We start from the raw sequence: 288358 nt of genomic DNA on the forward strand, positions 1-288358 counted from the left end.
AGGAACCAGGGTGAATAATGTATATCATCAATGACATAATTGTCCAGGTCTCATCAAACTTCCACCACAGGTTTAGTTTTACTCTCTTGGGTGATACAACCTGTTTTTGCAACTAGTTCCCCATACGAACCAGAGGACACGCTTGCCACAAAGGGAACCACTGTTCCCAGCACTGTGGTGAGGATATTTGCACTGATGGCAAAGAAAAGGTGTAGTCCTAACAGCAGAAAATAGATCCAAATTTTGATGAGAGCTATGAAAGAGTGGCATTAATTGGAGGTGAACAGGAGTAACAGATGCCTTGAATTATTGCCCCTACTCCCTAGGCTTTTCAAGACATGTTCACATAACTCAGGATCACTCTATTTCACCACCTACAGAGATTGCATATGTTCAGAAATTTTTGCTTCAACTTTTTACATTACTCCCCGGGACACTGATTTTTTATGAACTGTGTATGTGATGAATTTTACTGACATATCTAGTCCCACTGACTTCAAGGTTGTTTTTCATTTGCCTAATAAACAGCAGGATCCATTTTGTTCAAATCACGGTGGTCTACAGGTAAAAGAAAATAAAAAATGGTAGAAGAAGGGCACTAGCTGGAAAAACTGATGGATTTTCAGACCCACTTAGTTCCTTGATGTTAGACATGTAGACTGAAGTTCTGCACTGATGTTGTACAATTCGTGGAAATTTTGAAAATCTTAAAGATGATGTGACCTGGATGATTTTCAGAATTCTCTCAAGCATGAAAAATTTAAAAAAAAGTTTATAAATGCTTTTGAGATTTTAACACCTAAAGCAAAATGAAATAGTTTATTGACTAACTAAGGACTAAGGAAGTAGATTTTTTTGAACAGAAATATTCAAAAAGTTAAATGTAATTATTTTTAATTGTTAGTACTAAAGACTTTTGTGTTTCCTTTGTAGGTTATATTTAGACTAACTTTATATTAATGGAACAGACCAGAATTTATTCCTTGTAGATGAAAATCATGGAGGTAGTCAAATTACTCAATGGTACATTTTTATATAATTTACATAATAAGATTTCTTATCTTACCCCTCTCAAAATAGCCCTTGTCCCACTGCTGGCATGTCGTGACAAAGAGAGTTCAGCTAAGTAGAAATTTTTTACAGTAAAGTACCATGTCTGTTTCCAGTGAACAAAAAACCAAACCAGTAGACAGAGATGAGACTGTGCCTCTTTATTTCAGCTTAATTGTTGATGGGAATGTCTTGGGAAGGATGAGTTGGTCAGAAAATCTTTAGGAAAAGTTTTTTTCATTAAAAAAATCTGTGCACTTGAATCCAAAACACATTGAGGAATGTATCAATTTAAAAAAGCTTCAACAGGGGTAATTCTGTAAGTCAAATATTTTTCTGGAAAGATGAAGTTTTAAATGTTTTTTTTTTTTTTATACATAGTAAATCATTGTTTTAAAGTGTCTGAAAGGTTTTGTTTTCATACAAGTGCAGACCAAAAACATATTTCACAGCCTTCAGGTAAATCATGAAAGGTTTAACTTCTAGTCCATCTATACAGGAAAGCTTATCTTACAGGATCTACAAAGTTGATTGTTTCCCAGTTCCTTATCTCTTTCTTGAAAACACTGTGATTCTTTACCTTTTTAGTAAATATTTTATTAGTAGTGTAGAAACAAATTGAAGACTTGCACCTACCTCTGGAGAATAATTGACTGGATGGGTGACAAGTGGCATAAAGAGCAAGAGTCCAGTTCAAAACCCACAGCCACTCTGTTGCTGAAGAACATTGATACTTTTTTATCTGCTGGTCCCCTAAACCCTAAAAAGTGAACAGCCAATATAAGGTTTTTTTTTTTTATAACTACAGTTCTACAATATGCACTGTAATTCACCAGTGCTATAACACGCACGGTAATTACTGTGCTATGGTAATTCCCTCTCTTCTGCAATAACATGAATGGAGGAGTTTTTATAGCTTTTTGAATTTCGACGCTGGTGAACCAACTAGGTTCCATTTTTTTCTTGTTAACTGCAGCAGTACAATTTTTAATACTCCATGTATTCTTCTGTGCTGACAGGTACATTCCATTTAACAGCTTTTCACATCCTGGAGAAAATACTCCAACTTCTGGTGCTTTGCTATTCTGACTACTTTTTCAGTAAAATTCCTTGATTTGTTCCATTGCAGGTCACAGCTCTGCGTTTCATCCATACTCTTTTCCATAGCTCTCTGTCTTTAATCAGCATCATTTTGTAATAGTGTTAATCTTAGTTTAGGGGGTTTACTTCCCCCCACCCCACCAAGTAGTATGTTTACATATGTAAGGGGAGAAACAGAATCCTGTTTTCAGCTTTCAAAATGGAAGGAAACTCACAAGTCCAATGGAGGTCTAAAGTCACATAAACTAGGTTATAAAGAACCTACTTTCTCCCAGTTGGGGAATCTGTTTTCTCTGTTCTTAGTTTTCACCACACCTGTAAGCTGACAGCTTGTGACTATTACCAGACACAGTATCAATCTATCAATCACTGTTTGCTTTTGTTAATTAAGAGCAGCTGGCAAGTGTTAAAAAAAAAAAAAAATGTGTCGGTTGATGAAGTGGAAAGAAAAAAAATCCCATCTTGAATAAGTTACATACTTCATCTACACACAAATGTATGGACTAGAACTTATTGGAAAATACCCAGTTTCATTTATTAAAAATTAATTAAATTGTTAGCTGTCCACACAAGCTCTGGCTTTGCATAAAAAAGGCAAAACCTATATTATTTTTGGTTGAAACTTTAAAGATTGAAAAAAAAACAAGATTTAGGTTAAGCCTGAATTGGGCTCTTTAAGGTGAATCAACCCAGGTTAACACTAAACAAAGTCCACCTGTACCAGGTCAGGCTTCCTGGTCAGATAAGATCTTTCACATTCTTCGTTTGCTCTCCTGACTGTAGTATGCAAGTCAGGGAGTTGTGGTGCATTTGGTTGATAATGTCTGATCTTTCAGATATTAGGGAGTTTTCTGCAACAATTTTCAGATTACCTTGAACATGATCAATACAAAATATTCAAATTGCAGCTTTCTTCCCTGTGGCCAAAACCCTGGATTGGGAGAGACAGTTCCCTCAACTGCAATGGCATTACTTCTACAAGCAAGAATATTTGTCCCTGATTGCATCGGGAATGACATGATTTTCATATATAAAGAACAGAATACACAGCTCTGCAGAAGAAAAAAATCTCATCAGAAAGAGCAGTGGATATGCAGCAATACAAATTCCTTCTCTAAATTCATAAAACATACTGGGAGCCCAAGATCCAGCACCCTTCCAACAGCCAGACTGGGAGTCCTGTTGGAGTCAGCCCTGCTCAAAGCAGCAGTTGCCATCCGCATCCAAAGCTATGCAAAGCAACTTTGGTCTACCTAGACTTTAGTCACATAGGTTAAACATCATCTTAACTTTCAGATCACATATGTCTTTTCTGCTCTGCTTTGAGCTTGAAATGCCTTTGGAAGGCTCGCTTGTAGAAGCCACTGGAAATTCTGGTTTTCAGCTAGAATCAGAATCGAGTCATCTCCATTTCAAAACATCTACTCTCAAGACAGTTCTCCAACATTTGAAGTTAAAAGTAATTCACATTGTTTGCATGAAATATTGGTAACCAGATAAAAACTTTAGCTGCTTCTCTTACTTGAATCCAAGCCCTAAAAACATGGCAATTGCTTTTATGCAAATGTAATCAGATGAGCAACACTACCTGAGTTTTTAATAGCTTTGTTTCAAGACGGTATTTTCAGATTTTGTGTACTGTACTCTTTTGTTTTCCTGGTTTAAAAATAAAAGTTTCTAACAATAATCTATACTATAGGAAACTGGAAGTTCATAAAGCATGAAAACATTTCTAGGAATATCATCATTACTTTAAATTATTTTTAAAGTGTAAGTATGTTAATAGTAAATGGAAAATAAAAGATTATGAAGATTAAGGAACACAGGACAGAATTTCAGCAACAAGAGGGAATATAGGAACTACAGTCCCTTTGCCTAATCTTATCTAGTTTATATTATTCCTAAGGGAAATTTGAAAAACTATGCTGATACCATTAAACTGCCTTGAAAGGATGAGAAAATATCTTAAATAGGTGAAAATTTCAAACATAAAATGAGCTTAACATTATAGACACATTTTACATATGACTGGTGACCCTGCGACACTAATAACTTTCTTTATCTTCTGCTTAATGCAGAAAGTATACATGAAGATACATTGAAAAAAAATACAAAACTCAAACTCGTCTTTGAGAGTAGGTTCTCCTACTCAAAACTTCATCCACCTAAAGAAATTCAGATCTTTTATTTATATAAATTGTTGTCCCTACAGTAGTTCTTACAAGGCAAAAAGTAAAACAAACCCACCAAAAGTAATCAGTTTTTCTTTCTCTATGCAGTTACTTTCATCACAGATGAAATGCAGATGACTCTACTTGCTGCCCAGCTGTGAGGAACTGACTGCTCTACATCCTAATTCAAGCTCAAAGAGGCCAAGTATCCATTTTGTTTCTCTTGTGCACATACACAGGCTTAGCACATACACACACACATGTACTTTATTTGCCTGTTTGCTAGTTGTCCTTTTTAATGAAATAAGTCATCCAGATTGAAAAGCTTTTCTTCTCTCAGTGTGGGAAAAGTGAAAAAACCCTTGCAAAACATTTTTGAAATGCTGGCAGCCATGGATATAAGCCAGAATAGGCAGCTGGGCTTTATTTCTTCTTTGAAGGGCGCAAAGATGTGTACAAACTCATGCACTCCCTCTTTCTTGTGCATGCACTGAGTCCCATGGAGGTCTAGGCTGTATCTGAAGTGTCTTGCAGATCCTTCCCAACAGTCCATAGACCAGTCCTCTGAGCAATGCTGTGATTACAGCCTTGGTATTGATTACTTTCCAAAGAGAGAGTGAGAGTACAGCTGAATTTTGAATGAAGCCTTTTTTCATCCAAGATGTTGACGTGCAGATACCAGTGAACTTTCTGTGAAGAAGTACTTCAGCTCTGACAGGGAGCACTGAAGATGAGGTTGGAGTTTTCCCCTGTGGGAAAGCCTGTGAGATTGTCCCTTCACCAAGGTGTCACAGTACAGAACCTATGTCTGAAGCCACCACACATGCACAGGCAAATACCAAGAACAATGGGATCAGCAGCTTTTGTTTTTTCTCCTCAATGTTGCTGCAAGTTTCTTGTGTTCTTCTCAATGGAGAGCAAAAAGCATTTATGAAACCTCAGACTTTTGTGGGATGAGAAAAGTGCTTTCTCCCTTATTTCAGGCTGAAGGTCTTCATGTGACTTCCAAAAGCAGGTCTTAAGGAACTGTGTACCTTGAGGGCTGGGTTTGAAGTAATGCATTTATTGCTGCAGAAGATTGGCACATGAACTCTCTCTCTAGTTACTTGATCATTGCGGAGTATATGCCAATAGATCATAGTAATGAAATGTTGAATAGTAGTTTAAAAAATACTTGGTATAAACAATCAGTAGAAGATACTTTAAGATAATTTTTTTTTCAATTTATTTCCCATGTGATGTGAGATGAATGCTCTGCTATATATACAAAACTGAAAGCTTGCCTCTGAGTCAAAAAAGTGCATTAGGCTGTCCTCCATCTACAAGGGGAAAAAAAATCTAGTTCTCTTTCAACATGAAATTCATGCTTCAGTTCATGCCCTATCGGAACACACACTCAGCATTTCAGACCTGACTCCTCCATGTCCATTCCTGCAGGAATTGAAAAGGTACCTACAACTCAAATGCCAATTTGATTTTGCTCAAGTAAAAGGCAATTAGTCAGAAAGTTACCGATTTCCATTTTCTCAAATTAGCATCTGCTTGATAAGGTGCTTGCAAATAACACTTTTTCTCCTTATAAAAATTCTGTAAACTGAAATCACTCAGGGCCAGCAGGGAGTAAAAGTTTCTGCACATAATGTGATTTCACAGCACATTAAGCCGTATAGAACACATTTTTCCTCAGGAATTGCTCTTTTTTCATCTGCCTGTTCACTCTACTTTCAAAGATAACCAGAAAGACTTGTCTCCAATCTCCTATAGAGGTGCAAAGGGCAAGGACACAGTTTATTAACCTTAGCCTGTCATATGGCATCCTAGCTGGCTTACTGTGCAATAAAATGTATACAAAAATATGGTGTCTTATCCCCAAGCTGAAGCTCAATCTTTTTAAGGCAGGGCCACACAGGCATAACCTGAGATTGACAACTTCAAGACTTACTGCCTACAAGGAAGAAAAAGAGAATGTATTTTTATCACTTTTGTGGGAAAATGAAGTGGAGCTACCTGAAAGCTACAGATGCTGGGAAAGAATATATGGCATTTCATTGTTTTTTCTTCTGCTTGAAGGAATAATTGGTGTGGAATTTGTTGCTGACTTAGCTAAAATTTTACTGTTCCAATATATTGTTTTCAGCAAACCAAGCATATAAAAAAGAACATTTATTTCTGGAAGGTTAAGGTGTTGTTTTCTACTAGTGGTTCTTTTGGCACTTTCACATGATCACATTTTTACTCTTATTACTGTACTTGACCCAAGTGTCATTTTTCTATGGAAAACACTGCTTCTTCAGGCATTTAGTCAAAAGATGCATCTGTGAAAGACTGCTTCATTGAGGCCCATGACTCAGAGGAGAGCATAACTCTCTAAAATAGCTTGAAAAGGATGAGCTGAGGTGCCAACTCTTAATTTCTGTAGAAGGTCAAAAGTGGATGTTTCTAGGAATAAATTCTTCATATCAGAGTTCTTGAAGAGTAGCCAAAATTACACTGAATTACTGAGAGGCGGCTCAGAGACCACAGGTCTATCAGATACTTGGGTTCTTGAAATGTTAAACAAACCCCTGAGTCTCCTGGGGTTCAGTGCTAGGTGGGCTCAGCTCAGCTCCTTTTCCTGATTTCACTGCTCGGTGGGAACTGCTGTGGGAGATGTTAGCTGTGATCCTTGTCAGCAGCACAGAGGTACCTGCCAAGCTCACAACATTGTTCACTTCACCGGCTTGCAGGCAAGCGTATGCTTTTTATCGGGCCAACATGTACACCCTGCTGGTGGTGACAATGTCTTCAGCACTTTAAAGGTTTTAAAGCAATGCACATGGCTTGCTATGAGAAGAGATCTTCAGTCATTTTCCATTTCCCACAAAGTGAGACATACCCACACTTCTGTTTATAATTATGTCACTAGTAGATCTGTTCACTCTTGGTAAGAATTACCTATGCAAGAGTACATTTTGCTGACAGTAGACTGTGTAGTCGTTAATAGCAAAGGTGAATCCTCTCTCTTAAGATATTCTTTGGCTCATGTTGTATTAACACTTGTCAAATACTTATTGATTTATTCATCTGTGAAATACACAGTATTTGCATTGTAAGGTATTTGACACTTGTAAGACATTTTAGAGTGATTTACTTGTACAGGGGAGAAACGGAGCCTTGGAATTGGAGGGATTTTCAATATGTAGCATCTTTATTAGCATTAGGTATGAAAAACAAGCCTCTGGCTGTAGCTGCATACATTTTATCAGGTTTTGGGGAAATCATCTGCATGGTGGCTGTACAATACTGCTGCACAAGAGGCTGAATGTAGTGGCAAAATAACTGCTCTTCATTTAATGTGAACATCAAGAAGCAACTGACCTCTTGTTTCAGGAAAAAGATGGTTGAAATAACAGAGGCCACTTGGAGGCTACAAGCCACATTATAGGTGGATTTGAGTTTTTCCCATAAGTGGTTCAAAGTATTTCCAGAAGGTGCATAAGAAAAGCAGAGGCCCCTCAGCTGGGATGGACAGTCCCTCCAGTTGTCAGGCTGTGTCTGTTCAGGTTAAGTAGGAAGGAGAATAAAGTAAGTGGCAGATGAAGCACGGCTGGAGGATACTTCCTTCCTTCCTTCCCTCCTCCCCAAAATGAGATAGTTGCCTAAAGATAATAGAGTGCAACTTTACTTTTTTGTAGGCTGAAAATTGCTGTTTATTAATTTTTCCTTTTAAGTCCTTGGATACTTTTTTTTTGTGTTGGTTTTTGTTTGTTTGTTTGGTTGTTTTTGTTTGTTTGTTTGTTTTCATTGGTGAGACAAAAGAAGCTAAATTTGTTTTAACTCTTTCTCCACTGGTCCATCAGTCATTTTAATTGCTTTTCCATCTCATCTTAAGCCTGTGTCTCCATTTTGTGTGTGTCTGTGTGTATCGGTGGCAACCTGTATGCCAAGACCAGGCCTGCATCGCCTTTTTCTGGGGTCAGGACAAGAGTTGGAGGGAACGGGCCTGAAAAGAAGACTGTCCAGACCAGACCAGGGGCTCGGTAGATTTCACAAGGTATGTCTACAAAAGGAAAAGTCTGAGGCATCACATTACTGCAGCTCTCAGCACTTAATTCCGCTATACTATTTTCATTCATCTGTTCCAACCAGCTTTGCCTGAAATTCAACTCTTTCTACTATATATAACCCAGGCACTTCATTGCTGCCACTTGAAATAAATGTTGTTCAGGATATTAAAAATAAATATTATTTTTAAAAATGTAAAGATTTCCAAGATCTCATCGCAAACCACAGTCATTCGTGAATATGCATGGTTTGGGTGATTATACTTGCCCACAAGTCAGAAATTGACAAATTTTAAGTAAGAAATACTTGAGATGTACTAAGAGTAATACAAGTTTTAGCAAATTTAATAATTTGAATATTTTAAAAATAAGTATTTAATGGTATTGTACAAGCTGCTAAAATGTCATCTTTTTTGTAAGCATGAACTTTTTATAACAAGATAATGGCTGTTCCTTATTGTTTAAGGTGGAGCAAAATCAGCAATGTTGCTAAGTGATATGAAATGATAAGTGTCCTTTTCTTATACATAGATATTTGGAGAGAATGGAGGGAAGATGCAGCTATAAGTGAGAAAACCCAGTGAAGTTCTCAGGCTTGGACTGAAGTCAAAGCAGCTGTTGACAGACATAAAAAAATGTGCACATGTGCAAAAGTGCAAATGTGGTTTATCAGCTAATTATGCATGCAGAGACCTGCCTTAGAGCACGCATATTCCAAAGTCTTGGTCTTGGCATTCTATTCAATAATTTGAAAGCCTTCAATTTACTTTATCCTTGACTCCTTCGCAGATTAACATGCCTCCTTGGGAGTAGGCTTTGAGATACATTCTTAGTTTCACTGTCAGACTCCCTAAACATTCCTTTTTCACTGTTCATGCCCTTACCTGTCAAGTACATGTGGACCATTACCATGTCTCATCGTCACTTGCTGCTTCTCCAAGATAAACACCTTTAGGTCTATTGTTTTAACTTATATGTTGGTCAAGTTTATTTTTCTTCTTTCAGCAACCTCTAGTTGTCATAAAGTTCCAGAATCATAGAATTATAAAGTGTCCTGAGTTGGCAGGGACCCACAAGGATCATCAAGTCCAGCTCCTGTGCCTGCATACGACAACCCCACAGTTCACTGCATGTGTCTGAGGGTGTTGCCCAGTCTCTTCTTGAACACTGTTGGGCCTGGGGGTGATACCTCACTGCGGAGCCTGTTCCAGTGCTCCACCACCCTCTGCGTGAAGTAACTTTTCGTAATGTCCAAGCTAAACCTCCCCTGGCACATCTTCCTGCCATTCTCTTGGGTTCTACTGTCAGTCACCAGTGAGAAGAGATCAGCACCTGCCCCTCCTCCTCCCCTTGTGAGGAAGCTGTAACCATGATGAGGTCTTCCCTCAGTCTCCTCTTCTCCAGGCTGAACAAAACGAGTGACTTTAGCCACTCCTCATACGACTTCCTCCCTAAACCCTTGACCAATTTTGTGACCCTCTTCTGGACACTCTTGTGGCAGTTGCACATCTTCCTGAGATTTCGAGCCTTCAGTAGGGCAGCTGATGGCTTTTTAGCACCTCTTGTGCCCTACTGTGCCTGTACCCACACCTAGGGTGGTGCTGACAGTCACTCGGTCACAGGGTGACTTCACCTCCACCCGGTGGGGGGGCAGGAGGAGTGGGACTCTCAGTCAGTTGACAGAGTCCTCAACAAAGGAGGTGCTCAGAGAAGCAGAGAAGCTTCTGGACCATATTGTAACAACCACTGCCAGATCTGACCAGGCTGTAAATGGAGTCCCTGCCGAAGACCCCCTCTGAGTGGTCTCAGAGCAGCAGGTCTGTGAACTGGAGCCCTCCCCTTAGACTGGGACACCATCTAAGGAAACTTCCAGGGATTGAGAGAGCCTCACCTCTTCCTGTGGTGAGTGGTTATTTCTGTCTGCTGGATATATCCTTGAGGGAGTCCTTGCCTAACCCAGGCAAATGATTATTTCTTTTGGGTACCCTGGAGTGAGAGGCCTCTGGTTTTGTTTCTTGTGAGTGTATGTCTGCACGTTGTGGATCCTCATTATTCTTATGTTGTCATACCCAAATAATCTCCTCAAGTGATATCTGAACCTGTATTTCCTGTTGTCAGAATGCTAAATAATTGTATAAACCCTGTTTCTAGTCAGTTTATTTGCTATACTTTTCCAGCTATAATAAAGTCTGGTTTGGAGCTTGTTGTCCAACTAAAACCGACTTTGGAGTGCCTTCATGACAACTCTGTATAGTTTTATATACTTTTTATCCTGTGTTGCCCATACCTGCACACAGTGCTCCAGGTGAGGCTGCATCAGTGCAGAGCAGAGCGGGACAATCACCTCCCTGCCCAGCTGGCCATGCTGTGCTGGATGCACCCAGGACACGGTTGCCCTCTTGGCTGCCAGGGCACTGTTGGCTCATGTTCAACTTGCCATCAACCAGAACCCTCAGATTGCTCTCCGTGGAGCTACTTTCCAGCATCTCATTCCCCAGTCTGTATGTACAGCCAGGGTTGCTGTGTCCCAGGTGCAAAATCCAACACTTGAACTTGTTAAACTTCATGCAGTTTGTGATGGTCCAGTTCTCAAATTCATCTAGATCCCTCTGCAGGGCCTCTCTGCCCTTGAGAATGTCAACTGCTCCTCCCAATTTTGTGTCATCAGTGAATTTAGCATTCCCTCAAGTCCTGCATCCAAGTCATTTATGAAGACATTGAAGAGTTATGGCCCTAAGATGGATCCCTGTGGCACCCCACTAGTGACTGGTCACCAGCCTGACATAACCCCATTTACTACAACCCTCGGAACCCGACCCATCAGCCAATTGCTCATCCGCCGCATTGTGTGTTTATCCAGCTGCATGCTGGACATCTTGTCCAGGAGGATACTGTGAGAAACAGTATCAAAGACTACTGAAATCCAAAAAGATTGCATAGACAGGCTTCTCTTGGTCAACTAGGAAAGAAAGTGTTTGTCAAGCGGGACTTTCCCCTCATGAACCCCTGCTGATTGGGATCAATGACTACATTGTCATTCTGGTGTCTTTCAGTAACTCCCAGGACAATCTTTTCCGTAATTTTGCCAGGCACACAAGTGAGTCTGACAGGTCTGTAGTTGCTATCATCAACCCTATTGTCCTTCTTGTAGACTGGAACAATGGTTGCCAGCTTCCAGTCATCTGGTACCTCTTCAGCTTCTCAGAAGCATTAAAAAAATTAAGGAGAGAAGTCTCACTACAGCATCAGCTGGCTCTTAAAGTATCCTTGGATGAATCCCATCAGGCCCCATTGACTTATAAGGATCTAGCTGGAGTAGCAAATTCCATACAAGTTCTGGATTGATTGGGAGTTTATCGTTCTCACAGCCATGGTTCTCTATCTAACCTAGGGTTATGGGAGCCCCCAGGTATATCTTTGGTGTTGAATGCTTACTGCAGCCCAGCTGCCTACAGAAGGCCCATCTCATCTTTGGTACCTCTTCACAGGTGCAAGACAAACAATTCTTGGTCATTCATTCATTCAGTTTCAGAAGTACTTAGTAGGATTATGTGTATTCTACTTGGAAAAATTCTTACATGCTGCAATAATTTTGGTAGACTTCTTCCTTCCTCTGTACTGCGTGATTTTTTTCTCCCTGAGATTTACAGTTATTCAAAAAAAAAACTTGCTTCCCCTGGCTCTTCACTTTCTAGCTAGTACTAACACCTCTTCCAATTCAGTGCTGTCTCAGACTCTCATCCATGCTCTCTATACTACAGCTTCCAGATGGAGGTAGTCAGTAAGGCCAATTACCAGTCTCATTAGCTGTGACTTCCAATGTGATATTTCTCTATTTCAGTCCTTTGTCTGTTCCTTTAGCCAGTTCTAAATCCACATTTATATCTTCAGTAATTCAGACTGGCTTCGGTAAATATTTCAAGCTCGATTTTGTGACATAGGCTATCAAATGCTTCATTAAAATTAAACTCTAACACATGACATATCATTTTGTGGTATTTTAGTATCTGGAAATCAGTTTATCAGGCAAAGAAGTTTTTTCCTTCACAGATGATTATTTGTCACCCATTCTTTTTCATATTTTTCTCCTCTCAGAAACTGTTACATTATTTTATTCTGTTTCAGTTTATTAGTGATAAGAATTGTTGTTCTTTCCTGTTGGAAATTAGCATACTTAGTTTTCTCAATATTTTTGAACCTACTTAGTTTGCATTAGCACTTGAAAATGGAGTTATTGCTGGTTCAGCTTTTTTGTTTCTTTGTTTCTTTTTTTTTTTTTTCCTTCCCATCCCCCTTTTTTAATATTATTGCTTGCCTTTCAAAACAACATAGAAAAGAAATCAAAATTATATAAGAGTTATATATATTTATATTCAGTAATGGTTTATTAAAAGGAGATACACTGTAGGTGTGAGGGAGAAGGGAGGGAGATAGTTGCCATACCTGGTGGTGCAATGGAGGCAAGATCCATAAGCTAGCAGTTTTCCCATTTGCTACATCCAGCCCATGCAGAGAGGCTACATTGATCTTTACAGCCAGTGATCTTTGAGTTACAATGCAGTGACAGGCTGAGGCATCGATACTGCTTCTGTTTTCAGAACAGACATTATCTCTGTGTTTCAGGGTCTTTGTAACATGATTAATTACATGGTGTCAGTGTGTCCAAAATATGATTTTGTTGCTGTTTGGAAACAGTTGTTTCCAAAGGTTTAGGAAAAACCTGAAACAAGAAAACCAGGAACAAGAGAAGAGCACTTAAGAAGTATTGTACGTCTCAGGAGCGTATTAGCTCAGACATATTTATTTTCGCAGTATCTGAATCAACTTCTGGTTTCACCAGAAACACAGAAACTTTAATTAGTCATTTAAGCTTTTAACAGATTGAGATGTACTTGGCAAGCTACCGATTTTGAAAACAGAAGACCTCAATGTCTTCACTCATGAAAGTGTTTAATACTTTGATATAAAAAACTCAAGGATAGGAGAGAAAAGAGAATGGAATGTATTGGAAAAACTTCTGCTTTAACACATTGGTCTAAATCAAGTCTGGGGTAGAAATTGGCTGAGGTGATTACCCAGTTACTGTCACTTAGAGCTGCTACAGCAAAGTGTATTACGCTGACTATTGGGACAATGAATGAATCTCTCTCTGCAAGCAAATGGTGCCAACACCACCAGCTAAAATCAGTTCAGCACTTCAGAGGCAGTCTGTGTGAAGAACATATGCTTTCACGAGAGAAGATAATGAAGGGAAACAATGCCCATTTAAGGGCTTGTAGATCTCTCTTTGTACCTTTAAATATGTGGAGTCCTACCTACCATATCCCTGTTGGAATTAGTTAAAAGTTGCAGTAATGACCATTTCACAGTTCCATTCTTCTTCTGGACTGGAAGCGTGCTCTTCTGGTAAAATCAAAACAATAGAATTTCAGATGTGATAAAGAAGGCATTACATGAATATCATCTTAGTAATAAAAGTAGTAGACACTGCATACAAAACTGGAAGAAAAGCACTGTTTCGCAGCAAGTTTTGAGGTTCAAAATTTTGATTCTAATTTGGAACAAATCCCAAACCTATTGAAAACTTTACAAAATTAAATTATGAATGAATATGATGTTGTGAGTCACAACCAGAAATAGTTTTATAGGAGACAGTTCTTTTGACTTCACTATGTGTGTTTGTATTTGTTTCTTTGTCTTGTGATTTGGGGTAGATATTTTACTGTCTGAGTTGGACTAAGAATTTGAACCTACGTCTTTGACATTCTGACATCTGAACCAATGAAATGTGAGGATTAACCTTGACCTTTCTCCTATTTGCTGGTTGGAATACTCAGAAAGGCTTGGATCTGCAAAAATGTTGTTGAAACAGATACATTTCTGGAAGACATCTGCTTCAACAAAATTTCACTTCTTCCAAAACATTTGTTCAGCTTTAATCTTTGTCTCTTCCTACCCTTCTATTACTGTGGCTATCTGCCATTTTCTAAGAGATCTAGAAGAATTATCCAAATGCCTTTGCAATGTAGTGGAAGTTAATCATCTAACTCCTGCAGAGTTTTAAAAAGTCAGACTTTCTTTCTTTACAAACAGAGTTTTAGGGAAATCTCCAACTTATTATTTCCTGCTACTTGCTTACATGTTTATTTTGTGCATATAACATGTACTAATTATAAGCTTATTGTATTAATACATACACGCCTTATATTTTCACTTGCTACAGATGATTATGCTTTGTTCTTTATCTATGATAGTTATTTCTATAATCATCATGGAAAGGAGAGGAGAGGAGAGGAGAGGAGAGGAGAGGAGAGGAGAGGAGAGGAGAGGAGAGGAGAGGAGAGGAGAGGAGAGGGGAAGAGGTCACCTAGTCCAACCTCCTGACAGCTTCAGGGTGGAACAAGAGCTAAAGTGTGTTACTAAGGGCATTATCCAAATACCTCTTAAACACTGACAGGCTTGGGGCATCGACCGCCTCTCTAGGAAGCCTGTTGCAGTGTTTGACCACCCTCTTGGTAAAGAAGTACCTCCTAACACCCAGTCTGAACCTCCTCCAGTGGAGCTTTGAAACATTCCCACATGTCCTGTCACTGATCTCAGGGAGAAGAGCTCAGAACTTCCCTCACCTCTTCCCCAAGTAGGGTAATTCACAAAGGAAGATTATCTTTTCCAGGAAGATTAGAGAAAGCTGGGTTTTCTGAGACAAGAGGGCTATTGACATCACAGGAAGAAAAGGAGAGTGAAATATAAAATAATAATCAAATAAGCATACTTGTCTCAAGATCAACACTTGTCTTTGTTGTTCTTTCTGTTGACCCAATAACCTTCTATATCAAGGAAAGACATGAGGGAAGAAAAGCCACTTTTGAGAAGTGAGAACAGAAAGTCAAGGGGCCCCTCCTCACAAGCCCAGAGGCTCTGGAGGGACTGGGCAGAGGCTTTATTAGGACTGACTTGATGTCTTCTCAGCAGCCTCTTCTGGTAGCTTTCATTCAGAGCCTTGAACTGAAAAAAGCCCAGAAGACAACTGTTTGTCAGGGTAAGTCCCTCTTTTTTACTTGGACAAAAGTGCACAGGGATATGTCACTCCTGAATTTAGTTGGTATTTTACTATCAACAGAAGTCAAATGTGTAAAACTGTTAGATGTTAAAAATGGAAATTTTGAATAGCCAAAGGAAAGTAAAGAATATCATATGAAAACTAGTGATAAAGACTTTAACTTGGCCCATTAAATAGGTGTGCATGATGAGACTCTCATCCCCAAACTGACTTTGACCTTTTGTTAATTCAGTGGTTTTCTTCAGTCCAAAAGCTATATTCAGCTTTTCTTGTCCAGAGAGAGGTTTATTCTGGCCCACAAGTTTCATGTAATGAAATATGAAAGAAAAACTGAGCTCTGTGTGAGAGTTGCTTGAAAACACAAAGGGCTCAGGCCTTTGTAAGGCTGCTTTATAGAGAGGTTTGCATGGTCTGCCTTGGATAGCTATAGAGCCTTCAACTCCAACTATACCTATGCTTTTGAAAACATCCCAGTGTGTTGTGTGTGATGTACAGTGAGACCTCTGAACTAACAGCTTTGCATAGAAATAGCTTAGTGAGAACAACTGAGAAGCACTAATGAATCCTCATGTATGCGAGGTTGCGAGCACTATCTTTTGAAGTTCTAGTGGGAGTTATTTTTCAGACGGGAGTAGCTGAGTGGTTTTGTCCCCACAGAGCTGCAAAAAATAACTTTTCTTCCCTTTATTGATATTAGTGCTATCACAAGAGTTGTCAACATTAAGGTTAAAATTTCGTTTCCTTTATAAATCTCGTTCGTAGAGGTTTTCACATCTGGGTTATTTCAAATTACATCAAGCTTCAAGAAATTTGGTGTCTAAACTGTCAGCATGAGTGTGATTTTTTTTAAGCAAAAATGTTTAAACCCATTAAAATATTACAGTTATGGAGTGGGAAAGTATAGCATGTGTTCCCATGGGATCAATGGGAGTTTTGCCTTTGACTTCAATGGAAACAGGAAGCGGGCCATAACTCGTAATCAGTCTCATAATTCCCCAGCCCCATCCCATGCTCCAAACTTCAGCCAATCTTTAAAAGCTGATCCTGTTGTGTGCATGTGTGTGTGCTTTTCCCTCTGTCAACTCTTTATCAGGATTTTTGCGGTGTGTTAACCTGAACCTCTGGTTGCAGTGTCAGTACACCTTTATTGAAATAACACCTCAGTGTCAGAGCAATGGCAAACAAGCCACACAAACCTCCGGTGCTGCCTCCCGCCGCCCAAGTTTGAGAGACTGGTATCATGTTTCGAGTCCCCTGAAATGTGCAGTCACAGAGTCAGAATAACTAGAGATGAAGAGACAAGTATTAGGCCGCATGTTACTCTCCCCTGCCAGTCTAAACTTGTTCCCCACAGTTTACAATCTAGCTTTAAATGACCCGAGTAGTAAGGGGCATCCCTCTCTTTCCTCAGGAGTATATAGCAACTGAACAGACCTTGCTTTAGGAAACACATCCAGATAGCCACTAGATATTCCCTGAACTCAGTCTAAGGGTAACCTCCTTGACCACATAAAATAGTTATGTCATCTTTGACTCCCACCCTCTTTCAGTTCCTGCAGATAATTGTGGCTGTTTCTTCCCACCTCCTTCTGCCACTACTTTACCTAACTATATATATAGGGATCTTTTAATATTACATTATACTACTGTCTTCATTTTGTTTTGAACATTAAGATATTTTATTTGATTTCACTGTATTTTGGCAACTGTAGATTATACAGGTATTTTCAAAACGTGTGTGTTACAGGTCACAGTACAGGAGAAATATCCACAGCTGCTCTTTCTGAAATTGATAACATTCCACAGTCTACAAGTAGTCATCTCTGTTCTCTATTTGTTCTTGCACAACCACTTACTATAAAATTTACTATCCAAAAATATGCCTGACAGCTGAAATAACATTCAGCTTTCCCCATATTCAGGAATACTGCATTATATCATGTCAGGTTACATCGTGCAGAACCTGATACAAGTTACCTGAAAAAATGCAGCTGAAAAAAAAAAAAAATTAAAAAAATCAGGAATTTGGGCACTTTCATCCTCAGTATAAGACAGCTCAACTGATTATAGGATAAAATGATTTACCAGAAACATGTGGGTTTGTGTACACTTTTTGCTCATGACAGCACACTGTTGCTTTTAAAAATGTTCATTTAAAAATGTACATCCCTGTTCATCCATTCCCAGATTGCGCCACACTCTGCAGTGTAAGTGGAGATTGGTAACAAAACATAACGTGGTGCAGTGAACTATCCAGATAGAGGTAATCCAGGGGAACTTTTTGGCTGTTTCCTTTATGTGAGGTGCTGGAACAAGACCTCTGGTAAAATTAAAGTATTCTTATGTGAAATTGCTTTTGATTTTTTGAGGTTTTAATTGGCAACTGATGAAGCTCAAAAACTCACAGGAACTGCATTTAATCCACAAACCCAGTGAAACCACTAGTACATTATTTCATTATATAGCATTTTATATCCATATATGCAATATTTTGGTGATCCTGATGACAGATCTAGTTCCACTGAGTGAAATTTCAGTAGAAAATTAAACCTTTAATGCCCCTCATGCTAACTTTTTGCTAGCAAATACTGCTGAAGAAGGAAGTGAAGAAGATACAGTCAAAAAGACCGAGCTACATGAAACGATGGCCCCAACATGATTAGTGAAATTTCTCCCCGGTGTCAATGAAGAGTTCAAAATTTCAGTATAAAGTCTGCATTTAGCCATTGTTATGAAGGATCAAAATATAACTGCAGGGCCTAAATTTAAAGAAAATGGCAAAACTCAAACTAATTTTAAAGAAATACTTTCCAGCGATTCTCCTCAGGGAGCAGTATGGAAAACCAAACAATTTCTTGGTCCATGCAATATGAAATAATGCAGACATTCTACAGTACTTCCCACTCCTATTGGATTGGCAGGCCAGAGATTACCCTGTGAACATCTTTATTTCCACAGCTCTGGTCCAAACTTATTTGTTCTTCCAGCCCTCAGCATTCCAGACCTGTCACCAGTAAAGAGAGTAAAGGAATATTAAATTAAAATGGGAGCTATGCATTTATCAGCTTTGCCTCTGTCATGAAAAGGTTTGATCTGGCACCCCTGGAAGCCTCCTGTTTTTATGTTATGAAACCAGAAGTGTCCATGTAACAAGCCGCCAAATTCTCAGTCTTTTATTTACTTTTAAATTAAGTTTTAACAGGACTGTCAGGCACTGCATGCAGTATGTCAGTTAACACTGTTGAGTAAAATTGACAAAGAGCACTTTATGTACCTTCAGAGCAAGTATATCTTTACCAACACTTTTGAGCTATTTTAGGTTTGTAAGCTGCAAGTATCTCCTGCTCTCACATTTGATAACGGTAGAACCAAGACTAGAGATGAGTAGCACCTGGCAATTAATAATCTGGCCAGTCTGCAGTCTTTAATAAGCAGAATGATAAAAGCTGAAAATGTCCCAACTCTAGCAATCCCTTCTCAAATACTGAGAAGTATTTGTTTCACAATTGGAGGCAGACGTGCTCCCCCCACCTTTTATGCTATGTAAAGATCTCTTAGAAGGATGTGAAAAATCAGAGAAGGGTTAATCCTGAGAAGAAATACATAAAAAGTAACTGAACTCTTTGTGTCAGTTGCCAAAAATGAAAATCCTCCCATAATTTTGTGGAAGTAAATGACTTTCAGAATGCTTTAATTGTTCCTTTCAATGTCACTTTTTTCTCATCATGTCCCAGAACAGCAAAGCCTCTGCATATGCTGTGGTCAGCTTTTAAGAACTGGTCACTGAAATGAAAGTGAAATGAGGAAAGAGGCATTTTAAGAATTCTCTAGATATTCTTGTAGTGTTTCCACTTAATAACATCTGCTACTCATAAATCTTGAAAGAAACCTCTAATAGCCTGAAATACCAATACATGGTAGAAAGCAAGAGTCTTTCACCTCTTGCAGGTAGGCAAATGCTTTCATGTTAAAGTGATAAAAGCAGAATATTAATCTCTTCCTGTGCATTTACAAACACAGCTTGACCTCGGCGTTCCCGGCACCGGGGGCTGTCAGGTGGCCCACCCTGGCTGCTGTGACACTGACCTGCAGTCAGCACCACGTCCACGCTCAGTCTGCTGCACTTCATGTACCAAACCTAATCTGTGCTCGCATTGCTCTGCCGGCAGCGTGCAGACAAGCAGCTGGTGCCAGGACTGCTCCTGCTGCCTCGGGTGCTGGGCTGTGATTTATCCTTCAAAATTGCTCTCCACTCTGGATCAAAAAATTGGCTCTTTTTTGACAGCATCACATGGGAATTTCTACCCATTATCTTTTGTCTGTGTCTGAGTGACTTGCCTATGGCACACAGGTGTGTTGAGGAGAAGGTGGTTTCATTTCATTGACCATCATGGTGATTACAACAGTTCCATATATATATACACATATATATATAATACAAATATAACCAAACAATAAAAAGTTGTGAATTTCAGCCCCTGTGTACCGGGGTGTATTTGGAGAGACACCAATAATCTATTAAGTAACAAACTCAGATGTAGACAGCCATGCCTGTGTCTCTTGCCTTATAAACACTATTAGGCTTTGGGACGTCTCGAGAAACAAACATTTAAGGGGTTATAAAACACCAAAGGGAAATCTCATCCATGAGATGTGACTGAGAAAAGAGTAAATTTGTGTTGCTATGGGTAAACACAAACAGACAAAGTAATAATAATGACTTGACTACCCATAGTAGCTTCCCGGATAACTTTCCTCAAGTCTTCTTTAACAGATGCCCTGAATTTCACACTCATTTCACTCAGTTCTTGTATATAATGTCAGAGGGAACATTATTTAAAGCTCTGTGACAAATATAGCAACAGCAGAGAAAACAGCTCTGGAGTCATACGTAGGCAGGATGCACAGTGGCAGCTCAGGCACTGCTGATTTCCAAGTGCTGCCCCACGGCTTGCACCCCTGGACTGATGCATGGGCTCACCTCACTCCATTTTGGGTGCAAAACTGTCAGGGCACAGAGTGGGCCAGGGTGTCTCCAGAGGCTGGGGGCTGGGGGGGGCTCTCCCTGGGGGTGGCAGGGCAGAGTCCAGCAGCCTGGGACTGTCCCAGCCCCAGCCAGGAGTAGGGCAGCCAGGGCTCATGGGGACAGCCCAGGACAAGGCTGGGACAGAACATCAGTCCACAGATCATATCAGGATCAAAATCTTATATTTGCCTCTCTTGAACTTCATGAAGTTTCTGTTGGTCTAGTCCTGAAGTTCTCAATACGGTCTGTACTGAAGCTCTACTCTTTGGCATGCTGTTCTGCCCCTTTAATTTAACAAAGACTGCAACATTGTTGAGGGTGCACTTTGATTCCTCATCCCAACAATGAATATACTCAACAATATCAGCTCAGGAATCGGCTTGTGGAACACAGCACTCCTGACCAGCCACAAACACAGATATACAAGATCAGTTTTCAAAAGGCATGAAGTTTCCATTCTAAGATCCAAAAATGCTAATGAGAATTCTAAGACTATAATATTCCTAAGTATGATGGTCACCTTTATATTCTTATTAGAAAGCAGATTGGTCAAAGTCCATTCTAAAAACTCAGACTTCACATTAGAGGTTTACTTCTTTTATCACTTACACTATGAAAGGTTTAATTAAAGAGAAAAAGGTTTAATTAAAGAGAAGCTCATTAATTTTATTGCAATTTTACTTCTGGTAAAGTTCTACTCTTTCAAAAGTGTTCCTGAATACTGTTCTTCTGGTTTAGCAAAGAGAGAACTGCTGCTTCTTTGCTCTAATAGTTGCATGAGGCAGAAAAGAATGTTTAAAAAGGGTTTGTTCAGCAAGAAAACTCAAAAAGATCAAAGGTTATCTTCCTTTCTCATGCCATGAATAAATCTGAATCAGCCCTTGCAGAACTCTTTAGCCAAAATACTTGTGTTGTGAAATGTTATGTTAATGAAGAAATAATTGATTTTTATATGTCTGTTTTTTCTTTCAGATTCTGGAATCTATGTCCTTTTCTACCTACATTCATTAATCTGCATCCGTTAGCAAATCATGTGCTGAGTTTTTCAATTCAGCAGGAATCCACAGAATGCTATGTGATATGTTGCCAAGGGACATTGTAATACTGAAGAAATTGGATGCAGAGGTTGGCCATGCAAAAGTTTTGGAGACAGAATGGATAGAGCTGGTTTCATCGGCTGTGGGGCCACCTGGCACTGAGTGTTAATCAATAAGAGCTATAACCTTGCAACTCTTCGAACAGCTGAGCTTGCAAGGACACAGTGCAGCATCCCTTCTTTGATGGCAGCAATCCCTATCCTAGCAGCCAAGACTGTGATAACATAGAAGCACTACAACAGCTTTAAATTTCCTCTTCAAAGATAAATTCTTTCTATGCTGCCTGCAGAATAATTCTCTCTACTAGTAAAAAAAAGATGGTTAATATGTGGACCTTAGCACAAGCATGTCATTGTCTATACTGTTTAGTCATTGACAATTTGCAACTTTCACACTTATGGCCTGGCCCTGGGCCTGGCAACTGCTTCTCAAAAAAACCTTGACTTTAACCCCTAGCACAGGTCAGGATCATTCCAGGGGGAAATTATGTTGCACCCACTCTGTTTTGTGAGGTAAGAGAGCTTAGCTGTAAGTATATAAACTATGCTATGTGAGATGGCCTCAGGGTCTTAGTTGATTGTCTTTACTAGCATATGATCATTCCTAATAATTTTATTAAAAGTAGGTTTATTAGAAAAGTCTCCATCATGAAGATTTTCTTAGCTAGAGCTCCCACTAATGCCCACGTTACTGGTACAATACAGCACCAGCCAGGTGTACCAGTGACTGCCACTGAGAATACACTTGGATACTTCACTTATCTCAGAGGTCATAGCAATATCACAAAAAGGTCTTTTTTGCATTCCTCTCAGGTGCATCTTGTCTGCACCCTAACCCAACCAGCCGTTCCATACTGCTGGAGTTCATCAGTGTGCTACAATGATTCAATATTTGTAATATTTAAGAATAATGGAGGGACTGGACTTTCTAGGTTGAACCACTCTTCATTATTGCCATATCTTGTCACACATCACAACCACTGTTGGGATCAAATTGTCCTCCAGATGTTGGCTGTTAACTTCCTGATGTTAAAAGAACAATTTAAACCTTCAGAATTATATTGGTGTTTTTTTACAAATTAAAAGTTACTTACTTTTATGTGCAGATAGGAGCAAATCATCAGTCGGACTGAATTTACATAGCTCCCTTTAATTCAGGGAGCCTGTGCCAAATTATACTAGCAAAGATTATGGCTGCAGGATAGGCAGAATAATTTTAAAACAATCTCCACAGTTATAATTTGTTTGTTTTAAAGAAGCAAACATTACTTCGTATTTGGTAAGGATCATTTATAGTTTAGGACATTATTAAATTTTAACAGTAATGTTTTTCACTGTGACAAGCAGAGATAATTAGCACTATCTTAGATATCTAGCTTGAAATGTCTTCTTGTTTTCCTTCTATGGGAAAAAGTGTCCTTTCAAAAGAGAAATAGATAAACAGCTCTACTACTTTATAGGGACATAGAACGAAATAACCCTGTAAATAAATTAGTTAGATAATCCTTTAGAGCTTAATGGGAATATGGAAGCAGCAGTTATTCTTACAAGCCAAGTAATGTAAAACATATGACTTGTCTAATTAAAAACATAGAGCAATAGAGCTATGACTAAAAAATTCAAGATACAAACCTCAGTTTTTGTGGAACTGCTCATGAAAACATTGTGGTAACTCACATAAAAATAATGCTATAAATTATAAAATATGTCTTATGTAATATAAATCATGTTATAAGACTATTAAAATATTTTGGTTTATTATTGATAAATGCCATATTTTCAAATAAAGAAATGTGACTTTTACTTGATTTTATAAATACTTTAAAATTTCTTTGCAGTTTTTTTAGCGTTACTTCTTTACCCCATTTCCACCTTTTTTATTTTTTTTTTCAATCAAAATATTTCTTGTGCTTTGAAGACCAAGTGGCCTGTAAAGAATCCCTTTATTTGAAAAATAGTGCAGTAGGTAATCTATTATCTGCTTGAGGCAGAATTGCATTTTCATTTCTTTAGGCCTTAAAACTTCTGAAGAACACAGGAGCAGCCATACTAGTTCTCATGAAAGCCCCATCTAGTCCAGTGTTCTGCCTCCAGGAACACCCATAAGTGAACACCAGGGAAAAAGAAGATACATAGAAGCATAAATACTTCCCTCTAAAATTCTTCCAGCTTCTTCCTACTTCCAGTTCAGGAAATTTCTTAGTTTGTCTATTTAGTTTATCTCTACATGGACAGTTTTTCTTCACTGGGGAGCAGTGAGAGCAATTCTTCTTTTTTTTTTTGCCGTTTTTTTCCTAGCATTCTGTTATGAGAATGATAACATTTAAAATCTGCTGGCTATGAATATATTAACGTGTGGAACTTTCTTCACAATATTCTGTGGAATATCTGTCCTCCTATGTATTACATATAGATCTGAAAACTTCACTAATTCCTTAAGGTTTCATAGAAACAAGAGAGATGAAAAACAGGATCTTTCCTATTTGAGGGAACAAATAGAATCAACCAAGCGAACACAAACGTGATTTACATATTTGATATACACGTTTCCTTTCATCAGCAGGAAATGGTCAGAAAAAAACAGACACAGGTTTGCTGATGCTGTATACTGCTCAGGTAAACAGGGCACTGGCCATTTATGAAATGAGTAGAAAAAGCCAAAATAAGACTTTCATATTTCACTGAAACACCTGTACTGGTCTGTTACTAGAAATGTTCATCATGGGAGGGAAGTCAGGTGTGGAAGAGGAACAGCAGGTGGGGAGTGAGAGAGTGGCCATGTGGTCCTCAGTTGTTGGCTCCGACAGTGGGTCATTGTTTCAAAATAGCTGAGACTCAGAGTTGCTGACAAGTGGGCAATTAAGTGTTTTATCCTAATGATTTATCAGGTGGGCATATTTTCAAAAGCATATGTCCTTTTGATACTTCTGATTATGGAACTTTTGCATGAGTTTGTCAAGACAGTATCTGCCTGTCATGCCTGTTAAACTCCTGTCATGTAGCATCAGATAGAGCAGACTTGTCGGTATCCATGAGTGGTGTCATTTGTAAACAAGTCAAACTTGAAACTCAGATTGTTCTTTGAGAAAGGAAGTGGATGAGATAATGTAAAACACAGATTATGTGATACTATTTCCAAATTTTATTTTAATATATTCTGTTTCACATCTCACTACACAGTAATATAATCACAGTCTTAATTGTATCATATCTTTCCTCACTATTTGTGTGTTAGAAATGTGGTGAAGAAAGAAGGCCTTTCACAATCGGGACAAGAAATGTCAGCCCTGACGGATTCCATTACTGTGTTTTGTGAGATTGTGCTTTTCAGGGCATTTTACAGAAGAAAAATGAATAAAAACATTTATAATCTCAAGGAGGGGGAGAAAAATACCAACATAGTGGGCCATATATTAAGATATTCTTCCTTTAGAACAGTGTAGGTAAACAGAGTAATTAATACACTTCAGAGTTAGAAGGTTGGACTTGATGGTCTTAAAGGTCTTTTCCAACCGAAGTTATTCTATGATTCTAGAAGAAGGTTAGATGACTTAGTTTGTATCATCTTAAACTCTTATGTTAGGATGCTTTCTTCACATTTGATTTCCATGAGCTGAAGTATCGCTACATTCAGAGGTGGTTTGTAAGGGTAAAAGCGGATTATGGATCGCGTGAGTCTACAGAAGTAACAACATGTCTTGGGGGAATTTAAGCACAAGATCTGTAACATCTGTTTAGGGCACTCAGCCTGTGAAGAACAGCCAATCTCAAGGCTTAGCAACGGGAAACACTAGACGGCTCCTAAATGCTGTCAAAGCCTAGAGCCTCCATCTACTTGGGATCCAGAATCCTCTCCCAAGCACAAGCCCGTGACACAGCAAGATGAGAGAAGCTTTCAGGGAGAACCTGGAGGGGAAGGTGACCTGAAGTCAAGGTGGAGCCTTGCCCTCACTTCTCTGACTCACTTTGACCTGGCTGGGTTGTGAAGATCTGAGTTGGCTTCTCAGGCTCTGTACTCATGTGGTCACCATTGCAGAATATTGCCTGTACAGAAGAGTGACCACTTGTTTGGCCCCTGCAGGCTGGATTTGTCCTGTAGGCTGTAACTGATACCCTATATATATCAACAAACGGAATTAGGAGAGAGGAAGACTAACAAAACAATGCAATTTGTAGATAGAAATGGCCTGTTACTTCAAATTGATTGGACAGCAATTACAAATATGGATGGTTTTTTAATTCACATTGCTAAAGTTGCCTTAAATATTTGTAAGAACTTTTGCTCAGACACTGAACCATCATTTTCACTAGAGCTTCATCAGATGATAAATAAAAATTGGGTTCTACAATAAGGCCTTTTTCTAAGTCCTTGAATATATCAGGTTTAAAAGGCAAATTTCAAAAGGGTTTCTCATCAGACTTCATCTGAAGAAGTGTCATTAAGCAGACTTCATCTGGGTGTGGACTACAGAGAGACATGAGAATGAAATAAATTTTAGATTTGTTGATTTTCATCTGGACTAGCTCATTGACTACAAGTGGAGCTGGATATAATTACATATGGCTAAGAGAAAAGTCAGTAAAAAAAAAAAAGGAGAGATCTTTGAAGAGAAAATGCTGACAGCAGATTTTTTCCTTGAACAGCAGCAAAACTGTAACTTGCATGAGTCTCTAACTTTAATAAATATTCTAGCCCAGTCCCTCTGAATATACCCAAATTCATGAGTGTTGCTACCTATATCTCAATTTTTTTCTGTCAAAAACTCTTCAGGATGATAAAAGGATGATAAAAGAGGAGGAGGTAGATACTTACTTGCATTCCAGTTCAGCCTAGTGTATTATTAAGATGGTAAAACTGTAACAACAGTGAACTACTAAAATTGCACACTTTGTTGAAGGTTGCAATAATGAAGAATAAGAGAGGAATTCTTAAAACTCACCAGAACTTCACTCCTTTTTCTTCTTCCTCTGGTCCCACCTTCCATCCACAGGAGTACCCTGTTCTCCACTGAAATGTTGCTGCATCAGATAATGAAAATCCTCTAAAAGGTGGAGTAAGTCTGATGTAGTTTGGTTTTCCCACTCATACACAGTCAGGAAATTTAAACAAATATGTTAAATCTTAGTGGATATTAAAAATTTCAACTAGACTCTTGACATATTACTATACAAAAATTACACTCAGTTCCTTCTTACGTAGAAATATTCCGGTTTTACACTCAGCAGATGCAAGATGAGAATTTGGCCTACTATGTCAACACATCAGGGAAAAGAAACATCTGGATTCAAAGCTGTTCTATAAGATCTTTTTCACAATGCTCAACAAAGAGAGGAAACACTGGTAGCAGACACCCCCCTCCCTGCCAAGTTTCTGCAAAAAATGATGGAGTATACTTTTCTCAATGAAAAAGATTATACAGTGGCTATAGTGCAAAGTACGTGTTTTGCTATCTAAATATGTGTTTTTACATTTGAAAAAAAGAAAAAGCAGTATGTGAGAACTGTTGTGCTTTATCTTGCAAAGGAACAGATTTCTCTTTTGGCTAACTGCAAACTTAGTGTTGCAAATTAGATTAAAAGCAAATTCATTATAATTTAATTTATGTAGATAAATACAAGAGCACCTATACTTTGCTTATACTTTTTTTACATCTTCTGAACAAAAAACAATCATGGATATGGCTGTATACCTACATTTTCTATGTTGAAATTTAGCAATTGCAAACTTTTTTGATTCTTTAAGATGAAACAGGAGATCTCTTGGTTTTGACAAAAGCCAGAACAAACACAAATATGTCTGGATAAAGTGCTTAGTCATTTGTAAAATTAGAGTTGATCGAAAATTTTCACTCAATAATTGTTAAAAGAACATTGAGTTCTTGAAGACGTGACTTTACAGTGTTGCTTGCAAGTCAACAGAACTGAGTAGTTACAATTCAGAGAAAATTCCGTCTAAAAAAGGAAGCATCCTTGCAGAGAAAATGCTGGCAGCAGAATTTCCTGAGTGAAATACTTCATAACTTACATGACATTGCTAACCTTGATTACCAGACGTGTCAAATACCTGCATCACATTCTCTTAGAACTTTGTGTAACCAAATCAGGGATGATCAAATGTTTTCTGTCAAATTTGTTTTTAGCAGAAAATCGAATTTTCTAAGAAACATTTTTGTACTCCAAATGCCTGTTTTCCATGGAAAACCTGATCTTTTGCCAAAACCCCCATACTGAAACCTTTGCTGCCAACCCCCAATACTTATTTTTTCAGCTGATAGCTTTCTGAGTTTTAAGTTTTGTCAAAAAAGCTGACATTTTCCAGAGATGCATTTGGTTTTAGTATTATGAGACTGCGACTATATTACATAAATTCCATTTCATGTTTCTATCATGTCTCGTCTTATCTGCCTCTTTTCTAAAATAAACAACTCCAAACTTTTAAGTCTCCCTTCACATAAGTTTTTTATGGTCACAGTCTTTCTCAGAACTGTGCACTTCTGCAATATCTTCTTGGTGATGGTGTGACCTATTCAGCACACCTCATCATCAAGGTAAATGAGTCAACTTCTGAAAGTTAGAATAACTTTTTTTAGCACTCTCCGGTGTTGTCTTTTTAACATTTCATCATCTCAGCTGTATGTATAACTCCTCCACATTGACAGAGGTACCTCCTGAATACCCATGTTCATCTCCTGAGTTGACATATTTAGTTCAGTAACCTTTACTTAGCTGAAGTATTTTTCCTTTAGTATGCATTATGTGGCACCCATCAGCACCAAATTGTCATACCTGTCAACATGTGCTCATTTACAAAGCATGATTAAGATGCAAGGAGAGTCAAGATTTGTTCTTGGTCTCAGTCTAATTAACCCCCCAGGCCAACTTTTTAACATGTGGCTATATGAACTCATTGTAAAAGTACTGTAGTTTAGATGTCTTCTCTAAGCTTGTATTTCTTACCTGTCTTTTTAGATTGTAGCCTCTTTATCCGATGACCATGCAGGAATAACACTTTCAATAGAAAAGAGGCAGTCATCATGAAAGACTGTTTTCAGATATATGGAAAGAAATACAAGAAGCAGCAGCAAGAATGGTGCAGAGAAAGATTTATATTTTGAAGAACAGGCAACCATTTTTACAAGACTAAAGAGGGAAAATTTTTCAGAAGCCCCGAATTATGAGTATCCATTACTGACTACGTAGCACTTAATCCCTGGAACATTCAATTGCTATTTTTTAATTACTTCTCCTTCATGACTGAAACTTTCTTAAAGTTAGAAACTGTATAGAAATAACTAACAAAAATTGTTTCTGGATTAAAAAAAAAATATATATATATATAAAAAGAAGTGATTCTTTAGGCCAGAAGAGAGATTAAAGCTCTCAGTAATTCTTTTGTTGAACCCAACATTTCCTGAAATAGTGTTTAGCTTTAATAAAATACTTAAAATTATGGAGAATACTTTTTAGCATTTTAATTAATCCAATGATTAAAAGAAATCTTGACTTAATTCCAGATATGTCACTATCAAAAGATAATATATCTTGTGATATCTTTGTGTTTTATATATCTTGCTACATCTAAACCGGCATATGTTTACTGAAATTTGAATTGACACCTATAAGAAAGATATTTAAAAGTTCTCCATATGTGTACTAATAGACCCACTAAACAACTGATCTTCTCTGTGTCACATCTTATAGCATTCAGTTCTATTGTCAGCACCCATTATTCTTTCTTTTTTTTTTTTTTTTAAATATTGGGATGCAAAACTTCATCTTTCTGTTGCAGATTTCTTTAAGAGAAAATTATTATGAATTGTTGTTGAAATATAAATTTGAAACATGAATCTTTGTTTCAGGTCTTCGTTTCTGTTCCACAGCTAATACTTTATCCAACACTCTTCTGATGCTCATGGCACAAAAATTATGCCAAAGTCTGATTTTTCCTTTTCTGCTTCTGTGTTTGCTGACAGCTGGTATCAGTCAAAAAAATAAAAGTGATAAAGCAAAGTGAGATATGAAAAACCTTGGTTTCCTGAATGATCTGGATTATTACAAGTTAGTAACATTACGTTTACCAGAATAATACTAAAATTACACGTCGACATTCATTTTTAAACATTTTAAATGTGACTTGACTATAGGAGATATTGCCAAAGTATATTTCAGTTCAGTGGAAATTACAGGCTTTTGGGCTAAATTCACAGAATAGTGCAACCTTGTGATCAAGATACATCTGTATTGCACATTGCAGCTTGGCTACCACAAGCAATTCAACTGCTGAGGAGCTGGGCAAATCAGCCTTTGTGGAGCGCCCCACTAACAGAGCTATCGTGTTTCTGATAATCTGTAACATACTGCAGTGTGTCATGCAATGTTTGTGTTCCCTGGCTCTGAAGTGTACAGCTTTTAGGCTCCTGCCATCCCTTGGGAGCTCACAACATATGCATTAGATATAGGCTATCCATACATCGAATGGAAAGGGACAAATGGCAGCACTCTGACCAGATAGTAACCCAGACAAGCCAACAGGAGGTGTCGCACATAATCCCTGACCAAGATTTAGGCATTTTACCTTTGCCACAGGGAGAAATTTCAATTTATGTATGATGTACAGCCATTCCTGCTATTGAGACCCTTTGCTAAGGAATGACTGGGGGATCAAAGTCAAAGGAGGAGTCAGGTTGTAGCCGACTGTTTCCGTGTAGACCAGTGTTACAACATTCACCTGCCATCAGGAGACTTGGCTACAGGTTCATGTACTCCCTAAACTGATTTGAAGTTACATCTCCTGCTTCATGGGAGACAGTCTTTATCCCATAGCTAGCAGGTGCCTGGGCTGGGAAGGGATTGTTCATGCCTTGCTGGGACTTATTAACACCACAAGTCACACTGGGCCTGTCTAGTTTACTAGATGATAAAAGATGAATGCAGATATCCAGATAGGAATTCTGAAAAATATTCACGAAATACCCTCCCAACTTTCAACTTTTTATTGCTCAGGTAATTTTTGAGCAGAGAAGGTATCTATTGAAGCTATTTCCCTTTCAAGGATTAATTAAGGCCTGATCAGGATAGGGCAGAAAAAAATGCACATTACTTTTAGAGATTTCTTAATCCACATTTCCTCTTTTTTCAGCAAATTCAGAACACAGACTGTACGAAAGACCAAGCTTCTTGTGTTACTGCTAGTGTGGAAGGAATAAGTCCTTGTTCACTGGGAGTAAATTAATTTGTTTGCTTATCTGTTGAGTAATGGTTTGTTTGATTGTAGTTTGTCAGATAGCTGTGGTTTGGCTGCTATTTCGAGTTTGCAGAGTCTGTTTGGGGCTGTCTGTTGTGAATAGGAAAAACGCCTGGCAGCTGAGGGGTGAAAAAGCCTTTCTGCTTTTAATCACTGACAACAGAGCTAATAGTCTGTTAGCTGCTGAACCTCTGTGGCAGGGTAGGGTTGACCTAGGTAGATGTTTCAGAAGCCCGAGTAGCGAAGAAGTAGCAGTAGATGAAGGGTGACTTTCAGTGGAAGATATTTGCCCTACCTGTCTTCAAGATGAGGGGAAAAGCAAAAGATGCAAGACTGAAAAGACAGCACAGAAACCAAGAATTTGAATTGAGTTTAAAATCTTACAGATAGAATTTAAAAATTAAAAGTCAGTGACTTCTTTATTTCCTTGTTTAGAAAACTGTCATGGTATGTGTGGTGTCACATGAGAATGTCACTCAAAGTGGCTATTGTGTGTTTTCTGAAAGCCTGTGGTTTGCATGTAAAACAATGTATTTTGGAACACAGATATGAGCCAGCTGAAGGCTAGCAATACACATTCCTTTCAGAAAGACCACATAACAGTGATTCTGTACCAAGTAAGAGATCAGGGTTAGCTGCCAACTTGCCCATTTTATGGGCTGTGAGATGTCAGCCTCAGAACAATGTAAGTTCTTGGGCAGTTCTTTGGGGCAACTCAGCTTCCGTTTGCAAAATCAGCCATCACTTTGGGGAATGGTCTCACTAGCGGGTCTTGCTGAATCAGGTTGCATTTATACCTCTCCCTGCAAGACTAATGTAACATCTTAGACAACTGCCAGGGCAATTAATAAAACAGAAACAGTAGAAAGGCTTCTTGCCTCATCATAATAATACACGTAGACAAATATGCATTTATTAAGCTAGCTGTCCTGGCAGCTAGGATCACAGTAATAACTGTTATGCATTTCTGTTATAATCCTTTAGAAAGGGAGTGGTTGAGCAGCACAAAGAAAGGCTATCTGCTTGCCTAACAATGAACTCCTGGTCAGGTAGAAGCCATTAGAAAGAGGGTAGATCACTTCTTCATCAAGTTTTGCCCTTTATTACTGGCAGTCTAGGTGGGAAAAGAGGGATGGTTAGTAAGAACTGAACAGATCTAAAAAGACTTCTGAGAAGAGCAAGGAGGAAATTTCAGTGATGGAGAGGAAGCTTCTGAAGGAGAAGAGGTGGTCTATGTAAAGAGGAAGTCATACTTGAACATGATAAACTTCAAGAGGCCTTACAGAGGGATTCAGATGGATTGAAGCACTGGGCAATCATTAATGGCATGAAATTTAACAAAAACAAAAGCTGGGATTGAGTAATAATGGACACATTATTACTGGGTTTGATGAACCCCAGGATGCGGTTTACCCTTTTGGCTGCCAGGGCACACACTGCTGACTTAGGTTGAGCTTAATATCAATCAGCATCCCAACATCCCTTTCTGCAGGGCTGGTCTTCAGTTACACCTCTCTCAATTTATACTTGCATGTATGAAGATCAGCGATGTCACTGTACCAGCCCTCTTACTTGTTAACCATGGCTGTACCTACTGCTTTTGTTCAGGAAAGTGTTAACAAGCCACTTCCCTATTGTCGCTCTCAGTAACTGTTCAGTAATTCTACAGTTATTGCTCAGCACAGTACTAAATGTGCTGGCCATCTGAAGGGTGAAGACAAAAGACCCTGGCATCAGATTGCCCTGTAGAGTGTTTGGTGACAAAAATGGGAGAAGAATGGGAACTGGGAAGAGAACTTCTAAGCCATCAATCTTAGGTATTTACCAGTTGTTAAAAATTTTAGCTGCTAAACACATGCCTCAGTCCTGGCCTTGCAGAATTAGATCCTCTCAGGGCGCATTCCATTGGATCTGTGGTGATCATCCTTCTGTGTGCACAGTAGCCCATTCCTGAGTGGACTTCTAGGAGGAATTAACTGGGCCCTCTGTTATTTGGCTCTGAGGAAAAATCACTTCAGAAAATGATCCTAACAAACCGTAAGAGAGATAAAACATCAGATATGTTTCCTTACACACTCCTTCAGCCTTATCATTGCAAGATTTTTTTTTCAAATATCTACATGCTCCCATGGAGCAGCTCAGTTTCATGACACAGAAAGTCCACCACAGCTGTTAGATACAGTAATGAAACACAATCATATGACTTCATTTTTCCCATATCTTTTTTGTCTCTTGCTTTTCTCTACAGTCTCTTTTCTCCTGCAGGTTCTACCAATATAGTTGTTACCATCTTTTAAATCCCATATGACTGGGCTTTTCCATCCCATGCCTGAAGGCTTTGGGATTCTAACTACAGAAATATCAATACGGCTTAGAGCTTGTCAAGGAAAAAAGAGCACAAAGACTTCAAAATAAAGGATTTTGGAAAACAGATGCTGGAAAGAACACATAACAGAAACTATGCGAAATTTAGCCTATGTTTAGCTCCCAGGATCACAGAACTAGACTTGATCCCAGTAGGCACTGCATGCAGCCTGGTTTTGTTCTACTGGGTTTTGATCTTTGCAAGTTAATGGAAATTAAGTGGGCTGTTTGCTTAGGAACGTATATGAGACATGGACTGAGGAAACCATGTTCATGAAGTTAGTGACTTAAACATTGAGACTATATAAAATGCTTGAGTATGAACCTGGTGCCAGTAAAGACCTTCCCACACATTGTGCTAGATCCCTCATAACCTATCTCTAGGTCTCTCATAACCTACTTCTGCTATCTTCTGGCTTTTGTCCTATTCAGAGCTAGTATGAAAGTAATTGACTGCAGCTGTATCTGTCATTTGGCTCTGGCCCAGGACAATTACAGAACAGTACACCTCCTCTGGGCCAGACCATGTTTGGTCGAGTCCTCTCTTCCCTACTCCCATACTTTTAGCTTCATAGATTACCCATCCACTTGGCCAAAGATCAGGCTCATGTGTCCAAGCAGCTGACTTTGACTACTTTGACTACTGCTTAAACGGAAAATAGAAATGGTCATTGTGCATATCCCAGCTAAATAAGTAACCTTTGCTCTAGACTGTCATGGATCCCAGCTGACATATCCTCTGTCTATGTGAGCTCTGGTGATGGTAGATTGTGTCAGTGCGATCCTGTGGCTGGTTGGTGTCCCAGTGAGAATGAAATAGGGAAAAGCTTGTAACTGCTGGATCTAGCATACTCTTTCCAAACTCTTCTATGACTGGGTCCAGCGCCTGGAGGACAAAGACTTCAACAGATCCGTGATGAATCATGAGGACCATTAGATGCAGACATCCCCTCTGTTACCTCTGGCAAGCACTTCTTTATGCTTCATTATGGCAGTCACCCAAGTGATTACAGGGGTACACAAATATTTTTTTCAACAGCACGCATCCTTTCTATATAGCACAAAATTCTCCAAAATACTGAAAGTATCAGGCACAAAAAAATGGCCTCCATGGAGAAGTTTATTATAAAATCATAGAATAGTGTGGGTTGGAAGGGACCTTTAAGGGTTATCTAGTCCCACTCCCCCTGCAATGAGCAGGGACATCTGCAACCAGATCAGGTTGCTCAGAGCCCCATCCAGCCTGGCCTTGAATGTCTTCACGGATGGGGCACCTAACACCTCTCTGGGCAACGTTTTCCAGTGTTCTGCCACCCTCACTGTAAAAAATCTCTTCCTCATCTCTAGCCTAAATCTCCCCTCTTCTTGTTTAAAACCATTACCCCTTGTCCTATTGCAACAGGCCCTACTAAAAAGTGTGTCCCCCAGGAAACATCTCGGTATACTTCCTGCCTATCTCAAGCTGAAATGTAGCTGTATAATCACTGACACATTAGCTGAAATGAGAATAGTAAGCGATGATAACTGGACAAGAGGCATGTCAGTTCAATCTCTTTTCCCTTCTCCAAGTACTCTTTCTGAGCATGAACATTCATCATTCTTGCTGTTTATATCTGCGTGTATCTACATTTTAAATGTAATGTGGTCTACTATACAAGTTTTTTGTGGGGAGAAACAGGTACAGGGCTGTGATTCACAATTTCCCAGACTGAAATAAGTGCAGAAGAAGTCAGAGCCTTCAGGTGTGACAGACACTGAGTCCTGGACTGGGAAAGCTTATTTTGAGAGGGGAAGGGTTTAGGTAGCATAAGGACAGTTCCCAGTCACTGACGGAAGAACAGGGACAGAATTACCAGCAACACTAGACTGTTTAATTGGCAAAATGCCTAGGAGCTGGCTGTATGCTTAGAAAATGATAAGAAAATAGATATAGGTCTCAAAGGCCTTCAAAAATGATCCAGAGTTTGTCCTCAGATGCTCCCTCTTTTCCTCAAGGAGGGGAGCAAACAGGAGGCCCCAAATCTCAAACATCTGCATCTGCTACATTGCAGTCGGGCAGTTGCCAACCTCTTCACAGTACTCACAGAATGTCTTCCTGGCATCTATGCAGCCATCATTACACTCAGTCCATATTTACCCTTCTTCAGAACCTTCATCTTAGTCAAGGACAGTTAGTCCTTTTAGTCCTATACCAATAAATAAGAGTCGGGGTCCTCCCATGGCCCTGAGCACAGAAAGATTGAATGGTTAAAATTTTGCCTCCTCTACAGGAAAAAAAAAACAAAGGATGGCCTCCTTTGCAGTTCCTATGGGCCTGTCCCTGGCCAACAGTATTTTCCAAACCTGTGGGAAAAGTTCATCTGGCCCAGGCCAAAACTGCACAAAGGAGCGTGCTCACAGTTAAACAGCAGGGTGACATGCTATAGAACTGAAAAGGCAAAACAAACTTAATGCACAGCCATAATGTAGCATACAAAATCTTTGCACATGCTGGCAATAGGAGACCTGTAGAAGAGTCTCCCCATAGAGCCCTAGAAGTTGTTTTAGATCTACTCATCTTCATTCTGGCTTGAGATAAACACAATGGGATAATGCAAACAAGGCACGTAAGGCCTTGATCTGGCTCAAATCCTGTCCCCATTTCTGTGAAGATAACGACAGTGTTGTAAATAACATTCAATTATGTGACACTGTCAGTCTGAGGCAGTGGGCCAACATAGACACACACACAATGCACGGCAGGTCCACAGCTAGGTTCGTGGCTACAGGTGGAAACCAAAGACAAAGGGAAATATAGGGTCCTGTGCCTGCATATAAAAGATGCAAGGCTGCTTCCCAGGAAAGTGACTCTTCAGGCAAGTAGACAGACACAGAGAAAGAAGGGGCTGTGAGAAGGCTCACAGCCTATCTGTAGGAGGCTTGCTAGCTGTGGGAGATCTGGCATGGTCAGACAGTCCTGAATTAGCATAAAGTTAGCTGGCACGAAGTTAGCTCATCAACATTTTTTGAGTACTATAAACTTAGTTCACTGGCTTAACTGTAAGTTTATCATCATTCTGCATCAAGTAGTGGGAGTGTTTTTATTCCAGCAGAGTCTGGATTTAATCTGTAGCCAAACCGTAGACATAGCCAGTGAGAGCTGTAACTGAACAAGAAAATGGATAAATGCACTAATAGTAAAAAGTCAGGGAAAAAGAAGGCATTACAGCATGGGGGAGCAAACTGGCGAATATAAGTGCTGAGCAGAGAAATGAAAAGTATCCAACATACCAAGTGATTATAGAGGCATGATGTTATACACAGCATATACAGTTCCTATGAATATCAAGTGCTGTGACAAATGTTTTGCAAATGGCCCAGTGGAAGTTGAAATATATAGCCTTCACAGTAGGAAAGACAAGTAAAAAACACAGTGAACGAGCTTGTGACATGCTCCCTCTGATTCTTAATGTTCATGTATCACACCAATAATTTCCTGCAGGCCAGAGAAACCTCAGTGTTGCTGATTTTACTGGAAGTCTCTACTGCCTTCCTTCAGTGTCACTTCTTTATTTCTAGGCTATGCAACTAAGCAGAGGACCCACTCCAATGCCATCTGAATCCCCTCAGGGATATTCTGGAGACTGAAGTGCATGAGAAATCCCATCACTCTCCAGTTCATAAATGAATTTTTCTTTTAGGTAAGGAACATCTTATTGTTATTAGGTTGTCTTAGACCACACTTAAATCAAACCAGGTAAAGACAAGCAGAAATTATACAGAATCACACAGAATCACCAGTATTCATAACATCCCAGAAAGACAATTCAGTCTCTAGTGTTTATAATGATGTATGCAAAGAAATGAAAGAAAGGTCAATTTCACCTACTTGTACTATGTTTATGTCAGAAAGGTCCCTGCCTCATTCAGGTAACTCCTGGTTCTCAGAAGGTGGCAGTTCCAGCCCATGACACCCGTTGCACATCACTTGGAGAGGCACTTCCAAGGTGTTTCCTACAGAACCTTCCATCAGATCCCAAATTCAGGTCCACCCTGCAGGATTTGCCTTCGGATAAGCTCAGATTGCACCAACATTTTTGCTGTGTGGAGAATATTAACACTTAGAGAAAAACTCCCTTTAAATTCCCAGAGGGACTAAGACAAATCTTTCTCCTTAATATCCATTCTGTTCCTTTCTTAATTATGAGATAGTTTGATTGTGCATGTCTGTTAAATAGAGAGCTCCTTCATGTTCTTGGCCTATCGGACTATTGGTAGTCTAGAAAGTAAAGTGGTTCATGCTTTCAGTAAGGAAGAACTCTTCCATGTTTGGTGACTAATGTCTTACACTGTTTCTCCTATACCAGTTTCTGTGTTTTAGAAAGAACACATACCATAAACATCTAATTATCATAAATGTATGTTGGCAGTTATTGACTTGAATGATACAGGAGGTCACAGTGATTACCATTGGTACTTAGGTCAGATGGACAAAATGAAAGAGGCAGTTACAAAGCACATCATAATACAGTTTTTCAGTATGTGCTGGTTTGACTGAAAATGGGTTAATTTTCTTCAGGGAGTTAGAAACCTTTCTTTTTCATAGCCAGCATGTTCATTATTTGGACTTAGTTTGAGAACAAGAAGATAACAGCACAGCGCAGAGTTAATGTTTTTAATTGCTCTGGTCTGAGATCCAAGGACATTTTGGGCATTTTGCCCACAGGAGTGAAGCATCAAGGAGGCGGGAATAGCTGGGGTAGACCTTGACTGACATCCAGACTGATCAATAAGAGTATTCCATCCCATTAGCGTCAAGCTTTATATTTAAGGAGAGTCAGGATTACATTGAATATTTTTTTATTTTATATTCTATTTTTTGTTTGTTTGTTCTTTATTTTTGTTTTTATTTTTTGTTTTGTTTGTTTGTTTTGGTGTTTTTATTTGTGTATATATATATATATATATATATTTACTAGCAGCGTATTAGTATTTTGTTACTTTATTAAACAGTGTTTATCTCAATCCAAGTTTCTCCCTTCCCATTCAATTCTCTCCCCTATTTTGGGGGTTGGAAGGAGGGTGAACAGGTGGCTATCATGGTTGTATTGCTAGCTTGGGTTAAACCACAACAAATAATAGAAGAACAAATAGATATTTGTACTCTCCACAGTCCCTTTGTACTGACTGATTTCTCTTCACATTTTAGACAATTCCTCTACAAGTTGCCCTGTTGTCATAACAAGCTCAGATCACCTGAGTGTCACAGATGAGTGATTTAGGGTCCTGCTTGCCACAGAGCAGTGTCTAGATCACTTAAAGAAAAGTGTTACTTAACAGACTTTGATGACAAGGTCACTCTATTACTTACTGCATGGAGGAAACATGCCAAGCAGAGTCAGATAAGAATCATTTTAGAATGATTTATAAGGGATAGGAGGTGAAAAAGGGTAGAAGGAGGTATTCCTGTTGAGTCGTGAGGTTCAGAGCATACCCCCTTTCTTTCTAAGCTTTTCAGAGAGGAGTTTAGGTACAACTGGATCCAAATTTAGTCCCAGACTTGGTCAACGGCTCATGTCTAAGAGACATAAAGGGTCGGGGAAACAGGTAAGGGATTATATGTTTTTATAGCCAAAGAATTATATGTGCGTACCTGATTCTTTATATCTCTTGTCTAGGATCTCAAAGTTTCATCATGCTGCACCTCAACCTGCTTACCTCCCCTCTAGGGATCTGGTTCCTAGGTCTGTCAGAACAAACTTTCAGGCATCAGAGTTCATAGAAATAAATAATTGAATGGAACAGTACAGCAGCAGAGTCAGCTCAAGCTGAGTACATTCAGGGAGGTGGTGAACAGATCATAGAAGTCCGTGGGTAATTATACCCTTATAGAATATTTATCTGCCCCTCTTGTAAGGATTCAGTCCAATAGCAATATTTGACTCTGAGGTCTTCTTGCTTTTCATTAGATTCTTTCTTTGTCTTCAGACGGGCCCTTTTCTTGTTTAGCTGCAGAGGTTTATGGTTCATAGCTGCTTCACACTGGCCTTAAAGGTGTTATTTTGCTCAAGTGGATCCTTTTTTGCTCAATAAGGTACAAAACAGGCCTTTTTTTGGAAGAGTTATTGATAGTTTGTATCTGCTTTGTTTATCTTAAGTAGGTACAACTTGAGTAAAGATGAGCAGAACTTGACAACATACAGTTAAAGATTTCAGCAAATTTATCTACTAAGTAAAGTGAAACAGACAGTATACTAAAAATCCCATGACCTTATAATTCTAAGTGATTAATTCTATTTAAAACATACTTGTTAAAGCTAAATTATTAAAGTGAAACTTAAACTGGGCACACCTGTCTAGCAGGGAGAGCTCAACGTAAACTCACCCAGGCTGTAATATTGATGGAATAAAGTGGTTGGCTCATAGTCAACTTGCCTACAGTGGGAAAGGTCTGTACGAGACTCCTTGTACCCACAACTTATTGGTGTTCACAATATTGTTCTGCTCGTTTGTGGGTTTCCTAAAAGGAGTCCTTGGCCTGGCTACAGCTCAGACCTTTCCCTTCTTTGGAGCCTTAACCAAACCACTACTGCTTTGGTCAAGGGGGACTGAGTGCATCCATCACACTGAGAAAAATGAACTTAGTAAATTTATTTGGAGAAAGTTCTTGATTTCAAAAGCTTTATAATATATAGTCTCAAACTTGGTCATATTGCAGGTGACACAGTTGTATGGTGAAGGTTACTGCCTTCCAAGTAATGAAACAATTCTGGTTTTATTTAGCATCTATTTTGGGCAACCATAGGGAGTCTGGAATTTACTTATCTCCTGATAGACCTTATCTGTTTAGAAAGGGCACTTGCTAGAAGAGTGATTCATGCAGTGGAAAAGTAGTTAAGAATACATATATGTATGACATGATTTGACATATTACAATTATGATACAGAAAACAACATGAAATTTGGTGATGACACAAAGTCAATTATCATGGAACAGCACATTGTACGGGAAGAATAACAAACGCAAAGACTAAAGTAATGGAAATAGGGTAAAAATCTATCACACAATGTGTAAAGATGAACAGCAATTTAACAAAGGTTGAAGACTGAAAGTTTCATTCAGGTGACTGTTTCTGATTTAGCCTGAAAAAATCAGTTATGACTTCTCTTAAAAAATAAGTTGAGATATGGTCATTCAGAAGACTATGCAGTAGTGATATCACTGATTAATCTATCTAATTGTTAGATGTTAACTAATTTAAGTTTTTAGATTGTTTAAAGCAGTAGTTTTTTATGTGTGTTTCATGGTGGGTTTGTTTGTTTGTTTTCTAGGACATAATGTTATCTTAAATAGCTCTATTTTGGATACTTTAATTGAGACGTATTAGATACCAGTGCTATAGTTGTAACCATGATTTTAAGAGATAAGTAATGCAAAGTTTGGAGAGAGACATAATGTCTGCTGCCAGACCAACTGGCAAAGCTGGAAAAAGCAAATAAATCTTTGGATAGACTGCTTTTCCTCAGACATAAGAAATGCTTATGTGCCTCAATACCTGTGTATTTTCTATGCTATATAAGTGTGTTTAAAAGCAGATAGTTGAATGACTGAAAAACAAGCCAAAATAAAAGACTAAGCATAAGATACCAGATAGATTACTGAGTGTATGGAAAGAAAGAAGGGACAATCAAGATAATAATACAAAAGTCTTGTAGAAATACGTACTTTGTTCATAATTTCTTTAACGGTGATTATATGTGCTAAATATAAACCTAAACCCCAGTATTTATCATGGTTTAGTTTCATGATGTTACATGTGAAAACACCCATGCTAAGCAGCATTGTTGTATAATGTGACTTATGCAAAATGTTTTTAATAATTATTTAAAGACGAAAGTGTTTCAGATTAGGAAAGGGGATCAAGAGTTATTAAGTTCATTAGAGAAATTTGATTCCAATTTCATTACATGAAAATAAAACAGTAAGAAGGGGAAACTAGACACTGGAAAAATAATATTTACTCTTCCCTGTCATAGAAACAGCTATGAAAATCACCTGCTATTGCAGGCCTCCATGAGCTAATAGATGAAACTTTTCACTATTATTTTCAGTTGTGATGTCAGCCCTCAAGAGTACACTGATATTTTCCTGATAAAATTGCCTCACAAATAGTACCAAATTTAATTGAGTTATTGGCATGTTTATTGACACAAGCATCAAATGACATTGTCTACATGAGTTGGTGAGTCCGAAAATTCCCAACCTGTCTGTTTCCCTAAGTGTAAATCAGACACAATTTATCTTGTGTTTAAGCTTTACGGTGCTAGATAAAAGAGACAGGAGCCATGACACTTACTATAATATGCAGGTGGCAACTGCACAGTCGTAGCTTTTTAGTTTGATTTGAATTCCTAGCTACAAAGTCCATTGAGATGGAGGCCAGTGATGGGCCCAAGTCCTTCAGCAGGACCATGCCAAGCATGGTGTGCTTGTCATGTTGTGGTGACTTGTAGATGACCAGTGCTAACACCTGGGAGAACGACAGTGCCTGCTTGTTGCCACCAAACCATTTAAAATCTCAAGTAGATTTACTAGGAGGATGGGAGGGATAAAGTGAACACCACTCAAGACTGATGGAGAGACTAAGATGCTCTTTGTATGCCTGCTCCAGTCAACATTACAACTGCTTCCAGACCAATAAACACATATAAAAATACCTTATGATGATATAATTATTTAAGGTTTGTGGCTTAAAACATGTAGATGGGCAGTGAAATTAAAACTGGGTACAATAACCTTGGGCTCTGCAATGCCTCCAGATAAAGCCAATGGTTTCTTAATCAACACTGAGGTGTGAGAAAAGTGGAAAACAAAACTCCAGCAATTTTCAGGACTGAATAAATGCCACCACCCTTTCCTCTAAATTACTAAGTGCCATCATCTCTGATTTCTTTTTTCCTTGATGCCCATGGGGAAGACCTTGAGAAATGTTCCTTAGAAAGAAACTCAGGGGTAGGCTTTGTAGTATATCTGTGTTGAGCTCTTACTGAGCTAGATAGATGAGCTGCAAATCCATCTATAATAATGTTTAAAACCAGTAATCTTTACCAATTAATAAGCACTGATCTTGTAAGGATTCTTATTTGATCCTCAGTTTGCTTGGTGTTTATTAATGCAAAAACCCCACCTATGACTGCACTCTTGAGGTTAAAAGTTATTATCTAAAGAAAGTACTACCACAGAATAATTAAGATTTTATTATTATTTTGCATTCTGACTTGCCTGTATTTAAATTTTAGGCATCCATTGTCCTCACTTGAGTTATATCACTGTAAACTGAGGTCATACAGGGGAAGGATGGGCTCTTTGTTTGCAGAATTCAGATGGTATTTCACTGCTAATATTATAATGGGTATATACACACATGTATGAACACTTACACGTTCATAAATATAGTGTATACACAAAATAATGGTTCATTGTATTTAATTTCCCTCTGTATTGGAACTTGCCTGAAATAATAAATTTGTCCTCAAGCACAGTAAAAATATCTATGTATCTCTTCAACAGGGAGCATTATATTTATATATATATATATATTTTTATTTTTTTAAAATTTTTTTACTTTTTTTTTTTTTTTTTCCCCAGGACCGTTGTTAGCTAGCGTGCTTTCCTAGTGTTTTTCAAAACAATGGAAAATTAGTTCATTCTAAAGCCTTCATTTTAGCTACTTTTCCACCAGGAAATTTCTTCTTTGTTCCTTTGACTTTCCTAAAAGAAATGAAGGCACAAAGCTATACATTATACCCAGATTTCTAAACAGTTTCAGTTTCTAAGCTTCAAATTACCACAGGGCTATTTGATCCATCTATATTTCAAACACTTATAATTAGAGAGATTTATATTTACATCTGGCACTATGACAGAGCTGTAACTAGCCTCTTTTGAATCCCATTGCCTAGACTCTATCACATCTGACACTGCAGTGGTAATGTAGAGGACTGGAGAATGCTATTAGTGAACCGTACTCCAGAGACAGACAGTTAAAAATGGTATAGTATCAGAGTTAAGAAAATACTTGTGTTATGTACTTAACAGATTTCCTGGGACTGTGTAGAAAGAAAGCTATACATCTGTTGCAGAAAGGAGGCGTTAAAGAATGTTTTCCATTAGGAGAGGTCTATTTTATGTATATAGTTCTCACATTGCATGTCAGAACAGAGTTCAAAACAGAGTTGAGATCTTTCTGCATTCTCACAAAGCAAAATATATAAGGTAATAATTTTGGTTTCCAATATGCCTGCATGGTTACCTGTGTTTACTGGATATCTAAACTCATAAAATTATACTTTTATTATTATAGCTGTGGTTGGGAATATCAGGAATCAGACCTCCCCAAATCTGGTGGTGCAGCTGTGTTTCCTGAACTGTGTTTGGGCAGGGGGGAAGAGGCTGTGGTCTCGGTATACCTGCTTTGCAGGCTCTGAGACTGTCCCTTGCAGAAATAACAAGTGACTCCTCGTTCATTCCTCTCTAATGTAGGAAGATAGAAAATTATTACAGCGAGTTAGAGTTCCTATCTAGCATTCCCTATCGGAACAGCTATGCAGTGCTCACAAGACTCCCATCTCCTTCACATAGCTTGCAGAAGACAAAGAGTTATTCATGTGCACCTGAAGCACATAGAGCAGTTGGTTCACTCTGAAATTCAGGTGGAAGCAGCTGAGTACTGTTAATAGCATGGAAAGAATTTAATGGTCTGGGGATAAGCATATTGTTTTGTTCTTTCTTCTGAAGAAGACAGTCAGTTAAAACTGAAAGGTAATTATGAGTAAATGACCGAAGAAGAGTTGCATGTTGTGTGTTTTTTGTTTTATTTTGTTTTGTTTGTTTGGTTGGTTGGTTGGTTTGGTTTGGTTTTTTTAAATAGTTGACATTGTCCCAAATATCTAGAAAAGTAATTCTGGAAGGCTGGCACTTTTGTGATAGAAGACAGGGACCATGGAAAAAAAGTTAGATTTTTGGAATAATCTTAAGTCAAGCTAGAGTGGTTTTTTGTGTTTTCTTAAGGTTCTTTCAAAAGACTACAGGAAGATGCGTGGAAGTGACTCTATCAGTAAAAAACTGAACTGAAGTCTAGGAGAGCTGAAGAAGGAAACTTCAAAGACTGTCTGGTATGAGACAATTGGAACAAGGTGCTATATTTTATACTCAAACTTATTGTATGATAGGATCAGTTAAAATTCTGATACTGATTGAACCAAATATTTATTAGCTTCCTTGCTTTTGAGTATTTACTGAACAATAACCGACACGGCAAAAAATGAGTTCTTCATCTTATACTAAAGATCCATCCAAATGAAGTGTCTAAACACTGTATAAATGCAGATGGTGAGTGGAGAAAACACTGCTTTGTTCTGGGGACAAAAGCAATATTGCAGGCAAAAGGGGTTTACTCCATTTCTAACAAATGCTTCATTCTGACACACTTGATCTTGATGGTTTTCGGCTGCTGCAGGCAGAGGAAGCTAGCTGTAAAATTGCATTACAAAAATTCTGAAGATGTTGCAGTCCACATAAGTTTTAATATGAAAAAAAAATGCAATTTTAAAGGGTAAGATGAATGGGCTGTCTCTCTGAAAGCACAGGGAAAGCTAAATTTAAAAGTTGGACATAGTTGTACAAGACAGCGTTATGCCAAAAACTGTAATATTAGCACTGAAAGGAGAGCCACAGGCAGCAGAGGGTAAGGTGGTAAACTTCAGCCTTATGATAGTGAACTTATCCCCACTAAGGGAGTTTGTGAACTAAATTCATGGGGAAACAACCTACTGGAAAGGATTCAATTTGTAATTGGACCAGAGGAAAAATGTATCCATTATAGGATTGAAAAGAGGTCATGCAATGGTGTTGCTGAGCTGGTTCTCTCACTATGCTGTTGTGGGTCCATCTTAGGGCATTAGGTTGGGGAAAGTTGTTGGACAGAAGCAGACAACTGTGCTTTTCACTCATATGGGCAAGCTGTACTTTACTTGTGGTGGAAGCTAAATGAAGAGGTAGATAGGATTTGTGCATGTGGGCTTGTGTAGTGCAGGGGAATAGCAATTTCCCAAGCATCTGCCGCTCTGCATGTTTAAGACCTGATTCAAGATGGTTCATTCCTTCATGTAAGCTGCGTCCTTAGAGTGGGTAGGGAATGAGAACCTAAAATCATGCATATGAAGATGGCTAATGTGCACTTTGATAATTATCACACTAATTTTTCTGTGTGTTTGTTGTCATATGATCTAACACAAGGAAATATGAGAAGAACAGATACTGTTAATTATTACCTTTCCTAGTTTACCAGCATTTGAATACTGAAAGCTGCCTCATACCAGTAAATCCACTCTGGATTTTAAATTGCCTGTGGCACCACAAATGTGATGTCTTCTCTTTATTCATACTGATACAGTACTTCTGGTTCCTAAAACCACATTCCTGCCTTGAACTGCTGCACAAATTGCTCTATTCTGTGCTACAAACCTCCTGTGTCCTCCTACCTGGAATACTAGAGCAGCACCTGATCAGAGAAGGACAAAAAATGAAACTGTGCTTTTCTATGCACAAAATAAAAAATAAACTTATGTTTCTTTTATTTCAAACTTGTCATGACCTGTCCTTGTTTCAAGACCAAAAGCCTTTAAGCAAAGCAGAGCCACGTATTGGTGTGGAGAGAGAAACTGTGCATAGCTATTATCTCCTGCTGAAGTTGCTGCTATAGTTTACATCTACTATAAGCTGCACAGTAACAACAAAGTTTGTTTCTGCAAATATATATGTTATCTACTTTAAATATTGCTACTTGGTTTATTAGAGAGTTTATTGGTTACTTCTAATAAGGAGTGTCTATAAGTGAGGAAAATGTCTCCTGATTCTTTACTTTCTTGAGGCCCTGGCAGAAAAAGGTGTAGGTTTGTCATTGTTGTTACAGTTGTAGAATGGCCAGAAGACCATAATAGTGTGTCATAAGAAAATGTTTTTAGTGAGATATTAGTTAGAGGTCTGGTGTATTTTTGATTGATTTGTCTCCAGGTTTAGTAAAGTGAAAATCTCTGGTAAAGGGTTATCACACATACAACAGGACTCTGTAACTCAGAGGATAAATACCCATACTGAGCACTTATATTTAGACCCCAAAGAGCTTTTAAACATTGGATACTTAACTAATTTGCATTAGCTATCTTAGCTAACAATTATAGCCTCCCTTTAATTCCCAGAGTATTTGTAGGCAGACTGTGACTCTCTCAAACTTTTCATTCACTCAAAGCTCTTACAGAAGTGTCTCCTTAAAGAATACTTTCCGACTGTTACATTTCACACCTTAAAAATAATTCACACATCAACTTCTGCATTTAGTTTCATGAAAAGTAATCTAGAAAGCATTTAACAGTTTTTGTGTTATTTAAAAATATAATGCATGTGCCTAATAAGATAATCTCATTGGAAAATCTATTTATTATACACTGTCCTGTTCAGTAAAAGAATACAATGTTAATTGAGTGGTACAATTTCAATTTTTAATGTAATTATTTAAACTAATTCTATAGGTATTTGAAATTATATACTAAGATCTCATTACTACTGGCCCTGTTAGTAATAAAAAGCCAGAAAGATCTTATTTGACTATATATACACCATATCTTTAACAACTTAAATACATTAAAAAGAATAAAACAAAGAAAATACTTCTGCCCTCAAGGTATTAAATATTAGTTCTGGAATTATAACATCAGGAATGTCCTTCTTTTATTAAAAGCTTCAATAAAGAAAGCAAGCATGAAAAAGCTGGACTGATAGCTTCTAATGGAAGCGCAAGAAGGGAAAACTACTTGCTGGTGGTTCTGAAATGAAGGAATTGCACTCTCAAAATTAGTTCATTTAGGATGTACCATCTGTTTGTTAGCAGACAACTTGTGGGTGGGGGTCACAAGGGGTCTGTGGTATCATTTGAGATTTGATCTTCACTGAAGGCTACCATTTAAATGCACATGGAAACCCTCTCCTGCCTCCCGAGTGAAGTGTTCAATAAGGAGCTACACATTGCAGGAATAATGAGCAGTGACCCATGCTTTCTTGGATATGCAAAGCCAAATCACTTATGTCTATACCTACATTATATATAGAGATATCTAGCTATATATGTAAAATATTATTGTATATGGTCTCCTATTTTATTTATATCTGTTTGCATATGGAGCTCTCAGTATAGGAAAGACATGGACCTGTTGGAGAGGATCCAGAGGAGGCCACAAAAATGATCAGAGGGCTGGAACAGCTCTGCTGTGTAGACAGGCTGAGAGAGTTGGGGTTGTTCAGCCTGGAGAAGAAAAGGCTCCTGGGAGACCTTATTGCAGCCTTTCAGTACTTAAAAGGAGCCTATAAGAAAGACGGGGACAGACATTTTAGCAGGGCCTGTTATGACAGGGAAAGGGGTAAAGGTTGTAAACTGAAGGAGGGGAGATTCAGGCTAAACATGAGAAGGGAGCTTTTTACAGTGAGGTAAAATAGTGGAGCAGCTTGCCCAGAGAGGTGGTTGATGGCCTCATTCCTGGAAACCTTCAAGGCCAGGCTGGACGGGGCTCTGACCAACCTGATCTTGTTGCAGATGTCCGTGCCCATTGCAGGGGATTGGACCAGATCAGCTTTGAAGGTCCCTTCCAACCCAAAATATTCTATGACTTTATATGTATGTATGTATTTATATATATAGTCAAAAACCACACACATACATATATGGATATATGTATAGCCAGACCACGTAACAGTAACTTCCCAGGCCAAATCATTTTGAAAGCCTGTAATTAGAGAAGACAATTTTGATGTTGGTCTTTAGATCCTTTAAAAAATACAAATGGTACTTCCATACCTTTCAAATAAATAAATTTTTCTGTTGGTCCAGATGTTCACTTCTACCTTCCTAACAGAGAAACCAGAAAACAAAGCAACTACAGCTGCATGCAAATTATCAAAGCTCTTTCCCAAGTAATTAAATCATTCATTATACAAAATGCTCTTGGTTGAAACACAAGGGTGGCATTTAAACTGAAATTATCACTGAGCTTGCTTTTGGTGAAGTAGTTTCTCAGGGCTACTCTACAAATTGAGTTATTTCAAAGAACTCTTTTTGTCTGTGGTCTTCTGCCAGAATGCTGCATGTAAATGTTCTAACTGTTAGAAAATCATATAAAAACTGGAATTTTACAATTTAAATCATCAAACACTTCTTTCCTTTTGTTAGAATTAATTTTATAGAGAGGTTAAATATTCATAGTTTTGTTTAAATGCAAGTAGTAAATTTATATATTAGTGCTTTGCAAGGCTTACAGTTAATGAGGAGGAGATACATTTTTAAAACCTCTCCATAATTTCTTTTGTTGAGACAACTATGTTCTGCACACACTGCAAGCCAGGTATATCCATTCTTGCATTGTCATGTATAACAGAGCTATTTGACACAACATAAACATGCTAATATTGAGGATTCAAGAATCCATAGAAAAAATTATATGTAATTGAAAAAATTGTTTTATAAATAATTCCTTGTCTGGTTTTCACTTTTTTTGTTTTTTTTGTATTTCAAATTTCTGATTTTTAATATCTTTCTTTATTTCTTGAACTTCTAAACCAGATTTGCCCATCTTTCTCAACATGATAAGCTGTGCTGTTTCAGCCCACTAGAAGTAAACACACTGGGGAAATCTACATTATAATCTCCTTTTTCTGCTTTTCAGACTGTATAGGGTGACTTAACCACCAAAGTAGAGTAAATGCACAGAATTAAATGTTGGAAGGGCTGTAGCCTAGAGTGTATCCTCTCTGTAGTCCTTCACACTCCTTCCATGTTTGTTCCAATTGTTGCACAATTTTTAAAGTTTCCCACCTCATTAAAATGTCTGTTGCCATTATGGTACAGTGGTGTTCTCTTGGTATATCTTGAGATACTTCAAAACATTGTCTTTCTAATGTGTATGCCCTCTAAATGTTAATACAACTCTGATCCCAAACCTCATACACTAAGCTATTAATAGTGGTATTAAAGAGACAAGAACAGATTTAAGCTTCTTTAGTGCTGCCTCTCCTTTCCACTAGCAAATTGTTGGCTGTTTGCTCTTCTAAATTAATACTAGAACTTTGAAATTGTTTATATCTGACTTTGTAGCTAATATTGCAGTCCTTTTGGTCCTCTTACTGAGAAAGTACTGAGAGTGTGAATGAGTGGGGAGAAAGTGATTAGAGAACTTCTAAAATGTTTTCAGAAGTGAAGTGAATGAGAAAGCATTTACAATTGCTCTTTAACAATATTGCATATAATTGAAATTGAGAATGTATAGAACATATGGATAAATTACAGAAAATATATAAAACTAAAAAAACTTTTTTTTTTTTTTACAGAAACTAATACTATCTGGTATTGAGGGACAGGCTGGAACACTTAATCTTTGAAAAAAATATGGTTAAAAGTCTTTTCAGTAATGTCATTTCTTCAGCAGAGGAAATGATAAGTGAACGTTCGTTGCATGGGTTGTAAGTCCTGGTCCTCTACGCTGATAAGAAACTGATATTTTGGTACTTGGAGTGTTTTGCATAATGGACATATTGACATAGATTGATTCATATTCATACCCTACAGTCAAGCACTTGCTTAATAGTTCTGCTTGTGTTTGTAAAGTTCTTGGTGGTGCAGATTCACACTGGCACTAGCACCATTGCTTATTCGGGCATTTCAGTTAGTTTCAAAATTACCAAGTCAGAAACATCTGAGTGTAGTTAATATCTCTTTTTTTTTTTTTTTTCCAGTGACTATTTTTGTTGCATTTTTCACCTGATACGAAATATAAACCACTCAAAGGATTTTGCATATTTATGCAAACTGCAAGGATAAAGATAAAGAAGTCATGGCAGAATCCTGTACAAATATACATGAATATTGCCTTTCTAAAATCATCACAATGTCAAGTATTGTCACCAACATTTCTGTCGTCATTCAACCACTTTAAAATATTCAGAAAAAACAGGATCATTTAGACCACTAGTTTTTGTTTTCAAACACCCTATATCTGTCTCCTCATGACCTGTGTAGGCGTGTGGCAATGCAGAGCTAGAGCATGTGTGTGTTTGCTTGTCACACACACAGTTACATGGGCTCTGAGTTCTGAGCTCATCGAAAGGCTAATGCCACTACATATAGTTTAATCTTACGTATAGGTCAGTGTTATGTGTAAAGGGGAGAATGACATTTCTCCAAGGACAGATAATATTATTTATAACAGAGTTCTTGCACTCTTCGGTGATTGATAGTATCAATTGTTTACAGCTGACTGAAATGAGAAGTAGACTTGGTCTGGTAAAGGACTGAGACTTGGGCCCAAGCCCAGATCCTTTTACCAAGGCTGCAGCAGAGTGTGTTCTAACACTCTATCACCAGGGAGTTGCTGAAAAAGTAGCGTAAGTATTTTTAGGTAAAAACCCTGTTCTGTGGCAAAATTTTTGTTAACATTAATGATTTCAAGATTTCCCTCCTACTGTGAGGCTGATATATAATTTGTACAGGACATTTTAAAAATACAAGCCCCTGCTAACGCCAGAAATATGACATTGCATGGACTGAGTGAAAGGCTAGATTTTTTTTAAATTTATGAAGATTGTGTCTGTTATGACAGCTCCAATGATGAAATTACATTCTGATAAAATGATTGTGTTGATCTTTTAGACAACTTTTTGCTTTGAACGTTGTAGAGAGAAGAGTAGCTGAGATGCTATTAATAATGCAGCATGCAGTAGCATGAAAATAATTCATCTCAAAGTTAGAAGCTTTCCTGTTACAGAATTTCATAATTAAAAGCTCTGTCAATGCTATTTCTTAGTTGGCAATCACATATAGATTGGCAAAAATGTCAGTGAGCTGGAAGCCAACATGTAAGTTCCAGGAGTAACCTGAATATAAATCTCTATTTCTTTTTAAACGTTGCTTAGACAATGACAGAAAATGAGAAAGAAGATGCAGAAAAATAAGAGGACTCCTTTCTGACGTCCTCTGCAGGACATAAAAAGGGCATAATTTTATCTACCAGTGATCCTTGCCGATATTCAGAAATTGGCCTCATGGACCTCCAAACATACTTACTGCATTTATTTAAGGGAGGAGTAACCATAGAGTAGCACCTCTGCCTCTTTGTCCTGTGAACATGCTGCTCTGGGCTCATGTCCTCTCTTTCTTTGTCGTAGCCGAACACCAAAAGCAGCGGCATTTACAGAGGAAGTGGTTACCCTGGCTACAAGATCTGTGGATTATGCGTGACATCTCCAAACACATCACTAAAACTTTAATTTTAGTCGATTACTGTTGTTTCAAAACGGGGTGTGTGTGTGTGCGCGGCGCGGTGCTGCGGCCGGACCAGCAGGGGGCGGTGAGGCCCCGCGCACCCGCACGCGGCGCGGCTCGTGCCCGGCGCGGGGGGTTCGGGAGGGACCGGCGGGGGGGGGCAGGAGAGTTTAACAGCCAGAGATAAAGACAAAACTGTCCCCAGAGCTGCCTCAGCAGCGCAGCGGCAGCAGAAACTGCCCGTCCAGGGGGAAAGAAGTGTTTCGCCACTCTCCTTCTCATATCTCCAAAGTAAACAAATAAAAATCGACAACATTTTTGGATGAAAATATAACGAGAGATTTTCCTGCATTTAAAACGTAGCTATTTCAAATATATAGCAAAATAAAATGGTAATCCTAATGACAGCATTTTTAAGACCAAGCTTACTTCTGATCTTTGCTGTACTGCAGTGATTGGGACTTCCCTTCTTTCAAAACATAAGCAAAAGGCCAGTATTGATAAGTGCACGAGAACTGAAACTCTCCCAACTAATGTGTGTTTTGCTTTGTTTGTTTGTTTTAAGTATTCCCTCCTATAAGTGTGAATATTCTAGAGGGGGTTTAATTTTGAGTTATTTCTTCAAGAGATGGGTATCAAGACAGATATTGTGACAAGCAATGGTAGGACAAGGGGTAATGGGTTCAAACTGGAACACAAGAGATTCCACTTAAATTTGAGAAGAAACTTCTCAGTGAGGGTAACAGACACTGGAACAGGCTGCCCAGGGAGGTTGTGGAGTCTCCTTCTCTGGAGACATTCAAAACCCTCCCGGACACATTCCTGTGTAACCTCATCTAGGTGTTCCTGCTCCGGCAGGGGGACTGGACTAGATGATCTTTTGAGGTCCCTTCCAATTCCTAACATTCTGTCATTCTGTGATCAGTGTGCCTCCATTTGCATCTGCTAAATCTTACATGAACATGAGAGATTATTGTATGAGTAACTTGTTCGATTTTGTGTCTCCTTAAATGCAGATTACCTACCTTTATATTTTTTTTTTTTTTTTGCAAAATAACCAATGATTTGACTAGTAGCAAGATCTGTATAGTAGGCAAAAACATAGCTATAGGTGATCCTTGTCCTTTTGTATCTACCACAGTAAAATGTCTTTTATTAAATCAGACCAGTGCCTAAATGTAGAGAAGTAGGATGAAGTACTAAACAGTGGACTGTAGTAATCTGTTATCGGTTTTCTCTTTTTGTATAGACCAAGACAATGATTTTCCCATCATAATCAATTTATCTCGAATCTTCTGCATTTATTGCTTAGACAAGCATTCAAGTAGAGCCATATTCTACAGAGAGTGCATATGCTTTGGTTCTTGGCCCATCTACCCATGAGCCTCATTTTCTCACTGTAGTTCCCCTCTTCCCATTTTGAAAAAGAAGGGTGGGAGTGATTTAACATTAATTAGACTTACTTTACTCTAAGATTCACCTGCATGCAAGTGTGCTGACAGCACACAGGCAGTGTACTTCCAATTACCCTCTTCTCCCCTTACAAATCCTTCACCAGTGGGAGAATTAGAGGTGGATCACACTCCAGCTTCCCAGTATCTTCTGGATCTGCCCTTTCACCTCTTTAACACTGTTTTATTTCAGCTCATCTGAGGGTCTATTTTTAAAGTGATAGAACTAATTTGAGCTGCAGATTACGTATGAGCATTCCTGTGCAATCTACTGTAGGTGAATCTGCTTTAGCAGGTGGGCTGGACTAGGTAATCTCCAGAAGCCCCTTCCAACCCCAACCATTCTGTGATTCTGTGATTAGTTGATTACAATGCTAACTTATTAACCTTTTGCAAAACTATAGTCTGGTTATACTTAATCTCATTTGTTTCTTTCTGCTTTCTTGTGGGGTGCTCATCATGATGCCATCCGAGTGTTGCCTAGACTGGGGAATCATAAAACTCTTAACTCCTGTCTTGGGCAAGTACAAGCAGCGTTTCTACAGAGCATTAGGCAAACAGCTAGATTTAAAAACATAACAAAAAGAGCCCATGCACGCATTTACCCTGCTTAAATAATTGGCAAAGAAATGTGCCTTCCAATCTGGAATTATAGGCTTGTGAGGGTACTTTACATCCGAAGTCTTTGACTGAACTAAAAACCAAGCAAACAACCCACACCTTTCACTGAAAAGATGGCCACTGTTCTTTTGAGCTCCCTTCCACTGGAAGACGTTTATCAGCCATGAGACTTAGAAGATCAGTTAAATTTCCCGGGTAAAGTTCATGCAACAAACTACTCAATTGGACCAAGGCCTTGAACTTGCCATGAAATTTTATCAGTGTGCAGAGGAAGATCAGCTTGCTTGCAGCACCCAGTGTTGCTGAGGCATTCTGCGACATTTCATACAGACTGAACTTCAAACTTTCTGCCCAAGTAACAAACTGGTTTGGATGAAAAGTGACTAAGAGCAAATCACTAGCTGTCTGGATGCCACATGGTTGTCTTTCTGTAAACTATGTGAGTTACAGTCTGAATGGAGTCTTTTACACATCAACAAAGGAGAAGGCACTGTGCAGCTGGACTCTTCAAAGAATCACAGAATCACAGAATGTTAGGGATTGGAAGGGACCTCGGAAGATCATCTAGTCCAATCCTCCCCATCAGTACTGATCTGTCTTCCTGCTGGGTTCAACTATTCATTGTTTTGTCTAATCTCTGATGCAATAATTATGCTGCTTGATGTCTTTTCATATTGCCAGCTGAACAGATCAATCAGGTAGTAACTGAAAACAGATTATAAAAAGCATTAGAGGAAGAAGTGGAAGAGTCTATAAGTGAAGAGATCTAGCAGTGGGAATGTGTCCTACTTTTTCTGACGGAATGCATTCTCCTCAAAGACAACTCTCATTAGATTAGCTGCTTGTTCAGCAGTTAGGAACTTCTGCTGCTTCTCGAGTGAGACATCAGTAATGAATGATCACCAGTGTCTTGTGCTACAGAGAAGTCCAGAAGGCTAAGAAGGGATGATTACATTATTTCCAATGACTGATGATACTAATGGCAATTCTGCTTACTGGTATAGTCTTACCAACCAACCTCAAGTCTTACCAGCCAGCTTCTGCCTTGATACTGACAGTACTTGTTCGGTGACTTAGTTTCCCCTTATCTAGATTCTCTAATGGTCTATTTGGGATAAGAGGTATGATGCCAAGTATTGAGGAATAATGTAGCCAGGGTTGATCTTGACCATGTCAGTCAAGCAATAGTGTACTTAGAGGAGGGAAGAGAGTGGAAATGTCCTATCTGAATGGTTTAATGCCTATTTTGGTAGTACCATGGTAGCTACCATTTGTCACTCTTCGTGGACCAGCAAGAACTTGGGTAATTGAACAGGTCAAGGCATTGTTAGGATGTTGAGCACTTGAGTGAGTGCGCTGATATTGAGGAGTACTGATGGACAGATGACAGTGTTCAGTCCATGGTTTCCATTAAGGCTCTGTGTAAGCAGTATGGATTGCCTAGCTTTCTGCAAGAGTGTGCCACACTTCAAAAAGAGCAATGACACCATCTTTCCCTACTCTTCTGATGCTACTTTATATATTTTTTTTCTTATTCCACTCTCTTCCAATGCAAAACAGTTTTAAATTCCCCAAACAAATTCTCTGGTAGATTGAGCATACAAAAAGTCTTGAGAGTAGAGACTTCTCAAATTAAAGATTTGGTTTCCGTCAGTGCCTCTCAAACTCAGTGCCCTGTCACCATGACACAATCCAGGTGAGAACATGTTACTGTGCTTCTTCACGTTTTAGATTCTGCCTCTCTTCTGAGGTCCTGCACTTTGAATAGTGACATGCTTCAGAGGACCTAATTCTGTTGGAGTCAAGGGTGAGTGATATGCTAAAAAGATACATTGGGAAAGGCTGAGGAAAATAAATTTAAATACAAAATATGTAGTGGAAGCAGAGAGAATAGGATAACAATTTAATGGAACATAGTAACTATGCTGATGTTCTGTTTCCTTCACATTTTACTAATATAGTGATTATCTTGTTTTAGAGCATTTAATATCACTTCTACTCTGTTGCATTTGCTCATGTTCCCATTCAAGTCTTCAGCACTTTTTCTTTGCTTTTGAATAAAAAAATCTCACCTGTCACAGATAGTGTGCAAACAGCATGACACAGAGCAGTTTTCAAAACAAATATTGTTGATAGTGTCTGCTACAGAAATTTTGGTTCACCCTCTTGTTTTGATCTAATACTGGTGAAACTGTGGAACGGTGATATGATGTTTTTCTCCCGTGGACAGCACAGAGTGGAACAAGCAGTGCCTGTTACCTCCCAATGCTCATAGCTCACATATTGATGGGCTCTGATAAAACATAAATAGTATGTGCAATTTATTTCGAAAAGCCAGAAAAAAATATGGTGGCAACGTACTAATGATGTTACAACTTCCCCAGACTTTCTCAGTCCCAGCTGACCTTTCTGCCTCATTATACCATGCTGGACAAAGGCTACCACTCTCCTTGCTTCCTACGACAGGGAGTGCCTTCAGGTGCACAGCCTTGCTCTGCATTCCAAACTGCCTTAATGTCTATTTTAGGAACTGTGAGTTTATACTTCCTTGTTGCCTATGGCAGTATTTAGAGTGATGATTCTATATTTATCAAAACATTTACTTAAAAATAATGAATTAACAATAGAGAACTTGCTGAAGCAGACTGACCAAGGGTGGAGAAAGCAGATCCACATCAGGTGTCACTGCACTCTGCAGTTCATCCTTTAAGGGTCATCTATGGAAGTCTAACCACTGTGTTTGGACTAGATGATCTCCGGAGGTCCCTTCCAACCCTAATCATTCTGTATTTGGTCTTGTCATGTTACTGCTGCGTTTTCATAGTTCCCAATCCTGAATATAAAATTGAAAGGAATTTTGTCACCGTACAACCCCCCAATATTTCCAGCCACATAATGTGACCCACCAACTTATATATTGTCACGTGGAATGAGTAATGAAAGGAACCTGGGTTCCTGGCACTTGGAACAGGGATGTGTGTGCAGCTAGGGGACATGAAAGACCTGAGTACAGAATGTTTCTTTTATACACATCATAATCTAAGGAAAGATTATATCATGCAACGAAACTCCCTAGAGCTTGGTCTGCTTGGATCTGGATTACATCTTCAAAGCTATACTTAGGATTTTGATAAAGTTGTGCTCATTTTGCCACTTGTTTTAAAATAATGCTTTTCTTTATAAAAAAATATTATTAGCCAGATGGTACTTTTTATGAATTACAATAACAGTGTTTTATAAATGAATAAAAATCACTGACTGAATAAATGACATTGTAAAAACAAGTGAATTTTATACTTCTTATACAAGAGATATAAAGTACTTCACTAACAGTAATACTCTGATACAGACCTACCTAGACTCCTGCTGTCTCTGTTTTTTCTTTGTCTCCTGTTCTTCTATTCCAGCACTTACAGCTCAAGGGAACTCAGTGCCACAAGCTCAGCTCTTGCTCTGGGACCTACCTGGGCAAGCATGGCTGACAGCTGTTCAGTGGACATCTGCTGAGCACAGTCCCCAAGAAGGAGAGCGACTCTGGTCCTTTTAGAAGGGAGAATGTGTACTTTCACAAGTCATATTCCTCCTAATCTTCTTCATTATACCAAGATTACCCTCACCTGATCAAAAGTATAGGGTTTAATTATTGCATACGAAAGGTGTGGAGAGAGTTGCAGTTAGAAAATACTTTATCTGCACATAGTGAATTAGAGCATTACATCAAGGATACTAAAAACAGAGTAGTGGGTTTGCCTTTTTTTTTTTTTTTTTCCTAAGGATTATACAAAATCTCAATGGCAGAGCACAGGATAAAACTCTAAGCCACCAAGAGTCATCCCTTCCCAGCCCAATACTTCGCCTAAGAGCCAAGGTTAATATTTATCTCTGCCCCATGGCAGTAATTTTGAAGGTGTTGATCTTGGGGATTGATTGCTGCTTTAAACAGGCAGTTAACAGTTTAAACAACATTTTTATTGGCATGCAGTAGTTAAATGCCTACTAGTGTGCTGATGAGTTTATGATGAGCAAAGTGAATTAAGAGCCCATCTGAGTTACACATTATTAGAGGCACTGGGTCATTTGAGTATCCTGGGTTAATATATATGAGATGTACAGTAACTGGTCTACACAGAGAAGAAAATGTGCATTTTTAAATAATGTACTTCAGACCATTTTCTGTTCTATTTACATTTGGAAATGAAGGTCTCAGGCTACTGGTGCTCCAGCGACCTGGTGGCTGAGCACACATGTTCCCAAGGACACAGTCTAGCTTCTGGTGCTCATATTTCAGCACTGGTGTTCCATAGGGTATGTCACTATGCTTGGAAGAAGTGTTGCCAGAGTGTCACAGGTCCTACGCTGTACTGTGTTCACAGAATTGGCTGAAAAATTGGCTGCACAACTCATTACACTTATAAACTTCTTGTATGGATTCAATAGAGTTGATTCAGTATTTATATGATCACTGACATTAGAGGAAACCAAAGATATTTATAATCCATTTTTAAGATTTGTTGATCAGGCATTTTGAGATCTTTAGTGTGATTAGAAGCCTGAGACCTATGTTCTGGCTGCCTGCTATAGGTGCTGATCTCACACAGTGTGGTTATGCCTGCTCTCCGCAGTGAACCACAACCTGGCAGAGTCCACAGCTCCTGTGGAGAGAGTCTTACACGCCTCTTTGGACATCTGTGCCAGAGCAGGTTGTACACATGTGATGGAGGGAATTTCTGAAGGGAAGGTGATGTGCCTTCACTGCGATCACAGTGTGACCGGGTGATGTCTGAGCTACAGGGCTAGTTGTTGCTATGTACCACACTGCCTGAGCCTCAGGCATACCCTCTTCCCCAGGACATGGATTCCAATCTCTATTTTCCAACTCTGTTGGAAAATACAGTCTCTGACTACTATTAATGACTTAGTTCTAGCACGCCAATTGACCAGAGCCAACTTGTGACAAATGTTTCTCCCCTATGAAATTATGACAGCTTGCTAAGTATAGGATGAGTGCATCCAATATTTCATCCCAGAAGTGTGAGATGTGGATGTAACGAGGCTATTCAGCGCAGCACAGCTGACGTGTCTTGCTGCGGTGATGCCACAGGATGCTGCTCACAAACCATAGCTAGCCTCTTGCCTCACTGCTATTTCTTTGTGTTGTCTGAGTTTTTCCTAATTAAAAGTGACACGTACATTTGGAAAGAAGCTGATTGGCCTCCTAAAAGAATGTTGACCAGTTGATTGAGGTTTCTAGTCAGTTAAATGCAAATTCTGATGTTATGGGGAAGCTCCTAGAATGGAGTAGAGAAAGCCAAGCCTCATACCCGTATATGGAATGTGAAACCAGAAGCTGCTTGCAAAAATAAATAATAGGTGTGGGAAGAAAAATCCACTATGAAAACATAAGAGATATTTTATTTATAAACAACTTTCTTAAATAAGAAATAGTTGCAATTCTTAATTCCAGACTGTCTCTCTGTGCCTCTCCCTTTCAATTGCTACACTGGTGTTTATTTACTTCTCATCCATCAAATCCCTGGCTGCTGATTACTGCCTTTTTCTCTGCTATATCTGTCACCCAGAACCTAACTCTTTACTGCCAGGAATGAATTAATAAATAGACTCAGTATAGGGAAGATATCACAGTCCTAGAGACTGGAAGGTTTTAGGTAGACTGAAGTCCAATATACTAGTCTTGGTATTGAAGTATTTGATTAGTATTTGACTTCCTGAAAATACATGTAGTTATACAGATAACTACAATATCTATATAGTACTGCTGGAGAAAGTGCATGAAATGCTGATGCAGCATATTTAAAACTCAAAAAACACCCTTTCAGAGAAAACAAGCTTTTAAGGATTTTTTTGGCAAAAACTGGGCTTCATCAAATCATATGTTCGCATAGCCATGGTGAGCTTGTGTTTCCTGCAGTGAACTGAAATGTCATTTGATGTTATTCTACCCTGGGTTCTAGAAGAACGTGTCAGTTGGTTTTTTTTTGCTGTTGTTGTTTTTCTTGCTTGTTTGTGTTATTTTTTTGCTTTGTTCCATTGATTGCATTTTATTGAATTATTTCCATTCACCTGGGGATTCTCTAGCTTCCAAGCTAGGTTGCCTATACTGTAACTTGTGGTTATTGGTCAATGTCAAAAATAGCTATATCATTCATGTTCTTCTCTCTGCTTGCTTTCTTGTTATTTACTGTCTCCAGAACAAGTACCAGGAAAGTTTTCCTGCATGCTGAAAGACAGGGCTGCCTCTGCTGCAGAATATCAGTGCTGTTGGCTGCTCCTACTCCTGCTAGACTCAATCTATGGCCAAAAAGTTAAGCTAAGTTGGATGAACATTGAGAGTACTCATGGAGTTGAGTGGACTCATTCATGAAAAATATAGCAAACATAAGAATTCAAAATGCTGCAATACTGAGATTGCTCAGTCTTGAGACTCTCATTCATTCCCGTTTGGAATGAAATACATTTCAGAAACATCATTTCCTTTACTATATGCTCCTTTTAACCAGACACCTAAAACAATTAAGCTGTGACTTTGGAGGTGAACTCAAACAAGAACAGCAATTCAAGCCCTTAATCCCATGTTTTCCCAGTTTAAAGCTACATCAAAAGTTAGGTATTCCACCCACATAATTAACTACTAGCTTGCGCAGTTGAAGGATGCGTTTCATCATATTTCGATTAAAAGCAGAAAATGTGTTATGATTGTTCTGGAAAAGAAATAATGCCAAATTTTTTATAAAAAACTTGTAAAAAGGAGATTCAGTGCATTCTCTGTAGCTTTTTCCTTTTTTGTCTGTTGGTGTATAGATTACAATTTTTCCAGGCCCTTTTTTCCAGTATCTTTGATTTGCAGGTATTTTTCAAAAGGTATATAGAAGTTGATTGGAGCACCATAGAAGCTCAAGAGGAAAAGTTGATGTTCTTAGCTTCTATCACAGCATTATATTCAATAAAGTTTATTTCCTATGGATTATTTTAGCTAAGCCTATACTATGAAAAAATTAAGTTTGTTAGGAAAATCAGTCATAATTAGAATGAAGTCTCTACCTTTAAGAAAGTAGGACAGTGCTACCTTGTAAATGCTATATTCTTGCTACGTATATTTTAGCCAGATACTTGAGTTCTTGAAGGACATAAATACTGAGAACTGATCCAGATAGGTGTCCTTTTCTATGTGAAGAAAATGGAGAATGTTTTACAATCTAATTTTTAATTGGATCAGAGAGCAGCCAAGATTGGCTTTAACAGTTGGTTGTTTAGAGTGTCATTCAGGTTGATGGGGAATCTGGCTGATGTGTCTGAACCAGCAGAAGAAATTGGAATACTCATTCATGCCTTGCTATGAATACATATGCTCAAAAAGACAAAAGTCTGATTCCCGTCTTTCTCCAAATCAAGCAGTAGAAGGATTTAAACCTGGGACTCACCTCCAAATGTTCTGACCATCCTTGGTGGTGGCATCATTTCCTTCTCTGTTGCACCTGAGTTGAAAAGGTCTTAGCTATGGAGAGACCTATAAAGAAAAGACTTTCTGATGAGGACAGAAAGATCAAGCTCACTGGAGCATGGTGCTCAGGAATGATGGCTAGGTATCATATTTCTTCTACAGATAACATGAGGGATTTTGTTGGCTTTTGTGTCTCTGTTATGTATCCAGTGGTCCTCATGAACAAGGTGATAAAGCACCTGATCCAGGATTTTGTTTTCTGTTAGGTATGAAGGCTTAACCTTCATAGGCTTATGAAGGCTTAGATATGCAGCACTTAACCCTCGAGACTCCAAAGGAGATCTCTTATGTTGCTAATCCATAGATCTGAAGAAATATTGATTTTTCATTGCTAGATATTTGACTTTTACCAGTATTCAGAATAATGCTTTTTATTTACATTTGACTGGGGGACTGGAATTTTTTCTTTCCCAGGCAGATAATACTATTAATATCATGGCATCAATTTTTGTGACTTCAAGAATAGATGCATATATTGCACAGTACTTGGAGCTGCATGTTAAATTAATTTAGAAACTGAAGGTAATGCACCAGTGCGTTGTTGTTTCTCTCCTGTAGTTTTCCCTGGTGAGGAACAAGACCTGGGGGTAGTCCATAGAATGAGTAAACTGTTCAACCAAGCGACATTGCTGATAAATCATTTCCACAAAATTTCACTTCCAATATAATTTGCAATAGAAGGCACATTCATGTGATAGGGCAAAAAGTCTTGTATCCTTATGAAATATCTTTATTTTAATAACAGGCAATTGTTTGGTTTTGTCTAGCATTTACAGTGGAAGATCACTCTTGTTGGTCCTCTCATCAGCCATTTTAGAATAGGGCATCTATTTTTTATTATTTTTGAACATAATTGTCATGCCCATTGTGTTCAGTTACTGTGCATCACTCCTGTTTGATAAGGTTGGAAGCTGGTCTTCAAAAATGCCTCAAGTATCCTGAAAGTGGGAAAGATAAGGACAAAACTTACCCTAGACAGATAGAAAGAGGATGTTGGGGGCACTTCCCCCGTCCCCAGGGAAAGAGAGCAAATTGAACTGAATTAATTACTTTACATGCTTTTGCTCTACATGTGTGTGCTCAAAGATTTGTCATGGATATAAGAACAACTTGATTTTCCCATGTTCTTAACAGCATGACAATAGTTTTCAGGAAACACCTAGCTCTCTTAACTGCCAACATGTTTGCAAAGAGTCTGATAAAGCGTTTGCCCTGAGAAGCCTCTGTGTGAGACAAAATTCAGACAGGTCGTGCAGCATAACCAGTAGCTCAGACAGTTCTGTGGTAAACCACCATGTTCTTTTAAGAGCTGCTGCTTTTTGCCACTCTGTTAGTCTTCCCAGCTGTTTACTTCTTCCCAGGTGTGAAATCAAATGCTGGGAGATCTGGGGTGAACTGTGGCATAACTCAGCACCAATCAACCATATTCCTTTGAAGGACTGGTAAGAAGAAGTATGCAGGATCATGCCTTAAATATGCATATATAAATATACAAACTTCAGTCCTTAGGAGTAATTTATCTGAGATGAGTAGTTGCTTGTTCCCAGGAGAGTGAGAAAAGAAATTACACAGGTAGTAGGAGAAAGTGTTATTGCACGGTCTCTCAATATCATCTGGATTCTGTATGGTCAGGCAAACATCCTGCATCCTGTTCTGGTATCAGCACCATGGGACATTGGGACCATCTCCACTGAAGTCACTGGAGAAGCATTAGCACATAACCAGTCAGACTTTTGGGTTTTCACATGCCATTTTATTCATTCAAATTTACATATTTAGAATGAAGTTCTTTGGAATGTGCCATATTAAGAATAAACATTTTGTGTCCTACTGTATACTACTGGTTTACCTAGAGATAAAAGCCTACTTCTTATATCTATGCATAGAGGCCATTCTGCAGTGACTTCACTTATATACTGAGGAAGTTGAATTGGAGTAACTCCAGTTACAATGTGCGACCTGATGCAACCTTATTGCATCTCATCTTCAGCAATAACGCATATTGCAGCAGAAATGTAAAGAAACAGAAATAGATTTGGTTTTCCTAGAATTTGTATTTGAACTCTGAGCATGCATATGATTCTGTGACAAAAGCTATTAAATTATTTTAATTCTAGATTTGTGGGAACTGATACCATGTGAATGTAAACTTTGTATGGATATTGAATTCCCATTTATTTTGCCTTGTAGGATTTATTACCTAATGAACTACAGAATTTTGTATAGCTACTAAATAAACAATGTGTATAAGACCTTGCGTGGTCTGGGAAGAGAGACTCTGGATCTATCCCTTCCCTGTTACACAGAAGGAAGAGTTCAGGGAATATGAAACTAGTCATTGTGTTGGAGGAAGTGGTCTTAGGAAAATAAAGTGTCTTAAACACATCCATACCCCTACTCAGTTTCTGGCTAGTTTCTGGCAGTTTTCTGTGCAATCCTGGACAAATCATTTAGGTTAAATCTGTAGTATATAATGTAAGATCCTGCAGAAATACCCACAATGACTTTGACTGAACTTTGAGAACTATTTTTTTCCTAGCCTCACTGAAATTGTCGACTAAAAAGCAGGGACAGGTCACATAGATGATGTGGCACTAGGATAATAAACTGTACATTTATCAAATTGTGTATAAGACACTAAACCATTGAAACTCTTGAGGCAGGATATTTTGATTGTTTGATTGGTTGTCGGTTTGTTTTTGGAAGGAAAAAAGCAAATACCTTAATAGGAATAGGGAATTTTAGAAAATAAAACTCTACTTGTTTCTGAACCTGTTTTCCTTGGATACAATGGCATTCCTTACACAAATACACAAGCTTTTTGTGTATTTGTTGTTGCCCTTCTGCCTGTGTATGCATGGAATCACGAGTGCACCAGGGAAGACGGTCAACTGAACCTGGCCTGGATGGTTCAAAGTCCTTGTGAAAACAGCTTTGCTGTGTGTTTAGGGGAACAGCAAGCTGACCTTGGTGATCCCTTTGTCGCAGTATTGGGAGTGTCTTTGCTTCCAGCTAAGGACTCTGGTGGCTTGCTCAGGTCTGGCATCGCAGGAGCAGCCCTGAAGCTTGCTGAGTTCAAGTGTGGCCAACAGAGCTGCTGCCATTTCAGCCACCACTTTGGATACTTGCAAAGATTTAAGTTCATCCCAGCACAATTTATGAGTCCCTTTCTCTGTCTTCCCTTGGGTTAGAAAGGCTGCAAACTGGGAGTGACAAAATGGCTCCTGGGCTTCCCTCAGGTTCCTGCTGTCCCCTCCTCACCTCTTCATGAGACCTCACATGGTTGGGCACACAAGATGCATTCCTCCCACAACACAGATGTGGCAGTAGGTGGTTACCGATTGAGTGGGGGCCTTGGTTCTCTCTAGTAAGGAAAACTATAGTACAGTGTGCTAGTAGGAGATGCCCTGGCTATTGCACAGCTCTGCCACTTCTCCCCACGGTGGCACCTGACCAGTATGTGCTACCCGTGACCCACTGGTTTGGGGCCTGGGGTGAGGGATGAATCTGGCTTTGTGAGGAAGATACTATGGCGGCAAACAAGCTGGGAAGAAATGAACAAATGCTAAAGACGCCTGATAACTCTGTGTGCCCCTTGAAGATCCTTATGGCTGTTACCCCTCAGGTTGAGGAGGACACAAAGGGAAGAAGTCACCTTTAACCAGTGGGAAGGGGCCATGCAATAGCAACAAAAGTGAGCCTGCTCTTCTGTGAAGACTTTCCTCATCTGAAAAATATCAGGTGTAAGTTTACAATCTCACTTTTCCATGTTTGCATGAAAATAAGTCTGTTAAATACTCTGCAGAAAGTGAACAAGGCATTTCTGTAAACAACAGCATTTTAAAATACAAACTAAAAATCTAGGAAGCCTTGGTACACCAACCTTTACTATCCCGCTTTTAGCTGCTCTGAGGCCCTTTCCTAATGTTCTTTTTTTTTCTTTTTAAAAAAGCATGTACTGTTACGATGTTTGTGCTCTGGTATTTTTGCTTTGCCTCGTATGGAATAGCTGTTTGTATGCTAACTCTCCAGCTCAGTGTCTGATCCTACAGTTTCCTTCCTGACTGAAGCTCTACGACCTCACGTGAGCAGATATCTTGCAATTACATTTCACAATAATTGCAAAGACAGTGTAATAAACCACAGCAGAACTAGTTCTTGTGCTGGTGAAGTATGATAATTGCTATATGAAAGCCAGAAAGCAAGCTATAAGAAGTGGGTTTTCAGGGGCAGAAAAAGAAAAAAACTGTGTGAATATGGCCCAGACAGTTCAGGTGTGGAAGGATATTCTGATATTGCTAAAAGCAATAGTAGCATTGGTGATTTGCTCTTTGCTTTGTATTCTTTCCCTTTTTTTTGTTTCTCTATTGGACATATAGACATTTTAAAGCAAGATAAGGCTTTCTCATTTATTGTAGGGGATATTTCTTATTGATTCAAATACACTAGTTTCTTTCCAAATGCAAGCTGAAAAGCCTTCACCCCCAGTTTTGAGTAGGAATAGCTTCCCTAGGAGCAGGTCAGATGTCTGGGTAAATATTCCAGGTGGTTCTTTTAGAATTAAATTGTAGTTGTGATTCAGGTGGCAATTACATGAACACTGAAGGTGCTTGCACTCAGTATATTGCAGGTGGGCTTCCTTGTGGGTAAAAACCTTGCAGATTGTTTTTTTTTAGAGAGGCGCTATCGCTATTTAGAAGACTACTAACTTTCATGGGAAAAATTATGCAAAGTGGTCTGTATAGGTGTTGGCTGATATTTATGTAACAACAGCAAATAATAGAGCAGGACTCAGATCCAAAATTCCTCTGAATTTTAGGAATATTCTAATTCTGTTTCTAATCTGTGCATTTTTTATTTGTCTGTAGCAAATACCAAAGACTTTAAGTATGGGATATTTTCAAACTTTTTCTGAGGAAGTTGCCCCCAGGCAAGTTTCTACATATGATGAGGGGTGTCTGTATAGCCCATGCAGACTTGCAAATTGGTAGAAGTGTTTTGCATGTGATAACTACACAGTAGTAGTACAGAAGACAATCTGGAAGATTTCAGCGACCATATCTCACTTTTTATAATTAATTACCTTATTTTAGAAGCCAAACATAGAAAATTATTATGCTTCTGAACTGCTATTCCTCATTATTATTTGGCAGCCTTAATTTCATTATATGCTGTAAAAAAATCTCTGAAACTCTGAACGCTCTGCTAAAGAAATGCAGTTGTCTTAGAAAAGTAGCTAAAGCATGTGGGAGTTAAAAGTAACTTTTTTTCCCAGAAGTGTCATTCGCCTGACTTAGAATTTTTTAATAGATACTGAGCAGCACAGAACTGAAAGTATTTTTAATTTCAGAGCTTTGTATATTTACAGAAGGATTACAACAAACTTCTACACTTTATCTACATTTTAATAGGTCAGTGTGAACATATGAAGTGTATTAAGGTGGACTGCCTTCCTTATTAAACTTATGTGAGTTCGTCAAAAGCCCTTAGCGGTTGTGTGCAATAGGGGCTGGAAAGCCATGCACGGTTGAGGTCACGCATCCAGCCAGTTTGTAAGATGATCCCTCTGTACCGAGCCATCAGCCATCCTCAGCACAGGGGCGCACTCATACACACATTCCTGTCAAGTCATCTTGTGAAAGGCTGCTTGCTTCCAGCTTGGCTTGAAAGTGCAACCTTAATAAAACTCACTGAAGTCTGAGAGAAAATAGCAGTTCTGCAGCAGATAGTGTAGGGGAAAGAGACTGGGATATGCATATGCAGCTGACTGAAGCAGGCTACATGCTGGACTGTAACAGAGAGGAAACAATAAATCTTAACTACTATGCAATAAATATTCCCAATTTTAACTAAGGAAGCTATCCTCACAGTGAAATTAAAAAAAATAACAGTTTATCCAAGCTTAATTACTAAAGTGAACTTCTCCAGTCCTTTTTCCAAAGACTTTAAGAGAAATTAAGAACAAATTTAAAGAAAGAGGAAGAAAAAGTTTTTCTTAAAGTGAGAAGGGAAAGTAATAATAACATGTCAGTTTTCCTTTCCTTTGCTTTTCTGGCAGCGATTCTTGCTCATACAGGCTGTAATAACCAGCGTCGGGGTCCAGAAGCCAGTGGGAGAAGATTTAACCGGATTCAGCATGGGCAGTGCACCTATACTTTCATTCTGCCAGAACAGGATGGGAACTGTCGTGAAAGCACGACAGACCAGTACAACACAAATGCTCTTCAGAGAGATGCTCCTCACGTGGAACAGGATTTCTCTTCCCAGAAACTACAACATCTGGAACATGTGATGGAAAATTACACTCAATGGCTGCAAAAAGTAAGTGTTTCTTTCTTTCATTTCTCAATAAATGGATGTTTTGGGTGATGCTTATGCTGTTCAAAGTTTTCATTAGTTTTGATGAGAACTGAGGTAATAAGAATTGATCTAGTTCATGGCTGTGTACGGGAGAAATGTTAGAGCCAGAGTGCACCCTTTTTAGTGACATTGCACTTGGGAGCAGAATTTTCTTTACTTCACTGAAAGATGTAGCTTCTTAAAGCTTCATCTCAAGAGACTGGATGTTTGTGAGTCAGAGAACTCAAAAATCCTCCAGAGACTCTGATGACAGAAATTACTAAATTTTCCAGTAACCCCTACTTATAGTTCACAGCTTCAGATCGGATGCCATGAGGGATACCTGCTACTCTGTCAGTAAAATACAGCATTAAACAAACAAACAAACAAACAAGCATTTAAAGGCATAGAGTTAAGAATATAATTGTTCCTCCATAAATAGATCCTGTAATACTATTCTACCCAGTGAATTGCTGAAAAGAAAGAAGAAAGTATATAAGCATTCACACTCCTAAAACATCACAATAAAACTTTTTAACTGAAACAGCGTGTTTTAATTTGCATGTGTATATGTGCATTCTTTCACAGAAAGGGAAGGGTAGATTTGCAGGTGTTGCAGTAACTTAGAAGTAATTATTGTGCAGTAGTTCTAATGAACTTCTCAGTATTTTGTGTATGACCTGGAGTTTGGGCCTAGAAAGACTTAAATATGTGAATAATGTCACTCATATGAGCAGCCCCATTCACCTTAACAGAATTACTCGCATAAAATTTCATACCTTGCAGGATCTTGTCTATGCCTTGGTAATGAAATGCTTTGAGACAGCTGACCAGTAAAAAGAAATAAACAGTCTTTGTATATAGTTATTTGCAATATTCCCATTCTCATACTGGCATTTTGACCTGGCAAAACTTAGAAAATTGAGCAATTGAGTGATGCAACTAATCATGTAAGATGGCACAAGAAAACTGCTGTGTGTACCCATTTGAGAGATAAATGATTTAGCTAACACAAGTTCACACTAAGAATAAACATCGATTAAAAACTAGTGAAGATGCTGCCAGGTGGGCTAAAACTTCACATTAGCATAGTTACTGTTACCTGTCTCTTTTACAAATTTTATTGCATCCGAACAGTGTACAAGACAGAAATATGTTAAAAAGCAGATACAGCCATCCCCATCCCTCAAACCCTATTAAAATCTTTAGAGAGGATTTCCCGATCTCTTGGTAAATTAATTGTGCTCTTTGCATATCTGGCTCTAGCAAGAGAGAAAAGACCCTGTTCAGTAAACATGTGACTATAAAGCAAAATATAACCAAGCATTACTTTTTTAGACTACTTTCCTTATTTTTTTAATATCTTGGTCTGCTTTGGGGAATATAAGGCTGGAAATAGGGGATGTCTTTTGCAGAGGGAAGCATTTCTTAAGAAATTATTTTACCATGCCTTGGGAGACTGAGGCAATCACTAAAAAGAGGAAAGTTGTTATCTGTATTTATGCACACATGATTTTACTTGAGCAAATTGCCTGCTGAATCATGCTTATAAGACTTCACTTATTCTGTGTTTGTCCACTAGAGACTGAACTAAGATCACTGTTTCACTGTGAACTGAGCATGAAGAAATATGAGTCTCCAGAGTGTGAATGTCTGAGTTAGGGTTAGTCCTCTCACACTTTAGAGGGAAGTGATTAAACAGGTAGGAAGCCCAATGAAAGGAGTTTATATTTGAGGACTGTTTTCTTGTGCAGTGATTGTAAAACCGGCTATGGGCAGAACCATCCCCCGCCTCCTTTTCTTCCCAACCCCCAACACTCTGCTCCCAGGGGTTTACATAAAACTGGGATTGTGCACGTATCCCTATGTGTCAGTTTTCCCTGGAATGAAAGGACCCGTTTCTCTGTGTGGTGGAGTACGGCTCCCTCTCAACAAATGCAGTTCCACTATAGCATCTCTGAATACTGAATTTGCATTGTTGCTGTTGTTGTTACAAAGAGCCTCAACCATAACTCATTTCTTTTCAAAATAAGCATAATGCTTAAGTGTAATAAATATATTATGTAGATATCTTGTTTCTCATTTTTATACCCTGCACTTATTTTTCCCCCTAGATTTTTAATATTGGATATAACTTGCTACACTAAACAGCATTTTACAATGCACCTGCTGTGAACAAAGAATAATTAATAGTTATAGGTATATGACTGGAAGTGAATACTTATAATAAGAAATAATGTTTAAGAAATTGAAATATATTCTGACTTACATAAAGGAAATTACTTCAGGTAATATATATAACTTTCATTAAAATTGTTCTTGGGCAATTTTTGGCAGGATGAATTGTTTTCTCAGCAGAAATGCTAGCCTGCAATATTGAAAGACTATTTAGTAAGAAAGTTTGTAAGAATCATTATTTGCTTAATTCTGTAGTGTTTTTTGGATTTTTGTTTGTTTGCTTGGTTGGTTTTGTGTGGGGGGTTTTTTTAATATTTTTTTATTTTAAGGCCTTTTTTCTATGCTTAAACCCCGAAAGTTCTTATTTGGTGATCTTAAACTTCATGGTAAATAAAAACGATTTTGCCTGGGGAGCCTATTAGAGGCAATTATGTGCCGGTCTTTTCCATTAACATTTGCCTAACTGTAGTCACCATAACTGGGATCGGTTGGCAAACCAGAGGCATGGCTAAACCCTCTGAGCAGAAACTACTCAGAAGAAGATGACTTGGTAAACATTTTTAGAGATTTTCCTAGAACTGTTTATTTTAATACCGGATAACTTTCCCCATTGTTTAAGCTTGGGTTTCATTTCTGCAATATGTTTATACTAATAGTTCAAAACAAACAGTTCATCACATTTTCTTTCTTGCAGTAACTGACTGGCACACGTGATACTGTTTGGTATTTCACTGCAGTGTCTAAATATTGCCAAAGAGGAGTTACATGAAATGTTATCACCATGTCTTGCTGAGGAACTTTCCGTTAGTCAGCTTGCTGAACTTACAGTATTGATAGACTTAGTATACATTCAGGATAGCTATATAGATGAATGTTTCATATACATATTCCTCAGTCCAAAATAGTAGAAATAATTTTTATTACAGTATTTAGTTTTACATGATCCACTTTTTTTTTTTTTTTCCTGATCATTACCTAAGCAGAATACCATAAAAGCTTAACATGAAGGCTTAGTAATAGTATACTATAAGAAGTTAACAGAGATGTACAAGTTTGAATTGAAAGTGAACCACAATCCTTCTGGTCAGCCATTATCCAAACTTAGATTTTTAAAATTTTCCTTTTCTCTGCAAATATTGATGATACAAAGAGGGAAGCTTCAACTCACTTCCCTTACCCTTCAAAGTGCCTGTGCTGTCACCAGCTGTAAGAGAAGTATAAAATGATGAGGTTGATTCAGTCAAGAAAGAAATTATGAACAATTTTTCTGACGTATCTGTAGCCGTAGTAAAATTTAAAGTTTATTCTTACCATAGTTTTGATAAATTATTTGTCTTTTGCATTGTCTGTGCTGTCTGTTAACCTCCTTATTTTGCAGAAGTAACATCACAAAGCTCAACTGGGTTTTAAACACGTAAGGCAAGGGTGTCAGGCTCATTTTCATCTGAGGCCACATCAACCTTACAGTTGCCTTCAAAGGACCGAATGTGATTTCCTGACTGTGTAAATGTAGGAGTAGTTACATCTATATGATCCTAAAATTACTTTCGTACCTTTGAAGGCAACTGCGAGGCTGATGTGTCCCCTGGTGAAAATGAGTCTGACACCCCGATGTAAAGAATGTAGGTTTTGAGGGGAACCAGCCATTGCACAGCAGAAACTGTTTTTTTGAAAGACTGGTGTCTGTCGCTGTGTGCTCTGTGCTGCTCCAGTGAAAGTCCACCTCTCTCTATGGTCTTTGCCAGCAGGGCCTAGCACTGCAATTAAATATTGATTATACGCTTACGTGTGTGGAGTGGCTGGATTTTGCCTTGGATTTGATATGGTTTGCTGAAGATAGGAAAATTCCTTACATGTCACTCTTGCTGTGAAGCTATGTGAAAGTGTGAGAGAGCCTGCCCTGAAGAGGACAGATCTAAAGAGCTGTCTTAATATCCTATGAGGCAAATTTATATTAATATAAAAATTGAGATATCCATAGTGTGTGTAAAATTTTGTCACATTAAGAAACCAATTTTCCCAAGTTGAACTATTAGAAGACATAGTAAAAATTCCATTTTATTTATATTTTTGTCTTACTGACCAATTTGTAAAGTAACATGTGACCTTATGTTAAGTGCAACCATGATGATCTCGTATTAATTTTCACAAATTAAAACAGGTCATTAGATTTGGAATCTCCCTTTCTGCTTGCATGAGCATTGCTAATAGGGATGTGAAAGGAATGGCTTTTCAGTAAATCTCATTTTTCAAGGTGGACCAAGGCTAAAACAATGAGAAAGCTTCATCCAGAACTGACCACTAGCCTCTTGTTTGGCATCCAGCTTGAATCTGGATTTCTTGTCTACACCCAGAGGCTGTTTACTATTCTAGGTGCTCCTTTTTGCTTTGGAGTCAATGAATTCTCATATCCAAAGGACATCCTCATCCTAGTGACATTTGAAATGCAGTTCCCACAAACTAGCTGTGAAACAAATGGTGGGATTCAAACTGATGGGATTACTCATACAGTATATACTACTCAATGGGTGAGAGTATATGTAAAAGCTAAATTTAAAGAGCAAAAATAAGTTTGTGGAAACAAACTGGTTCTAAGAAAATTCACATTTGAGTGAAAAAAAAAATTGCTTATTATCTCCAAAAATTCTCTTGGACAATAATATGACTACGTTTGAAAGGTTTATTAATCAAATTGCTGAAGTCCTTGGGAAATTCTGAGGTACCCACAAGAAAGAGGCAAGACTTCAAATGTGGAAATGTCTGAAAGCTTTACATTATTGAGGGATAACCCATTTGGCAATTTTAATCATTTTTCTTTTTAAGAAGCAGAAGAATCAGAGAAATACACTGAAGGGCAGTCTCACATGTTGCCACATTTGGTAGTGAATCACTTTAAAAAAATATTTCCCATACTTGGACAGAAGGCTTTATCATAATTTGCAGTAGAACCTGAATGTGTTTATTTTCAGTGATGACAGCTGTAATTAGGAACTTTCTGGTAACAATAAAATATTGCATTTATTAGTCATCAGAAGTGACCAACCAACATGCCCAGTGGGAGATCTCAGTTGGAGCACTAAGAGCTTTTCTAAATGAAATGGATATCAAGCAAATGGTGTGTCATTTTGAGGGTGCTGAGAACTCATAGTTCCCATTCCCTTCTGTGGTTTGGAAGCAATCTCTGCTTCACAGTACTGGGTGCCTTGGAAAAGAAAAGAAAGCCCATGTGGGAAAAGTATAGAGCTGGGTATTTTAGGCCTTCATCATCCCACCCAAACTTCTGGCCATAAACCAGACATACTCAAGATAGGTTTTTCTTTGCTGTGGGGAATCACTCATTGCTGTGTCAAGAGACAGTAGCAAGCCCAGGGGAAGAGTCAGCCATCCCAACTGTCCTGTGGAAGACCCTGCCTCTCTTCATTGACTCTATGGAAATCCTGAGCAGCTAATTTCCTAATTTCAAGGCCTCAGTTAAGTGGGATGGATTTAAGCTTTATTTCTCTCCATGGGTGTAGCATAGATTTCCCTTGTGACTATAAGGAAATTGTAAAATTTAAGTATTCCTGTTTCCCTTTTCTAACACAGATATAGTGCTACTACTGAATTTTACAAGTCTATTAGTAGGCTTAATATCTTGAGGTTTTTTATGTTGCTTTAGGAGTCTTTCTGGTGGAAAGTATCTTGTGCTATTAACAGTTTATGTATGTTAATACTTTCAATCTTTACAGAAAACCATGTGAGATTAAAAAATCTTTTCAAAGGAAATTAGTTTTAAAACAAATAACTAAAATAATTTCTAAAAATAAGCAGATAAATACAATGGATATGAGTCCAAAATATATTTTGCAGGTTGCAGTTGAGTATAACGATTATATATGTCTTGCTAACAGTGAGAATGGTCCTCATTCTTGGCAGTGTTCTTAAAACCTGTTGAGCAGCTGCTGCTCAAACCTGTATTCATCTAAGATTAATAGGATTGTAGCTGAGTCTTGTACAGAGTCCCAGGAAGACCAGTGAGGAATGGCTAGTTTTTTAGAGCTATTGTTACCAGCAATTTTGAATAAACTTGTCATTATCAAAACTGTTCTCACTTATGTGATTTATTGCAAGCATACCCTGAATGATGAAGATAGTTAACAACCTGCTTATATTCATCTCAATTTACAGTTCAGAATAGTTCAGTCATTTCCTCTGTGTTTGATATAAGACGCAAACAAGGAAGAAGTTTCAAAAGTTGGCCTTCTAGAATCACTGTCACATTTTAGCTGTGCTGTGAACCTCATCTTCAGCACCAGCAGCTCAAGTGTCTTGAATAAACAGCCCTGGTGTAAAAGTCCTCCCAGTAGCATAAGGATTTCCTCTCTTGTTAAAGGGTTGAAGTTTGATCAGGAAAAGGAAATTGAAATAGTTTCATATTTCATAGGAAGGGTTCTTTTTCTTATGAAACAAGTTGCACTTTAACACAGGGTTATTCTTGTGTAACCATATGTGCATATTTTAGAAAGTGTTATGAAACACCATGGTGGTGAATAATCACTTGGAGGGGTAACTTAGAAATGCCATAAATTCTTGCACATTTGCACTACATTCTTATTAATGTTCCTGCATAAAGATCAAGCTTCACTTTTCATTACCTTAGTTAGGGATCAGGTTAATCTTAAACAGTGTAATTCACTTTTAAACTGGGATAAGAAATCTACCCAGAGACTTACACCAGTTTAATTATCCCTGTTTAAAACTGATGCAAGCCAAGGATGTATCAAGTGGGCTAAACAAGATGTATCAGTGGGGCTACACTCAACATTGAACAAACAAATGGGTACAGACAGGCAAAGGAGGACTGGTGTAAGGTCAACTGGAAAGATGCTCAAGTTGTACTATTCTACATTTCTAAAAATGGTTTACTTTTAGAATTAAAGCAAACCAACCAAACAAAATAAGAATTACATTTATTTTATAATAACTAGAGCAAGTAATAGAAAATTACTTTGTTGCTGATAAATTATGTGTGCCTTTGCTTTTGTAATTTCCAGAATGCATATGAAGCAAGAGTTTTCATATATTTGGGAAAAAATATTGTACCATCACAGATATTTTTCTGTCCCTACGTGTGCATATGTTGTAAGACAAACCTGATTATGTTTTGTGTGCATGGCATCTGCTTCTTTAATAGGACTTGACATAACTATACAGTTATAATTTTTCATCAGGTCTCCTGGGAATTTTTATTTGTTGGAGTAAATTATTGCCATTTGTCATGCTTTGTGTAGTTGTCTTGTTGCAAATAATGTACCAGGTGTACCTTCTGCAATAGGAATGTACAGAGACAACCAAAATCCGCTTGTTCCAGTAAGCAGAATTCCCTTCTGACTCTGTTCTGCCCAAGGATTTGGGTCCTGGCATTATTTCTCCTCTTTCTGTACCAAGAAGGCAAATAGACTTGAGAGATTACCCTGGAGATAGGATGAACTCTGAGCATTCCTGCCAGGAATTAAGACAAGACTAGAGAATTGTGGGAGAAAACTGGGAGTAAGAGCAGATGACCTTAGAAGGTAATTTGTCTGTTTTTGACAGCATAGCTCTATTCACACTAGAGCATAGATGATCAGATTGGTGCTAATCAATTTTGAATCTAAAAACTATTTCTGCTGCAGGCTGTTATACCATTTATAGACTGATACTGCCTTCTTTCACATCTAAACTCCTTTTAAGGGCTTTCTGTGTGCAAGAGAATTTTCTTGAAAGATACTATGTTATGAAACTTCTGTCTTAAGAATAGGACTGTTTAGCAGGCCAGGCTTTTCTCTTCCTTATCTGTGTTCCACACCAGCCTAAACCTGCAGAGGTTTCAAAGAGAAAAGCACTGGTGTCATTTGAGTACTACTGACCACTATTTTAAATGTAACAACAAATTTTCAGTCATTATCAAAGGCTCTCCAGCCTTCTAAATGGGGTTTTTACTTCCTGACTGTAGGTGAAAAAGGTCTGATTCTCAGTGTGTAAATTTACTATTTTGAGATGTGTTTTAATATTTGACCTTTAACACACTCCAAATCCACAGAACACATTTTAAATACCCACAAAAATCAAAGGAGCAGCCGTAGTACAATCTCTAGAGATGCTTTTACATTTATCTTGAGGGTTGTGGTAGACTTGCCCGCTCTTTGGATAATATTATTTATGAATGTTTTAAAGTTGTCAGCCTATGCTTGTAAAAGTTTATTTTTCTTTCTGAAGCTCTTATCTGTAAATATGGTCTTGAACAGTGGAGATTTAGGACAAAAAAAAAAAAGTAGTTTTGTTAAATGATGATTTTATAAGTGTTTTTTTATGCATTGTATTGGATGAATTTTCAATTTGTATTAAACCACCTATGTCTCTATTTAAATGTGCTGCTTTTCACTTTTGCACATTCAACTTTGAATAGCTTTAGTAAGAATTATCTTCTGGGAGTTTTGGTTCTCATTCAGAAGTCTTACTCAGGAAAAAGAACTATATTAAATAGATCTTTTTTTTTAAAACTCTTCCATCAGCTCAGAGTGTAGGTAATGGTGAGGGTGAATAATAGGGTCATTTACATGCCTTTCTCTTTTCACTTCTGAATCATGCATTTGTGTCTCAAGAAGGCAAGGATTTTCAGATAATTATCTAATGTTCACCATCAAAGCACTAGTTCTCCTAAAAACCTATTATTTTCTATGAAAAAAACAGTGGATGACTGGATATTTCTGAAATCTCACAGAAATACTTTATACACAACCTGGTTCTCTGAAATCTCCTCCAACACCAAAGGACTCAATGAAAACTGCTACAGCCTTTGAAAACTGGGAGTTCATATGTAGATAGAAGTAGCTGAAATGAGGATTTAGGATCACTGCCATCATCATTTAAGTATTAAGTATATTTATTTGTGTCATAGTTAAATATTTACCCTCTACAGTCTTAACTCATCAGGAAATTCCTGTGGCCTTCTAGGCCACATCAGCAAGTTAACAGAGTAACGGGCAGCCCCCAAAACCATGATGCCTTTGGTGCTGTGCCTGGAATTTTGAGGATCTGCTTAGAGGGAAAATTGCTCAAAGAGATGATCTAATCTCTTCCTGAATGAACTGTTCCCCTTTGTTCCTTGGCTAGAACTTCATACTTCACTCTATGCATGACTTACTATAGCAGAGATAAATGGTCAAGGGCCACCTATCTTTCCTGCCTCACTTCTATCCTGTTAATGGGAAAGGCCATCAATGCTCTGCTAAAAAGTTTTTCTGTGTTGCTATTTTTGTGCAGAGGAGATAGGGGCTGCAAAATTCTTTATCACTTTAGCCTCTTAACTACAGAGGCGATGATTAAGGTTGTTTCTCTTCACATTTTTCTTGAATGATCCAGTTTGATCTCTTGGCTTTTCCAAGAATTCTGGCTGATGCAATAAATATCCTTTTGTTTATTCCTCTGACATCATTTACCTCCATGACACCGTACAGCTTAACCGTTGTGGCCTCTGCCTTCCTGTCTTCCTGTCCTGTTAAAGAATTATTTGTACCTGTTATTATACCAGAGTTTTGTGCAGAGACGTATAAGTAAGACAACTCTATTTGCAGATGCACCCAAGACAAAAGGAGTTTGCCAAGTACCAAAGTGTTATCATTAAAGGTGAAAGATGATTACAGCAGATTGAATTCAATAAACGTTGGTAAAAGACATTTTTATAGGTTGATCTGCTCATAAGTCATTGTACCTGTCACTGTGCAGAGATATAAGACATTGCTCTGCCTGCAACTGAGAAGTATCCTGTTGAATGAGTGATTTCAAATCCTCATTAGCTGAGTTTTGCTGAGAAACCTGGCTTTGTTTCACGCTCCACTGGCTTTCTTGAAACCAGGGTATTAGCTGAGTTTCTACATGTCACCTCACTGGCAAAATACTGGCACCTCATTACATGCTCACATACATGTCTCTAAAGAGAGAATGTAATGTTTGGGTAAACTATGTGAAATATTTGCTATGAGTTTGTGCATTGGGTAAACTGTAAATGCAATAAGAATAAATGTAGCTTTTAAGAGTGGTTTTTTTTATTATTATTATTTTGGATTCCATAAAATAGTTATGGGACAGGTAACTCCCAAGGGAACTGAGGATGAGTTTGTAGCTGTGGACTATTGCCTCTTGGAAAGGGTCATCTCAGAAAAAGTGTAAGGGACCTGGAGAAAGACTGGAAAGGCTAAGTATAAGGTGGGAGATGGGGGTGGTGCTTCAAAGCAAGGAGTCTTTCTATTTGAGGCTGATAGAGGATTTTCATTAAAAGTTTGACAGGAAGAGTGGAGGTTAATGTTGTAATCCATAAATTTATGTGCTGCCCAACATGTCACTAAAGCACACACAATAAAATAACTTGTCTTGCAGTGACAGAAAAGTCTGAAAAATTACTCTGGTGTATAGCCCTATGTTTGGTAAAATGCCCTGAAACAATGTATCTGTAAACTATTTACTGACTGTGTGGCCCTACAAAGACCATATGACTACATATTTCAGTAGTATTACAGTCTACTGGAGAAAACCTTATCAGAGTTGAGGAATATTTTATTTAAAATAAGACTGTTTATTATTTTATTAAAAAAAAAAAAAACGGAAAAAATATTTTTCTAAATTTAAGAAGTATACAATGGTGAGGCCAAGAAGATGCTCAGCAGCATGTTTTAATGAGGAAACTATGAATTCTCCAAATTTCACGGATTGTTAAAGTATCTGAAATGCAGACAAACCCCCACTCAAATGTTGAGTAAAATCAGAATGCCAGTGCAGGTGGTCACAAACGTGTCTCTCTCATGTCCGGCACACTCTTACAACTGTCAGTGGCAGCCTCAAAAGTAATGTTTGGTTTTGGTGCATATACTTGGCCACTGGGTGAAGAAACAATTCAGTATCATCAAACAAGTGCTATAGAGAGTCTGTGATGAACTAGAGGTCAGAAATACTAGAAAGGTATTTGCCCAAACTTGCCACTTAGATTTCACAAGATCTAAGGACTTGACACTAAAAGTGCCAAGGGTCCTGTTTTTGAGTTGATGATACTCAGAACTTTACAGGAAACACCTAGCGCATTACAAGTTTTGCCCCTATAAAATAAATTGTTTTCATTTCACCATTGGAGAGTGTTGTCAGAAGAATGTAGCTACTCTTCAGTAGCTTTCAAAAGGAGGTAGAACCAAGTGGGAATTGCTCTGTTGCTCTAAACAAACACACATCTATTTTATACTTTTGGATAAGTGGATGAGAATGGAAAGTTCATAAACTTCCTAGAGATCTCTTCCTATAGAGAACAATGTCACAACAATTCAAAGCATCAAAGACAGTTGAATTATAATTCCTTATGCAGTTCACCTAGAGGATTGTGTGAGCTTAGATTTTTTTTTTTTTTTGCCATGCATACCATGACGACACATGCTGTACTGGTACCAATAAGTCTAAAAAACATAAAGATATTTCATTATTGTTATGTATACAAATAGTGAATAAATTATATTTTTAGGTATTTATAAGACATATTGATACATTGACTTTTAAAGTGCAATGGATGTACCAACATTAAAAAGAGTTATAAAATTAAACAGAGACAGAAATAGAAGAATTTGTCTGGAATTCAGGTTCTTAAAGCAAGGATTATTTACTGTATTTCCTTAATGCTAAGCCAGTAAGCCAAAAAAAGCAGCAGTTTTTACCTTCTACCTTAATGCCTCCCAGTGCTCTCTGCAAAAAACCTGCATTATGAACCCTAGGGGGAAAAAAAGTTTCCTTGATCTAACATTTAACACTCCTACACATCTTGGAAACATCTAGTAGTTTGGCCACTGACCCCCTGGGGTATTTCCTAGAACCAGAATTGAGTAAGACTGAAAATGTTTTTGTTGCTGTGTTATGGGCATGAAGATACAACATGAATTCCTGATTTGTAAAATATAAACCCAGAGTGACATCTTTTTCCTTTTTGTGCATTTTAAAATACTACTTCAACATTTTAATTCATTACTTTGCTGCTAAAATCATGCAGAGCTTCTGAAATTATGATCAAAACTCCTCAGTCCTTTATCACTAGAATTAACCTTGTTTTTTTTTTTGTTTTTGTTTTTGGGTTGTTGTTGTTGTTGTTGTTTGGTTGTTTTTTTGTTGTTTTTTTGTGGGTTTTTGTTTTTGGTTTTGTTGTGGTTGTTTTGGTGTTGTTTTGTGGTTTTGGTTTTGTGGTGTGGTGGTTTTTTTGTGGGGGGCTGGGTTTTGTTTTCTTCTTTTCCTGTATGCTATAACTCACCATGATGGAACATTGGAAATGCATTTTAGGGTAAATTTCCCATTTTCATTCTTCTTAAGTTTCAAGATGATGCCTTAGAGTTAGGTATGCCAGTGTGGTTTTGAATGTTGTCATGTTTTTATTTCCATAGTAAAATACTTCTGAAATCCTATAAGGAAGATGCAGTAAGATTATTTTTGGAATACTATTCATAATGCAATACAAGCTTTATATTGTGAGACAGCTTCATATCCTAAGTCAGAGTAGATCAGGTTTTTTTCTCTGAGAGTGGATATTAATTTTGAGTTTGCTTCTGTCAGGCTTAGTCTGGTATTGCTATCACATTTTCCAGGTGTTGCTAGCATGTGCCTTTACAAAAAAAAAATTGACTAGAGAAAACAGTAATTTCCTATGGGAACGTGAACCCAAAGGAGATTTTCAACACATTTCACAAACTCAAACCATTATCATTAAATAGCCTTGAGAGGATTAGAAACTGAAAAAAAAATCTCTTGACTCTCACTCGGAGGGTGATGCTAATGAAACCCTGTGAGGCTTGGCCTGATGCTGCTCACAGTGAATCAGTGGTAAAAGTCTGAGCTCAGTTCCTGTCCTGAAAAGGGCATTGCCCAGCCTCAGGCACACCCAGCTGCAGCTGACCTCTCGCCCCTGTCTTCCCCCTGGTGCCTTCAGGAGTGGCAGAATTTCCAGGTTTATGTTTTGACACAGGACTGACCTCCTTCAAAAAGCCTCAGCCCTAATGTAAGGGGATTTCTTAGCAACAAGAGACAGACCTCAACTCTGTCCAGACAAACCTATTTGGCAGAACAGGAAATTCCCAGATGGTCAGGAGGAATTTTAAAGGGCTGGAGGGGTATGTTGCAAAAAGCTAGCCTGGCACCCACAGATACTGAATTCTGTTATTTATAGAAAAGCAGAGGCAGAAAACAGATGGTGTGCTTCCTCACAATATGTTCTACAATCGCTGCATTGTGTCAGCATAAATTTGTGGAGTACCACATCAAGAACTGAGATGATAGTACAGACTCTATCCCCAGCCAGTTCTTTCCTCTGCATGCCTAGAAGATACCAGCTAATACCACGTATAGTGGTGGTTGTATAATACAAAAAGACCACTTTTAGAAAAACCTGGAACAACAGTATGCGTCAGAAATCATGTCAATGGCATCAGTGGAATGATGCCAATGTCAGTCTGCTGCAGCTGAAAGAAGACTCAAGCTCAGTCTGTGAGAAGCAGGAAAACTCAGATTTTTTTGTTCATTTGAGGATAGGATTCCGTGTACAGCTTTTACTATGTACACAGCCTGCTCCCAGCAGTCCTCAGTCCTCAAAGTAAGATTTACATCTCATAAGAACAATTTTATGAAGACATTTTCAATATTTCCATTTTTGTTCATGTGAAAAAAACATAAGCACAACTTTGCCTATCTTTTTTTCAGTATTCCTCTTTCCAGTCCCTTAAAATATCATAGAAGAACTGAGATATCTGTTGGAACAGAAGCACTCAAACAGATCAGGCAGATTATGTTAATTTAATCTTAGTCTTGGATTCTATCAGGACTATATTTTCAGAAGACATTTGAGTTTTTCATGTTTCATTGGCTTCATGCTGAAGCCAATCAGGAAATGTTTTTGTTTCTTTTTTATGAAATGCTTTAAAATAGAAAAATCCTTTCTGTTCACATTTTCTCCAGATTATTTGGACATGTCCATGAGATATTTATGTGACAGAATTTCTATATAATGGATGTAATCCAGTTAGAGACTTTCCATCCTGAGGGTCTGAGACCTCAGGTAAAAGTAGCCACACGGCAGAGGGCAGTGACTTGTCATGGTGTAACCCCATCTAGCAACTAAGGCCACGGTAACCACTTATCCCCCCACACCCCCTAAGTGGGACATGGGGAGAGGATCAAAAGAGAAGGAAGAAACTCATGGGCTGAAATAAGAACAGTTTAATAAGACAACAAAATTATTATTATTATTATTACTGTTATTATTATTACTATTATTATTAATAGTAATAGTAATATATATAAGTATACATATACGTACCAGAATAAGTATAGAATAGGAAATCTAAAAAAAAATAATTAAAAAAATAAAACAAATGATACTCAATGCAATGCCTTGTGAGCTCCAGTCCTGATGAACAGCCAGTGCTGGGAAGGAAAGCGCCCCTGACCCAAACAGCTGTTACCACCAAGAGGTCAAAAAGGTGAAAGGACAAAGATAATCCACCAAACGGCAGAAGGTTGAATTCTAATGGAATTAACAAGTCAGAAATGCTTACTCCGGCTATATATTGAGCATGGCACTAATGGTACAGAACAGTACATTTACCAACCAATCTAGGTGCTGTTCATTTATTCTCCTCCCAACTGTTATACACCTGCAGCTGGAAGTTGACAAAAGTTCCTTGTCTCCTTGACAATTGCAACAATGCCAGTGAGTACTTACATTCTTTTCAAACCACCTCAAAAACACAGCCAGATACTGAAAGAAAAAATTAACTCTATCCCAGAGTGCTATCACATTGTTCCCACACTAAATCTAAACCAAATGACTGTGCTAGCTACTAAAAAGAAAAGCTTCTATCTGCATGGAAAATTAACTCAATTTCAGCTAACCTAGCACATGACTGCAAACAAAATCTTTGTGATTTTCAGCCAAAAGGTTAGAAATCTTAGTTAAACCACATAATCTCTTTCTTTTTCTATTTATTTATTTATAAATTAGTTTTCCTTTTCTTTTAAAAAGAGTGAGTTTTCATAAACAGAAAGAAATGTCACCAGAAAACATTTTTCTGCCAATAAAGAGAAATTCAGCAGACTGCTACAAAGTCACTGTCTTAGGACTGAGTTGAGTGAAAGTAGAATCAAGTTCCAGTGTTTTCTTGAGATATGAAAGAGAAGCCTAAATGTAATATCCATGTATAGACACGGTGGAGACGTTAGAAAAGGATCCACTGTATTGGTGTCCTTCTGTTTATTTGGGAACAGTTTCTTCTGCAGTTCCTGAAAAAGATAGAGAGAGTATGCATAAGGAATGTTGTTGATATAGAAAAGATCATGCAAACTGTCCACACTGAACTAGAGGCAGCTAAGTTCAAAGAGAACTATTTGTAACTTTTTTCCCACTGCCCTGGTTTTTGGTTTAATTAAGAAAAATATTTTTAGCTGGTTAATTTAGTTCATGCTAAAGGAAAAAGAAATCAGTCTGCATAAGAAAAAGCTCTTACAGCAGCTATGTTGTGAAACAAAAAAGTAGATCCATGCTGAATACATGATAATATTCCACTGCTTTCTTTAGTGATATACTAGAAATGCATTTCTGGATGTTGCAGAGATGATTTGAAAACCAGGGGCTCTTTTTTTTTTTTTTTTGAATGTGGCAGAGCCTGCATGGCTTGTTGATAGGGCTATATGTCAGCCCCCTGGCATCTTCTGGTGATGATGCCTTTTATTATCATACTCCAGTCACAAAGTCCAAGTACATTTTACTTTTGTGTTTCTACACTGCAACGTGCTGAGAAAAAAATCGTGCTGTGAAGGTGACTAGATAAAATTTAAAAAATTATAAGAGCTAGAGGATCCCTCCCCAAAAATGATCTGTCTGCTTGAATTTTTAATCTGTTCATATTTTTCAGTTTGAGTCACCTTTGCTAACAAAAGAGGAAATCCAGGTGTCTGTGATTCTTTTGTATAGTGCTTTTGCAAATTCATTTTATTATTAAACATGTACTTTCCAAACAAAATTTGACTGTTTTTGCTTTCCTTTGGGGTATCTTTTGTGCGTGGAAGAAAATAGCATACCTAGTTCTTAAATTCAGAAGTTATTCTATGGTATTACTACTTAGAAGCAAGTAATGGAGGATTTTGATATTTATTTTAATTACAGAGCACAGCTAAGAAGGTCAGAATTAAATCACTTGTTCTTCACAATTAAACAGAACTGAATAATGTACTTAAACACAACAAGCAGTGCAGCAGGAACATATCTGAGTCCAGGTGAAATGCAGTTGCAGTAAACATTTATAGGATTTTTAGCTTGGAACAAATTTTACAGAATTACTGGGAAAAAGTTTTAATGATTATGTTTCAAATTATGAACAACAGTTTACTTACATTTTCTGATATAAATAAATCATCTAGAAAGAATTCTAGCTGTACTGATGTCAAAGGCAGAGCTTCAAGTGATAGCAGTGATAGCAGCGCAGCCAAGACTGCATATCACATTCTGCCGGTTAATTTCTGGCATTACAAAAGAAGTAGTGTTCATGCTGTAAGTTCCATGCATATATCTATTATAGCTCTCTTTAAAATTGACAGAAGCTTCACGTTTGCTTTATAGTCTTGCATTCATTTTTTAAAAATCAACACCAACTCATCATACTTCTGTAACCTTTTGCATCCAGGATCTCAATATGTTTTACACACATCAGTGAATAAAGCTTCATAGCAAACAGAAGGCTAAGTGATGGCATTAATTATGTTCTCATTATCCAGTAGGAAAAACAAGGTATACAAGTGGTAGCTGGTATACTTTTTGACACTTGGGAAATCTATGTACAGCCAACAACAAAACCAAGACTTGAGGCAGGTTTAGTGTTTATATGACAGATATCAAAGTACTTCACACTAATACAGAAAGGTAAATATCCACCTGTCTCAGCTTTCTCATCGCTGTCTGGATATTTGATTTTTTATGACACTTACTGATGGGCTGATTTCATAGCAGCTGTAAATTGACACTTCTCATCATAGATTACTGGAATGGTGCTGATTTAAATCATCAAGGTATCTGGATATTCACACTTGCATCAAAACCTCATTCTCAATCCATCAAAACCCTTGCCTCCTTGATGAATTTGTCCTCTTTATTGGAACAAAAACTAAACTGGCCAGAGCTCCCACACATATCCATGCTATTTCATTTTCTCACTCTATTTCCAAAGTAGCCTTTTTTTTTGCCTTCTTAAGAGATCAGCCCTGATCATACAATCTGATGTGCAACGCGGCAACGATGATATGCAGTAGTGTATCCTCAGCACCACCCATGGGAAAGCCGAAGTATTTAACACCTACTTCTGGCTGTCAAATGAAAACAGACATTTCATCTTCTTAGCAAGTGAAAACCTTTCCTGAACAGAAAAGATCTTGTTATGTTACAGCCCATCACTTGCCACCACTGCTGAGGAGGTATGGAAACATCTAACACCACTAACTTTTAAAATAAAAAGCAATATCTGAAATATCTTAAAAATGTGTTACAGTGTCCTATATAATTTATTAGCAACAAAATCACTCTCCACTGTGGTTCAATGTGATGACAGGTAAAATACAGAGCATATGCCACCTTGTATTAATCATGCTAGCAGCTCAGCCAAATGACTGATGAAATATGTAAACTCAATATTATTTTACATAAAGAATGTATGTTAAATCCCTTTGTTTAATCACCAGTAGGGAAATCACACAGTTTAACAGTAGTTTTCAAGTCGAGTTTTGTTTTTCTTTTAATATATGTCATTTGAAGTTTAGAGGCTCCTTTAAATTCAGAGCATAAAAGTGTGTTAGGAGAAAAAAGTAAAATCTGCCTTTAAAGGGCTGTGAGAGCTACCCTGATTCTACTAGTCCTATGACAAGGCAATTTGCTTAGCCGATGAAGGAAAGCCTGTGGATGTTGGGTACTTAAACTTCAGTAAAGCCATCAACACCGTATTCCACAGCATTCTCCTGGAGAAGCTGGCAGCTCATGGCCTGGATGGGTGTACTCTGTGATGGATAAAGAACTAGCTGGAGGGATGAGCACAAAGAGTTGTGGTGAATGGAGTCAATACCAGTTGGTGGCTGGTCACAAGTGGTGTTCCCTTGGGTTCAGTGTTGAGGCCACTTGTGTTTAATCTCTTTATCAATGATCTGGATGAGGGCATTGAGGGCACCCTTACTAAGCTTGCAGATGACACCAAGCTGGGTGGGAGTGTTGATCTGCTGGAGGGTATGAAGGTTCTACAGAGGGCTCTGGACCAGCTGGATCATTGGGCTGGGCCAGTTGTATGAGATTGAACAAGCCAAGTGCTGGGTCTTGCACTTGGGTCACAATGTCCTCATACAGTGATACAGGTTTGGACTAGAGGAAGGTGTCTCTGCCAGAAAACCAACAGCATCCTGGTTTGTATCAGAAATAGTGTGGCCAGCAGCACTAGGCAAGTGATCATCCTATTGTACTTGGCACTGGTGAATCTGCACCTCAAACACTGTGTTCAGTTTTGGTCCCCTCACTAGAAGAAAGACATTGAGGTGCTGGAGCAAGTTCAGAGAAGGGCGATGAAGCTGGTGAGGGGCCTACAGAACAAGTCTTATAAGGAGTGACTGAGGGAACTGGGGCTGTTTAGACTGGAGAAAAGGAGGCTGAGGGGAGACCTTATCGCTGTCTAGAACTACCTGAAAGGAGGTGGTAGCAAGATGGGTGTCAGTCTCTTTTCCTGAGTAACAAGTGACAGGATAAGAGGAAATTGCTTCAGGTTGTGCAAGGGATATTGTGAAAAATTTCTCCATGGGAAGGTTTGTCAGGTATTGGAACAGGCTGCCCAGGGAAGTAGTTGAGTCACCATCTCTGGAGGTATTTAAAAGACATGTAGGTGTGGTGCTTATGGACATGGGTTAGTGGTGGACTTGGCAGTGACAGGTTAATAGTCAGACATGATGATCTTAAAGGTCTTTTTCAACCTAAATGATTCTATAATTCCATGAGTAAAAGAGTGTTGTAAAATGTTTACCAAATACGAACTTTTTCAAAAGGATTTGTCTCTACACAGAGTTTTGAACCAAATTCCTCAATACTCTTCTTGTGTTGTTTGGTACATATGACTTGGTTCCCAGGCAAAATGTAGTTTATTATGGAACAAACAACCGTGACAATATGGATATTTAATTAATTTTTTATTAATGAATCTGATGTCGCAACATATTTGCCTAAACCCACAGACACATAAAAGAAAGCTATGCATTTTTATATATGGTTATTATGTACATATTTCCAAATTTAACACGCTTACTATACTGACTACAATTTTAGGTGACTCTTCAGATGTTTCTGCATGTTTTGTAATGTACGTCTTAGAAAAGCTGTGTTCATATAAATATTTGGAATAGCATACTTAGGTTTAATTTACAATTTTTTCAAATATCTTCTAATTTGGAAGAGTTAGCTTGTTAGGTCAAGCAGCTGTTATCTCTGTTACATAGCATATGAGGAAATGTACTATTAAAATACGTAAGCACAAAACAAATTTGTTAAAAATGTAGGGAACATCAGCAGTAAGGACATTACTCCACTGTTGAGTAGAAAACACATAAAATTTTTTTGTAGGAAGAAGGATTTATAAGAAAATTCCAAGGCACGATGTTATTGCATCTGAAAGACTTTTCAACCAAAGATAAATGATCAGGTCTTTTATCAATACCTCAAACACTCCTTGCAGCAGGAAAACAAGTTTTATGTGAATTTGTAGGATTATGAATATTTCAATGTCCATTTTTATGTTATCAAGGCTAGGGAGTGTTAATACTAATTTAATTTTAATTAACTTCTCTCGGTGACATAAGATATTCTCTCTTTCTTGTTATAGTTACTGAAACATTCACTGGCCCTGCTTCTGTTTCTGCTTATATTGGCTGTAGATCAGTGTAGCATCTCTGAGTTCAGCAAAATGTAACTACAAGCAGAACAGCCATTGTTTTCTTTTGCATATGTACACATAATTTTGAACAGAGGGCTCCAAGCATATTCTTGATTTAAGTTGTCACTAACTTCAATGCATGTTTGGTTTTCATTTTTGTTCTACTTTTATCTTTTGCATTTGTTGCCCGAGAGATTCATAGCCAGCTGCAAAGCTCCTTTGGGCAACACCCAAAAGGACTTAAATGAAAGCAGCTAGAAAACTGCATCATATGAAGACATCCAAAGATAATTAGGTAGCCTGGTACAAGAGACTGTGATGGGAAGTGAGACCTTGGGTGGTGAATACAACCTGAATTAGCAATCACTACTAGCATAGACTTTGAGAGTTACTATGAATCAGCTTTTGTCTGGAGGTAGTCTACCTTCTGGTGAGGACAACTGTTCTTCCAGATACTTACTGTACCAGGGAGAGACTGAAAAGTTTTTCCTCCTATTTCAACACATGATCCAAAGAAAATTTGGCAGACTTTAGCATCCTTTTGGCACAAAAGAACCTTTCAGATATATATAAACTTTTTTGTCTTTCAATTGTGATCCAGAAATACCAAAATTGTGTCAGTTGAGCATACCGTCTTGAAGAGTAAGATGCAAAAAGGATTATGTCCCATTCAGGAATTTATGAGTGCTGTGAAAGAAGGATATTGAATGAAACTAAAAACATCTGCAGTTTTGAATGACAGAATATATATTTTGGAAGAATCTTTTTATCATATTTTGTTTATTATTTATTGTCACGGGATCCACTTATGCTGACTTCAGAAATAACATTAGCTAACTGCATTGCGAATGTGAAAAATAATCTCAATTCACACCAGGCTGATTTGGTCAATAGTTGGCATAATGTTAAAGTTATCAAAAATAATGTGGTAGATTTTGCTGTTTAACTATTCTATTAGAAAATATGTATTTGTTACCTACTGATAATGAAAATTGAGCCATGTAACAATTCTGCTGTAAGCACTGACAATTTTATAGGTACCCTTCGTGCTAATACTGACCTCGGTTACTTTGAGGGCAAAGTGTAGTTCTTTGTAATAATATTTTAGTTTAAGTTTAGCATAGTTTTCTTTTGCCATTACATTTTATTCTCAGTTTATCAGATTTGGTGAAATTAACAGAGTGATTTAAATCTTGAATTTTCTAGAGGTTATATAGCTGTAAGAGATGAGCACACACTGAGCTTCAACACCTCTTCTGAATATCCTGAAAAACTGGAAGATGAATAGGAAACAAGATTTTAAAAATGGGAAAGGAGTTAATTTTATAGAGAAAAAAATATTACTTACTCTTTTTCTAAGTAAAATAAGCTGATCACTTTTAACTTTTTGTCAATTTAGTTCTCGATACTTCCAGTAGTCATCACAATAGCACTTTTCTGCATTTGTTTACATAAATAATCTGAGTATAAATGCTCAGAATTGTATAAATTACTCCTGTCGTTACACTTTTTTTTTTTTTCTCTAGAAAACTTCAGCTAATAACAATGACATTTGGTGGCAGAAATCCATTTGTACATGTTAAATAATCATCTACCTCCCCAATCAACATATAAATATTATTATGGAAAACTGAGGGAAAAGTTTATTCAGTTGCAGGTCCATACAAGGTTTGCCTTTAATTTTCAACCTATTCTTCACCACTTAGTTGCCTATATCTTTCTCCTTTGTTATCTTTTTATTTATTATAACTTGACATTATATGATCTATTCAAGTGCCCCTGTATTTTGGGGGCATAGTTTTATTTCCTCTTTAATATGTTTTTTCATTTGGTCATTCATTGTAGGTAACTTTCTGGTTTTCAGGTAGTGCCAAGAATTTTCCAGCATTTTAAATTAAGTTTCAGTTTGATCAGGAGTTATTATTTATAATTATCTGTGAAAGGAAATGCAATCCTGGCTCAGAAACAGCCAGTCTGACGAGCTGGCCTTGTGCCGCAGGTCTTGGATTCCCTGAGATCCCAGAGTGCAGAGGAACTGGAGTGCCTAGGAATCAAAGCTGACCCAGAAACCTTGGCACTTGGATGCTATGGCTCCCACGAGCTTTTGTCTGTCCAGGCTGAAACTGAGCCAAGACTTTGCTAACCTTGGAAGACCTGGGAGTCTGGATCTTTGCAGCTGGCAATCCCAGGACTTTCTGGGTCACAGGTCCTTGCAAATCCATTCAGTGGCTCTCTGCAGAACTGGGAGCCTGGAAATGTCTTTGAGTTGGGCCACATAGGAGCCTGAAAGTGAAGGTAACAAATCCTGCCTGGAAAGAAGGTTTCCATTGAAGCTTTATATTTGAACTCCTTTCATGAAACATTCTTACAAGGATAATTTGAAATTGTTTTGAGGAGAAACAGTTCTGGAGCAGTGTTAAGCTTGTTAGCTGGAAGGACCTCTGCAAGTTTCTGGATGTTTTGCTCTGGAAACACTGATATGTCGAAGAAAACCATTTGAGGCATCTTGCAATGTCTCCAGAAGTTTGATTTCAACTCTTGTTCTGAATTTGCCATAGAGAACAAGACATGTCCTTGATTTTTATGACTCCAAGATTATTTTCACATAAGTTTATATGCGGATGTGTGTATAGTATGTGTTTATGCTGGAATTCCACAATGATCATAATTCTGCTTCCCCTAAAATCAGCTGGAGTTTGGCAAATGATTTCAGTTAAAACAAATTAGATGTTCATTCATAAATAAACAGATTCTTTTGGCATATTGAGCTTGTGTCTTTTCATAATGGTTATGAGGCTTGTTGCTTTTCAAAACTGGAATGTGATTTGTGTAATTTATGGACATAAAGCCAAATGAAAAATAGTTCCAGAAAAAAAAAATGACAAGGTTGTTAGGGTTCCAGTAATGTAGATACTTATTGGTTTTGGTTAATTATTATTTTTTTTTCCCTAAAGGAATAAAATACACCTTTAGTCTCTGGCTACAGATGCTGAATGTTGCCCTTCCTTAGCACTTTGGGTTACCAGAATTTTATGTGGATGAAAGTCACTTTTAGGGAAAAGATAGGAGTTCAAATTCAATTTAGATTAACCTCCAAACATTCAGATGCTTCCTGTATCTTAATAGTTGAATGCTTATTGGGTAACAACTGTATCAGCTTCTTTACTATCCAAAATCTTGTCTAAGAGTCCTACGGGAAAAGCATTTTGTCCTTAAGATTTTTCATACGTTTTGCATTAGAAGCCAGGAAGCTTGTGAAACAGTTTTTCTCTCAGACTTTCTTGCTGTTTTACTAGGCTCTGAACTTTCTGAACTTTCCAGTGCATTGTTTAATATGAGAGAAAAAAGGCAACATATTGTCCTGCTTAGTCCAGTCTGTTTGGACTCTTGGATCTTCTGATTAGTCAGGCAGTGGCTGTTTGTATAATACTGCATGTCATGACTTTCTATCTCTGTCCTAGCACACGGGGGTTTCCCAGCAAATATTGGCACTGCCACCCATTATTGAGGAAAAACTCTCTCATCACCCTGCTCTGCTGCTCTCTCTGTCAATCCCAAATTGAGAGATAAGCCACAGCCATGGTTTCTGAAACCATCTCCTGTAAAGGAAGGATTGCTCTTGGAGAGGAGCTCTTGTGTGACCAGAGGGGTCTGTGCTTTAAAAGTATGTGCCCCAGTAGGACAGGGCTCTACTAGACCCTTTGTTTAACTATGTCAGTTAATCCTTGTTAATTGAAATAATGGAATGGGACAGTGCAGTGGAAGAACAGCCTTTGAAACAAAAGTTTAGCACCCCAATTTTTATTTGCAGGCATACTATTAGAATTCAGGGAAGAGCAAAGGAGTTTAAAATGTTGAGACACAGAAACCAATTCAAAGACCCTATGTCAACCTTAAAAAAAAATGTAGAGAAAAAAATAAAGGAGTGATGTGGTTGAGTTTCTATTGTAAATTATTTTAGCTGTCAAAGCAAGCAATACAACGCATGTTTGGATTACCCAGAATAGCAATGTATTTGCTGCTCATTAGAGACTTCAGAGACTTCAGTAGAGACTGCTTGTCACAGTATGCAATTACTAAGATGGATATCAAAAGGAAACATCAAAATTGTATATTTTGCAAAGAAGAGGACATTATAAATAGCCAAATGAAGTGCCTCAGATAAAGCAGAAACTATTAGGTTATTATATTATATGAGGTTGGGTGTTTTTGTTCGTTTGTGTTTTGTTTCATTTTGTTTGTTTTTTTTTTCGAGATTCTGTTCAGCAACATTGAAGTTAAAGTTGAATGATAAGAATATGCTTAAGACTCATTATGGTAATCTCTTAAACAAAAGTGCCAATGGACATTAGTTGTTAGCTTTAAAATCACTCAGGTGATTATACTATAGATTAACATATGGGGCATATTTTGTGAAAGCAACAGCTAAACCTATAGTGACTGTAACAGATCCAGGATTTCAACAAGAGTAAATGGAAGGATCAGGGACAGTATTAAGGTCTTCCTCTTTTCAAAAAAATTTCTTATTGTTGTGACTGGACTTCTCTTTAATAGAGAACTAAATTCTTCTAATTAACAAAAAATACTACTAAACAAAGATAAAATCTTATCTGTCACAATTTACTTATCAAAAACCTCTACTAATTTGTAATCTTTCTAATTATTTGAAAATACATACTTAAGAACCATACTCAGTCTGACCTCTATGCTGGTAAGATGTGAGCTAGAAGATGAATGACCAAATTATCTGCTGAGAAAATACTTGAGGTTTCATATTACATGTTAGAGTGTTGCATTCATTTAGTCAATTCATAAATATCAGAATGGTGTCAATACAACTTTGCCATATAATAGAATATATGAAGTCTAATCACAGCGTTTTAAGAGTATTTTTTTGCATGTGAAAATAATATATTCGGGCTCCTGATGCCAATTATATAAAGACACATCTTTTCAACTCATAATTCAAACTAAACACGACAATGGAATGAAACATATTTCTGTGCTGCGCTATTTCTTGATAAATAAGTACCAGTACTAGAACACAGCTTCAGACTCTGAGTTCAAACATTGTTCTCAAGGCTATGTCCATATACCTTCAGTATGGAGATGCAGATAACCGAATGTCTTATTATATGCGTATCAAAATTAATAATGTGTTTCATGTTTATGTAGCTAATTGGACAATTAGAGAAGGAAAAAGCAAATGCTGAGTGGAAAACTAAAAAGGAAATGAAGGCAGCATCAAGTGAAAACTTGAAATAATTACTAATGATACCACATGTAAAAAATTTTTTTCAACTCTGTTCTTCCTCACGAAAATATTGTTATATTCAATTCAGGTCTCACTTCTACCTGCTCCATAGAATGTTTCAAAGCACATAATCAGCCAAAGTTATACAAGCAAAATAACAATCACAAATATTCCTGACAGTTTACTTTGTGCTGAATGTCTACATTAATAGATGTCAAACTATTCGATTATCATTAATTGGATTTTAGAAAAGTTTACAATTTCAGAGGACCTGGCTAGGAATTCTTCGCATTATTGACCAAGTTTGTGTTCTGCTTTCTGTCAGCTGAAATAAACATCTAGAAAATGTGTTTCTCCTAATCTGTTTTCTGTATTATGTTAAGGAAAATTAAAAGGAGAACATTAATTTGAGGAGATTCCTTTATAAATTGTGTTCAGTAAGTCAGCAAAATCCAACAGTTAAATCTGATTATTATTCTGACCGTATTAGAAAAAAAGAATTATCTATAAGCTTTTATTTTTATATCATGCTGACATGAATGGGAATTGAGATTATTTAATATAAATGGCAAGTATAAAACTAAGTCAGATAAGGACATGAGTAACTATGAACAGGTATGATTGCTAAGGAAAATAAACTCAGGAGTTCGAGGGAAGTCATGTATGGGGTGATAGGTAAATAAACATAAATAATAAACTTATCTGTTTTTCAAAGTGACATAGATAAAAAACTTATTTCCTTTTGTCCTATATTGCAGTGGGTAATATTCTGTCACAAAGAGCTAAATGCTAGCTGAATCTTTTTTAAAAACTTGCAAATGTCTGTCTCTTAAGTGGTTGATTTTTAAATGTAAAGCAGCATGTCCTTATACAAAAGCTCTGTCTTTCAAAATTTATTTTTTATCACTCTTGTAGGATTTGAACACAGGAAAGACATTTAAAATGATATAATGGAAGAATATTACACTGTAGGTCACACAGATTGTCTCATACTAATTTACAGGGCACTAGTCATGACCCATCAGTTAAGAAGTCACAATATTTTCCATTATAAGCCTCCCTTGAAGTTTCTCTTTCCTTTTTTGTCATTCACACGCTAATCCACATGTATCACAGATGTTTATGCAGATTCATGAACATTTTCAAAAAGCATAAAATTTATTTTAGATGGCATTTTTTAAAAAAAAAATAATTGGTTTGCAGCAAAAAGTGTGTTGTTCATGTGCACCTGGTACATTTGCCTAAGGAGAAGATTCATTCTTGGTTCCCTCCCCCTGACACTTCTCCTAAAGCACCAGGTCACTCAGTCCTGGGCTGTGTCTAGGCAGTGAGATAGGTATGCTCCTCGTGTGCTCCTCGCGTGCTCCTCGTGTGCTCCTCGTGTGCTCCACAGCCCCGCCTCCTGCTGATGTTCCCACTGGGTCAGTATGTTGGTCACAAGGACAGGCAGGTGCATTCAGAAGGAGGGCAGCAAAGCAAAGGACACTACCCCCTGCCTGGGGGATCTGTGCTCAAGGCCTCCAGGAGACACACGTAGTCAATGTGTGTCTTCATGTTCCTCACATTCTTGTTGCTGTGGTACAGCAAAAGTGACAGGCACAAACCACAGATGATGGCGTAGTCCAAGAAATAGAATGGTTCACATAACTGACTTGTTTTGGCAAGCTAAGTGAATCAAAAGTCAAGAAACGATCATAGTGGCTCCAAAGGGATGGGCTTTGTTTGCTTGTTTCTGCCAAAATAGGTAATACATGTAAATAATATTATAATGCAGTTGCACACTATTACACTGTCACTTCTAAATTCAGAAACTAGATTAATTGGGCTGTGATTCTCTCTGCATTTGGTAATGTCAAGAATTATGAGGGATGGTGAGTTTTGAAGATGTTTGTTCAACTTCTGCTTGGACAAAAAAATACAAGTGGGTAGTTTTGCCCTTGGGACAGAGATTTAAAGGTCAATATTCCTTGCTTTATGACTAACAGTCTCACAGACTCTTATGTCACTCATTCCCAGGGGAAAAAAAAAAAAAAAAGAAAATAAATTAGATTAATTAATCCCTATAAAATTTTAGGTCTCTCTAAACTTGGAAAGAGGAAATACAAAGTAATTATTCATTTTGCATTATATTCTTATATGCATCAATTGAGTTCGGTGATATCACACTTCCTCTTTGTGTGGTTATGAAAAAAGAAGTTGCTTTAGCCCAAAAAGTGGCATATTATGGTTATAAAATAACATAACCATCAAAGCTTGTGAGAGTAGTACTTACATTTCAGTTATGAAGTAATCAAATTTATATACTGGGCTGATTTTTTTTCTCAGTTAAGGAATGCCACAAGCTGTTACAGAGACTAGATCTTAAATAGCACAGATATAATACTAATTCTTCTCAAAAATTATTTATTTAAACAATATCAGACATTGAGTTAAGTATCTCACTGCTACCTAAGATTCATATTCACATGACATTAATGAAACATGTATATATTAGTTCATACTGTACCTACACATGCTACCTACTTAGAATAGTGGTTGAACACTCTATCAGCTAAAGAGAACAAACTGTTTATGTGTTAATATGTAACAGATGTCTGAATCAGTTATCTCCACGCATACTAAACATTGTATTACATCCTTAATTTTGGCCAGTATACTAAAATCTATTTCCCTTGAAAATATAGTTGTAGGTCATATGTATTTGCAAACTTAAATAGGTTGCCATATTAAATTGTGGATTTAATTTTTAAAAAGTAGAAGTATGAATCAGTACTTAAAATCTTTTTGGTTTAAATTACATATTTTATTTGTTATCTTGAATTATTCCCTTATAGGAATTTGCTCTAATAAAACAGTACAGAACTCTAAAAATTTATCATGTACTCTTGCTGATCCAAACACAAGCAAGCAATACCATTTATATTTTTCTCTCAATTAGTGATCCACAGGGAAGATACATTTTTCTAGGGAAAAATAAAATAAATCCATCATATACATGAAGTAGTGTTTGTGTCTGAGAAAGCTGAAATCAAATTTTAATGTTTATGAACTCTGAACAGAGGTAGAGACAAAATGCATTACCATTTCTTCACTTTCACAGATCAAGATATCAAAAATACAGCAATCTGTCATAAGAAAAAAAAACCAAAACAGTAAGGTTTAATAATGAGTATATCTTTATCAAGATTTACAATCACACTTGTTAGAACATAAGACAATAATTCAAAACATTTTTCCAATAGAAATTTCTATAAGCTTTACAGGAATTTAGGAGTAATTAACAGTGGAGGACAGTCTAATTTTCTGGGAAGGTATTAAAAGGATGTTTTAATTGCATAAATACTGTGAAAGTATACATATTTTATATATAAAAGAAATAGTATGAAAAAATAAATACAAACCAAAGTCTTACAGTGAAATAGTAAGACTTGCCTTTTAAGCAGGCTTTCTTTACTGTATTGTGTGTTTTGAAATTGAAGAATTGGACCCTAGAAGCAGGAAATATTAGTGATTTTTCTTCTTGTTGTTCATATTGAAGCTGTTTCAGGTATAAATATGAATGTATGTATGCATCCATGCATGTCTTTATATATATGTATGCCTTCTTTATTTCATTATGTGGTCTGTACAGAAAAAACCAACACACACACACACACAAAACCAACCAAACCAAACCAAAACAAAACAAAAACTTGAAGAGTTTGTTAAAATCAATAGGAACATAGATATGTGAAGTTGAGAGGAAATACATAAATATATATATACACAGTTAATGTAAATATATTTCCTTTCAACTTCAAATTTATGAGACACATAAGTGAGTATCCACTTTGGAATATCTCCCTGTATGATTTATGATTTAAGTTAAGTATTTAATCTTTTTTTTTTACTATGGACAGAGTCCTGCCATTGTCTTTCAGGCAAAGTTTCCACTGAAATCAGAAGTTTAGCCTGAGCAAGTGTTTTAGTTTTAAGTATTTTATTGAGAAATAACTGTCAATAATCCCCTTTTCAAAGAAAGGCTATGCAATGACACAGCTTCAATATTGTATTCTGCTAATTTATTGCTTTTAAGCTTACACTTAAAAAACATATTTATGAACACATAATTTAGAAATTGACATCTGGAAGCTCTGAACATATGCAGTTTTAGAGTAAGGTGGTTGGAGAAATGCTTCCCAACTACTGGTGCTCAGGGTTATATTGAATTTGCTTCCTGGAACAGGAATGCGAGGCAGTGCAATGGCTTTCATATGTTTACAAATGGTGCATGAAAAGCATCACCGTTCAGCATTGTTTGTGTAAGTTAGACTCACAGGTTGAATAGTCAGCATGAATTTTTCCTGTCACGAGAGAGGATAAGCTCATCAGGTCCATTAGGTCAGAGGTTGAATAGGAAAGGCAAGAGACCATGCAAGAGTTCCCACCACTATGCCCTACTTGTAAATAAATAGAAGACTTCAGTCTCCACTATTATCAAGTCTCCTCATTTCACAAACACTTAATTCAGCAGCACAAATAGGCTTGCTTGTTTTTTTCTTTTTTTTTCTTAAAAGATAAAAAGACACCTACAGATCTTATTCTGTTTGCCCAGGCCTGTCTGCCTTTCTTTACCATTTGTGATGACTGATTGCTTCTGTGTTTCATCAATTAAAAATGTTTTAGGGTACAAAGTCTTCAGCATGTTTAATAGAGTCTGGTTAAGTAAACATCCTCCACCAAAGCAGCACAAGTAGAGCTTAAAATAAATACTGCTACTGTGCCAAGTTCATAATTGCTTGCACATTTAGCACTTTACCATGTCCTAAGCAGAGCCATAAAAAAGCTTTGTGTACTTACTGTAGTTGTCATGAAACTATAGCCAATTTAGTATTGCAGGGTATTTACATTTTTGAAATATTTTATTTTGCAGTTTATATTATACATAAAATTTGTTTCAAAGGATCAAAAGCTGAGCCTGAAGATGAGCAGAGGTCAGGCTTTGTCCACAAACTAGCCATGTGCTTTCGTACTGATTTCTTTCTGCCAATAGAATAAATTTTCAAGTGTACAATGTGAAGGGATCCAATACATCTGCCACTCCTAGTGCTAACAGCTTTATTGGAAAGGTAGACTTTCACCTGTGATTTTATTTCAAGATTGATAAAATCTGTTCAAGTTAGGTGACAGACACCTGTTACACCCAAGAAAACTGACCATAACAACCAGGTGTTTAAAAAACTTATCACTGAAAAGCTGTACACTCAATTATATTTATGGAATATGAATATTTATGAAAAATCTCTCATGCAGACTAATTTATTCATTAAAATAAATGGAACTTAAAAAAAAACACAACACAAAAGGAAAATATTTATACTAAAAAAAATATAAGATGTAAAAGTTATGTAAATGTAATTTATTTCAAATTTAAGACACTTTAAGCTGCTAAAAAGATGTATAAAATCCCTAGGGTAAATTTGTTTCAAGTCCAATATATAGGCAATATAATGTCTGTAAAAGAAGTTAACAACAAGCTTTGAAACATAGTGAGGAAACAGGATATAAAGATAAGTGATAATACAATGTTCAAAAAGAAAAAAAAATGAGTTGTATGTAGCATATCAAGAATTACAGTGAATTTAGTGAATGTTGACTGTAAGAAGGAATGCTGGCCAAGATTTTGAAAAGCCATTTATGTTCCGTTTGTATCCACTGTTGATACTGTTGGTTAAGGCATGTTAAAGAGAACAGGTTTTCAGAACAGAGATACTCAGCTTTTCCAGATAATCAAGCCTTAAACAGACAAGATATGGAATGACAGACTTTGCATGAGCCTCTGCAGGAATCCAAGGTAAATTTGCTGTTGATCATGTAATGAATCTTACATTTGTAGTCTTGAAATGTGGCCTGCAGATCATATTCTCAATAACTTAACTTTTCCAGGGTATGTGTTTGACAAGTTGGATTATACCTTATGCATCCAGGGTATCTAGCTCAGTTGCATTAGGTCCAAAACTTCAAGTCTGTCTGAGGAAATTTCAAGTGGAAAGTAAGCATGTATAAATAGAATGGCTGTGGCTACATGCTTCTGGAATATCTGCCAGGATGCTCTAGCATTTATCTGTCATCTCTACCTAACTTTCTTTCCATAAAAAATTCTTACATACTGTCTGCTCTATCATTGTTAAAAAATTCATTTGTGATGTTGCTCTCTAGAGTGAGGATATATTTTTCCTACCAATTGTTGAGAAACCTGGTCAAAAAAAGGAAAGTAAAAGAAAGATCTGAAGATAGCTGAAGTGCTTCCCTTCTAAATTTAGCTATAAGTTAAATCTGAATTCTAGTCTCTCTGTGTGCAGCCTGTTCCACCTTCCATGTATTTTTCATTTTCCCTCCATCATTCCTTTGGTTTAGTGAAATTTTGAGCATATTTGTATTCTTATTACATGATAAAAATTAAAAAATAATATTTATAGTATTAGATGATCACTAGAGGATTTGTGTCCTGTGTAATCCTTTTCAGATCTGAAAAGTTCCCATGCTTTACACTGTAACTGAAAGTACAAGATAGCTGTATGTGTACGAATGAGAAATGAACTATTTAAAATACAGCTTATTGTAAGAATTCCTACTGATTATATCTGTGGCATGTTTGACCAAGCCATTGGCAAGCAGAGCATTCTTGTTTCAAATTCAAAACAATGAGATAGCTGTATTAGGAATTGTTCTTCAATATACATTAAACACTAAATTTGGGGTTTGCTTAAGTGTACAATAACCATTCACAAAAATTAAAACTAGGTCAAGAAAAGTTTTTGTATTTCACAACCCTGTATGCATTCAGTTGAAACTGTGTCAGACAATTGTTAAAATTTTTGTTGCATTAGCAAAAGGAAGTACTGCATTGTTAAGAAATAAATAAGTATTTTAATTGACTACTTCAATTAAAAGTACACATAAATGTTGCAATTTCATAGCTGTGCAATGATAAAGTGCATTTGCTTGAAGACAACACAGTACAAGTATCCCCAAAATGAGTAGTCCAATTGTGCTACCCACATAACAGAAGAAACTAAAGCATTACAGAGAAAGGAAACTTTAACAAACAGGTTCACATCACTTAACAGTTCAGTTAATCAACTTACTTTGATAACAGTTTGAAAAGTATATTTAATTACATACCATTTATGGTTCAAGGACATGAGAATGAATATCTGATCTAGAAGGGGAGATATCTGGATGAAATATTATCCTTCTGTGAAGGGGATGTATTGAAAGCATTTTGTTTTATTTTTAAGAGAGCTAATTACTCTGGAGAAGAAAGACAGACTTATCCAAGTTAAGATAGCAAGTAATCTCTTAGTCTGGATATTTACCTAACACAGATCCAAGCAGTGAATTTCAGGATACTCTTTCCTCCTTTCTCTCTTTACTTTTTGTTGTTGTTGTTATTGTTGTTGTTAGTTTGCTTTGTTTTATTTCTCATCTTCTCTCTTTCCTGAGTATATGTGAGCATATGTTGTAAGTATATATAACATTAAATAGGCACCTAAAGATGTATTAGAAATCGTACCATAATGTACTCAGCTAAAATGGAGTATGTATCTAAACTGTGGAAACAGGAAAAATTTACATTATCATATTGAAGACATCTCAGGAAAAATCAAAATTTTTAATTCAAAGGCAATTTAGTATAAGAGCTTCAGTTACTGAGCTGTAAATGCACAGGTTGCATAGTCTTTACTTTGCTACCATGGATCTGCATGAAGACTACTGCTCCAGCTTGTCAATGGCTTTCTTGTACTGGGGAAACTAAACTGGGATGTAGAACTCCTGTTGTTTTGTGAGTTCCAAATAGGTCAGGGCCTTTTGTAGTTTAGTGCCAAACAGGGTGGAAGCCTCTCAGCCTGCAGGCTAAGATCTGTTAAAGTGCCTATGGCTGGTGTTCACTGCAGTAGGGCTCCCTCTCAGCTCCACCAGAACACCCTAGGCGTCCTCTGCCGAGCTACTTCACAGCCAGTTGACCCCCACCCTGCACTAATGCACTAGGCTGTCCCCTCCATGGTGAATGATTTTGTACCCACCAATGCAGAGCTTTATTAGGTTTCCATCAGCCATTCCTCTGACCTACTGGGGGTCCCTCTGAACAGCAGCCCTGCCCTCCCACGTATCACCTGCTTCCTGCAATTTGGTGTCATCTGAAAATTTGCTAAGGATGCATTTGACTGTTTTTTTTCACTAGTAGATAATTAAAACATTAGTCAGTATTAACCTCCGGTATGGACACTGAGGAACATCACTTGCAACCATCCACCGGCTAGATTTTAGCTGAAGCAGACCAAACAGTTTTTTACCTATGTCTTAGTCCACCTATCCAGTCTCCGTCTCCCCTGTATGGCTGATGGAAGGACAGGCTAAAAGTCTTAGTAAATCAAGGTACATGGTACCCACTATTGTTCCTTTGTCGACACAGGCAGCTGTGCTGTCATGAGAAGCAAACAGAAGAGATCAGTAGGAGTTTCTTGAACTAAGGCCTTGTTACAGCAATCTGCAAACTGTGTATTTTCTATTTTATTTTCTGTTTCATCTTTACTATGTAAGCACCTGTAGTATGCTAATAATAATTTTAAAATATTAAAATAATTTACTAATTTAAATGATCAAACTTTGGGTGTTACACACTTCGCAAATATTCAGCGTTAGTAAATAGCTGGATACACACCAGCATCCACAACAGGCTCCTGATACAATTTTGTTTCATTCAAACAGTCTCTGGGAGTTTGGTAAAGTACTGGGTTAAAACCCCCAGCACTCAGGTCAGTTCTGTTGCTAATTCTGAAAATCCAACATCTCTTCTTGAAACAAAGTTCAAATTCAGTGCTGCATTATTTGTGTGTCCAAAGATCTAATGCTTTAAAATCAAGGGACTGAATCTTGTGTGTCCCACCATATAAGATCTTCCTCTGTGCCAGGATGGTTTTGAGATACAAAATGTGATGGATTATGGTGAAGCAGGGTGAGGCAAAGGTGCCTTAAAATATCCTTTCACATCTAAAGTCATTGAGTTAATTGGCTGAAGGGTTCTTACAGATTCATTTTAATTTTCCACAAATAATTACACATGTACAATTGCAACTATGTTCTATTTTTATTAGGAATTTGTTCTATGGTGAAGGAAGTATTCAGAACTTTAAAAACAAACAAACAAACAAACAACTTACATTAAAAAGTCAATATGAAATTAATTATCCACATACAAATGAATTCTATAATGGTTTCATCTCTTCTATGAACAGACAAAATTGTCCTTTCTGTCTTTTACAGATGTGTTACAATGAATGTCCCAACTTTTTCAATGAGTTTTAAAAGTTCTGGTTTTCTGCCTATCTAAATGCCACAGTACCACACATTGTCCTCTGAGAGGGAGCAGAACTGTCCTCACGACACCCTTGCTCAGGAAGAACAGCATCCTTTTATCTGTGGTATTGAGGGAATAGTAGATTCAGTGACTTTCTCAAGGATACAGGAAATCTGTGGTAAAGCAGAAAAAGGGAATCCCAGTATCATGAAACCCTAGACAGGAGCGTTAACCACGAGACCACCAAAGCTCAGGCCTGAGGCACATTCTGATGAGGGGAAAAAAAAGTCAAGCTAAATGTTTCAAATGGAAACTGGTGGGACTTCCAGTCCCTTCTGCAGATACTCCGCAGCAGAGCTGCATGGGACCTCATGCATCAGCTGAATGTAGACACAAAAGCTCTGAAGAATACATGGTAAGGGGTGTCATGGGGGACTGCCTCATCTAAGCAAGGAGAGGAGTTTCTGGACAGCACTCCATGCTGTGCCAGCTTTCAGGTGTGCTCTCAGCATGGTTTTGGTGTAAGTAGGAGAAAATTTAAAACAAAACAAAACAATTGCAAATGCCTCTAACCAGAGTTTCACTTGACATTAACAGATCATACTAGGGGAAACAAAGGTGGAAATTAAACCTGAAAGTCTGAAAAGTCTTTTTTTTTAAATAGCCTGCTGTTGTGGCGTGGGTGATGCAGGAGAGATGGGAAGCTCTCTTGTGTGGTTTCTAGCAGTGACAAACACAGTAGTCACAGAGTCACCCGGGTTCAGCACTGACCAGGGATGGTGCCTGCGTGCCACACCTTGCAGCCTCTCACCACAGCTGGGTGGTTGGGTAGGACAGACAAATGGATAGTTATCTTGATTAGTGCATTTAACCCTGGACAAAGGGGAGACAAGAAGGTAGAGGATGTTCAGACACAACAAGTTACCAGAGAACAAGGGAGAAACAGCAAGTAGGTGTCCAGAGTTTCTTTTACAGGGGAAGGTTAGTTCCTCTTACACTCTTCTGTTAATCAGTTATGAAATTAACACTTAACTTTAAAATCTGTGAAATTTAATGTACAGAGTTTTTCAAAGAGATGGACACAATTTCAAAGCAGTAGTGATTTCTAATTTGTTCCATCTTTTTGAAACACCCTGTATATGTATAATTATCACAGCACCTAATTTGTTTGCCTTTTTTTTTTTAATTTGTTTTGCTTTGCTTTTTTAATTTAAGAAATGCTGCAAGCTCAAAAATCTCTTTTCTTTGTCTTTATTTTTCCCCCAGAAAGCCTAATCTCTTGGAATTACTGTATTATGGAAAAATATTTCCTTTCTTGTAGAAACAAAATTAATGAACTAGTCATATGTCCAGGAAAAAAAAAAGTGGACATGCTACCTGCATTTACTAAAGACAGATAATACAAATCTAAAAATAAAACTAAACACAGAAAATTGACCTTTCTATTAAATTATCATATTTTTTTTCAGATAGGAATTCATAATGTTTCAATTACATTTGTAAATCCATAAACAGCTGAGTTTACCAGATAATACAAAAGGAAGCACTGAAATACCTTTTTTTTTTTTCACTAACTATTATCACAAATATACAAAATTTTATAATATCAAATTTGACAAATAGTTTAATATTTCACAAGTCACTGTGTCATAAACATTGTAAGTCAAATTACAGAGTCTGTGTCCCTAGAAATTTTTCTTCCACAGCATCTATAGGATAACACTGTTTCAAAACTTTAACATGGATTTTGGGAAAACTCAAAATAGGAATGGGAAAATCTGCCCTGGAGATCCTCACTAGTGCTCCAGTTTCCTGGAATTCTTGTCCCCTATATATGCAGCACCATGTTGAAAATCATTTTTCTAACTGATGTTTTAGGCCAAGAAGATTTCCAGATGGACCGTGATCACCATCCCCCCACCTCCATTCTGTTTGCTTTGAAAATAAACTTCCAAAGTGGAGACTCTGATTCAGCAGGAAATTCAGTGGTTAAATTGGAGATGTTTTTTGGAAAGAGAGGACTATAGCCATAGGTGGTCAGGCTGACTTATTTTAGGGTGAAACTGGACTGTCCTTTGGGAAATATAAATAGAAGCATATGAGAATGCTGAAACACTTAAATTGCACTTTGACGTGTGTTTTTTCTCCTTTACCAGAAAATGAAATAGAGACTAATCCAAATATCAACAAGCTAAATAACAGTATTTCCTTCACATCAGAAATGCTGCAGTGAAATTGTTGACATGTTTAGTGAGATGAGGCTCACTCGTGTAACGTTGTCACCTGGCAAAAGTTCAACAGCTTTTGTGAAGTGCATTTGTTAAAATGTAATAGGATAAAATCCTCAGGTTATACATTTTCATTTCAGTCACAAGAGAAAATATGAAGTGACAAATTTACCTGTACTTTGCTATTTAGTTGTGGTAGGTAAAAGTTGAGGAAAAAATAAGCTTTGGTCTCAACATGGGCAAATGCATTGAAGAAAGAGCTTGGGATGGGATTCCAGATCAAATTTCACAGCTAGTTCTTTGCTTTGGTCCTTTTCAGTCATAAACATCAGGACAGAAGCACTCAAGCTCCATGGCTGTATTTGAATTTTGAGGACTGACACTGTTTCTGACAGTTGCCAGTACCAGATGTTTCTGAAGACAGTCTTTAATTATTTTTAACTCTGTTGATAGGAGCCATCTGCTTCCCAAATATCTCAGTTAGAGAATGACTGTAATGTATATTTAATAATTAACTGGTAATGAGCTGAGCTGAACAACTTTATAATCAGATAAGCATTTGTAAATCTATTATCTTCTCTTCCTTACCTAACGGGATTTTAAACTTTCAGGATTTGCAAACCACAGTGTTTTTCAGTGCTTTCCAGTGGATGAGGACCTTTGTATACTGATATGAAGCTAACTTTTCTTTGGTACTTCTCACCAATTTCTTAGCCAAAGGCTATTAACCTAAAAATCATCTGAATGTACCTTTAAAATACTGCCAAAAGTATATTCTGAAGCAAAAGTATATTCAGTAGAGATAAAATGGTGGTTAAGCCTTGTAAAAGACAAAAGGGGATCAGAGTAAAATAGAATCAAGTTATTCTTTGTTAAATTTGCTTTCTAAGTTTCCCCTGTGCTCAACCATACTGTATAGAGTTTGATTCAATTTATCAATGATAAAATTAGTCATTCCTATTAACAAATGTTCCTGTTCAAAGAAACTAATGGAAGTTTGTGGAATTTCTCATGCAAATCTTAAGCAGATATCCCAATCCAAATTTTGCATCTGTTGATTACAAAGGTGTGGTTTTTTTTTTTCCTTTGATGATAGTTCTTATGGATTTTGGCCAGTACATCTCACTGTTAAGAATCACTCATGACCTATGATTTATAGTTGAATGTCAGCACCAACTTTAAAAACATGAATGTTCTTTTCTTCAAAATTGCTCTGAAAATCCCTTGAGAAGAAGAGAACTGTCTGGCCCTTCCATTTCCAGTTTCAGCAGGAAGTTCAGGGGAACAAGAAAGCTAGAATAATACCAGAATATTTGTACAAAGTTAAAGCTGGATCTGGAATGAAATCAAGTGTATGCTTTCTTCTTTTTCTTTTTTTAATTAGGCGTGTAATACTTATCAGCAGATGAGTTTATCCTGGTGCTTTGGTCACATCTTAGGGTTACCACAAAGCCCTCCTCTGTAGTGAGAACATGACTCCTAATATTTTCTGTCTTTATAGTCTGCACACCATGGAGATGTCATGTGGATTTATTGTACTCTGTGAAGACCACCTGAGAAGCTGGGCTTGGGAGACACAGCCAATGTCTAAACTCCCCCGTGTGCTGGATTAGACACCCAAGCCACAGCATATACATTAACCCATGTCATCTTCTCCTCCTGCGCTCATCCTGGTCTCACGCCCCCAGACCCTGCTGCATTTAGAGTAATGGTATAGCATACAGTTTTTGCTAGCTATGAAGTACAGAGGCAAGAAAGGCACTTTGTACACAATAATTATTTTTAAGCACCTCACTACCCCATATTTACCCATGCATGACCATATGATCTAAGGGAAAGCACAAACAGTGAAACTACTGAGGTACTTAGCATGCCTCTTTAATCTCTATACTAGTCAATGACTAACAGGCCTGGTTTTTTTAGTTTTTACACAGAAAGACTTTTCCATTAACTTCTGGTTGATCTCAAGTTGAATTTTATAGCTAAATACTTTGTGTTTTGGGACTTCAGTCTTAAACAAAGACACAAGCGTTCAAACTCCAGTATTATCTTTGAATTATGCAAGTTGGCAGATTTCTAAGGCAGTTTTACCTGCCTTGGGATGAAAGGAAAACAAGAAGAGTGGGTGAGAATGAATAGCCATGAAGCTGAACTTCTTCTGGGGTGGACAATTTATTAGCTCAATAGAGTAGGAACAAGGAAGTGTATGGAGTGAAATCAAGAAAGACTTATATTTGTGCACAAAACAATAAAGCAATGGCATACAAGGAATTTTTCAGTGTGACATGCCTCTTTGCAAACCTGCATCTGAAAAGAGCTCTGTATAGGGCTCATCAAAATTCTGCAGTCATGGTCCACAAACAGAGCAGGACACACAATGAATAAATGTCTGTACAAACATGGAGCTTCAGGGAAAATCAGACGGCTTTGTTATAATGTCATGGTTCAGTCTTGAAAACCATACTCTAAGTAGTACTCCTATTGGCTTCAATGGCATGATGGTCCTCAGGACTATCTAAAGAAAAATCAGTTCTGCAGACTCATCAAAAACCCCACTAGTCCAAATACACATCTTTTCACTCCTTCACTCTATTGCTTCAATATGGCTAATATAGCTAAGCACATGTATTGTTCTGTTTTGTTTGGTTGTTTTTTTTCCTTGAAAATATGAAGTGGCATGTGAGGATGATTTTGCATGGCATTATTTGCAATATTTATGTAAACAACTAGGGTATGATTTCTTTATTCACAACCTGACAGTAATATACTGAATTTTTTAAAAGCTAACAGAATTTAAAACCTCAGAGGAAAAATTAGCCAGAACTCATTCATAACATAAATAGCTCCTGTACAAACCCATAGCTTACACTTGAGTTGAACCCTATTTTCTAGAAGGAAATCTAAGGTGAAATCCTCATCCTGCCCTCTCACAGATAGAAACAGCTAGCAGAAAGTGGAGAATTATGTTCTGTCATTTTTTTTGTTTGTTTAATTCAGGGCAAAATCTACCCTTAATAAAAGCTTATGGACACTAATGTGTACAATAAAATGGTAAATGCTATACAGCACTGTTCTTTAAAAAAAATATTTCCTTAAAACTAACATACAACAGTTGCTCCAGAAAGTCCAGTGCTGTCCTCCTTTCTCAGGCAGCACCTCCCTTCACTAGTTTCATCTGGATTTTATCTGTATAAAGAACTGCAGGATCTGCTCCCATGAACTGTGGATGAAATAAATTAAACAGGATAACTCATTAAGAAAACAAGTCAAAAGGGATTTTTCTGTTTGTAGTGTGAGAGATGTTGACAGCAGCTAACCTTACCAGCAAGCTTGTTGCTTCTATGTAAACCTGTTCTCTTTCAGATTTTTGGGACTTGTTGCCAAAGAACTTTGGCAGAGTCTATGTCTGCCACTGCTGATCCCTTTTAATAAGGTTTGTGGGTCATTTGAAAGCTGCAAAGCAAAGTGAGACTTTGCTTTTTGTATTTTGCCAATTTCATTATACTTTGGCTGGTAGTTAAGGGTCATTTCCAAAAGCCTAACGGACATTTTTATTAGGTTTCTACAGGGGTGCTGCTTTTTTTTCCTGGCAGATTTCCATACTCACTGTGACTAATGCAACCTCTATTGTTTTTTGACAAGAAGAAAAAAAAGACAATATTTTTCATTCCCCAAGGAGAGAAGCTGTCAGCTACCAGAAGAATAAAGCCTTCAGTGTTTACCTTTCCACACAGCCCAATGACTGCACAGAGGCAACAGGAGATTTTTAATGGCTAGAATGAAAGAATACACAAAATGGCATCAATGGACTGAAAAAGTAAACAATTTGCATATTTCTTCTTGTCAGTCTGCCTTTTCTTCAGTGGCATGTCTCTATGGAAACAAGTAAAGATCACTTTAAGATGGCTATTAACATTTATGCCAAAACTAGTCACCTTTTGGCCACTCTGTGGAAGGTTGCTATGTCATCTGGAGGCACAAAGTGAATGCCAAAGCGATTCAGTGCCTAGAGCACCCAGCTATTTATTGCTTTCTGGATTGACCTTATGTACGTATGTAGGCAGAATTGCCAGTGAACCAAGAGGGGGTTTTGGCTGAGTAAAGAATGAAAGATGGTGCTGCTGGGAGCCCGTTGTCTGCTCAGTGCCTGGCCTGAGGAACTGTTTTGGATGTTAGACAGATGTATTTGAGTGGGAAATCTCAGCTCCCTGATCCCAAGATAGCTCTGCCAGGATGATATTTTGTCCCTTGCACAGAGTGGGAGAGGGAGGATTTTTGTAACGCTGGAATCCTTATTTACACTTTGAGTTTTCATCTTGAATTCTCCTTTCTCAGGAGAAGTACAGAAAGCAACATTTCTTGGTTTGTTCTGTGCATCTCACACCCATCCTCAGACTGTCCCCCACTTTTGCAAGTGCACATGCAATGATCTTACTCTGCAGGGTGCTATTCAGATGTCTTAACCCTCAGCTGGAAGAGCTGGGATATACATTTTGCTTTCTTTGAAATTAATTATACTTTTGCCATATGCATCCATAGAGGAGCTGATGCATTATTCAGGAGAGGAAGCAGGGCAGGGAGAGTATGATATTCTTTATTTACACTCCAGTGAGAGCAGAATTATTGTAAGGATTTGACCCTAGCAATTGCTGCATATGCATGCAAAGTAGAGGGTCAGAAGGCTTTCCCTTCTCATCATTTCCCTAGCATAGCAGAACAAATGAAGCATTTATGGTCCTCCCAAACTCCCATAATGTGGCCCAAGGTTTTTCTTCTCACTTAGATTGAATGTCACTGGAGAGGATCACACAGCACATGTTAACACACGTCACTGCAGACACTCTTCTTTGGCACGTTCGGGACCTCCTGCAGACCAGTGGCTCCTGTTCCTCCTGCTGGGTTCTGCAGGGCTCCTTCCCTACCCCTCAATGGGCCATTCCACAGAAAGCAACACTTGTCATCAGTTATCTTCATCTTCAGACAGGTTTTTCTCTGTGAACATTTCTACCTTTCTCAAAGATTTCTGTGTGCCTGTCTTCCTTCAGACACAGCTCCATCAGCAAAAGCTGGGAAATGTGTATGAGTGAATTGGGAAAGACTCAGCTGCCACGCGTGAGCTCTGTTGCCAGAACCACTGACCTGCACGGCTGTTTGCCAGTGCTCACTCATCAGACTAATTATGAGACAGTGCTGTGTCTTCTTCCTACACTGAAAGAGTAAAGCTGGTGCACATTTAAAGTTTCCAAGGGACTGAACACATTGACATATCTCGTAGTTATCATGCACATATGTATTTAACAGTCTTATATATGTTCTCATATATGTCTGCATTTGCTGAGTTTCAGAAACATTATACTTTATTAACAAAATCTCATTATCCCATCATTTATTTAAAGGCCTTTACTCTATGCCTTGATTTGTCATAGTTAATCATGTTTTTTCTCAGTGTCAGGGGTTAATATGTGCACTTTTAAATGCTCAAATTAACAACTTTTTAAAATTATAGGTCTTACTGGACTTATAATTTTAGTTCATATAATAGATAAATATACAGAATAGATAAAATAGGTCTGTAAATTAATTTACATAATTTTTCATATGTATTTATCAAACACTAATATGCAAATTGTCATGAAATTTATACTGGATTTAAATGAAAGATATTTCATGGATTATTTTCTTCGTGTTTAGCTTGTTACAACATCTGATGAAGTCTAGAAGTACAGCTAACATTTTTTTTTTTTAATAGATTGACTTTGTTAAGTTTAGCAACTCTCTCTGTTTACTTCATGGTGTTTTGGCACTCCAGGAGTACTGTCAGCCATGCAGCCAAGGAACAAAACTCACTCAAGCACTGTGGCTTCCTGTGGGGATTAGAAATGTCTTAGTTTGTCGCCTCTTTTTGATTTCTGACTATCCAGCTCTCTGCAACATAATTATAGTACGAAGATATGCCACTCCCTCAGGTACTCATTTTCTGTGTGTCCATGTTTGTTTCTGACATTTAAATGCCAATATTATTTTAACAACATTTAGTTTTAGATGACAGGATCATTTGAGTCCAGTTTACTCCTCTGATAATTATATTTGCAAAACAGTGAAATGCATCCAGATTTTCTTTTTTCAATTCAATTACTTTGATTTTATAGAGCTGACAAGTGGTGAAAGAATACATTTCATCAACTCAGTAGACCAGTCATTGCCAGACATTGTGTTAATATTCTATACTTTCTATTCAGGGATTGTATTTATATTGGCACATTATTAGTGCACTCTCATCACTACGGGACCATTAACCTACTGCTGTCATCTCTGCAGTCTGAAAAGACAGACCTGTTTTAGCTGTATGTGATGAGTCAGACAGGGTCCAACCTGCATTTATTTAACTGACTTACTGTGTGAACCGGAGACCTCCTGATTCAGTTTGTCCTCTGCAAAATAATGATATTTTCTTACTTCCAAAAGGCATTGCATAGATAAATATATTAAAGAATATGAGATAAGAAAATAATGGACCTGTAATTGGAAGAGGTTAAGGTGATGGCACAGGAACAGTTCTGATAGATCCATTTGGCTCTAAATAAACATAAGTAGGTTTGCACACATTTTTATTTAAATGATACACTATAGTTTGACTAAAAGTGTTTGACAAATAAAATATGAAAGAAAAGGTTTTTAAAACATTGGAATTTGCCTCATCTTTCCAAAAAAGAACCACACAGATTTGAAGGTGGTTGGATTCACAAAGACATTTATGCACTCAACCTAATCTTATGCCAGCACAGAGTTGTTGCGTCTTCCAAAAGTTTCTAGATAATGCCACTGATCTATAGCAGGTTTTGTCTACATCAGTGGAGGCTTTTCAGCTACCTTCACAACTTCAAGAGTATACCTAAGAGATATGGGTCAGCACCCAGAATATTCAATGTCTATCTTATTTTCTCCCACTGAAACTGAATTATTTTGTTTGCTAACTGAAAACAAAACAAAACAAAACAAAACAAAACAGACAAAACCAACAAACAAACAAACAAACCCCACCCAAACAAAAAATTAAAAACAAACCACAAAAAAACCCCACAAAACAACACCAAAACCAACCAACCATCAACTAAAAAGCCTGCACCAAACCCCAAAACTTTAAATGGGTTAATTTGAAGTGAATAAGCCCCCTAAAATTAAAAAATATATTTTCTGCATCATTGTTTGTGGAAGTGACTGTTTAAATGAAATACTGTCATATAGCTCTGGGAATGATTTTCTGCTAGTGAGACTTTTTCTACCAGCTTCTTACTCCGTTGTCCCTGGCCCTTAGAGAAGTATTGCCAGTTCCAAATAACAGAGCTGAGGAAAAAAAAGAAAAAAAAAAAGAAAAAAAAGAAAATAAACACAAACACAATAACTATTAGGAACACTCAATATTTATTTTATTCAAATATAAACATGAGTTAATACCAATTTTTCCTACAGGAAACTAAGGCATGGAGATGCAAAAGGCCAAATCGAGCTAGTGGCACAGTAAGCTCTAGACCACAGGAGTTTCTAATTTGTTCTGTGTCTGTTCAACTTGGCATTATAAAATGAGCATTTCCATCATGCCTATTTATCTCAGATAATCACATGCTATTTTTCAGTTTCGTTTCAAGGTTCAGTGTGCCAAACCCTGCCATGCATCTATTACTATTGAAATGGGCAGCCCTTTGTCAAAATTCACACCACATGATCACAATTTCTAACAGCTTAAATTAGAAGCTAGTTAAAATCACATCTATTTAAAATTATAAATGGGTTAGCAAAGCAAGACAAAACAAGCTGTAATTACCTCAGCACAGTTATTACTGTAATCACCTCAGCACAGTTATTATTTGATCCAGAATGGGAAAGAAAAACGTACTATGTGTACTGTCCAGCTCCAGGCACTTGAGCTGTGAGGTAGGTGAGGAGCACAGAAGCCTTGTACAGGCAGTGAAGAGAGGAGGGATCTGAGACGAGTGCTGCAGATCAGCAATGCTGGGAGCCTGTCTTTGCAGACATCAGTGTGGGATGCCTAAGACAGATGGTGTGAATAATATCTGCATTTGTGCTCTTCACAGACAGCCTGTCACATCTGTCACAAATTCCTTTTGACCTTTTCTTTCAAGCATATGTACCAATATCCTGCTGCATGATAATAACTTGCCACTGGCTCATGAAGCTGAGGTGTCTTCTATTCTTTGAATATAGCAGAGGAAATTCTGTGGAGATAGGGAAGTTAAAAGGTGCCCCATGTCCCTGTTTACAAATTTTCCATACCACTTAAAGAGATTTCTGTTATCCAGTTACCTTGAAATAATACTTTGAGTAAGCTCAAAGTAACAGTTAAATAAAGTCATTGTCTTCAAAATAGATAATACTGTTATAGAAGTTTGTTGAATACGTAAGTGAATTGAAAAAGTATACTCAACTGCGTGTTTCAAGGCTGTATTGGTCAGGGCTTTCTCCCTGTGCCTAGCTAACTTGACCTCTGCCTCCAAGCAGGTGGTAATTGTGGCGTAAGTCTTTATCCAGAAGACATAACCTGGAGAAATACCAGCTGGGGGCCTCTGCTAGAAAACCCTGAGAGCTTTCCAGTAGAGGGGTCCTTCAGAAGCCCAGGCTTTGAATATTTACTGTGCACTCATGATGCCAGTTAGCTTTGCAGTGTTGTCCTCTTGAAGTATTCTTTGAAGTCCAGGTATTGATCTCACACCTCCAAACGAATTTCTTGCCTTTCTAACTACAATAATTGCCCTCACTTTTCCTCCCAACTGAAAGAATTCCTCCATTTCCTTGAAGGTGTCTTTTTTGTTTGTTTAGGTATTATCAGTTGTTGGCTAAGTAGTAAACGTCTCCTCGTATTGCAAGGACTAAACTTCTCTTTCTTCTCATTGATGATTCATTGGCATATTTCAATGTATTTTTTTTTTTCTTTGGTCCTTGTATTTGCTCAGCTCACCTTTTTGAATAAGGTGAGATGAAAATTTTCCATTCACTTTCATGCATGATAACTAACTCAGTGGGCATTGTCCACAAATAAGTTTATTTGTATATAGATACACGGCATAATAAGGGTTCGTTTAAAGACTGTATAGAATAATTCAATAAGAAGCAAGAAATTTCAGTGAAAAAGCTTTCATCATCCCTTACTTTCTAGGGGTATAAGCATACAGAGTTTTGGTCCTTTGGATTCTTCCATATATTTCTCTGGATTCCTTTCTACTGTTAAGACTATGGAAGAGTTCACCCTGATTTGACAAGTAGTCTATGTGAATTGCTGCTGTTATTATTATAACCTTGTTCATAAATATTAAGAATAAGCAAAGACATTATACTAAGTCTTTGCAACAACCTATGTTTGTTACCTTCTTCTTTCTTTTCCCTCTGTTAGCTATTTGGTACAGGGCATGTCTGGTAATACTTGTTTCCACAGAAGCTAAGACACTGAAATCCAGACCTGATTTGAACTACTCAACGTACTGCAAAAAATAGAAGAATGTCAATGTACAACTGGCTAGCCCACATTCCTAAGCACCAGAGACATGCAGCTGCATTTATTTAACATTATTCTATGCTTTCCAGGCACTCAGGTTCCTAGAATGAGCCTAAGCAGTACCATTCATTGGAAATTCAAAACAGTATTTCTATCTCCCTCTCTCTCCCACCATCAATTAGTTGCAGTGCTCATATTGTAACTACTGATTACTAGAATCTTTACATTTTGCCAAAAGATGTAAAGCCAGCATTTTCTACCTGGTACCATGTACTGTGGTCCTCCTTTTCAAGCCTGGGAAAAGCCTTGAGAATTTGACCCACAGAGGCACTAGGTAATTTGATGAATGTGGATTGTTTTTACTGGAAATCAATGCTTACAGAATATAGCTTATATTTCAAAGTGCTGCCACTGCCTTCATTCCTTAGAGTTTGGCTATGAAGACATGTTTTCTGTCTGAAAGCACTTGGAACACTTTCCAGTTAAGCAATGACAATTCTCAAATTCTGTGGTTAGCAGTTTTATAGTGTGAAATTTTAATCATTTAGGCATTGAAAAAGTAAGTATAACACATTCGCTTTGTGTTTGGTATATAGAGGAAATTTGGGAATATGTAGAGGACAATAATGGGAATATGTTGGGGGTTTTTGATCTTGTTTCTAGCAAGGGAAGGTGTGAGGGTGTCAGGCTATAGCTGTCCATTTAGCAAGTCACACTCTTCAAAATGGAAATTCACTACCAGCAGTCTTACACGCATGTTTGCTATCTAAACATGTGGAAATTTTCAGCTTATTACATGACCACTTCAAAAAGGACAAACCACAGCATATGAAAACATGCTGCTTGCCACACCGCAGGCTGTGTTCTGGTCTGCCTTTAGGATCCGTACAATTTCCTGTTCGTGTATTTCCATAGCAGGATGAGACTCTCTAGAGCAGTGTGCATGGGATAAAGCCTTTTTTTCAATTGCTTAAATTTCTCACTGGATACGTGTGGATAAACATCTGGCATTGGTTTGTGGCACACAGATATTCAGGATTGAAAAGAGAATACTGTCAAAGGAGAAGCTCTTGACACGTTATGAGCGCAGGCTTCCCTGCTTTCTCCTGCTGCAGAATTTCAGCTCAGTCTTTGAGCCATGCTGTGACTGCCCCCTCACTCTCCTGGCTGCAAAACCATGGTCACAAGCACTATCTTCCTTGTGCAGCTCTGCAAGTGTCTCCCACAGTAGTGTTACCCTTTACTGAGTAAATGCAGTGCCTTTTAATTTGTCCCTGTTTCCCTTAGGGACAAACAAACAAAATGAAGAACTTTTTCTCATGATGCATAATAAAATTATGGAACTTACTGCCACAGGATGTTGTGGAGGCCAAAAATATAAACGGTTTTTAAATAATAGTAGATAAATGCATGAGGGTTGAGTCTAGAAGTGACTATAAAGTATGATTGTTTGCATGTAAACTTACCTCAGGAAGTTCCTAAGATGTGGATATCTTGGAAAACGTACTGCCCTGGAGAACTTATACACGCTCTGTGCTTATACGGCTTCTACTATTGACCACTGACAGAAATAGGATTCTAAACAAGATAAACCTTTGTCATAAATCATTGTAGCCATTTTATATCTTTCTGTTCTTGTCTTTCTTTGATTTCTTAAGAAAATACTTTAATTACTGTCAGTGCTAAAATCTCCCAGTATGATTTCTTGTTTATCTTCTCCTTTAACCTACTAACTTATTTCCTGAGGTAATGAAGCTATAGAAGATGTTACTAAAACATCAACTTGTTTCAATAAATTACCCTCAGATTTCCACAGTGGATTTTTTTACTCTAACAGATGGCGGACACCATCTTGCTGAACCAGTCTCTGATCTTGTGCAACAAGAGCACAACTTGCAACACAGTAATTTAACCAAAATAAATGCTCCCTTGCTCTTTAGGAAAAGGAATTATTTTAAAAATTGCTCAATTTTGAACCAGTTTATAGTTACACAACTGTATTCTAGCAAGAATCTATAGGAACTTATCTGGGGTATGTTTACACGGATTGCAAAGGGTAAGTTGTCCAGAGTGCAATTGGCTACAAACTAATGAATATTAACTATTTTTAAAGGTGCAGATACTTATCAGGCATAAACCAGCTCCACCATCTCTAGCTGAGTTGGACAGCTGAGGACAAGTTCTGAAATTTGAAATGCAATACAACAAGTGTTGTTTAGAAAATTAAAATAAAGATTTGCACAAAAACACCACGTGAAGAAATTTTGGTTTAGCACCAAAATAATATATTTTAAAAGTTTGTCCTTCATCATTTGCTTACTATTAAAGGTCATATTTTCCCCCTGAAATAAACTAGTCCTCTTGATCTTGGAAATTCTTAATAACTTAACTGCTTGCGAAGTAAGCTAGGAAGAACTCATACAAATCCAAATGATTGTAATGGAAGCAGAATCAGGCCTATAGTTTTGTTCTTTTGCTGTATTTAAATCTTTGTCATCCTCCCACTCTCCCCCCAAATTTAAGGACCATACATTAGTCTCTTTCCATACAACTATAGTGTTGCCACTAACATCAGTAGGAATTGTGTTTGTGACTTAAAGATGCTACCTGTGCAGTTTCAAGTGGCAGTAGTGGTATTTACACTGTACAGCTGCATGCATAGATTGGAGAATAGTTCTTTCGTTAAGTATTTAGTTCAGAGAGAAAATATGCAATCCAAATCACCCCCAGGAGGCAGATAAAATAAAGACTATATACTCTGTGTCTATGCTTTTCAGTAAAAGCTGCTCAACTTAAATTTGTTCTTCTGTTAAATACAATCTGTCTTAATTTCACAACCTTAAAGTAAGATGGTTATAAAGGACATAAATTGCGTTTTTGCTAAGACAGGGACAGGGGATTCTTATATAAGAGATAATGAGGTGCTGAAAGATAGTGCTAAATGTTTTTGCTTAAACATGTAGACATAGGACACATGATTAGTCAGAGACACAGAGAAAAGGAAAGCCTTAAATAGAATATGAGAAGGAAAGAGAAAGGAAAGGAAAGGAAAGGAAAGGAAAGGAAAGGAAAGGAAAGGAAAGGAAAGGAAAGGAAAGGAAAGGAAAGGAAAGGAAAGGAAAGGAAAGGAAAGGAAAGGAAAGGAAAGGAAAGGAAAGGAAAGGAAATTATACATTGTAAATAATGAAATGCAAAATATGGAGGATTAGTTTTGTCAGAGAGATTGCAAATTAGTACTGGAATCAATGAGGCTGGATGTATTTTTTTGTGCAAATCTCCACAACTCTATTAATTTTGTAAATTCTGTCATCATAACTTGTTAACAAAATGTATTGGTAGCCAATAGCAGAGGAGAAACCACCTCTACATCAGCTTATCAGTGCCTCCTCCCTCTTTCAAATAAATAGTTGTTGAAAATATCTTGAATGTCATATGTTGAACCACACTGCCTCAACCCGAAGTCTGCCAATGTCCCATTCACTGAAGTACTTGAGTTGTTCAGGATCTGCTACAGGTAAAACTCACCAAGTGATGAGTGAGTACATTTGCACTCACAGCCTCAGGGCAGGATTGGAAATGTTCCCACATCTCCTGAAAGGATAAATATCACCTAAAAGGCTAAATACCAGAACTGTATATTCAGCAGTAACAATGCAGTCACTGCTGAAGGTGAAGGCTTTAGTTGCATTCTTGAAATATGACAGTTTGATACTTTCATTTCCCATATTCTTTATCTGAATCACAGGAAACAAAAGCTCTCTTACACAACAACGAGCAAATGCTTGAAAGATCTACATAGATTCTCTGAAAAATAATGAAATCCTGTGAAATCTAGACTATGTTGTCAGTTTTGTTTCCACAGTCATAACCCATGTAGGTAGTCACAAGCTGATAATACCACTTTGAAGTGGACACAACATCAGAAACCACATTATTTGGAAAATGGAAAGCAAAAAGCTCAATTTCATTTAAGTGATGACTGATAAAAAGCAGTTCATTTGAAACCTGTTTGTACTGGCTGTGTCTTGTTATCCCTTTCAATGCCTCTTTTGTCTAGAAAAAGTATTTTCTTAATTGTAGGTGCTGGATCTCTTCTAGTGTTAACACGTTGATGATTCAATATTGAGTGGTTTTGGTGAGCATTTCTAGTCTCGGGTTGTTGTGTGTAGGCATCTGCATAATAGATTAACAGTTTCAAAGAAATCCTATCAGGTTCAAGTCCTGTTAAATAAAGATAGCTACCTCTGTCTCTAAGTAAAATATCTCAGGCTTAATGTCCAGTTATGTGTATGTAGCTGTCTATTCTGATTTCCTTGGACAATGGGCTTGCCAGAGTGAATGCTGGGCAACTGTTGCCTATGTTGGGTGTGAGAGCTCCTGGGATCACATTTCAAGCCAAAAGTTTGTTTATGCAGAAAATTTGTGGAGTAATTTTCTGAATATCTTCCCACTTTAAACTGTATCCAAATAAGAAATCTGTGGGAATACAGGTACAGAAAAACAGTACAACCCTAAGCCACAGATTCAGAAAAGTCTGATACCTACAGTGGTATTTTGATGGTATGGGGACACTTAATAATAAATTTAAGTATTTTACAAACCCATGATGGATTTGACATGAGATCACCCAACCACTCAACCTGAGAACCCTCAGGCCAGAGGTTTTCACGATTATGTTCAAAAACTGTCTTCAGAGACTGCCTAATGCACACTTGAAATCTTAAACTCACTATGAAGTAGAATGGCATCCTATCTGTAATTTAACTTCTTAATTGCTGGGAGAAGAAGCCAAATTGTGTATTTATTTAATGATTCTTGCAAAATTCATATGCAGTCTTGAGCAAAGAGACTAGTCCTTAGGATACCTGACATCTGTATCACTGGTCTGCCACATTACAATACTACTCGAGTAGTTTCTTTTTAGCATTATGAACCTTGTGGTCTTCATGATATAATGGTCCTGCTTCAGCAGCGGGGATAGGGAACACATCTGACCCATCTTATTCTGTATTTCTAAGGACTAAACTCTTGCTTGGAATAGAATTAGCAGGCCTGTAAACCGTCAGAGTGAGAAGGGAACAGAAATCTTGTTTTCTACTCTCTCATGTGATGGTGTTTTAAAGAAAATCAAAACCAGAAAATCCAGATTGCTGTACCTAAGTAACTGATGGCTAATCTAGGAGGAAATATCTAAAAGAGTATTGTCAGCCTAATCCCAGTGAGACACACCTGCCAATTGGCTTGAGAGAACTTCTGCTCACTGTATTTGCAGCTGTGAATCACATTCCTAAGAGCTTAATGACCAACTTTCAATTTATGTGAAATTCAGGAATTTTTTTTTTGCTCCAAAACTCTCCTTATAGATCTAAACTTTAGCATTTTTGAGATTCTTGTCCTACAAGATTATTCTTAAAAATGCTCATATGCTTTTTTATTTATATAAGAGATACAATCTTGAGGAATACTGAATAGCTTTCATACTGTAGAGGAGTATCTTTTATGAACAAAACAGTGAACGTCCTCTAACTTGCCTAATACAGCAATAGAAAGGCAAGGTGCACATTCTATAGTCAACACTGTATACAGTTTAGTTAGGTGCTGTTAAATCTGTGTGCTTTTGGCAACATTTGGCTGAACAGTGACACTTTTTCTTTGGTTTAGGTTGCTACTTTAATAGCAGTTTAGGTTTTCAATCTCTAAAACTATAAATCATATAACTGGTCCTGCCGTGGCCTATTGAAATGTATTAGTAAAATTACCATGTTAATGCTGAATTAGTCTAGCACTGAGGATAAAGAAAAGAGTAAAACATCATAGTTAAGATGTACCCTCATCTCACAAACCTAAAATAATATCCTTATAAGAGAAGTAAACTGAGTGGGCTAATCCTGGAAAATTTATCAGTGACTCACATTCTTTCCTTGTTGAGAAAAGCAAACAAAAATAACAAAATTCTACCCTTTATAAATACAGTAAACCAGAGTTTAGCCCCCCTCCCTCACACCCCCCATGGCACTAAGGTATATAACGAACTAGCTATGAGACATCTTAAAATCACAAATTCCTCAAAGCTGGCAATATTTTTCTGTTTTCCCAGAGTATAAAAGTGAAGAGATGAATTACGCCAAATAACACACAATGTAATTATTTTTAGCTCTGATTCAACAGGAGATTTACAGAGAGATTAGTGGTCACCAAAGAAGTATTTGCATCTGTTGTTTATGTTATGATCAAAGCAAGGCTCTAAACTTTAACTTTCCATTTTCCAAGTGAATAATGAAACTGGAAAAAAAGATGAAGATGTGAGGAGGGAAATGCTATGGAGTATTAAACACACTGAGGACAATTTTGAAACAAAACGGACATGTAGGATGAAGACCAGAGGTTGAATCCGTCAAACTTCTCAACACTCTGCTCCTCATTCCCTAGATTATGTACATAAGTGTGTGTGCCTTTGAACCATTCCAGTGATTGTGGAAACACTTCATGTTTCCAATGAGGCCTGTGTTGGCCTCAGGCTTTGCTGAATGTCCAGCCCTTTGCGGTACCGTGTCCAGTGTGCTTAATTCTGTGTACCCATGGTGATACAACATTTCTGTGGCTGAAGCTAACAAAGTTAGTACTGAGTTGCAGGGGCAGAAACAAGTCCAATAAAAACCCTGCAGTGGAAACTCAGCCAAAATAAGGATTCTTTCTAAACAGATTCTAAGATTTTTCAAATATATATAAATCTTTGAGGAGCTGATTTTAAGTAAGTTGAGGGTCTCTTTGAAAATGTAATTGATGTGGATTCCAAGAGTCAAAAAAGATCTGTTAACTGCCTTGTAAAAGGGGAAATTACCAACAGAAAACAAACAAACAAACAAACAAGCAACACAATAATGACAAAAACCCTGCTTGAGCCATTGTCTTTAACGAGATCATGATTAGACCTTTTATATAGTTACCTAAGAAGAAAAAAGATGAAAGATGCCTATGATTTAACTGCATGACTTAGAAAATTATTAGTGGTCTGGAGATCCCATCACAAACAGCTCACTCATAAAACAGAGCTCAGGTCAATAATAGTCAAAGGCATTATCATTTACTAGATTTCAGAAGGCTTTAATGAAATAATTTGTTGGCTTCAGTTCAGTTCATATGCCCTCATCCTGTACTGAGATCTCCCCGTGGGAGGAGACCATATAATAACAGATGCTCACAATTTCAGCTATGTACAAATATACCAGTACACACATATATCACTAGATAATATTAGTCTATACATGCATGCAATGGTTGGAACTGAGAAGTCCTGCCTCTTTTTTAAGGAACAATCCTCATAAATTATATTAATTTGTGTCTTTGTCTGCAAGTTGACTCGATATGGCAAGTGTTGAGCTTACATCTAGACTGACATTGTCATCTTGACTTTATTTATGGGCCTTCTTGGGCACACTCAGGAGAGTAGAAATTGAACACTGTGCCATTAACTATATATTAAAAAAAAAAAGTCACAAACCACCTTCTTTCTCTCAGCACTCATTTACATATCACTGTTGGTATTACTTGGAAAGAGTGTAAGGAAGGTAAAACAGGGTTAAATACAAGGTTGACTTTAAGCTGGCGTTGTCTTATAAAAATATTTCAAGTCACTGTGTAGATTTAAATCATTACAAAATGTTCTGTTCTCTTAACTGAACATCACATTTGATTTGTCCAGATGAAAATATTTGGTTTATTTATTTATGTTGGAAAAATTGTATGAATTTAAATTTAATTTAATGAGCTAACTAACTGGTCATTTAATAGTATCAAAGTTTCACTAAATTTGAGACGTAAATGCGGTTTGAAGCAAAATTAGGGAGACAGTTGAAATAACTAATTTAATCTGATTTTGGAAGTTAACATAAATATAGTGATGTATAGCTGTCATTTTTTTTCGGCAATTCTGATCTTCTGTTACATGTGCTTTTCTTTTTAATTGAGATAAAGTATTTCTAGTGGAAAGGCTAGGCTGCATTTTGAATTCGGATCTATTTCTCTCACACAATTTTCTGTGCAGAAACCACACTGTATTAAATAACCTGTAAATGTTTAAAATCAATATAAATCATCCAAGTAAGAGACAATAAACCCATGTATTTTTGGTGTGTTTATATATTATTTTATGTAAAATTATTCCAGAAAGATATTTACAGCAATTAAAAATCACTCTATTTATTATTAAGCAATCATTTTGCTGATGCACCAAAGGGCAGCTATTCACAGTATCCTAAGAGTTGCAGATTGAATAAAACTATTTTACCATCTACAGCTTTCCTTGAGAATTCAGAATTATTTCCTAAAGTGTATCCTTCCAACTACTAAGTCCACCAGACCTAATTATATACCATGTATTTCATTTTTAGCATTCATCTCTTCTCAAGAAAAGCTTTATAGTTCATGCAAGAGTAGAATAGACTTTGAGTATAAATGAAATAAAATTAAATACCAATCTGATTAACATTTCAGGACTCGAAAAGCCAGTTTATATTAAAAAACCTTCTTACTATTCTGGCTTTGCAAACCATGTGTTAAAAGATGGGGATTATGAAGATCCATTCCAATAAAGGATTCAAAAATTCTTCTTTGCGCTGGCTCAGCTGATGTACAGTGTGGTCTGTGCCAAGACCCTCCACCTTTCTTAAACATAGCAATGAAACACATCCACCACTGAGCCATTCTTCACATTTGTGACTGGTCGCTTCATTCTTTCAAATGTCACTACTTCTTTGTCTAAAGCATCTTGGTAATAAGAGGGCAAATGTTTGAATCATACATAGAAGAGTTCCATTCATGTTTATGAGGATATTTGTTTACTAACCAATACAAAGCAGCACTGGTGTAAAAAACAAATGGTAAGAAGCATTTTTTCAGTCAACACGTGACATTTAATTGCAGCTTTGTGATTTTGGCAGTTCACACAGAGCTTACCTTCAGAAATGTGGCATTTACCTTATATTTACAAAAGGAAATTAGAGATGCCACAGAGAGGAAAATTACTGGGACAGGCCATGTTTTAGTTTATTATTTCAGAGGTGTGTCAGAGACTTCTTGTCAGACAAGGTAGCAGTCTTGTGAAAAGTTCATGGAAGCCACGAAGCCGTAGAGTTCAAATGTCACTTGTTTTTTAGATCCTCCTTGTATTTCAATGTGGTTTATAGTTGTGACTATTAAACAGGGACTCACACTCTTAATTTTAGCAGCAGATGAATTATAAGTGCCAGCTTCCCTTTTACTTGATAAATTCACAGACTTAACTGTTGAACACAATATTTTCTGGCAGGATGGAAACAGAGGCTACTTCTTACATATTACAGAATCCACTGTTGTATACATGAGTGCATTGTCACCACTAGGAAATTAGGGAATAGACTAAACGTTTGTATTGAGTTGTCTCAAGAGTAATCAGCTCCAAATGCCAGTGATCCAGAGTCCATACCCCTTCTGCCTGACAAAAACAGAAGCAGGATTATGAATGCATTGCATTCAGGTAGGGCTGAGTGCATCTCTGATCTGCACTGATTTTCTGGGAGCTAGGACAAGGGAAAAAAGGCAGACTATTGTTTTCTTACATTTTTGTATTGCCCAGAAAGAAATCTATAGGGAATTTTGGTAGTGCAGCTAGAGGAACTTCTTTCTACTTCTTGCTAAAATCTGCTTTCAGTTGTGAAAGCAGGCTGGTTTGCCTGCATGTCACTGAAATGCTGTGCAGCCATCCCAGACAAAAGGAAACCTTGCAGTAACAGAGACTAATACAGATGTTTACAAGAGCGTGAAGGAGAAGAGAGAGAATCACATAGTCTAAACACTCAGCTGTCGGTTTGGATAAGGAAACTTCAGCCAGAGCACAGTTTTGCAGTACATTTGAGATTCGTTATCTAGTTTTCTTTGGCAAGTAGAAGAAGTCCTACCTGGAAAAGTCATTCAGATCAGCCAAGCTATTGCAGTGTTCCAGCTGAGCCTCTAGTCCCGCACATCACAGGTTTGTGGATGATGATGAAGACAATGTTTTCATGCCATGACCTTCTCTCATGTGGCAGCAGTGGACTGCAGGTCTGCTTGGAATGTCTCCTCCTTCGGGGTGCCGTGAAAGCAGAGCTATTGCTGCTGCCCAGCTGGGAAAGATCTGCTACTGGAACTGCAGAGAGACAAAAAAGATAAGCTTCAAAAAAGCCCCCAACACCTTGACCTTTCAGGAAGTTCAGTTCTCAACTGGATCTCTGCAGCTTTTGCTCATTTTGCATAATCCTTCCTGTATTCTTCCTTTAAGAAAACACCTTTGTGATGGCCTTCCAGTCCACTTGCAAAGAAAGGAACAAAGTCTTTTTTTCCTGTTTCTTTGTCATCCCACCGACAAAATGAACAGTGCCACTACTTCCACTTCTATCACACAGAAATCCATTATACATTCTTACACATTGTACAGAAATTTACATCTCCCCTTCCCTTTTCCTGCTGGGAATTCGTGGTAGCATGGTAATTTATCTCCAGTGGAACAGCAGCACTTGTGTTTTAGCTTTTTTTTCATGTCTACAAGCTAGCAGTTTAGTCCAAATGTAATAATGGTTAATAATCCCTATATAATATTGGACAGCATGTTAATATGTTTACAGTAAGATGATAAACCCTGATATTTGGTTTCAGAATAGATTAGAATTGCAGACAGTTAATTAATAATAAAATACTAGCATTCCTGTTGGCTTTGGGAAGATAATTTTACCTGTGCTACAGCTGCAAGTCAAAAAGAGAAGGGTGACTGCAAAACCTCCATTGACTTTAATATGTCAGGATTCCAGACTGTATCTAACCTTCCTGTGTCATCCCAGCAGAGGATCACATGTGGGGTTTTTTCACAGATAAATCTGTATGTGTCCTACCCCCACATTATTTGACTTCATGGAAATGAAACCACAGCATTATTTGCATGGAAAGAATTGGATCCAGACAAGACAGGGATGCAGTGGTAAATCAGGTCTTGATACCCCACATGTCTCTGTGGCTCTAGTTGGCTCTATTGCTCTGATGTCCCTGCCACCTGATCAGATCTTCAGGCACAGCATAGAGTTAACATTGTTTTCATCAGCATCATTACCAGGGATGGAAAACCTGTGTCCTGAGAAAGAGAACACCTATGCTGGAACATTTATTCCTGACTTTTGCATGGGTTATGTTCAGGTTCCCTGTGCTCTGGCCACAGGGGTTTGCAGTGGGCGTGGGATTCAGAGGTGTTTTGCAGTAACTGATAGAGTTTCCTTGGGTCCCCTGGGAGAACAGATCTGAGCACGATTAAAGTCACAGTCACAGCATTCCTTTAGTGCCTGACAAGATTTTTCATCTGTTTTCAGTACTGAAGTAATTGCCATGCTATAATGTTCTGACTACAGGGCATGAATGTTATTGCCAGCTAATGGGCAGAATGTATAACTATTAACCTGATTGCGACCTACATCTCAGTGAAACCTCTGCCAAACTTTCTTAAGATTCATGAACACTTTATTCTCTACTATTATGGTACAAAGTGTGATAGATATGAGCATTATTGACATCAATTCTTCTTTTGACTGAATAGCTGTAGCCATGAGAAATGATATCCTAATTCCTTTATGTTCTGCACATGTGGTTAAACTAATGACCTGGAAGTCGGCATTTATGTACAGCAACTACAAAGTCAGTACAGCAGATATTTTTCCTTACCCCTGAGGGAGAAGAATAGTACCACATGGCTATCATTATGAAAATGAGATTGAACTAAAATCCTGAATCTGTATACTTGAAAGTTTAGGAATATCTGTAAATGACTTTGAGCCCTGGTCATCTCTGATTCTGAAGAGTTACAGCATGTTTTAAAGGCCTGGGATATTTTCCTTTTATTTAATAGTCCTGTTATTCTGATATGTTGGTTTATTCAATGCATTTTTGATTACATTATAAATGCTTCTGAGTTATTACCAAACCACACTTCTGAATGCAATTTTACTTGGCAGGAAAACATCAGTCTTTTTGTTGTACATCACTTACTTGGGATTTTTTATAAAATTAAAAGTATTGTAGAGGAAGATAGAGAAAGCAAACCCAGTGAGAAAATCTAAGAATTCATTTAAGATCTGAGTGAAGGACTGACTTGAAATAACTGGTGTGTCTCATCTTTGACTCATTGCTCAATGTTTTCACCACATTAATCATGCCAAAAGGGCTGTCACTTTATATTTGTGAACTGTGAAGCTCCATCAGGGCAAGGGCCAGTATATGTTCCTGGATTACAAATCGGAAATGACTGTGATCATTATCTCTTCAGGCCCAGAGTCACTGTACGGAAATTTGCAAACAGAAGTAACAACTTAATTAGTGTGAGAGTTTGTCTAACAGCTCCTGCCGCCTCGCTGGGAATGTGGGAGGAGTCGTGGTGCCAGTACTCCTGGGATCACTGGGAAGAAATTAATATTTAGATTGTCCAAAGGATACATCCTACAGTTTCTTACTATTAAAAATATCATTAAAACCATTTCATTTAATTTTTAGTATAACTCTTTGTATGGAGCATGGAAGAATCTTAAAGCATTCATGTCTCATTGGTTTTAACTTGGTTATTAAGCATAATATTTGCAAAGAACATGTCTGCTGGCTTCAGGTTTTGCTTGCAAAATTTTCAAATCACTGTATGCAAACTGCCCACCTCTTTGTTTAGCAATCCATTTTTACCATATGCCACTCTTCCTCTGTCCAGCCTTTGCTGCCTTTTGTGTTCTGCATGTGTGCTTATAGACTTACATAATTGTTGTTAATCTATGAATTTATTTGTCCTGTTTTTGTTAAAAACAGCAATAGGAACTGTGCATTAGCCAGAGAAGGAGAAACTACTGACAGTGAAGTAGCAGACACAAAATTGAAGGCTGAAAGCTTCCCAATTTAGTTCACGATTTCATGACTTACAAAGGAATGCCTCACTGTGGTTGTGATAAACAGAAGCAGGAGGGAATATTCTTGCCAGGTTCTGAGAAAAAGAAAAAAAGCTGGCTTTAGGCTTTATTTTCAGTTATCTCTTTTTTACAGTGACTTAGGTGCAGGAATATCTTCAAAAGATTTATGTTTTCAGATTTTCCCTAAATTTAAACATGTTTGGACCAGTTTTTGTTTTATGGAATTAGAGTAAAAGAAGAGATTTTCAACCCGATTTTCTTGTCATTACTACTGGGTTTGTGCTCAGTGCTAAGTATAGAACAGCCTGATTCTATTCCTTATCACCGCAACTCCAGTACAGTTATTCCTTTAGCAGCATTTGGAAATGCTAATACTGACTGCCTGTCTGTGAGCTCTCTAGAGAAATCTGGAGTTTTACATCTGTCACTCAAAGGTTGTAGCATTCAAGAAGTAAACCAGGGCAAGGAATTGATCCCCACAATCATATTCTAATCTCACTCCAACAACTGGGGATGAAAGAGATTGTATTAGCACACATTTACTTAAAGGAAACCTGTAATTGCTGCCTTTCAAAATCCCCAGAGGAATTTAATGAAAAGAGAGACCAGAATTGTCTTCGTATGTTTTGGGTGCTCTCATATTTCCTGAAAAAAAGGTCTTATCTTTCTATACAGTTATTAAAGCCATAAAAGGATATATATCTTGAATTCTGCCATTTCAGACAAACCGGGGCACTTTTGTCTCATTAAATTTCATAGTCTTTTCTGCGAGCTAATTTGAGCACCTAACATTTAATTATATGGTTTAGTGAACTCCAAATCTTTCTACTGCTGCTTCTAAAATGGGGTTTTTATAATCTCTTTAGTGGAATGAATTTATCCTTATTCTATATATATATATATATACATTTATGTGTAAATATACGTACATGTATACTGAACATGTGACAGTTTCAATGTGAGATTTTCATGCATGTTTCTCATTTTAATAATTATTGGGAGTATTTGTCAAATATTTTATTTAAGTATTTCAATTCACTGTTTGATGTGTGTTCAAGCAATCAGTTCCATCAGCACAGGGAGAAATCAAATTTTCTGAGGCTGCACATATTTTGGCAGGACCATCTCCCCAGTATGCAGAGTTACGTGTTCGTTATAATGCTGAGAATTATAGGTATGTCTGGAGGTACTTAGAGATTAATGGGTATATATAGAATTTCAAGAATGGAAAGAAAAGGTGTTAGAATTTGTACTAGTAGTTAACTTTTTTATGGTGCTGTGGGAAATGGAAGTTCTTGTTTTACCGCTACAGATATGTCTGGAAATTTCATTTATTTGTGCCTTCAAATTATAAAATTATTCCAGCAGAGATGTATCAATATCATATTTTAATGTCTGTAGTAAAATTAAGGTAAACATTTTCATGTATCCAGAATATCTGTCATTAAACCTCTTGTGCCCAGATTATTATAATAAAAGTTAAGAACCATAAATATAGCCAAACTTTATAGGACACAAATGAATATTGCTGCCTACATTTATAACCTATAATTTAAAGGAAGTTGTTATGTATATACTCATGTAAATCTATGCACATAAGTAGTCTGTGTGAGAACATATAAACTCTTGTCTAGATATTAATTGCTGATAGTCTGAAGTAGTTCAGCAGATTTCAGGCCCTCACCTCCTTGGGTTTCTCAGAGAAATTGATTTTACAACACACAGAGGCTTTACTCTTTGCTGTATTAGGTATAAATGGGCAAGAACATCAGTCTGCAATATAAAGTGGAATCAAGGTGTTGCAGCCAAATGCTGAACACCAAACAAACAAAATAAAATAATATTTGCCATTATTAGCCAAAGGAAAGGAGGAGAAAATAACAAGCCTCTTGTTAAAATATTCTCATTCTGTGTAGTGTAGATAGAACTCTCTTAAATAGAAATGGAGCATCTCCCTTATGAGGAAAGGCTGAGGGAGCTGGGTCTCTTTAGCTTGGAGGAGACTGAGGGGTGACCTCTTTAATGTTTATAAATATGTAAAGGGTGAGTGTCATGAGGATGGAGCCAGGCTCTTCTCAGTGACAACCAATGATAGGACAAGGGACAATTGGTACAAACTGGAACACAAGAGGTTCCATTAAACTATGAGAAGAAACTTCTTCTCAGTGAGGGTAACAGAACACTGGAACAGGCTGCCCAGGGGGGTTGTGGAGTCTCCTTCTCTGGAGACATTCAAAACCCGCCTGGACACATTCCTGTGTGACCTCATCGCGGTGTTTCTGCTCCGGCAGGGAGATTGGACTAGATGATGTTTCGAAGTCCCTTCCAATCCCTAACATTCTGTCATTCTGTGATTTTTTTCACTAAATAAGACATGCTGAGTTGAAGGAGCTCATCTGTTTACAAGCACCTTGGTTACTCAGGTGCTCTAGCTTGTTAAAGGCTTCACCGAGAAGCCGGTTTGGTAGCAGGATGCTTTACCATCAAACAGACCATGACCCATGCTAACACTGCAGATATGCTCTGCTTTGATTTTTCCCTGTGTTTTGAGATAAAGTTAGCCACATGAACACTAACCATGGCCACCAGGATCAGTGGCCCCACACTTCTCTTTTTGGAAAAGGCAAAACCCTGCCGTGGTTCAGTCCTTACCAGGTACTTGTGAAACATCATAGGCATTGCAAGCAGGGAGCACACAATAAGATTTGGTTTTCTGGTAAAACTGAAATTCAGGAAGCTTAAAGTATTCCCTGTCACCTATCAAATGATACAAGAACACTTTCAGTTTTTGTCCCCACTAGGTTATCGATGATAGGAGCACACACACAAAGGATATGAATGCATTGTGCACAGATCATGAGTTACACTGGGTGTTTTAGAACTGATGGGACTGGAGGTTTTGTGAATTTCTCTGGGTTAAAGGTAAAAATAATATTTACCTGGAACAGTGAGGAAGGTATTTGATGGCCCAGGGGCTCCCCTTGCATTCCTGTAGCCCCATCTGTATTGAAATTGCAGTACTTTTAGTGTTTTCAGTGCATTTAAATTTCTCATTTATTCTGTATAGAACCATCCCAAATTAAGACTATGAATGGCTGGCAGTCATCATCATAATATAATGTCCTGGGTCTTCAGCTGACTTTGAGACTTTGTATCAGGTGCTGATGAAAGGCACAAGGGTAACCTCTAATGAAATTACAACCTACGGTTAAAGACAGACAAATGGCAATAAAAAGGATTTGTGATTTCTTCACAAGGCAAGACCTAAGACAGAGAAACTAAGAGCTGAAGACAGAACTCATGGCAGTGAATAGGGAGATTCTCCTCCTGTGATATTTATATATGGCACTATGGAAAGAAGAAACTTGGGCAAAGACTAGAATGTAATGCGGTTGAGTCTTAATTTCACAACCTTTCTCAGAAAATGTTTTCATACACAGAATACCAACAATACACTCATATGTCATAGTGATGAGTGTAAGAAACCAAGCAGAAATAAAAACAGATTGAGTAATATAATGTTAAAACATTATACTACCTCCTATAATATGAATAAAAAGTTATAGATTCCAAACTATACTACAATTTCCCAGGTTCACTGAAAGTTTAGCGGTAAGCTGGCAGTGCACTATAGCAACGAGAACTATTTATACAGCTTAAGACTACATTTTTCAAGAACCATGTGTAATGTAGTGAGGAGATATTTCAGTGAAAATAATTTTGATTAAAAGTCATATATCCATCTTCAGGAATGAGCCATAAAATGTCTAAATGTTTTTCTATATAGAACTTGTTACAAAATAGCCATTCTGAAAAGTACTCCTCACCAAAAGTATCTTTGCCAAAGAAAATTAATCAGCTCCACACTTAAAAAAAAAAAAAAAATCTCCCCAGATGTTAATTTTTTTAGGGTAAGATTGCAGATGTTACCTCTTCTACAATTATGCCTTCCTTTTCAGTGTATATTGGAGATGGTTCATGCTTGCAGTCAACTGTATAATCATAAATAAATTTAGTTTATAGAATTAAGTGGTTTGGAAAGTTAGATCAAGAAAGAAAAATATGGTTGATACTGTAATAAAATTTGTAAAGGTTAACATTAAACTGGATAATCCTTTGAACCAGAAATATTACTAATCAGTAGAAAGTACGAACATATTGTTCTGATTTACTTGTTGTAAGTAGCTTCCTTGTGGGACCAGTTAATCACATTTGATACAATTCTCAGTTATGCTGCTTATTGATTTTATAAGCCTTAAGGTTAAAAAGCTGAGATCTAGTATTCATACAAAAGTAACTGAAATTGACTCATAAGTTGTTTTGCGTGCTTTTGTAATAACTGTAATAAATTACATTTGAGATGATGAATACATTTCATTTATATAGATTTTTGGGTCTTAGTCTAGAAGCGGTCAAGCTTTTAGAGTGATATAAAACTTAGAAAACAAACTGGAAAGGTTTCTTGAAGATGCCTTAGTAGAAAGCTGAGATTGAACTGTCAGCCCAGTACAATCAATACTTGGTCTAAGTCAATACACTGTCTTTGATATGCCAGATATTACATGAAGTGAAACTCGGCCTTCTTGATCTCATAAATTACCTGTATATTCAATATCATGCTACTGGGTAAAGCTGGCTAGGGAAATTTTCTAATATCTTGAAACAAAAAGTCTGTGTTACCCATACATTGCATTGATTGGTGTAGCAAGCACTATTTCTATTAATATTAAAGTACAAAATAAAATACTTTTGCTTGCTGTTTCCTAAGATTCCAGTGGGACGCCATACAGCGTATTCCTTCACCGTCATTATGTATTATTGCCTATTATATTTTATGTACCTTACTGTATAACATAACTTGGTACAGAGATGCCATACTACCACTGAAACAAACCTGAGTGTCCACAAATTGATGGATTTTCAGAGACTGAAATTTTCAAAGCAGCCTAAAAGAAGTAACTTGAGTACAATACAGTTGTAGAGCTGGTTGACACAACAGTTTCCCAGATGGTTCTGTAGATTGAGTCCCTGCTAGAATGTATTCATACGTTCAGAAACATCCTGAGTGACTCTGGTGAGTTTCCTTATTTTGCTGTTCTACGCAGAATGGTTTCTTTTATTTGTAACATTATGTGGGTTTGGTTTGTTGGTTGGGTTTTTTGTTTAATTTTGTTAATTCTTGTTAGCCTTCTTACTAAGCTAAACTTTGCTAAGTCTTTCCATTTTCTAGATTTATGACCATTCTTTGTCTTGTGTACACTCTCCCAAAATAACGTATATCTTCTTGAATTGTAACATTCAGAACTGGAGACAAAACTCCTGCAGACATTTTATGATGCTAGATGCAGCAGGAAGATTACTTCGTGTGTTTTGGAATAACCTCTTCAATTTATTATCCCAAGTTTCCACTGACAAAAACATGTCTGGTCATCTTTTGGTTTATCTGAGGAGGAAAACTTGTTTGTTTTTATTTTATTTTAGTTTTTTAGTGTTTACTTTTCTTTTTTTTTTTTTTTTTTTAACTAGCTAAAAGATTCTTCTGTATTCATAGCAAACTTCTATTTGACTGGAGGTTGGAAGGTTGTTATAAAACCAAGCTCAACCACCATGGTGTCAAGTGTCATTAGTACATTGGAAGTCACCTGGATTAGAAATCTCAGTATTAGTCAGCTGCAGCTGAATCAAACAGGATTTGGCTGCTGACACATCCTGTTTCATCTTAATGTAATCAGTTAGCCAAGATCTGACGAAGCTTCTTCCTCAGATAGATCACTTGTGTCTTTGGGTGCAATCTATATTGCAGTCCTAGTAAGCCTAATTGACATTAGATTCAAAAAGTAGTCACCTTCGTTTTCCATTTGATGGTATATCTACAATTTTTTTCCTGGCTGGTGTACACTTTCCTTGACATGCTTAAAGCACATACGGTAAGGTTGTTCCAAACAAGATGCAGATTAGTGTGTTAACATTTACTTTTAGGTACCATCCATGTTCATTTTCCCTTATTCCTACTGATCACGTATGGTCATAAATAGTGGAAGGATGTATTCTGGTTGGTCTCTAGTCCTAGAATCTGTGATGTGAGAATGTTGCATCATCATAAATTTGTTGTTTTATGAATCTTTTCTCATTTGCAAATAGTTTGTTAAATATGCTAATATTTTGGTTTTTTATTTTTTTAATACGTGTAATGTTGGCCTTTTCAATACACAAAGAAAATTGGGGTTTTTTTTGTGATAAACGCTTTCCTAACCCATTTGCCTTCTGAAAAAGTAACAGAAATTCTATGTTATTTTATATATTTCAACTTCTTCCAGCTTATTCTGACTAAGGCTGGTCACACACTTATAAAATACAAATTACATCAAATGTCAATTTTACATCTCACTCCCCAAGGCAGTTTGTCAGTGTAGGGAGGTGTGACCCTCCCTGAGACAGAAAAGCAAAGAAAGAAGAGGAGAGCTTTCATTGGTTGTTGTGATAGAGTAGTACTAGTACATTTTTCAGTATGCAAAGTAAGACAAGATAAAACAGTTCTTACCAATTATCAATGGTATGTTACTTTCTATTATTCCAAATTATGTGCTTTATATGTTTAATGGTAGTAGAGGGAAGCAGACTATTGTTACTTCAACTTGCATTCTTGTTCTAAGGCAGTGTATGAAAACCTGATGTTGTCTGGATATCATAGCAGTCCTTACCATATAACTACATGGGACCAACATTACTTGATCAAAGTAAAAGCTCTTGTGTAATTTATAAGCCATCTGCCACAAACCAGTATCATTTACTTAAGCCCTAGGTTACAGTTTCCATTTTAATAGTTCTATTAGTGTTTGGGTGGTTTCTATGAAGATTATTCAATAAATATGGTCCAGAAAAAGCTAGGTAGTTTTAATGCATAATTACCTGGAATGTTTATTGAAGAATAATACTGAATCTTCTGACAGATTTATTTCAGAGAATATTATAATGTTATTATTCATCCCACCAATAATTCTGCATTGCTGAAAACTCCTGTGCAATGTAAGGAATCTTATCAAAAACAGATGCAGCTGAATAAAGAACAGGATCATCAATGAACTAAAGAAGCTCATATAGTAGAAGGGATGGGATGGGTGAAAAGAACGCAGAAAAGAATTCTGTTTCACTTTTTCTACAAAAAGTATCTGAAATAGGAAGAAACAGTAGTACAAGGATTTAAAAATCCAAATGTAAAAAGTAGATTCACCTGAGAAGTGCATTTCATCATGCTTTATGTATTTACTGTTTAATGCAGTGTCTGGACAATCGGAGTTTAACTTTTAATTATAGCATGAAGGGGTTCTAAAAAATGACTTAAAACCCTAAATGTTCTTGAATTTACTTCTGTGAATAGATGCCTGCATGCAACATTTTCTGTGAGGCCACCCTGCAAGGATCCTTTTGCCACCTGTTAAAAAGATGCTATTCCTCTTAGCTAACCACAAAGAAAACCGAGTCTAAGGTTCACTACACTTAGTACAAAGCCTCCAAAGAAGGGAAGGCTTCAGATAAAACTCAGTTCTTGGCCATAATGAACCTGGTAAATGTTGGTTTCCTGCAATAAAAATAATAGGTGAAATCTTGGCCTATTGAAGTCAATGGGAATTTTGCCATAGATTTTAGCAGGGCCATTATTGGAACCAGTAAGTCTTGTGAGCAAACTAAAAAATAAGTGGGTGAAGGAAAGAAGGGTAATTAATGCTACAGGTCCTACACATTATTTTAGTCCTTGGTCAACACTCCTTTGCCCAAGTGAATAGCTTCTGATATTCCTGAGATGTGTTCACAGAAACTATTGTGTCAGTGTACCAAATACCAAATATTTACAAAAGGATTGAATGAGTAATTCTGAAACAGGAAAAACAGCTTTGTTGTTATAATGAGTCAGTCTCAGATTCAACCAGAAGTTGTTTTAGGGGTGAGTAACTAAGGGCAATTCCCCAAGAGTGAATACCAAGAGGAGTGTGTTAGACTACAATAATTAAATGTACAAGTTATCCAATATGCTTCAGTCTATGCCTGTGTTCTTGCTAGTCAAAACCTGCTGTAGCACCATGCAGATGCAGTTAGCTCTTTCAAACACTGTCCTTTCTGTAATGTGAGTAAAATAACAGGCAAAATATTTACTTAGTAATAGAAATGTCTTTTCGTCTTTTTATATTTAGATCCCTATCTGTGTTTCTTTTTACTGATGTGTGAAAACATCTAATTTTTGATGTGTAATAAGTACAGCCACTATATTTTTGCATGGATTTTCCCAGGCATCCATTGCATACATAGAATCGTAGAATCATAGAATCATTTCAGTTGGAAGACACCCTTAGGATCATCCAGTACATCCATAACCTAACTCTAGTACTAAACCATATCCCTAAGAACTTCATTTAAATGTCTTTTAAACACCTTCAGGGATGGTGACTCCACCACTTCCCTGGGCAGCCTGTTCCAATGCCTGACAACCCTTCTCATGAAGAATTTTTTTTTAATATCCAATCTAAACCTCCCATGGTGCAACTTGAGGCCATTTCTTCTTGTCCTATCACTTGCTACTTGGGAGAAGAGACCAACACCCTTTGCACTACAACTTCCTTTCAGGTAGCTGTAGAGAGTGATAAAGTCTCCCCTCAGCCTCCTTTTCTCCAAGCTAAACAGCCCCAGCTCTCTCAACCACTCCTTATAAGACTTGCGCTCCATGTACCACGTGGCCCATGCACAGCGAGGCAGTTTCAGAAAGCTGCAGATTAACAAATCAAGTCACACCCACAGACATGCTCTGGTCCTATCTGGAAACAAAAAAAAGCACTGGATGTGAGGAAATGTATGTTTTGGTAACCTCATTGTGGGCTATACCATTGTACTTGAGAGCTCTGTGTTTCTTTTGGAGGTGAAAACTGTGGGAGAAATTTGAACTTCTTGTTCAGGTGTTACAGCATCTGGACCATAATATGGAGAAGCACAACCATGCAGTTTGTGGGGCTCTTTCAAAGGGATTATTTTCAACCAAGAGATAGTAAAAAAACCCCATATCTATATATATGTATATATATCTATACATACACATATATATATAATAACAAGGAGCAAAGACTGGCTAAAAATACATTATCTGGTGTGAAAGAGATATACAGGCATAGTACTTCTGAACATAAAAGCGTTGTGTAGAAATGTGATGGATCTGTAAAATCTCCCATGAACTAGCTTAATACCTGTAACATATATCTCATTAATAAACTGAAATAAAGTAAATTTACACCGGGAGTTGAAAATGGTGACATCTGCTGCAGACGTTGTTTTGCCATATACAATTTTCCTTGTCTGTTTAATCCCTTTTTAATACTTATCAGAGTATTCAACAATAAATTTTCCCTACCACTTAAAACACCCTGCAGGTTTCTAGTCCAGAGTAGTTACCTGGCAATTCAAGCAAATGTTTCTGTTGTCTGAAACTGTAGGACATCCACTTTGTTTTTGATCATCTGGATATTAAGTGCTTCTCCAAGGTGGAGAACAAACAAACCATGAACCACTGTCCTATGCAGAAAACATTTTACTTTGTGGCAGTCCTCTTTCTCTGTAAAACTATTTTTAAAACTAGTAGGAGGTGCACATAAATGATCAAATTTGTAATAAATCTTTTGTAAGCTCAGCTGATGTGGCTCATCAGAACATGTAGCAGTAGTTACCCCTAAGCACAGGAATGATTATAGATAAGATGAAAGCAGCTTTTCTTATTGATTACACTGCATATCTGATTTCTCCTCCTTTCTTTAGTTTTCAGATCGGCTCCATCTGGTTCTTACACTTTAGTTGTGCAACTTACTTTTCACAATGAAACATGCTTACTGCTGTGAAAACAGGTCCAATGTGATTAAAATTGTTAGGTAAAACAGTAGTTGCTAAGTCTGGAATCAGCTAGCCATAAAATCATTCACAAAATGAAATTGAGTACCGAATCTTCACTGGGTGCAAATCAGCTGGAGGGCAGCTGATTTCAGTGAAAGGTATTGAGAACAACGTTATAGGCCACCTTTCTTTATGTTAATACTTCATGGAGCATGTCAAGCAAGATGCCAGAACAATGCTTGTATAAGTAAGCAACAATCCCATCATGTTGCAGACTAGTCCTGGGCTTATGGTTTGGGCGAGTATCCAGGTAGCTAAAAGGGAATTACCCTGCCTGTGTTAACTAAAACCAACTGAAACAAAAAGTGACCCTCTCTCTGGGGTGCTCAGTTGATATAGAGGGTCCTAATTCAGATTGTGTTCAACAGGCTGAAAATGTAAGCCAAACAATGTCAAAACAAAAGCAAAGGAGCAAAACAGCTTTCTACGCTTTTTGATCAACAGCTTCTTTCTTTTATTGCCACGACAGTGTCTCCCTTCCTTTAATGTACAATTTTTTGGTCACAGCTAAACTAAAATGCGTTAATTGCTGAGTTTGTGAAACTCTTTGGGGGGATCTAACCCGGCAAAAAAAATCGTATTACTGAATGACTGTGAGAAAGGAAAAATCCAGGGGAGGTAGGATATGGTAGGATCTCTTCCTGGTAGGACTCCCATGTAAGTTATGATGTACAAGTGGGCAGGGCATTTCCCCATGGTGAACGTTTTTCTTTTAGGGGTTCCTTTTGGAGCTGTCATGACATCTCTACTGCAAATGCTCACTGCAACCTTGACACAGATGGAAGCAGGCAAGGCCTGCTCCAGCTCATGACAGCAGGTCATGATTCTTGGAAAAACATTGGGACTGTGTGACTGCAAGGGGTTACCCAGACAGTCAGGTCCCTTTTCCAACAGTCACAGGCTCAGCTGAGACTTGGGCTCCCCCTGAAAACACTGAAATTTCCCCTTTTGGCAAGAATGCCAGCTATGCACCCTCATGTCACCAGAATGCCTAAACAGGTAAAAATACCACAGCTAAAACCTTTTCTCTTTCACAGCTTGAGAACTACATTGTGGAAAACATGAAATCTGAGATGGTGCAGCTGCAGCAGAATGCTGTGCAGAACCACACCGCCACCATGCTCGAGATAGGGACCAGTCTCCTCAGCCAGACAGCAGAGCAGACGAGAAAACTCACGGATGTTGAAACCCAGGTATGTTCCCAGAGCAGTTTTCTAAAAGTTGTTTATTGCAGGGACCTTTTCCCATCCTCTTCCTTTTCTAATGGACCACCACACAAAACATTTCAACACAGGGCTCCAAGGAACATACACAGCGGTGATGACTGAACCTTGCTATGTGTCTTTCTTTTGATTTTGATTTGTTAGTATATTTAGCTCTGTGCATGTAAGGTGGGCAGGACTATCTAGGAAACTAAATAAGCATTTGACTTCAAATAAAAAGCCGAGCTACCAACTGTGAATGATACGTATGTCAAGCTAAATAATGAGTTTCAGGCTAAAACAGTCTTTGATCTCTGTTTGCTTCTTTACCATTACAAGGAAGTTTGTTTATTTTCTGCAAGATGTTTCCAGCTTTTTGAAAAGTAGTGCATGTTTTCAGCTTTTAAACTGTGAAGAGAGGGACAAACATCAGCTTCTTCATAAAACGCTGTGTGTTTGTTATTCCTGTAAAATTGTATAACATCATATGAATTTAAAGAGCTATCTCAATATGATTGCTAGCACTAAAATTACTGTTGTGATTGAAGTGACAAGAGTATCACTGTCATAACACAGAGTACAATTTCATACTGGGCTAATTGCAAAGATACATATGACTTCTTCCCTTTTGAAGTATTTTATCAGTCATTTTTATAATATTTGTATTTATCATTTTTACCAACTTCCTCTTGGTCTTCATAGCATGTGGTATATTATCAGCTGCACTGCATTTGCTGTTCGTTTAGAACAGGGGAATTAAAGTATTGCATTTATTTGGTTTGTTCTAGAAACATACGTACTTCTTGAAAGATCGTATTTTCTGTTCTAGTGTTCTTATATTTACAATATCATTACTGAGTTATTACATACTTATATTACAATACACAGAGAAACAACAGAAATTATGGAAGACAGATCCACTGCAGGTTCCCTGCACCATTTTTTCTACATCTTTATTAACAGATCAACATTCACTTATAAATGTTGTGATCTCAAATGACCACATTTTCTAAAACATAGTATTTTGACTTATGAAAATGTTAGGGAAAATCTTTAATTCAGTATTAATAGAATATCTAAATGGAAACATTGGAGGTGAAGACCTGTGGACTGGAGTATCTTCAGTTCAGTAAAGAAAAAGCAGGTGTAGGAACTCTCCTTATATCCCCAAAGACCTACATAGGTGTAAATGTTAAGTACTCATTAATGTTTTCCTCCTTTAAGCAGGTAAGGGACAAAATGTGAATTCCCTCTCTGTCTCACTTTTCCTTTGAGCAACCACTTCAAGTTAGAGGCATCATTGGCAACTGCATGAAGGAGTGAATTACTTCCTCCTTCTACACCTATTGATGCAGAATTTAAGGGATGTTCAAGATATCAATGATCATGGTTCTTCCTTATTGCAGTACTTGCTCCAACTTTCAGCTCAGTGATGGCATCTCCCACCTCCCCTCTTTCAGTAGTAAGAAAAAGTCCCTGGCTCTACCATCAATCAGAAAAGAATGGTGCAGGTCACTCAAGAAAGTTAAAAGAGGCTGCCCTTGGTAGTCATGGAGGTAAACAGTTGCATGGCAGAGATGTGACTGTAGGATACAAGGAGGAGAAAGGCAAGTCAGGATCTCATGCCTGAAATAAGAAGTCCTCATGCCAGAGTACGGAGGAGTCTGAAGGACTGCATATAGAGCCTCCATCTCCTTAAATTCTCACTGACTCTTCCCAATCCTTGCTCTGTCTAAAATCCCATAGATTCCCTTTATCCTTCCTTTTCTACCTGAAGAACTACTGATATTTCATGGGCTGGCTCACAGATGTATCCTCTTTGTAAATCTGTTTGTGCTTTCCTGTCTTTTTACCCCTTGCCAACCTTTGTAACCTTCATTTTCTGCCAAGTCTCTGTGAAGCTGTGGTGATGCTTCCTGACTCTTCCAAATACTTCCATCTTGAACAACTTAATGGCTGCATACTTACAATTCAGTATACAATATTTTCAACTTCTGTACTCTTAAAAAAGGACACCTCAAGTTGCTCTGTGAACATTAACCATTTCAAACAAAAATAAAGCATTTCTATTCTTGAAAAGGTTAGAAGGATGGTCAGCAGAACTGCTATTTTGGACTTTTAAAGGGCAGACTTTAATACATTTAGGAGGCTGGTTGGCAGAGTCACTTGGGAGGCAGTCCTAAAGGAAAAGGAGTCCAGGAAGGCTGGTCTCTCTTCAAGAAGGTCATCTTAGAGGCGCAGGAACAGGCTGTCCCCATGTGCCAGAAGGCAAGCAGGCGGGGAAGAAGGTCGACCTGGCTGAATAGAGAGCTATGGCTGGAACTTAGGAATAAAAAGAGAATTTATTGTCTTTGGAAGGAGGGACAGGGTACTCAAGAGGAATACAAGAATTCTGTGAGGTTATGCAGGGAGAAAATTAGAAGGGCCAAAGCCCAACTAGAGCTGAGCCTAGCTAGCTACTGCTGTAAAAGGCAACAAGAAATGTTTCTATAAATGCATCAGCAACAAAAGGAGGACTAAGGAGAATCTTCATCCCCTGATGGATGCAGGAGGAAACATAGTGACAGAAGATGAGGGAAATGCTGAGGTACTAAATGCCTTCTTTGCCTCAGTCTTCAACAGTCAGAACAGGTGTGCTCCAGTCACCCAGCCCTTGAGCCAGAAGACAGGGATTGGGAGCAGAATAAAGCCCTGATAATCCAAGGGGAAATGGTTAGTGACCTGCTACAGCACTTGGACACCCACAAGTCTATGGGGCCAGATGGGATACACCCAAGGGTGCTGAGGGGGCTGGCAGAAGTGATCACTAAGCCACTTTCCATTACCTATCAGAAATCTTGGCTAATTGGGGAGCTCTGAGTTTACTGGAAGTTGGCAAACATGACACCTACCTACAAGAAGGGCCAGAAGGAGGATCTGGGAAACTACAGACCTGTCAGTCTAACCTTGGTGCCAGGGAAGGTCATGGAGCAGATCATCCTGAGTGACCTCACATGGCACATAAAAGAAAACCAAGCAATCAGGCCCAGTAAACATGGGTTTACGAAAGGCAGGTCCTGTTTGACCAACCTGATCTCCTTCTATGACAAAGTGACCCACCTAGTAGGTGTGGGAAAGGCTGTGGATGTGGGGTACTTAGACTTCAGTAAAGTCTTTGACATTGTATCCCACAGCATTCTTCTGCAGAAGCTGGCATCTCAGGGCCTGGATGGGTGTACTCTGCGATGGATAAAGAACTGGCTGGAGGGCCAGGCCTGAAGAGTTGTGGTGAATGGAGCCAAATCCAGTTGTTTGCTGGTCATGAGTGGTATTCTCCAGGGCTCAGTATTGGGGCCGGTTGTGTGTAATTTCTTTATCAATGATCTGGATGAGGGGATTGAGTGCACCCTTAGTAAGTTTGCAGATGACACCAAATTGGGTGGGAGTGTTGATCTGCTGGAGGGTAGGAAGGCTGTACAGAGGGATCTGGACCAGCTGGATCGTTGGGCTGAGGACAGCTGTATGAGGTTTAATAAGACCAAGTGCTGGGTCCTGTACTTGGGTCACAACAACCCCAGGCAGCGCTACAGCCTTGGGGAAGAGTGGCTGGAAAGCTGCCTGGCAGAAAGGGATCTGGAGGTGTTGGTTGACGGCTGAATATAAGCCAGCAGTGTGCCCAGATGGCCAAAAAGGCCAACAGCATCCTGGCTTGTGTCAGAAATAGTGTGGCCAGCAGGATGAGAGAAGTTATGGGCCCCTCATCATAAGAAGGACATTGAAATACTAGAGAGAGTTCAGAGGAGGGTGATGAAGCTGGCGAGGGGTCAGAAGCACAAGTCTGATGAGGAGCAGTTGAGGGAACTGGGGCTGTTCAGCCTGGAGAAAAGGAGGCTGAGGGGAGACCTTATCGCTGTCTACAACTACCTGAAAGGAGGTTATAGCATGGAGGGTGTTATTCTCATCTCCCAAGTAGCAAGTGATAAGATGAGAGAAAATGGCCTCAAATTGCACCAGAGGAGTTTTAGATTGGATATCAGGAAAAAATTCTTCATGGAAAGGATTGTCAGGCATTGGAACAGGCTGCCCAGGGAAGTGGTGGAGTCACCATTTCTGAAGGTGTTCAAAAGGCATTCAGATGAGGTTCTTCGGGACACAGCTTAGGGCTGGCGTTAGGTTAGGTTAGGTTATGGCTGGACTCTGTGATCCTGAGGGTCTCTTCCAACTGAAATGATTCTATGACTCTGTGATTGAGTTTGAGATTAATTCTTTTTCTTTTATGTTCTGCAAAAAATTCCTATTAGGCATGCGTGATAAAATGTTACCATGTAATTCTGTGATAATACTGGTAAATACTCTTCCAAAAAAGTCTGATATGTTCCATTAAAGAGGAATCATGCTCAGTTCCAAGAAGTGATTGCATCTCAGCTCTTGTGTGCACGTAAACATACAAAAATGATTTACACACACTCCTCTAGATTTTATGTGATGAACAATGATATACCCACAGAATCAGCTAACATTAGATAATATTATGAAAACATTCTGTTATTTCTACTTTTGAACTATTTTTTGTTAGAATCTATCCTCTTTCATCTAGTTAAAAGTATTCTTTTTGTCTCATGTACTCAGTAAAACTTGTGCTATTGATACAGATTACCCCTAAAGTGAAAGCCAGTTGCATAAAGCAATGTTTAGGATTACAGCCTTCATCTTAAAAATCTGTGTGAGAGTGCAAGTAGTGATAACATGAGCAGACACCAGACTTCTGCCAACACTGCAAAAGAGAGAATGCAGGGGAAAGCTAAAGTAGGAGCTCTATTTACGAAACAGCGGATGCAACTCTTTGGCTTCAGCTCAAGTACTCTCGCACTCATCTGGTTTAAGAATGTTTTGTCAGAATGCATGTTTGAGGCATGTCTCTTGTTCTTTCCATTAAAATAAAGCTTATTTGGCAGTCATCTTTCCCTTTTCTGCTGCCCTAGTATTATTCTACAGCAAACAGGGTGCCAGAATGTCAGCTGGTACATATCAGTGTAGCTTGATTGAGTTCATTTGCACCAGCTGAACAGCTGAGGTTAGAAAAGGATTTAGAAACAATTTTTGACGAATCATCAAATCAGAATGAAATCGTCACATTATGTTGCTATAACAACATAACCAGGACAGTATAAACATTAATGTTTTTAATTTATCCTTAAGGTGCTAAATCAAACATCCAGACTTGAGATTCAGCTACTGGAAAATTCACTGTCAACGTACAAGTTAGAAAAACAGCTGCTACAACAGACACATGAAATCCTGAAAATTCATGAGAAAAACAGGTAAGCATGAGTAGTCAGTGTCTTACATTCTTTCTCTGTTCATCACAAAGTGATCTGTGCATACTTTGTTCTAAGCAATTGATAAAATGGAAGAAGCAAATATGATAAGTGGAAAGTAGGATAATATTTATGAAATAGCAAAAAGAGCTAGGGTGTGAACTTACACTGTTTTAGTTCCTATATGATAAATGAAAGTTGGTTTTTATCACTTCCGATGTGCATTCTAAGTTTACATCTCAGTTTGCTTCACGACAACATAGTCATACGACCACAGTTCCTGTTACCAAAAAGCACAAGGATAGCTTGTATGAGCACCTTCCAGTAGAAAAAATATTAATAATGAATCATAAGATCATCGACTACCTTAAAGTGCATAAGAAACTGAAAATCTTCAGTAATTCATCTTCCTAATTTTAATGGATACAAAAATAAGACATTTAGAAAAATCTCCCTCTTCCTTTTGTCTCAGTATGTAACAGCCTTGGAGCCATGTTCCTTTTAAAGAAGAAGTGAATGATAAGCATTTGGGCTTTATGTTGAAATTGAAGAAAAAACTGTTTAGCAGCACATAACTTTTTAAGCAGTGAAGAGATAGTCAAGAAGTTTCAGTATTGTCCCTCATTGTGCTACACCTCTGTAAAAGAGGTGCTTCTGTGGCACGGGGACTCAGTACCTGAAGTCACCGGATTTAGTAATCCATTATCTCAGAGTGTGTGTGGTGGGTTGACCTTGTCTGGCTGCCAGACATCCAGCCAGCCACTCTCTCACTCCCCCTCATCAACATGACCAAGGAAGAAAATATGATGAAAAAGCTTGTGATTGAGATAAAGACAGCAAGATCACTTACCAGTTACTGTCATAGTCAAAACAGCCTTACTTACTGACAGTTAATAACAGCGTAGGATAGTGAGAAATAAAAACAAAACCAAAAGATCTTTCTCCCCTTCTCCTTCTTTCCAGGCTCAACTTCACTCCTGATTCTTCTATCTCCTTCCACCCCAAGCAGTGCAGGGATGAGAAATGGGGGTTGTGCTCAGTTCACAACAGTTTGCCTCTCCTTCCTCACACTTTCCCTTCTCCAGAGTGGTTCTTTCACACTGCTGCAGTCCTTCAGGATAAGATTGCTCCAACGTGGGCTCTCTACAGGATGCAGATTCCTTCTGGATTTGTCCATCTGCTCCAGCACAGGCTTCCCACAGGTTCACAGCCTCCTACAAGCCTATCCACCTGCTCTGGTGAGGGGTCCTCCCTGGGTTGAATGTGGATCTTTGTTCCACCATGGACCTCCATGGGCTGCAGAGGGATAGCTGGCCTCACCATGGGCTGCACCATGGGCTGCAGAGGAATCTCTGTTCCAATGCCTCCTCCTCTCCTTCTTCTTTGACATCAGTGTCTGTGGCATTGTTTTCTCTCACATTTTTCCCCTCACTCTTCACACTGTCACGTGGTGGTTTTACCTCTCCTTGAGCATGGTCTCCCTGAGGCACAACCATCTTGGCTGTGGGGCTCAGCTGTGCCCTGCAGCAGGTCCATTGGAGCTGGCTGGAACAGGCTGTGCCTGGCATGGGGCAGCCCCAGCCTCTCCTCACAAAGGTGACCCTTGCAGCCCCCAGGCTGCCCAGACATGGTCACCTCCACTCAATACAGTGGGTAAAGCCATATTCCTTCTTAGCTGCCCTTCTGGAGACCTAAGGCTCTCATCCTGCCTCTGTGACAGCCAGGGTTCAGCAGGGAAAACACAGAGTGCCCTCACTACACAGCTTCACTCTCAGCTCCCTTCTAGAAAGAACAACTGTGAGGTTAAGTCTGACTAGGACTAAGGCTTCTGTGTCCTGGATCTATATTTGACATTGAAATAAGACAAACAGCTTTAAAATTGAGGTAGTTACTGAAGCATCTTGTGCAAGCTTTAGTGGATCATTTAAACTGAGATCAGACGTTTTGCCAAAAAAAGCAACATGACTCTGGGGCTGCTGGACAGGAATCAGCAACTGAGGCAGAGACCTTGCCCAGGTTTATGTGTAGGGAAGACTAGCACCACAATAGGCAAGGAGCTACTGGGGAAAAAAATGTGAAGAACTAAATAATGATGAAAACCAGAAATTGTTGTTGCAAAGAAATGTGTTTGCTAGATATGTCTAATTAAAAAGCTGGTCAAATAATATAGTATGACTGCTACTGGTTATGAAAACCAATTTAATGTATTTAATCCAACAACTATTTATAACCAGTAATTCCAGCAAATATTATTCTGGACAACTTGTATTTCACTGGAAACTCTTGAATTCCACAGACTTCCATTTACTAATTGGAAGTATGAATAGATTAGTATGGGATTAACCTTGACTTCGGCCATCTCAAAATTAAGTAATTCACCTAAACTGTATAGGTGGGCTCTTCTTGTAGTCCACAGAGAGAGTAGGCATGTGCAGGACAGTTTATTCTACATAGTTCATAAGCCTATTTCAATTTAGGATTAACACAAACATTAGTTAAGTATATAAATAGTTGCATTTTTATCTGCTGCAATCTGGTTGGCAACAAATTTTTACTGGGTGCTCAAGAGACGGAGTCTTGTATACTCAACAATCTGAATTTATTTATTTATCTTAACAATGTGTCAGGGTGTAAAGTCTTCGTGTCAGTAAACAAACAAGTTTTACTAAAGTTCACCTTTGACTTGGTTGACATTATGATGAAATGGTCTGTGACATGACAAAATGGTCTGCCTTGCATTTTCAGAAAAAAAGGAGAGGTCTGTTAAAAAGCACATTTTATACCCAGTTGTTTCTCTCAAAAGTATAGCTTTATATGGACAAAGGAAAAAGCACATGGAGTTTCATATTGTAATGAAGCAAGAACCTGGCATGCACTTTTTGGTTTCTGTTACTCTCTCCTTGGTAGTGATAAAATCAGGGAGAGGGCAGTATTATGAAGAATGCACTAAAACATGGATCATCAGCTCCCATATCGTCATCTACTCATAAAACAGAACTGTGTAATCTTAGTCTTGTAGGTCCTAATACTGAAATCAATTATGTGTGTGTCAGGTTCACTATGGGACAAGTTTTGGTGATCTCAGCAGATACTAGGTTTCTGGACATGCCTATGATTTTAACTTGCTTAACTTTAAACAGTACTTACAGATTACCCATTAGTCTACGTTCATTAGTTGTTTGCAGTTAAAAAGTCTTCATCCCTCTCCATATCTTTTTCACATCAATAAAATGGAGAAAATCCCGTTTGTCCACATTGCCTACGTGAACTGTAAGCTTTTTTGGGAAGGGCCTTTCTTTTGCAGTAGTCATACACCACAGTGGGAAAGAGTGTAGGGACTATTATCATCTCAAAAATAATCAAAACAGATGGTGTACTGTGGGCTGATAATTTCTTTCTCTGTGCTAAAATTTCTCTGTATAAAATAAAAATAATGATCTTAATCACTTTTAAATAACTGGATTTTGGATGAAAGTAATGCATAATCTTATAGTAATAATAACTGATTGTTGATGTACTACAGTAACATGTATATTATCCTTAAATAAAATAAGCACTGCATATCAACAGGGGACCAATGCGTGTTCTTTAGATAGAAATATATCTATTCTTGGCCTTTCTCTTTACTTCCTGCCTCTACTGAGAAGAGTGGCCAATTTTTTTCTTTTCATCTCACTGAAGTGAAAGATATTCCATGGCATAAGTAGAATCACATTTGCCCCAGAATCATGTTTCTATTGAATGCTCTCATGCCATAAATAATTTAGTTTTGTGGGTTCCCACCCACTATAATGTAAATGGTGGTTTCTTCCATTGCCATTTTTTCTCCCACAAGAGCTTTCTAAAAACTATTTTGATTTATTCTTGAAAGATTTCCCCAGTTAAGTGTCTCTATGAGGCACTTTTTTTCTGAGTGTACCAGCTGCATTTAACTAATTGTGTGCCATTTGTTTCAATATGCGAGTGTGAAAAGAACTTTTTACTTACTCAAATTAAAAAAAAAAAAAAAAAAAAAAAAAAAGAGGAAAAATATAATGGAAATTTAACATAAAATTTAAACATAAAATCCAGCTTGAATTTGCAGACATTCAGACTAGATTAACATGTTTGGGACTGTTGTATCCTGTGAAAGGCAAGGACTCAAGAATGATTCTTGAATTTCCATCTGCGTGAAAGAAGAGGAAACGCAATATGTCTGTTTGCAGGATTTGCATATACTAAAAGGATAAATCCAGATTTTTACTTCACTTTTGTGATTTCAATGTAATTATCTTGTCACTGGTATAAAAAATAGGCTCACTGATGTTAGGTGTCCAGTTACTTTACTGGCCTTGAGAAATATGGGGACATATATTTTTATATTTCCTTAAACTGATCAGACAATATCAGATCACCAAAGTAAGTGTGAGTGGTCAGCACTTAAAAATATAGAGATGATTTCACTCATGTAAAAGCAAGTACAAAGAAGCTGTCTCAATCAGAAAATACTGTTCTTGGACTCAAAAGTAAGCATTTAAATCCTCTACTTGTTTGTCCTCCCGGGCAAAAGAATCATATATATATATATATATATATATGGCCAAAGAATTTTTTCCTAGTGTGATGTTACATGTCTTTCTTTTTTGAATAGCTCAAAAAAGTAAATATTTTCATCTGTATTTTAAATAGATCTAGATTTTTTAAAATATTATTTTAATGTTAAAGATGTCAATATCTAAGATCTGATGCTGTTCTCACATGTCTAAACTGAGGCTTCTGAAAACAAAGATAGAAAAGAAATCTCTTCAATGGCTGTGGTCTGGAATGGATTAGTGAATAAACTAACTACCTCATAAGGCAGATTGTCTAAACCAGAGTTTCCTTCCTCCCCGGAGAGTTACCAGAGTGCTTTCTATATGTTCTACTTTGTCACCTTTCAAAATGACAGCGGCTTTCAATGCAGGTCGTTCTTTGACTGGTGTACAGGCCTTCTGCCCTTCCCAGCATTATCAGAGGGCTTTCTCTGAATCAGCTGGACACAGCACAGCTGCACTGAGACATCCCTCTGGCTTATATCCTGAGAAAGTTAACACGTCGTTTTTGTGGTTGAAAATAGATTCCTAGCCTCGCCAAGATCTGTAGGTTAGACACCAAGACATGGTTAACCTTTAGGAAAATTAAGTCTATCTGAATTTGGGGGGTGTGTGTTTGCTTTCAATTTAATTATCTTCTAGATAATCACTACAAAGAGTCATTATCCAACGGACAATATTGATATTTATCCATGTTAACATTTCTTTCTTCACAACTTCATTCTGTTCCCCAAATGCCTGATTTGTTTCCCCAAATTGGAGGCTACAATTATCAAAAAAACACATACAGACGTGTATGTGCATGAGTATATATACATATATATATGTGGTACTTCTAGGGAATGGTGATTTACTTTCATTGTGAGTTCCCATGACTGCTTCATCTGTCCAGGTCAGTAATGTTTTCAAACATATAGGAATTTCAAACATACAGGAAGTGTATAGGATGTTCAAATGTATAGGATGTACATTTATTGTAAAATGTACACTTATTGTAAAAAAGTCAGTCAGTACATCACAGCCATAACATTTTACTGAAAAGTGTTATAAAAGAATGTTATATCACAGTTTCAGTCAACCTTTATAGATTGTTGTATTATTTCGTATAGAGACAGCCTTCTTTTTGTTTCCTTTAATATTTTAATTTCAGCAATAATCATTAATGAAAAATAGTAGAAATATTTTCTTTTTAACTCTGTCTTCCCAATTCCTCTGTAAAAAATTGAGAAAATATCCTTACTAAGCACTCAGCAAAGTCATTTCTTCATTGTATATGTCTATTAGAAATTGTTGGAAAAAAGAGAGAATAGAGATGTCTCACAACCATTAAAAAAAAGTAAAATCTAAATATATTTGTATTGGTTTCAACTTATTTTAACATTTTTTGATGCAGCTTCTAGCACTTTAAAAAATATTTAAGTGAGCTATAATAAATATGTATGTAACTGTACAAATGAAAAAGTCTGGCCAAAGGCCATAGGAGCAGCTTTTTTCATGTTGTTCAGGGATTTCTTCCTTTTGGAACAAGCCAGTGCAGAAATCCACACTCTATGTGAAGTGTTTGGTTTTGTTCATTGGGAGCTCTGACCAAAGGTTTCTCACTGGTTCTTAGTAAAGCACAGTTAATGTTTTGGATTTCTCCCAGGAATACAGGGAGTGGTCCTATCCTCAGGACTTATTCTTATCTGTTGTAGATTTATGGATATAGAAAAATCTTTGCATAAATATATATGCATTCCCTAAAATAGCTTAGTTTTGCAATTTATACTAACAGGACTTTTAATCTACATAGAAAACTGCAAAGGAACCAAGTGCTGTGACACCCCCACCTTTCCACCATATGTTGTTGTTGTTGACAAACCACTCATAAATATTAGAATGTATTATTACTAAAGCCATAAAGCATCTGCTTGCTGTCTGTCTCTGTAGACACCAAACTGGGAAGCTCTAAATATTGTCAGCTTCTTCCTTCTTGCTTGACATGGCCAGGGTTGCTACAAATAAGGCTGTCATCACCATGGTTTCATTTACTATGGTCTTGGGAAGGCTATGGTGGGAAACAAATAATGCAATGAACAGATTGTAGCTGTCAAAGGCTCTTTCTTTTACATGAAATCATTCAGATACGGAAATCATTTAGACGTGGACATTCATATAGGTTGCTGTGGGATTAGGGAAATATCCCATACTATATTAGAATACAGACAAAGATAAAGAGGACTTTTTTGTCTTTACTTACCACTTAACTATAAAGCAATATTGTGGCTTTAAGAATGGCATCTTCTCTAACACTGAGAATACACAACGTTTTTGCTGGACTGTAACATGTCAGGCTGGGATGTGGCCACACCTAGCACCCATTCTACCATAGACTGTGCCTAGGGCTCACCTCATTCCTATCCTAAGTGCATTAATAGAAATTATAGGCTTTCAGAAGAGTAAAAATCCAGAGTCAAAATGAGAATTTCAATAATTTCCATGAAAATGTGGACAGAACTGATAAATTTTACATGGATTTTTTTTTCTTTGTATTTTGTTGAATGGTATTTTGTGACTGAAACCAGTTCCATCAGAACACTTTCGACCACTTCTGCCTAAATAACCTTCTGCATAAAACAAGTTCTCAAAAAAATCCATGTGAGTCTAGAGCATAAACACATCATGTTTACTGTTAGAGTTCAAATGATTAAAAAAATCAGCTACAGGCCTGGTAAGGTGTTAGAATAGTTTATTGGTTTTGCCTTCAGAAACCATACTTTTTCTTTCAAATTGAAGCTTTCTATCATCTGATTTCAGCCCACTGAATCTCGTTACACTTTCGTTAGTAATTAATGAGTCTTTTGGAATGAGATATCATGTTCCGTTTTGTGTTTGGGACCCCACGAAAAAGTATTTTCCCTTCCTGTCTTTTCTTTCTTTCCCTGTTTACCCAGATCCTTAAAAAAACAAACAAACAAACAAAAACAAAAAAACAAAACAAACAAACAAACAAAAAACTGTTTAGTTTATTATATTTTTAAAAAAAAAGAAAAAAAGTTTTATATTACTCTAGTTTGTACAGCATATCCAGGGCCTCAAATCTTTTCATTGTTATCTTTTGTAACCGTTCATATTAAAGCTCCATGATACCTAGTAGAAAAAAACTCCATATGGATTTTATTACATTCTTCAGTTAGATTAAATGACCTGAAATTATGCAGGCATTTTGCCACTGATCTGTTATCCAGAAGTAAAAACAAAGGTGGGGGGAGAGTGCAAATAAATAAAACCTAAGACTGATTTTAACAGGAAGCAGTTTGTTGGCAAGTTTGTAACAACCAGTTGGTTTATGGGCATGAGAAACACCTATTTTGGCTTACACAGTAGAGTTACTGAATGGAAAGTAGCGAAGGGATTGAATTAATTTCTTTATCTAATATGAATAAGATCTTTCTGCTAAACTCCCACCACAGCATCAAAGCACTAGCCTGAAAAAAAGTTCTTGTTCACTGTTGACAGATATTAACTGGTTTTTATGTCGACAACTCCTCTGTTCTCCTAGATATAATCTGACCTGGCTTTGATCTTTTTAAATTGTACATTTTTGACTCGGAATGGAGAGCGTACTAGAAAAAGAATATTAGTCAGGAGAAAGTGTTTCCATATACACATAAAATTATTTATAAAAATCAATGTAAACAGGTCATTTAGTGTGATAACCAACAGTTTTCTATCTGAGGAGTCTTCTGTGGAACCAGAGAAGCCACAGGGGAAATATTTGTGTGTACACAAGGAAAACAAGGGAATCCTACCTTAAAATGAAAACTTCTGATTTATCTTTTTGGGAAACAGTACTTTTCTTGGTGTGAAAGCAGACACCACTCATCATTCCCAGCTTCACAGATCGCATCATATGGTACTTTTATTGTGGGTTCCATATTCCTTGATGGTACCCCATAACTCCTAATGCTTCTTTTTCATTAAGTGGTAAGGCCCATCACAAACTGTTCTTTAGTTTACCCCTGATTTTCATCTCTTGTCATATTGATCCATCTATACTACCAATGATATCCTCTTCAATCTCCTGTTCTTCTCCGTCCTTTGCCCACCTCAGGCTTTTCTGCCTGAACTTCAATATATGAACGTGTTACTGGCCCTATGCTCATGCATGTAGAATTTAGCAAATAGACATGCAGTTCCATGCACTTTACTCTAAGCACTACAGCATTCAAACAGCACAAAATGGAACCTTAGAGAGTAGTTCTGTTTGGCTGCTCAATAGAAGAAATCAGTGGGCTGAATTTGTAGATGTGACATTTTTAGAATAAATTGTTTATGTACTGGATTCTATGGTGAAAAATAAAATAGTTCTGTTTTCTGTATTAATAAATATGTTGGCATGAAATAATATCTACTAATTGTTTCATTACATTTTAGTTTACTTGAGCACAGAATTTTGGAAATGGAAGAAAGGCATAAAGAGGAGATGGACACTCTGAAGGAGGAAAAAGAGAACCTACAAAGCTTGGTCACACGACAAAGCAACATAATCCAGGAATTAGAGAAACAGTTAAACAAGGCAACAAGCAACAACAGTGTCCTGCAGAAACAGCAGCTTGAATTGATGGATACAGTTCACACTCTGATCACCCTCTGTTCCAAGGAAGGAGGTAAGAAAGTAGCATTATAAAACATTAGAAGCACTAGGAAATTTCTTTTGAAGTAAATACTGAATTTTTGAAAGGGCAAATCTCAATGAGCTTATTCCAAGACAGAAAATTACATTATAATTGAGGAAAAAATTGCTGATAAGAACACAGAAATCAAAGTTCAGACAGTGCTGAGGCTATCCCTTGTACTAATGACCATTTTTGATTTTTTGAATTTAATATCACTGAGTTGTTATATCTTGACTGTAGCTAATGTAGGCCACAATTCCATTGACTTCACATAACAATACGGATTGTTGCCTCTGAGCATCTCTCTGCTTCTGCTGGGAGTAAACCAACCAACTGTGGATGTTAACTTCATAGGTGCCTATACATAATTTACTCTGAACTTCCTTTACAATCAATGGAGAGAACCGGGTACTAAAAGAAGAAAAGTAACCCAGAATTTTATACATACATTTGTGTTATAATGTTGATGGACTTGGATTTAGGCACTTATGGTGCTGTAGCCATCCAAAATGTGTCTTCTCTTGAATAAGATTTTTTTATAATAAGGGATCATTTTTCTTCCTTCTGCTTTGCTGAATTTTGTTTGTTTGTTTCTGGGTGCATTAGACACACTGCATACACAAAAGACAGAGAAAATGTATTTTGAAAGAAGGCATTGACAAAGACTCTAGGACAATTCTCCTCAAGTCTACCTTTCTTAGTAAAGAGATTTCTTTCAAAGACTGAGAAATTCAGGTAGGATTTCAATTTTCAAATGCTAAAGACACTGCAGAATGTCTCTGGAAAGAAATTCCCTTCTTCAGAACCAGGAGATGGATGAATAGAGACCACTGTAAAGGTTGGAAATGGGACACTAGAATGAAGAAATTAGTAACTAGGAAAATGAAGACAGTCATACAGAAGAAAGGGAAGAAGAAATATAAGGGAGGATGTAAGAGAAAAGGCATATGATAAGAACTGCTAAAAGGGGATTAACAGCTGTGCCTACTATGGCATGCAGAGGCTTAAAAACACTGGAGGAAATAAAGTTGAGGAAAGAAAATAATAAATATCTGGAAAGTTGACACCAAAACCCTTCTAAGAAAAGGTACTTGGTCAACAGAAACTGTAGGTGTGCAAATGATGCTAGTCATTCAGTGAGTGTGAATGCGTGGATGGAAGAAGTCTGTGCGAGGTGGAGTGCCACCAGCCTGAAGAATCCAGTATATTTGCTCATTTGAATTCTAGAGCTCAAAGTTCCAGAAATTATCTAAAAAACAAAAAGAAAAAAAAAACAAACTCAACCCCTGAACAACAACCCCCTCCTCCCAATCAAAACCTCATCACCTGCATTGTTATTCAGTATTTGGTTTAAGAAGCAGAAGTACATATTAGATCATTTAAACTATTCAGCTCAAGGCAGTGTGGGTTTACTCTCTGCTATATATTCCCATGCAACTTGTGTGGCTTGAATCTGAACTGCTCCAGTGACGAGAATTACATCTCTTCCTTTGGAAGTGTTGCAAGCTCAGGCTCATGTTGATAGACTACTTGAAAAAACCAAAAAAACAGAAAAACTTTTTTTCTCCCCCTCATGTTCATTGTAAATGTTCCCTTCTGCTTATTCTGTTATACTGTTCCCCAGCATTTTGAATTAAATAACATCCTTCATTGTAGGCTGTTCTCATATCAGTAGAGAAACATTGTGATGCAATGCAAATCCTTTGTAATATTTTAAGGTCTTTTGGCAAAGAAACCTGGCAAAGCTGTGTTCAGAATGTTCTAATAGAGCTCAAGAGTACTTTAAAATTAATATAAAAATGAAAGATATATTATTCTCATACAGAAATATACTGCAAATTCTTTTTAAGGCTAGAAACAGGTTTTATAATAATTCTGAATTTGATTCAAAGAAAAAAAATAAAAGAAACAAAACCAAACAAAAAACAGACAAAACAAAACAAACAAAAAACCCCCAACATTTTTCCTAAACTTTGTTTCCTCAGCTGCTTCTTATAAAAACTTTGTTTGATGATTACAGAAGTGAATGTTTAAGATTTGGGTCCAGGGTACAAATTCAGGTGCTTGAAAACCTGAATTTTCAGGTTTCTTTTTTCACTTCTGAGAAGCAAAAGATGTTCAACAGAGTTAGATGTCTAAATATAATTTTAGTAGCTTGATTCAATCTCTTTATTTTGAACTCCTTTACTTTTTGTGTATTAAAATGTTCAGAATTTGCCAATTTGCCTTGGATACCTTTTTTTTTTTTTTTTTTAAAGATAATAACCTGAATAGAAATAATTGCAGAAATGTTTCCACTTACTCCGTGTTCAAGTCTAGCTCACCAACCTTTTTGGTAAATAAATTCACAGCTGAAAAAGGAACCAGACAGCTTGAGTTAAAATAATAATGAAGGCCGTATACTTAAACATTTGGTTGTACCAGAAAATAATACCAGCTTCAGTCTATAGAAATACATGTTGAAGATGGAAAATTATTCATCCTGGGAAGTACAACTGGAACTACTCTAAGTTCACACAAAAATATGAAGTTTAGATAGTCTTACATGAGTCTTTGTGTGCACACTAATGTTCAAAACATAAAATATGCTGTGAGAACTGGTGTTTATTTGGAAATAGAAAATAGGAAAATGTGATACATAAATCAGCGACACCACTTCCGTCTTGTACTTCAGTAAATCTCAGTCATCTAATTTCATAAGGGATATAGCAGAAATGGAAATGGTCCAGAAGACAATATGACAATGGAAATAGTTAGAGACCTGGAACGATTTCCATATGAGGAGAAAAAGCTATAACATACGGAACTATTAGATGGGAAAGACAGTATATGGGATGCTTTTATGGAAGCATATACCTAATGATAGGGAGAAAAGGAACAGTCAGTAACACTGAGAGATATTTTCTGTTGATAAAAGAGAGTACTTGATTAAGTAATAGATTCAGACTTTTAACTGGGGACACTCATCTGTGAAAGGAGGCACAACCTAAGTGAGGCATCAGTATAGGAGGAGAGATTGTCAAAATTCCTAAGGATGGACACAAGAGCTGAGAGGAACTGAAAAGTCATTTTGAGAATGACTTCAAATACCTTTGTCTGATTTTCAACCATAAATTTAGAATATAAGTAGATATGTTTTACATTATGTGTATATATTAAAACAGCCCACTATTATCAGTATCAAGAAACCTAAAAATCTCCCCCAAAATAGGTCACAGACAGGAAAATTATGCCCTTCCTTGCATAAATCATAGTATTCAGGATCATCCAATTTTTGAAACTGAAATTAGTAATTGTAAAACTGTTTTTAAATAATAAAAAATAAAATTATAAAAAATACAGCTAAACAACTACATTTGAAACCAAGATGGTGATAACCATTGTTTTATTATTATAAAACATGAGATATATTTCCTCTAGTAATGACATAATCACATCAGAAGATTTCTTTATAGATTAATTTATGTAAGTTTGGAAACTTTCAGAAGTTTGCCTGCTAGGAGCCTGTGAATAGTTTAGCTGAACGGTGTAGAGATACAAGGCTGAGTAGCAACTGCTTTTGTTTAGTTTTACACTCTGAGACGCTTAGCTAACAGAGTCCCTAGTACTGGATGATAACCCTAAGGCAAATGAAAAAGAAGGAAAAAGCAAAAGCCACACGAAGGATAAATTTTTAAAATATAGATAGACCTAAATACAAAACCCAGATCCCACCTTCAGTGTCAGTTTTGGTACAGGCAAGTTTGGGAAGGAGGCCACCTGTAAAACTTGGAATTGTTTGTGAGTTTGGTTTCCAAAATACCACCCACCTCTGTCCTAGCGTGAGCGATTCTAGGGTTTCAGTTGCATGTAATCCTAAAAATACATACTCTACTAGGTCACAAATCCTAGGGAGAGTCAAATATATGCAGGATACCATTGGGACTCACATGTCTCCATTTTGGCTTGTGTCTATGGCTGAACAGATTTGTCACATTGTTTATGTATTTTTTTAAGCAGGGACAATAATCTTGGCAGTGGCTCACAATGAATTTCTAAAACAGCATTTAAACACTAACTTTCCAGCTGAAATGAGTACTCATTATGGTGAAAACTTAAAGTAACTTTTTAAAGAATAAGTAGTCTCCAATTTCAAATCTAAATAAATGCCTGAAACTTTTACTTTTTCTCAGGAAAAGACAGAGAAATAGAAACACTGAGGTGAAGGCTTAATCACCTCAGAGCTACTGCAAGACTATTTCTATGATGTAGAAGTCCTTCACCTGTAGAAGACAGGAGTTGGATAAAGATCATATTCTTTGCAAAAGTCATTAAAGATTTTGTGATTGTTGTTGTCTTTAAAATGTTCATTCCTCACAATATTTTGCATATTATTTGTCTGAGGATGGATAAAGCATTTTGGCACATTGCTGTCACTGTCAAACAACAAATCTGTAACAGAGTAACTAGTTTAGTGACAGGTTTTCTAACCTTGCATATCAGAAAAATGACTTATGAAAAGGATATGTAGTGCTAAGTAGAGTCTCACACAAACGTTACTTAAAAAGAAAAATATGATGAACACACAACAAATTATGTTAAGCAATAAATAATATCATTATTAAAGAAGTGTATACAACTTTGAACCAAATATTTACAAACATTGATGAGATCCCCTCTCAGCCTTCTCTTCTCCAGGCTGAACAGACCCAGTTCTCTCAGTCTTTCCTCATAACAAAGGTGCTCTAGGCCCCTAATCATCTTCCTAGCCCACTGTTGGGTCTGTTCAGCCTGCAGAAGAGAAGGCTGAGAGGGGATCTCATCAATGTTTGTAAATATCTCAAGGGTGTGTGTCAAGAGGATGGGATCAGACTCCTTTCTGTGGTGCCCAGTGATGGGATGAGGGGGATGATTCTATGATTTCAGAAATTATATTGCTCCAGTGGGAAACAATTTTTCAAGCAAAAAGCCACAAAATGTGCCCAGTCAAAAGTCACATATATTTTCAAATACATTTTCATTTTGTTTTCCAATAGAAGAAAATATATCTAGACTATTTTGTTAACATTAATTTCCATAACTTAGGATAGCTGCCCAAGTACTCCTGCCCACAGAATAAGGGAAAGTAAAAAATCAATGGGAAAGTATATTTAACCATAAACTTACTTTCCTGATTTTTTTGTCTTGTTTGTCAGACTGCACAATAACATACCTTGTTAAAATGTTTGGTCTAAGCTTGTATACTTCAGAGGACTAATAGAACAGTAGAGAAAGTTTTGACATGAATGTCTGGTTTTGTGACCTCCTAGTAGGAGAGAAATGAAGCATTAACTTCCTCTTGAATGCTGACAAGAAGCTAAGCTTAATTCTCAAAATAATACACATATATGCTAGGAATTTACCTCCCCAGAAGTGCCTATTGAGTTCATGAAATAAATAACATGGTTAGTGGGTCTGGCATTTCTGAAAAGGTACAAATCTCCTGGGTTATGGGTAGTTTTCATATTTCATAAAATTATTCAGGAAAACTAAATATGTCCAAGAATTTATTTTCATGGAAGTAATGATTTTAAAAGTCATAGGAATTAATTCATTCAAAGTGTTAAACACTAAGTAGTCTATTCTACTTCTTAGACCACAGTTGTTATGATGTTAAAATTTATGCTGAAGTGAAGAGAGTGAGAATAGAATAAGAACTTCAAAGAAATGACCCAAAGGTTACAGGCACAGGGGAAACTCCATTGACATTAGCAGAATTACCCCAGCAGTGATGCTGGCCTACTTCATTAGAAAGACTTCAAAGACACCTTACACGATATAAGCTAGTAGTAAAAAAAAAACCCAAAAAACAAAAACCAAAACCCAGTGGTAGTCCCAGGATACAATAACAGATTCAGGTGTTCTGAAAGGTAATTTTAAAAATTAATGTGTTCAGCAAGATTAATTTTCTATATTACATTGATTCACGCATGTATTGAGATACAATAACAAGGATATTGAAATCTAATAGATATTAGACAGCAGTGTAGAAGACTAAGTCTGTAAGATACAGTTCTTGGTCATTTTTCTTCTGTGCACAGAAAATATAATGGTGGTACTCATCTGAGATGTATTCTGAGGTGACAATGTGTTTTGTCTGGTACTATTTCCCTAACAATATATTTTCATTCATTAAGCTCCTGCCTCCTCTTTGTACCTCATCCTTGACATTGCTAAGGTTTTTTGCAACATGAGAAGACATAACTGGTGAGGTAGAAACCTAGAGTATGACATTATGAGTCACTTCATTATTCTATGCTTCTTCTGAAGCATAGAAACAAAACAAAAAGAAAAAGGGTTTTGCTGAAAGCACAAAAGTTTCTGACCAAATTTGACTGCAAGATGTAGGTCTAAGGTAGAACAGCAGAAGAACGCATGAATAAAGTGTCAGACTTTTTTTCTTATACCTGAAATAGCACTTTTATTACCAATGTGTTATAGCACACTGCAATGTAATAATGAATCAAGATGCTTTTCATCTATGAATTCCAACTTTTTTATTAAGGTTATTTTTCTTAACACTAACTAAAAATGATTTTTAAACAAACAAACAAACCAAACAAAAAACAGGCTTAACAAAATTGGAGTGACCACAAAAGAGCTTTAAACAAAACCTCGTCTAAATGTGCTGAAGCCGTCTGGTGTTCCACACTTAACTTATTCTGTCATAAAGCTTCAGCAAAGGTTGACAATACATGTGTTCAAGAACACAGAAAACATCCATTTGCTCAGTTTCTCTCTACTTCCTCCTGCTTTAGAGATTTTATGAGCCAGAGGTTTCATTTTTTGAGACATCTTAAAGCAATAACAGAAATATCTTTAGTTTAAAAAGAGATAAGAAGATCTCTATCAGAAAATGTTTACCTGCAATTCACAAAGCTCACTATAATAAAGAAGTGTTCCACTGTTTGATCTGTCTTTATTTATATTTTGAAAGATAGGGAAAAAAATTGAATCTTAATTTTGCACTTAGTGTCATGGTAGAGGGGTTCTCTTGCCCTTACTGCAGCTGGATCCAGCTGAGCACACGGACCCACTGAGGTGCAAAGCACTACAGGGCTGCAGTCGCAGGCCAGGCTGTCTTTGGACTGTTGTGCAGATGCTCATTAAACACACACATCTGCACCAGCTTTGTGTTTCTTGTTTATTCTGTTCAGGTGCTATAGACTTCTTATTTCCCTCTGAGGTTTTCTTTCTTGATATGCATTGATGATCAGAAAGCTCAACTAAGAGCTTTTTGGGGTCAGCCTCACCTGACTCACCAACATTTATAGTGTAGATCTGGACTTCCTTTAGAGTCTACACAGGCACTTCTGTCAAGTGACTTGTCTTAGGATGAGGTGCATTGCATCTGCAAGTACCTTTTTTTTCTATATTATCTGTTAATCGTGGTGATAGTGGTACTGCAATTTAAATGATCAAGATCTACATAGGGACAGATTTATTTTATATTATTGTTTCTAAAACTTAATCAACAATATTAATTCCAAATCATCATGATCTAAAAATAAAAGTATTTTCACATCTTGCTCAGGCAAGGATACCTTAATTTCCAAGTTACATTTATTAAAAAAAAAATGCAAGAAAGTGTGTTAGGTAGGATCAAGCCAGACTTTGGTTTAATAGAGTACTAAAATAAGTCAATTTGAATGTGCTACATTTGAAATGTATGTCAATGAGAAAATATTTAAAATCTTCAAAGCAGAATTTGGGATCCCCATATTTTGTCCCAATTAACTTGTTAATGGTCACAGCAGGAAGTCAATATTTATTAGTACTGAAAAATGAATACTTTAAGTACATATTTTTACATTTAAATTCTTGATTGAAATCAATTACCCACCCTCATTCATAGACTATATGTGAATGCCAAACCCCTCTTCAGTTTGCTTTGTGAAAATGGTATTATTCACTCATGCCAGAGATATTCCAGGGGATATCAGCATATATAAACCAACTAACTACAATGCCAGTGTTAACCAAATGGCTTGTTAGTGAAAAATTTCTTTGTATGCATACCGTTCTTCAACTGGAACACTAAATGCACATTAGGGTGCCTGTGTGGAAAAATATAAATCAGTTAAAGAAATACGGACACTGGAAATATTAAACAAAGCTAGTGGCTTAATCTCTCTTGTAGGAGTTCATGAAAGACTTATTTAGTTCTTGTCTCTCAGTGAATGGCTGGTTTCTCACAAAATTGCTGTCTCAGACAGAAACTATTAAGGAACTATATTGCAGCTGGATAATGAAGTGTCTTTATCTCTTTGTAAATGGGCCATTTCAGCTCTACTAATGAGGACTGCTTTCTGGTATTTCTAAGCGATGTCTTTCAAATACACAGTGAATTGAAGTATTATTGTTGTTACCAGTCACTAAGGCTGGATTTATTGGGAAACAAACTTGATAACTGTTGATAATTTATTAGGTAGTAAATAATTAAGCCCTGGAGAGGGTGAAAGCTCACTACATTAACATCATTGTCCAGGACTGAGTCAATTCCTGCAGCAATACAGGAGGGAAATTCTGCTTTAAATGATCTATTTAATAAGTAGTTGGGTAGTCTGCATGCTCTCGCTATGCAATTGTTTGCCTTCAGATTCTTAGAGTGTGTGTCGGAGGGAAAAGTAATATTCTGTTAGCTGCTAAAACATATCTGTAAATGTTAATGTGAGGCATCTAATCAGCTACACCTTTTCTCTTTTCTTCCCACGTTAAAAATATGGATCTGAAATTAATGTATTCAATGACCCTTAATGTTCTTAATGAATCCAAGACTGAGGTAGTTCTTAGGCTGAGTTATCCTAGCTCTACTAACTGTATTTCATCATGGCCTAGTAGTTTTATGCTGGAATGCACTTCAGACATTTACATATCTATTTGGTCCTCCCACATACAGCCATGAAGGGCTAGGGGTTGCCATGACTGGCAAAGAGGCTATTTTTGCTTTTGTCATTGCTCTTTGGACAAAAAATCCTTCTACTCCTCCATCCAGTCTAGTGATTATAGGGTCACAGAATGAATCAGGTAACTGAATTGCTCCCATGGAATAACAAACCTGTGTAACAAAGAAATAAAACAATGACGACAACAACAAATCAACCAAGTAAACAAACAAAAACCCCAAGCTTGCCTTTCCCCTTCCCCGACACACCAACCGAAAACACTTTCTGCCAGCTTTCCTATTAGCTGATTCATTCTCTGGCTATGGGGACAGTCTATGGCCAACAGAAATGGGCAGGGCAGCACTGCTCCTTTAAGTGACACCCTGCCATTGCATTGGGATTTGGGTTTTAAAAATGTGTGTGTATATATATGTATATATATATGTACATATTCAAAGCAGAATGTGTGCCTGAGGAAGGAATTCTAGAGTTCTGTTTTCTCCCACGTTCTAAAACACCCATGTAAGTTCAAGCAAAGCTCCCAAGGAAATCTTGAATGAATAACACAGGAGTTGCTACTGGCTTATTAATGAACAAAATGAAAATAGTGTTCTATAAATTATTAGAAAGGAATCAAAAGGAAATCAGGAAAAATTGTACTACAGTGTAATTCATAATGTGCTCAATTACTGTATAAAATATTTGATCCACATTAAAAAAAAAATCAACAAAAGAAAAAAATATAGAAAAAACTACAGAGACATGATGATCAAAGATGTGAAATAACATTCATTCATATCAGAGATACTTTAGGCAGTGTAAAAGATAATAGGAGAAAAATACAGTAGAATCATAGGTGATTGTAGAGCATGGATTCAGAATTGCTGACAGTTTCAGCCAAGCATGAAAGGTCACCTGCTGAAATACACTGGTTAAAAGCTATAATAAAAATGGGAGATTGTCTTTGACATGGTACATGTATGGAGTTCCTTGGTACAGGGCATTATGAATGATTAAAAATCATGTGCCTTAAAAAAAACAAAACAAAACAAAACAAAACAAAACAAAACAAAAGCAGTTGGTGAAATTCATGGAAGAAAATTCTTTCAAAGCTTATTAAATATCCAGATATTATATATGGCAGAGGAAGCACCTATGCTGTAAATTTCTGGATATGCTTGCCTGCTCTTCAGCTGTTCTCCAATCATTTGCTTTGTACGTCTCTTCCTGCTGAAAACTCATTTTTGGGCCAGGTGTTAGTCCAGTCCTTGAAAAAACTTATAGTACAGTTCAGGATGGAAAGACCTAAGGGAAAAGAAATAAGGAGAAAAGTCATTATGAGGACACAAGCAAAAAATAAAACAGAGGAGCAGTGAGGGTTAAAAGATCAAGTCTAGTGAGGAAGCCTCGTGACTTCTAAGGCCTGAGAAGTTGGAGATGGGACACTGGAGAGGCTGGAGCAGCAATGTAACCTGGTATAGCCACTCTCATACCTTCATTTGGGATTAATGAGAACCTTGATAATAAAGTATTATAAACTAGAGTCTGTAAATCTATAAAATATGGAACAATAGTTCCCAGAACAGAAATATTCAAGTATGTTGAAATGAAGGTTGTTTGTTTGTTTGTTTGTTTTCCAATTTGACTTTCACCAGCTCTTTTTGTCAGATTCAGGGCAATCTCAGAAAGAAATATTACTTTAAAAATATTTTAGTGAATGTATACTTTGCTGGAAAGAAAATACATGTCCGAACTCCAGTCCTAAACTTTCTCTCAACTCCCTAGTAAACAAATATGAGTTACAGATGTGTGCACAAACAATGACTTATCTGAGAAGACTGCTGGACTCCAAGACATCAAGAAGCAGCTTTTCTGTTAATATCTCCTCCTTTTTTTTTTTTTTAAAGATGATATTCAGACTTTTTTGGAGATGAAAATAAAACATACTGTTAATATAGGAAGAAATGAAATTGGAGAAAATTTTGATTCAGGTAGTGGTAGTTTGTCTTTATAATGATTTAGATTTGGGTACTAAGTGAATATAAACTCACATTTAAAATTTCAGCTCAGCTACTTAGATCCATAAAAAGTTCCTGATGTTTTATCAATAATAATTACATGCAATATTTTTTAAAATTCTGTACCTTTCAATGGATTGTAATTTTCTAATTATTTTTCACATTGGCTATATTGGGTGATGGTGGTAGCTTTAATAATCCAGAAATACTTTTGGAGAGTAAAAACATATGGTATGCATTACATACCTGAACAGGCTAGAATCCAGGTAATGCACTTTTCAAGTCCTTCCTGACAGGGAAATAAATCTGCTTTTACATGGCTTGGCTCTCAGTTTGTAGGCAACAATGTAGTTACTTGGAGAGCATATCTGATTTGAAGTCAGCCTCCAGGTTTGTGACTTTCCCTGTGGTTTGTGTAACACTTGAGTACAACTGTGTTGTCACAGGTTTGCCCTGTTGCAGAGAATAGTTGCACATTACAGCCAGCTATTAGGTTGCAGTTTAATGTTTGTTCTCAAGTGGAGATTGGTATATGCAAGACTAAGCCACTGAAACAACAGACTATACCTCTGGCTGTAAGTCAGCAAAATCTGAGTGACTGTAACTCTGCATATTTTTCCTCCTCAACACAAAAATAATCTTCACCTTTTCTCTGTCAGATCTGTTTGTGGTCCATACTGCTAAGTCTGGGAACATATATAATTGTATGGGCCATGTTCCAGGCCTCCTCACTGGGGACACTTGACTGACATCCTTTTGATAACATCAGCAAACTGTTCCTGATCTGATTCATCGTAAGCCAGGCACTATTTGCCATCATAACTGGAACTGTAGTGATTCACAGCAGCTGCACCCAAATGTCTGGGAAAGAGATCACAAATACAGGGTCTCTTATAGAAATGTAGGATTCCCCACCATGTGTCTGGAACCAGGACAAGATCAAGGCAAAATTTATTTGCAGTCTGGATCTAGACAGAAGCTGCCATTTGGTGGTCCTTGAACGACCCTTGTCCTGGAATGATACAGCTGTAGGTAAAAGCCATCAATTTACAACCTTCCCTTTTGTTATTTTTTATAAACTGCTCATCTGGGGACAGAAATTTTCACCTCAGATGCTTTTGATAGAACAGATAAAATTTAGGTCAGTTCTGTTTGCCAGTAAGATATGGATGGAGACTTTTCCTTCCTGGCTTCAAATGCATGAAGAATTTTTTTAAGTGTGTTTTGGTATGTATAGTGATTATTAAGTCCTACAAGAACATAAGATTCATGTAAATAAAGCATTAAAACAATGAAAATATAATCATTCACTAGGACACCACAGATATCTCTGCATAGCTGTCCAAATAAGTCACTATCATGCAGAAAAACCAACAGCTGCCTTCCATTTGCTGGCAGTATTACTAAAGGACATAAGATGCTAGTGATTAACTCAGTCTCAAATGATTTCACAAATGTGGCAGTCCAGATCTTAAATAATTTAGTAAATATGAATGTGATTTTATTGATTCAGTCAAGATAATGAACTGCAGTTTAACATTCTTTATTGCTTGCAGATGAACTGGACTATTCATTCACCAAATATCTGATGGAATCTTGAAAAACAATGAGATAACCACTTCATTTTCTCAAAACCAATAAGTAATTTTAATTAAAAAATCATAGTGGTCAGTTTGTATTTCTTTAAACCTGCTCAGAAAAGCGGGCATCCTTCATTTGTGATAGCTATTAGGAACTAGTAAACTCATTTACTGTTGATTTTTTTTTGTGACTAATAGTGGAAAAATAGCTTCACCCTACACAGAGATGCTCAACTTACAATCAGTTAAGGGGTTTCCCTGGCTCTTGCTTTGGGAAAAGGCCCTACGTGTCTGAACTCTCTCACTTGCAAGCCCAGTAACTGTTTCCAACAAAACTGAAGAGACTGCAACCTCACATGCCAAACCCAGCTTTCTACTGAAGGTTAATAACCTGTTAGTATGAGCAGCAGAGCAGCTGCTCAGCCCTGGTAGTTCACAGCCTCTGGATTAGCAGAAACCTCATTGATTTTGGTCCCTGTTCTGTCCCTCCATGGGGCTGCAGAGCATTTGCAGTGCCAGGGCTGTTGCCTCTACATAGGAGCAGCCATCTGACAGAGCTCTGGGCAATTATGGATAGTACCTGCTGTGTTGCCCGGACTCACATCATCATCCAAGGCATCAAGGAACAGAAACAGCTGAAAGACTGGTAATTGAAAGAAATAATTCATCAGGTAGGGAAACACAAGTAGCGTAGCCCAAGGAGAAAGTTATTGGGCTAAAAATTAATCAAAAGACTTTCAGAAGTACAATGAAAGAAGAACTTACTTCTCTCATTAATTCTCCTTCTGTTCAGGAAAGCAGGATTTTCCACATAGGTAGGCATCATTGCTTCAAAGGAGCATGACCTCATCAGACATTTATTCATCCAGAAAAGGTAATCAGGAAAACCCTCCAGGGCACCAAATTTTGGCTAAGCATTCAGGTTCAAAAAGATGATAATATTATTATGCTTGATGTAGACTTGTATTTTTTTTAGGTGGTGTAAACATTGTATTTGGAAATAGCTAAACACAGATTAAAAATCAGTGTGAAGTCAATTAAGATCTTTAAGCTGAACAAAGAAACTTAATAGCTGCATATTTTCTTTTAGAACTACTTTATTGATGTTTTTGGTTTTGGTTTTTGTTTTTTTTAATTATTTACACATCTACCATATGTTAGCCAATGTATCACTCAGGAACTTCACTTGATGTATAAAGGATTCAAGGTCTACGTAACATTATAGAAAAAACAATCTGGAGCTATAGTAGGTAGAAGTGAGTTGGCAATTGTATGGAATATTAAGTTAGAAAAATAACAGCAAGCCATAGAAAAAATATATTTTACCCTAAAAGAACATTACCAGTAACATTCCTGAGTGTTAATTTCCTGATAACTTTGGGCTGCTCTTGCAAATTACAGGCTGATGTATTAAGAAAAACCGAACTTTGTGCTGGTCATGCTTAATATACTTTCTGCAATCTGTAATAGTTCAGGTCCTTCACAAGGAGATGAGTTTCCCTTCCAGTGAGAGCACCAGGTCCTGAGAGAGGGATGAGAAGCACACCAGGAAAGCCATCTTCTCCTGGCTACAGTGGTTCACTGAATAAAACTCCTGGCTGCAAAAGAGGGGTATTGGGATGCTCAGTCTATAGGAAATTTTCCCATCTGCTTTCTGTGATCTCAGGTATTTCAGCTGTCTGATACTGAGAGGAAGGATGGAAGGCATATCTATGGCATCTATCATCAACAGAAGGGGTTTTTGTGTTTTTTCTTGTCTTTAAGAATGAGGAAATAGTTTATTTTTAAGTATCCTTCCTGGAGATTTATCTCCTTAAAAAAATATTTTCAAATCTAGTTCTGGTTACTCTGAAATTAAAATCTTACCTTCTCTAAAATTTAAATAATATGAATTTTAGGATATACTCATTGGTTTTTTGTATATAACTTTCAGTCATAAAAGGAACCAAATTCAAATTTACATCATTGACTCTTGAGTATTTATTTCCAAGTAGTTTTTTATGTGTGCATAATGATTAAATGGAGGTAAGAGAGTCTCTCTACAGATTGGTATTAAATATAAGTACTTTAAGACTCAAGGAAATGAACATTCTGCCTCTGCACAACTAAATACATTCTCTGGACAAGAGAGACTGATGTCCGCAGTTGAAACAACAGTATTAGAGCAATTCAGGCCAGGAAGAATGGATCTAATATAAAATCCCCTGAAATCAATGAGAGGCGTTGCTTTAACTCCTCTAGGCTTTGGCTCCAGCCCCAAGTAATTATTCAAGTTGGACTTTGGCCACTGATACTAACATCTACTTACAGGAAAGTACCATGAAATCTTCAATTAACACAAATCACGAACTCTTCAGTTCTATGTTTTAGCTAAAAGATGACACATTTGAGAGTGCACTGTTGATGTATCCCTTGCTGAGGAGCTCATTCCCTGCCACCTCACACGGAAGTGTGTCATCTACTGCAATTCCCGCACTACCTTTTACAACTATGAACAAGTTTCAAAGCAGTTGATTTTCCAGTTGAAGTTCATATGAAGCTGTATGAAACACGTTTTATTTTTATTGATGATGTTGGATAAAAATAGTAAATATACAGCAAATACGTGGAAAGGGAGAATCAAGGGGCTTTTGTTTGTTAAAATCAAATTTTAAAAGAACAAAACACATTAAAAAAGAAAAAAAAAAAAAAGACGTGCAAAATACTACCTAGAGAGCAGAATAGTCTTACAGTTCAGGATTGGATTTCTCACTGTTTTTCTACTTTAACCTATTCACAAAATCACTGGGGTAAAGCATTTAACCTTTCTCTTCCTCATTTTCCCCATCTGTGAAATGGCATTAATGCCAATTGTTCTGGCAGGAATTTGCCATCCTATAATACTGCTTTGAAGTGTTCAAAGGGGAGATAATACATTAAGCTACAAAGGCTTGACATTATTGCATACCATCTTATGGCCTGGATAGTCCCACGTGCTGTGCAAGGCTGTTGCTTTTTACACACCATTGTTGTTAACGCACCAGATTTGCAGCACAGGCCACTTCATTGAGAGCAAATAAGGCACACTCCCTTTTGTACCTATAACATGCGTTTTCAAGCCAAAAATGTAAAAGATGTGTCTGTCACCAGACAATGAGCATGTCTGGAGGACTTCAATATTGTTTCCTTATTGCAGGGATTAATGAAGTGTTGGCCCAGGCCCTGCACAGCACTTAAGGACTTGTTTAACTTTAAGAATCTGAGTAGACTGATGGATATCCATGGGAATACTGATGTGCCTGAAGTATGTGTTGTTGGAATGAAGTCATATCCTTCAGTATCGTGTGGGGTCATGCTACTTTGGTTTGTGAAAGTGAAGGAACATTATCAGATGTTAATTCTTCTATGGGGAATCTCCTGGTTGTTCAAGATTGAGGTCTTCAAACATCTCACCCTCCCAGTTTCTCAACCCCAAATTGCATATGTGGTCTGTCTGCAATATACAGGATCAAGCTCTGCACTGATGTTATAAAGTTCATTATTTTCTTGTTCTGATTCAAAAATAAATTATTTAAATAATGCATCTAAATAACTGTCTTCATTAACACAGTTCTTTTTTCCAGCAATTGTATCTAACAACTTTTATGCAAATAATTATTGGGGCAGAAGGAGGGGGGGTGGGGGGGAGACAAAAAACAAAACAACAAACAAACAAACAAAAACAAAAAACTAAAAAACTTCAGTAAACAGGTCCCTTGCCCCAAGCCTCTGGTTTGCTCAAAAGGTAATGCCTCATGGAGTAGGGGAACAAGCTCTTTCCTTCCAGGGTTCTGCACCGCAGTGTTAGGTCAGAATCTGTCACAGATGACAGCACTGAACAAGGTCGTCTACCTCCTTGTGCCATTTCTGGGGCATTCTTTGGCAACCTCCAAGATACCACTTGAGTCAGGGGCAACACATACAGTGGCACAGATCTTTGCACTCAAAAGGAATGTGCCGACTTCATTTCTCCATAGACAGGATGCTCTGCTGGTTCATACTCTGCCATCTATCTGAAACTTTCATACTGGTTCTTTAACAGCATTTACACTGTGTAAGGATCATAGCACAGCAATTACTGTATATGTTTAAAAGGAGTGCAATATGCAAAAGTTAACTTCTTGATACAAAAATGTTTAAGATTGCTGTTTTAACTTATATTATCACATTTTTTTTTGTTTTACAGTTTTCCTAAAGAATGCAAAAAAGGAGGAAGAAAAGCCTTTCAGAGACTGTGCAGATGTATACCAATCTGGCTTTAACAAAAGTGGGGTCTACACTATTTATATTAACAATGTCTCAGATCCTAAAAAGGTAAAGTAAATATTTGTTTTATTTTCTTATTTTTTTTAATATGATGTTGCTCTGGCCTTAAATGAGTATTTGGAGCCTTCATTGAAGTTCTCATTCTGCAAAATGTTGTACTAGTGTAAATAACCTGGGCTATATTCAATCTTGAAAAGAATACAACAGAGTGAAGAAATTGATAAACTCTATTATTCCAGACATTCTTCTTTCTCACTGACAGAGGATTCTTTCTAAATTCCAACATACAATCAATAGCTGAGTCACTTCCTCCCACTTGGCATGTTCAGTTGAATCAGATTATGGCTGCAAATAAATCTGAGATAAAGTTTAGAAGAGAATTAGTAAAGTGCATTAATAAGGAAGCTGATGGAGGGATTACAGGTAGCACAGGGAAAGAAATAGCAAAATTAGTAGTTTTGAACGATAAAGATTTATAAAAATCCTGCTTCTCTTGTAGAGACCAGGGAAGAGTATTTTTGGCTGTAAAGAACACAACATGCTGAATAACAACACTTCTTGAAATGCTGAAGCATGTATAATCCTGTTCTTATAAAAAAAGATCTTTGGGAGTTTTCTTTGATGAAAATGAAACTTTTGTGTGTAAAGGAGACTGATTTTTTGGAAGATTTTTGATGCTAAGATACCTGAGTCAGATGAAGCTGGGAACATGAAAGAATAACCTAAGCCTGACATGTGGAGGAATGCTGGCTGTCCCTCTTATGGGGCACTGGTGGGACCACACAGAATCACAGAATGTTAGAGATTGGAAGGGACCTCAAAAGATCATCTAGTCCAATCCCCCTGCCGGAGCAGGAACACCTAGATGAGGTTACACAGGAAGGTGTCCAGGAGGGTTTTGAATGTCTCCAGAGTAGGAGACTCCACAACCCCCCCGGGCAGCCTGTTCTAGTGTCTGTCACCCTTACTGAGAAGAAGTTTCTTCTCAAATTTAAGTGGAACCTTTTGTGTTCCAGTTTGTATCCATTGCCTCTTGTCTTATCATTGGTTGTCACCAAGAAGAGCCTGGCTCCATCCTCCTGACACTCACCCTTTATATATCTGTAAACATTAATGAGGTCACCCCTCAGTCTCCTCTTCTCCAAGCTAAAGAGCCCCAGCTCCCTCAGCCTTTCGTCATAAGGGAGATGCTCCACTCCCTTAATCATCTTTGTTGCCCAGCAAGGCTAAAGGCTGATTACCCATCCAGACAATGGGCCAAACAGGAGGGAGGGAACCACATTTGTCTGGAAAACTTATTCTTACTGCAGGGAAATGGTGACTCTGCAAAGAGAAAAAGGCAATAATAAATATTACTAATTATATTGTCTATAGTCATTTTATTATGAGGTTAAGATATGTGAAACTTATTTCTAAACTGAATTTTGTTTTATTAGAGGCCTTTGGAAGCCTGTAGATGTCACAATGTTATAGTTTACTAAGGAATTAGAGTTCAACAAACCACTAGTGGAATTGGGGCGGCAGAGTGCTATGGGCAAATATCAATTTAACTCTTGCGAATGTGAGTGAAAAAATAATTGACATGACATAATATACATAGACATCTTCAGACATTACTGAACAGGGCAAGAACACTCAAATTAGTTCTGTAGAAGTTGTTCAACTGAAAAAAGAGAAGTAACCAAAGTCCAGACTGCATGTGCAAATTGTCAGTGTTTTTTCTTAGCCTTATTAAAGTTCATAAACGACCCCCAGAAGCTGGGTTGCAATGAAAGATAATGGTTACCTGAAAGCACTGATGTTTCTGGTGTACTTACCTCAAACCCACTTCACTGGTAATACAAGGACAGTGACACTATGGAAGCCACCCTGCATTTCCTCCATATCCTTGTTAGCAGACTCTAGGATCAATCAATACAGGCAGCACAAAACAGCTGATATGATCGCATTATTTTTTCCTGGAGGCTGCCTGTTTTAGCAAGAAAATTGGGAGTGTTGAGGACATTTCTCCTACCACCTGTTTCTGTCTTGCCCTGGTGATAACACAGCAGGAGCTGACCCCAGGCAAGTGAGAGTGTGAATGCTTTAACAGACGTTTTTTCAGACATTAAGGTCATATTAACAGTCTGCAAGGTAGTGCCGTGCAGAGATAGCTGAACGAACTCCTGCTGAGATAGCTTCAAAATCACATCAATGCAGCACTGTGCCAGGACTAATTAGCCCAGGGATAGCACCACGCTGACGCAGTGAGATTGCTCTGGGACTCAAGGCAATCTCCTGAAAGGTACTCCACGGAGACATACCCGTTTGTTTAAAGCCAGTTTAGTTATCTGAATTACCACAATGCAATGCACAACTCTGACATGGCTTAAGAGGCCTAATATATCATTACCTTCTGTAATACTCACAGCCACTGGCAACTGTCTTATTTATAGTAATTTTATACTTCAGGTCACAAAAATATATCTTTCATTTCTTTTTATATTTCCTAAGGAATACTTACTAGAATCCTGACATTCAATAGAAAATATCCTTTTGTCATATATACAAATGTTACTGTCAGTTTAGTTTTTTTCCTAGCTTTACCTTCGTATATTAATAGAAAAATATCCTCTGTATTTACAGCTCCATACCATTTATATGCCTCATTTTTATATGCTTACAAATTTAAATTGCATTTTTTCTTTCATGTTCCTAGCTTCAACAGTTCAGTAGTTTAGTTCATTAGTCTTCCATCCCTCCAACAAAAATTAGAGAGTCTCTTCTGTTTAAAAGGACCTTGATAATATTCCATATTTTTGAGATGAGAAGAGAAAAACATAAGCTTAAAGTATGAAGCTAATTAATTGGCTTACTTTGATGTGTGTGTGTGTGTGTGTGTGTGCAATGCTTGGTGGTGTTAACAACTGATTATGCCATGACTGTGATGAAGGCTAAAGCAAGAAGAGTACTCTCAGTCCCCTGTAGAGGTGGGGTCAGCTACAGGGGAACCAGAGACTGCTGATGAGCAGAGGAGCAGTGGAAGTGAGGTTATCAACATTTTGGAGACATGTCACCTTCAGGAGCTGAAGCAGGCCAGGTAGCCTGGTCTGAGTACACACAGAACCTCTGTATCTCCCCTTGGATCAATGTATCAGATTCTTACTGTCTCATCTAATGCCCTCACGAGTACAACTTCTACCAACTTCTGGCTGTACTGCACTGAAAATGTAATGTTATCAATTGCTAGTGGGGGCTATGTTTCTAGGTCTTTATGGCTCCACAAAATTATTTGCCACCATTGCCATGAACACAGCCTCCACTCCTTCCCCTCTATATTCTGCCCGTGGACTTCCTGCCAAATTGGTGTTGATGGCCTCTCTGAGCATATCTGTCAGAATTTTAACCCATTAAATGTATGCTAGCCCCATATATGTGGAGCCTGTTGTGCTGACATAGTTGCCTTCAGGCTTGGTCTCTGCATAGCAGATACACATTCCCTGAATCTCAAATGGCTGTTTTGAGCTTGTCGCTGCATGCCAACAATGTAGACTTGTAATGTCTTAGCATGCATGTACTTGTACTTTGTTTACTTTGTGTACTTTGTTTACTTTGAAATTGGGCTGATCTTTAAATTGTTATTATGAGGTTTATAATAATTTAGTCAATAAAGCTAAATTATGAATAAATAATCTCATATATGCCTATTAGGAGCTTGAATGTTTTACACACACATTTAAGGAAGGGCAAGAGTGCAATGCTTTCAATGCTCATTTAATCTAAATCAGGTTATAAGAGGGTTAAATATCAGAACATGTTAAAAGGTGTTTAATGGCTGAGTGCCTTGACCTTGTCTGGGACAGAAGCCAGTCCAGGACATTGGCTGGCTAGAGCTATGCACAATGAACATCTATAATCAGCTTGGCACTCCTGTTAATACAGCAGGTGTTTGTGTCTGCCACTGTGGAAAGTGCCAGACCACACAATGATAGCTAGTGAATAATGTGCTGCTGTAAGTCTTTCTTTCAATGAGCAGTTTTCTTCTTTAATTTGCTATATTATTCAGAAAACATTGAAGTATTTTTATAGGTATTTTATTATATTTTTGTATGAAACCCTCAACATTTATTTGTGCACGTCTTTAAAATGGGTAGTCTTAATACAGTTGAGGATTTAAGGCTTTAAAAACTGGCAGTGGATTCATGGGACCTTGAAATTACTTACAAGGGAAATAAATCCATCATTTAGAAATTCTCACTGTAAATCAGACTAAAGAAATTAAATCCTGTAGATAAATGTTTCAACTCACAGTGTCTTCCCCAAAGGAAGAATAGGGCCAAAATGTTTGTCCAGCAAATTGTGGATTTTCTTGTGGTTACCCTAAATCAAGTTCACATGTTTGCACTGTTCGATATTCTGTTTCCTTCCTGTACCTACACACGGACTTCACTCAGCATGCCTGGAGCAAATTAAAACAAAAGTACTTGCACAGGATTACTTTGACAATGCTTATGAGTAGGAAAGATTTGGAATTGATTTGCCCATGGGTGCAATATTGTTCTGTAGTCAACTGAGGGACAAATTTTTATTTAACTGAATTGAATAGTAACCTTCAATTTGGCAAACAAACTTAAAGCTTTAAATTACTGACCAGTGCTGAATGGATTGACAATTGATATGAATGCCAAAAGCTAAGCTGATGGCTGACACCTTTTCAACTTTATTGCATATTGACACTAATCTTAAAAAGAGGTATATAACTATTCAAGAGCACAGACAAATACAATTTAGGAGAGTTGACACAATAACACCAAACTTCAGCAAAATTGTCAAATTGTTAAATTACCGTTAATACACAAAATCTCAGCATCTAAGTTAGAATTTTATTAGTACATTGATCGCAGATTTTGACCTTATATGTTCAGTATAGGTCTTAACTTCTGAGTTTGTTCCACAGATGTCTTTTCTTGAGCCTGTTCCTATCTATGTCCTCTGTCAGCTGCAAGGCAATTCAGACGGAGATCAATTGTTTCTGCTTTGAGACACTGCCTGGCACACTGAGGGTAACATTATAATACAAAGCAAAATGAAATAATCTCACCTGTGCTACATTTTGGGCTACTGGAATGGGCTTTTTCTGTAAGAATTTCTGAAGATTCTTTCTTAGACAGGGTGACACTCTGCTAAAAGCTATAGAAAACATGGTCACTGAAAAAATACTTGCTTGTTAAGAGGGAGTGATTTCAGGGGCACTGCAGAGAAAATAGAAAAGGAGCATAGAGTGAATGTGAAGAGGAAAACTGGGGATGCAGAAGATGACGATGGGCAGATGTTCTCAGGTAATATGCTGAAAGGAGACATTACTGGGAGAATTACACTGAGGATAAGGAGAGCTCCAGTTTTAATACAGTGATTGAGGGTATCGTTGAGGGCATGGGGCATGAATCTGTAGGAAAACAGGCTTCCTCAGTTTCGCTATTCACAAATATTTTTTCCCCTAAGATGATAGAATTCCAATGCATGTTTTTTTAATTGTTATTTGGTGGTTTTTTGCATAGGTCTTCTGCAATATGGAAATTGCTGGAGGAGGATGGACAGTTATACAGCACCGAGAAGATGGGAGTCTAGATTTTCAAAAAAACTGGAAAGAATACAAAATGGTAAGGTGAAAACTGTGGAATAGCTGTACAGTTCATAGCAGTGTTAGATTTCAAATAGTACTTCCTTTTATCTTAAGCAGATAGTTCTACCTATAGTCATGTGCTGTGGTCCTGGACTCTTTTATGAGCTACCTTTTGTCATGTTTATTACTTTTGAAAATCATAATTTTCTTTTTACTCAATTAGTTGAGTATTATTTCCCATGACTTAGAGTTTCTTTCAGTCAGTTACTGAGATTAAAACAAGGTCAGGCTTATGCAATAGAGAATGTTGCTGTGTGTCACTCTGAAGTTTTGACTTGCTGTGACACTAAGGGGTAATGGATATGAGATGATGTTTCTAATGCACAGCTGTTTTCAGCTGAGGGGAACTCCTTCAGCAGTTGGAGTATTTCAGATAAGAATGAGAAGTTTTACTGGGGTTTATCCCAAGTCATACGCCAGCTCTTCAAATCAAGCCAATGTACTGGAAATGTTGATACTTCAAATAGGATTGAAAGAAAATAAGTAACTTACCAAATTGCAGATGATGTTACTTCAGCAGGCTATTTTCATTTTGCAAACTCAAAAAAAAAAAAAAACCAAAACTCCAATTTAAATAACTTCTGAGTTTTTTTATTTGCTGCCTGATCAAACTTTCTGATGGTACCTCTTTCTCTGAGCCCCTGAGGAATGACTTGGATTTCAGTGTAATTCCCAGTGAAGTTTTCAGAACCATGTTATCAGCCTGGAAGAGGAAAATCTTTTGTTGAGCAATGTTCAAAAAGTACTACATGAAGAAAGTATTTAAAATGTTTAATTATAAAAGCAAGTTCAGTTCAGTAAAATTTCTATGGGAAAAAGTTCTGTTACAGAACTTGCCATTTCAGAAATAACTGTAATATCAGGTTAGCAAAAAAACCTGTCATTTTGGATTTTATGCATGCTTTCTTTTCAATATTGTTATATTACTTGAAAATATAAATTAGAGGGGTAAAATTTAAGCATTTTGGTCAGACCTCTGCTACCAGAGGATGTAGTCTCATAATGTATATAAATTAAAAATAATATTAAAATGAAAATAGATAATTTTGAATGGATTTGCAAAATTGGCAATTTTTTTTTAGAATTCATGAAGTTTTAATTTAACAGGAAACTTGAAAAATGTTTTACTCTATTTTCGTTCAGAGTCAAATAAAATACAAAGCACAAATTCGTTTTGGAGGAAACAAAATGTGAAGATTTTACCAGTTCTACTTATGAGGAAATTAATTTGTATATGCAACCTCACTCATCCCCTACATATGGACTGTTTTAATTTCTGCATACCATATGAATTATTGAGATTTACTCAGTTTTTTTCTCCTATGCTTTTTCTTGGACTATTTAATAAAAACAGCCCTTCTCTTTTAAGTTTTCCCATATGTCCTTTTTTCATATATAACCCTTCACTTAGTCAAACATTTTCCTAAAATTTTCCTTTACAATGGTGTGAGCTTGTGCAGGATTAGATTATGGTGGTTTTGTCTACTTCACGCAGTCTGAAATAATTTTGCTTCTCTTTAAGAATACTGTAGACTTCTAAGAAATCATTTACATAACAATAATTATCTGGTTTGGACTGTTACTGATAGCTATCCTGTAAGTCATGAGAAAAGATGAGATTTAGGCTTGACTCTGCTTCTGTGAACCGTTTCACCAAAGTAACTAGCCTAGGCCCCCTTCTGTGATTATTATACATCACCAAACATTGGATAATAGAGGCTGGTGGATGCTTTGTGGATTACTGGAATATGTGACAATGCCTGAGTTTCAAGGCAAGGACACCACAAACTTAATTCCCTCATTGTTCAGAGAGGGTGTTCAGTGTCTATTGGATCACACACCCTCTCCTTCCTGACATACCTATCTGGTGTTTCTTCCAATGGAATCCAAGTAGTGTGCAGAGGCACACAATGGTAATCAGTCTTAATTGGATTGATTGAATTTAATACATGTTCTCTCAGCCCATAGTTAGATACAGCTTCCCAAATTTGCTAAGACATTCTTGTTGTGCTTGTATCTCACTAGGGCCCCAAATCTAACAGAAATAAATAATATCATATTAATATAATAACAGTAATAATAGCTCTCTGGAGATTCTTGTAGTTTCAGTGCATTTAGTTCTTATTGGAAAATAATCTGGAAAACTGTTAGAGTTATTCTAGCTATAAGCTGTAAGTACTGACTGCTGGTTTCTGAGCTGGACAGGGACTAAGGCCACCAGCCTATGTTACTGCTAGTGCCCCTACAAGTTCTTGACTGTTTCAGTTTTAGGAGGCCATTGCACATGTCCTCTGACTCTAAGCTGAGACTGTTACAGCAGTTAGTTTGGAAAGGTAGCACGTGGAGTATTCTCTGCAGAGGTGAGTGACAGCACTGCTGAGTTACATGAGTCACTTGTCATCAGCTCACCCTGCAGACAAACTTTGAGGCAATCATTGTCTTTGACTCAGTTTCATGCTGTTGTCTTCTGCTTACGTGGAAGTACTTTAATTCCAGACACCAGCACAGGAAACAGGTTAAGAGAGACACAAAGTAGCCGTAAATCTTTTGGAAGTCAGAAAAAAACAGCTGCATCCATACATAAATTGCCACAAAGTCAGTGATATTACAGTAATAGTGGTACTAACTTTTCCCTTGTGTTCCTTTGTTTCTATTTCCATTGGTGTCCAGTGTCTATTCTGGAAAATAAAGTTACACTTCCTTTGGTATTTAAAACAAATACAAAACCTTTAATGCAGATTTCTTGTCAGTGCAAGATTGGTGTAATTTGTGCTTTTTCTTCTAAGAATTCATTTCTGATTACGAAATCTCTTGAGCCACTTCAGTTTTGTACACTTGATACTAATTGGAAGAAATTCAGAGGAAGGCCTGTAAGTTCATCCTTCCATCCTTTTTTTATCAGTATCTTCTGCATCTGTGCTTTCACATTTTACTATGGATTTTTCCTTATACTATTTGTTGACTATCAGGAAAATTTGAAGTGGAACAACAAAGAATTTCTTTAACAACAGCAGCTAAGGTCACCCTGAAGCGGGCTTCAATCATTTTTCATATTTCCTTGCCTGAGGATGGAATGTAAAACACTACTAGAGTTTTGACCTCTAGAAGGACAATATAATTGAAAAAAAAAAAAAAAAAATTCTTATCATCTGCAAACCTGAGATGCTTTTAGAAGGGGGGGTTTCCACAAGTTTACTTTCTAATACACAGTTTCTGACATTTATTAGGCAGTCATTAGCAACAGTCAAATCCAAGCAAATGATTAGCTCATGTGCTAACTTGGCTATCAAGTCTTCTTGCTCAAATTCAGTTCTCGGATGAATGCACCTTTCCCAGCAACTGTCTACATTTTTGTCAAATTAGGCGATGGAGTGTTGGATTCCCTATTCTCTAGCATTTTAGCATGTCTAGTTTAATAGTTCTCATGAATTTCATAGAAGTAATTCCACACTCAATAGCCCAGCATTCACTACCAGAATCCTAGGGGGGTTCCTTGGAGGATCAAGTCTGTTGGGGGAATCCTCAGACTTTTAAAATTATTTTCTTGCTTTCTGCAACTAGAGAAAGACTCTCAATAGGTATTTGGAATTTCATGCTTTGCCCAGTCCACAACAATCTTGTTCCTATCCATTTTTTTTGTCTTCATGTTGGTTTTAATTGTACTACATGTCTTTATTGCTACAGTATTGTTATTTTCTTTCCTATGATGAAAGAAAGCTATAACATTTTTAATAATTTGTAATGTCATTATCTAGATTAGGATCACTTGTACATATTAGACTCACAGCCGAATTCCTAAGCTTTATAGAAACTGCCTCCTATCTTTCTGTCCAGAATCTGCTTTTTCTTTGGTTCTTTGAGGCAAGAGTGAAGTTCAGCAGTAAAATCTACATCCTCTTAATGTCATGTTCCTGATTAACATTTAAGAGTACAACACCAGTTCAGTGTTTAAAATAAGTCAGCTACCACCTTCTCTCAGAAATCACCACTGGCATCCGTGTGTGCTTGAAAAGCACATCTACAAAACCACTTCCATTTCTATTGGTGTTTCTTATTTTTCTTTTCTCTTTAGAGCCATTGGGTCAAATTGATGGCTAGCTCCATAGTGCCAATATAGTATGATGCTAGAGAAGGATAATTTATAGTCTTCCATGGCTTAAATTCTGCAGCACACTGAGAGCCAGACTACAGAGATCATTATCAGAACTTCCACAGGAAGTATTTCTGGGTGCAGTTCTAGTGGGTATTTGCATTATGTTATCTGGAATAATCTGAGATTCCTCTGAGCCTCAGTAAATTATAACTAGTATAACAAGTCTGGTGATCCATGTCCATGTCTTCTGCTTACCTAAAAGATAGCTAAACACCTCTTCAGACTGAAAGTGTTTGATCTTCTAGGCATGATGTTTTTTACTCCTTTCAGTATACTTCCTATGGTTCACCTCTATGAGTAAGTTCTAGATTGGACATAGATGCCATCCATTAGCTGGAAGAACTACTTTGTGGTAATCACGTTTTCACCCCACCAGTCCTTGCAAGTCCTACAGACTGTAAGTTCTATATTTGGGCACCTAGGTCTACCTGCATTATTCATTACCAGATCTACTGTTCCAACAAAGATTTTATTTCTTAGTGCCATCTTTCAGTTCATTCTGAAAACTTCCAGATGTTACTTACATTTAATATTTATTTGTAAAGTGTCCAGCTCCCGTTTTAGAATGTGGTCTCCTAATTCCTTCTATGGTTTCCATGTGTTTTAAGTCTTATTTTAATTTCTCTTGTGAAAGTTTCCATTCCAGTTTTCAGTTTTGTTATCATTCCTTCTGCCCACCTTTCCTGTCTCTAAACTATAACTTTTTTTAATATTCCATATTTCTTCAGTAGCAGTATTAACTTGCACTTTTTTTTTTCTTCATTTTTGAAATAAGTCCTCAGCAAAATTAACATTGTGTTTGACCTGAGTAAAGAGGGAAAAACTCAATCTGTTGTCCCTTTTGGAACATTGATTGATGATGGATATTTCTCTGATGCAGTTTTGTCCATTTACAAAGACTGTGCAGATTCTTTTTTCTCCCTGAACACTTGAAGAATCAAACAACTACAGACAGACCTCCATCCCCTTCCAGTCACATTAGATTATTATGTTCCTTACTTTATTTTTCAAGCTGACTGTGTAAAAAGTAATGTACAAGGCACATTTTTAAATTGTTTGTGTAAGCTTCATGATTCTTGTTCCAGTGAAAAACAACTTTAGATGTGTTTTTCTTTTAAACAAAAATTACATAAACCATATGGCTTGGCTGAATGTTCTTGACAGAAAAAATAAATTTGCTCATAATTTGAATGCTCCTATTGTGGAAACAATATCTTTCATAACTCTTGATTTTGTTAAAGCAAGCTATTCCTAATTAATTGAACTCCTTTTCTGCATTACGAATGTTTAAATAAGTTAAGCATTGGTGTGGCCACAGAATCTTCACACTTCTTGCATTCACAGTAGTCTGATGTTATTGAGACATTTGTCATATTCCTATGTTCTTTAAAAGAGAATTCAAATGCTATCAACAGCTCTAAACATGGTAACTGCACTTTCTGGGACTATTCCACATCAAATGAGTTTGTCAAAAGCTCTTTTTTTTTTCCACCTTCATTCATGCTTTTTTTCTGTTTAGAATAAATAAAAGACATTGCTGGGAGCTAAAAAGTTTATTCCACAGAAAGCACACGATGCAGCCCCTGATTCCATGGGATGTCAAGTATCGAAATGGCTGTTGAAACTAACTTCACCAAACTTTGGTTTGGGAGATCTAGAAAGATGATGTTGTTGTTCACAGCAATTAAAGTAATCAGCTTTTCAGATAAAGAGTTTTAATTTTGTCAGGAATTCCAAATTACAAAACCTTTATCATCATGTGGAAAAATGTACAAACGCATGCTAGCTAGAATCCTATCTACCAACAGGCCTGTGGTTTTATGACAATAAGAGGTTTCCTCCTTTGATTGTGGCTTGAGCTATATTGAAGTAATCTACTTTTTGATCATGAACAGTAATTCAAAGAAGTATAAGCAAAGGAAAAAATATTACACTTAATGTACATATGGTCAGATACATAAACCTTGGAAATCTGATTGTTGATTGATCTCACACAGACATAGATTTTCATTTTCACTGTTATTACTCCCAAATTGTTTGGCTATTAGGGATCACCCCAAAGATTACAGCTGCTCCTGATAATTGGATTTTATAATAAGAATCCCGATGTTCCTTCCAACAGGAGTTTTTGTGTTTTCCTGTTTTGGACAGGAGGGATCCAGTGGATGGAGATCCTACTCCTACTTGACTCAGTTCCTTCTTTCTTAATTCCTAGGCCACACCTGTACCAGCACACTGAACAAGGCCACGGTCTGTGTGTAAACACAGTCTTGTGACACAGGATCCTCGTCACTAAATTTTATTGGAGTTCTGGTCTGACTCAAATAACATTTCACAAATAATGTGCAAACAGTTACGGGTAACAGGCCATTCCCAAATGGCAGTTTGCACAGGGCTGCCTTGTTTTCGGAGCTGAGCATCTTTTACTGTTAGCACATGAGTTATTCTGGTTTGCTTCCTTCTGCTTAGCAGAGTGCTAGAGGATATTCAGAGCACTCTTCCCAGCTGCTTCTTCCCCCTGTGGCTTAGTGATACAGTTTTGAGGGAAATAATTGTTGCTTCAAAGAACATGGGGGAGCATTTTGAAGTTTGCCTGGGAATAAAAGAATACAGAAACTTTTGTGGATGGAGAAGAGTTTTCATAACACTATCTGTACTATAGCCACCCATCTAGCTAGCTAGCTGGAGGTATATCCCATAGCTCCTTCTGCAGAAACAGCTTCATGTTCTTTCCCTGATTATAGTGTTAAGAATTTCATAAAGTACCCTGCAATATCAGCATGGTCCTTCCAGCAAAAATGAAGGATTTTAGGGTAGAATGGACCTGTGAGAAAGGCAAGAACTAGGAAATGTGTGTCCTTGGAAAAGACTGAAGGCACGTTGCTTTTGTACTGTGGACAAACAAGACGGGTTGGGAGGGGTGGTGGTGTTGAATTATTAGGTTGCATGAATAAGCTCATGAAAATGAATTATGGGTACAAGAGGGTAAAAAAGCACACTTCAGACATGAATAATTTTGTAACCTGTAGTCACAAATGCATTTCTTATGATAGAACACTTCAAAGTCATGAGTTATAAGTTAGTTACATCTGAAAAAAATCATTTATTTCAAGTGACTGAGATAGATGACATGGAAGCCATTTGTTTCTTTCAAACATTTACCAAGTAATTTGGATATAAGGAAATGATATTCGGTAACTGGAATGTGTATCAAGATATTATGTGAGTACCGCCTTTCATGCAGACCCACTCTTCTGTGATAAAGAGTGACATGTCACACTAGTTTAATAAAAGTCACTTCTGAATGCAACTATTACTCAGATAATTCTCACTTTCATCGCTGTTATAAAAAGAGCCAGCATGTTCTCAGCTTCTCCTGAGGTCTAAATCCAGTAGTGGAGACAGACATGATATCAAAGTGGTGAGAGACCATATTCAGTTTTATGAAAACATGCTCATGAAACTATTCTGGTTCAGACCAAGGTTTAATCTACAGTTGCATTTCAACAGTATGATCTAAGGGAGCAAGAATGAAGCAATATTTTTTTGAGGGGGCTTTGTATCACTGGTTTGGGCACCAGAGAAGATATTACCACACAAGAAAGCATCTTCATTTTGAGGAATACTTTTGCATGTAAAGTTAAACGCAGTTTTGTGTTGGAGTACAGTTGTGTTTAAACTGTGTTACACTCAGCAGTCTTTTCTATGCAAAAGTTACTGTATAACATTAGTTTCAAGTGTTGTGTTGACACATGGCTATGTATTTGTGCCTACTCTGCCACTCGTGCTTAAATTTAACACCATTAATAGATACTGATAAGACCTGTGATATTTCAAAGGTTGTTAATATAAGCATGTAATATATTATTTACATGTTAAACTTAATAAATTTTATGTAATGGTATCACGATTCAGCTTAATTATGCTAGCAGCCTGTATTAGAATATCATGAAAAAGATTAATGTTATTAAAGGAACTTTCTAACCAAAAGGTGGAGATGCTATTTTATAAAAGTCTGGTGAGATTTTGAGAGGTTACTTTTTTAAATTAGTGATCTGAATGTTCAGTAGAATTGTAGTAGTGATCCTCCCAAATAAGAATTGTGTGCTCTTATCATGGAATAGCTTTCCCTTCAGGGAGGAGCATCTGCTGCCTGATCTGTTCCATTTGGGACTCACTGCAGCAGCCTTTCACTTTGGGGCTTATGTCAAATTCCTACTCTAGGTTTTTAATTCTGTTGTCAGTCATCTTTTATTCTTTTTCAGCTACTTAGTGTAGTGACTGAGCCCAAGCAAGAAAGAGTAACTCATAAGTCTGATGCTTGAGATATTTAGATGGATTACGGGGCTGAGGTTCAAGTTCCTGCTCAAACTCATGAACAGACCGTTGGTCTTTCCTGTCACATCTGTGTTCCTAGTTATGTGCATCTGTGTTATTTAGCATGAATCTCTGTCTTCTGAAAAAAACAAAAAAAGATAATTAAATTCTATCTCCAAAAATTCTTTCATTTTGCCTGAAGTGAACAAAAGCAAACAAAACAGAAAGTCCTTTAAGCTTGCAATTCATGTTTCTTAGAATACAAAAATTGAGTTTTCTTTTCTTTAAAACACACCCACCTCCCTGGTATGCACTTAATAGGAACTGCACTGAGTGTCTGTATATTCCCAGGATTCACTTGTGAAGAAGATGGTTTGGAAGAGAGGGTCTCAATGTAATTTTTAGTTAAATAGTAAGGAAGTGAGATTGAAATCCAGGCCTGTATATGGGCCACTGTAGGAAACTGACCTGCTTGGGGTCCCCTGCATAGCCAGAGGTAATATTTCTGTATGGTGTGCACCTCAATCCTGGATTCTGTCACTGTGATTCTTCCTCATCAGCAACTCTGCTACTGCTGATGCTGTGTGTGTTTGAGAAGGAAAAAGGAAAAAATGAACCTAACTTGTGTATGTCTACTAATATATTTGGTCTAGAATGAAGTGCAACTGCCTGAATTGCTGCAGGGTATGGCCAAGGTTTTGAGACACATTTTTCAAATTTGGAATGATTATATGGAAATTCAGTTCTTTGTTTAAACTGACAATAACTTAGTTTTTGTTTTACTCTTTTGAGAAGGTACCTCTAGCTTCAATCTAAACATATTTTTTAATCTTGACACCAAATATTTGTTAGCATTTCATAGAAATTATTTTGAATATTTAGTGTTGTTTTCTCATATTCTTTTAAGTTAACATTATTTAACACATTTTTTTTCTCTGATGAAGTTGAAGTCATTTCTATAGACCACATCTTTATTTCAAATAATGCAATGAATAATTCAATGTGATGGAAATACAAAAGTATACTGACCTTTATAGAAATGATAGTCTTAAACAAAATCTATTCCACATTCTCAGCTAAGGCAAATGGGGCTGAATATTCTTTATGGCTTCTGGGAAGAAAGTGCTGCTGTAAAACACTGAATTATTATCTGCTTTATTCAGTGAATTGTCTAACAGGAGATGAACCCATAGGATATATTGACTGTGTCTGGTTTCAATTTTGTTTTGTCTATAAAAAGTCAAAGCTTCCTATGAGCATTATCAGACAAAATAAATAAAGTAAGAGAGATAATTGTTTAATGAACTTGAAGTAACATGATTCAAACAGAATACCCCCACAGATTTTGCCAAGGCTAATAAAACTCTTTTGCACCATACTTATTATTTTTGAATAAGTATCAACTTTGTAAATTCTTAAGGTCATTTTTAAAACCAATATTGAATTATGTTTCTTTGTACTCATGACTGTGTTAGGTTTTGACTCTGTGAATCAACCTGCAATTGGAAATGAGGTGATGTAGAACCTGGATGTCATTTAGAGTAAATATTATAAAATCATGTACTTTTGTTTGTGATTCCTGGTTCTAAGTACTTTAATGCATACAAAAGAACAACAAATTACTATTTTTTTTTGCATAACAGTTAGGCACTATGTCAGAATTTACACTATTGATTGTGTAGTTATAGGCACAGAGAATCAGAAAACTCCTTTGCTTCATCCTACTATATAAATAGAATTAAAACTGTCCATAAGGTTCTATACTGTATCATATCTTTGCTCTGAAAACAAGTGTTACTGTGTCTACAAGAATAATCTATTCTAAATGCAGTACAAAATGTCATCTGCTTATTCCTTGATAAAAAACTTATTTTACCAATTGTCATTTTAACAGACTTATTTCAGATCAAACTTTGCCAAAATATTACCTTAATGCAATTTTCAGCAGTAAAAATTATGAAAAATTGTGAACAATATAATGAAACATTAAAATAATCTGTGCTAGGTGAGTGCAAAGATTTGTACATCCTGTCTGTGGCTAGTAGTGAACAGTTAAGAAAACATACTATGATGATGCAGACATATTTCCATGCTATATTATCCTAATTTCCATAGAGTGCTAATAGGGAAAATGTAGAAGACTCTGAAAACTTTTGGAAACTTCTCACTTTTCCCTATTACATTAAGCACTCTTTTGGGAACCTTCTTATTTGCCAGTCATCTCAAAATGTTATGCAATTTTTAAGCAAATCCAAATGAATAATTTTGGAATAAAATATAAAGTTTAAAGAATTAATCCCTCTACTTGGAAACATATAATTAATAAAATACAGAAAGCTAATAAAAACATTGTTTCTCTTAGTAATTTAAAATGCAATTTTGGAACAGTGCTTATGACCCACTGGGTTTCAGAGGGATTTAAAATCTAGTTAACTACAAACACATTCATGAAAGACAGGTGTTCCTTTTCCTAGTAGGCTGATAGCCGAGGATGACTTGGATCACCTCATATACTTCCTTGAGTTTAAGTACAAAATTTTAACACAAATAATTCTGGGAGCATTTGCTATAGCAATATGAACATGAAAAACAATGAGTATGTTGACAGAGTATATATGTACTAGGAAACAAACACATTTAACAACAGCTATGCATCTGGAATAGATGACTCTTAATGTTAATTTTTAAAATTTAAAGCTATAATCTAAGGCATTCTCAAAATCAAAATGACAAGCAGGATCTAAAGTAAGGTCGAAAGCATCTTATCACTGCTGTTAACTAAAATGCTAGAATTTCATTACTGAATTTTCATTACTGAACAATTACTGCATTATCTCATGAACAGCAAAATTAATGAGGTCTGCTTTTCTGGGGATTTTTGTCTGTGTCCTACACAGAAGTCCCATTCTCATTACGAATAATGTCCTGAATCCCAATTATTTTCAAAGATTCTCTGTGGCATCTCTTGAGATCCTCTTTTATGTCCTTCAAATCTCTCTCAGGTGTCTAAGGGTCCTTTGGGTCAGTGCATGCTCAGCAACTGAGCTTGGCTGACTGGTCTGTGCCCACTTCAGCATTCCTCCCAGTGGCAACTCATCCCAAGCAACTGTTCTCCTGAAACCTTGTTGAACTTCAAGTTTGTGTGTTTTCTATCCCAACCTTGAAAGTTTTCAAAAGTATTGCACGAAAATAGAGGACAGGTGGGAATAACCATTACACGAGCCTGTTTCCTGAAGTTTTCTGGCTGAAGGAAACAAAAAATAGATTTTGTATTCAAAGATAAAATTCTGAAATGTACTTTGAAGTCTAAAGATCTTGAAGGCAAACCAAAAGAATGTGGCTCAATCATTTCTTTTGCCAGCTCCAGTGTTGGGAATGGAAACAAAAAGTTAAATCACATTTTTCAGGGTTTATTTGGCTAATAATATGTCATTCTCTTCTTACATATCTTGCCAAAGTAGTAGTGCTCTAGTAGCAGTGACAGTCTAAATAAGATGTAAACAAGGAAAGTTGTGTAGGAATTAAGTCAACCAAAGTATCTGGAAAAAAAACAGCAAGCATGTAAGTCTTTCTTTAGGTCTGAAACAGAGGCAGTAAACTACAGACTAAATACAGGTTGGAAACAGTTGAGTTTGGCATAATAAAATTATCCTTGAAGAAACTGTTCCCAACTCTGTACTTAACAGAAATGTACTGCTCCTCTCTGGTTTAAATCTATGAAAGCTTTGAGTGCCTGTTTGTTTGTTTATTTCTTTCTTCCAACCATATTATGTGTTCAATAAAATACACTTCTCCTTCGGAACATTCCTTGCTTCAGATATATGTTTTATATTCCACTTACTTCCTTGGTTTTCTTTTCATAAGGGCAAGGAGTTTGTTTAACAAGAAGTTGCTCCCGACAAGAAAAAAGGAAAAATATTTCTTAGTCTATGCATTTCTAATCTGAGTTTCAGTATTGTACCTCCTTATAATAGGATTCAGTTTTTCGTAACTAATGTGGTGGCTTTCCTCATATTTTTTTATATTCATTTTTATATTCCTTCTGTTCCCTTTTGCTGCAGCTTCATTTCCTCTGGTCAGGAGAGCAAACCACTTAGTGATAGATTTTCACCTTAGTGTAATAACACGTGAAAAGGGAGAAGGAAGTGTAAATGAGAATAAGAAAAATTATTATTATTTCAGAATAACTATATATAGTGTCTGGAGTTTATATAGAACACATATGGGAACACATAATGTTTAAAAAGCCACATGTATTACATCCTGAATAGGCTGTAATCTAAATAAGATAAGACAAATATAATTCAATAGTGCCACAGTTCAAAGGGGAGTCCCCTCAGCTTGCCAGCACTGGGAAAAAGGGAGAAAGGATTTCTTGAAAATCTTATTTTAAAGGGAGAGAGAGATAAGATAATAATAATATATCTCCTGTGAATTAGAAATCATATAGTCTGCAAAGAAACTTACTTTTGATGATATGTAAACACCTATGCTCCAGTTCTGCCTTCTGGATTTTAAGGAGACCAACTGCTTATTAGGTAGTTACCACAAAGCATATTGTCCCGTCCTCTAAGGCAAGCGGCAATGACCACTGGTGAGAGAGGACGTCAGAGACAAACCACTGACTGTTCTGGTGTGACACTGCCAAAACTGCCAGAACAGGAGAAACTGTGTGTGACAGTCACAGGGCAGAGAGAAAAGGCAAGGAGATAGAAAGGATAAAGGGAACAGGTTGAAAACAGTGAAAGCTGTAGACAGGGTTTATGCAGGGGAGGAACAAGCTTTTGTATTTTAGGAAGTGTGTATGACGCCAAATATGCATGTGAATGCAATTAAAGCAGCAGGTGAGAGATACAGAGATACACCATGGGAAACCTTGAGCAGAAGTAAGACTGCTGTGGTCAAAGCAAGAAATCACCAGCATTAGGTACAAATAGTACTTACAGGGACTTATGTAGCTAAACATCTAATTGAAATAAAGGGTATAATGAAATAATATGCAGGAAAGGAGAAGCCAGCTAATAGTATCCTCCCATATTTCAGTTTGAGTCTTCTCCAGGACTCACCACAGACCACCAAATTTCAGTTCTTGCAGACTAAACGCTTTGTCCCTGGGTATCACTTAATGATCTTGAAGCCAAAAGGCAGACATGCTTATTCGAAACAGAAAGTAGTGTACTCAGCACAGTGTAGCCAAACATGGCATATCTTCTTAGCCTCTAGTATCAGTGACCACCAAATATCTGCTCAGGTAGACTAGTTAAAACAACTTCTGAGTAGAGTGTAAGAACAGCAACAACAAAATCCCCGTTTTCCTTTTTTTTGATCCTATCATAAACTTTTAAGGTTCTACATTTTTTAAATGAAGTTTCTTTAAAAGTTTGCAGGTGGTATACCTCTGCATTGCGAGTGAAGTGTTGGCTGTGATGCAGCTTCACTCAGCTGCTGATTCTATCCTCAATAGATGCAACTAGTCAGGGCTGGAGCAGCAATGAAATAAAAAACAAAGAGAAAGGGTTTTAATTTCACTCTTTCCATCTCACATTAAGAGTGGCTGAAATGTCACAAAGAGAAGATATTGATTTCTTGCCAATGTGTCTTACAGATGCATCTCCCATTACTTGAATTCTAGTCCCAAGGAAATGTCTTAATTTTAGCCCTCTTTGAAAAATATGTGCTTTCTGGAAATGTTCAAACTTATTCTTGAAACTTACACTGGCTCAATCAATGGCAGATCACAGAGTTTAGTTCATGATCAGAGACTGAGAGCAAATGTTGTCTGTTAAATACCATGATGGAGAGTGCAGAGGGAAAGTAGCTTCTTGTAATGAATGACAAAAGAAAAAATTTGAGATTGAATGCACACTAATCTATTCCAAAACCAAAATTATTTCATTGTTTATTTCTTTCCTCCATGCGGCAGGCGCACCTTAGTAACAGAGGGTGATTTTTTGATCATAGGCAAGAAAATAATCCAGTCTTTTATTTAATTTGATCAGGAAATTTTCACAAGGGTCTTCTAAAACACTCCTAGCACTGCAAGCAAATGAGGAGATTTCCAGTTCCCATATTCCTAGCTTAAGAAATATGTGTAAGCATAGTCATGTTCAAATAGTTCTTCACAAGTAAAGATTACAGTTTAAAATAATTTTTATTGTTTAAAAAGAACAAAAATGGAGCTAAGAGTTCTCAGGTATGAACTAATACTTTATAAAGAAAAATAATTTTAATATATAGTAAATTAAATTAATTACATTAAATAAAACCTTTAATTCAATAAAATATTCACTAACATTTAAATAATTTTAAAATCTGGAAGAACCACCCAAATACAGATCTAGGAATACAGTTTGAAAACTGGTTATACTTTTATTATTATTTTTCCAAATAACTGTATTGCTTACTTAACTGGAAATAAGATCATTTGAATATATGAAATGTGGGGAGAGTTAGGTACCTTAAATACTCTACTGCTGTTTATTTTTCATTCTTAGAAAATAAAATCACAATACCCTCTGCTGTGCTTTGGATAGTCTATAGGAATATTCTTAACTCCTTAAGTTAAAGATTTCAAAGCATCAAAGCATCTATAGATATCTTATTTCACCTCAGCAGGGTAAGAAAAAATAACTTTGTAGCAGCAAAAATGTTAGCCAATTTGAACTTTAGTGGACCAAGAATGAGGTAAACCAATGTTATAACTAATGATCACTCACAGACACTGTCCTGTCCAGTAGGTATTATATACAGAAGAGGATTTTAAACTAAAAGCCTCCCTCCTTCTGTTGTGACAGAAACTCAACAGCAAAGGAATGGTCCATTTTTTAGACCTTACAACATGAGCATTCATCCACAGCTAACTTGAATTCAATGTATAATCTAGGCTAATGTAAACTCTTTTTAACCCTTTCTAGTGTGTAGCAGAATTCTGCTTTGACTTAATTGTCTTAATGATCACTGTGATCAACACCATATGAAACGTATTATAGAATATGACTATGTCCAGTGTTCTTATTGATGGATATGCAAATACAGCACCATAGCATTCATATTGTGCAATTGGAAAGTGGTTTTCAGCTGACAACCTCAACTGTCCTGTCAAATATCGGTTGAATTGCATGACACTCCTACGTGGTATGTTTTAATAGATTCATTTTAGAGATAGTCAAACCAGATCACAGAACGCTATGACCAGTAATTAGAATGTATAGGTAAAATATAATGATGGTTTTATTAATATATTGTGATTCTACCAATTACAATAATTACATCTAGTTATTTTGCCAACTTTTTTCTAGGGTTTTGGTAGTCCATCAGGTGAACATTGGCTGGGAAATGAATTTATCTTTGCAATAACAAGTCAGAGGCAATATTCTCTAAGAATTGAATTAATGGACTGGGAAGGAAACCGAGCATATTCACAGTATGACAGATTTCACATAGGAAATGAAAAGCAGAATTACAGGTAAGACTCTATTGAAATTCTTTTGACTCTACTCAATGGTAAGTATTTTTCATTGTTTGGTGGCTAAATATGAGATAAATATAATATTTATTTTCATTGAAAGTGAATAAAGAGGGTAAAAATAAAAAAACTGATTTCTCATTGTTGGAAGGTTAGAGTAAAAATAATATATCTGAGAAGAAGGGATGATCTATTAATTATTCTGGCAGGTAGAACTGCTACAAAAATGTATAAATTTTAGCATATCTGAGACCATCAGAACCCAAAACTGAATAGAAAAAGAATATGGACTCTTCATTACAACTTGAAGGATTTCTGCCTCAGAAGCATGAAACTGAAACAATGGACATAGGAAGAAAAGACAGAAAATGTTAAAATGTCTGGTATTTCCAAACTCAAAATTCAGTGTAAATTGAGAGGAAAAATAGAATGTGATTTATTTTTTTTTTTCCTAATCATTGCTTAATCTGCACAGACAGCACAATGCTGGAGAAAGAATATGAAACCCAGAAAAATGTCCTAAAACATCTAGTTAGCAGAAGACTTGGGAGAGAAACCAATGTATTGTAAAACCAAACATTTAAGTCACATTTAAGTGAGAGCAATTTGCTCTTTTTGCTGATAGGATGCTGCCCAGGTGGGACACAAAGTAGTGCCCATGTCCCCTGTTGTCCCTCCAGCTGTCTGGGAACTCTGCTGGACACTGTGATCTCAGACTACTTCAGGTGCTAAGTACCAACCAGGACAAGGACACGGGCCTAAAAAATTGTGTACCGTTGCCTATGTGCATCGAAGTGATTGCCCTTTTCCTGGCACAGTTTAAGCCTGATCCAAGTAGTGCTTTCCCAGGCAATTCCTGAACACAACTGTGGGATCCCATGGAACAGGGACTTTTTCCAATATGCACTGTGAGCAAGGAAATGTTAATTTTTTGGGGAGAAAGTCTAGCTATACAGACATGCATAGTGCTATACAACTAACTTTGAAGGCCAAAGAGCAAGCCCTAGCCCAAGATTTAAACTTTATCCACATTTTAATATGTTCTTTGTCATCTGTAATAAATTTTGCCTCAAAGAAAGAGTCTTTAAAGGACTGGGGCATAGGATTTGCTCTCTGCCTTGGCTGATAACAGAGGCACTTGGAGATTTCTTAAGTAGATTAGGTTTAATATGTTGATGGACAGCAGAGTAGCCCTGGAAAATCATCCTGAATCAGCCTAAGTCTCCAGGATGTCTATATGAAAAGAGAAATATATAGGAAAGTAAAGTAAACGTACTTTCATTAGAAGAAAGGGAAATCTTTTGGCAATATAAACCATATTTTATGAACATGGAAATATTGTGAAAACTGATCCATTAAAATTCTTCTTGCTGAACAAGAAAAACAAAAAAGATATGTTTCAAAAGTGTGTATATTAAATCAGAAAGGGTGTACAGGCCTTAAAAAGTACATACTGAGTAACAGGGTTAAATTCTTCTATCCATGTTCAAGTCACTTTCCACAAAAATTAGAAGGAATTTGACTTGAGACTAATGAATGCAATTTTGATTCCTGCCGTACTCCATAGTCCAATTAAAGGCCAGAATGAGCTACACTCATGCTGTCTGTGTGGTCTCCTTACAGTAAAGCTGAAGTTCCTCTGTCCAGGGGACAGGGAATTGGTTCCATTCACATTACTGGAATGAACAGAGAGGGAAACATGAAGAGGTAAAAAGATTCTGCGTGTTTCAGATTAATTTCTTGATCATTTTTTACTCAAACATAACTGAATATTTAAAGAAAATGACTGAGTAGTGCAGTGACAGTTCTGGAAATAATGAAGTGTAAACCACATGCAAATCTAAATTATTTTTCATGCTTCACAAACACACTAGTGCCTAGTTTGGAAAGATGGATGATCAACAGACATTTTGAAAAAAATAAAAAAGTTATGTTCTTTTAGGAATTATTACAAGAATGCATCCTATGACATAAAAACTCTTTATTTTGTTTGCCAGCATCAATATCTGTGATAGCAGCGACTCCAGAAGGCAGGCCAAATAAAAGCCTGATTATTGAGTTCTAAACAGCTGGCCCCCCTTCAGAGAATGCTGTTTTCTCTTTATCTGAGGAACTGCCATTAAGAATTTAAATGATTCTTCTGAAGTTGAAAACCACAGTTCCCAACCTCCTGCTTGCAGTGCCTTTCCTTCACCACTGTCAGGCATTTGCCATGTTTGCATTCAGTACCTCAAACATACAACACCATAACTTTTCAAAGCTTCAGTTGCCATTCATTTGAAATAGTTTTGCCAAACAAACTAACAGCTTGTTTTGGAAGCTGTTAGGATTTTATGTGAGTGACCCACATTAAATGTTGTTTCTTCAACAGTTTGCAAAGATAAGTAATTGCAGGTTGATCACACCCTGCATTAGTTTCAAATAATACAATTTCACTAAGAAATAATAACCAGTAAAGAGACAAGTTTTCAAGCTGGCCTGAGCTTCAGATATCTGATATATCCAAAATAGAGAAAGGGTATAGAAATAAAAGGTAAAGCTCAAGAAGTGGAATAACTTCCATTTGTGCTATGACAATATCTTGTACATTAGGAAGACACAAAAAAAAATAAGGTTCCAGGTTTCACCTTTGAATATAGTAAATTTAAAAAAGAGAAAAAATCAAACACCATGAAGTGACAAAATGTGTCTGAGAAAATATGGAAAATCATTTTTATCCTGTTTTTCCAAAATCCAGCCCCAACATTATGCAAAGTACAATTCAGTCTGGATAACTCCCAACTGGTGATTTCAGAAGGGTTCTGTTTCTCCTCTGGGCTGTTTGTGTTGTCTTTACTACTTTTTATTAGCCTAAAGAATCTATGATTAAAAAGGGTAATGCTGAACACATGTATGTTAAAAATATTCTTGTTTCTCTTTCAAAATGAGACAGCTCCAAAAGGCTTTCTGGGAATGCAGAATAAAACCTATTTATCCCAGATGATGACTGCATAGAAGAAAGCTGAGATGAGAAGGTGGATACTGACGCAGTAAATGTATAATGATAAATGATAATTGAAAGAGTAAAATCAGTGTTGCACCACGTGTAAAACCTTCAATAGCATGGAAGTATCTAACATCCTTAGGCTTCTTACCTACACAAAATTACAACACAGAGGGCTGCTTGTAAAACTATCTCTGCCAGTCTCTTTGCAAGTCTTATATCGTGGCAAGTAAAATCTCCAGAGTAAGACGAGTCAGATCTTGCAAACCCCATTTAGTGCAGTGTTTCTTAATTTAAGTCAAATTAATTATTTATAGAACTCCAAAAATATAAGTTGAAAGAGACTACCAAAAGACACATGGCCTATTGTCATTTCCTGTGCAGGCTCTACCTAGCGCACTCTTGGTAGTCTGTTGACATTATTTGATGTTCTTAGGAGCTGTACAGATATGACATACTGCTACTCTGACCTGTGTCCTCAGGCCTTCCAGAACTAGCCAGGAAAGTTAACCACGTGTTGGAATTTCAGGCACCATATTTCATAATCCCACATATTAGTTAATGAAAGCAGATATATTGATGCTGGATTTTGAGCAGCAGCCATATAAGCCTGTATACACATCTGGTTTTGTGACTCATGATACAGGAGCAGCATTTCCAAGCAAGACATGGAATAGACAATGGGGAAAATACACTTTAATTGGCTGAGCTCTTTGTACCTCAGAACCCTTAGAAAGATTGGATATACCCTCACCTCCCTATGACAATAAACTCCAGTATTTAGTCATTCTTTTACTGAGAAAAGCTTTCCGTTGCTGCAATGACTCTCTACCTTTGGTCCTATCCATGGCAGAATATTATTAAATGATCAGGTAGTGCTGCTGATGTGATCAAGACTTCGGGATTGTTGTAAGTATAGGTGAAAACTGATGACAGACAGAAAGCATCCTAACTTCTGTGAATGTGTTATGTACTTAAGCTGATGTTTGATCTTTGATAGTAAAAATTAAGGAGGACAGTCTTTATAATGGAATCACCATGATAAACAGATTTGGAAATCCTATGAGAAAATGAAAGAGAGCAGAAAGGAGGGCAACGAAGCTGGTGAGGAGTCTGCAGAACCAGTCATATGAGGACCAACTGAGGGAACTCGGGCCATTTAGCTTGGAGAAAAGAAGGCTGAGGGGAGACCTTATTGCTGTCTATAACTATCTGAAAGGAGATTATAGCGTGGAGGGTGTTGGTCTGTTCTCTCAGGCAGCAAGTGACAGGATGAGAAGAAATGGCCTCAAGTTGCACCAGGGAAGGTTTCAGAGGGGATATCAAGAAAAATTTATTCACAGAAAGCGTTGTGAATCACTGGAACAGGCTGTCCACGGAAGTGGTGGAGTCACTATCCCAGGAGGTATTTAGAAGACATAGAGATGAGGCCCTCAGGGACTTGGTTTAGTGCCTGAGTTAGGCTATGGTTGGACTCTATGATCTTGAGGGTCTCTTCCAACCAAAATGATTCTATGATACATTATTAGTGGGAAAAGCAAGAAAAAGTTTGACAGGAGAATATCAGTTAAGAAGAGAAGAATCAAATTTATGGGACCTCAGAGGGCAGAAGTTGATGGAATTCATTGCAAACAAGAAGGAGAGTCACTGAATTTTTTAAAATCACTTCAAACTACTGACATTGTTCTGTGAGTCGTACAAATCTAGGTAGAGCAGTTTCCAAGCTCTGTAAAATGCATTTCGCTCCAGGCTTTACTTTGGAAAATTGTATCAGTTGTTGAATGTACAATCATATAATGGTTTGAGTTGGAAGGGACATTCAAAGGTCATCTATTCCAAGCCCCCTGCAATGAGCTGGGACATCTTCAACTAGATCAGGTTGCTCAGACCCCTGTCCCGCCTGGCCTTGAATGTCTCCAGGGATGGGGCATCTACCTCCTCTCTGGGCAACCTGCTCCAGTGTTCCACCACTCTCATTGTAAAAAATGTCTTCCTTAAATCTAGTCTAAATTTACACTCTTTTAGTTCATAACCATTACCCCTTGTACTAGTGCAACAGATGCTGCTAAAATTTTGTACTATTTTTCTTATAAGCCCCTTTTAAGTACTGAAAAATCACAGTAAGTTCTCCCCAGAGCACTGGATTTTTTAGCTCTTGTATGTATAAGAGTCTGTATATTTAGTTTCAAGAATAGTATTATTTCTCTCTGTTTTCTTAGGCAAACATGGTAGGTAGCCTGGAGCCAAAGGCCTTGATGTAATGTTAATATTTGATTTTTTTTAAGGTGGAGTCTATTGATTTATTTAATCACCATTGTTGAACTAATGCTGGAATTCGTTACAAATTTCCACACATAATATTTCTTTCTGTGGAGAAACAATAATTTTTCTACAGTATTTTAAATTGTACTAATGAAAATTATGTAATAGGTAAAAGGAAGTATTATTTGTGAGTGTGTCTTTTATGGGGACAGCTGGTTCTGTGTATCTATCATTTAAAAATATACTCCACAGACTATTGCTGTTTCAGTGGCAGGACATTAACAGGCTGTTGTCCCATTCCTCAGAGTACAAAACCTTATTTTTATTTTTGGTGTGGTTCTTTTTTATTACTCGGGCTTTTCAGTGATGCATTTTTTTGTGTGTCCCTTTAGTAGCTTAGGTAAAACAGGCAATCAGCTTGACTGCGTTATTTGTATCACAGTAAACCCTCAAAGAGACTATTCTCAGACAGGGACGGAAAAGTGAAGTGGAGAATACACAGGAAATCTGTAGCAAAGCAACAAAATGAACACCCAGTCCTGTGCCCACACCCCTGCACTTTTCTTGCTGAATACGAAAAGTACAGAATAACTCAAAAAATAGATATGATGCAAAAATTTTGACACATAGTAATTCACTTTTCTTTGGAAGCTTGAAATTTAATTTACAAGTCTACTTCAGAGGAAATATCTATGTAAAACCTTATTAATGGACAGAATGATATCTGTGGTATGCATACTTTCCATGATTTGAAAATATATTTAATATTTTTTTCACCAAACAATGGTATAAAATGGATAATATGGAAAAAAGATTTTATGTCTCTATGTATATATAAATATCTGGCTGAAATAACTTTATTCTAAGAACACTGTCAGTCCAATAATATTCCATGAAGTCTGAGTACTGGAAATGCAGGGATTCAATCTGATGCCCATTAAGCAGAAGTCTTTCTGGAACCAGGCCAGTGCTGCTATACTATATCAGTGACTAAAGCTCACTGGCAGTCCATGTGCTATCTCCAAATGTAAGCAGAAATGAAATATAATATTTTCTCTGACTAACTGAAGGTTGATGCAAAAATACTTATGGAGTTTATAAACAGTAAAATTTAACTTAATCCACATAAATCCCAGTGTATACTATCCATCCACAGCTGATAATTTCCCACCTCTAATTACATAAAGCTCATTTGTAGTTCACTATCCAATAGTCATGACAGTCCTGAAACAGGAACAGAGAGTTTCTTCATCTATGTTATGGAATATAATGAGAATGCATATATACTGGATACTGTAAAGGAGCACTGAGTAGAGAACGGGAAGTGAATAGTGAGAGAGAATGATGGGAACGGATAGAAGTGCGATGATTTGCAGCTCCTGAGGTGGGGAGGAGAGGGCTCTGTGTTGTATTCCTTTCGAGAAGCAAGACAACAGGTTCAATTTAGCAAAACAGGCCCTATGAGAAGTGATGTGTAATTCTTTGTTGCCCCCTGAAAGTTCATGACCGGCAGCTCTGCAAAATCTAGTGACTGGCTGCCATTTTTGTGTGAAAAAGAGCACGGGCTGCAGCCACAAAACTAGAGCTCTACCAGGCTCAGCTATAACAGACATTCAATACCAAATTGTATCTGTCCAGATGAAGTATAATAATTGACTTTCCAAGAGCTACAAACTGTTACAGACCTACCAGTGAGATTTTGTGCTAACATAGTTCTCTGAACAGTCTCTTTCACATGACAGAAAGGCATTGATGATTACTTTTCTTAGCTTATAACTTGAATATCTTTAAAACCGAGATATTTCTTTTGGAATAATATTATGTGGTTCATCACAAGTGTCATGGCACAAATAATTCCATACAGAGAAGATGAATTATTTCCTCAAAAAGAGTTAGGTATTTGCAGTTTTCATCATTAACTGCCTTAAACAGTTTCATGTGAAATGAGTGCTGCTATTAGACTTCAGACCCTTTTGATAAAGAGTATCTACATGCTCAGTTAGAGTAATACACTTTGAGGACCACAAACCTCCTCATCTTCCTAAATCAATTGATCACAGGCATGAATCACAGTTCATATGAAAAGCTACTTTTTTAAAAAAGTCAAATGCCAATTCATATATGCAAAGGCAGCGCAGAAATTATACAATTCATCAAACAGTATCCATTAATATGCACCATTAAAAGCCCCTAACATTACTTTCTGTGTTTTATTTTGATCACAAATAACACTAGAGTTCTTTAATGCAGTAATATCTAGGATATGGAGGGAAACTAACAGAGGTGTTCCATAAATTCCAGGAAATTCTTTACTTGAGATTTTAGAAAAGTTCTGGCACATAAGATTTACAAGGTAGGCAGGTTGCACAGCACTCTTGGTTGCACAGCAGCCTCGCTTTCCATCAGGAAAGCAAAGCCTCCAATGTGAGTTACTCAGAATATGCCTGGTACAGGAATGACCTGATCATTTTTGTGTATCCATTTATTCATCTATAAAAGGTAGATATCTATTCATTTATTTTCATTGTTAGATCTTTCAAGCCATCTCTAAATTGGTGCTATCTTCAGTCTTACGTTTCTCTATCCTTTTCCAATGGGATAATTTTCAATTGCCTTCTCCAGATTGATACATTTCCTTCACCAAAACTGGATAACTCTTCTCATTTTCATATACCTGTGGAACCCACATTCCAGCAGCTTTTGATAGGCTATTGACAAGAAGCTTTCAATAATTGATTGTGCTCTTATGTTTCTAGAAACTTTTCTTTCCTTTGGTGTTTAAGGGCTTTTCAAACACATAGCTGGAGAGAAGCTTGTTTTCCAATAAGTTCCATCAAAGCTATGACTACGGGATGTAGTGGGCATGTCACTTATCACTACAGGACATAGTGGGCATGTCACTATCTTCTCCTCCAGACTCCTAGATTCATTTTTTAAGAGAAAGAAAATATATGAGTAAGAAAAGAAGTATCTTATTTTCCCATAAAGCTTATCTACAATAGAATAAACACATCAATTCAAACTACTGATTACTTGAGGCAAGAAAAAAAATGGTTTGTAGCAATCTACTAGACTTAAACATCATCCTGGATTTAATGAATTTAAGTTCTTATTCACAAATCAGACATGGTTTCCTATAGGTAGGTGAGATAAAGATTTTCAGTGCTAACATTAAAGCTGTTGGGTCCTAGGAATAGAGTTGCAGAACCCTCGCTGGGACACTAGATTCTCTGTGCATGCCTGGGGAGAGATAAGCTCCTTAGACAGAAGCCAAATCAGGCAGCAGATAGCTGCCTGGAGTTAACCACTAGGAAATTCTGAAAATAGCAAGGCATCCATTTATATCCACTGACAGTTCCCAGTCCACAGCCTGAAGTAAGACAATGTCCCGTCTTAGGAAAGAAACAAAAGACGGTGGGTTAATAATGCATTCATTTGCCAGAGAGGATCCAGACCACAGTTATTGCTTCCCAAAAGAAAGCAGCAATCCCTGCTGCAGGGGAACATGCTCCTCGATGAAGCTCTGATACTGTGCAGGGAAGAATTCAATGCTGAGTGAATGAATAGGTACTGGCTCATTTCTCAATGCGGTGTCAGAGGGAATTCTAAGATTATGCTCCTTGCTCTATGGATTACGTCTCATTTTGAATTAAATAGGTTTTGATTAAATTATACAAATATGTTATGAAGCAGTGAGGACTATCCCTGAACTCTGAACACTATCCAAACAATTCTTCTTCAGACTTACACTTGTATTTGCACTGAGACACATACAGCTGGTTATGGCACCGTTGTGAGGGAAGCTTTGAGGTTTTAAACCTTTCTCTTGCTGAGTGAATAGAAACCACAATTCCTAAGTGGAAAGGAACCACTCAGATAAGTTGTTACATGAGAAGAGGGGAGTTACAACTGGTGATAGCTCAACTACTTATTACCTGGTGAGGATCTCTACAGAAAAACAAACAAATATATAAACAAACAAACAAACAAACATACAAACAAACAAACCCACTTGTGTGAGAATATTATCATGCAAAACAAGAACAGCATAGTGAAATCCCTGCTGAGGGCTTCTGCACAGACACACAAATCTGAGAGAACTCTCTAATGCATTCAAGTATTGGTAGAAAAAAATATCCGTGGAAACTCAATAGTGATCTTTTTACCTGTTGGAGATTTCACCAGCTATTCCCCAACTATCAGGGTGAGACAGAGCATGACAGGGCATCTAGGAGAAAGCTGCACAGGTTTTCATAAGATAATGGTTATTTTTTTTCATTCTCCAATGTAAAATGACTACTCACATCTTGCTGGTATTATCTTTATAAGTAATCTATATTGTTATCCTTCTTGCACAGTGTTGTTTTCTTTTAAGCCTCTGTTGCTTTATACCACCTCTACATATTTGTATTAAGAAAGAATGTCAAACAAGCACTTTAACAAAGTTTATAAAATCCTGGTGTGAATGGACCTCACTGTCCTGAAGTAAGAGCTCCCACTTTTGCCAGTAACAACACAAGAAGAGCTATGTCTCTTTAGTTTACTTCTGTCAAAGCATTTACAAAGAGCTTAAACCTACTGATGTTTGTATTAGGGTAGAATTCAGCAGAGAAACCATCAATATCTTTTCTTTGTCTCCACCGGGCCTTGACATGAAACAGTTCCTGAGTAAAAGAATCTTGTAAAGTTGAGACACCCATGAGGATTTTTTTTTAATATCAAAACTATTGTGTGTAGGATATCCAGATGTCTCCAAGATCAGATGCCATTTATAGTCAGGCTATCCATCCCAGGGATATAAGTGATGTGATGTGATGTGATGTGATGTGATGTGATATTTGGCTCTATTTCTGTAAAAAACTGAATAACAAAATAACTAATTTTAACAATAATTTTCTTAATCAGCAGTTGAGTATTCTTGTCACTTTTTCACTGTTAAAATTTACTTAATCTTTGTATAACATCATAAGTGTTAAAACTCTCTAAAAGTTATAATGATTATCAGAGTGTAGATTAGCATAGTGAAAATTTGTGTAGAAAGTGTAAGAGATATGTGTAAGGACATGACAAAAGCTATAGATACAGTATCACAGTGTGAACATTTAGACTTTCATTAATATTTGCTAATCACTGATACTTTGATGACTTAGGATTGCAACATAATGAATCCATATGTTTAAGAGTGCAAACAGTAAAGGACTGTGAGAGTATAATGTAAAAGGAAAATGTGGGAAAAAAATGAGAAAAAAATCTCATTAAAATTAAGAATTACAAAATATTTCTGTATTAGAACAGTTTCTTTAATGCATATTGTGCCATTCTATAGTTCTCCTCACTATTATCTGTGAATGTTGGCAAGCAGAGTACATTTTCAGGGTCCAAATTCAGGTCCAGCTCAAGATATTTAACTTGGATATTATTCTTGTCGTAAGCCCGATCAAAACTGAAGAAACTGGCACTTGCAAATGCCCGTCCAGAAAACACTGAAATGTGGATACCAAGAATGAGATGTGTCTCTGATTTCAGTAAAGAAAAAATGTGAGTGACCAAGATCTTCATCAAAGTGAACTTGACCACCAAATGTTTACAAGACTATGATGAATTCGTTTAGCATTAGTGTCAATATCTTCAGATTAAAAACAAAACAAAACAAAAAACAACAACCAAACAAACAATCCTGCTTAGTAAATTTTCTGAAATCTCCACGATTTTCACCGTTTGCCAAAAATCCAAACTCAAGCTCTCCACAATGCAAAAGCAAAGAAGAACAGGACCTGGAGGCCTCTTCTGTACAGCTTCTCTCAAAGAGATGTGTGCTGTCTGTGCCCACATAGCTGTTGATTCTCTGCCCACTCTCTGAGCTAAACAGAAGCTCAGTAGACCTGTCAATGTGGCATCAAGCCCATGCTAATATATCCTGCCCTTGAGTAGGCTCTGTGTCATGCTTATTGCGACAGTACAGCTTCCAGCCAGGATGGAGTGTGGGCAGAATGAGCTCATGTCTGCTCAGAGACCTGACAGAGCAAGCTTTCATCTGCCTGCAAAAACACATGCAGAAATTCTTTGCGTGACCCTCATTTAACCTAGTATGTTTGTGGTTAAAGTCTCTGAAGTTTGTTACCAACTGCTCAGCCAAACAACTCCAGGGTTTGTTTTTTTCCCCTTTTATCATTAACAGGGCTACTGGGTAGTGTTTCTAGAGTCTGATTCTGAAAACACTTTCCACACTGATTCACTATATTTTCAGGATAATACCAGCAAAGTGGTGTGATATTTTCTGTGAGATTGCTTCTTTGATGAGTCGAAAAATCAAGAGAATTTGGGAAAGGGATCATCCCAGATTTTAAAAGAGTAATTCATTTTATCAGTCTTCAAGAGTTTGTTGTTGTTTTGTTAATATGTTTTGGTTTCGTTTTTTAGTGATGTGTGTTTGTTTGTTTGTTTGTTTGTTGCTGGTTTTTGTTTGGTTGGTTGGTTGGGTTGGTTTGTTTTTTTCCCCGTCAAATGGAAACTTACTTGATTTTCTGTGTTTCTGTCTAAAGTAATGGGAAAAAAAAAAATAGTTCTATTATTCATTATTTGGTCCACAGCAGCACTGCAGCAGATCCGAGCACAAAGCAGAGGTATTCATCATGTCTAAAGAACTGCTAATTTACATAAACCTACAAAAAGATAACAATTTTGAACATCAGAGAACAGAAGTATTGTGGTATCTGATGCAGTGTACTTTCTATTGTTTGATTGGTCTACAAAGTTTAAATAAACCTTTATTATAATAGAAGAAAGAGATAATAACAACGGAAGCCTAATTAGAAAAAGACGAATGAGTTTGTGATGCCATACAGAGTCTAGTCTCCAGTCTTCTGTTTCATCAGATACTAGAGGCTGGTGTGTTTCCAATTTTAAATCAGTGCTGGAACAGCTCACCACACCTGACCCAGTGCACGTGCACCGTCTGTGTTCTATTTTCTTTTATTTAGCATTATAATTCAGCTGCACTGAAGTGAAACCTCTTTGTACCAATCTCAATGCCATTTGAACCAAAGAAGTAATTACTGTGAATCACAGCTCTTATAAGGTCGTGACCTGGGTTTTTAGGGGAAAAGAAAACATGTAAGACATGCTGATCCCTGTTAGCGTGGTCAGTGTGGCACCGGCAAAGAACTTGGATCACAAATGGGTGAGAGCCAGTGAACCTTTCACTCATATGTGACTGTTTGTGGGCCACAAATGACACCAAGGGAGTTGAAATATGTTTTAACAGTCTGTTTATATTTTTCTACAGAGGTCTTAGTGCCACATAACTCATTTTGGCATTTTTTTAAGCTTAATTTTGCATTAAGAAAACCAAGCAAGCTCTGAAGCCAATATTTATTTTTCAAATAACTACAAACATTTCACAGAACTCTCTGTGCATCAGTCACTTTTAAAATTTGTCACCTTTTCGTAGATAGTAGCCCTTAAAATGAAAGCCTAACCTTTGTATGATAATGGAGACAAAGGCCAGAGGATGAGCCCAGCGTGTTGTACAATGCAGCCACTGATGAGTAAAAGGATCAAGCCAGACCTGTTGCATATTATCCAGGCTGGAGGTGGGACATGCTTGAGTTATATAAGTATTTTCGTTCTACATCCTATTTTCAATATCATAAACCTTTGATCAAAAAACTAAGCGTCATATTGTTGGTGTGAATGATACCATATGAATAGGAGTAGCCTTTCCTTTCTCTTCCCGAACTTTTTCTTCTTCTCCTTCCCCTCCTCTCATTTTTCAGTTTTTTTTGAGGTGTACTTAGGTCCTCATTCAGCAATGCACTTAGGCATTTTTATTTTATTTGGAGCACATACTAAGTACTTTGATGAGGCAGGGCCACCAGAGCTCTCACTTAAGGTCAAGTCACTCTTATTTTATTACCATTGTACACTCTTTAAGATGAAATAAAAATGTAAAAAAACCCCAAAAAAACCTATATATTATTGTCAGAAAGACACCATGACAATTACGTTGTCATTAATGCTACCTTATAATGTTTCTATAGTAGGAAATGATTGCATTTCCTGTGATCTCCCTGAAGTGATTATTCAACATCCCTTACTGTTCACTGATGACTTGAGTCTGAGTTCACAGCCAACAGATTAAGCCCCATTAAAATAATTAGTAGCAAATAATAAATTGTTAATTGGCTTATTCATCAGGACTGAACAGGTTCAAACACAGGTAAGTGAATGGAAATGCTGATTAACATTTTGCTTTGAAAATAATATCCCCAAAAAACATCCCTACATTTTCCTCTGGGATTCACCCAGCAGGAAGCACACATCTCTTGACATGAATCCCATCATAAATCTTGAAAATCCCATGCAGAACACAAAATATTTATTTTAATGCGTTATTCATTAAGTTATTTCTTTAAATCCTGGTCTGTTGGCAGCTGCAAACTCATTCCATTCCAGCCACATTAGAGCAATGCTGTAGTATGATTTGAGAGGGTCATTAGGTCATTAGCACTGGAAATAATTCAAAACCAGAATCTGACAATGCGCAAATGAGCACAATTAGGAAGGAAGATTGTACCATTAGCACAGAATGAAGTATAAACAATCAAAAAATTGATGAAAAATTAATTGCTGACTATTTCCGCTTCTATCAATAGTGACCGTTTTCCTTACATTCAAGCTCTTCACAAGGAGGGAAAAAAAAAAAAAAAGGTATTTTAAACATACCTTACACTGTTTCAATTAACTATTATGCCAGTGGAAACATGGGGAAAAAGGCTATTCAATCTATATATTATGTCCAGTTCAGTATTTAAATAATTTCTCAATGGTGGTTACAGGTTACATCTCATACAACATTCAATTTGAGAAAAACAAAGTTCAGTACTCATATTTCAAGTCAGGGATTCTGTGAGCTAGTGTGCCTCTCGTTTTTTTTTAGCCAACAACCTTAGTTATTTCACGCAACTCCAAACAATATACTCCTGTGTGAAGCAGGCATGATTCTTGTACAGAATGACAGCATTTTACTTTCTCTGTGGAAAAATATAAACATTTCCATAAAGTGAATCACAAGAAATGTCTCCTTATGAGAGGTATTTCAGCCTCAGTGACATTTTTGTAACAGGTTATTTCAAGGACATTGTCCCACTTTATTTTATGCAAAATCTTTGGAATCTAAAGATATCATCTCCGTTTTGGTCTTTGGTTTTGCTTTAATTTTTCTCCTCCTCCCTTATCTGATTCTTACCACTTGCTCTCATAGCAAACTGAATAGTTTGTGGTACTATATACTACTCTTGATCTGTTTTTTATCTGCAGGGCAGGCTTGCCTAGGGGTTAGCTATCTCACTGCCTGGTTTGTGACCAGAGATGTTATCATGACCATGGAACTTTACAGAAACAGTCTAATACTAAGGAAGGAGCCAATATCACTTAGAATATAGCATCAATTTCTGCTCTGAAAGCTCGTGCAAATCCTTGGGATAGTGGCTTGTTTCAGGTAGACAGCAGTTTTCTGCTAAGCTATACAAACCTTTGATTGAATGTGCACCATTAGGAAAACATTGAGGGTCCAGTATTCAGATGAAATAAAAAGCTATCTCCACTTAGAAAGTTTCTTATATTTGTTCACATACAAAATAAAGTACATATATAGTCTATGGAACCTCAAGAATTAGACTTGTACAAAACTCACTTGTAGTGTCTTCCTAATGAGAAAAAGCATATGTATGAATAAACTGATTTTTCTTGTAATAAGCCTAATAGTTTGTTATTCCAGTGAATCTGAAAAGAATGAGAATATGTAATTGTTGAATGAACAGCTAATGCATTTTTTTCCCCGGAAATGTGAACACTTTTAAAAGTCCTTTTAAATGTGAGGACTTTTAAACCCTATTTTTTAAAAGAATATGTAATAGTTAATAACAGGCATCCATAATTAGGTTTTATGATATCATAATTTCAGGTAAATACTGGGGAAAATAGAAAATGCATTTAGCTATATTTACTTTTGCATCTCTGTAAATGGAAAAGAATCAACATATTTAAATGTCAGCTTCAATATTTCTTCTTTTAATTGCAAACAAAACATACAACAAAGCAAAGTTTTAATTAGCATAATTCACCAGTAGAAATGATCTATTTAATATTGTTATAGCACAACTGTAGTTAAATTCAGCCACAATCCCAGCATACTCTTTGCAAAGAAAAAAAAACCTAAACACACTCAAAATCCCACAAAAAATAAAAATCAAACCCTTAACCGCTGCAAACCACATTGATTATATACAGTTTAAACACATCAATTTCCAAACACCAACATATCTCAGTAAGAGTTATATAAATTTTTAACACAAGTGTATCTATGATATTTGTAAATTTTACAGTTACTTATGATTAATTACTTTCAATTAAGTAAACTCTGTGATAAATATTTTACTGTGGTCTGGAAACGATAATTTTCAATGCCACTACAGGGTAACGAGAAGTTCCTATCTCTACAGTGGTCATCAGAGTAAAAGTTGGCACTAATAGCATGCTGATACATGAAGTTTTTCATTTCTATTTTATCTAGAACAGTTAATTAGGATAATATACAACCTGTGTGGATGATAGTGCGTAATTAATGTCACCCTCAGTACAACTAAAGCATAGATTTAAGAAATCCACTATTGCAATGCATCTGCATGGATTTCAACAAACTATAGTTAAAAGAATTTTGGAGCTTTAAGCATTTTTGGGGAGAATTATTAAGTTTAAATTTTACTGGAGTTGTGTGGGTCTCTTTTACTGGATTTCCAAACAGATAAATAAAAATTAAATGCAATGTTCACTGAACTTTTCCACTAGCTTCAATGGCTGTAAACCAGATCCTTAAATGAACATACACAAACATCACAAGCTTCAATAATTCAGTAAAGATAAGCAGAAGGTCTCATTACCTATATAAAACTTAGAAACTTTTAAAATATGAGTTTCTCTGGAGGATAACTGTATTTCTGTGCTGAAAAATCACTTGAGAATCAATTTTGGCATTTCTGCTCTTGTTTTCATCCAAACCCAGGAAGCGTAGCTGGATAGGGAGCAAATTACTTTTACATTTTAACTTAACCAAATTTCTCTAACCTTGGCTTTGCCTGTGTCCTGGGCAACTGTTCAGATAAGTTCTATATTTTTAGAAGTTCATCTCTCTCCAATGCTATCAAAACAATTTGCATTATCATCTTAGTATATGTTTGGTGTTTGTATGTCAGTCTAAAACATTGATCATCTCTAGTTATTTCAAGTTTGAAATTAATACAGTCCCTATCTTTTAAAAAGAATATATTATGTACTATACAGCCATGAATCAGGACAAAAAATGGTAGTTTTTGTAGCAACAGGAAATCTTAGCTGGTGAGAGAGTGATTTTTTTTTTTTCTGTAGTAAGAATTTAACTTTTTTTTAATAAAAGTAGTAAATGCAATAAGTAAAAAGTTTCATTTCAGATTTCCATGAGACAAAATAAAAAAGGTGAATGATTTTGTTTTGATAAGTATTGTGTTGAAAAATAGTTTTAACAGAAAATGGTAGTATCAGATTAGTGTGTCTCTTCTGTGCTGTGTTTAGTGAGAGATCAGAGTAGAGGGAATTATTTCTGCTCAACACACCATTGTGATAGTAGCCTTTAAATATGTTGCTTTCCCTGCTAGCTATAAAAGCAGTGTTGCCGTATGTTTCCTCTCCATCACCACTATGTCCCTGACATCAGCTGCAGCCCTAGCAGCTCACACTGCCACAGCGACTGTTTCTGCGGCTTCTGTAGCATGTATTTCAAGTAGCAGAAGCATATGTTTGCTTGTGCACTGTCCAGAATAAACACATTTTAAAATATTTTTTGTAAGGCGTGACAAAGCACCAGCTGTCTGAACGCAGCGGTTTGACAGGTCATTTGCTTTGTGGTAGGAAAAATTTCCCTGAAAGAAAATCTGGATGCCTTTTAATTACCCCTGCTCAGTATACCTGCTCCCAATGAGTACAACTCTTTCGTCCATTATTACATGAATTAAACATTAAAAAATCAAATTTTTTGTATTATTTGCATAAATTCTCATTTAGTTCAACAGTAAGGCTCCCTAGACTATTTTATAGTTTGCTCTAATGTGTGGCTACATTATATTTGCTTCTTCACAATTCTAACCCACAGGGGTCTCTCCAGTCACCACAGATGGCTCATGCTCTTATTTCCAACAAGGAGATGGTCTTTCCACTGAATTTACAAATTAGCACACACAGAGAATGTTTCTCTTTATCCTTTAGTGTGAGTATTAAATTATGAAAAAGTTGACTACCAGAGTTAGACTTCTCAGGTAGGTACCACATTATATTTAGTTCTATGTTTAACTAACATTGTAGGCATTGTAGCTTCAACCTCAGTGATAGCAGTTTTTCTCTAAAGTGATTATTTGGATTTTGTATCCTGTTCAGAACAGATTATCATTAAATATTTGGAAGAAGTTATTATTACAGAGGTGCTTTTGCTATTCAGGGACAACTGTTACTATTGGTAGACTTCATGCAGTTTTTAATATGTTCAGGAAAAGGCACACTGGGAAACTTTACAAGAAGTCAGCTTTGAATATTACTTCAGTAGACATTATGTTTTATTCAGTGATAAACAAACGATTTGTGATCCTCAAATAATTAATCGAAACATCTTTGAGAAAAAATCTGAACTTAAGCTGCTGGTTTTGAGGGTGTTTGGTTTTTTTTGGTTGGTTGAGTTGTTTGGGTTTTTTTTTATTCGGGGTGGGAGGGCATGTTCTTTACTTAGTATTATTACAATTAATGTCTAGAATTAAAAGAGTAACCTGAGAATAATGTCTTACCAGGTCCTCCTAAACACTGACAGGCCAGTGGGCTTTGGTTCACAGACTTAATCACCTAAATATCATTATAAATTGAATTTAGTTAACTAACACAGCAATTCATAACACTAGCAAATTCATAATCTTTAGGAGTGGGTTTCGTTTCACAAACTGGAGCTACCTAAAATATAGATGCAACTGTGAACCAGATGGAAGGCACAAATGAAATCCTTCCTCAACCTCAGACATTTCAAAACTAGAGGACAAAATAATGGCAGTCACATGGGTTTTTATATCAAAGACACCTTTCACATGCCTTATGTGCAGGAGTCAGTGTATGTCTATATTTGTCCACACTTATCTGTGTGGGTGCATTCCCACCTACCAGGTGTAAGTGGTGACCAGCAGGTTAGAAGACGGGCTGAGCTGTAGGTACCCTCCACTCCTATTGAAGTTAGGAAAAAATGTAAACCCAGTGAGGGCTCAGAATAAGAAATTTTGGGTACAAGATTCTGTACCTCAAGCATCCATTGTATTCAATTATCCTTTCCACGGAAATTAACAATGCCTTCCTTCAGGAAGGATCAGAATTTGGGATTCCTTCCTGTCAGCCATATGGAATGGGCATGCAGCAGAGATAGATATTTTAGACTGCAGAGAGAGACAAAAGGGAGGTAGAAATTTAGAGGCATCCTACCCTGTTTCCCCAAAAATAAGACCTACCTCAAAAATAAGCCCTAGCATGATTTTTCAGGATTTTTGAGGATGCTTGAAATATAAGCCCTACTCCAAAAATAAGCCCAAGTTACAGTTCATTAAAACGTCAATTTAAATAGTGTCCAGGCAACTATACATTTAGAAAATAATAAGTTTTGTAGCAAAAATTCATATAAGACCTTGTCTTTTGGGGGAAACAGGGTACTCTCCAGTATTTCCTAAAGGTGAACTTTGATGTGTCCCTCTCCATTCATCATGCGGAACCTTTTAAATCCTACTTCAAGACTCCTGTTTTTCTCAATTTATGGCTAAGAATCTTAGGCCATTACTCATGTTTACGAATTCCAGTCATGGAGATCTGTGCTCAAATTTTTAGAACTGTGCCAATGATGAAATTTGATCTTAACTCATTAAAATACTCAAGATCATGCACAATGAGGTGCTTGAGATGGTACTCTACCTCTCTTAATGATGATTGTTAAAGTTCTCAGTAAGCTGGTCTGGTTTTTATTTATTTGCAAAGTATGCGTTACTCACTAACAAACCTAGATATGACTTCTTATCTTTTTCATTGAGGGGCTGCTTTAAATACAGTAGAGATCTCTACTGACTAACAGAATGAATGTGGAGAAAGAAGTCGCTAACATTAAATGCTGGGAGTCCTCCAGACCTCTTGCTACTTCTAGTAAAAATAAATAAATAAATAGATATTCTAAGGTCAGGGATTCTATATACAAGCACTGAACTAGAAACCATTTCCTACACTTTTAATAATATTTAGTGCACAACATTTTACATGGATTTATGATTGCCTTTATTTCTTAGATTTTTTAATATCTCATTCTGTATGTTGTAACCTCAATAACCCCATGTTGCAGAAATATACAAATGATTTTGTAATTTATTTGGAAGTATCCCAGCTTCATCTCTTAAAGTTATCAAACATAGTGTGCACACAGCTAAGATATATGTATTTCAAAGAAGAATTCCAGGTGATCTAATCACTTCAAAAGGAAAAATTTCTGATATGAATTTGAAATTACTTTTCAGACTGCCCTGCAGTTGTTTATGTAATATTTTCAGAACTATTCTTTCCATGCCATATACCTTGCTTTGGTTTCAAGGGACTGCAGGTAGTTGCGTCACACAGCGGGAACGGTGAAAAGCAAAATATGCTTAAGGGGGTTCTTCCTCACCATCTGTGTGTATAGATTCCAAGCTGCCATTGCTATAATATCACAAGGAAAAAAAATGCAGAGGGAATTGCTAACACTCATGCTAGATAAGGGGAAAGAGTTGCAATTATTTATTTTCTTTTTTTTTTTTTTTTCACGTGTGAATTGCTTTATATTTTTAACTTCCTTTCCTTTGTCTCCTTCACGAACAACCAAGAGGAACTCTGCCCTGAATTACCATCTTTTCTAAGGGAAGGAAATTTTGTCCTGGTAGTTATTCAGTATTTATTTTAAAGGTTCAATCCTACCAATCTGAATCTGAGAATAATAAAAAATTAACTAAAGCTAAGTGACAAGGTACCTCCTGCTGCCTGGGAGTTAGCAAGTTCATCAGTTGCCCTACTGCTATGCAGACCTGCAATCTCAAGTCAGGCTAGTTTGTGCCATGTGGCTTGAACTAAAGCTCAGAAAGAGACAAACTGATTGCTTCAGGACCAATTTTGATTATACCTGAAACTTTGCAGTATCAATTTTTCCTAACTGTTGGGCAATTCCAATGCAGGGACTTGGAGCTCAAAGCTTGAGAATTACTGTTTCACTCTGTGGTTCATCTGTACACTGTTGCAGGATGGCAAGCCTACTAGAGTTTAGAGCTAAGCTAGGCTTTATCCTTTTAAATTCACTGGAGAACTACTAGACAAATGATGTTGAGAGAAGTCAAACATAACTGGCAAGATCTAAATCTGTGTTGAGTGGAATGTTAATAAAATATCAGGGCAAGAGTATGAGCTTGTAAATAATCCTAATGCCCTACCTCACTGGGGAAAAAATTGCACACCACTTATTATTCATTTCTTTATTATTTCTTACATTATATGATTTTTATGGGACTAAGTGGATTTTATTGTTTTGATTGTTAATAAAAAGATCTGGCTTGCATTGTCTTTCTGATTAAGTAAATAGCATTTTCTTTTTATACTGACTTTATGAGACTTCTGTGAGCTTTGGTGTTGCTGATCTAGTGAGGATGTATGGCCATTGAAAATCTGATTGTAGATATCATGTGACAAAGTAATTTTTCTGTCAACACAACCTCAGGGAAGTTTATTTTGTTCTGCAAAAAAATTAGGCACAGCTTGAAAAACAAGGCAAAATTCCAATCAATGATGATGGGATCAACTCCAGTCATGTGAATGGAACAAAGAAACGAACATGAGCAAAGACATATCTTAAACTTGTCTAAAATAAGCATCCTTTGATAGATTAACATTATGGCATAATTGCCACTGCGATTATACAATAGCATAATGCAATGACCTTCCTGGATTCCTGTTCCTAGGTTGTTCCTTGTTAAATTTCTAAGAATCTTCATTATCTTTTATTGAGGCTCACACTTCACCTTATCCATTTTGGTGTTATCCAAAGGTATTTGGCTATCCATGGTGTTTATACTTAATCAAATAATTTCGTATGTGTGTGTATTTATGTATATATAGAAGTTACTTTAAGGATTAAGCCCAAAGGTATTTAATCATCAGGCTCAAATCAGGTGACACACAACATTAAAATCTTTTTCTCTTCTCTTCTCTTCTCTTCTCTTCTCTTCTCTTCTCTTCTCTTCTCTTCTCTTCTCTTCTCTTCTTTTTCTCCTCTCCTCTCCTCTCCTCTCCTCTCCTCTCCTCTCCTCTCCTCTCCTCTCCTCTCCTCTCCTCTCCTCTCCTCTCCTCTTTTCATTTTTGTGCCTGTCCCTGAAACTGTGAACTCAGGTCAGACATAAACAGGTCTCCAACATTTACTTCGTTCAGCATCCCTGAAGCTGGCATGCTTGGCTTTGGACATTACAGCACTGACTACCACAAATGCTCTGTTACTTGCTTGAGCTGGGCTCAGGCTCCTCACTCATGGTTGTGATTTCAACTAGTTGACAAGGGTCCTTAAGAAAAAGGATATTTAGCATTGCAAATCATGGAGACTTTTGTGGCTTGAACTCCAAGTTATTCTCCATTCATCACTCAGAGACAGCTTTGGCAGAACTGGGTTGCTGGCTTGTGTTGTAACTGGTGGAATTAAAAATTCTGAGACTGCTGAAATCCTCTTTCGAGCCTAGGGATTAATAATGTGGTTGCTGTTAACTGAGAGTGCTGTTTCTGTGCCATAGTAAAGAAACCAGCTACTCAAATACTCAATTATTCTGTCAATGTATTCCAGATCTCTGGGCACTTCTCCTCATTCTCTTTTCTGTCTCTAACTCCCTCTACTCTGTTGTATTTCCTGGTGCGGATTCCTTGTGCTCAGTTCTGCTCTGGGACAGGGACAATGTGCTACTACAGATACACTGAAAAACCCTAAATATCCCTATTTTACACCTGAAACAACAAAGAGATTGAGCCAAAACACAGACATTTCTGAATTTTCTGAGGGTACTTCATACAAGTCAAACCTGATGTGGGAAGAGATCTGGATCTTTTATTTTTCCTTTTGGTGACAGTGATTGTTTTCTCTTGCTGTTTCAGGCTTTATTTAAAAGGTCACAGTGGAACAGCTGGAAAACAGAGTAGCCTGATCTTACATGGTGCTGAATTCAGTACAAAAGATGCTGACAATGACAACTGCATGTGTAAATGTGCTCTCATGTTGACTGGAGGTGAGTACAACTCTAAAAATATGTGGTATATTGATAGGGATCTATTCTGTTTTCCCAGAGCAACCATGGATGAAGTTGTGTCTATGGATGTGTAAGTACGGTGTGAAAATTCTTTTTATTATAATTACTACTATTGTCTTCTGTATATATATATATATATAGTGGTAGTGCCAATGCCTCAAGATTCTTATCAGCAGGGAAGGGATTATTCAGAGATGCAGTCAGTACATTTCTGCACTGAAGCTGTTGCAACAGTGTTAAGGAGGAAAGCATAAGGTAGTGGTATTGTTGGGGCAAGCAAGGCAAAATAAGAAAGAAGAAGCTAAGAGATCAGAATGGGGAAAGAACTTTGTGAGAAGTGGAAGAATCATTGAGAAAGAAGAGAGAAAATGCAGGGAAATAGAAGGTAAATTTTTAAAACAATCAGACTTTGGACTTAATATATATTATGTATTTCACTCAGCAGTGTGATTCTGTTATTGAAATAATTATAATAATTCAGCTTTCTCTTTTCTATGAGCATAATACAAATAGGCATACAGACATACAAATGTACAGCCATATAAACTCATAGACATGGTTAATGTGATAGCTCATTCACTCATCTGTGAAAGACTAGACCTGCAACCCGCTGTTTAAGTTGTGGCACTTAAATGTTCTGGGAGGTTTAAAACAGTACCCCTAGGGAGCCGAATTGAGCTACAGAAGGAAAGAGAGAAGAGTCAAGGTTGTGGAGAGCACACAGAGCACAGAGCACTTGGTTTAAATCACCAAGTCAGTCTGACTGTGCATAAGTAGAGTGTATATGACTGAAGATTTGTTCCCTCCAATGCAAAGGGGGAATATCAGAGATTATCTCCCCATACAGACACCTAAAGCTCTACACAATAGTGAGAACTTTCTCTGGCAAATGATGCTTATTTCTAGTCCCTGTATGGGTAAGTTCATTTTTATTTCTAGGACAATACATTCAAAGCAGAAAGCTTAAAGTGGGATTCTTTGGTCCAAACTAAGATTCTTTGGCTCATCGACTGTAGGATCACGGCCGTTATCTTCATATCTGCTCTTCTTCGGAGACTCTCCCTCAACGATTTCTAGCTTTCCTGGAAAAAATCCTATACATATAAATTATTTAGTATTTTGGATAAAATGATGGTTAAACTGATATTATTTGTGCTTACTGTTAAACTGATATTATTTGTGCTTACTGGCACTTTGACTGAATCCAGCTCAGGCCACATTCAGGAATACATGAGCCTCTAAAGTTATCATCTACTAACAGAAGATGGATTCCCATCACTGCGAATTTATATCAAATGCACAACCTGGATCCTCATTCTCTTTTGCTGATTGGAAATGACCCAGTTGTGAAAGTCTTCAAGGAGCCAATTTTTCAAAATTTCCTAACTTCTAATGATATCTTATTAAAAGTCAGCGTAGGAAACATCTTCCAGTAGACAGGTGATCAGACACTACCTTTCAATTTCAATAAAAAAAGAAGCTAACCAGATAGTTCTGGACACAGATAATGGATATGAAGTCAATAGTTTATTTTAATTAGAATTGCTGACCTTTCCCTGTAGAGACTATGCTAAATTAAAGTGTCTAACTTCCAGGGCAGGCTGGAGTCTAGTGAGAAGCTTCTAAATGTGAGCTGTGTCTATGCTCAAGTGCAGACTCATTCATGTGTCCGAGCTGCCTGGAAATACCTCTGCTCCCAGACAGCTCATTCTGGGAGCTGAGGGTTTTGTTTATTTTTCCACTCTGACTTCTATGGCAGGTCAATGCCCCGCTAAGGTCAGCCTGCTGTTGAACAACAATTCCACAAGGTTCACATATCTTTTGCTGCAACAGTCTTGTAAATCAACAGAAAAAAAAAAAAAAAACACAACAAACACATATTGGTATATACTAGTAGCAAATGAAGGAATAAGGAGGAAGGGGGAGAATTAGTAGAGGCTGAGGAAACCACAAATAAAGCAAATCATGGCAGAGTAAAAGGAAATGCAGCTATCCATTGGAGATAGCTGAGTCCAGTCTTTTGGACTGTGCTGTACAGTGCTGAGTAATTTGTGGTTCTTCAAGAAGAGAAAGACTTTAATCAGGCTAGAGTTCTCCTCAAATACTCTGCTGTGCTTCGCTCTTTGAAATGACTTTCTCATTTCTTGAATAAATATCAGAAATTGAATTAAATAACAAAACGTTTGTTTAGTGAGTAGTAGACTAATTAAGAAAAGTAGCAATGGTAACAGGTTTTGGAAAACCTCTTTTTGTTTTTTTTCCCAAAGATATCAGACTCTGTTAGTTTTGGCAACATAACAGAGAGCTCTGTAATGATGAATGATATGAAATCTACAGGCAGGTTTCTAGCTATCTTGGCATTTTGGGTGAGCCTGTTATCTCTATGAGGTGAAATGAATATATTTATGTCAGGAATAAAGGCTGAGATAAGCTGAAGCTCAAGACTGTGACATGGTTATAGTCAAGACTGAAAATAAAAATGTAAGAAAAACACACATTTCTCTCTATGATCTTACTAGTTGTCCGTTTTACTTGGTCTATATCAAAACTATTATTCTCATTCCTTCTTTGTCTCCTCCCTTTTCATCATAATAAGAAATTAAATACTGGAAGCATAGTATGGTAGCATCAACAGGGGAGTTTTGGATGTGTGTGTTTCTTGTCCTTTTGAGAGCCATGCTATGTTACTTGACTATATCTTATTGCTGATTTTAGGGAATGGCTTCGAAAGTACATGCATGAGATGGATTCTTAGCCCCTGTGAAATTTACATGGTATTTAAAGGTCTTAAGTGGTTTTTTGTGCCTTGGAAAATTCAAAGTAAGCATACCTGATTTACTTTGAAGGGAGATAACACATACTTATTCAAATAATTTCTTCATTTAAACTTAACCTCAGTCAAAATAGTAAAAAAAAAATTATATAATGAAAATACCTGTTATGAACTGATACAATATTTCAGACCAGTAAACTGAACAACAGGTTATATATGCATATCATTTCGAGCATTATTCTGAGGAGTGCTCCAGTGAGCTACATAAACAGATTTTTGCAAGAAACAGCACTTGAAATACAACAAACTGTCACCAGAATGAAGACTGAGTAGATGTCCAAGGCTCTTCAGATAGACTTCCAATAGAAGAGCACTTAAGGTCTCTGGATCAGATTTGTGGGCACAAGAACAATTTAGAGCATCCGGTCAGGATACCATCTGTCAGCTGAGCCCCAGGAATTGTTTGTGCAATTGTTTTCAGTCACTGAAAGTGACTTAGGATAACTTGGCCAATAGTGAAGGAGCCTTAAGGTGGTTTGCTTTGCCTTGCATTGGCTGCAGCTTGAGATGTTCACACAGGCATTTGACTTGCTTCAGGTGATAAGTGAGAAAATTGCTAAACTTCTGATCACTGAAATAGTTTGACAAAGTGATAGGGAGACTTTCTAGATGTCTTACTAGGATTGAAACATTATAGAATTGTTTAAATACTTTGTTTCTTTCATTTTACTGGAAGCACAAGTCCATCCAGCCACAGTCTCCTGTCTCTGACAGCAGTCAACAGCAGATGCCTCAGTACGGGCATAAGAACAATGGTAATAAATGATAGTTCCTCTGAGTATTTTCCCAGTATCTTTTGCTTCTCAGGGGCTTCCTGAGTCAGAGGCAGTTCCCATGTAGTTAGTAATTCGCAATGGATTTCCCATCTGTTAAGTGAGAGACTGTTCAATGAGAATCCCAAAGAGTGGTGCACTCATTGCCTGCTCTTTCACTGCCTTTTTCTCCAAGTGGTGAATTTTATGAATCTCTGGCAAGAATGGTATGGAGGATTCTTGTCATGATGGAGGATTCTTGTCATGACTTGGAGAGAAGTTCTTGGCTGAATATAGAAATCTGCCCATATGTTGTCCAAAAAGAAAAAGCCGAAGTGTTCTTATATTTTGTTTGAAACAAAAACTTTGAAAGTAGTAACCTCAGCACACTTAGAAGTATCCAACATGAGCCCCTGGATATATATCTACTTGTACAGGAAAACATTAATGTCTAGGTTTTATGCATATTGTTGCTTTCATAAAGAATGAAACACCATTAATGAAGTATCACTTTTGTTGCCTAATATTTTGATAGAAAAATATAACCACTATGTAGCTAAGAAGTGATTGGAATATGATTTGATTTATGCTAGAAATATTAGAAATATTTCCTTAGACACACGACTACTCAGCACTTTTAACGAAATTATTATTATGTTTTCCAGGGTTCAATATAGACAACAGTAATGAATTATTAGGAGAACACCATGAAGTGACTGACTAATGAAAAATATTCTAATAATAATAGATAAAAATCATAAGGCAACCACGAAGGGGATCTGGCCCCCAGTGAAAATGAGTTTGACACCCCTGCTTTAGTCCCTTTCTAAGACAGAGTCTACCTATTTATTTCTGTCTTTCTGTTCATTTTCAAGATCTATAGTGTTAGAGATTAATTCACATAACATAATCTGTTACTGAGTTAGGCTGCATTTAATATATAAGAAATCTTTTATTGTTGACTAAACTAGTTCTATGATAATTTAGGTGTGTTCAGTCTTGTGTTCAGTCTTCAATCACTGGAAAAAATACACCATTCCTTTGAAAAGCTGCTTTTCTTCAGCAGCTTTTTAATAAATTTGAGATTGTTGGCAATTTGTCTTTTGAATTCTGGACTAAACAACTCTAAATCTTTCCTCTTTTTGGACTCTCTCCAGTGGATCCACATATAGCTTGAGGTATCATCCAAAGCTGCACCCAGTCTTCTAGCTGAGAATTTATCAATGCAAGCCAAACAGAGCTTAAGAATTACCCTGTAACTTCTTTAAAGTGCAGAATGTCAGAAACACTAAAATATTTCATAAAATAAATTGTTATGTCTTTTCAACAATGAAAACTCTTTCAATATTATTGCAGTGGAAATTGTTCCTATTGGCTTTGTTACCAAATGCACTAAATTTTATGAACAAACCCAGAGAGCTAGAAATAAATATTGGCTTTTCATAAGATCCATTTATTGCATAAACTTATACAAATGTGCCATTCAAATATACTTTAGATCTTATTGAATGAATTGTATTGCTCATACTGCATTTGAAGGCATTCAGTGGAGTCAGGAGGAGACCAGAGACAGATGTGTGAAGAAAGGGTCTGACATCAAATGTGCAGGGTTCAGACACATATTCTTTTAGTAAGCAAAAGGCGAATAAGAGCCTTTCATATCATTTATGTGATCATTAGCAAGTTTCCAATGCATGCTAGATTTGAGAAGAGGACACAAAATTGCAAAACTGCAGCTGGAGTGCGAGTGAGAGTATGTGAGAAACAACTGTGCAGACACAAAGGTCAGAGAAGAAGGAGGGGCAGGAGGTGCTCCAAGCACCAGAGCAGAGATTCCTCTGCAGCCCATGGAGGTCATGGTGGAGCAGAGATCCACCTGCAGCCTGTGGAGGATCCCACACCAGAGCAGGTGGATGCCCAAAGGAGGCTGTGACCCTGTGGAGAGCCCACATTGGAGCAGGCTCCTGGCAGGACCTGTGGAGAGAGGAGCCCAGGCTGGAGCAGGTTTGCTTTCAGGACTTGTGAGCGCATGGGGGAGCCAGGGTGGACCAGTCTGTTCCTGAAGGACTGCATTCTGTGGAAGGGACCCACGCTGGTGCAGTTAATGAAGAACTGCAGTCTGTGGGAAGGATTCATGTTGGAGAAGTTCATGGAAGACTGTGTCCCATGGGAGGGTCCTAATGTTGGAGCAGGTGAAAAATGTGAGAAGTCCTCCCCCTGAGGAGGTAGGAGCAGCAGAGACAATGTGTGATAAACTGACCACAACTCCATTCCCTGTCCTCCTGTGTGGTGGGGGATGAAGCAGAGAAAATCAGGAATTAATCTGAGCCCAGGAAGCAGGGAAGGGTGGGGGAAGGTGTTTTAAGATTTGGGTTTACTTCTCTTTATCTTACTCTGATCTGATTGGTCATAAATTAATTTTCCCCAGGTGGAGTCTGGTTTGCCATTGATGGTAATTAATGAATGACCTCTCCCTGTCCTTATGTCAACCCACGAGCCTTTCAATATATTTTCTCTTTTTTCTGTCCAGCTGAGGGCAGTGACAGAGCAGCTTTGCCAGGTACCTCATGTCCAGCCAGGGTCAACCCACCACTGTCCACAAAGCATGAGCAAGATGTAACTACTCCAGAAGAGCAGCTGTCTAGAGTGGGGATTCATGTTTATTTGTATAGCTGAACTTTCAAACAACTTATCAATGTATTATCTAAATTCTTTTTTGTTTGGACAATATACTTTATGAGCTCAGGATTTTTATTGCAAAGAGAGACTATAGTATTGCTTGTATTATATCAATTATTAGAGGTGGGCTAACTTCAAAAGACTGAGCTAGCCCCAGTTCAAATATGCAATTAGTGACTTTGTGATCTCAGCTTGAAGAAACTACCTGTGTTTCTGAAAAAAACCCTCTCTTGAAAGCCTTCTTTTTCACACTGCATTAGTCAATTTAAAATATTGCTTCTGTTATAATGCCCACCATTGATTCTAATGCCTGATTCAAATATCCCATGGAAATAATTGACAAAAGGTATCTCTGATGTTAAAATCTTACTGCTATTCAGAGAAGACCTTATACTTATTCAGGAAGGCAAATACCTTGTGATCAAAAATAAACAAGATTCTTTGTGGCAGGAAAATTCTGTGAACTCCAGGGAGTAAGCCAATATTTAGGTACTGGGAACCTTTCTTTGGGTCAGACTGTCTCACAGCTCCAGACCTGCTTTATTTGGTGTTTTCTGAAGTGTCAGTGCTGCAGGTATCTGTTTCAGAAACCCCTGGTTTACGTTCCCCTACTTCCTGATAGCTACCAAGAAAGTCACTGCTTCCCTTCCTCTTTCCCTCAACATACAAGGCATCTGAAAAAATAAAAACTAAAACATTTACATCCATTCAAATATATGAATTTTGGTGTTGAGACATGCAGTAGGAAGTCTTGTGGTAATCTGAGGCCCTATGGGGAATTAAAGAGCTTTTAGAGGACTGCAGGAAAGGATGGAGGGAAATAACCATAAGGAAAAACAAAACAAAAGAAAACAAACCAGTATTTATTTATAAGAAATCTATTATGAGAGACTTGACCAGGTCCTCACAAAATGTTTATAAAATTTTGTGTTGCTTCAACTCATTTGATTTTTTAACATAAATTTTGTAGGGAACCGCTGAAAACCTTCTCCCTGAAAAGGCCATTTACACATCTATTGCTGTTCCTTTAAGATGAAATGGTAACTAACAGAGCTTGCCATGTCTTCATCCCAATACCATAAAAAGAATCCAGCTGCATCTATGTTCCAGCTTTGAAAAATGAGGATTAGATTTTCTCTGCTTAGCTTTCTCTTAAATTTCTACAAGATTATGCTCTAGTTACAGTAAAACATCAGCTGTGCAGTTTTTTCTTTCTTTGTTTATGGCCCCCATAGGTATAACATTGTAATCAAAGAGAGGTCAATTGTATCAAAATAGAAGTTTGCCAGAATTTATCTGGCATAAATTCTTCCCTCAAGGTCTGATTATGAAGTGTTACTTCTGAAAAAAGCCCACTAAGTATTATCCAAAATCTAAGAAAATACTGTACAAGACTAGAAACTTGAATCATTTAGATCTGAATACAAAGGGCAGAGTAAGTACTGGATCTGAAGGTTAATCATGGTCAATATCATATCAGTAGTAAGGCATAGTTTAAAATACCCTCACACAATGCATCCATTTTAGGTAGATAAAAGACAAGCCACTGAGTAGGATGAAATTGGAGGGTTGACTAAGGCAGTGTACATTGTCTAAAAGGAGCTTCTCACAGCTTAATTCCGTTGCAGAAGTCCAAGTGGGAAACACACTGAAAATTTGAAATTCTGTATTTCAGTCCACAGTGACATCTGGAGAATTCAGTAACCACTCTCTAGATGATCCACTTGCCACTACCAGTGATGTCTGAAAAGGTTTTCAGGGGGTCCTGGGAAGATTACAATGCTGTGATGTGCAGGCTAAAATAACTTTTTAAAATAAAGTGGCATTTAACCACCCAAAGCAAAAGCCACCACATTATTTTTATGATCTTATTTGCCTTCATATATGAAGGCAAATGTTCAGTACAAACATAGTACATAGAAAAATGCATAAGACCTGTGTTTAAGACTCACAAAGCCTGTAGGTTTTACTAGGAAAAAGAACCCAGCAGAAACTTTCTGACAAATAGAGCTCCTAGCCATTGAGGTTAATGTATTTTTGACATTGCGAATATTAGCTCTTTGCAGTCTGGGGATTCATTCTGCCTTCCTCAGTCTGAACTAAGCTTCTTTCTATATGTATTACATAGATACACTGTAAGGTGTTGGAAAGAAAATTCTATTCCCATTGGGTTATACAGCAAAACTCCCACTACTTTCAGCAGAGTCAGCATGTCACCTACTTCATCTTTGTCAGTTTCTGTTATGTGACCTCTCAATGTTGCCAAATTTCATGTCATTTTGAGTTTTCCTTAAAACTCTGACTCCCATGGCAACCTGAAATTCACCTCAACCAAAAAAAAATAGTTGGGGATCTAGACAGGAGAGCCGAGTGGTTAATTTCATTTAAGGCAACAACTGAAAATAGATCTGAAGCTTCATACTGTATTTCATCATTGATTCAACTTTCTCCATTGGTTAAAGACATACATACATATCTTCACTGCAGTGAGATTACTTTTTTGCACACAGTTTGCAACTAAACCTACACTTTTAGCGAGTTTGAATTTTCTGTATTCAGTTATGCAAATGGTAGTAAATGGTAGTAGTAGTCAATGTTAGTAATATCGACGGGTACTTGATAAATTTCTGGTTTATTTTCAATGCTATGTTAACAGAGCACACAAAAAGGTATGGCTCTACATGCATTTTCTTTGGCAGAAAATGCAGGGTGAAAAGTTCCTGAGTGGTTACACTTCTTTTTTATCCTAAATTCTCAGTTTACCACTCCTTCAGTTATGCCAACATAACTGTTCGCAGGGCCATTCTGTAAATCAGATCCCTAGTTTGCCCTCAGGAAGCAAAGTTCTGTTTTGTCACTTCAATGTTCAGAACAGTCTTACAATGCAGCTGCTGGAGCAGCGAACTAGCTGCACACGCATCTGACAAGCATCTGGGCATGACATTTCTTGCTCTGTCTTTCTAGTAAGACAAAATATATGCATATGCAAACAGAGTTCAAAGGGTTAATGAGTAGGAAGCCCCATCTTGCCGGGACAGATCAGGCAAGGCAGGGAGGCAGAAAAGGCAGTTAGCAACTTTCTAAGCCTAACTTTGATATAAATCAGTAACATTTTTAATATACTTTTGTAGTCAATGATAGTCAGGTAACTAGTAATTTTCTGCTACTGGTAGATATGTGGATAAAGTGCCTACAAACTCCTTTTTAAAATTAAAAAAAAATAAAATAAATGGACTTCTGTCAGTTTTCTAAGTGCCAAGTGTGAACTTGTTCAGGAGCTTTGCAGAGAAGTGAATAAGTGTCAGATTGATTGGAGTGAGCACCCTCCTGACACTGCTGACCCAAAAGCATTTGGTACACTTCAAGATCAAGATTAGGAGGCTCAAGATTTAATACAGGCTTTCCCATTCAAAATAGTAAGGTTAAGGATTAAATGTCACTGTTCTGGCCCAAACTGTACATGCAATGAGAATACCTTGACTGAAGTTGACCATGCTGTCACCTAAATGCATGCACACTCGGGTAGTCATCTTAATCCTCTATCCATGCATATAGGTATTCTGACTGTCAGTTCTTACAGTGTTATATTTGCCTTCTTCACTTAGTCCTTCCATTAATTTGAGGGTCTTGTTTATATATTTACCATAAGTCTTAAAGAGTCTACCTGTCTCCTTGTACTCCATTCTGAATATTGTGGATACTATAGTATTGTAATTACTATAACAGGGTGGCACCACCATACTCATAAGCTATGTTTGCCAAGAACGTCTAACCTGAGAGCAAAAGTAAACTATCTGAGCAACTGAACTTTCACAGTTAAAGCAACAGAAAAGGACCAGTAAATAAAATTAAATCATGCTTATATTTAAAATAACCAAATAAGTGAAATTATGTAAAACACTTATGAATTATAGTATTTGTCTGAGATTTGCATGAGATGAGTGAACTGCAATGCTGCCTAAACATGCAAAGCAGTTTGGGTTTTTTATTCTTGTTCTTGCTGCACATACTGCTTATAAAACCAAAGCGAGTTAGGACTTAAATACTTGCCCAACTCTGTAAATACAACTGTGTATTCTTCAGCACTGCTGGCTACAAAAGAGAAAAAAAGGCAAATGTGAAAACATCCCCCCTACCACCACACCAGAAGCATTTATGAGTCTGGGAATATCAGAATTTTCTAATCAGGTAAAACTACAAAACAAACTTGCAGTTTGATTATTTGTCTTATTCTTTCCAGGGTGGTGGTTTGATGCCTGTGGCCCCTCCAATCTCAATGGGATGTTCTATACAGCTGGGCAAAACCACGGAAAGCTCAACGGCATCAAGTGGCATTACTTCAAAGGCCCCAGCTATTCCTTGCGCTCCACCACCATGATGATTCGGCCCTTGGACTTTTAAAGGCATTCAGCAGTGGATCCCAGAACAAACCAGGATGACACTGCCCTCAGCAGCACCACTATCAGTCTGAAGGGAAGAGGTGAAGGGCTTCTTCAAAGCAACACATTAGGATGATGCAAAATCTCTTCATTATCACTCCATGACATCCAAAAATTTCCAAGCCCACATTTTGATGTCTGGGGAAGGCTTGGTTTAGAAGGTGGCTGCAATGATTTTCCAGAGACTAGCAACTGCATCTCCTTATTCTGCTTGAATCTGGTACTTGTCAGTGGATGTCCTTTTTTTTTTCTTTTAATAAGATGCAAAATGACACTAGTTTATTCATCAACAACATAAGAATTTCAAGAACTGAAATGTATCAACTGCAGTCTATTGAGTACAATACTATTCAGCAGTGAAATGCCAACATTAGATCCATGAAAAAGGATTATGGAGACACCTTTATTAAAACTCATCTTAAAGCACTCAAGGTCACCACTCCAAATACTGTTTTTCTTAAATGAACTGAATTTGAATGATGGATGGATTTATGTTAATCCCAGAGTCAAATAATGTGTGTGAATATTATTTTTCATTAAATCCTTTAAGGACATGTTTCTCATAAATAAACTGAGTGAAATGTATGAAGAATGATAAGGGTAACAAGCATAAATATTTCAGTTGCTCTGTAGAGGTAAATCAGATAATTGGCATAATCTCTGAGCTAGGATTTATGGTCTGATAACAAAAGTAGCTATGTTTTGAAGTTTTTGCCTTCTTTCATTAGAGGCAGTTTGAATGTCACATAGAAAAATTAATGGAAGGTTTATAGAATGTGAAACATTATCCTAAAGAAAATACGGGATTTTGCATGGGATATTTCCATCAAAAGTACACAGGAAGGCAAACTGTTAGGGTATATAAAAATTACATAAATGTAAAGCTTAAGGCAATGGATTCATTTTACAGTATCCTTGCATGTGCGCAATTTATCGTTATTTTACTTCTTTATTGCATTTTTGTGAATATCAGAAGCATGCCAGTTCTACACAGTGCTTAGGCTACCACTATAAGAAATACTCATCAGAATTGTATAGAAAATAAAGAATTGTGAACTTGTAAATAGCATGTTTATATTTCCTGTCATGGTCGTTTAATTTGTACAGGCAGCCCTGACCCTGCTCAAAGAGTGCAAAGCCTCAAAAGTATATAAATATTGAAAGAACTTTAGAAGACTGCTTACATGTTGCTAGCAAGTAGTTTTGTTATATTAAAATGCTGCAGAAGTGTGAGGCAAGATGCAAAACTCAACAGTTGAAAGAAGTAAGCAGGTAATAAAGTAACTGGGTGGCCCATGAGGCTGTAGAGACAACTCTTCCCACTTACAGCACCTTGTCATCAGTCATAGCAAAAAAGTCCATTTGGGAAAGCAGTTTGTGATCATTCTACTTCTGCTGTATATAAAAGGAAAAAGTTTACCCTGATCCCACCAAAATCCAAAGTAAGATTCTCAACCATTAAATTGGGACCAACATGACACACAAAATCTGAATGTAGCAAGTTTGTCACTTGTCTATTTGTTGCTTTGTTTCATTCATTGAACTGTTGTTGACATCAACCACAACAAAGATCCTTAAAGATCCTTTTTAAAGGATATTAGAGTAACTGGGTTTCTTTTTTATTGTCCCTCTAGCAGTTGGTTTGCATGGTGTAGAAAAAAAGCCTGCTTGTATTTTTTTAAACACTTCTTAAAGATCACAAGACCCCACAGGGTTCTCTGTTTTTGTTACAATGTCATGTTTATTTGGTTTTCAGTGGGTACATCTTTGGTTTTGTGTATTTGTATATATTTATATATATATTTGAAATAATCTTGCCTAAGGGTTAACTTGCTGTTTTCTGCTGAATAAGTTGCCAAACTACTCCTTACTCAGCAATTTCTTCTCAGAGCTGTTTTGTCTCAGTTTCCAGCAGTTTTTTTAAAAGCTCTTCATTCATATGCAAAATATGTGGTCTATCTTCCTCTGTTTTCTCAAAAGATATATTTTGGCGAGTCTCCAAGTTAGGAATGCCATTTTTGCAGATCCTATTGCAAAAGGTAAAACACATATAAAATCAAAAGCATGATATTTACTGTTTATTTATCTGGGTTTGAAAAAATGTGGATTTGTTTCCTATCCTTTATAATAAAACATTTTTTAAAAATGCATGGTCCTTGCTTTACTTTGAGTATCCCTTTCTGTGACAGAATGACAACATTCTACATCTGTCCTCTTAAGAAATATTAATAAATCTTGTGAAATTATTAATAAATTTAGATAAAGCATGGGAAGGGAGTCTAATTAAATTTTGTCCAGAAATTAATATTTCTATCCTTTCAAATCCCTATGTCAATATTTTTTTATTCAATTTCCTTGATTAAAATAATGGGACTGTATTTATCATTTGACATACAAATCATACAAGTCTCTATCAATCTTTAAAATAGAATATTTTTTGAATTCCACAGGCAAATACACAAATTGAAGTGTGGCGCTTGTTTCTCTTGCCTTATGACATGTTCTTCTGTCATCCATTTGATCAAGTTGCATGGCAGTGACAAACCTACATCGATCTCTCAGCCAGGAATGCCTCTTGCCATCTGTATGGCTTTTAACACTACAGGGATCAGTTTTGACATCTCTTTGTAGTCAATTCATCCTCATTTTCTCAGAATTTTTCCTTATTGGATTTGTTCATTGTATTAGTTGAGACCAACCTAACTTTTTAAAATCAATACTAAAGCTGTGAGGAACTACATACATAAAAGCGCTTTTTGCTCCTTAAGTTGAATATGTACAAACTGCTTGAATTGAAGAACAGAGCTGGTAAAAATGGTCTTTCTGGATTTGATTTGTATTGAAATGCCACTTGCATTGAAAAATGCGAAAAACATTGTCAATGGTAATAGTGAGCTTACTATTTATCCTTCACAGATAAACTTCTTCCTGTTTTATAAAACAGTAATACATAATTTTTTCACAAATTGATATATATGTTTTCCATAGCATATAGGTCTTTATTTTTAAGTATTTTCTAAGGCAGGAGAAGTGATTTAAATGCACACTTTTCTGAGTTCCCTAGCATCCAGTACTGGACTATTAAGTAGGCAAGTCATCTACATTTATAATCATCTGTACAACAAGTTCCCAACACACAGTTCCTTAAAACCCCTTCCAGCTATAAAACTTTCTTCTCTGCAGCTCAAACCACATCTCTGCCCATGCCCCAGCCAACCTTGTCTGGGATTGGCACAGCACTCACTTCTCCTTTCAAAGAACAAAACTGAAGCAACAATCACAACAAGAGCTTAGCTCTCTAGGCAGGATTGAGCTTATTAATAATTTACAACCAGAGCATGCTGCAGTTGTGAGGAGGAGAAATTCCTACCCACACACCTTTGCATGAGCTGGATGTCTTGAGGAGACAAGCAGTAACCCCTGAATGCAGCTGATGCTACTGGTGCTGCCTGATGTTGACCTGTGGGGTGCACACATGCACAAACAAATCCATATGTCTGAAAAAAGCTTGATGGAGCCAATCAAAAAAGACCTTTTTAGATGAAATGAATGAAAAGTGCAGATGCTAGCGGGAAGAGAAGGATTAAGGGACAGCATGTGGAAGGCAAGTGAGCAAAATCAGGAAAGAGAGAAGGCAGAGATATGGGACTTTAATGAAGAGTGAAAAGACAGGCAGCTAGGGGAGAGTTGAAGGGATTATTTGTGTGATGCAGCAGCTCTCTATTTCCCGTGCCACGTCTGTCACACAGTGTAGGAGTTCCCTTCTCCTCCAGGAGCTTCTGAACCCCCCTTTCCCTGGCTCCTGCTCTTATGTGCAGGAATCTATGGGTCTCATTTACTTTTGTATGCTTTGGGGGGTTTATTTGTCTGTGCGATTTTTTAGTTTTTGCACAGAGAGCAATTTAGTATGGATCTTTGAGAAGACAGGCTACTTATACTTATGTCAAGATAGCTCTATAGCATGTCCTTTTAAAATGAAAAAGTTCCTTTAGAAAATGCAGTGTTATGTTGTGTGAACTTTAAGCATCGATAATAATGCCCATGCAAAACCTTGTGAAATTAGAACCTTTATTCTTCTACTAGCTAAAATTTTGCTGGGAGCAGACCTTACTGTCCATATATATGTTCTGTACAGTTTTCTGAACCAGAGTTCAATTAAAAAAAATTTAAGAGCTAATATGTATTGTAAGTAAGGCACCTCAAAATCACTGATATATTAAAGCACATAAAGGCCTAGACACCAGTCCTGTGTTTTGGTAGAAAGAATATTGAGCCCCAAAGTGCTACTATAAATCTTCTTTCTCTCGTTATGCTTCTCACCTTTCACTTAATTAGTGACCCTGTTCCTCTTTTTAAACTGCCAGCAGCTCTTGCCTCCTGCTGCCTGAAAATAGCCACAGGAAGGCAAGCACCACATTTAGCACAAGACCAAAGACCTTCAGACACTTGTGTTCACAACCGCAACATCACCTATGGGGAGAGGAAAGTCAGTTCCCATCAAACCATGGAGAAGGAAAATTTATTGACAGTCAGTTGCTCCTCAAGGCTGTGGAGGTAAAAATAGGCACATATGAACACAGAGGACCTTCTTTCTACTTAAACAGAAAATGGATGCTTGGCAAGGTCAACCCTGGGAGCCCTAGTAGGACCCCAGAAGAGTAATCCGTAGGCATCTGCTTCAGCCCAGTAGGAAAAGGAGGGGAAAAGTCTCTAAAACAAGGAAAAGGAAAATTGGAGAATCTTGATAGACTGAGACAGGTAAGAAAGAGTTGAGAAAGAGTGAGAAAATATCTGTTATGGATAATGCAGTTAAGAATGCAAAGAAATAAGATTGGGAAGCTGAAGGCAAGGCCAGCAAAAGAAGGAAGTCAGTCTGGCAGAATAGGAGAAATTACAAAGATGGAAGCACGGGAAAAGGAGAAAAAGATGAAGAATGTGTTAATATATTTATTAGAGAAGAATTAGTATTTAATTAATTTTCCAAAGCCTAAAAGCAGTAATGTCGCTATTTTACTTTCTGCTTTTATTTAATATTTACAAATCACTTGAGATACATTGACATCTGGTAAAATCTAAAGCAATACTTAACAAGCAGTCGCTTCTTAGAGGAATTTTTGGTAACATGCTGCCTAAGAAACACTTCATACTTTTAGCATGAGACTAGAATCCACCAGAAGATAAATCAGGTTTGGATAATATTTTCCACTAAAAGATGTGGATCTCCATCCTTGTGCAACCCTCTTGTGCTTATATTTAGCATCATTGTCTGCTCTAAAGGAAACTAGAAATCTCAGACCTGATCTCATTCTGCTGCATTATTGAACCACTGGCTTTGTTTTCTTGTGAGTAATGGAGGAGAACTCCTGGATATATGTTTTACTTTCCTTCTTTTGTAGCAAACCTTCCTTTTTCTTCTTCTTCTTTTTTTTTTTTTTTTTTTTCTTAGTTTATTTAAGAGATTCTGCTTTGGAGTTCATCTTTCATCCATCAGAGAGGATCATTTAATCTCTCTGAGAACTTCCCTTAGTGCTGTTTGTTCTGTAAAACCCCCAGGCAAAATTCTCCTCCTGGACTCATGCAGTGGTTTTTGTCTCCAATCTTCTGCTCTGCCTTCATGTGGAGTGAGTATCACACTGCCAGGCACCAATAGTGTCCTTTTTGAGAGGTTTCATTCAGTCCTTCCAGGAAATCTGGAACTCCTCAGAGCAACATCAGTGCAGATCTTGGGTCTCACAAATCCTGGCCCATTCCTGTGCCCTGATCAGCAGCTGCTCAGTTCTTTCTGGCTGAGAACCACATCAGGGCTATCTGTACCCTAGTCCAGGCAATGGAGGAGTCATCAAGCCCCTCTGCTTCCCTTCTACCCATTTCTCCTCAAACAGCTCCCTCTCCCAACAGTGGAGAGAAGCAAAGCCCAGGAGCCACCACGATGGCAGCTTCTCCCAAGGTGACGTCCCTGCACAGCCCCAGGTTGTACACACCATGAAGCACACCCGTAGAGAGAAGGTGCTGGCTTTTACACTGCCTGATCACAAGCCAAAGATGATACAAATACATGTCAGTATTTTTTAGGAAGTACAGCTTCATTAGTCTTTTCCACTAATTTTTCCTTGTTGTTAGATTAAGAAACTAATGCTAGTTTTACCACAGGAGGAAACAGGCATTTCTCCAAACATGTAGGTGGAGATGTGGTTAGTGTCATTCACAGAGGAGGAATACACTCCCTCAACTTTAGCACGTTACAGAAGCTTTGGCATTTGTTTAGAGTTTTCAAGGCTTTCGGAAAATACTATAGTAGCTACATTGGACTTGTTGTTGTAAAATAAATTTATAAGCAAAAGTAGTTTTGAGTAACTGACAGTGTAAAACGAAGAGATAAAAAATTCACCTCTGTGGTTATGACTATGGGTTTATCAACAGAAGTTTAAGCAGGACCCAGCAGCTCTGCCACTGCTTCTTTTCCCTTGTGGGACTTGTGCATATTCACATGACAAGAGCATCTCCAGCTCTTCTTTCCAGCCACTGTGAGCTGCCCCACAGCCCGAATATTAGATGAGAAAAACTGCCTCAGTGTGATAATCTAAAATAGATTAAAAAATACTGCCATAAGTGAATGGATAAACAGAAATCAAAGGGGATTTATAAGGTGACTAACCTGTCCAGGTTAATATTTTATACACATAAGTACTCAGAGAGAAAAAAAAGGGCAAAAATGCTTATATTTCAACATAATTAGGTATAATACAAATATATAAAATGCATAGATTACATGGCCACTGAGTGTGTGGAGACAATGATAGAGAAGTCATCCTACAAGAAAACAAGCTGTCCTGCCATCTCAGCTCACTGGGAATTGCAGAAGTCTTTATTTCTGAAGTTTCTGTTGTCTGCTGCCACCTATGGTTCGAAAATAAGCTTTTCCAAAGATCAATTCATCGCCAGAACCAACTAAACATGCAATGAAAGATCTAAAAAAAACTCAAAGGGACTCATAACAATTGTTAGGACATCCAGCATGGATGGTCGAAGTTAAGTCTGTATTAAGGTATGTAGCTTCAGTTTTAAATGTACTGACCTCCCACTGATTTCAATTTATCCCAAATGGATCAAAAATACATTGCTTTTAGAGCAGTGTAGACCTTATCTAAGGAAAATTATGATATTTACGGAGTAAAAAGTTGCTCAAAAATATATAGGTGATGGAGAAAGGGGAATTACACAAAACCATTCTATGAAGTCGTATTGCATTTACTACAATTTGACTAGGTCAGAGATTTGTATATGGAGCACACATCAGGAGGCCTAAGAAAGAAGCAAAGAAAGGACAGTTATACTTTGAGATGGGATCTGAAATATATTTTAGAAAAAACAAGTTAAAATAGCCCTCAAGACAAATGGTCAGCAGTTGTAAATGCAAGAATTCAGTTTATTGTTCCAACCTAAATTTAGCTAACTTATGCATAATGCATTACCCTGAAAGTATTTAATTACTCTCTCACACACTGGTTTTATCGCATGGTCCAAGAATCACATTGCAATAGGGTTTTTGATTCATGAGGAATAATTCACTGGGAAATGAAAATGTATCCTTATAATTTTATATTTTTAACTCCCTAACTAGTCAGCTCATTTTTGTGCCTGTATTTACTCTAGAATTATGTTTTGCAATACAAAAAATACTGTGTCTTTTCAAGAATTCAAGAATTCCTTTTGTTCTCTTCAGTGCACCTGAGTGATATTGGCCATAAGATGGTTCAAATTAATATCTTCAGAGCATCCCAAACTGCTAATCCTGTTGCCACACATAAGCTATCTCATTTCTCTGACCTTTCACTTTCCGGTGTTTGAAACAGAGTCACACTGAGGTTATGATGCACAGGTCATAAGGTCACAGATAACCTTAGATATTAGTAGGACTCCATGTCATTTTCTTACAGAAACCAGAAGTGAATCAATATTTAGAAAGCTGGAGAAATCGAGTTGTTCATGCCCTTTTGTCCACTTTGAGTTTCAAAAGCTGTGAACTTAGTAGCTCTGAACAAATAAAAATGAATGTGGATGAAACAAAACCAGAAGCAATTTGGTTACCCGTGGGCCACAAGCACAGTGGAAAAACATCGTTTTGCTCATGGCTGCCCAGGAGGTGCTCCAGCTCCGCATCCCATTTACATGGTGCATGTAGTGCAGTATGGAGGAACTGGGGCTGTGTTACATACACAGTGAAAGTTTCAGTCTGAGAACCTTGTCTGTAAAGAAACATAGGCTTACACAGTAGGTACCAAGAGAAAAAGCAGTGTTTTGAATGAGGTTTAAAGGCAACTGTGCCCTGGACGTAGTTCAGTTCTCATCTGCTCTGCACATGACCATGGAGCTTGGGGCCCTGTGGTGAAAATGAGACTAATGTAATTCCTCCCATTCTTCATCATCTTCAGGTCAGATGAAGCTCTCACCATGAAGGAGCTCAGGCACCACAACCCACACTAACTCAAATAATCCTTCTCAGGATCACTAACATGTAACTGAAGGGGCCCAAATTAGCATCATTATTTCACAGCTTGTGTCTAGTTAGACATGTCCACTTACGAGTGAGACACTGAAATGTTTTGAGGATGTGGTTCTACATGTCAGTTTACTGACTTACAAAAAGCCTTCGTGTCATCTCGCAGTGGAGACCCCAGCTTTGTATTTAGTGCCACCAAATTGTTAAGTGGAATATTTCCCAGTTGTCTGCTCTTTCAATAGCACATCCAGGAACCAGTGTTTTCAGGGCATGTCACACCTAATGAACAAGAGAAAACAAATGTCCTAATGCACAGCAATCCTACTCCTACTAAAGACAAGGGAAGCAAAATAGTAAAGTCAATGTAAAGCCTTTTGAAGTACTAACATTTGTGATTGCATGGACAGATAGACTGCCTCAATAGGGACTGAATTATCCCCCTGCTCAGATCTTTTCTGCAGGTTTTAACACTGTGTCTCTTGATGTCTCTAATTCCTAAAACTTTGGGGCAGGTTCATAGTCTATGAAAATGGATCCTGAATTTGTGGCCTTTAATATGTAAATTAAATGTAAATAAAAACAAACATTCACCTTTCACCACAAAAATGAAGTCAGGAAAGGGTAGTTGGCATTATTTGTTTCTGTATTCTCTTTGTCAGAAACAACACTCAGCAAGGCTTTTGCACAAAATAGCAAGGGCAGGGAAAACAAAGATTTTGAAGTCCACAAGGTTCCTGCATCATCAGTTGGAACATGGAGAAACTCCGTTTATGAATGCACCTGTGTGAATCTCCTACGGACATCTACAAACCACCACATGAAACTGTTATCTAGGAAGGAACATGACCACCAACTTCCCAAGTATGTCAAAACACTGAATGGCTTATTAAACAGATCTGATTTGTAAGAGAAATCTTTAGTGCTCAGTGAGTGAATTATGAGATTAGTATGATGGAAGGGATAAAGTTGGTATTCCACCAGGAAATATCAGGTTTTTCTATGCATCCCAAAGTATTTATCTGCAGTTAGTGCTCTGCACGTAGTTATCAGAAATTATGATTACACAATAAATAGCACTAACATTCAGTCCGCAGGACTCTGCCAAAATGCAACGCCTTCTTTGGTACTGTGAAATGAGCTTCACTGACAAGAGTAAGATGTCACCTTATGTCACCTTCCTCCTTCCATAAAGGCCACATGCCCAGGGGAGTCTTTCCAACCCTTGCCATCTTTCCTAGTTTACATTGATCAGCTTTAAACCGAAGCCTCCTTAGGTTGTCTTTTTTTTTTTTTTCCCCTCTAGAAAGTGCTTGTGGAAATGCTTTAAGAATGTTAATACGGGCATGATCCTAAAACAATTCCATTCATACTGAAACTTTCAACAGCCCCATTGCAACTAATAATTTTGCAACTTTTTGACTGTTCCTTCATATGATACCTGTGAAGAGGAAACAGAAATTTAACTAGAGAGACATGCAAGACAGGCTTTAGTTTTAGGAAACTGCAGCTGTACTACAACCCCTTGGGACAGCTAAGTAGGTGTCAGTTGAACACTTGTCAAGGACCAAAGTGTCCTTCATGGGCTCCATGCCCATACACCATGAAACTAAAAGAAAACAGCATAAAGCCTTTTCTTTCCCTTTTTCAGTTTGCTGTAAGTAGCTGGGGATAGGAACATCCTACATGCACTACCAAGAGGGTACAGGCTGACAAGGCACATTGACAAGCTTCTACTGGGGAAAAAGAAGGAAAGTTTTCTCTCTGAAAGCCATGTGACTGTTTGCCTATGGCATGCAAAGACTGGTGAGATTCCAGCACCCAGGGTGGTTTGGAGGGGGCTGGGGAGGTCACTGTCACTCATGGAGTCTAGTCGGGGTTTGTGTTCAGATTCAAGAGAAGTCTTCTGCTGTCAGCCAGGGTTTGCTTTGCTCAGGTCAGTCTGCTGCTCTGCCTCCAAGATGGGCCCCTTTGCGGCATGATGTCCCGCTTCTCGGTAGCATTACTGGTGATTAGCAGTGTGAGCGCTGTCTGTGCTGGACAGTCAGTGTCTGGGCTCTTCTCAGCCAGGACCCTGCTCATTCTGGCTCTGCTGCAGTGCACAACCTACCCCAAAAAACTGATGGGTAATTTCTCAAAAACAGTATAAATTCAAAGACATTCTCATATGTCATAGGCTATAAACTTTGGATCCCCATACATTATTTTCCAGTGGAAATCTGCAGCTGAGTTGTGCCCCTCTGTCTTCTCTATTTTATTTTGTATATCCAGGTGAGACATAACCACTGCAAAAGCACGTCACTGTTTGCCAGTGGTTAAAGTTGCACAGAAGAAGAGAACAGCAGGTTAACAGGGGGTGATACATACCAGAAACCACACCAAAAGATGAAGCACAATCTCCACAAAGATTAATTTTGAAATAGTGGTATGGCATTAGTGATGCTCAAAGATTAAAAAGAAAAACAAAAAGCAACATGTTGTCTGTCTTTCTTACTTTATGTCTCACTCTATATGAAGTCTGAAAAACAGAAGGAAGGATGAAGCATGATCAGACTTTGAAGTACTGGAGTTTTTTTATGGTCCACTGTTCACTACAACCTGGACACTCAGTTCATTTGCTGGTGATGGAGTTTCCCAGTTTGTGTTCACTGGTCCCTGTGCTGCCCCCAAAGCTCCTTCACAAACATACAGACTTGAAAGGAGAAGCGGTAATTCAGGAAGTCTCCTTACACAGCAGGGTTACATTTGTAATATGAAAGGGTTAAGATTGAAAACCAAAGTTGTTTAATTCTATTTTCAGAAATCAGTACCTAAGGCAAGATTATCTTTAATGACAGAACCGGGGTGTCAAAGGACTGTGTCAGGTTTCAGACCTTTTCATAGTTTGAATTCCTGTGTTTAATCAAAGGTTAACTGAATCATTGCTGGTGGTGAAGAGTTACTTCAATGCGGTGTTGTTGTGGGTGGCCTACAGTAAGTGATACCATATTCAGCCAGAGGTCTTCTGCATGCAAACATACTTCTCATGCATGCTCTGTGTACAACAAATATACGTGACAGTATATACAAACTGTCTCTCAGGAGATAGGTCAAGATAATTCTAACAAATTATTTCTTAACTGCTTCATCCTTTAGCTGAATAACCTTAATTTTTTTATCTTGAAACTTCAAAATTACTTCCTTCAAAAAGGATAAAATGAAACAATAGCAATCAGCTTTCTTTAGTTCCTGAGTACCAGAACTCATATAAGCAGAATTCTGTTTCATTGTGTCAGGCTGCCATTTCTTATTAGTTTGTTTGGGTTTTTTTTGCCTGGGCAGCTTACTACTTATAGAAAAAAAACAGAATCAAACTTTTGTGAATTCATTGTCTCTTGATTTGGCAATACCAAATATATATAAATAAAGTAGGACATAAAAAAGAAAAGATTCACATGCCACAGATGAAACTTTTCTGTTATATTTTCCATCTCTAGTAATTTGCATTGCAAATAATTTCTGTTGAAAGAAGAGTAGGACTGTAGAATCCATCGGTATTTTCTGTGTTCAAATGTAGCTTTGTGCCAAATTTTGAAGAATATTTCTTCCTATTCATTATTCCTGGAACATCACTAGCCTACATTGATGTGATTAATGAAGATGGCTTAAAAAATTGGAACCGAAAACTCCTTCTTTACAATCAAACATCAAAAACAAGGTGGCATGTTTCTATAAAACAAGGATTTTTACAGAAGATTTGCTATTAAACAGAAATATTCAGGGCAGAGGGATGTCTTTTTATAAATATTTGTGGTTTTAGTGAAAACCTCAGAATGAAGTGTTTGGGTTTCCAATGAAAGATACACATATTTTGGTACTATGGTGGAAGATTTTTGCTTTTTTTTACTGACTCCTCCCTTTCCACCCCCCAATTCCACTAAGGAAATCAACAATTAAATATATATAAGAAACAATAATTGTTCGGTTTCTGAAAAAAAAATGTGGGAAAAATCGCATTTCCTGCCCCTCCCCTCTATATTTTAGGTAACATAAGGGCATGATTAAGTGTCTGAAAGTGTATTCATGTTTTAGTGCCTCATATTCAATCGTAACAACTGATACAACCCTTCCAGAGTTATAATTGCATAAAGCTGGATGCAGTACACTGAACAGAGGAAGTATTCCTTACTCTGATCAAGTGTCTCATACAGAATTTCAAGGAAAAAAAATTTTGCTGTCTAACTTTTTCAGTAACATCCAAAGGAAAAACACTATTTTCCTGGAGAATCTACAAAAATAATGCATGACTTGAAAGAAACTAAAATTTGTGCAGTCCATAAAGGTGCAGTCAACTTCCTGCTCCACAACCTGAAGCTCTCAAGTTGACATTTAAAAGCATGAAAACTAGCAGAAATACTCTTCTACTTCCAAATGGTGCAAGATCTTTCTTCCTGTATACCTCCTTTTGCTTTTGCCTCCAGCCTGATTCCAAATACACCTTTATTCAAGTAACCCACCTGGAAATGAAATTTGTCATAATTTGGGAAAGTACAAATCTCACTGTACCCTCCTGAAAGTCTTCCCCTTCATTCAATGGGAAAAAGAGAAAGATATTCATTCCACAAAACAAAATGTAGTTGCTCTGTATTGTCTAGACAATGCACTGAATTTCCCACCACTTTAGGTCAAGCATGAGGCCAGCTCTTGAATGGGTTGATAAAGTAGTATGAAATTTATTGGACACAGAAAGTTATGTAAATGGACTGCACACTAAGCCAGCCTTTCCCAGTGCTGGATACATAAGGGCATTGAGAGAATGGGGAACCTGCATCTGCTCTGTGTTTATAGACAGACATAAAATGATTGTTGCAAGAATTGTAGATAATATGATCTAATGTGGATACAAATCTCTGGAGTATCCAAGGAATTCATTTTAGTTTTGAGAAGACTTTGATCTATCGACATTGCCATTTTCTGTTCTAAATAACAATTAAGCTATTAGAGCAGTATGACTGAAGCCAAGTTTTCTGTAGATGTCCACTCTACAACAATAGATGTCAGATTGTAACACAGGGTAATTCATATAACAAAAGAAATCATCTAAAATTTGCTCATCAAAAAAACCCTTACATAAAACCTAATCCAAAAACGACATCTGCACTTTTAACAAAGTGATGTTACTTGAGTGATTAAATATCATGTTTGACCATAAAGCATTAATGGCCTTTTTTTCTTCCAAAAGCTAGCTAAGCTGTGAATTTATATTACTTATTTGTCCAATATTTTAGACTGAAGTAGAAGTAATGAAATGTGTCAATAATTTGTTACTTTAGACTCCTTGCCTCAGAAATCTGGTTTCAATTCCATCTGGACTAACATCTACTTCTAACAAGCTTAACTGTTTCAACATATCCACGGCCAAAAAAACAAGTCTAGTTCTAAATTGAAAATCTGGGAAACATTTAAGTGACTCTATCAAAAATAAGAATCATTAGCAGACAATTTCAACTCTAAACACTTAGCAACAGGGCTATTGAACATAGGAGTGTACTCCTAGATTTTGTGGCTTCTTCAGGGACTAAGACTAATCCCAATGCCAAGTAGGAAAATTTCCACAGCAGCTGCAGCATTCATCAGAAACCTTCATCAAGGTCTTAGGGATAGCACTGCTCCCATTTGCCATTACCAGCACACACCAAACCCAGCCTGTGCTGCAAAGAAGAGAGCAGAAATCCTCCTCACCTCTCACAGCCACTTGTTTTCCCTGTAAGATTAGTAAATTGAAAAAGAGACGTGTGGGAGACATGTCATTCAATGAAACCTGAAACATCTGGGACACAGAGATAATATTAATTTTTGCGGAAGATCTCTTGATAAAAGTCTGAGAAAATGAAAAAAAAAAAAAACCCACAACTTTCTGTTCTTAAATCTTTACTTCTCTTGCATGTTATGACCCATTTTAGTTTATATATATAAATAAAGACAAGAGAGATTTTAGCATCTCTTGTCTCATTTTTTTAAGTGAGAACAGCAACCATTAATTTTCAGTCATGACTAAAGGGTTCATTGTGAGAGTTAAATAGATATTGAAGAGCAAACCACTTCTTGTAACACGACTTTTCATATTTTATTCATCTGAAAACTGAAATGTTTTAGGATGTACAGGCTAAAATCATACAATTACATGCATTTGTCAGTTCTAGAGTAACAATCTCTAGTATTTTCCCTGCATAAAGGGTTATTGAACTTTATAGAATAACTTGGCATATATTTATTTTGAGAAGCCAACTATTACTTTGACTTACTCTAATCCCATGTCACTCATAAAATAATTTATTCTTAATCTGATTTGATGGTTAAAACTCTTTCCTTAAGGTCTGTTGGAAAGCTTTCATTTGACAGTTGTTCATTTTGATAACTCTTCTGTCTAATCCATGCAATCTGGGAATTTCACAGCGATAATGAAATCTCAACAGTCATCCAAGTTGCAAAGTTTACTATTCCTGAAGATGTTATGTTTTGAGCTGTAACTTCAGTATTCACTGAAGTTGGCTGCTCTCTGCATGCTCACCTAATATCCCATTTTTCCAAGAAAATTTACATGAATATACTTCAACACTGGCAGCCAACAAGAAATCAGTTGATCTGGGTAGGTCAGCTGCAGTTTGGTGCACTAAGAGGAAAACAAAATCATTAACTCTGAGGTGATTGTAGCTTTAAACACACTCAAGAACATTGGTGAGCGTTGCTAAGCTTGTAGTGAACATCACTCATGTTCACAAACTAGGCAAACTAAAGATCCATTTACTCTGGGGAACTAAACTATCTCTCTGCTGCTCTGCTGGCTGTTCCAGGTGGCAGAATACAGTTTAGAGAAATTCTGAAATGTTTTAAAGTACTTTTTGCCTCTTGTTTCTTTTGCACTTCTCTTGATCTTAATAGTGAAGAAACATGAGTATTCACAAACGATTGGGTTTTTTTCTTTCTTTATGTCCAATCCTACGAGATCCCAAGAATCTGAGACACAGTTTGTCTGATAATGTCTTAAAAATCTTAAGCCAAAAAGAGTATAAGAAAACCCTCCAATTTCATTAAACAGTTTTACCCATCCTTGAAGAAAAGAATATTCATCCACATCAGTTTATAGTTCTAAGATATTTATATGATCAAAATATCTGAACAACTACAGTGAAAATTCTGTATTTTTTTGTTTGCCATTCTAGCAAATCACCCTGCACCTCTGTAGTAATAATATCCACCAGGAATTCCAATCAGCTCAAGCATGATCTCTGTTTCCTGTGAACATGTGGCTGTTCTCAGGCTGTCGATTTTTCCAAGAGTATCTTTATTTGATCTTGTGAAACACTTTTGTCCCATATGAGGTTAAATACATTGGTGTATAATTTCTAAGTAAATCCCTAGACCACTTTTTTAATAATGGGGTTATGCTAACCACGGCCCAGTCCTTGGAGATCTTGCTTGTACTAAGCAAAATCATAAAAATATCTGCTTAAGCTTCTCCAATTTCTAACCCCTCTTTCCTTATCAGCTTTGGACAAATATTGTTTGGCTTGATGCCTTGTCAACAATATTGTCCCCTGACTCCTTAATAATCTTTCCTAGGGTGCTTAGTGCATTCTTTGCTTTTTTGATTTTTTTGTTTGATTTCCACAAAAGCTGTGTTGCTATTTTGGCTTTCTCTGCCTTTGCAGTTAGAACAGCAATTGCAGCACAATCATTCTACACCTTTGCTATTCCCACAGGTTTCCTTTTAAACTTCAGACAGTCCACACCACCAAAGCCAGCCACGTAACTATAGTTTGTAAAAGAAACTTGATAAATGGAAAATTCTTAAAGAAAATTCATTCCAGGAGTGGGTTCACATAAACTACAGAAGTTTAAAATTACTTACACTACACTGAAAGAAATTTTGGATTGATGAAGAAGATACTTTTTTTTGCTTGATGGCTATTCCTACAGGAATTGAGTTTGTGACTGGAATTATCTGTGCAAGTTTAACAATTTATTTTCCCACTACATCACTGAGGATGTCACTGGTCCTAAATGTATGTCAGGACCAATCAGATTCTGTGCTTTCACTTGCTTTTACAAGCAGCTGGTTTCAGAACCTGCCAGTTTTCAGTCTGACACTTTATGTCTGACATTGCTCCAATTTGCTGAAGTGCTTTTGTCCTTCTACTACGTCTGTCCACTGATGAGGTCACCTTGAGTGAGGACATAAGTAAATGTGTTTAGAGAAGATCAAAAAGCCATCCATGGATTATTATTACATAGCTTTCACACAAGGGAAGAACCTAAATACCAATTAGAGTAGGAAACCTTTCCCACCCTGTTCTCTTCTGCACATACAAAGATATAGACAAGACAGTATGTGTCCTAATAATTTACAAGCTGCCAACAGGGAACAGATGGATGAGACAAACATATTGAGTTATGAATATGTCATCTGTTCCCAAGAAATCGCAAACCTCTAATTGGAGTCAAAAGGCTGAATTTGTACTGAGTTTATAACCAATGAAGGGATGAGAGGCAAGTTCACTAAGCACTGTTTTTTTAATCAAAATTGAGAAAACAATTTTGACTAATAGATACAGTGTTGACACTAGTACTGTTATGCCAGAATATGAAAGGACTGCTTCAGCTATACTTGGAATATCTAAGGAATAATATATAAATAAAATGTACATGGATTAATTATTCAGTGTCTCAAAATCATTCTGTACTCTCTTGTGTGATACTTTGAATCACTATAGCTGGAAAAACTGTATTAGCTGTTGTTTTTGCAAATATTTTGCAACTTATGCTTCTCAAAAATGTTTGTTGAGATGTGTAGGTAATCAGATATTAAGAGTCAAACCTGACAGGTTGGTAACTGTTCTGCTGTGAGCAGATGCATCTCTCACATGCATTGTCTCGGATGATGCACAGCAATGTTTCGTGCAGTCCTCCTGGAGCAGAAACAGCCTCCAGGCCTCTGAAGATCATCCCAGCAAGGGACAGAGACTTATAGCCTCTGCTGGGAAAAAGAAAATAAAAGCTGGAAGCCCACAACAATTTAAATCCCATATGAATTTACATCCAAGTTATGGCAGCTGTTCTGTTCATTGCACGGAGCACAGAATCACAGACATCTAGTCTACAGGGTTTATCCAAAGGCATTTATAAGCATCTGTGGGTGGTACCTTGCTCTTGGTTTGTATGTTCTCAGCACAGAAGGGGGTATCCAGCCACATCAACCACAACATTGCACAGACAGTCCTTACAACAAGTAATCTTTCCTGAGATCAGCAACTTGGGACATGGTGTTACTGCTTGGTGAATTATGAGCAAAATCAAACATGCAATAATCCCACATGTACTGTTTAATCCTGTTGCACAGACTGAAAAATGAGGAGTAACATGATAAAGTTTTATCTTTTTAAAATACCATCTTTTAAATAAAGATTTCTAAGTCTGTCTTATCAAGCCTTCTGTGTTATTTTATTCTTGTCTTTGTTTTGTGCTTTTAATTGTTCATTTTAAACCAAACTGACACTGCAATGGTGGCCTAGCAGTTCGTGTCACTTCCTGTGAAGACTGTAGCCCTTCTCCCTTCTCTGGACAATTGATATTTACAGGCCACAAGTTCAACTGGGTGGCAGTTTCAAAATGAGAACATTGGAGAGCTTGTGTGAGGTAAAACCAAACTACACCCTATATTCTGTTTTTCTATAGAACCCCTATAGAGTAGATGAAGTCAAAGGGTAAAAGGGTAAAAGCAGACACAGAATGTAGGGATGATTTCCATGAATTTTGTATAGTAACTTCTTAATTGAGACCATGTCTTTTATTCAATGATTATAGATTTTCTCCTAATATTTTTTCCAATCATATATTTTAAACCATTTGAACTTTTAATGTTTCCAAGAATAAATATATATATTTTTTTTACATCATCTTGTGCAGAAAAGTGAAAGGCAGTGAACAATCATTTCCTACTCCACACCACTCATTATTTCAATGGATGATATATTTCTGCCTTTACCTTTTGCTTAATATTAGAGGTCTCTTCTTTGTTTGTTGTATACAAACTGTTCCAAAGCTTGAATCACTGTTCTTGCCCTCCTCTTCTCAATCTCGTCCTCCTCTTTCCTCAGCTGTCTTATTCTCTTTGTAATGGAGGCAACACATATGCAGTCAAAATCCAAGATGTAAGAAACCCATAGCATCATAAAGTGGCAGAAGGTTTCTAATTCGTGTTTACTTTTCTATTCCTTTCAAACTCTTGATTTGCTTTTCTGACTAATGCTGAACAATGAACTGGTTAAACAACAAGGTAAGCTCTAATCTTCTCTAATATGAGGTCTCTACTACAAATGTATATGCACTGAAAAATTTGCAGATCCAGTCACAGACCAGATTTTTCAAATGTTGTTAATCAGAAAGGTAAATACAAGTTTACAAAGCCATAGAAAAAGAGTCTATGAAAATATTTCTGATTTCATTATAAATAAAATTTGTATTATGTTATCGTAAGTTATTTCAGATGGATTCTGGAATATTTTTATAGAAAGTTGCTACAATACGCTTACAGGAAGTTGGTTACTTTCAAACACAAAGTTTCAATTCTATTTCTAAAGAAAAGAGAAAAAAACTTTCTCCTTTTACCCATGTGATCAGCCTTTTTCAGGCATAACCTGCACTCACTATCACTGACTTAAATCCAGACTTATCGCATTAGTGGATATATCTTTGGAGGTATGTAGTACTTTCGCAAAGTTCTTTCAGCAAAACTGTTTATTTGAAAAAGCTTGTTAGAACAGTGGATATATTCTCTCTTACACAGTTATTACTAAGTATATGTCATTTGACCCTGAAATTACTTTACAGTGTGAAACAAAGCCCAGAAAAATCAGTGGGAAATCTTCAATTTGGCCCTGTACTTTCCAATTCATTCTTCTTTTCAAATACATATGTGCAAATCTATTTGACATCAGTGTGCTAAAGCTTACTGTCATTTCTACCGATTAGTTTTGACTAATTAAGTTGATGCAATATGAGTTTTTCCACACATATCTAAGATCAAAATTTGGCAGACCATTAACAATGCATCTTAAGATATAAGATACTACATAGCTTTCCTCATATGGTGTGCTGCTGAATAAATATTTTCTCTGAAACCTAGATCAAAATGCTCTAGTATCGCTTCCAAATAGCAGTGGAGGAATATTTGACTGCAGCACCCAGCTTTTCCTTAACACACTCTGTGTGAGGATCATGTGTTTGTGGTAAGAACAGAATGTGGCAGAGCTGCCGTCTTACATAGCTGCCATGTAAAGTTAATTTTAAGTTGCCATAGTTGGCACCTCCAATTCAGTAGAGCAGTTGTACTTACTGGCACTAGCCTTGATGTCTACTCTGCAGCCAGGACTCTTGAGATCAATTCTTCATTCTCGAGAATGAATCATACAGAAACTGCATGGTAAGTAGCTTTCATTTCTTCTCAACAAGCAAATCATCATTTGAAACATCAACATTAACCTCTCCAAGGAAAACTCATCAGAACTGGATCATTACACAAAAAATGAGCATCATAATTTACTCACAAAATCTACAGCTTAACATCAGCTTAGGCACATTTGCTCATGCTTAGACTGGTCTTATTCAAGGCTATATGCCACCTTGATGAAACTTTAATTCTGTTGCAAAGATGTGGAACCACAGGAGTTGCTCCATGGCTTGGAGATTGCTGGCAGAAGAGACAGGGTTGGAAAATTTCACTTCTTTATCTCAGTGCAGCAGTGCTTAATGAAACATGAAAGTAAATCCACATGTGGCTGTTTAAATAAATAACAGTAGTATATTCGTGTACAACCACCTGTTTGCATATGTTAAGCTGATATGTTCACAGTTCTGTGAAATACTGATGCAAACAGCTGGTTATTTTTTCCTCTGGAGACATGAAATCATTCACCTGTGCCTATATTGGACCCCGGGCACTAGCTGCAGCAACTGCAATGCAACATACACTCTAATACACACACATGTCGTTCCCTTAAAAACTCACCAATCAGCAGCAAATTATAATATTCAAAAATCCAGTATAAGGCAGTAGGCTGACAAAACAGACATCTGGATTTTATATTAACATTGACAGTGTGTGCTTTGCAAATGTTCTGCTTTATTTATATGAAATGGAAAAGTAAATACTTGATAAATCATTAGAATATATTTATGCCACCCTGAAGCCACAGAGGTGTGGTCTAATTCAGGTTTTATGTTGCTGTCTATGTGAACAAGGCATTGGTTTTATCTCTCCTGGGAGTCTCACCTAAGAGGCCCACAGGAAAATGAGCTTGAGGTGGTGCAAGGAGCTTTCTTGTGCCAGTGAGGCAAGAGGAACGGCTGGTGTTGAAAGGAGGTGGGGCCCATGAAGTAAGAACACTGTAAATTATTATATTGGCAGACAACTCTGTTTATTCAGCATCTGCCACCAACAGGACTACTGTGCTCTTGTTAAAGTTTCTCCATGTAGACCTCATGATAGGTAGCAATGACGAGTCATGGAAGCTCAGAGGTTGCTTTTGATGGCAGACTTTAAGTTGCAGTTGCCAGATCAGGTTCCTCAGAAATTCAGGCTTGGGCATAGAGACTGTTGACCAAATAACCTGTAGATCAAATTTTAGGTTCCTCTCCAACTTTCAGGCAATCTGGCTTCCCCAAAGGGGTCACAAGATTTACAGAGAAAAAGAGAGAAAGGAATAATAGAGTACCTCACTCTGTAACTACTCCAGATTTCTTCTCCTCTCACCAGCTGTAATTTTACCAGCTTCAGGTTTCTGTGCTTCCCAAAGCAGATCTGTTGGGCTTTCAGCTGCAGTGTCCTTGGGCACTCGTCTTCTTTGCTCCCTCACACTGTCTGGTTTCCCAGCTCCTGACAGATTCAGTCCCCACTACTCTGACATCAAATCCTAGATTTTATGGCCATGTCTACACTAGTAAATAAAATAGACTAGGACGCATCCTGTGGGTCCCCCAACAGTAAGGGCAAGAAGTCAATACTCTGCCCAAAAGACATAAGTCCCCTTGAAACTGAAAGAGTCTCAGCTGGTGAGAAATTGAGGGAAAGTGTTCATTTTCCTTTGATCCAGCTTCACTCCATCTGTTGCATGGCCTCTGAAGGAATTTATGCCTATTTTCCCAGTGGTTTCAGTATATTTTCATGATAGTTGTGAACAAATAGAGCAACTGAGGAATCTTTTGAAAGATATGAATAAATAAGACCTCGGAATACTTAAATCATGTTTGTTTTGTTATTCTGAAATGCCTTTACTGACATTTATGGGGAAATAAGTTTTCTTTTTCCAGAATGTTCTGTGGCATCCTGGTAGCTTCAGCTGAACATTTTCCAGGACTGAGGACAAATTCAGGCTGGGTCAAAATAATAAAGTTAATATTTCATGCAGTATATTTTAGAAAATAAAAATAGAATGAATCAGCAAAAAATGCAGAATTACAAAACTTGTTAATATCATTTTTAAGTATAATAAATGAAACTGAGAATGAAACACCATTGGAAAGTCCTGTCAGACATTGCAGTTTGTCTTGGATTTACATTCACAAGAGAAGGCTGTGACCATAGTGTGGTTTGGAGGTATTTGACAATGATCAGATGAGTGTCTGAGAAGAAATGTAAGATGAGAAAATTCAGCCTCATTTAGCTATACTCAGAGTATTTACCTTTGGAATTGTGAAATTTGATTGTCTAAACTCACTTGCTGGGACATTATTCAATTAGTCAATGGATGACATATTTGCTGAATATATGTTTTTTAATTCCTCTTTAAAAAAATACTCCTCAATAATACTTTATTTCCTGGGAGTTTAGACAAAGCTAGTGTACTGAAGTCTATTTTGTTTCATCATTTTATCTAATTTTAAAAGTTTTGATTCTGTTACTAGTGCTTCTGCTAAGTCATGTTTTATTCCATGTGTATCCCATTGTCTTGCACGATAAAAAAATCAAGAACAACAAACCTTCCACTCATCCAACGTTTCCAACGTTTTGATACTTTACATCAACTCTGATCATTTTACTCATTGGAGTACCCCCCCCTTATCCCTCACCCTGGATTCATGGTGACAACTTACCCTAACTTTCTGACAACTTATCTTGATGATTTAAAGGGATGAATCCACAAAGGGAAAAGCTGAGAACTGCAACATTAAACTCATAGTCATTCTACTGGCATCTACACAGTGAGAAACAGTTGAGCAGGTTTTTGAAATCTCTGCTTTGGACGCTAGAGCATGTCTATATGCACGAAGTAGTACCACAGATACTCAGAGATGAGCACAACTGAGAAATTAATACATCTATGCTATTTTCAATACCTCAGCTAATTCACTCAGAGCCAGCTTTGCAGCTGTGTCCTGTTGTAGATACGGAGATATGGCTCTTTCTTTAGCTGTTAGCTCACTAAAGTGCCAAGCCTTAGTAAGAATTCAATAATGAAATTATAAATGTAAATATTAATGTAATCTGAACAGATTGCCTGCATTTATTCTTTGAGAACAAGACAGAAAGACAAGAAAACTCTGTTATTTGTTCAGTGGACACAGATAGCAATGCTGTTATTTCAGGGTTTTTCAGTGCAAAGTTGCTTGTCATAAAGATGCGATTGGAAATGTGCAAATGATTCCTTAATGTGGTGTTTATTCTGGTAGAATAAATTCAGATAAAGAAGGAGGAAGTTCGGAAAGCTTCACATTGATACTGGAGAAAACATGTTAGTATTTCATTTCCAAGCATTTGCATTTTGGAAATGACAATTATTTTAAAATTACATTCTAAAGGTAGATCACCAAACATTTACTTTCAACTCAAAGTAATTATTTTACATTCTATACAATATTCTCCAGGTTTGATTTGTATGGTTTTTTGTTTGTTTTGTTGGGTTTCGGTTGGTTGGTTGGATGTTTCTACTGAAGAAACAAACAAAAAAAGAGGGTTGTTTTTTTTCTTTTTTAACTTATTTCCTTTAAATTTTCGTCTCATATAGACTGGGAAAAAAAAGTTTCTAATGCATGACTCACAGACAAATATACAGTAATTGTAAACATGCATGCTCATATGCATGTCCATGCAGTGTCTTAAACACAAATTCTTGTTAAGTTGCCAGTGCTACTATTTTCGACACAGAAATTTGCTCCTGTCATTGGCCTAATTCTGCAATACAGTGAGTAGTAACCTTTGTATTGTGATGACAGCATCAACTCACTTGAGAAGTCTTTGTGTAGACACCAGACAATGTCCCTGAGCATGGTAAATTGCTGAATGACCAACAAAAAACTTGGGGGTGTAGACCTCAAATTTGGTTTGTTGTTTCCCAGTGAATATTTAGTAGGGGAAGAGTGCACCCAATTGCTCCTTTTTCAATGCTTTGTAGAAGAATTTTCAGTAAATGTATTCTGCTCTACAGAAATAGCTCTCTCCAAGAATAATCTCTGAGGGCTCTATTAAACAACAAACAGTTCCTGAGCTCTCTGAGCAGAAGCCAAGGAAAGGCCACAAGTGATACAGAGACTGGCTCTGCACACAGATGACTGATTTGGCAAGACAATAATCAACAAACTGAAGAAAGCCTCTTTTGGTTTTCATTCCCTTTAAATCTCTCTCAGCACTGAAGCCTCTAGAGTTGTAGGCAGGCTGGTATAAATGTTTAATCTCTTTCCTGCCACGGAACCACTGGATAAACTGGGATGATTGCTTGAACTAGTTGAGGCAACTGCTAGTTTGGTGGCAAAAGCTTTTTAATCCAATGTTACAGTTCTTTGTGGCATGTGTTGGTATGTAAGTGGTCTCAAAAGGGACAGTATAATTATTTTTATACTTAAAGCCTTCTTTTTATTCCCATAGGGGAATCTTCCTTTAACTGGAAGGCATATGGCCCATGATGTTCTTTGTGTTTATTTTTTCCCCGTTGTTGCTTTTTCTGTGTACATCCTCAAACAGTTTTCTGGCTGACCTGTGTCCCATTGGCTGACATCAGCTGGGAGAGTTGAAGTGTCTTGAGAATACCCTCATCATTAGGACCAAGATGTTCAACTGACACAAGAGCCAAATAATTTTTGGACACTCAAGTGCAGATTGACAAAGTTACATGAATAAATGTAGAAGAACCAACTTGTACTTTTACCAAAAATGCAGAGAGAATATAACAAGAATAATTTAAAGTGTCAGTAGAAAAGTTCACATATATTTTTAATTAAATTATATAATCATCATAATTGTTATATTATGCTATAGTATCATCTCCAGATTTTTCATGTACTGATTTCTTTTTAACATAAAGTTGTAATAGAATAAATAGTGAAGAACGTCACCTGCCATGTTAAATTCAACACAAGCAAAGGAGTGACACTGACTAAGCAGCAAGTCTAAACATTCTGATAATCCTCCCAATTTTGAAGGGTTTTGTAAGATTTATAAAAATCCATTAATTTTAAAGGCCCTAAAATAGAAATGAATAATTTAGAAACAATGTAATGCAGGAGCTGGAAAACAAAATGAAACATAGAGACAAGCACCAAGAACTTCATCTGGGAGAAGTGGGTCAGCATGGTGTGGGAGTTGGGGCAACTCCATTGACATCATTGGAGTTACACCAATGTAAAAAGACAACTTACATATGGGATCTGGCCTAACATGAAAAATAGATTTTCTTGAAGACTTTACATTTTTCTAAAGGATGTGAAAACAACTGGAGTCAGTCCCAATAGCAATATGCTTCAATAGCTGCAGTCCGTACAACTGCATGCAAATTACTTGGAGCAAGATGCATTGCATGGTTTTCCATTTTTAACTAAGTCATAAATGGCTAAGTTTAAGAAAATTTCTAAAAAATGTCACACAAAGACTGTCGTAGCCCTCAGTGCCTTGCAAATCAGGTCATTACTACTCTGAAGCATTTTTTCTCCTGCTTTTACACGGTGTAGAAAATGAACCCTTACCAGGGCTGCAGGTCTCAAAGGTTGCTTGGTCTTACAGAATCACAGAATGTCCTGAGCTGGAAGGGACCCACAAGGATCATCAAGTCCAACTCCTGTCCCTGCATAGGGCAATCCCAAAATTCACACCATGTGTCTGAGGGTGTTGTCCAAATGCTTCTTGAACACTGTCAGGCGTGGGGTCGTAACTACCCGCCTGGGGAGCCTGTTCCAGTGCTCCACCACCCTCTGGGTGAAAAATCTTTTCCTAATGTCCAACCTAAACCTCCACTGGGACAGCTTCCTGACATTCCCTCCAGTCCTGTCATTGGTCGCCAGAGAGAAGAGATCAGCATCACCGTAGAAAAACTAACTTGCAGAAGAAGAGGCTAATACTCGGGAAATATTTTAAGATCAATTGAAAAAGATTCATAGAATGACAAACTTTCCCTGCCACACTATGACTGTATCAGAAAAGTCTAAATGCAGTTGCCTAATCAAAAGTTCCCGGTGCCATTTGAGATGCCTGGAGGCAGTGGAATGAGGCATCACTGTTGAACAGGAGACAGGCCCTACAGGAGACCTGTATCATTCTGAAGCAGCAGTTGGAGGCCAAAGGGTCTATGTGACTTGCTGTCTCCATTTAGGCATCTACAAGGAGCGCAAGTACTAACATTTCCATTAATAGTAGAGCATCAGAGAAGAATAGAAAAGCTCTGCAAAATAAATATATTCTGTGCATATATCTATCTCTGAAATGAATGCCCTAATTCATTCTAGCATTAGTACTTTATATTCACTTGAAGTTGAAAATAACTTTGGGGGAATATAGCAATATTAACATGACAAAGATGGAAGTTGAAAGGTCTGGGAAATTCTTTTATTAAATCCAAAAGCAAGACAGATATAAACATCTCAAATTCAGTAAACTCTTGGGAACAAGTTTTAGAAACAAATCAATAGAATACGCACTAGATAGTTGATAATTCTGAGTTTTCTTTAGTTTTGTGAGACCTACTTTGTAGATATTTAGCTGACAAAGTGCTGAGAAATATTGTAGATGATTTATGACTGTAATAATGTTCTTATATTTCAGGGTTTGCAAGAAATGCTTGCTACTATCTCCCACTGGCTTCAGGATTGCATCCTGTCTTTTCTGAATCAACGCCAGCAATGACAACTCATTCCTCAGCATGTCCCACTTTAGTTACATCAATGCAATTTAGTTAGGCTGGAAAGCATCAGCCCTGGGAAAGTTGCAGCTGGTGCAGATGCAGGAGCAGTTCACTTCCTCAGACCCAGCAGTCACAAAACCTTTTTCTATGCACTTGCAGCCCACACACCACCTAAATTGGTCTCTGGAGGTGAACTCTGTCTTCTCACCAATTAAATAAAATCCCATGAGTCTGTGTGATGCCTGCTTGGGACACTCAGTTAAGGTCATACAGTTGGTGGGATGAACTCAAGCCCAAGTGAGACTATAATTTCTAAGCCATTTTGCTTCATGGGAGGCATGCTTCAGACCTTTCCTATACTTTCTTCTTTGGATAGCAGATTATTAAATACTAAAATGTATTTTGCTATTTGGGAAGCCAAAATAAAACAAGCGTGTTGTGTACCAAAGTGACATATCGTAAGATTTTTTCACTTTTTATGGGATGGAGAAAGTTCCTGGTTATGGATGCAAGTACAGATATTGGATTTGTTGGCTTATCTAAATAATCAAATGTCCATCTTTAACATATCATGTCAAAATTGCTGTAAACATCTATTATTGCTAATTTTTATCAGTGTCTTAAATACTGCTAAGCCTTGGAGTAATATCATAAATGAAAATCGCATCTAAGTGTAAAGTTGGGAGGACTTTAATTGAAAAGTTTTGTTATTGTTTCTGTCTGTCACCTAGTTTCTGCTTTGAAAATGCCATACTCCAAAGAAAACTTTAAAAAGAACCTTTCTCCAGGAGGAGTATATACTTTGTAAAGTCACCAATAGCAAGGAGTGTCCAATTAAGATGAAAACATATTAATTCAAACAAACAAACAAAAAGCAAAAAACCACAGAATAACCATATACATTGAAAGGTATATTCATAAAAAAAATCAAATGTAAGAACGAGAAAGAAGAGAGACAGGGTAGACAGAATGTCACTACAATAGCCATAGCAGCTAAAATTTCAATAACAAAATATGTAAAGTATTTCTAAACCATACTGCAGCCTACGCACTAGCCACAGGGTAATAAAGACCTCACATAAGCAAAGACATCACTGAACATCTAATCTACATAGAAAAGATCAGTTCCATATAGTCCCAAAGTTCAGAGATGAACAGTCAATTACATTTATTGTGAATATATTGCCAAGGATAGACAAGGTTCAATTGTACTGAATGGTTCCTGAGGTCATGGAATATCGTTTTGCTAAGGCTTCCAGCTGGCAAATTCATTCTCTCACTCTCTCATTTAGTCCCTTGTGTTTTATTTATAATTGTACTCATGACAGGAGAATTACTGAACCCGCCTTTGTAGCCACAAAATGGTTGTTTTCAATGAAAAGTGTGTGAAAATTATTGAGTGGTCTGTAAGCAAGTGATTCAAATTACCCAGTTGAGTCCGATCTCATGTTTATAATTAATGTCCAAGCTTTAGTTTGCATTTTTCAGGGCAGTAATAGCTTCTGAAATTCATTGTCCAGGGAGAGGAGGTGAACTGTTTTACCAGAATTTATTATTAAATAATAAAACTCAAGACTACATTTGTAAATTGTGCCTGGCTGTATTCTGGGAAAGCATGGTGGAATTAGTGTGAACATTTATTGCGTCTAGGCCATAAAACTAGACGGGTGTGGAGGGCCAGCCCTTTGCTATCATAGGCAGTCTCATCAGCTAATCCACTGTCTAAAATGTAACATCAGTAGGGTCCTTCAACCATATCTACAATAGAAGAGTTACACGATTGTGCAGTCAAATTGTTTTGCCTTCAAAACTGAGACCACTGTCCTCATTCTCTCATGGTAAGTGCAGAGCTGAACGGCAGCCTATTGCCAAGGATCTCACTAGCTAGAAGGCTACACACAACTCTTTGAAGTATGAGTGAGAAACAAAAATAAAGGGATCCAGTAGGGTGTGAAAATAAGGGTAGATTCTATGCAAGACTGAGGGATGTCATCTTCAGGTGTTTATATGTAAGCATTTCCAGAAGAGACAGATGACTGCTGGAAATCCATGGGGACTGAGCAAGCAGAGTTCTTAGATCCTGGGGGAGTCAGGGCACTTGGAAGCAGAAAGCCACTGACTGATAGACTGAGTATCTTCCTAGATGTTGCTGACTCTATTGACTCCTTAGGTCCTGAGTTACACAGCAGATACACAGCTAAATACATCTAGATATCCTAGTTTCTCAATCTGGATTCACTTCCCCCTGTAAAAACACAGTTTAGTTGTCTGAGCAGAGGTATAGAATGGTGACGTCCACCCTCTCCTACAGGAAGGTGAGAGTTTTTCTTAGCTCCTGTGCCTCATGTGTCACTTTTATATGGATAACAACCTAAGTAACTGAAGCAAGGCCTAGAAGAGCAGCAAAACCTTTCCCACTTCAGGATGAGGGGAGACAGAATTTATTTTAGGGATTTATTTCTATGAAGACTTCTACACTGCTCTGGCAGAGGATGTCTGCAGCAGCAGATGGCCTTGTTTTTTGCAGGATACTGGAGAAATTTACAGTATTAGATTCCTCTTATCACTTTATTATTATTTTTTTTTAAATCCTATGCCTGGAAAGCAGCTTCAGCATTCACTTCTACTGTTTTGTTTGGTTTGCTTTCCTATTCCTGAATAGCTACTGTGGGGTTTTGTACAACAGCACTGAAATTGCCTGGTTTGTACTATCCCACATTGCTGCAGCACAGAGCGCTGGTTTCATTTAGACATTCATCTTCCCATTTGTGTAGGGCTAGTCACTTTGTACCTTAATGAAAAAATATACTGTTCAGAAATGGCTGGCTTAAGATTCCCTTGAATTTTTTACAAATTGGTATTAAAAAATTGTTGGATAAAATCCAGAAACATTCCACAGAGCAGATAAGGACCTTACTGCTGAGTGCCCCAGCCTGCAGAGGGCATGTCCTGGTGGGCCTGGGTTCAGGGCCAGACACTAAACATTTGGCAGACAGATTTTTTAATTACCTTTTCCTTTTAATTATTTCTTCTTTCCCTTAGCATTTGTTAAATTCATGCAGATCTAGTTAGACAGCTGAATTCTTGTTTTTCTGTTGAATTTAAGGCCACCTGTTCCTATTCTGGCAAGTACTGCTTACACTCCGTGACACCCTCACGTTACCAGATTGGTGGAAATATACATTATAGAGAAAAATGAGTGTTCCAAACCTACATTTAATGATATTTTCTCGTTTGTTTTGATGTGGTGTGCAAGCCAGCATTTCTGTGTCTGGTCATTAGGACTCTCAGACAGAGATGTCATGCTCATAATACTGTAAATCTTGGCTTTTTCCCCCCCCGCCACCAAATTGTAAATCCTTTACCTCCCTGAAAGTAACATTTTCCAGAAGTGGAAAAGTAGTCATCCCAGCTACTTAACAAACAGAAAAACTCTCCAGATGCTACTGTCATGCAAAGGCTTAAGTGAATTTAGCATTAAGTATTTAAAAAAAAGTTTCAAGATTGTGCCAGTACTTCACTATAAAATTTTGCTGCTTAAGATTGTGAATTCTAACATAAAAATGCAGTCATTGTGACTGCTATAGTGTGGTAGTTCAAAAAAGATTTTTTTTTTTCTTGCTGAAACCAAATTGATAATGATTTTCATTCAAAATAAACAGGAAATCAATTTATGTCACGCACTTTTTTGATATAATCAAATCAAGAGAGGAAGACAAAGATATAGAGGTAAAAGTTTAATTGTAAAATTTTATCTAGTTTAACAATATTAAAATCTAAGATGATATCTTTCTGACCATGAAGATGACTAAAGTGTACTTGTACTTCTTCTAAATCAGAGGTGTCAAACTCATTTTCACCCCTCCTCTAAGTTCTACTTACATTTCTGATTGAAGACATTACTGTTAGAAAATGTATATTAGAATAGGAATATATCAGTTCCACTGGACTACAAAGAAAGATTTTGAAATCTTTTGAAGGATTATAGATGCGGTCCCAAAATTTCCAAGGTCACATCTATGTTTTTGCCACAATTTTGCAGGCTGAAGTTGTGAAGATTCCCCAAGCTGCCTTATTTTGTTGGAGCCCTCCAGCTGGTGAGTTTATAAAGCTCCAACCACACCTTTTTTTCTTTTTTTTTAATTAAATTGCATTTTTTCTGGAATGAAATGTTTTAAGATATTTTTCCAAAGGAAATGTTACATGTCTATCCATATTGTGTAGGGATGGGTAGATCCACCTCTTCCATGCTAAAGTGTATGGTTTCGATACTAAAAACTCCCCACATATGGGAAATTTAGGCTTTTAAACAGGTCTTTCAAATTCCCTAACACCTCTTTTGATGCTGGGGGAATTCCCCATTTAACTGAAGATTATGTGTCCTTCCTTTCAGAGTTCTGTCTGTTGGGAAAGAGGGAAACTGGCAGGCTAAAGGGAGGCTTTGATAAAGTGTTATTTTTTTGCCAGATGGCTACCTCATCTTCCACCTAATTATAATGACAGAAGGTCTCTGGAAAAAAAAAAAAAAAAAAAAAGGATTTTTCCATTTTGTTGACAAATGACCTGTTCATGTTATTCATGTTTTTTCCTCTCCAGCTTTGTATCAATTTAACATTATATGCTTAAATAGTTCAATCTAAACTAACAGAAAAATATTTTTGCTAATGATTTCCTTTTTAAAAATTCAGAAGTGGAATTTTAGGCCCTGTCACCTCATATTAACTTCATTTAAAGTTAGGTATGGGACGCATAAAATTTAGAGGCAAGATCATCTTGTGTTTAGACAATAGGAAGAGGAAAGGAAGCAAGGGAGCACCTCTAGAAAGTGACTGAGCCACAGAGAAAGAAATTGTCTCCAGCATCACCTGGCTACCTCCATGCACTACATGCAATATACAATGTACAACTAAGAAGCTACGGTCCTACCCTCCGTGTATCTATTAAGCATTCTCCGATGTGCAGGTAGCCAATGCAAAGCCAATGCACCACTTTCACTCTCCATTTATAACCTCACTGTTATAATACTATACCTTTATACATCCCTTTGCAGAGGGGCACATTCCCAGGATATGAGTAGTTATACTACATGGACTCATGTCAACTACTTTCACCAATAGTCCTTTAATAGTCTCCTTTACTTTTCTTGCTATTGAGTAAACCCAGAGGTATAGTATTTCTAGTTTAACAAGATTTGACCCCACCTGCCCACCCAAGCTAAACATATGTTAAATAAAAAAAACTACATGTTGGTAATTTTTTTAAATTTAAAATGTAAATTATAACATTATGTCATCAGTCTATGTTATGGGTGATTAAGTGTTGTTTATAAAGATTTTATTACTCAGCAATGTCTTTATTCAAAGCATGAACAATTACTAGATCCCCATTTAATTTAAACACACCTGGGGAATTATAGGCATTGGCAGACAGAAAATTCTGTATGAAAATCATTGATCCTCTGGGCTGACTTGTCTACATCTGAAGATGGTGATTAGGGGAGATTTTGTTAAGCATCCAAAGTTTCTATCATAAAACCATTCATTTCTTTCTCATTTTTCATTTCTTACTGTTTATATTCTATGAATTATGTCTGAATTTTTCAAAGATGTCCAGTGCTTAATCAGCAGGATTTGACTTGCAGACTTCCTGAATGCTTGTAGCAAAGTCAATGCTGGTACACAAGATGGAAAACTTCAAACAGTGTGCTTTGCTATATGCTTCATTCCAGAAATTTTATGTACACAGAACCTGGGAAACTGGTTCATAGACTGCTGTGCAGAATTCCTTTGCTTTTATGTCAAAATCACTGTTTATGGAATTTTTGTGAAATGGGAATGAATATTTTTACATCTGTTTTCTAATTGAAAAATAAAATTGAATTGTGACCCTTTTTGTGAAAAAGAAAAAAAGAAATAAAATATAAGTCCTGGGGGTTTGTTGTTGGTGGTTGTTGTTTGTTTGTGGGGGTTGGTTTGTTTGTTTGGTTTTGGTTTTATTTTGTTTTGTGTTTGTTTGTGAGGTTTTGGGGTTTTTTTGTTTGTTTGTTTGATTTGGGTTGGGGTTTTTTTTAAGATACAGGGTGTTTCTTATTTCTTCTTTTTTTCTTCTTGGCCACAGTTATCTTCGAGTGGGACTTTAGGGTGAGGATCTTTGAACCACGGTTGGTCTGAGTGATAAACTGACTTTTAAACTTAGCAAGAATAGCATGCCAAAAGAAACCTAACAAAATATTCACATTATTGTTAGTGTTATGAAGTACAGTAGTATTTAGAAGCCTCAATCTACAGCTGTTCTCTGTATTATTCTTGACAATGTATCTAAGTAAAATGGAGGATAGATTTTTCCAAAACAAAACTTCCAGAGGTAACAGGGAGCACAGAAGATAGTTGAGAATATCTTTATTGATTATATTTGTAGGTGGATAAATGAACCATGGAAAGACTGAATCACTTAATGTCACAGAGGTAGTTTGTGACACATCCTGGGTTCGAGTCCTGATCACTTGGATCCCAGCTGGAAATGAACAAGAAACTACTGTAGATAAAAAGTTGTAACATCTCGTCACTAATCTCTGTTACATAAAATTAAGTTATGCTTACAAGGGTTCGGTCATCAAGGAACTGCTTGATTTAAATAGGAGCAACCCATGTCCCTGGCCATCAAATACATTCTTCTTGAGCACATTCAGCTTTTAAGGACAGGCTTCCATAACACAGATCCTCAACTTACTGAATACTATTTCATGGAAAAATCCTACGTATTGCCTAAAGTTTAGTACTTCTGAAGTCAGTAGGAGTTTTATTGCTCTTTTAATGAATATCATAAGTCCATTGTATTCTTGTCATCTGAAACACATGCTAACCAGAACAGCTATTTGTTACTGTGAGTAGCTATTTGCAGGTGTGAACTCCAAGGGAGGATAGAAGAATGGAGGGTATGAAAAAAAAAATCAGAAAAACACGTAGCTTAAAATGCAGTGATAGAAACACTATTACTAATTCATGTTGTCCTACATGAAATCCTGAAATTAGTTTGGATAAAATACTAAAAACAAATGGATGTGGACTGTTTTGCTGTAGAAGAAAATTTTAACTGTTGTCCCCATCTGATTTTAACAAAACAAAATAGTCAGCAGCTTGTTCCAGAATCATCTCAAAAGATAAATGCAAATTCCTTTCCAAATTACGCTCACTAGCTCAGTCACACATCATGAGAGTAGGAAAAAATATATAAAATGTCTATTACAGTAAGTTTCATCCTATACATAAATGTGTCATTTTACAGTTATTATATGTCTAATAAATTGACATATATTTGTAACCAGACACTTTTTGTTTTATTTTTCAATTTAAAGTTTTGTTTTTCTGAACTATTGTCCATAATAAGAAGCACTGGCAATTGAAGTTATTTATTTCCTCTTAAGAGTATTATGATTTTATATAAATAACAAAATATTAAATGATTTGGTAATAACAAAAATGTATCCACATCATTTTTCTTATTTTTTAACAGAGAACTGGATCTTAAAAAAAAAAAAAATGCAGTTATTGTATAATTTTTTTTTCCAAACAGTTGAAATGTTACGTGCCTTAAAAATCCACTTCCTGTTCAATAGCATCTTTTTCCATAATGTCTGTTATTAAGGAGAAAAGGGTTGTGCAGTAAGGGATAGCTGTCGTAGGAGCTATTAAAAGATTGTGTGTTTGAGACACTTGAAAGGCCAAACAGCCTGAAGTTACTTAAGTTATTGATAAGATGAGATATGAGCTCAGTCCGCACACTGAATCAATTATACCAAGATGATAACTGGCAACTTTTGAATAAGTCTTAATTCTTTACCTAACATAGTAAGGCTTATATAAGACTTTGGGGAATAGCTGCAGACTATCTTAAAATTTTCATCTGAAATATTTGTCAGACTTTCCTCTGAGAAGTCTGGAGGACAAAACTATCTATGTCTTTCCCACAAGATCTTCAACCATAATATCTTCCAAATACCTTTTTCCGTTACATAAATTTTGCACCTTGACATTTGTACCTCAACATTTATTGTATTTGGCTCTTTCACAAACCACCTCTTTCCTATTTAAAAATTCTCACAGTTATCATTTACACCTACATCCCCTCTCCAGTATGTAAGAGAGCAACTCTTACTCCCCAGTGTATATTTTTATGCACCAAGCAGCAGAATTACCAGGGTCCTAGATGTTTTGGTTGGTCCAGAGTGGAAGTAACAAAGTATACATACTTGAATACAAGTCCTTGTTTATCAGGGTATAAAAGAATCTCTTGTCAATCAGAATTAGAAAATAGGATTTCTGACATGGGAAAGATCCAGACCACTGAAGAACTCAGGAGCAATCCTGGATCCATGCTGGGCCATTATTACCTTAAGAGTACAGATTCTTGAATTTAAGTGCAAACAAAGTTAGGACATCTCAATACTTTTTGAAATACTAAGTCACGTATTGCTTGATTATAAAACACAAAGTTAATATAGCATAAGAGAAAGAACAAAGGTGGAGAGTAGGATATATTAGGAAAAAATACTAGAGGAAGAATCAAAATAAATGGTGCTGTATGATACATTAGCCAACACTCTATCCTTTCCGCTGAAAATAAAATAAGAAGGCACAACAGGAAATCTGAAATCTAGGAAAATAAACATTTTTATGTTTGTATAGCTGTAAAATTACTCATATATAGCACAGTGCCTTCGTATGAATTAAGTATTCTTTTTTATGTTGGATTCAGACAAGTGTCGAACTATTTAATTACAAAAAATTTAAACTTAGAAAATATTACATAATACACAACTAATTCTGAAAACTGCTTTAGTTTCTAGTTGTTAAATAGTTATTAATGTTGCAGAATTTTGTGCTATCACAGGCTGAAATTACCTGCAACCTGGCCTGTTTCACAGAAACTTTTTATTAGGTGCATAGCTGCTTTCCAACCTAAGAGAGTGCAGCTAACTCTGGATTCTGAGCACAATCTTGAGTTAAATTAAAATGACTAAATCATTTAGCTTTCAACAGTCAAAACCCAATGGACTTCTCTTTCTAAGAAAATTTTCAATAAAGTTATGATTTAAAATTTTCTGATTCTTTTGTAATATCGTTAGGCACAAGAAAAGGTCCACTGTTCCATTCCATTAAAAAGTATTTAAGGAGATAATTAGGTAATTTGCCTAAAATTGGTCCCTTGTCATTCAAATATGAGTGTTGGAAATAAAGAAATATAGAAATGGAATAGAAATAACTAGTGTGTAAAATTAGTTTCACTTCCATGTGAACATATGGGAGCTTATTACAAATTTATAACAAAAGAAAGCTCTGAAGGAACAATGTAATAATGATCTTTCATTGACTTTGATTTAGTGCTTGCATTGCACAGATAAAAAATGCCACAGACTGTTTCCCTTCAGGTACTGCCCACAGCAGCAGGAGCAAAGACAGATATTTGTTGGGGTTAGGATAGCAAAGATATTCCCTTTCCCTCCTTCACATTCGGTAGCAAAGAGAATCCAGAACAGCTGATAAAGTATGTGTTGTGCAGTTAAGAAAGAAAGATTAAGCCTAAGTCCATCCTGCAAGGAAAAATGGCAGCATAGCAAAAGCTAATGACACCAGTAGGCCTCGTACCTCCAGAAGTGGGATTCCTTTGTGTTAAGTACAATGGAATATCAGCAAAATTCTCTGCTGTTGAGCACAGATAGTCTAACACATTGCCCATGTTAGCAAAACTCTTATGTTTTGAAATCTGGAAACATCTATTCTGTAACAAGAGGACAGGCAAATGCAGTTAGGATTAAAAAGTTTTGTGTAAATACCTGGAATTATATATAACAATTGCTGATCCATTTGGATGGTACTTTGTCAGATCTGTTGAGCTTTATCTGCTGTTGGGTAAATTGTAGTCAAGATGATGAGTTGAATGTTTTCATTCCTGTAAGTGTCCCAAAATTATTCCATTCAACTTTTGGTGAGGATAAGACCAGACCATTACTTGACCAGACCATTACTTAACCAGACTGTACAGGAGTTTTTCACCAGTTGTCTTGAAACTTAACTCCAACATTGCTTCCCCTTTCTTCAAAATTCCAGGTTTTTAGATTTTCCTAATGAGCCACACATAACATTTCAGAACACTGGGAGCTCTTGTTTATTATTTTTCCTGTTTAGCTGTTGGTTTTCCATTCAGTCATGTTGACACCTGTCATCTCGGCAATGCAGGCTTCCATACACCAGCATCATTTAGTTACGTATTTCTCTCTTTCTTGTTCAGTAATTCAGCAATCAGCTTTCGAACAGGTCCATGGTACTTAGCTCTGCAGGCTTAGAGGAACGGTGCAGCAAAGAGTTCATCTGTCAGATTACCCATTTATAACTAATTTTCTAAATGTCTGTTGAAGAATTCAATGTCCCTATTACCTTAAGGATAACTCCCTGCAAATCTGCCATGTTGGTTGCTTCTCTTTATGAGGAAGATTTCTCTTTTTAACAAGGTGAAATGTGACCTGTTGTCAAATAATATTTCTTTTTAGCTTCCTTCTCAAATAAGAACAGTTGACAGGAACATGATTATTGAAGCAGAAATGGCATTTGGTATAAATGTTATTTCTGATTACTGACCACAGTCGTCTCTCAGAGTGACAGGCAACAATGGTGACCCTGGTCTTTAATCTGATGTCACCAACAGCAACAACTGCAGCTCTGCTGATTAGAATAAAAGAAAAGAGATGGGTGACAATGGCAGTGCATAAATCACTATTATAATGCGATGAATAGAAAATAACGTTTAGAAAAGTTTCAGCTTTGGTATGCACCCTAGCTGGCACTGTAAACTTCATGCCTTTGTGAGCAAAGTCTCAATTTTGCCTTTAATTTCCATGAAATAACAAATTACTAACTTCTAATTCATCCCCCATTTGAGTACCAGATTAAGATAAAAAGTTCAAGACAAGTAACCAGACATCACATTTTTAGTGTTCATGTAACATAAATAACAGCAACAAAACAAACCATGAAGGACCACATCATTTGGTCTGACTCAGGTTCTCTGCTTTCTGAAGAGCCATCACAGATTTGGGGTGTGTGTGCAGGTTGGGTCCTGGGCCACAGATGAAGAATCTGTATTTTGTGGCTCGTATGACACAAATGCCTCTTTCTCTGCAGAAGATGCTTCTCCCAAAGTTTATAGGTGTTTCTGAAGCAAATGTGATCGTCTCGTTTTGTCTTCATAGATTATTTCCATTGAGATGCTATTTCAAATATGTAACCTGAGAAATAAGCAGTGACAATCATGAGTAATGCCAGACAATATAATATAACATCCTTGACTTTTTGCAATCAAAGCTTTCACAAACAGTTTGCCTGCAGTGAGAAGCAGAAGCCTGTAGGTTCATGAAGTGCTGTAAAAATTTCTGCAGTTAAAATTAGTTCAAAGTAAGTGTTGTATATTAGTAAATAGAAGTTGAACTTTGAATGTACATTTTTATAGTTTGAGTGCTTTTGTGACTGCAATGGAATAGATTTTGTTAAATCTCAGTCTTTCAACATAAAAATACTAAATATAAGATTAAATATTATAGATTAAATACAGATATAAAACTTTGATATTAGGTTAATATATGTTAAATATTACGTGTAAAATGTTAATGATGCTGTTCAAAAGATTAATTAAATTCTATGTTAACCTTGAGATATTGACAGTAATATCATCAGCAGAATTTTGCTAATGCAGCTGTCATCCAGTCAAAGTGTCATCCAGATAGTCCTTCTTCTCAGAAAGTACTCAAGATTGCTAACACCATTCTTCAAAGAGTAATGCATACCGATTTAGATCTGTTCCCATTAAAGGCCACAGTAAAAAAATATAATGAAATAGCATTAGTTCTCATGTCATATTACATGATTATAAATAGTTCCCACTTTACAAAAAATAAAGCAACTCTGTGTCACAAGCAAAGCTACAACAGGTGGAAATGCAGCTATTAAGTACCACAGCTTGATTGCACTTCTTTATATCTACAGAAAGGTGAATACCTCCAGTCTTTCTCCTTATCATTTGTTTAATCATTTATCTAAACATGAGACAGATTCTGGTGCAGTGAGTGCTTTAATACCTCTCTTACAGTCAACTGGCATTCATGTACAAATATGTTTTGTTTATTTGCTTACTTGCTTGCAATTGCACCACAATAACAGAGCATAGACCATAGGTCAGATATCAGAGAACAGAAAGGAGCATTTGCAAAATATTAGTAGCTCTAAAATACGAATAAAAAGTAAAAGTTCATTAAAAGTTTGGTTTGCATTAAAACCTTTCTTGGTACTCTCCTAACACAGCTGTTTCTGCAGAGTAAATATATTCTGGACTAGCTGGCATGGAATAGCACCTGTCCATACTAAATTCTCTTTGCCTTCAAAACATGGCTGGCTGTACACATAGTGCTCCCTGAGAATAGTTCCTGGCCTGTGTTGAGTCCTAAGCTACCTGGGAGTTGTTGGTCATAGCTGTGGAGACCAATCCTGCAATTTATTGGTGTGGATAATGGGGTTTCAGTGCCTGGGAGCAGAATGTGGCAGCATTTCATTCGCTAGTATGGATGCAGTCCTAAAAACTACTTCTGGGCTGCAATATCACTTAAAACACCTTCTAAATTGGGGAAAGAAAGATCTTCTGCATGGTTTGTATACAAAGCAAATATTTCTGTAAAAATTATTTACAGAGGGAGAAAACAGTCAACTACTTTGTTTTCAGTTAATGTGAAAGATCAAGAAGAAAAAGGTGAAGACAATACAGAGATCATCTCTTATTTTAGAAAGCCTAAACTAGAAATGCATTTGCTAATCTGAGCTAATCTGATGGCTCGTGTTCTTTATGGAGTTTTTTGTGGTCTCAACAATTTTAACTCTATTATTCTGAAAAAAAGGTAAGAAAATAGATCCTAGCAGAGTGAACAGAGAAAATAGAAGAAAATAAATAAACAACAAAAAAAAAGAAATTAAAATAAACTACTCACTTGCATTTTTTGAAAACTCTGCTGAGTCTGGGCCAACATTGGAGTGACCCTGAGCTTATTTATGGATTGATGACAAACTAAGCAATGGAGGATGGCTTCAGGTAAGATGGCTTACCTACTGGAGGTAAATGCAAAGAGAAATGCTAACAACCATGTGAACCAAAACTAGAATTACATCATGTATCCAAATCCAAGAAATTTCTCTAAGGCTCTTCAGAGAAGTTCTGTCAAAAGCTATACATCATTGAGATAGTAAACCTGCAGAAAGGCAGTATGGGTTACATTTCTTGGACAAGAAAGCCCAAGCCAGCCTCCTCCCAGAGATCTACCAGTGGGATTTTAAATTACAAGGAACTCCTAAGCCAACACAAATACAGTATCAGGATTGGTGTAGTGCCTATAAAACTTTTGAGAAGAAAAAAAAATAAACAGATAACAAATGTGAAAAATCAAACACATTAAAATCTATATGACAACAAATACACTGAAATTCACTATGAAACTGTGTTGATTAAGAAATATGAAAAAGATCAAGAAGAATAAATTAAAAGCTATAAACCATACCCCACTAAAAGAAAATAAAAATGTCAAGAACATATTTATATTTTATTGTTAAATGGAGATTTAAATTTCATCAAGGAAATACTTCTTTATTTTTCATCAATGAAAGGCAGTAAATCAAAGCCACATATGTAAAACAAACAAAGTGGGGGGGGAGAATTAAATGAAATTATAAATAAATCAATCTGATTTGGTTTTGAAAAAGATGCAAATAGATGAGCTTCACAGTAACTGAATTTGCCTTTTTGCAATAACAACAGGAGCTCTTGAAGATCCGATATTTTAGAATGTAAAGAGTCTCTAAAGTAATATTAATATTTTACTCAGCATTATAAAGTAATATTAATATTTTACTCAGCATTTCCAGCTGAGTCACTCATGAGAGTCTCACTGAAAGGGACGATGCTGCTTGTCAAGTAGCACTTTGAACCTCAGCTGTTCTGCATGAAGAGCCATCTCCACGCCTCTGGAGCTCCAGCAACCACCACCTGTGCCTCCACATGCATGGGCATCTGCTCTGAAAACCAGGGCCTGTAGTGTTATTTCACACAAAGACAAGTGACAGGACAGAATTTCAAATTTAAGTTTGTGCGTGTAGGAAATGTCCTGCTTCTTTTTCAAGTCATGACACCAATATGTTGGATTGTAACATTCCCTGACTCCTCCTGTCCTACACCACAATGTTCAGTGGCAGCATGGCCTCTTCTAATACTTTACAGTTTCAAGATTCCACCTCTCCATTTTAATTTGAGGTGACAGCCACTGTAAAGCTCACTTTAAGATGATTTTATTCTCCACTGTGACCAAACGCCTAAGAGGATTTCAGAGGATTTTGATCACTCACTCTGCAGGAAGGATGCCATCGTCACAGGCCCCTCCCCAGTACAGACAGTCCTTTGAATACCTCTTCTTGGCCTGGTAGGAAAGGTCATGCCATATATCCTACAATACGCCTTTAATCTTTGTTCAACAGTTGCTGTGTTAAGAACATAAAAATAAAATCTTACATAATCTGAAATCTTAAAACAATCTTTGTTCTGAAAGTAGATAAGGAAAAACATACAAATACATTGCACATATAAAATATACTCTCATTTTTTTAAAGAAGACATACAATACAATATTACAATTTCAAGATTTTGAAATGTAGATGTTTGGCATTAGAAGACCTAGAATTTTACATTTACTTGGGATTTTATATTTACTTTTAGATAGGAAGTGCTCCAGGTGCAGAATTCCGTCTTCAGGAAGAGGCATTAAGATCAAGTAAACAGTCAGATACACTGATTATTCTGCCCCTGTACAGTATTTACCACGTTACAGTCCTAATCCTGACTGAGCCTTTGAACATTAGGGTCATTCCAGATAATTAGAAAACTAAGGAGATCGATGACAACAAAATCCCGAATAAAAAAAACTGTACGTGGTAAGGATGTGACAATTTAGTCTATTTATAGTATGAACAGTCACAAGAACAATTGAATCACTTAATTGTATTTCTGATTATGCTGACAGTCTCACTGCTTAGCATCTATGAACAGCTGAAGCATGACAAAGAGAAATGCAGCATGCTTTGATGAGAAGGAAGGAGAGCTTATTCACTGCAGGAATATTTCTGCAGTTGACAGTCATATTTCTTTCCCTTTTGGAATCAGACTTCTCTTCATACCTTGCTGAGTTACGAAGATAAAAGCAAACTTCAATACTTGAAGGAGTGAAGAAACAGCTAGCACAAGTCTGTGTGGCATCTAGCACCCAGCACAAGAAACTGTTGGCACTTCTGGCTCTCCTAATGTGTTTTCAGGATCAACACTGAAAATAACTGGAACTGACAGAGAATGACAATTCCTATGGCAGACAGATGCAGGGCTTTTTTTCATATAAAAATCATGCTGCAGCCCTCTCCTTTTACAATATGTTGACTAACTCCTGTATGTCAAAAGCAACTGATATCTCTTCCTTCCTTTTGGGTGTGAAAACTGTTATTCAAAAATGTCTTAGTATAAGACATTGGGTTAGGAGAAACCTATCATACTGTAGTGACTGGTTTCATTACCACAAATATCACTGCAAATTTAAACATCTGTTACCCAGTGACTATTAATGTTAGAAGTGGGGACATGATATCATTGCGTAATGGAAGTTTTGCCATGAAGTGCTATCTCAAATATTTTCAATGTACAGAAATTTTTAGTGGTTTTAAACCACCTGCAAAAGGACTCCATTATGAGTCTGGTACTTAAGGGGAGCATGTAAAGACCCACTAACCACAGGAGTAGGAGGGAGATAGAAGCTGGGAAGGGTTTTGCGCTCATATAACCTATATAAAAATTTCCCATCACATGGCTTAGCATGTCCTTCTCTTGTACAGTTGAATGCTCAAACCACGTGCAATGGCAGAGGAGGTGAGGATATGCAGGAGAGGGGGAGGCAAGATGCAACCTGCCCTCCTGCCCCTCGGGAGCACGATATGCCACAGGCTGGGTGAGCTGTTCCAGTAGCATGGAGGCATACACTCAAACACATGAATGTTAATCTCAGAAAAAGCACAAATGACAAAAATCATGTTACTTCATCAACAAAAACACTCATTAGCAATGCTGACAACTGCATCAGCCTTATCAGCATCTGAACAGTGAGTGCAGGAAAACATCTATTTTAATTCCTTTTCCTCAGTTGTATATTGTATAGGTTGCAGCTATTTGGTAATAGAAATTGACAGTAGATGGCACGACCATGTTTCTTTGCGAATAGGAATGTGGGTATGAAAAGGAATTCCTTGCACTTTTCTGGTTTTTGCATAGACATAGCAATACTTGTATTAACATTCTTACACTTGTTGAGAGTACTTGATTGTCTTTTTAAGAAAATCTTTCCTTAAGTGGTTATGCATGGAAAACATCAAATATTAATAATAAAAAGCCAAATGAAGTAAGGATTAGGAGGCAGGATTAAAATTAAATAGCTACAAAAGCAGTAATGGCAACATATAGATAATGTCCATTAAATCACATGATCAGCTATACTCATCTGTGTTTTATCTGTACAAAATCATCTTAAGAGATGATGAAAGCCTGAACTGGATGTGTTCAAAAGACTTTACTGCTGAAAATTGCAAACACATGTTTTGAATCTTTAGAATGAAAAGCCTGAGACAGATAATGTTGCACTTAAAAATACAAAGGAAGCAATAATGTAATTGTCAGCTACATTTATAGTGATACACTATTCAACTGTAGAACACGTGTCCTAAGAAAAGGCCAGATTGACAATCATGAGTTTGCAGGTGCCAAAAACATAAAAATAATTGCATACAGAAACCAGCCAGCACAACACATCTACAGGAGAAGGAGGAAAAAAAAAAAGATGGCAATCTGGCAGTAGCCACTATAAAAAGAAAAGTAATGTGTTAGTTGACGGTAGGGAATTAAGCAAATTTGAAGCCAGTTTTGTACTGAAGACTTACATACTGGAAAAAAGTGTCCTTATCTGGGGAAAAGGATGGTGGATGCCAGGAAAGCTTACTGTCCATTTTTCTGGTTTCATGGAGGTCTCCTTTCTGTGACAAGCAAAGGGTCTGATTTTGCAGTCTTCAGCACTTTTTATATCTGTTTCTTCTGAAATGCCATATACTCTTGTTTGCACATAATGCACTAGGTGCCCTGAAGGCAATAATCAGATAATAAATAAATACTAGAGTGAGGAAAGAAAATAATAAAATCCTATGTGCAATAGAATATCCACTGCCTTTGACATAGCCTGAAATATCTCTCACGCCCACTGTGCTCTATGAGATGTTAATTCTTTGCCTCTCATCATTGCCCTATTTGAACAACCTCCGAAGTTACTTGTTGCCCACTGCTACTCTTTGTCCAGATCTTGTTTGCTCTGTTTTACAGAAGGAAAGGAGGATGCTCTCAAACAGATAAAGAATCTCTTGCAACAAGATGACAAACCATTCATTTCTTAAGCACTGACATTTATATGCAACATTTTTGAAACGTTTATGTTCAATGTTGATGACAGTTGTAGACTTTTAAAAGGAACTCTTCACTTTTCAAGCTGCCAGTCTGAGAAACATTCAAGACTTTGAGCATGCAAAGAATTGTAACCACTAGCACAACATGCAGTGCCAGGGTGTGAAACATCCTCTTGCCTTTACATCAGCTATGCATACCTGCTATAAGGGGTTTCTAGACTTGTTGATTCATCCTGACCTCTAATTCAGCAAGGACAGAAAATGCACTCAGTTTGTATGTCTAAGTTGTTTATATACCTAGCTGTAGGAATGTCACATGAAGGAAACCACAACTTCTATGCAGATTTCACCAGTATCCGATCTTTCTTAAGTCCATGTACAGAGAAGTCATGATAGATCTAGTCAAATAGCTTGGAGTCTGTGCCTTATAAGAATTTCAGCGTTAGGCCTACTAAATTTTTTTTCTCATTTTTCATTTCAATAACAAGCAACATCATTTTTAATGCAAAACCACATTTCCCAAGATTACTTTGTTATTTCAGAAAGGGGATCATTTTTATGTGACTTTGTACTTATTGGGCTAAACAAGGCACATATCTGCATGTTGCAGTAAAACTACTGTGCAAAGCATCTATTTACCTTGTCCTTAATTTTAGAATTAAGAATAAAGAAAATCACATTTTGAGTCCTGAGGCTACTAAAACATGTAACCTGGAATAATTTTATTATCATTTGGAGAGACTTCTTCTAAGCTACATGCTGAATTGCAAACATTTTCATCATTGTTTGTTGCTTCACCAGGAAACAAGAACAAAAAAATAATGGATATTTTACTATTTTGAGCACTGAATATATCTTTTGATTGTGAATTCCTTATTAAGATCCATATTACACAGAAGTCTCATTCCTGAGTCCAGGGTTTCTATTACAGCCTGTAAAATGCTAAACTTTAATATTCTGTCCAAAGGTTTGTAATACATTTCAGCAGAAGTGCTTTTTCTGTCACTAAAATCTTGCCAGATTGAAATTTCTGTATGTGTGTGCATGAAGCTGGGTTAGAGTGCAGCTATGTAGCTAAAAGCAAACAATATCTGTTTTCTTGAAACTCCCTCTGAAAATATGACAAGCGTCCTGACAGTTATGGAGGTTAGCCAAATTTCTGGGCAACGTCTAGTTCTGCTCTATGCTGTTCCATAAGAAAAGTTGACTTCTTACATCTAGGCTCCAAAATCCAGTATTTATGGCACAAGTTAAGTCATCCTTTAAAACTCCTCTTTTCTGAATATTTTTCAGACCTATTTTATGCTTCTGGGCATTTAATGGGTTTTTTTTTCAGATATTTTCCAAAATGCCTGAGAGCAGATGTTCAGCTGCTAGAGCTCCACCAACTACAATTGACACTGAAGCAAATATCCCCAATTAGGGTGGAATATTAACGTGCCTGAGAACTACTGCCTGGAGTAAGGAGAAAGCTGAACTGAACCTCCAGAGGGTCTAATGAACAAAAGCTGCCAATTTATTCAGTGCTAGACAAGAACTAGGTGCAAATCTTACAACACCATCACAGAAAACCCTTCAGGATGCAATACAACGTATCTGCTGCACACATCCGTATAGAATGGAATCAGAATATTCAAAATGAAGCATTTTTTTATTTAGAACAATGAAACATTAGAGGTAAGATCTGGCCGTAACATACCAGTTAAAGACAGGCTTTCTGCTGGTTTCAAAGGACCTAGACATGCTGTTCATAAGCAGAAACATGGAAACAGACCTTTATACATAAATACAAATATATATGCATATATACGTGTATGGCCGTTACCCATATATGAAAGGAGAGTAAACTATAGGGTGAAAAAGAAGGAGAGGAATAATATGAATGAACGTTCAGATTACCACTGATTGTCTTTTGCCTGACCTTATTAACACTCAGCTAAACAGAAGACTGGGCTAGATTTTAACCTCAGTCACTTCTACACAACTTTACTGGTTTAAGTTTTTAATGTAAACATGGGAGGTCCAGAAGGACTCATGATAGGAGCAGAGAGCTGGGCTCCCAGCTCGGGTGTGCTGTGCCACTGCACTTACTGCTCTGCACTGACAGTATAAGGAGCTCTGGTAACTAGTGAAGGATCCTGGATTTGGTTTCTGTGCTAAAACATGAGCCTTTCCTACAGAGTCTGAGCTGGAGCAGAATTTAGGCTTATCCATGCACAGTTTTGGGAAATGCTAAAGACATACCCAACAACTCCAGGACAGGCTGAAATTTCAAATGAAAGTGGCAGTCGTAAATTGACAGTCTTCATATGTTCTGACCCATAAACCACTCATCACTCTCTCCCATTTCTACTGTACAGGAAAATGAAGAAATCACAAGAGACAGCTTTAGGTTTAATATTTTTTTGCAGGGTCAGGCTGATGACAGGAACATCTGGCAATTGAGAGTGACATACTTCTAATAGCTACCTAGGAGATTAGGTGCAAGAAGCACTATTACTCAACTGAGACCTGAAAAATTGTCTAGACATGACAGAAGAGAGAATCATAGCTTTTAATTACATTCGATTGTTACTTTGGAAATAAAATAACCAGCCTCAGTGATGGCTAGATTATCATATTGGCATCCTGTCATCTTCTAATCCATTTAAGAATAAAATTGTTGATAGCCTGGTATTTAGTGTTTATCTACTGTGTATTTTAAGGTTATTGAGTTACACTCAAAGGCCAAACTCATCTGTAGTGTAAGTGACAAAGCACAAACTGCATTCTAATTAATCTCTGGACAGGTGTTGGAAAGAAGGCCAAATAGTTACATATTTATCAACACCTCTGCTTCGAACCATTTGCAAGTGATGCATTTTCCACATCACCCAAAGCTATTTACTCCTGACACTTCATCTGTTAGAGTAGAATCATCTTCAGTACCACTAAAATATAAAGTTACTTTTCTTAATTATCAAGGAATATGAATCACTGCAGTGAAGGAGCAGGAAAAAAAATATGCCCTGTCAAATTAATGCATTATCAGCCAAAATAAGTACTTTTCTTATCATGCATGTTTTCTGACCTCTCAGTGCCCTATAATTACATTGTAAATGAAGGAAAAATGCTGATATATTAAACAGAATAATATCGTTTGCTCAGCCACTAATGGAAATCCTCTCACCCTCTGACCAATCAACTCAATTTTAAATCGCTGGAAAGCAATCTTTAAAGTACCATTCATATCTGCAGAACATCTTATTTATATATCATGTTTTCCAAAGCATTTAAAGCCATCTGAAAACCACAAACATTGAAACAAAACTAAATAAGAATTCTGCCCAACAAAGCCCTCCGTGTACCTCAAACCCACACATTGCCTCAGTCCACCTCTTGTATGGCCAGCCCAAGCTGCCATTCAAACATAATTATTCACATCTCCAACATTCAATAGGCAAAAAACCCAAAGCGTTTGAGATCTTTTGAATTTTATTTCCATGGTTTTGAAGCTCTAGATAGCACTTGGGTCACATTTACATAGTTTTTGACAAAACTATCGAGCTGCTCTCTTTGCAAATAGAAGCTGACATCCTCATATTTAGAAAGCAGTCTGGCTAATATGGCTTCATGAAAAAAAATCAAATACAAAAACAAAGACTTACAAAATTAAGGGCATTATCTTTATATCACATTTCATAACATATCTCCTTGGTACCTCTAATCCTTCCAAGAGTTAGTGTTCTAGCTGTGGTATACAGTGACACTATTTATGCAATTTGTTTTAAAGTTATGGATCCTGAACTCAGCTTCTGAAATTCTGACATCTTTAAAATGCTGATGTTGTGTTAATTATATCTAGTTGATTGCTAACTGGTTATTAAATTGTGGTTAGATTATTAGTGGTCCACCTCAGACCTTCAAATTTGATTCTGTAGCCCATTCACTTAGTTTGAAAATGGTGGCATTTGGGTGACTTCCATTACATCCAGGTGACTGGAAGCAACTAATCAGCTATGTTGTTAATGGAAGAATAGAGTCCACCTCAGATTAAAAACAAAACAAACAAACAAACAAACCAAAAAACAACTCAATTTTTGCCAGGGTTCCTTGATATATGGAGCTGAGGAAGGCCTGGTTCTTAAATACTTATATTAGACTACCAAGAAAAGCTTATAATCATCCAAAAAGTCAGGAGAAAGATATCAGCTTTCTTGAAAGGCAAAAATATATCAGAATACAAGTTCAGCCACAGAACTTGTCATTCTTATTTGCCATTGAAAACACAACTGACCTCCACAGGGAATGATCATTTGGGGAATGTTTTCAGGGAAAAAAAACTGAACAGGTGAAGAGAAAAAAAAAAAAAAAAGAGAGAGAAAACCACAAAAGTGAAGAAATGAGCAGATAAAATCAAAATTGTTAGCCCTTTCAGAAATCTCCTTTTCATTGATATTGGGAGACTAGACATTGCTAGTGAAACATAGAGTTTTCATGCTGTTGTCTGTTGACAGCCTGAAGTTACTTACCAAAGGAAGGTTAAAAAGTATAGTGTAATATTTTGTTTTAAATTTATGTCTAACCTTCTGACACATTTTTTGCCTTTTTCAGAATCTGATGTCCTTATTTTTCCCCCCTTGGAATGATTTACTGAAGCAGTGGGTATTATTCAGTTTTGTCATGCTTCCTTATCAATATTATGTAGTCTTCACTGAGAAGGTCAAGATCTGGATTTAAAGAGTGTATTTGAATTCAGAGTTTTGCTCTGAAAGTAGAGGTTGATCTCCTTATGTTACTGTTTCATATGGCTGTACCATAGTCAGACAGGAGAAAAAAAGTCCACTTTCAATTCAGCCCCAAAATATCTTATTGAAATTTCCTGCATTTTAACAGGAAATCCAAGATGACTATACTCTCTCCATTTTTATTTGTTCTCTGGGACTAAAGCAATGTTGCCCAAAAATTGGGGTAGGCAAAAGGAAAAAGCTGGGGACACTTGACAGCCATTTTACATCTTTTATATTACTGTCTCATCTTCCATTTCCAAGAGAGAAGTCTCTAGTTTGTATGACTTCAGAAGAAAATAAAAGCTTTGAAAACTCAAACCACTCCCTGCACTGATAGAGACTCAGAAGCTCTAGATTTGAGGAGTGAACTCAATTATTTGGATCTGCTCTGATTCCCATTCTTCTCGTGCATTATATATTACTGAAGTGCAACATGTTATTAGATAATACGGAATATCTAGGGCACAAGAAATCAAGAGAGGTATAAAAATAACATGGTCAATTTTTATTTGCGGCAAGATGATTTGTGCTGTTTTCTTCAAAAAGCTGCACAGACAATAGAACAGAATAGTGGAACCATTTTCATGTGGCTGTCAAATAGAGATTATCAATAATGACACACATGACCTCACAGGGTCAATGCAGCTGCATTTAATTATTAATTTAGAAAGCCTTTTATTGTTTTAAGATGTCCATGTAAATTATATCTCTATTTGAGACTACTATCAGTATGGCAGTGTTGAGGTTTTGATTGCAGGGTGACAATAAAACCATGGCAGATGCATTGTTAACCTCCTCTCCCCACCACCTTCCCCCTTCAGCCCCTCCCTCTCCCCCCTTCCCACTAAGGACAGGAGATTGGGAGGGAAAGAAGGACAGAGAGAAGAGTTGGAAAAATCAAAAATGTTTTACTAATGCTACTAATAAGAATAGAGAAAATAATGCAAAATATACAAAACCAATCTTGAAAGCCCCAGCAACTGCAGAACCAGCACCCGAAGTCCTGGATTGGACTCTGCAGACAACCGGAGCTGGATTCAGTCTGTCACTAGGCCTCAGTTCGCAGGGATGACTAGCAAGGTCCTCTCCTAATGTCGGCCATAAGGAAAAGGGACTTTAATATGAAGGATTCCCGTGAATGGGATGTTATACTCTGTTGGTCAGTTTCTTGGTCACCTGTTTCTCGTTGCCTCTCTCACAAGATGTGCATCAATTCATTATCAGTAACCTCGCATTCCATTGCTATGTTTACCAAAACATGTATCTGGTTCTTCAGGAAAATGCAACTAATATATAAGCTTTAGCTGACAGGCAAATTCACTGAAAGAGAAACTTGTATTTAATAAAACCAGGACAGGCAGGTACTTCTGTCAGGCCTTGAGCTGTGCAGGCAAAAGCAGAATTTTCAAGTGGGAAATCCATGAGTTGGGGTCGGTTGTGAGAATGGGCTCAGGCTATTTCTTTGTATACATGATTACTGCTAAATGAAATGTAGTACTTAAGCTGCCACATCCCCCATGCCGACCCTACCAGCATCCTCAATATATGAAACTAACTCACAGGCTCACAGCTTGCCCTTTGAGCCACAAAGTGTCCCAAGTCTGAACAGTCCCCAGATCTGCAACCCTTTCCCAGCCCATGTGCCAGCCCTTGTGATGCTGTCTCTACTGCCCACAATGTCTCCTTGCTGGTCTGATTTTGTGCACCTTTGTCTCATATTGTTAGATTAATGGTTGGATTTGATGTCTCTTCCAACTAAAATCATTCTATGGTTCTATATACCATCCTCCCCAGACCAAGGTATTTGCCCTTCCACATACATCTCAGCTCCACATTCAATTTAAATTCCTTGGTAATGCTTATGCCCAGTTGAGGTGGACATAATGGCTCCTTCATCTACCAGAGGCTGAGGGAAAATGCTGGGGGATTGATGTCTGAAGAATTGTCCTTCTGCAGCACCCCAGGATGAGGATGGAGAGCAGGAAAATCTGTTGCAGGTGAGCACAGGAGAAGACAGGTCCTGCCACAAGCAGACAAGTCAGCTACTGCCTGCAGTCAGAGGACAGGAGGACCTGCCCCCGTCTGCTGTCCAGGCTGCATCTGCTCTCAACATGTCACAGTTTGCAAACTCGAGCTATATGTCATATGTGATGACAGAAGATAAAATATTGACTAATTTGCATACAAATGACTATTTTTTTTTTCTTTATTTACTGTGAAATTGCTTTACTTCAGCCCTAAGGCCTTATTTATTTTCTTGAGCACACAGTAATATTGTCTGGACAGCAGCAGAAATAAGAAAATGTAACACCGTTCTAGATATCAGCAATTTTTGGTGCCACTTTCTCTCTTTTCACAGTATCACAGTATCACAGTATGTTTGGGATTGGAAGGGACCTCAAAAGATCATCTAGTCCAATCCCCCTGCTGGAGCAGGAACGCCTAGGTGAGGTTGCACAGGAACATGTCTAGGCAGGTTTCGAATGTCTCCAGAGAAGGAGACTCCACAACCTCCCTGGGCAGCCTGTTCCAGTGTCTGTCACCCTTACTGAGAAGAAGTTTTTTCTCAAATTTAAGTGGAACCTCTTGTGTTCCAGCTTGATCCCATTACCCCTTGTCCTATCATTGTTTTGCCTGCATAGACACAAAATTTCTGTCAAGACCAAGAAATCTTAGACCAATTAAGACAAAAAGAACTGTCATGGAGGAGATCACAATGACTAAACACATTTGCTTGTATCTTAGCACAAACAAGGCAGAATTTTTATTTTTTAGTCTTTATTCCTGCAGTAGATATCTGAGCAAACCTTATGTACTCATTACAGGAGAACCAAAGATAATTTGTCCTGACCCTTTGTTCTAATTTAAAAGAAGACTTCTACTTATTTATTTTGAAGAACTATTATTTTACCCTTGGGACAAGAGATGGGCCAAATCCAAAGGCCTTAATTCAGGACTTATTGACTTCAGTGGCCTCTTTTCCTCAGGCTTTACTGGAAGTCTCTGGCACACTGAAATCATTAGCCTGAAACATTTACTGCATGGAAGTAAATCTGTCAGAGACACCAAGTAATTTCCATGGGTTGGTTAAAACCTGCTTAATTTGCTCATGTGGATAAGTTTGAATTTGATATAATAGGAGTGACTGGAACAGAAATGGATTAATCAGTTTCAGGGAGCCACTGTCAACTCTGATAGGGGTGGCTCATGCTAACAACTTCCTACATGTAATATCCCATCCCATGTGAATATAAACCAGAATGTACCAAGATAACAGAAAAAAAATATGTTTCCGTGTCTACTAACGCTAAAAAAACTCCAAGTAAAAAAAAGAAAATGTATATTTAAAAGATGGCTGTTTTCATTCCAAATTCAAAATCAGTTTAAATTTCTTAGAGCTTTGCTAGTGACAGCTTCATAAAAGCTGTACCTTTTAAGTTGACTATGTCACCTCATCCAGCTCTGGCAAACAGCTCATTTGGCCTTTAGAATTACATTGATTTTGGCTAAAGACTTAAATTAAATTATTTACATGTGATTTTACAGCTTCTTTGTAAAAGTTACTCCTTCCATTTATTTTTTCTATTTCTTCTATTAGATTGCCTATCCACAATAAAAATAGAATTGCTCATTTCAAATGATCACAAAGATTAGCATCTTTTATTAAGCCTGTTCTATGCATATAGAGCTTCAGAATTAAACAAAACCAGAATTTAGTATGGTAGTAAAAAAGCTCAAGTTACCTACTTCCCAACCAATTTCAGTGCATTTGATTTATGATGATTCTGAGAAGTTCTTGTGCATAACCTTGTATCTGTATGCTTTACCACAAGGATTTGATCAGTCAAGAAGGATATTAGACAACTTTTTTATTACCAGCTAAGACTAATGCTACAAACCCAGGGATTAAACAGTATGTTCAGACTCATGTCTGGACATTTCAATTTTCAAGTCACATTGTCAGAGCTCATTTACAACATTCTTCCCCTCGACTACAAATATAGATTTACACACTGTCATTTTCATGGAAAAGTGGTCAAGCTGAAATATTTTCACAAGCTTTGCTGTATAGCAAATGCAGATTTCAAGAGTATCCCAAACTTAGTCCAAAACTACAAGGGATTTTTTCTCATCTGTATCAAAGCCATAACTCATCAACACTTATACAAAGTGGAAAAGATGTTTCTCTTTCTTAAAGGCATAGTTTGAGTGTAAATTCATCTTAAAACTGATATCAATATACTTGCTTACTCTTCACAATAAAGAATTTCAAAAACATGTCTTTTTATCATAATACATTTTACCTACATGAGTCAATAAGTCTTTTGCTAAGAACACCCATGGTCCAAGGAGAAACCAAAAGCCACTGGTGTGTTTCCTTTCTTCCTCCTTGCGTTTGTTTGTTTTATTCATAAAATCAAAGATTATTCAATTTGTTTCAGCTACGTTGGGTGTTGTGGGAGTCAAAGGGCATGCCCTGCACTGGTGGGTGCTGTTCAGTTTGCTCATGGACAGCATTAGCCAGATTTGACCCAGCTCTCCTCTGCAAACCCAGAGGTTGTATTAGTGGGCTGTTAAATCCACCCCAAATTTTCCAGCTGAGAAACTGAAAACAGAGAGGCACTGCTGGGTAGTTTCCTGGCCAGGGCTGGCCTGTGTCAGGTTAGCAAAGAGCAGGAGGACACGGGTTGAGCCTCAGCCTTGCTCACACCCCCTTGCTCCTCCAAAGCCCAGCCCAAAGGGGCTTCCTGCAGTGGGGACTTGCTGTGATTCCTGCTCAGCAGGTATTAAAGAGCGGTCTGTCTGTTCCTTGGGCTTCCAGCCTTCTGGCTTTACATTCGTGATGCTTTTAGCCCTCTTGCCACATTTAAGATACTTCTGTAACTGTAAGAACAGTTAAAAATCAGGAAATTTTGTCCATAGACACCACCCCTGTCACCCAATCTTTGATTGTGAAACCTGTAACTGTTACTGGATAATTAGTTGGAGCTCACTATGATGAAAAGTTTCTCAAGATGTGTCACCTTCTCTGGGTCCTTGTTTCAATGTGAGAGAAATACTGGGCTCTCAGCCCATGCCAGGCACACTGAATTTTTTTTATTTTTGTTTTTTTCACTGAAAGCCAGGAATATTTTGAGCATCATGCGACAAGTTCCATGCATGAGTCTTCCATTTTATCAGTGAAAGAGATTTTAGGTAGATTACTTTCTTTTCCAGTATTATCAGAATGTCATAAGGACATTAGTCTTTTTTATATTAAAAGCAAAGGGATATTTGCCACCAGTTTTAATGAGGGCAGGATTAGGGCCAAAATCCTAATTGAAGTGTTGATTTTTTAAAAAGAAGAATTATTTCATACCAGTGCTCTCTTGGTTGTGCTTTATCTGGCTAAACTGCATACTCTGTGTCAAGTATTTGTTTTTAACTGGATAAGGCCAAAATCTGTTCGGTTTGCAATTACTCTAAAGCGCAGAAGTCTTTAGAAAGCCTTCATAAATGAGTTTTTAAATTCTGTGACAAAAGTAGTTTGTGTGTACTACATTATGTTAGACATTTCCTCTTCTTCTTGACCACAACCACAAGCCTTTTTAATTCAGATCCTGGGAGTTATTTTATTTTTATTTTATCTTTGATCCCAACTGTGCATATTGATCAATCTTAAAATTTTTAATTATTGCAATTGTAAAACCGTCAAGATATGCTTGAGAAACAGACCACAGAAAACAGGATCCAAACAGATTTTTCCCTACTGTTCTATCAGTTAAAACAGAAAGGCAAAACAACTAAAGAAGAAATAAAATTGTAAATTATTTATTCACTTGAACATTATCCAATGTCCTATGAAACATATAAGGTTACAATAACAAAGATAAGAAAGAACATGCTATCTTCCTATATAGCTTCAGTTTTACTTTGAAGTTTAACAGCTCATTATGTATTATTTTTACTAGTGGTAGGTTTTCCTTTTTTTTTTTTTTTTTTTCTTTTTTTTTTTGTTTCATCGGGTGATTAGTGGGAAACAGTATTGAACCCATGTAAAAAACTGTAATCCCTCAAACTGGTATTTTTTTATGCGGCACATTTTTAATTAAGCCACCTGTCTATCTTATAATTTTCCCCCTTTTAATTCATAGCGGCCCTTGATTATACTTTGTGAATGATTTTGAAATGCTGCTTATAGAACTGCAGTAAAACTTAGATTTTGCTTACTTATCCATCTGCACATCACTGGCATTGACAAATTATGGAGCCATATATTTGTGTTAAGACACAGACAAAGTCTGAGTTCAAGATCTTAAGTTATTTTCTCTGTTATCTGCACTACGTATTCTCTCTTACCTTAAAATCCTTCAGATTTTGTATAAAATGTCCGTATAATTTACAATACCTTAGAGTATGTTACAGAATATTATGGAGAAAGACACTGAGTCAATAATGACATGGCAGCCATGCCTAGTTTTCTTAAGCAAAATCATCAGATACTGCTTTCATTGTTCCTTACAGCACATGAAATTACAGGTACTTAACCCATAGCATAAAACTATTAATTAAACCTAATCCAGTTTGGATTTTCATTTATCTTCATGGAACTGGTTCCCATGAGCAGTGCAGCTTTCTTTACTTAAATATATGATAAAAAGCACAACACTTTCAGATCAAAGCAGTTCTGATGATGCACAAGAGAACAGTTTTTGAAGGAGGTGCATCTCTGCTTTTTTTATTGTTATTATTTTTTTTCTTTTCTTTCTTTTTTTTTTTTTTTCCTAAAGATGATTGGCTGGCTTTGAGATTTCCTGTTGGAATTGTGAGGGCATTATATATTTACAGCCTTCAGGCATTCTTTAAAATCTAAATTTCTGTAAATAACAGTTCATTTTGCATCCCTGTCTGAATGAGAAAATGAAATTTCTCCCAGCATAAAAATCTGAATGTGAATTTAACTGCACATGCATACTTAAAATTCACTCGACAGCATTTTATTCTAGTTATGAAGTCCAAAAAGGCCTAGTTGTCAAGGAAAAAAATCAAATTTTGTAGTTATCAACAAAGATAAAAATAGCCACATAGAGCTGCCTCTAATGGAATTAGGTGTTACTGTCAAAAATGAAGAGAAAATATATTGATTTTAATCTTTCAACTATAAATCATTATATTGTGCTATTATAACAATATTATTCCATTTTATGAACTGTCATTGGTAATAAAACAGTAAAATTCTCTACATTTGATGTAGATTTACAACATATCTCCCTGGTTTAGTTCTGGAAAGCATTTGAGGTGACCTATTGCTCGATTTTGCTCATTATTTGAGGCAGGGTTGAAAGTCAGACTTGGGTTTATTACTGTCACCTCATCTGAGGGAATGGCCCCTGGCTTTCATACACTCAGAGTACTTTTGCTTCTGCTATACCAAAGCGTTTCAAGATTGTACTGAAAATACTGCAGCAATTCAGCACTGCATTAAAGTGCTGCTCTGTATTTAGTTTTGTTCTAGTGTATGAAAGGCCCATGACAAAATGGACAAAATTATCTTATTGGTTTGATTTTCAGGAGGTAGCAAATATTCAAAATTCTAACAGTGCTCTCTCTTTTTATTAAATTCATTTTCCTCTTTCCAAGTTTCCGATACTCCATCAGGAAGTTTCAGATCTAATCAGGTCTTCCAAAGGTTTCCTAGTATTCTGATTTGCTCCTGAAGTAAAACCCTGGTCTTACTGAAAATAAAAGCACTTGATTTTGTATTACTAGTAAAAAGCAGCTGGGAAGCCAAAGGTAAAGAAGCACCCAAAAAAAGAGGGAATCTCATGTCAGTATCAAGGCAACACACATTTCTCTCCAGAGTATCAACAAAATAGCTGATGCATTTTCCCTGGCTTAAACTTTACTATCAGATACATAGCTAAAGTCTTCTTTCCCATCATTTAAGAAAAAATGAAGATAACACCCAGTTGCTTTCCATGATCACAGCACGGACTTAGACAACCGTCTTGGCATAGCTGACATGGAAGCTGTGACATGCGACAGATACAAGTGGTCAAAGAGTTCAGCTGGATGATCAGGTTATTATTGATGCTGAAGTATTTAATCCATCAAACAACAACTTCAGGGAAGAGCTGAGAGAAGACAACAAAAAAAGGTTGCCTTCTTCTGCTGTTGTATGACTTCAACAAAAACTGGATGAGTCTTATTTTCTTAAGATTTTTGTTATCTGTGTTACCAGAAAGCTGGTTTGTTTTAGGAAAAAAATATTCTTTGCAATAATGACAGTTGCTTGCCTAAGTTTCCATCATGAGATTCTGATTTAACTTCAGAGGAAATCTAAATCAATCTTTGGACTACAGAATTAAGCAGTGTTGCTGGAACCTTAAGGCTCAGTGTTGAGACAGGAATGTCCTGGGCCTCAGCTGGACTAAGAGCTGGGGGACAACGATTACCCATAGACATTAGGATCAAAAGAAAATTCCCTTGGTACAACCTGTGACAGCAGGAAAGATGGATGCTGGCAAAGGAGCAGGATGGCACTAGCTTTAAGGGTGACCAACTCTTTCATTTTCATAGGGAAGCATGGTGGTGGGCTCTTCAGTAAGGGAATGGGAAATTACATTCTCAAGCCCACGGAAACAGGATTAGTTCTGTTTGGCCGGCACAAGGAAATCTACTTTCCTTTCCCTTTAAGTATGTCCTTTTTTAGAGAGCTTTTGTTTGTTTGTTTGTTTCTTAATAGACACAGATCTGGTAACTTTGTTTTATTACTATTATTTATTTTTTTTAGGGCTGCATATGATACACAAAAATTTAGGAAGAGCTGGTTTAAGATGGTCAGAAAAAATCTTTTGTGCTAATTCACGATTTAGAAAACCCATAATTTATTTAGAAAGTGCCCAGTATTTCTGAGGTGCAATCACAGAGGACTAAAATTAGACTTACACTTGAAATCTTCAGTCTCATTTCCAGACAGGTGACTCACAATTTTGGAATTATCTTTCACCTGCACAGGGCCTCTCTCCTTCTGTCTGATCTTTAATTCTGTCTACAAGAAACTGCTCTTCTTAATAATGTCATGGGATGGAGAAATTAAAAATTCTTATAGACATACATAATCAGATATTAAGATATTAAATTTGCATTAGTAACAGTCAAAAGAAGCACATTAACTCTCTTGGCTTTCCTGAGCAGCTGGGAGTGATGTCTAAATATTTTCTTTTACCAAAGGTTTGTGTTTATAACACCTGAAACCTTCACTTGCCTCGGTACTCTTGACCAACTCCTCGACAAGGAAAATAAATCTCCTTTATTCTCATTAAGGTCATCAATGTGGTTACCTGGCTGGATTTTGGAGGATGTTGATGAATTATATTACATAGCTTAGAGCTGTTGCATTGCTCTTGCTCTGAATTCACAACTACAGCTATGTAAACACATTCTGGATTTTTAGTCACATTTTTAATGGTTCATGAGCTCACGCTGTCATCGTTGGTTGTAACATGGTAAAAACATTGAAGAACAAATGATACATTTATTTGAACTGTTTTAATCTTACAGTATAAGGTTTTTCCCAAATTAGTATATTAGTCTGACCACTGTGTATAGTACCTGTTATTTTACTGATTAGTGTTTTGATAACCTATTTCTGGAAACAGATATTTACATGGTAAGACCTTACTTAGAATTCAGAACAATGGATTTTTATTAAGGAATCTAGAATATCCCAGAGGCCACTTAGGAGCATCCAATAAGGGGAAGTTCTGCTTTGGACAATATGCATTTTATATATAGACAAAGTTTATATATAAACAAAAGATCATTTAGCTTATTTTTTTCACATTTAGCTTATCTTTTCACCAAAGACATCCAAAGAAGCATTAAATAATGTGCTATAATATGCAATGGTATCATCATCATCTTCAGCTATTGCTAACATTTCAAACTCACCTTTTAATTTTCTAGCATGTGTTTTCAACCAGTATGTCAACTCAAGTGAGAGTTGAAGAGGCACAGAGGTAAAGATTGCATGACACGTGCACCAGCCCTAAATATCAGGTTTTTACTCTGTTTTCCTGAACACTAAATTCACCGGACTTCTGAAACATAAGAGGTAATGATTATTACAGAGAGTATATTTCTTTGCATTTGAAGAGAACAGGATATAGGACTAAATCCTCATCTGGTTTTAATAATTAGGCTTATGAACAGATTTACAGCAGCTGAAGATGTGCTATTATCACTAGAATTACATACTGGCCTGATTTTCCAATGGAGAAATAGCTAACAGACAGTGAGACTATATTTATGTTGCTAATGGAAATGTTTTCTCACCCAGGCTTTCAGTCCTGGACTTGGCCTATGTTTTCTTCATATGTTCAGACTCTTCTCACATTAGGGCAGCTCTACTGGTAGTGTAAATTATTGCAATGACCTCATTCTTATGTAGTTCTTTACATTTCTCAGAATTTGAAGAATGATGGACCAATTCATTTGACTAGGATAAAGTTAAATATAGGCTTAGGTCCAGAAAAATTGGAAACTTACTTGTTGATGCTGGCTACAATAACTACCTATTTTTATTGTATTGTTTTTCTTTGCAATACACCATTACAAGTTGGAATGCACCCTAAAAGTTAAAAATTAGCTCAGAATGCTGCAGGTAAAAGCATTAACATTACTCTCCACTAGACCTCTTGACAGCATCAATTAACTTTTTAAAATAGTGCAGAAAATATAAAAATTAGACACATCTTCATTTTGAACTAAGCCCTCCTTTGTGTTGTAAGTATACTTTTTAAAAGTACAGTAAAATTCTTTTGTGTCCATACAGTATGGCAACTACAACTTCAAGACAAATGTCCTAAGAGAATTCTCTAGCTTCTGTATGGCAGGCATCACACAAATCAAACTTTCAACAGGAAGAAACAAAGATCCTGAAGTAGAAGGAAAGCAAAATTGGAAGTTTGATCATCACATGCTTCTCAAAGTAACGCAAATCAATGACAAGGACTAAAATGAGATGTGTACCTTTGCTTTAATAATGTCTGCTCATGATGGCATTTCACTCCTATGTAGAGGTTAGACACAAAGTTTTTATTCTTGCCATAGATTTATAAATCCCAGTACATAGTTTTTCATTAGTTATTCCAATGGTTTGGTAAAGCTCATCAGAAAGCATCATTCAGGAAGGCCCTCACCTGACTGCCGTGATTTTTCAAATATCATGGAGAGTGACTTGGCAACTACATCTGCCAATTCCTTCAAAGTGTGGTTGCAGTATACCAATAAAGTTACTTAAAGAGATGTGGGAGGTGTAACAGCATGCCTTGTCTGCTATAATTGGACAGTAGTTTGTTACAACAGTTAAAATTGAGAGCCAGAAGCAAAAGGAGTTCTGGTCTTATTGCTATATTTTTCACAAAGTTAGGACTTTTTGATTTAGTAATGTTACTATTGTCAATTTATATCAATGTAACAAAATGTAAAATCTGTTCCAGTGGTTTTCATTTACCACTGCATATGCAAATCCTTATCTTTAATTAAACTGGAAGATCTTGAGGGAAATATCCCATTTGTAAAGGAGAGTTAATTCCTGTGGAAAAACAAGAAAAACATAAGTTTCACCTTCATCCATACTGCTTTCCAGGGAGCGGGTTATCTCACCAGCAAGGAATGAAGATCTCATGTCAATCAGAGGGAGAGAGATTCTTTTACATCCCTGCAGAAGGAGTGACTCACAGACATGTGTCAGATAAAGCAGTGCCAGAAGATGAATGAAACTATTCAAAGAAATACTGTGATTAAAAATTTGACATAGGTCCTGTAATATTTGTATTCACTTGCTGATATACAGGATTAAATAATTATTTTATGACAAGGCTTAATTTTTTGTAATATTTTCATCAAATCAAATAATTGGTAGAGGCAGAATGAAAAAGAAAATCTTTAAGTTATCTGATGAGTTGATTTTAATTTTTAGCATCCAAAGTTCAGAAGAACTGAATAGGTCTAAACAAAGCCATACAGCACAGGGGCAGAAACTAGGTAAGCCAAGTTTCCGGCATCAGCCAGTTATGTTGAATATGTGTTGATTTCCTGGTGCAGGCAGATATCTTCATAGGAACAGAGTCATTCTGCCTAGAATTTAACAAGCTGGAATTAACAGCCATGCCACTTGGTGTATATCTCACCTGAGGTGTGTGACTCAGTCACTAGTGGACTGTCTGTGATCTCTTTTGGTGAGTAGTTGTATAGCTTAACTACTTGGCATACAAAATACCTGCTTTTGTTACATTTCAGCCTGTTAACTGCCAGTTGCATTTGACCCTGTACTAGAAAATACAATATTGATCACTTCTGCTCTCCTCTTCTCACAGTCTTATAGGCTTCACCTAGAGCTCCTCAGTCGTCTCCTTTACAGCTTGACAAGTCCAGTCTACATAACCTATTCTTTCTATGTAACTCTTCCATACTTTTGGGCATCCTTCTCTGACCCTACTCCAGTAACTGTATCTTTTCAGATTTGGGAGGACAAGGTCTGTGCAGAGCCGGCAAGAAAAATGCATCTCCCACGATATATGGTGGTATACTGATGCTCTGTTTATGGTCTGTTGAGTGCACACCACACTCCCCAAAGACAGATGGTTCTCATTGTTTCATTCTACACCTCTTTGGCTTGGAAACAGACCATTCCACAGGTGAGGGTTTTCTTCTGCAAACTAACTTTCCAAAAAATATGTTCTGCTTGATGGTCTGTACATGATAGCAGGTCTCAACATATAGGCATGAAAGAGATAGATGTTTAAATTGTATATGAAATAAAGACTCTTATTGCTTGCTAGTAGTGAATCAGGAAAAAACACACTTAGTGCAAAGTGGAATGGGACTATGAAGTGAAAACAGAATGAAATCCATTCTAATAAGACAAACACATTTTCATTCTGGAATAAAGTATTCTTGGCTATGTCTTTTGAAGAGAGTTAGATCTGGGAAAGAAGGGAAGCTTGGTCTGGTTCTGATAGAGATTTCAATACAATCTAGAGATAGAGGAGAACTCATTTAGAAATTCAATTAAATTTGGAACAGTCTTCATCATGAACAGTATTTGAATAGTACCATATGTATGAATTTACAGATATGAGCAATACTTATGTACTTGCTGTACAACTCGTGCTTCGCTCCAGTCCCTGACATATATAAAATGGGAAACATAACCCTTTCTTCATTCTCCTTTGCACATTATGAATAAAATTACAAGTCCCCCTTGGACAACATAAGCTCCAAAGCAGGGATCAATAGCTGATTCAGCTGAAGAGAGTAATTGCCCATCATTTCTACAAACAAAAAAATGTAGATGCAAAGAAGGTAACACAATAGTAAGGTGTCTTTTATAAGAAGCTGTATCTTAAAAGTATGCCAACAGTATCTTTTGAAATCAGAGACAGCCTTAAGAACACTCTTAAAGTATGTGTGAAAAACAGTTGCCAGCTATCCATGGGATAGACAGAACTGCTTATAAGTACTGAATTTACCAAGAATTTCACTGACTTGTCAACTGCTTAACATAAAAATTTACCTTAAAGAACCTAGGTAAGCTTGAACACTTTTCATTTAGATTGAAAACTAATTTGCACACAATGAAAAGCCACCTAAAGGGAAAAAAAGAAATCATCATTATTTCTATATTAAGCATTTTTACTGTATGTCATATAAACCAGCTCCAGCTCTAAAACCCACAGTATAATCCAATACCTACTGTAAAGGTACTACTCTTTATTTTGGCAGTATTGTTGCTTTCCCAGTCATAGGCTGAGAGAGAAGTACTTGGTGCTAAAGCTGGTTTTCATTTGTTTTAATCCATTTTTGTGTGAAGTGTCCCAAATCCAGTTGTTTCCACTGAGTTGCTGATATCATAAGCCTTTTGTAGTTACAAATAAAATCTAGTAATATGGTTCCTCCTTTTGATACGTTACAGTAAAAAAATAACTTTGAAGTAAAATAGAAGTACAAATTTACCCTAATTTCAAAATCAAAACAAAGACCTAGGAATCTTAGGATTTACTCTTGAATGCATTAGAAATTAGCTCTCTAGTATTCACAAGTTTCCCCTACATACTGAGATCAATGAGAGGCAGGAGCCAATATGGTTGAGATTAACTTATTCTGAGATCTCATTCACTGTAATCTGCAGAAGCAGGTAGAAAGGGATTCATTGCAGAAGTGAAAAGAAACAGTCCTCCAGATGCTTGCAGATTCCTCTTTGTAGAAGTGAGCAGAGGAGAAGATAGAAAGGCATCAGGGTAGGAACAAGAGGGATAGTTTTCTGTTTCATTAGGGGCAAGAATCTTCTTTCAGGAGAAGGAAACAGTTCTTAATCAGACTTTGAAAACAATGTTGAAAACACCAAAGCCATATTTAATGGTCTATGTTAACATCTAAAATAGTAGGTAAGTATGATCTTTACCAAGACACTAAACAGATTTAAGTGTGACTCAATCACATTAAGGCATATGAGCAAGACAAGTAAAATGGTGTCATTCTGCATTGATAAAAATGTACAAATGAATGACACTTTCTTGTAATTCACTAATTTAGCCAAGGAATAGGAAGGCATTAAAAAGATAACAAGTGGGGAATGGGGAGAGAACTGCTACACTTAAACATTTTAATGGTATCTTCAGGTTCATTAGTTAGTTTTAGATATTAGCCAGAATATTTTATAAATCACTTCTTTTATCTGAAACTGACTCATCAATCCATAGTCTAGATAAGTTTCTTCAACCTCTAATTGCACAATCTTAGTTCAGAGGAGCTCTCTGTCTGTGGAAATTATTTCAGCTGGAATTAAATTGGATTTATCCAGCTCAGAAATGAGGTAAAAGCAAAAAAAAATACATTAGAGAGATTTGCAGTGTGTTTCAACAAGCAGAGCAGAATGAGAATTTACGTTCTTCTTTCCATGAAAAATCTAGTTAACATCTGTGTTCTTACTTTATTACATTAATTATAATGGAATGACACCTATAGAAAACTCGTCTCCCTATTTTGTCTCCTCCACCTTTCACTGTTTCTTTGTCTTTTGAGAGAAAGACCATGCAGCACTTCTTCAGCACCCAGGGAGAGATCTGCCTCTAGTCGCCACTGCTGTAAC

General features: G+C 37.1%; 1 protein-coding gene across 1 annotated transcript; it reads left to right on the forward strand.

The window, feature by feature from the left end:
• Positions 1-67114: 67114 nt before the first annotated feature.
• ANGPT1 (angiopoietin 1) lies at positions 67115-224208 on the forward strand (the record flags this gene model as incomplete). Its single annotated transcript, XM_080338533.1, has 9 exons — positions 67115-67411; positions 137824-137979; positions 143167-143288; positions 152273-152505; positions 169220-169347; positions 174837-174938; positions 190730-190896; positions 213392-213522; positions 224048-224208. 9 exons carry the CDS (start codon positions 67115-67117, stop codon positions 224206-224208), a joined length of 1497 nt encoding a protein of 498 aa, XP_080194659.1.
• Between the last annotated feature and the right edge of the window lie 64150 nt (positions 224209-288358).

The sequence above is a fragment of the Nesoenas mayeri genome (genome assembly GCF_963082525.1).
Source record: "Nesoenas mayeri genome assembly, chromosome: 2".
In the NCBI taxonomy this organism is placed as follows: Eukaryota; Metazoa; Chordata; class Aves; order Columbiformes; family Columbidae; genus Nesoenas; species Nesoenas mayeri.